Below are 234,121 nucleotides of genomic sequence, written 5' to 3' on the forward strand. Positions count from 1 at the left end.
CAACAGACTATAATGCATGTTATGATTCAGCTAACCATATAAGTGAAGCATTTCTTTACATAATACATCAAAAGAGGTTTATTGTTATATTTATTTAGGGCTCTACAAATGTGCATTTATTTTCCTGGAGTTAAACACATATACAGAAAACTAATCAAAGCAGTGAAATGTTTTATAGTTTCCTCTCTCAGAGACACAATTTAAAATTGATTCCATTAAAAGAATTTGTTTGCAGAACTGAAAGCTTTTAAAAACTGTAAAGGGCCCATTTTCCGAAAGCAGTTAATGCCATTTGTGCCTTTTCGCACTCTTAGACCCAAAGTACCAGGGCTATATCTGTCCGAGACATTGAGGGGCCACCAATGTTATGTGCTATAGCCTCACACAAAGATTTTTTTCATTTATTTATAAATCACATTATTTTAAACCAATCATATTTGAAATGTATGGTTTATACATGGTTTATTTCATTGACATAATTTATACATTATATGATCTCTACATGTATCATTATGTATAATGTATGTGGAAGTCACCACATAAGGTTGAGCAAAAAATGCAGGACAATTGTAGGGGACAAAACTATAGAAAAAATGCTAAGTTGTATTGAAAATAAAATCTCAATTTAAGAATGTTTTTTTTCTTTCTTCTATACGATCCAGTAAAATTGGCAGGTTTTTTCCCTTTTCAGGGGGAGGACTGGTTACTTAAAAGGAAAGTGGAGCAGCATGTTTCTTTTGTCAGTGATAGTTGTGGAAGTCTAGTTATGCACGCTTGTTCCCATCAATCATGCAGGACCACCTCAGAGGACTGAAGTCGTTCTGTTTGGTGGGTGTCACATGCAAGCCGAGCATTTTGTTGTGGCCATTTAATGTCCCGCAGTGCATGTTAGTCAAAATAGATATTGTTCCTGTAATTTTTATAGGTAGCACCAACATGTGACTTTGCACACCTTTGAAAAAAAGAAAAGAGAGCGAAATAAAGAAGTGTGCTAAATTGTATTATAAATGTGCACTTGAAATACACTTGCAGATAATTTAATACAAATTAAATAAATGCCAACTAAAATGTACTTGCATGAGATTACCCTTTTATAACTGTTTATTTATTTAATTTATTTATTTAACAATGTCAAGTAAAATTTGATTTAGTAAAACTTTTTAACTAAGTTTTAGTTAAACGATCATTTAAAATAATTGTTTTAAAGCTACACTGTGTGATATTTTCCCTCATCTAGCGGTGTAAAGGTATATGACCATCCAGTGAATAATAGTTTCTGTTCCTCTCAATTCTGATTTTGTTTTAACTCCTACGGTGGCTGATTTAGTCCAAGATTAACATGGCAATCCCCCCTTCACATTCGACACGGTTCCATCGAGTGTTAAAACGCAAAAGGAAGCTTGAATTTATGGGTATGTCCCTCTTTGGCTAATGTACTTTCAAGATGGAGGAGCAACATGGCGACCAGCATTCGAACCTCTCAACCGTTTCAATGGCATATTATAAACTTACAAGAATACTTTATTACTTGAAAGAAGTAAATATACATTAATGAGCACATATATATTTTTTTTAAAACTAAGTGTTTTTAGCTAAGAATAAACTAAAAAAGTTACACAGTGTAGCTTTAAAGAATTAAACAAACTAACTACTGTTATGTGTAAAGTGATTGATTAAAACTGTAGTGCAATATTTGATATTCAAAGTTAATGTTCCTTAAATGTACTAAATTATTTAACAAATGTGTAATTAAAAATTTATTAAAAATCACAACATAAGCTACCAGGTTCAATAAAATTGCATTAAAGTATGCTTTGGTTTACCATCAATGCTTGTCAAATTTGGAAGTGCACTTTATTCATATTTCAAATACAATAACAGTAATGATAAAATTACATACATTAAGTCCTACTTAAGTAGGTAAAAATCCACTCTTAAATTCAACTAATTGCATGTAATATATATTTAATCTATAATACATTGTATTTATTTGTAACTAACATGCAATAAAGTGTCTGAAAACACACAGAAAGTATATACTTTTAAAGTATGTTATTTCTATAATAAGTACTCTTTTTAAAAGTACTTCACAAGGGAAACTAGAAAGAAAGAAAATTTCTTTTCAGCAAGTTTAATTAGTTGTAAAAGTAGTCAGCCTTTCTTGTTTTCTATAAGCACTGCCTGGTTGATGCTGATGTCGAAAATCTCCAATAATACTAAAAAGAAGACCTGAGGAGAAAGGAGATACATAAAGAATGAATGGCATGTCCTGAGAGAGCCTCAAACACTCTGTGCCCTGTACTCATAAAAAGCCCTGCACTATTTGCATGATTATAATGGATGGTGAACCCTATGTTACAGTGGATTGAATTACACTTAACGTGTGTGGGTGGGCATGTGTGTGTGTGCTTTGAGATTCTGACAGGCTACTTCAGGGTCCTCTTTCACCCAGTTTCATGTGGGAATAGTTTTGTGAGTGCCCCAGTATTCCTCTAGTAAACTTGGGCCCCCTGCCATCACATGGATCCTGTTTTGAGAAACATCCATCAGTTGCAGTTATGCACAAAGCCCCGCCCATCTCTCAGTTGTTCAGGCTGCCCTATTTCTTTCATTGGAGGAATTATGTTGATCTCCTCCCACCCACTGGCTCTGATTGGACGGGGCGGAGACTTGAAAGTTCCAAGTGCCAACATCCCACCTCCTGTTCCACACAATAACACTGCTTATGTTTTGCAAGAATTTTACATTGGCATTGCTTGAATGTCTTTTGTCTGCCTTCCCCTCTGAAGCCTCTCAGATGAAGGAGAAAAGAGAAGAGGTGAACAGGCTACACTTCAGCATGGAGAAGACGCAATGGCTCACATGTGATGTTTAAGGTAAGGTAGCCCTAAAATACAGATTTAATTCTGTCTCAATATATAAATGAAGAACTCAGAGTAGTACAATCAGAGTTCGGACAAAAGTATCTTTCATTAAACTCTATTAGTATATTGCAAAAAAAAGTTTTAGTGTAATTTGGGTGTGTCATTTTGTTCATTTTGCACAAACAAATTCTCAGGAAGTACACTTTTTTGGGTGTCTCAAATGAGATTTTCCTCTGATGTAATGTAGTGATTGTTTCGCTTAAACAATAGAGAGACGTCCTGGATAGTTTAGTTTATGTGACATGAGGTTTCAGATGGTGACTTTAAAATAGTTATTTTTTGTTACTTTTTTTTACATTTTCTCTGAGTGCACTGAGTTCTGAATGTTTCACATGTGTTTGATTATACAGAGAGTCTGAATTGACTTTGCTGCACATGTCTTCTCATGTAACTGGTGTGCGTGCACATATTGCTGTTGGCAGAGAGCCAAGATTATCAACATGGTCCAAATACTATGGATATGGAAAAAATCCCACAAATGAAGAGATGGAACAACACTAAGGATGGATGGATAGACAGACAATATACAGAACATATTGTTATTGGCTATTATATGTTCATTTTTAATGTTATCGTTCCGATAAAAAAGTCTGGCAGATATATTAAAGCGGATAAATAATGGGTTTCTTTCTTCAGCTGAGACACTTATGATGCTCGTTGTTCACCACGGTGGTTTTGAAACGCTTGAAATAAGATTAGAATCACTTCAAAAAAGGAAAATACAGTTAAGTGCAATATATACAGCGCAAGTCTGTCATATAGGCTCCATAAAAATATAATGAGAACATTATAATTGTGCTTGGGACACGGCTTTTGTAATCAGACTCTCAAAAATTATTTATCGACCAAGATATCAGTTATCGACTTTCAAATATAAAAAATTGATCAGCCAAAATGTTCATATCGGTAAATCTTGAGATAGATAGATAGATAGATAGATAGATAGATAGATAGATAGATAGATAGATAGATAGATAGATAGATAGATAGATAGATAGATAGATAGATAGATAGATAGATAGATAGATAGATAGATAGATAGATAGATAGATAGATAGATAGATAGATAGATAGATAGATAGATAGATAGATAGATAGATAGATAGATAGATAGATAGATAGATTCCTCACAGTAGTCCTTCTGAAAACTCAATAGAAGAGACGCTTCACCACACCCTCTCTCCATAAAGTGAAAGGGTGATGGGGTCAGAGAGTAGGAGAACCAATCTTTGGCTTCAGTCATCCAGCCAACTCCAAACAGAGGAGGAAGAATGAGGATCTGAGCCAAGGAAACCACACGGCTTACAGGGCCAAACAGGAAGAGTGAAACGTCTGTCTATTGTGTGTGTTATAAACGTGAGTGAGTGAGAAAGTGTGCAGAACCAGCAGTCTGTTTTATGTATAGGTGAATCAGGCTCACTTGAGTTGTCAAATGTGCATGTCAAAACACAGCTAGCCTAACATATGCTATACAGAGAAAAAACAGAGAACAGAGAACTGTCACCTGAAGCCTTTTAGTGAGAAAAGATATGAAGAAAAAAACTCACTTAGAAAAGCAGTCATTTATAATTTATAATTTTCCCTGTATATGACCGAAAAGGAAATTCAAAGTAAAAACTTCAAGTCGTAGCCGACTATTTTGAAACTCTCTGCAGGATAAAATGTTTGTTCCTCTCAAGTTTCCAGTTTGGTCTTTTTTTCCATCCTCCAAGCCTGACCTAAAACCTGAATTTGTCCATTTCTTTCAGAGGACACAGTGTTTCAGATTTTGTTCTTACAGCGGTAGCAGTTTTTAGTTTGTCATGAGTTTCAATCCAATTTGTGGTTTAAGAAAGAATGCCGTGGAGAGAAATGCATTTAATGAGAGGAGGGATTTTTTTTCCCTGAGTGCTGCAAAAAGGAAAGTGAACAATAATCATTACTGTGAAATGGAGTGCCGTTCTCAGTGAACACAGACTTTATTCTGAAAGTGACCAAAGAAATCCCAAATCTATAACAGTGGCTGATTTAAGATTTTGCATGAAAGTTGTCTGTATGCTAGAAACAACTAACAGCACTCATAATGATTTAGTGTTTATATTACAGCTTTTTATAATAGTGGTGCAAATACATTTTCAGCCTAAGGCCAGAAATATACACTAAACAAGTACTAAAATGGGTGTTAACATGAAATACAGTGTCTTTACAATGGATTTGTCACTTTAAGCTAAAGTTATAAACATGTCAACAGTTTAACTTTCTTTAACTAAAGTAGGAATTTTCAAACTGCAGCTCCGCCTAAACGTTGACCTGAAAGAGAAAATGTATGTAGAAGAACGGTTTAAAGTAGTTACTGTACGTAACTACACTGTAAAAAAAAAAAAAAAATGTTGTTTTTTGTTGGTTTAACTTAAAAAAGTAAGTAACCTGGTTGCCTTAAAATTGTGAGTTTATTGAAATTGAAAATTTGAGTTGATACAATGAAGGAAATTTGTTTAATAAATAGAAACTCAAAATATTATTGTATCTGAACCACATAAAAAATTTGATAAATCAATAAATATTTGGCATGTTTCACTGCATCATCAGAAATAAAATGCACACAATTACCCAATATTCCTACAAAATCTTTTAATCATATTTTAATAAAGGTTGTCGAATCTCAAAAAAAAAAATCATTGTATTAACTCAAAATATTAATTTCAATGAACTCAAAATTTTAAGGCAACCAGGTAACTTTTTTCTAAATAATTTTTTACAGTGTACTAGTTAACAATTTGTTATCGTTTTGAAGATTTCATCTGTGCCTGGCACATATAGTACAGGTGATGCTGGGGTCATGACAGTGTAGCACTGTAAAAATGATATGAATAATGAGATATGACAACATATGTTTTTACATTACTTTAAGTCATCAAAATAAGCAACTTTTTTAAAGTTATATAAGATTCAACTCATTATTTTAAGTCTGTTTAATGTCATTTAAGTTGCAATGACTTAAACATCCAAGTTGATTGTACTTGAAAATTTAAGGTAGCAACTTTTGTTACAGTGTATGTGCGTCTTTAAGTAAATGTATTTGTTTATGTCCAAAATGTGTGTTCAGTCTTGCTCATGGAGGGCTACTGTCCTGCAGAGTTTAGTTCAAATAAACCTCCCTATAAGTTTCTAGTCATCCCGAAGACCTTGATTTACTGGTTCAGGTGCGTTTAATTAGGGCTAAAGCTAAATGCCCTCCAGGAGCAGGATTGAACACCCCTGGCTTACTGGCTATTTATGGATTTTCAGGATACAGGAAACATTTGTCAGGAAACTTTCTATGAGTGTGTTTCAGGCAAGAATCCTGCAGCCATGTTATCCTGTCAGCAGAAGACAGTATCAGCAATGCATATTTTGTCTGTCAGGACCCATACCTTGCTTGTTATATCAGTTCTTTTAGATCAGTCTGCCTTAGCAGGTACTGAGGTATCTCATAACCAAAAAAATCAGCCCCTATTTCTGTGCTGTCTGGCAGATCTCAGTTGATAGAGTAGAAAGTTGGGACAGACAGGTACGAAGGAAGGATGGCTGCAATTTTAGATAAGATGTATTTCTTCAACTAGTGTGAGCTATGCCAAGGAGTGCATCTGTGGTTGTGTGTGTGTGAGCCAGTGGAAGTGTTTGGTCTCAGCTGTTTGTGTGTTTACTGCATAGCTCACATTGTTTGGGCTGTGGCTGCTTCTGTGGTGCCTTGAAAGTGCTGCGTGGTCAAAGAGAGACAGGGAGAAATAGATGAGAAGACAGACAGAAAAGAAAGAGTCTGGCTCTTTCAATCTGCTGAATACTAATCCATAACTTACTCTCATCTCAACTTGTGTTCCCAACATTTAGTAGTGCTTGATTCTGTTTGATTTAACACATTAGAGTAACAAAATGTATCTTTGCCCTCAGGTGCTAAGAGACACAAACCAAAAGCCACATGAAGCTGAAAACAGACTTATGCTAAGAACAATGGATTCCCCAAAAGGTATGACTCATCCAGTTTTTGTTTACCTGGAACACATTGTGCAACATTTCCAATTATCTGAATATATTTGGACCAATTTGCATACTATGCATCACTTCTACAACACACTTTTGCAAAACTCAAATATTTGAGGTAATCAGTTACAAAACTCTACCCTTTGAGTGTCATGGCAAGTTCTTAAAACTTAAAACAATGAAAGAATTCAGATGACTTAAAATGTGTCAGTTTGGAGACTCAAAAGAAAGAAAGAACTAAAAAAAAATAACGTTCTAAATACCCATAATTCAATACAAGTTGATTTGATGGAACTAAGTTTGTTAGGGTTTACAGTGTGTGTTTGTCTTTTAGTGAATGGCATCTCTCCAAAAGAGAATGGAAGCCAAAAAAGACCACCCTCCTATTCTGTAGAGACACCCTATGGATTCCATCTGGACCTGGACTTCCTTAAGTATGTGGATGACATTGAGAAAGGCAACACCATTAGGAGAGTGCCAATGCAGCGAAGGCAAAGAGGTCGAAATAATGGTGTCCTGTCCCGCAACTTAAGCCTTCCGGGTTATGGGTGCAGAGCTACAGAGTGGAGCTCCATCAGTACTTTATGGCCCAAAACCAAACTAGGAGACTCTCAACAACATTTTGAGTTCCGATCTAGTGACAGTGTGTCAGCTGGCTATGCCAGGAGGAGAGAACCCATCTACAAGTCCTTCACATCTGCAGAGATGTATGCTAATATTCAGGCTTTTGATGAGCAGCCTTTAGGACATTACGTCAGACCAAATCTCTTAAGAGCCTCCAGTTTACCCTTGACTGTTTTACTGCGAAAGCATTCTGAGTCAACCGATGATCCAACCAGTCCCAGTAGCCCCAAGGAATATCTAATGCAGGAAAATGGTTCCTCTGAAGATGTATTCCATGCATCCGACAGCAGGATAGGTAGGACAAATGTGACCCTACAGCGGCTCACTGCAGCACTTGAACGAGTTGGGGAATTGGAAGAGGAAATCAGAGTCATTCCTGAGCTTAAGGCTCAGATATGTATTTTGCAGGAGGAGCAAGAGAGGCTTTTACTCCAGTTGCATTCCCAAAACAAAACCACTGGGCCACTGAATGTTCCTACTGCTTCTCTACACATAAATAACTGGGACAGTCCCTCATCTGATGACTGGATGAATCGAGAATATGACCGGCTTGAGGAAAATGTCAAGGCTTCATCTGAACAAGTTGACAAAGCTGCAATGCCTTCAACTAGAATTCTTCCAGAGACAGAAAGACGTAAGACAGTCTCACGAGAAAAAGATCTGTTAGATAATGGAGACAAAACCAAGTCTCTTACTGAAACTCTCCAGAGGAAAGTTGTTTTGTTGGAACAGAAACTTCATGAACTGGAGGTAGAGCTGGATAAGACAAGAACTCTGCTGAAGCAGCAAGTACAAGAGAGTCATCTCAAGGAAGAGAAGATCAGGCAGTTGACTTTACAGCCTGTAATGGGGCACACAATGGCCAGGGGGATTTCATCTGAGAGCTCCTTAGTAAGTACACAAAATCTTGAACCGGTGGAAGAACTGCAGGAACCAATAATAAGTGAGCAAGAGATGGCAACAGAGGAAAGAATTGCCCCTCAAATTGTGGATCAACCTCCAGTATCACATGCAGACATGGAGCACCATGTGAAAAGATTGCAAGAGCTCCTTCAAGAGCAGTGGGAATGCCTTAGCAAAGGCGACGCATCAGGACAAATGACTTATGATCACTTGCCTCCAAGGGTCTGCACCATTCAGGAGCAGTTAGGAACTTTAGTCACCCTTCTAACCCTCTATGTGTTTCCTGCTGGTGATTTTTCTCAACCAGGTATGACTCTACATTCAGTAAATGCTAAAATGTTGATTCAAGCTAAAATGTTGCTAAAATTTCAAGCTAAAATGTTGATTTGTTGAGGGTACACTCTAAGAACAAAAGGTTCTATATAGAACCTTAAAAGCTCTATGTATTTGAAGCCCCTAAAAGGTTCTATATAGAACCCTATTTAAGTGACAAAAGGTTTTTTTCTTGTCATTATAGAACCCTTTTAGCATAAAAGGATCTTTAGAGTTGAGTAAAGAACCCTATGGTTCTATATAGAACCCCAATGAACCTAAGTGTACTCAACTCCAAAGAATCTTTTATGCTAGGTTCTATATAAGGACAAGAAAGACCTCTTTTGGCACTTAAAAAGGGTTCTATAACCTTTTAGGTGTTCCAAATAGCGCCGATAAAATCTTTTAAAGTTCTATATAGAAGAAAAGGTTCTATCGGCGCTACATATTTTGAAAAAAAATGTAGAGTAGCTTATCTCAAAAGTATACTGTCCTAGAGATATGCTGCTCTACATTTTTTTCTGACAGTATATGATGATGAAACATATTCTTCTTAATCTAAGACATGTATAATATTTTTTGTCTTTTGTGGCCTTTCTGTGGATTTCAAGACTATAAAATAAAGGATATTCTTCCTGTAGAGGAAGAAAAACCCAAGACAGAATATTTGAAGAAAGCCAGCACAAGAGACAGGTAACTACATATCCCCACAATGTGCACTTTTTACAGACAGATTCACTAAAACAGTAACTGCAGAATAATAATGCTCGTCTTTGACCTTCCATTTTCTGAAGTGGGAGTGTGGAGACAGAGGGAGTAAGAAATGCCATCAAACTACAAGTGCATACAGAAGTGGATGCTGACCACAAAAAGAATACCACAAAGGTAGAAGGCAAGCTATGGACCACACAGACAATGGACTCCAGTGTAGAGACAGGTCAAAGTAAAAATGCAGAATTCAATCAAAACATAGATGCCATAGATGTAGAGACAACAAAAGAAGATGATCTGCACAAACTAATGAGTCAGGGAAGAGCTCTAGAGGATCAGATAGAGAAAGAGAGGAAGGATCGCTATTGTTTGAGAGTGGACTCGGATCAGAAATCCTTGGCAAGCAGGTGAGCTTAACGGAAATCATCTTTAGAAGTTACAGCAATATCTTTAAATAGCTTTCTTATTAATTATAAATGCAACTTGTTTTGTTTTCTAGGGATGCTGTTAATAAAGATTTCATAGAGGCATGTTCTTTCCTTAAAGACCATATGGATAAAGTGTCAGAACCTGATGATGAAACGGTAATATTCAAACTAGTTCATATCTAATATTCCAAACTTGCAAATAATTACTTATTTTAGGCTGTGGTGTTGTATTACTTGAAGCTAGTAACTGAAAGGGTCCCCTGCAGGAATTGAGATATGAACCATCACCACTGGGTGTTTTCAGATCTGTAGATTGTTTGCTTTTATCCAAAACAGGGATTCTAATTGTAACAATGAAGCAATTTCTTCTTGGTTCTCTTCTCTTTCACAAGGCGATATTTCTAAACTGACCAAAATTAGTTAATACAATTCTTGTGTGAGTAACCCTCTCATTAGTCTGAGTGTACCTGTTTATGTTTCTGTGAATCCACTCTTAATCCATCAGGATGGAGAGACAACAGCTTTTTTGTCATGTGGCACTGTTCCATGGAGCAGTTTAAGGCCATCTCTTGAGACTTTTGCTAAACACTTTGTCAACATTGTTATTTTTATACATTTTGGACAGTTTTAAAATACTCTAATGCTCAAAAGTTCACATATACCCCTTGCAGAATCTGCAAAATTTTAATATTTTAACAAAATAAGAGGGATCATACAAAATGCATGTTATTTTTTATTTAGTACTGTCCTGAATAAGATAAGTTACATAAAAGATGTTTACATATAGTCCACAAGAGATATAAAAATAGCTGAATTTATTAAAATTACCCCTTTCATAAATGTACATGCCATACTGTAATTACCTGGACGATCAACGACTGTTTTTTTGTTTAGTGATGGCTTTTTTGTTGTTGTCCTGAGCAGTTAAACTGCCCAAATGCAAAACGATGTCCAAATATTTCTTTAAGTATAATTTTTTTTCAGTTACTACTACCCTTCGTAAACAACATAAGTCCCCCCTCTCCACCCTCAATGCATCGTGTTTCCTTGTGGAGCATCAGTGAATGTTTGAACCTTTTTTAATAGTCGTGTTTGAATCCCTCAGTTGTGAAAGATGGATCTCAAAATCATACAGTTACTGCTGGAAAGGGTTCAAATATGTAAAATTTGAAATGCTGGAAAACTGAAGATTTTGCAGGACCTGAAAGATTTTCTGAAGAACATTGGGAAGTTTAACTGTTCAGGACAAACAAGGGACTCAAGAACAACCATCACAAAACAAAAAAAAAACATCTGTGGATCATCCAGGTAACAACACGCTGTAATAAACACATGTACAGAATTAAAATCAAGGGTGTATGCACACTTTTGAAAGGGGTATTTTTTATAAAGTCATCAATTTTTTTTTGTCTTGTGGACCATATGTAAACAAGCCAAGAAATCTAGAAGCTGGCGAACGGCGGTCTTTCGAATCAGCTTTGGCTGTGACTCTGTAAGACTTGGAGTTAAGCTTTTCTTAAGAAAAGAACAAAGAACGGTACTGAAGTCATTCTTAAGAAGGGAAGATGTGTTCAGAGTTTTGCCGACCGGATATGGCGAAAGTTTTATCTCAACTACACACAGAAAAAAAGGGTTTCAAAATTATACCTTTAGTTGTACAACATCTTGTCGCTGGGGCAGTATCTTTAAAAGGACAACTTTGTACCATTTTTACCACAAAAAGGTTCATTGTAGTATCTTAAGGTACGCATTTGTACTCAAAGGTAGTATATGCACCTTTTAGGAGTAAAAAAGGTACAAAGATGTCCTTTTAAGGATACTGCCCCAGCGAAAAGCTGTCTCCGCTTCACGTTGATGTGGTTGGTTGTAGCGATATCCAATTGCGTGTCAAGGGAATTTGAAAGACAACTGTTTATCCCGCACTTCAGATTGAGCCCTGTCAATGCTAAGTTCCCAGACCAAACATCTTGATTTGAGTCTGGCTTGTCAGGCTATATGCAAACATTTTTTATGTAAAATATCTTATTCAGGACAGTACTAAATAAAAAACAACAACATCCCTCTTATTTTGTTGAAGGGATACTTCACCGCTTTTTCATATTAAACTATGTTATTCCCTTAACTAAAACGAGTTGATACATGCCTCTCTCGTGCACGCACTTAATCGCTCAGACGCATGGTGGCAATCTGATAGCATTTAGCTTAGCCCACTAAGGCCCCGATCACACGTGAAGCGCACTGCACTGCTTTTTTTGGTTGCCGTTTTTCTCATTCAAAAAAGAGCAGTGCGCTGCGTTTTTAAAAATGTTTCTAGGCAACCCCCGAATCAGCTGTCCCGTCAGTCTAATCAAGGTAACGGTCAACACAACAGAAGGCCCACCTCTCCATTCATTCGATTGGACAACTCTTGCTCCAAAAACGCGTTCTATGTGATCAGGCCCTAAGCCCAGTTCATTCACTATGGTACCAAACAGAGATCAAGTTAGAAGTGACCAAACACCTCCACGTTTCAAATACAGTTACACCAACAGTTGAACGATCAAGTGTGGTGACATAAAATAAAACGTTGCCCTTTTCTAAGCGGATTAAAAAGGAGAACTATAATGAATGGCGGAATAGCACTTCTGAGAGTACTTCGACTCGGCGCAGTAAAAAGTCCAGGCTGAAAAATCCTCCCTCACTTCTCGAGATGTGAGGGAGGTATGTATCAGCTCGTTTTAGTTAAGGGAATAACATAGTTTAATATGAAAAGGCGATGAAGTATCCCTTTAAAATAATTAACATTTAGCAGATACTGCAAGATGTACCGTAAGTAAACTTTGCGCACTACTGTATATTAATCCGCTCTGTCAATCCCCTGTCCCAAATGCACACTTCATATGTACTTTTGGTCTTGTGGACTTACAATGGCTGCTGCGTGCACATGTCTGTTAAGTCCATGAGACTGTAGGGTGTACCATTTTTCATTTTAGGTTTCAGAAGGGTGGTTAGCGGTCAATATGTGCCCTCAATGTGCACATTGTTAAAATGGCGTCACATCATGACAGTGCGGACTTGTGGGAAGACTGCAAATGTTTAGGGTGACATTTGGCACAGGACCTTAATCTAAGGTACCTCCAGTGGGACTGTTTTTGTAAGAAGTGTACTTTTAGTCACATAGCATAAAAGTGTCTGCTAAATAAATATTTACTTTCTTTTCTAACATTGATACGTTTTTCAATCCTCACAGTACCATAAGGTTGAAAAGGATTCTGTTGTTTTGTTATTTCTGCATCTCTTTTTTGAGTGGTAACTACAGTACTGGTCTTCTTCTTTGCTGATTTGCAGAGCCAGGCTCTCACTGTTGTGTTCCAGCAATGGTTTCACGTCTCTGCTGAAGAGGGGGCATGTGCCGACATTGTTGCTTTGTATCTCAGCGAGGTTAACTCACAAGCACCTACAGTCCTTCAGTTCTTGGTCAACATGGTGGATGATAATGGGAACACCGCCCTGCATTATAGCGTGTCTCATTGTAACTTCAGCATCGTTAAGCTCCTTTTAGACACAGGTCAGTGATAATATGTTCACTGTTTTTTTGTCTCCTTAACTGCTTGGAAATAAATGTTTTAAAACATGTCTTGTATACTTAAAGGGTTACTTCAGCGATTAGCATATGGCTTTGTATCAGTAGAAACCCTGAAGTATAATCAAATGATTGTGCTTTCCCCCCTTATATCCCCCTGAGACAAGAGATTTATGCATTTTATTTCTGGAAAAATTCCTCCTATGATGCAAATTGACGATATTTGCATCATAGGAGGAATGTTTGGAATAAGGCTAAAGACTACAGCCAGCAGAGGGAGCCATTTCCGCATGTTTTGAACTCGCGCACGGGGGATGGGTTACACTCATGGGTTACACTCAGCTCGGAGAGCTCAGCAGGCAGCTGCAGGCACTCATTTAAACGGAGCTATGGTGAGCAATGTAACTGTTTTAACTTCTCAAATTAATTTCTATGAAAGTTAAGCTTGCAAAGGCATGAACTGAAAAGCGCCAGACTGAACTCGCGTTGTGAATGTATGCCGCGAGTGTAGTCGCGATTACCTCAGCTGTCATCACGAGCTAATTTCTCTCACTCCTGCAGTTAGTGCTCAGTGCTGTGATACTCGCGCAGTGACTCACTCATTATATTTAACAGACACGTTCAGTTTTTAATTGTAGTGTCTTCAACTCAGTCACAGTAATCCAGTAACCTAGGTGGCTTTGGGAATGGCCTCACAGGGCAGCGAAGCATTCTGTGAATTGTAGTCTTTCATCCCCATGAGACAAAAATACATTTTCTGTCTTTTCTCAGTCTAGAAAGCACTAAATTCAAAAATAATTTCACATTTCTACTACATTGATGACCCAGTTTAAATACAGATTCATCTTCCCAGCGCTGAAGTACCCCTTTAAGTTGGAAGAGCCACATTTAATTTTTCACAGTGATTACAATCTACAACTATTTCAAAAGTAGTTTGCCTACCTAGAAATCATTTTATTCCTTATAAATCAGTACTGACAAGTATCAATTTGGGGTAGGAGTCCTGAAACCTAGAAAAGAGTTAGCATTTTTTGAACTTCTGGAACTATCGTCGTGAAGTCAATGGATTTTTTGAAACAAAAGTGGTTAACACAAGCTCAAAATATTTTATGACATAAAATACATCAGTAATACCCCAAACTGAATTTGTTTTACTTTCACGCCTCTTGAAAAAGGTGGTTAGTTGCTTACAAGCAGATATGAGACGATAGATGTTTTCACACTCAGAAATGTTCATGCTCCCTAATTTAATCTTTCCAACTTGTAGATTTGAAATAAAAATGATATTGCCGAACACTTGATGGTGACATTGAATTTGTGTGACCATGGTGTAAGCTAGTTTGTTCATAGCCTAACTTCAGATTTTCACTTCTGGCGATTATATTAAGGCTTCGAAATTCATAAAAGTTAAATTAATTTGTGAATATTATCTAGATGAACAAAAAGTGTAAAAATCAAAAAGCTTTTGTGGGTCATAGAGCCAACTGAAAAATCCTATTGGCATTTTGAGTGAACTGGAGTGATGCTAACTCTGGGTTAACGTTGACCATGGATATGCATACATAGATGCCTCATTAACAGATGTCTCTATGGGCTGCTACATGTAAACTGGTCAAAGCCAGTCTGTGAACATTCGAGAGCAAGTTGACAGAGCACCTGAAACAGTAGACAGATGCATGCATCTATACCTGCAAGACTTAAAGGGCACGTATTAAGCAAAATTCACTTTTACGGTGTTTGAACATAAATGTGTGTTGGCAGTGTGTGTACACAACCACGGTAAAAACGGTAAAAATCCACCCACTTCTTTTTAACTCCACATAAATCATAAGCAGTGTCTTAGTACAAGCTGTTTGCAGATTCCTGGTAATGTGACATCACATTTTACAAGCCCTGCCAATGATTGTTTTCTAATTTGGCAGTGTAATTTGACACTGCCAAATTAGCACAGACCCCACCCTCAGAGAGCTGTACACAGTCCCCCATCTTTATCTCCTCGCCAGAGCATTTAACAATAGCATTAAAGTAAGAAATGTGTTCTTAATAAAGCTACTAAAGTTCATTCAGTCAAGAGCAGTGAGTGATTTTCTGTTTATCTTTTGTTGTTTGATTCATATCAATAGCAGTAAGCATAATATACTGTATTGCTTTCCCTTTTGTAACGTTACACAGATCTAATATACACAAATGATTTACAGTACGTACTTGCTGGATAAGTGCACAGATATAACCAACTGTTTTCATGTGAACTTTGTGTTTAATCACAATAACACATAAATGAGAACTATCTAGTTTAATAGCCTACTCACGGACGTGCTGACATCCAGCTCTCTGTGCGCATGCGTCGGGGGTGTGCGCTCAAGTTGAGAGTGATAAGGCTTTAAAAAGCATGCAGATGATATTTAATGATAATAAAGAACTGCAATGTCACATGAGCATGTTTGTGATAGAGATGATCATCAAAGCCCAACAGATGTATTATGTTTCAGTTTTCGTTGACGAGCTGTGAAGACTCCACCCTCTGGAGCCGGGAGAAGCAACTCATTTGCATTTAAAGGAAAAACACAGTTCAGCTAATTTTTCTCAAACCCCAAAATTGGCCTTTTCAAAATGGTATATTAAATGATCTGTCAGGATTTGTTATCTGAAACTTCACAGACACACTCTGCGGACACCTGAGACTTATATTACATCTTGTAAAAAGGGGCATAATAGGTGCACTTTAATTTTGTCAACACAAAATTGCCAAAGTAAAAACCTTAAAATGTACCATCGTAAAAATCTGATCTGCTGGCGATTTGATTTCGCCCTGCTACTCAGTCTGGAAACCCATACATTCATTTCTACTGCTTCTGGATCGTTATGGACAATGGATTATTTGTGTCTGCTATTTCTTTGTGTGCTTTTTCATATAGCATGATGAGCTTAGCAACATGCTAACGTCAAAATCTTAATAAACCATTTGTCTGTTGTGTCTCTTTTGTGCTTCTTGTAAGGAGAGTTATATTTTTAGTGTGGTGCTCGTTGCTGCTTATAGAGTGTTCCAAATGTGTTGCTTGTGGACTTCCATTTAATTTTGGATGCTGCCTTAGAAGGTGGTAGAGAGGAAGGCAGCTCTCTAGCACTTAAAGCAGAGCTACTCTGTCCATACTATACAACTTTCTTTGAGCTCTGAGGTTAACCTGTTTCAAGCTTTTTTTTTAAATTTAAGCATCCATTATTTTTTAGTAATGCAAATTGAAAAAGAGTTTGATTTAAACTTTACAGTACAAAAAATGTTTTACAAAAATAATAACAATCTAAATAAACACTTCCTATGCTTGCTTAACTTAGGTGTATGTGAAGTGAACCTGAGAAACAAGTCCGGCTACACTGCTATCATGCTGGCCTCCTTGACAGCTGTTGAATCACCAGGGGACATGAAAGTGGTCCAGCAGCTGATGGAGCTTGGTGACGTCAACGCCTGTGTTGGACAGGTGATGGGTGTTACCAGCCAGGTGGCACAGTGTGCACTTCATATCAAATGAATAGTGTGAAATGGACTGCCTGTGTTGCACAAGATTTAGCATTTTTTGTAATGTTTCAGAAGATGAATGTGTTTGCATCTGTCTTTAGGTTGGACAAACAGCCCTCCACTTGGCAGTAAGACATGGACGTGTCCCGATGGTGCGTCTCCTGCTAGAACAGGGAGCGGATCCTAATGCCCAGGATCACGCAGGAACCACTCCACTGATCAGCGCCTGTGATCGGGGACATGTCAACATTGTGCGAATTTTGTTGGAGGAAGTAAACTGCAATGTCAATTTAAAAGACAAGGTAATTCATCTTGCTAACAGAAACCTAAAAACACCTTACTGGACATTCACCAAACAGTTGTCCCATGGCTTAAAAGCTTAAAATCTACAGCTCCAGTAACACACGTTTGTACAGAAGAGGAGAGGGGTTTGAAAGCAGAAATGTGCAGCCTCACATGACAAGTTAATAAAATTACGATTTGACAAGTCTTGAGGAGGAATTATTAATTCATAGGCACAATATATTTTTCTTCCACGTCATATGCAAGCCTGCAAAGAAATGCTTGTATTATTGTTATAATAATTCTTCTGTATAATCAACACGCAACCCAAATGTATAAAGATTTGAATAGTTTTATACAATAGTTTAAATTATGGTTAGAAAGAGTTTTTCTCTTCTGAATGGTATTTATTAAATACAGGTGATATTCCTTTTTTTAATGTCAGGCTTTATATAATATCCTATTTACACATACATTAGATCTTTCTGTTGTCAAATTACTTTTGATGTTATTTTAGAATACAAATTTTAATGTTTTAATGTACATTTTTAAAACAGTAACTGCACATAAATGCCTATATTTATTTTAGCTTATTTTAAGGGTAAGTTCACCCAAAAATAAAAATTCTGTCATTAATTAGTTACCCTAATATCGTGCGACACCTGTAAGACCTCCGTTCATCTTCGGAACACAAATTAAGATATTTTTGTTGAACTCCAATGGCTCAGATGAATCTTCATTCACACCGCTGTCATAAGACATATAAATGGCACTAAAGACATCTGAGTTCTGAATCAATATGCTGATTCATAACTGTTCAAATCTTTGTTTTGATTTGCGCAAAAACTATTCTCTGCCTGTCTGAGCCATTGGATTTCAACAAAAATATCTTCATTTGTGTTCCGAAGATGAACAGAGGTCTTACGGGTGTCGAACGAATTATTAATTATTGACAGAATTTTCATTTTTGGGTGAACTAACCCTTTAAAAAGTAGTATATGCACTGAAACAAAAATAAAAGCTGCACATTGTTGCTTTTAAACATTAACTTCCCATGTAAGAACATTGCACACACGATTAAGAGACGAGTCAATATGATTTGATCTGTGTCTCTAAATTCCATAAAAATGTTGTCTTTGTCTTTAATATTTTTTGGGGGGAACAATGAAACTTTGTGGGAGGAAGACAACATCTCTTTAGAGTATGTTCAGTGTGGGTTGATGGAGCGGTTTCTGCTAGGCATCTGACCTGTAACAAGGTGCCACCTAGTGGACACAATCCTGTCTGAACTCTGGCCATGTTTTCAGACCTCGAATAATGTAAAGAAAACAAGTTTATATTCATTTTCATACAACACAATGCTAATGTTTTAAGAAATCAGAGCTCAAAAATCAGTTTGGTGGAATAACCCTGATTTCTAATCACATCTTTTATGTGTCTTGGCATGCTCCCTATCAGTTGGTCACTGTCGGATGACTTTATGCCACTCCTAGTGAAAGAAATGAAGCAGCTTGGTTTTATTTAATGGCTGGTGACCCTCTTGCTTACATTCCAGAGGTTTTCAGCAGGGTTAAGGCCTGGAGATGTTATGATAGGGTCTTGATCTGGCGGTTCTCAGTCCACACCTTGATTGCCCTGGCTGTTTGGATTGGAGCATTGTCCTGCAGGAAAAAACAATCCTTTGAGTTGGGGAACATTGTCACAGCAAAAGGAGGCATTTTTTCTTCCCGGATAACCTTTTGCGTGGCTTGAATTGTGCATCCTTTCGCAAAGACGCATCTACCCAATTGTAGCCTTACTGGAGAACCACCAGATCACCACCGATCCTCCACCACATTACACAGTGTGTGCGAGAGACTGTGGCTTGTAGGCCTCTCCAGGTCTCAGTCTAACCATTAGAGGTCCAGGTGTTGGCTGACTGATCGGACTCGTCAGAGAAGATCAGAATCAGGCAGATCTGACTCAAGTCACGTATAAGGTTATCCTGGAAGAAACATGCTTCCTTCAGCTCTGACAATTGTTGTGTTTATGACCGATGAAGTGTACAAGGAGGCTCTGGGTGCACGTTTGCAATGAGGATTTATTAAACTTGTTTCACGTCCATGACATGAGTGTTAACTCTCTGGCAGCAAACACACAACTACTCTCTGTGGCTAATACTTTACATAAACTGCACTGGCAAGTGCTATAACCAATAAGAATACAGCATGCGTTGCTGCTGACATGTGATTGGTTTGTGACAAACATAAGAATACTACATCCCCCTTCTTTTGAAATAAACAATGTAAATACAAAATAATGTGTATTACATTAGTGCAAGAAGAATTCTGTAACCAAAAGTCACATGCACACTGGAACAGCAATAGATTATGAGACTAAAAAAAAAAACATACTGCCTGTATTCACATATCAATAGATTGTCACATCTGCATAACATATAAACTGCATTGAACATTGTGTGAACACATTTTTCTTTTATCTTTTGAAAGGGCAGCGATCCGCCTACACCCTTGTACAATTACAGATCCAGAATTACTCTGGGCTTTATCTGGCGGCCGGATCTGGTTCTGTAAGCGGTGGATTTGGGCAACTCATCAGTATGGGCAGGTGTGTGTACAATGTCATTTTGTGGCTCACTGTGGATTGGTGTTGTGCATAGCTCAGCACCATCGTCAGAGTTGCTGCTTCCAGGATCTTTTGTGTCCAAAAGGTGACGTCTGTTTCGTCGATATTCCTGTCCAGCAGTAGTACGCACATGATATGATCTTTCAGTGTTGGCCGCTCTGACGATGACAGCTGGCTTCCAGTATCCTTTCTCTTGTACTCTAACTGCTTGCCCTTCCTTGAGCTGAGATAAGGGTTTAGCCGATCTGTCATAGTAGCTTTTTTGATTTTGTTGCTTATGCAACCTTTTTGCTCTGACATCCTTCCAGCTAACGACTTTTGGCAAGAGCTGATGATTGGTATTCGGTAAGGTTGACCGCAGGCGGCGACTCATTAACAGCTGAGCCGGAGACTTGAAACCATCAACAGGGCTGTTGCGATACTCCAGGAGACTGATGTGCGGATCTCTTTTGTCAGCTTTGGCCTTTTCCAGCATCATCTTAGCAGTATGCACAGATTTCTCTGCCAACCCATTACTTTGCGGGTGGTATGGACTTGTGGTGGTATGTGTAAATTCCCATGTTCTGGCGAATGTCTCAAACTCACCCGAACTGTACTGGGGGCCGTTGTCTGAAATGACATCCTCCGGGATGCCATGTCGTGCAAAAGCATCTTTTAGTTTGTTTATCACAGCAGATGAGGTTGTGCTGCTGAGCTTGTCTAACTCAAAATATCTGCTGTAATAGTCAACTGTCACAAGATAGTCCTCATTGTTCCAAGTGAACAGATCGGTAGCCACTACTTGCCATGGCCTGTCTGGGACTTTGTGACTGATCATTGGTTCTTTGGTGTTAGACGGGCGAAATGTAAGGCAGATTGAGCATTTGCTGACAATGTTCTCAATTTCTTTCCCCATCCCAGGCCAGAACATGATATCACGGGCTCTCTGCTTGCTCTTTTCGATGCCTAGGTGACTGGCATGTATACGTGACAGCATGTCTGGGCGAAGACTTGTGGGAATGACAATCTTTTCACCTTTGAATATTATTCCATGCAAGTACGAAAGCTCATCGCGGTGGTTCCAGAATTCTGACACACTCATGGGACATTTTCTTTTCTCTTCTGGCCAACCACTTTGAATAACTCGTTTCAGTATCTGGAACTGAGGGTCCTTTACGGTTTGATCTCTGATGTCCTTCATCTTTGAATCACTGACAGGAAGATTGCTGTACACTGTATGTACTTGAATGTCCATGCCTTCACTGAGGCTCGTATCCTGGTCTGATAGTGACTTTCTGGACAACGTGTCTGCGACAGGGATGTCCTTGCCTGGTCGATGTACAATGGTGAAGTTATACTTCTGGAGCTGGAGGATCATCCTCTGAAGCCTTGGGGGAACTGATGCCAGGGGTTTCCGCATGATTGATTCAAGGGGCTTGTGGTCACTCTCAACGATGACTTGGCGACCATAGATGTATTGATGGAAACGTTTACAGCCAAACAGAATGGCGAAGAGTTCTTTCTCAATTTGGGCGTAATTGATTTCACTTTCAGAGAGGGACTTTGACGCATATGCGATGGGTTTTCCATCCTGAAGTAATACTGCCCCAAGCCCGTACTTGGAGGCATCAACTTGCAACCTGGGCTCTTTAAGAGGATCGAAATAGGCTAAGACTGGGCCTGGTTCGCATGTGATTAGCTCTTTTATCTTCTTGAAGGCCTTGTCCTGCTGGACGTCCCAGAAGAACTCACTTGACTCCTTCAGGAGCTGTCTAAGTGGCGCGTTGACATCAGAGAGGCCAGGTGCAAATTTGGAGAGATAATTAATCATACCTAGCACGGTTTCAAGTTCTCCTTTGTCTTTAGGTGGCTCCATGTCTCTCACTGCAGCAACTTTGGCGGGGTCAGGCTTTACTCCCTCAGCAGTGAGAAGGTGTCCAAAATAGCTCACCTCTGTAGAGCAGATAATGCTCTTCTCTGGATTGAGCTTGACTCCTCTCTCCCTAGAACGCAGCAGCATAGCGCGGAGGTGTTTATCATGCTCGGCTTTGGTCTTTCCATAAATGAGAATGTCGTCGACTATGGCCATGACTCCATCTAAGCCTTCATACGTTTCGTCAATTTTCCGCTGGAACTCATCTTGGGCCGAAATCAGTCCGAAGGGTAAGCGTCGGAAACGGTAGCGTCCAAAGACTGTGTTGAAGGTGGTCAATCTCGATGATTCCTCAGTGAGCTTAATAGCCCAATAGCCTGATCGGGCATCTAGAACACTGAAATATCGGGCACCAGCTAGCTTGGACGTTATATCTTCAAGAACTGGCAGGGGGTAATGTGGTCGCTTGATGGCCTTGTTAAGGTCCCTTGGGTCCAGACATACCCTTAGCTGACCGGTGCGCGGTTTTTCGGCCACGACCATGGAATTAACCCATTCGGTTGGCTCTGTGACTTTAATGATGACACCCTGCCTTTCCATGCTCTCAAGCTCTTCTTTAAGGCGATTACGTAATGCGAGAGGAATGCGTCTGGGTGGATGGACTACTGGGGTTGCGTGCGGGTCTAAGTGTATGGTACACTCACCAGGAAACAGTCCGATCCCCTTGAAAATGTCTGCAAACTCCTCCAAAACTGGCACTTCCGTCTGTCTCTCTGTAACTGATAGTACGAGCTTTATGAGGCCAAAATCTATGCATCCTTTTAGACCTATGACAGGGGGCGCCATTGTGTCGACTACATAAAATGTCAGCACCATCTCAATGTCTCTGTGCTTGCACTTCAGGTCGCATTTCCCTTTCACCACCAGACGTTCACAACCGTAGCCAAACAGGGGACGAGATGTTGGCTGCAGAGCATACGGAGTGTTCAATTTGGTGTACACGTACAGAGGAATGACGTTGGCTGAGGATCCAGTGTCCAATTTAAACTTGATTTCATTCTCGTGATTTGGACCTATTTTAATGTTCACATAGACTTGTTCTGTGTCTGAACTCTGTTTGCCCTGTGTCAGCGAGTCAATAAACAGCTCATCACACTCCTCAACCTGGTCTGTACTTTCATTGATTATTGCATGGACAGCTTTCTCACAGCTGGAGCGACAGACTTTGGCAAAATGGTTTAATTTACCACATATTTTACACACTTTTCCTTTTGCAGGACAGTGAGATCGATTGGCGTGAGGTTTGTTTCCACAATAGCCGCATCCTTTGGTGTGCACTGGGGTAGAATTTCTAGTTTGCCGGTTTTCACTCTTTGTGTATTTAGCATTACGTTGTTTTGGAACCGCGCCCTGTGATGTGTGGCGGGTGATTGCGTGCACTGCATGTTCACGTGAAGTACTCATGCTGCTTGAAATGGTTTTTAACTGTGCTTGTGCCAACTCATGAGATCTAGCGACATCTATCGCTTTTTCGAGCGTTAGCTCAGAGCCCACATTCAAAAGTTTTTCTCTCACTTTCGGCGAATGTATCCCGAACACAATGCGATCGCGGATCATCTCGTCACTGTTTGCATAATTACAGTCCTTGACAAGTAGACGAAGCTCTGTCACAAATTGCTCAAAGGGCTCACGGTCTCCCTGGACTTTTTCATGGAATTTGTAACGTGCAAATATAACGTTCGATTTGGGCTCAACATACGCCGTGAATCGGTCGTAATATGACTTTAGGATCTTTGCTTCGTCAGCAGACAGCGACCATGTATTAAAAATGTCACGGCCCTTTTCTCCGACCCATAGTAGAAGATAGCTACATTTCTCATCCTCACCCTTTTTCTTCAGGGGTCCGCTGAACATCAGCTCTGCGTGCTGTTGAAACTTGCGCCATGCTTCAGGCAGATTCGTTGCTTCCCAGTTCATCGTGGGCATAGGAACTCCAGCGGTCTCCATCCTTGCATATAATCCGTTCACTCTGACACCATGTTGTGTTTATGACCGATGAAGTGTACAAGGAGGCTCTGGGTGCACGTTTGCAATGAGGATTTATTAAACTTGTTTCACGTCCATGACATGAGTGTTAACTCTCTGGCAGCAAACACACAACTACTCTCTGTGGCTAATACTTTACATAAACTGCACTGGCAAGTGCTATAACCAATAAGAATACAGCATGCGTTGCTGCTGACATGTGATTGGTTTGTGACAAACATAAGAATACTACAACAATGTTACCCAATGTTGGATTGTTTTTTCCCCGCAGGATACCGCTCCAATCCACACAGCCAGGCCAATCAAGGTGTGGATAGAGGATTGACAGCTTAGGAATAAGGCAATGGTCCAATAACTTTCTGTGTAGATAAGTCGAAATGATCCCACACAGAGTGTCTTTATTGCCTCTGTGTGAGTCAATGAGAAAGATAAAGAAAATGAGAGAATGTAAATACATGTAAGAAAAAGATTAAAGTCTGTCAAGTCTACTCCACCACAGCTGAGAACTAATAAACCCACTAAAACACAGAGAAGGTAAAAAGAAAGAAGGAAAAAAAAAATTAAAGGATTTTTCAGAATTTCTGCTCACAAGTTTTGTTATTTAAAGGAACTGTATGTAAGAAATGTATTTCAACTAATCATAAAATGACCCTGATATGTCATTAAGAAATTATGTTCATTTCAAATACTTATATCACAGACAACAGTAGTCCGGCCAGTATATTGCCATTTAAAAGTTGTTGTTGCGCCCCTCATCTGATGTTGATGTTGACATGTTGTGTTTTGGCCTGAAGCTCCACCCTCCACCTATCTACCAATCACGAAGTCAGTATTGTTTCGGCATCCAGGTTGCCAGATCTGCTCTAGTTACCACAGCTGCAGCTACAAACGTTCCTGCTGGATCCTGCAGCCGATCTGGCAACCTCGAGTCAGGGTGGAGGGGGAGAGGGGATACACCGCTCTACAGTCATTTGAAAGTGATTGCAGTACCAGTTTTGGCCACAATCTTACATACACTTCCTTTAATATTATTCTCTAACACACGCATTGCATGCACACATACACACACACGCTCACAGTCTGGTTCACTGTCTGTGTGGGGACTCTCCAAATGTGTAATGGTTTTTATACTATACAAACTGTATGTATATGATCTCCCCTTGTACAAAACACATCACGATAAAACTTTCTGCATTTTACTTTTTTTTTTTTTTAAATGTATAAACTTCCCCACGGTGATACGAATCTCCATGAGTCAGTGCGCATTCAGGTTGAAATCCCCACAGGAATAGAAACACACACACACACACGCACACACACACACACGCACACGCGCACGCACGCACACGCACACACACACACACACACAAAGGGGGAGAAACTGATTTGAGCCACATTTTACACTGATGGGAATGTAGCCTTTGACTAGTCTAGTAGTATACTATGATAAAGACTAAAGACAGACGATATCCACATATTTCAATCTGAGTATCTCATGCATTGTTGCCAATCATATTCATACATCTGTGTTTTGTCTCTAGGGTGGTCGCAGTGCGTTATCTCTGGCAACGCAAGCCTCTCATACAGAGATAGCAGACCTTCTGAAAGCCCGCACAGAAACCAAGAGCTCAGACAAATGCAAGGTGTCTTAGAATGGAGTGTGGATAGATATCACAGTCAATTAAACATTCATGTATAGTTAGTCACTGCTAAAAAGACCAGCAATAAAATGTCAATATTATAATTTATAATATTAGCAGTAGTTTTATAATCTAATGCAGTCAATGTAAATATAACTGCCTCAAAACTGATAATAAAATGTAAAGACATTTATCCTATGAAGAGAAAAAAAATGGTTTGTAACCAACCCAGTTTCATTTTTAGTCATTTTATGTCAATGAAATAAACTATTCTCTAAACTAGTCCAATTCCTTTGGGTGGTTGACTGTGTATCTTAAGATGAATATAATCTACATATCCTTGAATGCAATCCTTCTGGCATCTTTGAGTGACATGATTTGCTTATTTAGAAGATGCAGTGCGGTAAAATATCTAAATATACATAATGCCACTGTGGAAAAGGGAAGCATAGTGGGCAAATGCTGTTATTATAAAGTGTTATACAACACAGCAGACTTGTATTTTGAGCTACAGTAATGTATTAAAAAGCTAAAACTTTTCACTGAAGCAACATAATTCCTTAGGCAGTCCAACCAGACAGTGTCCTAGAATGGAAGCACCATATGTCTTGTTTGAGAAAAAACATCTTAAATTAGGAATAAGGCATAGGAATGAAGGATTGTATAATGTTGCAGACGTTTTTTACTCAATGTATGCAACAATGCGCTTTGACGTTTGTATTGCATAATAGTTTATCTGGTAGACAGTGTTGCCCTTAATGCGTAGCGCCAGTTACGGGTCCTGTGAGAGCAGCTAAAATGGTGTGTTTTTATCTCATAGTCGGGTTTAGAGTAGACACTATGTTTTTTCCAAACTTGTCAACCTTTTAGGGCCTCTTAGGATGCATTTACATTTTCCTCCCATGTGGCACAGCTCTATGGAGGAATTTGGGTAGCAATATTTAATTTGAAATACAAAATGCAAAATGACAATGCAATGTGTAAAATGACAGTGCATTTCTGTATTTAAATTTACATTTTACATTCCAAATGTGCAACATTTGAGGCAAAATGCTCATTTAAATTCAATAATATGAGCTAATTCCTACACTCTTTTCATTTTTAATACCACATTGAACTTTGCTACATTCATTGCAGGACATTTAATTGTGTTTTAACTAAAATAAATTTATAAATTTATAAAAGTAAAATATTTAGTAACACTTTAGTATAGGGAACACATATTCACTATTAACTACGACTTTTGCCTCAATACACTCCTAATTTACTGCTTATTAATAGTTAGTAAGATAGTTATTGCAGCATTTAACTTTAGGTATTGGGTAGGATTAAGGGATGAAGTATAAAGTTAATGCAGAATAAGGCATTAATATGTGCTTTATAAGTTCTAATAAACCAATATCCTAGAAATATGTGTGCTAATAAGAAACTAGTTAATAACAACCTTAAAATAAAGTGTTACCAAATATTTAAATGATAATTTTGATAAAATGTTTGCTGGAACATGTTAAACATATAATCATGTATGTAATATATTTTCAGTTTGCAATTTATACAACATTAAATTGTATGTTAAAACTAGCGTAGAAAATAGCATTTTGCCAAGCGGACAGATCGTATATATTTCCCAGTCAATCCAAGTTGTACGCAATTGAAAAAGTGAGGTGGCAAATGACGTCAACTCAGGTGGGACACCAAATGTGATCAAGTGACTCAATGGACAACGAAGGCTAAACCCAATGTTTTGCTGACCTTTAAATATAGTGCAGAAAGCCTACTTTGTGTTGTTTAACCAAGAGTATAGCAAAGCCACTTGAAAGCAAGCCTGCAACCAAATGCTGCTAACACTTAGGTACATGGGGTAGACAAGAGGCCATTAGTTTAATGGGTGTCAAAAGAGAAGAGGCTTCACTATGCTAAATAAACCACTTTTGTGGGAAAACAGCCTATTTAATGAACCTACAGGCCACCGTCTAATCTTAAATATTTCTGCTCTTAAACATTTGTTTTGGATTGATTTACACCTAATTAATACTGTTTATAAGAAAAGTAACTGACAATTATGGAACAAGTATTCAGATTATGGAGCAGGTATTATTCAGATTACAGAACAGGTAGTATTCAGATTACAGAACAGGTATTATTCAGATTACAGAACAAGTATAATTCATAATTACAGAACAGGTAACAAGTATCTTTCAAATTACGAAGCAGGTATTATTCAGATTAAGGAACAGGTATTATTCAGATTACAGAACAGGTATTATTCAGATTAGAGCAGGCATTATTCAGATTACAGAACAGGTATAATTCAGATTACGGAGCTACGGAGGAGGTATTATTCAGATTACGGAGCAGGTATTATTCAGATTACAGAACAGGTATTATTCAGATTAGAGCAGGCATTATTCAGATTACGGAACAGGTATTATTCAGATTATGGAGCAGGTATTATTCAGATTATGGAGCAGGTATTATACAGATTATGGATCAGGTATTATTCACATTATGGAGCAGGTATTATTCAGATTACGGAGCAGGTATTATACAGTTTACGGAGCAGGTATTATTCAGATTATGGAGCAGGTATTATTCAGATTATGGAACAGGTATTATTAAGATTATGGAACAGGTATTATTAGAATTACGGAACAGGTATTATTAAGATTACTAAACAGGTATTATTCAGATTACAGAACAGGTATTATTCAGATTACGGAGCAGGTATTATTCAGATTACAGAACTGATATTATTCAGATTACGGAGCAGGTATTATTCAGATTACAGAACAGGTATTATTCAGATTACGGAGCAGGTATTATACAGATTACAGAGCAGGTATTATACAGATTACAGAACAGGTATTATTCAGATTACGGAACAGGTATTATTCAGATTACAGAACAGGTATTATTAGAATTACGGAACAGGTATTATTAAGATTACTAAACAGGTATTATTCAGATTACAGAACAGGTATTATTCAGATTACGGAGCAGGTATTATTCAGATTACAGAACAGGTATTATTCAGATTACAGAACTGATATTATTCAGATTATGGAGCAGGTATTATTCAGATTACAGAACAGGTATTATTCAGATTACGGAACAGATATTATTCAGATTACGGAGCAGGTATTATACAGATTACAGAACAGGTATTATTCAGATTACGGAACAGGTATTATTCAGATTACAGAACTGATATTATTCAGATTACGGAACAGATATTATTCAGATTACGGAGCAGGTATTATACAGATTACAGAATTGATATTATTCAGATTACGGAGCAGGTATTATACAGATTACAGAACAGGTATTATTCAGATTACGGAGCAGGTATTATTCAGATTACAGAACAGGTATTATTCAGATTACGGAGCAGGTATTATACAGATTACGGAGCAGGTATTATACAGATTACAGAACAGGTATTATTCAGATTACGGAGCAAGTATTATACAGATTACGGAGCAGGTATTATACAGATTACAGAACAGGTATAATTCAGATTAAGAAGCAGGTATAATTCAGATTACGGAGCTACGGAACAGGTATTATTCAGATTACAGAACAAGTATTATTCAGATTACATTAATATCACTGTCTCACTGCATTAATACTGACTACAAACCTGGTAAAAATGACTGGTGGGCAACGGAGGAGAGCCTTGTTTTGCCCTCCAGGTGGGCGTTCCTATAAGCCTGTGATAACCATAGACCACAAAAAAATAATAACTATAGAAAACCCCCCAGAAAACTATAATTTGACTGTCACACAACTCGAAGCTCAGACTGGCCACCTGAGCACTAAACCAGGTGACATTTAAACGTGCAGTATGCAACTTTTGGCCACTAGGGGTCACTCATTCAAAATAATAACAACAGACGTACTTTGATGACGTCGGGAAAGTGCGTAGGCTCATGGGAGTTGTTGTCATTATTGCCACTGTCAACCAGCGAATCTGGCATCTCCAGCAGAAAACATGTTCACTGACAAGGTAATTGTTATATTACATCTCTATTATTGTTAAGTTTAGTTACGGCTTTTCACTTTATATAATGTCAATCTAATGAAATAGCAGCGAGCTACCGTTACTTAACAAACTTATCAGTAACGTTAGCTAATGTGTGAGACAGAATGTTGTGCGGGCGGTCGCTATGTCAACATACCTATAAGTTGGTAGGCTATGTTGACATATTAACCGTGCTTCATAATTTGAGTTACTCAAATTATAGATATGTTGACATGGCATCCGCGATTGTCGAACATTCTGTATATCAACTGTTCAATAAGGAAATAAATTTCAATTTAGTTTATCATTACCAACATAAAACATAGTAAATCAGAGAACCAGGACCAGCAATACGTTGTTCATTGGAACACGCGCTGTGTCGCTCCCCACGTTCATCAATCATTCTAATAAACATTTATTTTGGAACTCAGAGATATATGAATAAGTAGATCATTATTAAATCGATATTATATGTAGCTAGTATTAACATATGATAAAAGTGACGGTCACCTTATATTAATTGACCAAGATAGTGGCATATTACCTTATGAAGCTAACGTTACTTTCTCCAGCTACATATAAAACCAATAATAGCTAGTCCATCTGCGTTTTACACATGACATCATCGTGTCACCAAATATACGGATAGAAATATACTTTTGAATCAGTTTTAAAAAGTCTGTTTCAGTCTCCAAAAACACAGAATCCGCCTGTTTGAAAAGCCGATGCAATACAAAATGTATACGTATTCAGCTAAACGCGTCTCAATGTGGTCAAGATCGCTATGCAATATGCAAACATACAGCATGTTATGATTATATGATTATTATGTTAGCTGAATGGTTACTTAAATTACCTGTTTATTAAAACGAAAGCGAGATCAGCATATCTCTCTGCAGTCCGAGCTTGTCACGAAGATTTCGCCATCTTTCAAAGGCTTAAGGTTTACACGTCTCTTGCTTCTTCTACTGTCCCAAAATCTTCTCGGGTCATTTTTTTTCACCCGTACGTTTGCGCTTTGAGCTGGCAAACGTACAGGCAAAGAGTAGTCACGATCCATTATCATACAGACTTTTTTATACGGGTGTTCCCCTTATACTGTCAGTGTTCCTCTTTGAGTTTGGCGGTTCCGCAGGAAGCAAGACGCAAACGTGGATATGACGTGAAAGACGGGCGACATAACGGAAATAAAGACACGGTCCGTGTCTTCGAATTAAAATATTAATTTCTCTGGATTTAGAAGTTAATTGGAACTGTCGGGATAATGTAAACACACAACTTTAAAAAATATATAACATAGATATAGTGATCTTTTCTATTTTTAATGCTGAAACATTACATATTGTGCCTTTAAGCTCAAATAAACTTTGAACAGTTACCTGGAGCAACATGCATGATGGTGCCACCTTGAACTGCTTAAAAAATCTGAAAGGACTTTTATTATGCTTCTTATACCTTTGCGGTGTTGCATCATGGGGGTGGGAGATACCAAGTATGATGGGAAAGGGGTGGACAATGTTGTTTATGAAGTTTATTACTCTTGACTTGCTACAATTGTTGCTAAAATTAAGTTAAGGTCATATAGTGCTATGAATATTTATATATTGAAGGAAAGTGTATAAATGGATTTAGTTTTAAATACTTTTATTTACTTTCCATGTTAAAGGTCTCTTGAGAAATGGTTGTACCCAGGTGTATAAATGCTCACACAATGCAGTTAGTCTATAACTAGTGGGCAGTGAGTGCAGTAGCTGCAGAGGAGTACTCTGATTGAAGTATGTTTATACCCGATTCAAAGTTATTGGTTTTGTGTTTTTTGTTTTATATTGTAATTTTTTTTTTTTTTTAAACTTTCATATTTTTGCATCTGTGAGTACCCTGCACCTTTCTTGCCTGGGAATAATTAAATACAACAGAAAAACTGGCATTTAACCTCCTCCAGTCATTGTTTGAAGAACGCTAGAGAGTTTTCCCTAATTAAATTGTGACACGGTCACTTTTAAAAGAAGCAACATAGTATTATTTTGCAGAAATGTCACCACAGGCTAATTTTTCCAACAAGCTTGAGTTGGTTTTAAAGGGCTTCCACCTGAATGGCCTCAACAATGGGCCACATTTGAAGGTAAGTTCACCACTGAGACGGTATGGGCTCGAATGTTAATTACTGACCAGAATATGTGATCTGCATTAAAAAACTGTTGAGTATAGCTATATATCATTTTTCACCATGAAAAGTAAAAAAATTAAATGACACTCCAAATGGCAGCAAATTTTTTAATTCATTTTGTAACAATCTATAGAGAGACATATAAAGAGAAACATTTGAAATACAATGAGAACATTATGCCACAATAAAGTTTATGCAGTGAGAGATCAGACAGAATCAGTGTTTGTAGAAATCACGAAAAAAGGCACCAAATTAAAGAAAGAAAAAAAGTTTTGTGTTTGCAAAATATAGTGCAATAACAATGTGGTTTAATACAACTACTTAAAATGTTCAGCATTAAAGAACATTAAAAAGATGTAAAAATAAAGACTGAAATCAATTCAAAAAAGTAAAAAATACCAACAGCAAACAACACAGAAACACTTTGGCAGAATATATTATTTTACCATCAGAAAACAATGATCATATATTCCAAATAAATTAGTTCATAGGCAATACTGTCATCTAAAATCTTATATACATTTTTACAAAGGTGTATCAAAAGTATTTGTATGAAAACATTATTTACACGTCCAATTCCATAATCACATTACACACAGATTTAACCTCCATACCACAAAAACATGCACTCTGAATGCACATAATATCCACACACACACACACACACACACGCACGCGCACACACACAGGATATTTAATGCTCCTCTCTTATGAGGGAGTCTTTATTTTAAATCCTAGAGCGATGCTCTTTAATATTAATGAGGTAACATCTGAATGCAGAATCTGTGAATGAACAGCTGGTCTTCCTTCACACCCTAATGAGAGAAAAAAATCTGTCCTTTTGTCTGACAATTTATTCAAAGTATACAACACTCAATACACTCTCATAATACAAAGTGTATGTGGGGGATGGGGGAGGAGCCTCAGTGAGTGAACAAACAAACCTGTCAAGAACATGGCCAGGTCATATTTCACCACAAAATCAAAAGAAAGAAATAATACAATTTGATTTTAAAGGTGCACTGTGTAAATTTTAGCGGCAACTGGGGGTGAGGTTGCTAATTACAACCGTGCACTGCTCACCCTTTCCTTTCGAAGAACATAGAAGCTACGGTGGCCGACACAGGACAGAAACTGTCTGAGAAATTGTCTGAGACAGAAGAGACTAGCTAGTGCTCTGTAGAGAACATACTATTGTAGAAACATGGCGGCTCAAAACCTCATTCTAAGGCGATAAAACATAACAGTTCATTATATAAGTCTTATATAAGTCTATATATAAGTCTTTATACATCAATGAAAACAGTTATGTATATTATATTGCATTTCTGTCAATATATTCTCAAACACTGCACCTTAAAATAAAGAAAAAGATTTGTTGCATTGACAATTCAACATATTTGCCCCTAGTAGTGCTCATTTTCATGACAATCTTCTTATTACAAAGAATGTAAATTGTACTCATTCAAATGTAAGTGTAATTTGTACATTTATACATATTTTTTATTAAAGAAATTAAGATTAAGATATAACATTTCTGTCAAATAAATGTTCTTTTGAACTTTTGTTTCATCAAAGAATCCTTAAAAAACATTTATCACATTTTCCCACACAAAATATTAAGCAGCACCGTTTTTTTTTTTTTTTTACATTGATAATAACATAAATGTTACTTAAGCATCAAATTATCATATTAGTATGATTTCTGAAGAATCATTGTGACACAGAAGACTTGGAGTAATGATGCTGAAAATTCAGCTTTGCCATCATAGGAATATATTCAAATAGAAAGCGCTTAAGTTAAATGATAATATTTCAGTTTTACTGCACGTTAATATGGCAAGATTCAGGAGAGCAATCTTTTCAAAATCTTTATATATATTTAAAAAAAATGCAAATTATCTTTCTTTTCATTTTAGGGTGAAATGTGACTTTGGCATGTTTGGTGACCTTGGACAACAATACTAGTACACAATCTGATTCATTCAAGCTACCATTTCAACATTTATTGACAATGTAGCCCTCTAAGAAATCACTCTTTCCAAAGACACTCTTTATACATCACATCCTGGCTCAACCTACGATACATAATGTCACGGCAAGACAAGCAAAATGCTTTTTTATGTTTTCAACATTTTTCTCAACAGTTGTTGCAGTGTACAAATGATTTCCTATGCCAGTTATCCTTGATAAACTGAAATCCGATCCCTCTCTATACCATCTCCCTGAGACAAAACTAAGCATTCGCACAGCACATGATAGAAGAATGCAGAGGTACTCCTGTGTCAAAAACAACCGCACAAATAAATGTCCAGCATTTGGAAAGTATGGCCTTTCAGAGCATCTTTAAAGGTCAATACGTCTATATGAGCACTAAAACTGCTGAGCAGGCTGTCTGCACATATGCCAGTCTCAGACACTTTCCCCCAATGTTAACGTGATTCTAATACGTTTAGACGTTAACATAGTGCTTATGTAACCTTTAGCTCAGCGCCTGTAGCTATGCTAGACCCTCAGGGCGACTATCAGCTTATGTTCTCTCCCCGTTTCTCCACTCAGGAAATGAAGAACAACAACATGAAAGTGAATGTAAGTGGGCGGCACGGCAAAGCTGTTCAGCATGCAACAACCCCAATAACAGAAATAGACGTGTGAAACGGTGACATTTCAGAAATAACCGTTGGTGTACGTGTAGCAGAACAGTTCTGTGTGAACCACACTAGACCTCGCTGCTAACGCACTCGCGCTGACCCTCGTAACACCTAATCCGACTCTGTGTGATTACAATAAGGCTAGCTCCACTAACCAGCGTACTCTGCCAATTTCAGTGCCTTGCCAAGTTGTAGCTGCGGTGCGGTGGAGCCCCACAGGGACGCGTTCGCCGCCTCACCAGACACTCATCTAATTGCAAGGACAATGGCTTTTCAATTGCATGCGAGTGATGAATAAAGAATGTCTCGGAATGAAAGAACGAAGCAAACACACCAAGAAAAAAAAAGAATAATATGGCTGAAACTGACAAAACTATCAAGTGTGTGACTATTTTATATTGATATCTTTGTTTACAGCTCTTTTTAATAGTGCTTAGGTTCTAATTTGACAATCTAAAATGTATTTCGTCAAAGGGAATAAGGAATATGTTATTCTAAATTAGCGCCAGGTTTTTCGATTATTCCCGTTCACGCAGTGTGTAATAGAGTTTGTGAATGTAAAAGGTCTGCAAAGTTTTAAAGGTCGGAGTGCAAGACAAATAAAGTTATTGTCTCGTAAAAGAAAGAATTGATTCTGAAATCTGAACTGTCAAAAATTCCAATTAGAGGTCTGTGTTGGATCAGTTTTTTTGTGGCGCGGACGGGAGTAGCCTACATTTCCAAATCAAAGACGGCAGTGGTCAGTAACTCTGGTGTACTTTGGACAGGAGCCGGCGGTCTGCTCCCAGCATCCTTTGACAACAGCGTTAACATTGAGCTCATCCCTGTTGTATTGTTGTGTCTATAATGAGGTCTCTGGTCAATGAAACAATTATACTGTATAATATGCGATACTGGTAGGCTAAATGGTTTTCGAAATGTAGCTCATTTTTAAACGTGTCTATAATTAGAAGTCATGACACCAAGCAGTTTGACACTAAATTGCTTGTTTGCCATTAAAGGTCTATATCTGGAAATGTTACTTTTGTAAGCACATCTAATTTTTTGTTGAGCCTATTAAAAAGTACTTAATAATTTAATAGATTTAATTTATTAGATTTTGCCCCGCACTTGACGTGGAAGAAAAACAATTGTTTTATATGAAATAAATTGTGCGCATTATTTACTAATTTGTTCCCTCAATTTATAAACCGTGCGCACGATTTAGCTAACTATTTTTTCCTGAATGTCACATGCAGGGCTCCGTAAAATGTGATAAATGGATTCATTAATTCTAATTAATTGGTTAATTAATTAACATGCCTGATGACTAAATCAAACAAAGCAATGCTAGTAATAAGGATATGTTTCTCTCTCTACAGCTTTAGATAAAGGACTAGTTCCAATATTTCAATAGTAAATTTAATGCAAGTTACTGTGCTAGAGTACTCTATTATTATAACATAAATAATACATAATGCAGGTTTGAAAAAGCTTGGCCTGGTGGTTCAATAAAATGACAATAAAATGGACCAGATGAATATGGATCTGACATGATAAACCTTTCCTTTAGTAGTCATCCAGTGTTTGCACTCCAGTGTGCTGCAGCTCACTTTAAACCTGGCCATGTTAAGAATGATTCAGCGTAATAAAATGCTATTTCTGCATAGCTTGGCAGCCACATGTGAGTCCTGCTCCCTGCAGTCACAGTATATCTAAAGTCGCCTCCTTTTCACTTAGTACTAGAGATGGTGGGTTGCTCTGTATACCAGTGTGTGGAAGGGTCCGGTAAACCTGTCCCCAGAGGCAGAGCGATGAATGGCGGGCATGTCCCCGTGCCGACTGGAGTCATGCCGACCACGGGCCCGGGGTAAGGGTGGTGATGGCCAGCGAGCCCGTCAGTCCGACCAATATGAATCTCGTCCTCTTCTGTCTCTCCTGTGGTTTTGCGGTAGACTGGGTTGTCGAAGTTCATGCTTTTGGTGCTGTTCCTCCTCCAGTTGCGGTAAACGAGATAAACGCCGGTACACAGCATCCCGAAGACCACTGTGGCAACAATAGGAACTGCATGTGTTTGACATACAGCATGAGGGGACATGTTAACACACGGCTAACTGGCGGTGGAATGACTGACAAGACAGCCAGAGACAAACAAGAACAGACAGACAGACAGACAGACAGACAGACAGACAGACAGACAGACAGACAGACAGATAGATAGATAGATAGATAGATAGATAGATAGATAGATAGATAGATAGATAGATAGATAGATAGATAGATAGATAGATAGATAGATAGATAGACAGACAGACAGACAGACAGACAGATAGATAGATAGATAGATAGATAGATAGATAGATAGATAGATAGATAGATAGATAGATAGATAGATAGATAGAGATATGGGGTGTAGAATTAAAGGAATAGTTCACACAAAAATAACAATCTGTCATTTATTCAATTTAGCATAATGTTCATGCTGCTCTGTTCATCACACTAAACTACTTTATAGTATAGTGAATGATTCAGAAGGATCACTTTTATGGTGCTTTTTGTCATTTTTAAGACAGATATTTTTGTCATTTTTTTAAAGACTGAATACTTTATGTGTGGAAAAGAGCAGCATCAACATTCTACCAAACATCTGATTTCGTGTTCCACAGTCAGTCAGTCATAATGGTTTCACGCAACAAGGTGGTGAGAAAATGATGACAGAATTGTTATTCATGGTTGAACGTTTCCTTTACTTTTTCTCAAGTAAAACTAATGATAGCAAAAGAGAATGTGAATAGCAGAAGAAAAACTAAAACAGAAAGAGCGCTGATAAGGAATGAGGAATAGGCAAAAACTCATTTCATGTTCACCAGAGAAACAAATTGAGAAAATGTCTTATATGGCTCTCAGAAACCTAACCTAATATTAATCAAATAAATCATAACAGCTGCTCTCTCTGCAATGCAGCACACTTGATGTTAGTCGGATTTGTCATAATATTACCACGGGAATTTCTGTCTTGGCTCACAAAGACAATAAAGTAGAATAAATATAAATTCATGCAGACACCCACAAACCACATCTCCATACAGCTGAGTCTGCTGCCCTGGGCTCTCTCACCTTGCAGTTAGACCAGCGGTGAGCAACACTGGTGTCAAAATGTGCTCAAAATAGCACAGAGCAGGACCCTAGTAGCCCCTGGGAGCCAGAGAGGTTGAAGATGTACATACCTATGGGAATTACGACACCAAGCACTGCCACTGTCAGATTACGGCCAAGGAGAAACAATTCATTGCCAGCTAGAAGAAAATGAAAGAGAGTGCATGACTTACACTTTTGTCACATTCGTTTAACCTATTTATTTAAACAAGCCGATGTAGCTGATTGACTCGTTCGCTAAGTCCGCCCCAAAACAGAGTGACCAATGACCACCTCTGACTAACTTTCAGGTTTTTTTAGCATGTACAAAAAGTTTGGAGGGTAAAGTCACAGTGTGTACTTCAATGTAAAAAAGAAAAATATATGTGTTACCGTAAAAGGTGTATCAGTGGTGAATTTTAGAATTTTAATATACTTATTTTCTGGATGCATATAGGCCATTTGGAGGCATACTTCCAAAATTTAAAAACAATATCCTGAGGTTGAATGCAGAATGCATATGCTGTTTTGAAGAATAATATTGCAGCAGTAACCAAATCACGTTGAGGGCATTTTATCACTGTGCAAGCTGTCAGCTGATTTGCATTTTTTGCAATGAAAGCATTTCACACCAACCCCCAACTTCCACGTAATGAGCATATTTTAACAGATATCAATAACTGAAACAGTCTTTAAAGAAACACTCCACTGTTTTTAGAAATAGGACTTATTCAACTTCCTACATTTAGATATATGTGAGCAAATGCATTTTTTTCTCAGTGCATGCATTGTTTTAGTTTGGCAGGGTCGCTGCTGGCTTAGCTTAACATAATGAATGGAATCCTATGTTGCCAACTAGCATGTCCCGAGTAAAAATTATAACAATCCCCCCACCTTATTACTTCTTGTGGCCTGCGTATTCACAATGTGTTGCATTATATCTCTGCGCCCAAGTAGCAGTGCTTCGACTGTGCTTCTCCATAATATAGTCTCATGTCAATATCTGCCTAGGAAATCGCCAAGTCTTAAGGAAAGTGTATGTAAGATTGTGGCCAAAACTGGTACTGCAATCACTTTAAAATGACTGTAGAGCAGTGTATCCCACTCCCACCTGACTCGAGGTTGCCAGATCGGCTACAGGATCCAGCAGGAACGTTTGTAGCTGCAGCTGTGGTAACTAGAGCAGATCTGGCAACCCAGATGCCGAAACACTACTGACTTTGTGATTGGTCGATAGGTGGAGGGTGGAGCTTCAGGCCAAAAGACAACATGTCAACATCAACATCAGATGAGGGCTTTTAATTGACAATATCCTGGCCAGACTACTGTTGTCAGTGATATAAGTATTTGAAATGAACAGGATTTCTTAATGTCTAGTAACATATCAAGGCCATTTTATGATTATTGAAATACATTTCTTACATACAGTTCCTTTAATCTGCATCGCTATTTGTGATCATTGTGAATACGCAGACCACAATAAGTAATTAGGTGTTTAAAAAAAAAAAAAATTAACACTTTTACTCTGGACCATAGACTGTAAAAAAAATATAACCGTAGTGTCTGTGACGTCACTCATAGGATTCTGATAAGCCGTTCTGAAGCTTAAAGTAGGGTCGAGCTGGGCGTTGCCATCTTGCGAGCGAGTCATCACGTGTCACTCCCGGATAGCAGAAAATGGGCAAAAGGCTGTGGGCGGAGGCTTAGGTGACGCAATGACTATTCACCTGTGACTCAGAGTAACCATGCCTTTAATTATGCAGAACTTTAAGGCCTTATATAACGTAAACGAATGAGTTATAAAAAAATTCCCCCCCCCTCAGAGTTGTCATAAAGGTCAAAATTAGCCGTATAGACCAAAACCACAATTTGTACCAGGCTGTTAACATGTTTTTTCTGTTGTAAAGTTGGGGATTTTACATTGGGGCTCAATGAGATTCTGCTCCCTTCTGGAGCCTGTCCCTAGTGGCCAGTTGAGGAATTGCAGTTTACATTACTTCCGTATTGGCTTCAAAAGAGATCGTGGGAGGTTGCCGCTTGCTCGGGACATTCTAGCTGGCAGCATAAGATTCCATTCATTATGCTAAGCTAGCGGCGATAGGGTGGCCATACGTCCGGATTTTGTCCGGACAGTCCGGATTTTAAGCCCCCTGTCCAGCATCCGGCACAGCCTCAAGCCAGACACTCATTTGTGTCGCGCTTAATCGGCCTAAAAAAAAAAACCTGCTCTATAATCTTTATGGGGACGCAGCAGCTAGCGTCTAATGCTGAAAGATCTCTAGTCAAACAAATTATTGGCTGAAAGTGGTGTCAAATAAATATCTGATATATCATTGGTTAAAAATGTAAACAAGCAACGTGCTGGCTATGTCATATCATAAAGTTACATGCAGAAACGTCAGACCTCATTTAATCCGGAATGGACAAAAGAGCACAAATTTATATCAAAAAGCACACAGTGTTGCTGTGAAGTAGACATTAGTAGTCAAGAGAAAGCCACCACTGACATAGGCTACCAACACGGTAAAACATAAAAGTAACCGACGAGCCGCAGGTACGTCTTCCCTCTCTCTGGTCAATGTAACAAAGTTCGTAGAATAAGGAGGAAGTAGACAGGCTCAGCGTGACTGGGACTCGTGTTTATTCAGAACTGTAGTTGCACAAACAAAACAAGGTTGCGCTCACAGTGCACTCAACAACTAAGTTCAATATAACTTTTTCACAGCAATCTTTCTCCATCTCTCCGTTTTCGTAAAAAAAACAAAAAACAAAAAAAAAAAAGTTTTCGCGCAGACCTCGCTAAACCACGCCCCCTCCGCCACAGTCATGTTTCACTGCACTGACTGCAGAGCGTTGTAAATTCATGCAGTCAAGCATCACCAGTCATATTGTATAACAGAAATACTAAATAAACAAATAATGAAAGCGAAAAATAAATAAATACGCCTTTCAGTTTTTAACAAAGAGCATGCCTGACTAGCTGCAGAAGGTGTAATTCTTTGTTAAAGGGATAGTTTGCCAAAAAATGAAAAATCTATCATCATTTCATCATTATCATCTTCAAGTTTTTCCAAACCTGTATGAGTTTCTTTCTTCTGCTGAACACAAAAGAAGATATTTTTAAAGAATGTTTGTAACCAAGCTGACAGAGTACCCATTGACAACCATAGTATTCTTTCCCTACTATGGTAGTCAATGGTTGCTCTATCTGCTTGCTGAAATGTGTATTTTTTTTTCTTTTTCGCATCCATTATTTGTTTATTTATGTATTTATGTTATTTCCAGAAGTCTAGAAATATTAGGTGTATGTTTTCAGGCACTGTGCACTTTGCAAAATTCATCTCACTGGTCAGTTTTTGAAACAGACATGTCTTGAATAAATAAAATAATAAATTTCCTCTTACACATAGGTCTACACCAAGGTATCATAGATCAAATTGTGGCAATTAATAGAGTAGGCTATTTCAGAATCACTGTATCATGACACCATCAATATGATGGACAAAACTGTATTGTAGTTACGAGCAGCCTAGCCTACACCATGTCCTATGCAATTATTCTTGCCTTACAAAAAGGCAGCAAAGTCTCCTCCTTTTTGGTGTTATGGAAATGGCCAAACTGAAACAATGCATGCACTATTTTTAAAAACGGTGGAGTGTTCCTTTAAACTCGTCAGGCCTACCAGCAGTAACTAGGATGGCTTAGCGAAGGCTCAATTGACCAAGGTTTCTCCTGTGCACGAAATCACACAGACACACACTTACAGTGATGCGACAGGTTGCTCAGGTCTCCTGGTGTGGTGATGAATGCCTGTGTAGGCCTGTGCTCTGCTGTAGTATTAGAGGAGATGGCTGGTTCCTCTGGGCTGGAAGTGAGGAGTGATGAGATAGTGGTTTCAGCCACACTATCTGACTGAGAAGTCACTGCTGCAGGGGACTCCGGTGCCCAGCCAGCCCCTGTCTCCAGGGTGTTGTTAATGGGGATAGTAGATGTTACCGTAGTGTCGTTTTGGACTGGGGGGGTACAATGACAGGTAAAAAGTTATTCATAGGTAAATAAAAATAAGTTGTCAAGTTAATAAAGCAAACAAAGGGGAGCTAGTTTCCATGATATATATCAATATATATAGCAGATATATAGCAAAAGATATATAGCAACATAAAATTTGTATTTAATATAATTATTCTGTATTGTATATACAACTGTTAATCTCAGATGATTAAATTGTAATTTTTTAAGTAATTTCATCCATATCATATTTGGTTACACTTTATTTTAGGGTGTCTTTGTTACACTGTAATTATACATCTTTATTTAATTATACATATATCTTAATAATTTGTTTTAGTACAGTGATAATATAAATCTGATTCATTTTTGAAATAATGTAACTATGGCATTGCTGAAGATCTTATATGCTTAATATTTTGTTTTTTAAAATACAAACAGGTTTTTATACATGACAAAATAAAGATGCCTTTACATTTGCCATTAAATCTTTTCAAAATCCTAGTCCTAACAAAATGACAAGTTTCCAAAGAGAAGGGATTTGAAATCAGGAGCATCACTCTTTTTACTGGGGCACGACTGATATTACTAATAAATCTTTGCCTGGTGATGGAGATTAATGTACACCAACACATGAGTAATTTTCCTTGATAATATTTCAGCAATCACGGTGTGAGCGTTTTATTTTATTATGAAAAAATGCTAAGAAAACAAAAAGATTAAAAAAACACTTTGACTACAACATAATTAGTTATTAATATTTATAAAATATAATTTCTTTGTATGCCAGCCTGGCCAAAAATTATGTCCACACAATTTGGCATGTGTCATTGTTTTATAATAAATAAAAAAATTAACTCTACGCCCAAATATGTTTACAAAATCTTTAATACATTTTAATAACATTTGAATAAAGGGTGATACTGTAATTTTTTCTTAGTCCAGACAGCACTTTTCGCCACTAATGTATATTCAGATATATAACCATAACAGTAAGAGTATCAAGATATGGGACACCTTTTTGATTGAAAGCTTGTGCCCCAGTACAGATGAAAGGCTTGTGATCAAATCACAGCTCATCAGAAGATATTTGATCTTTAATGTGAGACATTCTGCAATAACATTCTGTTGTTTGATTAGGACAAAACTCATGAAGAACTAAAACTAAAACTCATGGAAAGTGATCGTGTCCCACCTGGCCAGGACACAGTGTAAGGCACGATGTCATATGTCATGAGCTCACCGGGTACGCATTGGCGTGTGTCAGGGCTGAGCTCCTCGCCGTCAGGGCAAGCGCAGGTGTATTTGGGTGAGTGTTCGCTGATCTGAGGAGCTCTCAGACAAAGGAAGTCACAGCCTCCGTTAGTCACGCCGCCCAGGTTACAGCTGTCAGGAGCTGCGCACACACACACACGCACACACACACAATGATTAATCATCCATCAGAGGAAATGCCACAACCATCATTCTCTGAGCCACATAGGTCAAACACACTTCATTACTTCTGTGGAGACTTAAAATGTGATTCATTCTTAACGGTAAACTGTTGATTCTTATTGCTTTTGGTTTTCAGATTCTTAAGTAAAAATGACTGATTAAAACAGAACTGGCAGGCGTGATGGATTACAAAAGGGAAAACTGATTGTGGCTGGATTTCATAAGGTTGATGAAAAACTTCATTTGTACACCATTAGTAAAAATGACAAAAAGGATGACAAATTAATAAATATAGCTGAGCTGAAGTCTACACACCACCAGGTTGGCTCAGCTCGTGGAAAACCACAATATCATGAGGGTCATTGAGGTGCTCGGCAAGGCTGGTCACATCCTGCCCAGTGAGTCTGTTAGCGCTGTAAACGGCCTCCTTCTCACGGTCCGTCCAGTACACCCGATCCTGAGACACAAGAGTCAACACAAGATTTTTATATGTCCTCATGAAAAGAAAGGAAAATTGCTAGCTAGTTGATAGAGGGTTTTGGCAGTTCTAAGAGGTTGATTTCCTGGTCTCCTGAATGATTTCTATGGTGTTGCTAAGGTGTTCTCTGTGATTTTGATTGCAAGGTTGTTGTGAGTGGTTGCTAGGGCAGATCATTGTAAGTTTCTAGCTAGAATGGTCTTGGAAGATTTAGAGTGTTGCTAGGGTGTTCGGTGTGGCTGCTATGGAGTCTTGGTGGTTTCTATGGTGTTGCTAAGGTGTTCTGGGTGGTTTTAGGGCATTGCTAGGTGGTTGCTAGGGTGTTGTGGGTGGTTGCTAGAGCAAAGCAGTGCTTGTTGATTGCTGGAATGTTATTGGAGAGGTTAGAGAGGGTTGGAGGGGTTTTTTCATCAGTTTGCACTGGCTGCCAATAGCCGCTCACATCAAATTCAAGGCAATGGTGCACGCCTACAAAGCAGCCACCGGCTCTGCACCCTTATACCTAAACTTGCTTGCTCAGACTTACACACCCTCCTGAAGCTTACATTCTGCAAGTGAATGATGCCTTGCGGTTCCATCCCAAAGAGACATGAAATCACTCTCACGGACCTTTATCCTGGACCATTCCCACCTGGTGGAACGGCCTGTCAATCTTATTTCGAGCAGCTGAGTCTGTAGCCATTTTCAAAAAACATCTTAAGATGCATCTTTTCTAGCATCACCTGACCTATATAAAACCAATAAGACTAGCACTTAAATATCCAAATCAGTTTTCAGTTTTTTATTTTTTTTATTTATAAAAAATAAAAATAAAAGTGTATGTGTACTGCACTCGATTAACTGAGACTTGTTACAGCACTTGTCTTGATTAGTTGCGTCTATTGTTCTCCTCATTTGTACGTTGCTTTAGGTAAAAGCGTCTGCTAAATGATAAAATGTAAATGTAAATGTAGAGTGTTGCTCGGGTGTTCTGTGTGGTTGCTATTGAGTCATTAGGTGGTTTTTATGGTGTTGCTTAGGTGTTCTGATTGGTTCTAGGGCATTGCTAGTTAGAAGCTGGGGTGTTGTTGGTGGTTGCTCGAGCAGAGCATTGTTGGTTGGTTGGTAGACTGTTCTTGGAGTGTTTAGAATGTTGCTAGGGTGTTCTATGTGGTTGCTATGCAGTCTTGAGCCCCTTTCACACTGCACGTCGGACCCGCAATATTCCCGGAACATTGCCGGGTCACCTTCTAAGTGAAAGCAACCACGTCCCGGAATTGATTACGGTAAGATTGACCTAGTAACATTGCGGGATTCGACCCGGGATGAGCGCTGTGTGAACAAAAGTCAAAACTAATGCCGCAACGTGTACGTAGTTATCGTGCGACTCCTAGAGCTTGTTTTTTCAATAATACAACCCTGCAGTGCCAGAAGAGCTAGTCGGTTTTAAACGCAGAGAGTCTTCGTATACAAAATCCGGGTTGTGTGTGAAAGCGCACATTTTACCGTATTTTGCTGGCAGTGAGAATGGACCAAATCTAGCAGCCCAAAAAATGCCTGGACCAAAAAATGCCGGGTCGCATTTTCCGTGTATTTGCCGGAATCGCAGTGTGAAAGGGGCTTTGGTGGTTTCCATGGTGTTGCTAAGGTGTTCTGGGTGGTTTTAGGACATTGCTAGGTGGTTGCTAGAGTAGAACAGTGCTGGTTGGTTGCAATAATATAATTGGAGTGTTTAGAGTGTTGCTAGGGCACTCTGTATGGTTGCTATGGAGTCTTAGGTGGTTTCTATGGTGTTGCTAAATGGTTCTGTGTGTTTATAGGGCATTACAATGTGGTTGCTAGGGTGTTGTGGTTGATAGCTACAACAGAGCATAGCTAGTTGTTTGCTAGAATGTTATTGGAGGTTTTAGAGTGTTGCTAGGGTGTTCTGTGTGATTTCTATGGAGTCTTGGGTGGTATATATGATGTTGCTAGTGTATTCTGGGTGGTTTTAGGGCATTGCAATGTGGTTGCTAGGGTGTTGTGTTTGGTGGCTAGAACAGAGCCTCGCTAATTGTTTGCTAGAATGTTATTGGAGGGTTTACAGTGTTGCTAGGGTGTTATGTGTGGAGTCTTAGGTGGTTTTTATTTTGTTGTTTAGGTGTTCTGGGTGGTTTTAGGGCATTGCAATGTGGTTGCGGTTGGTTGCTAGAGCAGAGCATTGCTAGTTGCTTTCACAGACAGATATTGAAGTTTGCTTGAAACAATAAAAATCAATTAAAAAAAGGGCAGCCTGGGTAAAATAAATAACTACCTAGTGTCTAGTCTCTCAAGCAATAAGACTGCCAAGAAAAAGTTCCACATAAAAATAAATAAAAAAAATCACATTCTTTTGTTTGAAAGCTGTTACCAGGGTGAAATCCACAGCAGGATTCTCTGTCCAAACGACAGCTGCCATAACAAGACCACTAATTCTGCGGTTGATGTGTAGGTGTATAAGATAACAGCCCTTCAGCATTCAGTCCGCCTCTGCTGTGAGATGAAGTCAATCTTAGATTAGTGTGCTCACAACTACTTGAGCTGTGCTTGTGTGAAAATACTATAATCTTCTTTCTCCCTCTCATATCCCCACCCAAAACTCATCCTTATGTTACCATAGAGACCACTGAATTAAGGAGCAAAACAATAAAGGGAATTGTCTTGCATAAAAATACAACACATCATTGAAAAAGGATGTCAGACATGAATAATTCTGAGCATGATCCAGTTTTACATTTAAAGTGGCTTGATGACACAGCTTCAATCAATTTTCACAGCATTCCACAGGCCATAATAGCCACTCACCTATACACATGCCACTTCTATCAATGTTTTAAAGATAGATGATATATCGCCGCCAGGACAATTCATTCATTTTAAATAAAGAACTACTTTTATTCAGCAAGGATGCATTAAATATAAAAAAGTGACAGATTTATATTTCAAATAAATGTTGTAGGTATAAAATCCATGCATCATGGTGTCCACAAAAATATTTAGAAGCTCAACTGTATTTAACATTGATAATAATAATTAATGTTTCTTGAGCAGCAAAACAGCACATTATTTATGAAGATTTATGCATTATTCAGAGCCTCGAAGATGAAGCTATAATACAGTTTGTCTTACTCTTTAATTGTATATAATCGAATGTATTTAAGATTAAATTAAGTTGTATTTAATAATTCTATTACATCATTTTATATTTGGACTAATTAATGCAATATGTTCAATATATCAATATATGCAATATATCTTCAATGTAATTAGTCATGTTAGGATGAAATGCAACTTCTTAACATGATTATAAAGTCATACAGAGCTAGTTATTTTTGCGTACGTGTGGTTAGAGCTGTTCCTATATTATTTTTTTGCTTTAGAAAGAAAATTATTACGAATCTCTGGTAATTTGTTATTAGAGGCACATTTCACCACTGGAAAGATGAATGTGTATTTAAATGGGGTAATTTATGTTGTAGAAATGTGAAATTATTTTAGAAATTGGTGCCTTCTAGACTGAGAAAAGCCAGAAAATGTATTTTTGGCTCAGATGGATGAAAGACAACAACTCCCAGAATGCACTTACTTCGCTGCCCTACGAGGCCACTCCCAAGCCACGCCTAACGCCGGCTTCACACTGCACGCGCAAGCAGGGCGTAGGCAGCGCCGAAGCAGCGCGTATGTAAAGCAGTAGCAGCGCGCGCACTTTTTGCTTTCACACAGGCAGCGTTTGTCGCGCGCAGTTGTCACGCGCAGTTGTGTACAGAGTAGGCTACTCTATAATGGATAAGTTTGCATTTCTCTTTAATGTATTTGAAATGGAAATAAAGCAAAGATTCAGATTTATCATGAAGCATTTATCATTATTTTTAAAAAATCGTTTCACTTGTTTCTGATGTTTTTTTTATTTCGTTTAGTGCGAGTTTTTGATAGAAGAAAGGCCATCGCACTATATGTCCATGAAAAGCACACTGCTAAAAAGAGAAACTTCAGGAAATCGTCTTGAAATATTGGATAGGCATCAAATTTACATGCATTACCCATCATAAACCTCTTAAAGATAATTCATAAATGACTGTAATAACTAAGAGGAAACTTCTTAATGATTTATCAAATAATTAATAACTAAATGAGCAAATTATCTAACAACGTTTTTAAAAAAATGACAAAATAACACACATCATAGTCTATCTACATGTCTATACTGTTTGTGTGCTATATTAATGTGTGTATATTCTATTTACCTATCCATATTTAGTTGTTCGTTCGTGAGTCAACGAAAGACTGTCAAAAACACTTAAAAATGACGTACCATCAGCACCAAGAGCCGCTCACGCGCACCAACTTCCTCCCATGCTTTTTCCTTCACTTGCAAGTCTTTATAAAGCAAACTGTGTGGATCACAGAGAACTGTGTGCTTCTAAACCTCCACGATGAGAGTGTCATCCATTGCTGTCTTTCCAGGACAGGTGCACTCTGAAGAACACTGCCTGTGACACCACTTGCTTTTTGTTTATCGTTTCTGTTATGCCAGCATATAGTTATAATATATACATAATTTAATTCATATTTAATTTAAGCTAAACTGGCATACATTATTTAAAATTAGTTTTGTAGTTCAGGCAAAAACTTATGGCAGTGACTTCGTTTTTTGTGTAGAACTTTTTTTTCTTCCACAGCGCCGGATGTCATGGTGACTGAGAAACACACGGAACACTTCACTAAATTATTTCATGGTTAAATGTGTTATTTTTCATGTTAACCAGGTTAATGATCAGAACAATGTACTGTGGCTTTAATTCATCGTGAGCAGCGCGTCAAAAATAGACCTGGCGCCGAAACGATCGCGGCACTGCCGCTTCTGCTCTGCTCCTGCTACGCGCCGCTGCGCTGCCTCTGCTGCCGGTGTGAATGCACTCATTGATTAACATGGGCGCCGAAAAAAATACGCGCTGCTTACGCCCTGCTTACGCGTACAGTGTGAAGCCGGCGTAACAGTTACAGAGGGCAGTATCGGCAGAAATGATATTTATTCACGACCGCACAGTGCACACACATTTACAGCCGTACAGTCATTCATTCACGACCGCACAGTGCACACACATTTACAGCCGTACAGTCATTCATTCACGACCGCACAGTGCACACACATTTACAGCCGTACAGTCATTCATTCACTACCGCACAGTGCACACACATTTACAGCCGTACAGTCATTCATTCACTACCGCACAGTGCACACACATTTATAGCCGTACAGTCATTCATTCACGGCCGCACAGTGCACACACATTTATAGCCGTACAGTCATTCATTCACGGCCGCACAGTGCACACACATTTACAGCCGTACAGTCATTCATTCACGACCGCACAGTGCACACACATTTACAGCCGTACAGTCATTCATTCACTACCGCACAGTGCACACACATTTATAGCCGTACAGTCATTCATTCACGGCCGCACAGTGCACACATAATTACAGCCGTACAGCAAGGTTATTATAGTTTTGGTTTTTGAAATTAGTTTTTATTTTATTATCGTTTTCAATTTTGCTACAAATTTCAGTTTAGTTTTAGTTAGTTTTACAAATGGTTTTGCTAGTTTTAGTTTAGTTTTTATTTTGCAAATACATTTTTATTTAGTTTTTATTTATTTAGTTTCAGTTTTAGTTTTAGTAATTATAGTTTAGCACAGTGGTTCCCAACCACATTCCTGGAGCCCCCCTAACACCACACATTTTGCATATCTCCTTTGACTGACACACCCATTTCAGGTCTTTGAGTCACTACTAATGAGCTGATGACCTGAATCAGGTGTGTTTGATTGAGGAGACATGCAAAATGTGTAGTGTTAAGCCGGGTGCACACTGTGCGATTTTGGCAACGATTTGGCCGTCTGAGACAAATTTAGGAAATCCTAAAAGATTCCTCAGATCCTATGCTAAAATCTGACGTCTTTGGTCGTTAGTTTGACATGTTCACCGGCCGCCGATTAATGAGCTCTGCGATCAAATTTTACCTCAGACGAAATTCTGGCAGTGTCAGAAGATTTGGCACAGAAGCAGTGTGACTTCTCCTACGACAACAGTCAAATATCTCGGTTTTTCAAGACAAACTATGACCAAAACCAGAGCTAGAAATGTATTTGTAGCCAGCATTTCAGTCCCGCGTGTAATGCAGCTCACCGTCACCGAACGCGTCATTCATTGATGATATAAAACTCCGGGTGAGATTTCTTGCGCGTCCGTTTTTAGCGCGCCTAAACTATCATGCAGTCTGACATTAATGACAACTGAGATCTTACAGTGTGACACGGGGATCATGTTCGTACAGTCTGACAAGGGACATTCGCAAAGGAATTTGAAAAATCGCACAGTGTGCAGGACCCATTAGGGGGGCTTCAGGAATGTGGTTGGGAACCACTGGTTTAGCAGAGTTACCATAATGAAGTGTAGAGACCAAATCAAGGTTTTTAATTTTAGCAAAGTTTAATGTTTGCACAGATTAGAGTTTAATCTTACTTCCTTAAGTGAAATAACTTGATAAACAAGCATTATTGTTTAAACCCAGGAAGGTCTTACAAAACATGCATAAAGTTGGGTCTTCACCTTTGAGCAAAAAAGCTTGAGTCAAACTATGACCTATACAAACAACGATCTGGAGATTAAAATGAAATAAATTATATTTTGATATTAAAAAAATTATATTTGATATCTTTGACATAGGCTAATACTCAGAGGATCTATCTTAAAGAGCAAAATAAATGCAACATAAATATAAAAGTAAAAATTATAAATTCCAGACAAACTCATTCATAACAAAGATGAAATATTGTTAAACAATTAAAACTTATTTAAATTTCTTCAGAAGTACAATGTAGGCTAGCAGTGTAAAACCACAGCTAAAGTCATCTGAATACAGCCAACACACACTGTTGTGCTGTGTGTGTGTGTGTGTGTGTGTGTGTGTGTGTGTGTGTGTGTGTGTGTGTGTGTGTGTGTGTGTTGTGCTATAATTGTAAAGGGGACCAATGTCCTCATTTATCTAGTAAAATATTATGATAACTTTATTATTATTTATAAGCCTTTTTAACTAGTGAGGACCAGTCAAATGTCCTCACTAGTTAAAAAGGCTTATAAATCGGCCAAAAAACAACAACATGTTTTTATTTAAATCTATTGTTTTGCACGTTCTTGGGATGGGTAGGTTTAGGGATAGGGATTGGGTTAGGGGATATAAAATATCATTAACCTGATATAAAATCAATGGAAGTCCATGCAATGTCCTCACTTATACAGTACTTACAGTACTTATATACTTACAGTCATTCATTCACTACCGCACAGTGCACACACATTTATAGCCGTACAGTCATTCATTCACTACCGCACAGTGCACACACATTTATAGCCGTACAGTCATTCATTAACGACCGCACAGTGCACACACATTTACAGCCGTACAGTCATTCATTCACTACCGCACAGTGCACACACATTTACAGCCGTACAGTCATTCAGTCACGACCGCACAGTGCACACACATTTACAGCCGTACAGTCATTCATTCACGGCCGCACAGTGCACACACATTTACAGCCGTACAGTCATTCATTCACTACCGCACAGTGCACACACATTTATAGCCGTACAGTCATTCATTCACTACCGCACAGTGCACACACATTTATAGCCGTACAGTCATTCATTCACTACCGCACAGTGCACACACATTTATAGCCGTACAGTCATTCATTCACTACCGCACAGTGCACACACATTTACAGCCGTACAGTCATTCATTCACTACCGCACAGTGCACACACATTTATAGCCGTACAGTCATTCATTCACGACCGCACAGTGCACACACATTTATAGCCGTACAGTCATTCATTCACTACCGCACAGTGCACACACATTTATAGCCGTACAGTCATTCATTAACGACCGCACAGTGCACACACATTTACAGCCGTACAGTCATTCATTCACGACCGCAGTGCACACACATTTACAGCCGTACAGTCATTCATTCACTACCGCACAGTGCACACACATTTAAAGCTGTACAGTCATTCATTCACGACCGCACAGTGCACACACATTTACAGCCGTACAGTCATTCAGTCACGACCGCACAGTGCACACACATTTACAGCCGTACAGTCATTCATTCACGGCCGCACAGTGCACACACATTTACAGCCGTACAGTCATTCATTCACTACCGCACAGTGCACACACATTTATAGCCGTACAGTCATTCATTCACTACCGCACAGTGCACACACATTTATAGCCGTACAGTCATTCATTCACTACCGCACAGTGCACACACATTTACAGCCGTACAGTCATTCATTCACTACCGCACAGTGCACACACATTTATAGCCGTACAGTCATTCATTCACGACCGCACAGTGCACACACATTTACAGCCGTACAGTCATTCATTCACTACCGCACAGTGCACACACATTTACAGCCGTACATTCATTCATTCACGGCCGCACAGTGCACACACATTTACAGCCGTACAGTCATTCAGTCACGACCGCACAGTGCACACACATTTACAGCCGTACAGTCATTCATTCACGGCCGCACAGGGCACACACATTTACAGCCGTACAGTCATTCAGTCACGACCGCACAGTGCACACACATTTATAGCCGTACAGTCATTCAGTCACGACCGCACAGTGCACACACATGAGTTATCCTGCTGGAAGTTGCCATCAGAAGATGGAAACACTGTGGTCATAAAGAGATAGAGGGGGTCAGCAACAATACTCCAGTAGGCTGTGGAGTTTAAATGATGCTCAACTGATACTAAGAGGCCCAAAGTGTGCCAAGAAAATATCCCACACACCATTAAACTACTACTAGCAGCTTGATCCGTTGATACAAGGCAGGATGGATCCATGCTTACATGTTGTTTGCATCAAATTCTGAATCTACAATCTCAATGACACTAGCCTAGAAATCTAGACGCACCCTAATGGCAGCAAATCTAATCTGCCCGCGAGTGTCGTCTAGCAACTCTCAATACCCTTCTGAGCTGTAAACGCCAAACTCTGGTCAGGCCAATCACATCGTGTATAGAGTCGGTGGACGGTGCTTAACATAATGACGGTCGAGTTGCGCTTGCGTGCTTCTAGTAAACACAGAAGCTGGCGAATGGTGGTCTTTTGAATCAGCTTTGACTGCGACTCTGGAAGACTTGGAGTTAAGCTTTTCCCTGAGAAAAGAACAAAGAACGGCACTGAAGTCATTCTTAAGAAGGGAAGATGTGTTTGAGTTTTGCCAACTGGATACGGCGAAAGTTTAATCTGTCAGTTAGCTCTGCTTCACCTTCGTTGCTCTGGTTGGTTGTAGCGCTATCCAATTGCGTGCACGCCGTGCAGAGGGAGTTTGAAAGACAACCGTTTATCCCGCCCTTCAGATTGAGCTCTGTCAATGGTGAGTTTCCAGACCAAACATCTTGATGTGGGTCTGGCTTGTCAGGCTACAATGACACAGCAGAACTCAGCAACTCTGAAATCAGACCAAGCAACTTTTTTCCAATCTTCTATCGTCCAATTTTGTTGAGACTGAGAATTAGTCTGGTAATTCTCCTCTGACCTCTGGCATCAAAAAGCCATTTTCATTCAGAGAACTGCCGCTCACTGGATATTTTCTCTATTTATGACCATTTTCTGTAAGAATGTTGCACATGAAAATCCCAGTAGATCAGCAGTTCCTGAAATACTCAGACAAACCCATCTGGCATCAACAACCATGCCACATTCAAAGTCACTTAAATCCTCTTTCTTCTCCATTCTGATGCTCAGTTTGAACTTTAGCAAATCGTCTTGACCTGAGTTGCTGCCATGTGACTGGCTGATTAGATATTTGCTTTAACAAGTAGATGTACCTTATAAAGTAGACAGTGTATACTAAAATATAATACAGTTGTTTTAAATTCTAGTAATATTACACAATATTAGTGTTTTACTGTATTTTGATCAAATAAATTCAGCCATGGTAAGCATAAGAGACTTCGTTAACACTTTAGATTAGGGTCCAATTCTCAATATGAACTAGTTGCTTATTAGCATGAATATTACTAGTATATTAGCTGTTTATTAATACTTAAAAAGCACATGTTCTGTTATTCTGCACGACCATATTCTACATCCCTTTATCCTACCCAATACCTAAAATGAACAACTACCATACTAACTATTAATAAGCAGCAATTAGGAGTTTATTGAGGCAAAAGTCATAGTTAATAGTTAGTTAATAGAGACTTCTTTCAAAAACATAAAAGTCTTACAGACCCAAAACTTTTGAATGGTAATGTAATCAGCAACCAGTATCGTATACAACATATTCTTTTATCATTTTTTTTCCATTAAGCTGCATTATATAGATATCAGCAGGTTATTCACACTCCTAATATCTGTATCACCACTGGCCATTAGGGGGAAAAAAATATTCTAGTTTTTGTTTTGGTTAAGAAATATGCTTGTTTTTGTGGGCCACAAATCTCTTAAAAATGTGATCTGGCCTTGATTCACTTTATTTAAAACTGTATTCTGAAGAAAAAAAATAGATCCAGTAGAAGAGTTGAACAGCAGTCCAGGAGCTTTGAAAATGCTGCCATATAAATAAATACATCTAGAAAGTAGAAGATAAGAAAGTATTGTGTATAATGTACGATACTGTAAGATACTGACCACACACACACACACACGTCTGGTTCACTATCTTTGTGGGGACTCTACATAGACTAAATAATTTTTATACCCTACAAACCGTATTTTCTATCCCCCTACACTGCCCCTGCCCCTAAACCTACCCATCACAGGAAACATTCTGCATTTTTACTTTCTCAAAAAAACTCATCCTGTATGATTTATAAGCCTTTTGAAAAGTAGGGACCGCTGGCAGGTTCCCACACTGTAGGTAATCTCAGGTTTTACTATCCTTATGGGGACATTTGGTTCCCACAATGTAATATAAACAAGGACACACACACACACGCGCACACACACACTTACATTTGCTCCAGCCGTCCCTGCCTGTTTAAGTGATTATGACACAGCAGTGCGGGTGGAGTTATTGTTAAAGTGCTGAGCAGCCTTGGGCAGCTGCTAAGTTCACAGTAATGGACTGATAAATAAACACAGCAGTCTAGCTGGTGTTAATCACAGCCATGTAAACACACACATACAGTTTATGCGGAAATAAAATAAACAGAGACACACAGGTATTTAGGAGACTCACTCACCTCGAACACAGCAAGGGCATAAGGGTGGCCGAGCCTCTCACTGGAGAACAGGATAACTCTGCGATGGGCCCCATTTAAATCCACACTGGAGATAATGTGTAGTTTTGAGTCCACCCAGTACAAGCGTTTCCCAACCACATCTGCATTCAGAGACACAATTGTCAAAGAGCATGGACACTGAAGATCACCCTTACTGATCCATAAGAGTGTATACAGCTCAAATGGTTTAGACACAAGCCCATCTCAATAATGTCCACATTCATTTTCCAATAGAGCACAAATAAACAGAAGGAAGTGACCATAATACATACCGAGTGTGATTCCATTGGGCCACTCAATGTCCTCAGACACCAACACCTGCCGATCTACACCGTTCATGCCAGCCTTCTCAATCTTGGCCCTGATGCCCCAGTCAGACCAATACATGAACCTATGAAAACAGAAAAATAAACTTTTTCACCAAGAAAAAAACAAGCTACTGAGTTTGAACCCTAATACATCCAAAAGGGCTTGATAACAGTTAAAATGATTTAAGTTGCATATTGACAGTGGTTAAAAATGCATATGATTTTCAAAAATACAAACGCAATTCATAATACTTTCTTGAATGCACATCTTCTATAATTTCTGAGTAAAAGTTGATTTTTATATTTTTGGGGAGGGTTGAAAATTTCAGGGTACAGTCTTGATGTCAAAATGAATAGAAAAGCATCATTCAAATATAGGATTGGGATTTGGGAAATTTGTAGACCAAGTCAACACCTCAAACTTGTTGTTGTGCACCTCAAACCATTCCTGAATCATAAAACAAGAAATGCATAAAATATTGCAAGTGGTATACAATCCTGGTGCTCTTTGGGTAGGCACAATCCAACTGACTAAAGGTATCAAGCCACGGCACTTGGTTTTATGAAAAAATATAAAAAGGCTTTTTATACATACTATAATACTTTTCATAAAGCCAAGTACATTGGCTTGATACCTTTAGCCATTCCTGAACCATTTTTGCTTTGCGGCAGGGCGCATTATCCTGCTGAAAGAGGCCACAGCCACCAGAGAATAGCATTTCCATGAAATGGTGTACATGGTCTGCTACAGTGCTTAGGTAGGTGCTACATGTCAAAGTATCATCCACTTGGCAAGACCCAAGGTTTCCCAGCAGAACATTGCCCAAAGCATCACAGTGCCTCTGCCCGCTTGCCTTCTTCCCATAGTCCATCCTGGTGCCATGTGTTCCCCAGGTAACAAACAAACATACTTAGCCATCCAAGGGATGTAAAAGAAAACGTGATTCATCAGACCAGGCCACCTTCCTCCATTGCTCTATGGTCCAGTTCTAATGCTCACTGGCCCACTGTTGGTGCTGTCGGTGATGGACAGGGGTGAAGCCCCATTCTCAACAAACTGCGTATTCTGTGCTGTACATTCTGACACCTTTCTATCAGAACCAGCATTAACTATTTGAGCAATTTGAGTTAAAGTAGCTCGATTGTTTGATTGGACCACACGGGCCAGCCTTCCCACCCCACGTGCATCAATGAGCCTTGGCCAACCACGACCCTGTTGCGGTTCATCACTGTTCCTTCCTTGGACTGCTTTTGATTGATACTGACTGATCAGGAACACCCCACAAGAGCTGCAGTTTTGGAGATGCTCTGACCTAGTCGTCTAGCCATCACAAATTTTATTTCAGCTATATTTAATACTTTTATTTAACAATAAAACAATGTCATGTAGTGTGAAACCCCAAAAACAATGACATTTATAAATTATTAATTTAATATTTTTGCTAAATATACAGTATATCGTTTTGGAAGCTAATTATTAAGATGTGTAGACTCACGGTGTAAGGACTATGTCATTATTACTTTTCACTATACAGTTACACATCACATCTTTAGAGTCATTACATTTAAACTTTTCTTGAAAATAATATAAACCTTTTTTTTTCAAAACCAAATGAAACCAACATGAAAACAAAGAGCACATTTATAACTTGGCACATTTATTTTAAACTGGATGTTTAGAGTCATCAGAGGTGACTGTTATCGCAGGAGTCATATAATGGTACTTGCACTTTTACAAGTTGATTATACAGCAATGTGTGTTGGTAGTGACTGTACACAACCATCCTATAATAATAAAAATCCATCAAGTGTTTTTTTTTTTTAAATCTCCTTATATGTTTTCACCTGTCTGAAATCAAGCCGTTCGATGTGTGACGTCACACGATCGGACACCCCTCCCACGACTGTTGATTAACAGCAGCGTGTCAGCTCAGACCCGCCCAAACTCAAGCTGTTGTTCGCCATTGTGGAAACGTTGGAGGGAGCAGAATGGCGTCTAAGCAATTGTGGTGGTCTGTTCTTGGGTCTAATAATGAACACGGCAGTCATTTTGATGTTGATATACCCGATATAGCGAATTGATACAGTTGAACTTGCAGAGATGTGTCCTGAGAGACTCGCGTTGTCAAACTTTCTCCTGTTGTCTAAGCAACGCTTCACACTCAAAGCCCCCACAGAACAGAGGAGCGGAGTGAGCAAAGCTCATTAGCATAAAAGGCACATGCACAGAAACGGCTTGCTGAAAACAGAGCTGTTTTTCACCAGGTTAAATGAGTGATTTCTTAGAATACTAAATAGAATTTTTAATTAAAGTAAATTACAAAGTTTTAATTTAGACCCGAAATAATCATATTAACAAAAATGGCATTATATGACCCCTATAAATCACTTATTTAAATGAGTGTTGCTCATTTGCTCATCAGTAGTCTGTGTATTTATAGCCCTTAAGCTTCTCTTATTTCAGTAACCTTTACAGGCAGTCTGGCTCTTTGTGGTTTCATCATGTGGTGTGGCAGTGTTGAGATGAGATCTGACGGATATCTGCTCACCCTCTCTCTGGATCCACAGAGATGGCCCGTGGTTCGCTCAGATCGGTGTTGATCAGCACGCGTCTCCTGCTGCCGTCCGCTGAAGCCACAGAGATGGTTCTGTCGCCCGAGTCGGTCCAGTAGAGGTTGTGCTGAACCCAGTCCAATGCCAGACCCTCAGGGGAATGCAGATCTGAGTCGATCAGAGTAACATGTCGAGTCGGGTCGCTTGCCTCGTGGATATAAGCACTGCAGAGACGTGTAGACAATTAGAGGTTCTGCTACTAGACACTGGGTCGACTGCTCAAATCACATGACTTCAGTTGTGACTGTTTAATATATCATGACAGAATGAGGAAAAATCCTCTGTCCACAAACATCTATTGTAATTGATTTAGTAAAACATGTAACAGCCAAATATAATAAGAAATATGCAGAAATTAAATGTTTGTATTCATATACAAGTTAGAATTCTTGAGAACCGCCCTGAAAGTGACACACTCTTAAACACACTCTTAAAAATAGGTTAAAAAAAAGTTTATTAGTTAGCATATATGGTTCCATGAAGAACCTTTATCATCTGTAAAACCTTTCCAATACACAAAAGGTTTGTTTTAGTGGAAAAATGTCAGTGGCATTTGGCATTGGAAAATCTTATAGAGCCCTTATTTTTAATACTGTTTGTATCGAACAAAAGCAGACAATAGCTATAAGCGAATGTAACATTGCTTTTTTGCAAGGTCAGTGACTGTACATGGATTTTTACGCACATTTCGAAAATTGTATTTAACATTGTGGTTTTCAGTCCAATCCAGCATTTATTGCAATATTCTAAAATTCACAAATACCACCATTCAAAAGTTTGAGGTCGGTAAGATTTTTGAAAATCATGTTTTTCCCAAAAACTGACAAAAACTACAAGCAAATCTAATATTATTGTTGTTTGTTTCAACTATTAATGAACGGATAGTCAACTTCATGTTTTATTTACATTTTATACAGCCACACACTTTTTGTAACTGAATATTTTGGGAGTTGAAAATGTGTTGATATCAAAATAAAGAGAAAAGCTTCATTAGAGAGAATGTTTGATGTTTACAGATCCCCCAGCAGATTTTTTACAGGTTCGGAACAACCTGAGGGTAAATGATGAGAGCATTTTTATTTTTGAGTGAATTATCCCTTTAAGTAGTTTGACATAGTATTATTTCTTAGAAATATATAACAGTATCATAAAAATATCAAAGTCATGCATTCACCAAAATAGAAGACAAATCATAAAACAGGAAATTATGTCAAGATAAGTCTCTTAGAATGAGAAATCTCAAAATTCACATAAAAATATGTGGATGGAAAACTAGCAGATAATGTAGCATACTTCTGCTGGAAAAGTTTATTGTTTTAGGTTGCATACTGTTGCAAATACATGTACAAAAAATAGTACATACTGTAATGTGCAGTGTGCCGTAAACAGCAACAACCATCAATATAATCCTTTTATTTGCTTGTTGTTGAGAATCTCATTGCTCCTTTGTTAGCATTTATTAATCAAATAAGTTCTGATTTGAACAGTTTTAGCTAAAATCGCTTTCTAATACTCAAACTTTACTTGACAGATCACCTGATTTTCACACTATATGACGTGTTCAAAAGTGTCACAGGTGTCTCAATAAAGTAATGCCCCTGCAGGGCCCCAATTCACCCTCATAGCCTTCTATTATCAGCTTCTATATCATCCCAAACTAGTTCACGCTCACAGCGGAGCAGTTACGGCTAATGACTTTGCACTTTATCCTCAGTTATAAGTCCAAAAGAGACAGACGGCAGACAGATAGAGAGGTGCAGGGGCAGAACACTGCCATTTAATAAGAGACCATATAGTTTTGGGCAGCCGCAGGGGTGTCTATTATTAGGAAAGTGAATGTCCCGAATTAGCGAGATCACATGGAATGTGCAATCAGGAGAAAGGAGATGGACCGTAGTAAAATGAGTCAAGAGGTTCTTTACGAGTTTGAAATTAAGTTGTAACAGGGTCAGACCTTAAAATGGCAAGAGTTAAAAACCTATCCTATATTACATTTGACATGATGCCTACATAGGGCACTTTGAAGGGAGAACAAGCACGGCAACGGCAGTTATGTTGCAGACAATTCCAAACAGTGTTCTAAATAAAAACATTTCCCTCACCAAAACATTTTCAAAGGGTATAAATGACTTCACTCCCAAGATTCTTTGTGTTGCATCAGACCATCTCATTGGATTGATAAGATAAAATAAAAAATAATAAAAATGGCAATATTATATTACTAGTTAACTATTTAATACACTTTTTAGTCCATTTGTATTTTCTTGTTTTTATAAACAACATTATCATTGCTGTTGTGATTACACTGAAAACAGTGTATACTGTAATACAAGTTTTCCTGATAAAGAGTTTTAAAAGCACACACACTTTATCATAACATCATATACTATGGCAAATAAAAACAATATTATGTAATATGTCATTCTTATTTAAAAAAAATCTATTTAAACTTAATTCTGTTCTTTTGGACAAAAATGTATCATGGTTAATGGTTTTATTAATAATAAATGTTTCTTGAGCATCAAATCTTCATTTTAGAATGAGTTCATGTGATTATGTGACACTAAAGACTGCCGTAATGATGCTGAAAATTCAGATTTTAATCACAATCGCAGGAATAAATGTAATAATAGTAAATTCAAATAGACAGTTTTAATTATAATTATATTTCACAATAATCAAATAAATGCAGCCTTAGTGAGCATAAAAACTAATCTCAAACTTCTGAACATAGGTCCGCCTAATTAAATTGGTAAATATATGAGAAAATTTGTAGTAATTTGCGCGTAAAATTGACCATTACGAAAACTCTCCTCCGGATACACAAACACTTCGTATTCCACTGATTTGGTAGTTACACTTGTATATTAATAAATTCCAAACATTCGTAATAGGGTGTGCATGCACGCTCATTCATAATTTGCATAAAAAATACAACTTTGCAAATTACATGTCCAGAGATGCTGTGGAATCTTCTGGACTTCCTTCTGATTTGGTATGCTGCCTAAACGCTAAAGAGACCAACTGTATAGCCATATGTATAGCAATAGATATTCAACTATCGTGTAGCCACAGCTAAAAAATGTCTGGTGCTCTTCTGAAAATGGCCAGCTGGTGGCACTTAAAAGCTCAGCCTTTTTTTTAACCAAGCTACTTTGGTTGCCATTATACAAAACATCCATGGCAGTAAAGTATCTAATTTTAAAGAATATTACTGAATATAAAAAATGCAGTAACCAGCGCTATTAACTTATCCATTGTTGTTCAGTCATTGTACAATTAGGATGATTGGTCGGTGTAGTATTTGTCCCGCCCCTCCTCCATTTTGGTTGGACAGCTGGGTAAAAAGTGACCGTGACGAGCGCTGCCTATTACCCAAAGTTGAACAGTTAAAATAACCCCCCAGAAAAAATCAACTCCTGAAATATTATGATGGTACATAATGCATCAAAATGCAATGTCATCAGTTTGCCTAAATTAGAACACAGAGCTTTCATTTGTTTTATGCACCATTTACACGTGGTAGGGAGATGGTGTAAATTTCTTTCATACCAACTAACATTTTGAAACTAAGAACATTTTCGTGAATCCAAAAATGTACATCAGAATGCCTTTATGAACAATTTACACACTAATTCCTTCTGCTTAAGTTTCATGAATGAAGCCTATTGTGTGTATATACATACATATTCCCAGGGAACACGAGCTTCTGAATGAACACCCCCATAATATTTGTTTTTGTAATATGGCAGTTAAAATGTTTCTTAAGTGTTGTTTTTCTGCCTCTGTGCATCACATTTTAATGATTTCACTGGTGTGCTGCAGAGAGCAAGTGTGAGGGAGAGATATGTAAATAAATAGAGTCGTATCTCCTGAGTTTAATAATTAACATATCACAGGCTTTTGAAGCAGCAATTTACTGTTAAATGAAGCCTGGCTCTCATAATAATGGCCACGGCTCCCTTTTAAGTGCTCAGCTAAGCAGTTTCATATTTACAGCACAACTAAAAGGTCAATATGAGGTCACCTGTATATTTTATGTTGAAAACGATCACACCAGAACATGCGGTTGGCGGCGACGTCTATATCAATGGCCACTGCATTCTTCTGAGTAGGAACCACCTGCGTGTAGTCCCTTTTCACCAGGTCAATACGCCTGATCTCGTGCCTGTTCGTGAACATCAGGTAAGGGCTTTTTCCTAAAAAAAAGCACAAGGGCATATGATGACAGATAGTTAGCAAGTGACTCTGTCTTAAAACAGAGATTTATTCTTTAGAAAGTTACAAAGAAATATAAATATTTATTTAAAGAAATGTATTTATCTATTAATAAATAAATATTTATTTCAAATAAAATATAGTTTATTACAAAACATGTATATATATATATATATATATATATATATATATATATATATATATATATATATATATATATATACTATACTGCCAAAAGTTGAGACATCCGCCTTTACATGCACATGAACTTTAATGACATCCTATTCTTAATCCGTTTAATATGGAGTTGGCCAACCCTTTGCAGCTATAACTGCTTCAAATGTTCTAGAAAGGTTTTTCGCAAGGTTTAGGAGTGCGTTTATGGGAATTTGAGTGCATTTGTGAGGTCAGGCACTGATGTTGGACGAGAGGGCCTGGCTCACAGTCTTATCCCAAAGGTCTTCTATCGGGTTGAGGCCAGTCAAGTTCCTCCACACCAAACTCGCTCATCAATGTCTTTATGCGGCTTGCTTTTTGCACTTGTGCACAGTCATGTTGGAACAGGAAGGGGGCCATCCCCAAACTGTTTCTACAAAGTTAGGAGCATGAAAATATCCAAAATGTCTTGGTATGCTAACACATTAAGATTTCCTTTCACTGGAACTAAAGCCTAGTTCACACTGCCCGATTTCTGCCCCAATTTTGCCTCGCCGACAGGTTTCGACGACAACTGCACGAAATCATAGGCAAATAGGTGCTCGTGCACGCGAGTGACAATCACACATTGTGAATGATCAAAGATGCGATAAGAGAGAACGACAACGACGAGAAGACGATTCAAACTCCCGCTGTGTGAAATGTGTTCTGACTGAAAATTACATCGCCGATGACCAACAGCCAATGAGAGAGTGAGATACAGGGCTGCGGGAGGTCCAGGGAGGAGTTATAGAGCAGAATATCAGTATTTTAATAGATATATTTACAATTCTATCAAACAGAAACAAAGCCCAAACATTTGCACATCCAGCCGCAGCAGCAGCACATTACACAATGTAATCATAATTAATCATAATGTTATAATGTTATGCTTGATATAATTTAACCTGCATGCAACCTAGAATATTCCTGTATAACTATGTTAAATGAACACAATACTTTATGAGTAGCAGTCAGCCTAAGCAACTAATGATAACAAAAATGCAAAGTCATTTACAGAGAGAATGACATCTTTAACATTTATATATAGGCTGTTTCAACGGCAGCAATATAAACAAACGCTACTGCGCATGCACGCTTTTGTGGCCCAAAATTAACATTCGGTAGTCAATAACAACAGAAAGGCTGCGTTATCTTTCTTATGGGTTATCATCTTTAATTGTGCAACATCTGATCACAACCCGTAAATATCTTAAATTGTGTTCCGTAGATGAACGAAGGTCTTACAGGTTTGGAATGACATAAGGGTGAGTAATAACGACAGAAATAAACAATTTGTGTGAACTAAGCCTTTAAGGACCGTGTAATGCCGTTTTCTATAGAGTAGCCTATATAAACGCGTGCACGCTCGTCTTTCAATTATGCAACGGTCGGAATAACCGTTTCTTTGTTTTATAATATAAGATTAATGTTGTAAAACTTAAACTTGTACATAAAGTACCCTATTTGAGATGAATTGTATATGAATGCATCACAAAAATCCCGTGCTCTGCACTGCCATTAAAGGTGGGATAAGTGTTATTTCAAAACCGTTTTAGAAAAAGGACTCGGGCCGAGTGGAATAACAAACTTGCAGCCAATCAGCAGGTAAGGGGCGTGTCTATGGTGAGACGAGAGGCTCCGTGCACGTCATTATTAAAAACACACGAGTCACACAGGACGGACATTAGCCAAGAAAGAACTAATATATGCTGGCTTTTGCTTGAATATGCTCGTGTGTCATGTTCGATTGTTTGCGTTTCCACACCGTATGGAGCATCTAAATCCCCTCAGTGTTTCAAGGTTTCAAGCGTCAGCTCACAAAATGTGTCCGACAGCGACAGCTAAGATACTATACTCCTAATATACCGGTATGTTTGTTTCCAATTTACATATATATTACCCATCCGGTCATAATTGTAATATATGTCGTTAACTGGAGTATCAAGCTTGCATAGCCAACTAACTTTATCGAGTTGTTCATGAGAACTGTTTGTGTTTTGTGATCGCTATAACTCTAATCTTGTCATAATTGTAATATGTTCGTTAGCTGGACTGTCGGCTCGTGTTCTATCGAGTTGTTCATGAGAACGGTTTGTGTTTTTGTGATGGAAGGGATGACTTGATATGCAAATTCCTTGTTGTATAGCTTGCACACAACCCTGCTCTTGACAACGCTTCCATTCTTTCGTTTTTTAAAACAAAATTTCCCATCCACGGGGCCGAGCAAAGCGGTCTCATCAGCTTCTTCGTTCATGTTCACTCATGCCCTGCGTCTCAATCAGCTCCATAGTTCCCTAGTCAGGGCACTGATCAAGACATAAGTCAATGGGCTGACTCCCTGATCAGTCCCCTGACTACTGAACTAGAGCTGATTGAGACGCACCGAAGGTTTGTTGTTGTCTTGACTCCGGAGCGCTAGTTGGTGTTCCAGTATAATCGGTCCGTCGAAACTGATTCATTGAAAAACGTTCCGCGGTGCAAAAATAAATGCGGTTAAATTTTTAATTTTTTTGCGTAATTAATTAACGCGTTAAAGTCACGTAATTAATTAATCTTAATTAACGCGTTAAAGTCCCGACCCTATATATATATATATATATATATATATATATATATATATATATATATATATATATATATATATATGTATATATATATATGTATGTATATATATATGTATGTATATATATATGTATATATATATGTATGTATATATATATATATATATATATATATATATATATATATATATATATATATATATATATATATATATATATATATATATATATATATATATATATATATATATATATATATATGTGCTTTTTTACATTTCTTTGTATATTTCTTTATTTTAATTTTTGGCAGGCTTGGCATTCCTATTACACCCCTAGTTTTTATTTTTTTAATATATCTTACCCTCAGCTTTACAGGTCTTGCTTACAGGGTCCATCTCATAACCCGGATGACATTCACACTTGAAATCCCCTTTAAGGTTGATGCATATCTGACTGCAGGCATCAGGGTTCTCACACTCATCAATATCTGCGGAGTAAACAGACACACGGGACTGCAGACATGATAACTCACTCAAGACAGCAGGAGAATATCATGGCTACATTTTAGGGTACAGAGGAACAATAAGTCCGTTATGACACAGAATACTAAATAATAATTTTATACTTTATATACTTTATATTCATCAAGTCTCGCAGACACTGCAGTGACTAGTTTACTAGTGCAAGTAGTCCATTGTATCAGCTTTTTTTTTTTTTACTGTCAAAGTCATCTCATTACTGAGTCAGGCCTGACCTCCACATGTCCTCTTGTCCAGGAGCTTATAGCCAGCAGGACACTGGCACTCGTATCCAATGGGACGATCCATACAGATGTGTGAGCAGCCTCCATTGTTAAGCAAACATTCATTCAGACCTATGAAACAAAGAAAGGATGGTTTAAAAAATGTAGCACATTTTTTTTGAAATGATAAGGTAAAAAGATGTTTTGGACAACACAAATAAAAAGCAAAAACAGATTTCCCTCATTTAAAATAAAAATAATCTATTCCTTGTGAAAAAGTGTTCTTAATTGTACTGAATGTGTGATTACAGTGTACTTCAAAATTTGTACTTGCAGATAACACAACATTAATTAAATTAAATCATGTGGTGACTCATTTTGTGCACTTAAGTGTGTTAAGAACCATTCATGAGAAGTGCTCTTTTTAAGTACACTTAAGAAGCCTTTTATTTAATATATTGGTAAATTGCAAGCTATTTGAAAACAAATTTCACTCAGTTAAATGTTCATATATCATGCTACAACAACAACTTTTTGTAACAGGCATTACAAAAAGTTAGTAATGGATATGTAATAATATAATAAAAGGGTTAGGGTTAAATGCACAAAAAAAAAATTCATTTACTCCACTTGTTTAATACCGTTGGGGCTTCATTAGGCTATTGGAAAACCTGGCATGCTGGTTCTAGAAATTACCAGCTTCAGGCCTTATCTACATTCTCAAGGGTCCGTTTTAAAAACACACAAGTGTGAGTGACAGAGAGAGAGCACTGAGACGGTGTTAAAACTTTCAGGCACTGAACCATCTCATGACTCAGCCTGTGGAAGTTAGTGTTGCATTGTTTGCAGTTGAATCCCAGGAACATATTGTGTCTGAGAGCTTGAATGAACATATTGAGTACTCAGTGGACACAAATTTAATAAGGCAAAATGGAGACGGCTATGCAGGCCAGAAACTAGCAACAATGTACTTTCGTTTTCTTCTGCACGCTTTCGCAGGGTAGCATTTGTGGACCAGGTGTCTCTCTAGCTCTCTGCATTCATTAGTAGGTGCTGGCATCCTGACAATACACATGGAAGTGAACAATTTAGGGCAAGGCCGTGTCGCTCGGAGCCAGCCATATGCCAAATAAGCAACAGAGGCTTCTGGATTAAAGGGGAAGACACAGAGGGCATTAAGACAGAGTTATGAGCCTTTTCTTTGGAGACTGTGCTTATTTTGGCACGTGGGTGAATGTGGCATATATGGGAGGAAGATAAGGATGCAGGTTTGGTAATGAGACGCACACATACACAGAGGGCTCTAGAACAGCCACAGCAGGCCTTCATTCCTCTTTGATGCTAATGGATTCTCTGAAACTATGGGAAGCTTTTATTCTATTCATCAGAGGAAGATGGTGATCTGTTAGCTCTGCCCCAGATAGTGTTGGGATATATGAGAGCGAGAATGAATAAAAAAAATCCAGTTTTCTCGTTTTCTCTTCCCTCTTTGAACAGTTGTATAAATTACGATGCACTTTCAACAGTGCTCCAGCAGCATCCCGAGTAACCCATTTGAGTTTGGTCGTTCTAGGCATGTAGCTGTGAAGTTGCAAATAAACAGAATGATCCGTTTATTTTACCTCACTAAACTGAATGAATTTTTGACACATCATCCCAGTGATTAATATGATATACTTATGATAATTATGGACAATACAATAGATGTTAGCAAAAGACTGATGGTTAAGACAGAAGTTCAGTTAGAAAGAAAGTGGACTCCAAAAAGACATTGAACTCCAAAAATTTGAAATAAGGTATTTGTGGTTTTCATTCTATAGCCCGTTTTTCATTTCCACCAAAATTACCCAGAACAATTTGTCCCAGTCTGTCCCAGTTCAGTCTGGACTCGATCCATAAAGGAGTGATTATGGCCGAACAGAAACTGTTCAGACCAATGAAATCATCAGGGCGGGCTTTAGACGATGACGGACAGATGATAAACAGTAACATAATCATCCACGTCATCAAAGGGGCTTGGTTTAAATTTGTTTTAATTCTAAACTTGTTCGTATTTGCATTCACCTTCACTATTTCTCTCAGAAATTATATTGGTAAGTACTCTGTGTATCCGTAAATAGTTTTTTTTTTTTTTTTACAACACCGGCAAAAAAAAATTATTCCAGCGTGCATGCAGACAGGGTTGCCAAGTTTTTACAACAAACCCGCCAAAAAAATGGCATTTAGGGGGTAAAATGTGTGTTAATTTGGCAAGGCTGCCAGCTAAAATTCCTGGGTCTATACATCCCATACTTGAGGTCGCTTCAACCCGTGGACATGGAACATAACCCTCTGGAAAAACGCTGACTTGGCAACACAATTCAGTTCTGTTGACATTTGACAACTAACGTTATGCGTTGCTCCATTGTTCTGATTGGTTGTAGGTCTATCCAATTGAGGTCTTTCCTGGTTCGGTTGAAACGCCCCATAATTACAGCCCAATGGAGCAGTACATTCCACGAGCCCACTGAATTTAATCCTCCGCAAATAAACGTAATAAAGCCTGAACCTTGTCTTCGGGCCATCGGTCGTATTTTTAAAACTCCATTGTTGATTTGAATAGAAAACAACTGCACGCACCGCAGCAGACTTTTAGGTTTAAATATAATGCTGCATGAGCTCAACCAGTCAGCATGTTTACCACCCAAGTCCCACCCCCGAAAGTTCCTGAATTTTGAAAAAGTACTACCTCACAAACAGGGCCGTTTTTGAGGGGGGAAATCTTAATCCTTGAACTTTATTTAGACCCCGGTTCCAGCGGTCGAAACACATCAAGTACTGCCCCCAAAGTCCCTAGTTCCTCATGAGAGTTCCCTGGCCAATTAAAGGCAACTACAGCTTTCTTGTGTAACAAATCTTTACTTGGTAACACAAACTGATCAATAAACTATTATTTGCCATATACAGCAAGACTATCTAACAAATATGCTGTTAGTTCTCTGCATGCTGCCAAAACAGAACTGACCCATGAGGCATGGGCTCTTCAAAAGCCCTGAAGGTGTCCTGTGGTATCTGACACCAAGACGTTAGCAGCAGATCCCTTAAGTCCTGTAGTTTGCGAAGTAGAGCGGCCATGGATCGAACTTGTTGGTTCAGCACGTTCCACAGATGCTCAACTGAATTGAGATCTGCGGATATTTGAGGCCAGGACAACAACTTCAATTTCAATCGTGTTCCTCAAACCATTCCAGTGTGTTCAGTGTGTCAGGGTTCATTATCCTGCTTATAAGAGGTCTTCACCAGGGAACACCATTGTCGTGAAAGGGTTTACCTGGACTGCACATGAATGGCTAGAGCCAAGGATTCCCAGAAGAACATTACCCAGAGCATCACACTCCCTCCACGCACATCCTGGTGCCATCACTTCCCAAGGTAAATAGTGCACACGCACATCCACATGATGTAAATGAAAATGAGACTCATCAGACCAGGCAACCTTCTTCCCCTGCTCCAAAGTACAGTTCCAACTCTTCCTTAACCATTATAGGTGCTTTCGATAGTGGATAGGGGTCTTCATTGGCACTCTGCAACAGACCGTGATGCATTGTGTTGTAATATTTCTCCCATAAACATTATTCAAATTTTGTGTGATTTGGCAAAAGTAGACATTCTTTTGGCTCGGACCAGAATGGCTAGTCTTTGTTGACCTTGTGCATCGATGAGTCTTGGGTGCCAAACACCCTGACACTGGTTTGTGGTTTGTCCCTCCTTGGACCACTGTTAATAATTTCTCACCACTGCTGACCGGGAGCGACCCATAACCCTTGCCGTTTCAGATAAACTCTGACTCAGTCGCCTTGCCATAACAGTTTGACCCTTGTCAAAGTCATTCAGATCTTTATTCCTGCCCAATTCTCTTGCATCCAACATGTTAATTATGAGAACTGATAATTTACTTACCAGCTAATCTACCCAGATCTTGACATGTGACCTTGTTAGGAGATGATCAACAATATTTTCTTCACTGTGACTGGTTATTGTGTTTTGGCTCATCAGTGTATTTAGTTTGAAAGAACAATTCATATGTGAACTATGCTAACATTGTTTCTGAAGGTGCAGATTTTACACAAAGTGCAGTATGAACTGAAATATTTGTAATCAAATTCTTCCAAGAGCAAATAATCTGTACTTAACTATCAACATTCATTTTCCAGATCATTACTCTGTATGTCAGCAGACAAGTTTCTTACTGCACTCCTTCTTGGGTTCGTCCGACCGATCCTTGCAGTCCTTCACGTTGTCACACACCTTGCTGCCGTCAATGCATTCTCCATTCCTGCAGAGGAACTTCAGAGGTCCTTCACACTTTGTGGCTAAAGCGTGATGGGGGGGAAAAAAGATAGCAGCTCATTTGTTGTTGATTTCAATTTAGTTTTGTTTCCTCTCACATAAACATACTCAGAGGTGCACAGTGCACAGATTCCAACTGGCGCTTTAACAGACATGGATCATTTAGGAGAAGTCTCTACACGTCTTCCGAATAAAAGCCATTTTCAAAAGGACTGGCCAATTTATTTCCACACACGAAAGCTTATTACCGCTTAGACATAACCCTCTTTGAGTAGGACACGCTTCTGCTATGGGCAGACAGGTCTGCACTCATTAAACTTTGAAGGGTGTCGTATTAAAGGGCGGAACCAATTTGATCTCTGGGATACATTTCATCCTGCACAAAAGATCAGTGGAAAAGACACACACACACACACACCAAAACGTACCATTGACACAGCCAGCCTCATCACTTTTGTCGAGGCAGTCGTGTATTTTGTTGCACTGTTTGATGCCGTGGATGCAGGATCCGTCTCCGCACTGGAACTCATCAGGTCGGCATGTGAGTAGAGCTGCAGATGAGCCAAACACACCACAAACATCAGCCAAAGACTGGCACATAGACTCCAAAAAGACTTTCATGGGGTTTTATCTTTAGGGAACATGCTTTGGAGCTTCATAATTGGTAACTCCCTTATGTATACAAATGCAGTCCATGAGAGAAAGTATACACATTTTATATACATACACACACACATATATATATATATATATATATATATATATATATATATATATATATATATATATATATATATATATATATATATATATATATATATATATATATATATATATATATATATATATATATATAAAAATTTAATTATTATTATTTATTTTTTTGATCACTCAAAGTACATGCATGTCACTAACAATGTCACACTCTGTCACACTAAAACCACCGTTAAAGTCCCTGTGAACCAGAAGTTCCAACCGACTTCAGTGTTGTGACGTATTTCTAAGAGAAATGGAATATTTAATAGAGGGCAGGATTTTATTAAAAATTCTGGGACAGGAAAACAACTTATAAGTCATACTAAATTCTTTTTTATTATTTAATAAAGTTTTCTGTGATGGGTAGGCTTTAGGGTGTACCGTAATATATGGTATGTACAGTAATAAAATCATTCTTTCTATGAAAAGTCTCCATAAATCTTTGAAACCCAACATGTGTGTGTACATTTATATGAGGCCCAAACACACAGGCACAAGACCCCACAGAACATTTTCAATAGGCAGCAGCATTAAGCTAATACAGCCATAATGAGCCTTCAGTCATGTTTGCTGGAAGATTTGAGACAAATCCGACCTGAATTCAAAGTTTGCATTGGCTGTAAAGACACTTTAAAGGCACTTTCAATGTCCAAGAAAATCGTTAAAAACATAATTGTGATTATATACTAAAGTGCTCCTCTTTAGTGAGCGTTTCTGGAGAGCTGCCTTTGAATTACCGAGGTTTAATTATGCAAACACATCTGAGTACACAAACAGTATTGCCTATTATGAAGTTCAAAGTAAAACCCCCTGAAACTCTGCATAAAAACAAGGGATTAATGTGATTATAGAGCAGTCTGTGCTGGATGTAGCCTCCCTCTGTTTCAAGGGCTTTAAGATGCTCAAGGACACACGCCCAAGGGTTGCCTAGCAACCTCTTCTTGCCCGTTTTCCCTCCGGCCTGGGCAAAGTGACATCGTAATTGACCTGGATGTTACCTGACAGTGGGAATGAAGAAAGAGGAGGCGGTTTTAAGACTTATCCGGCCCACAGAAGTCAACCTCAGAGAACAAGAATGTTCTCCCATGACTACCGGGCTCTTGAGGTCGGTTTATACTCCTGGGATCTTGTTGTTTACCAAAGACGCACTTCTGCTATGTTAGATAACAAACACCTTGTGGAAGCTCCATTCTGTCAGAGGTGCCTAGGGAATGAGCATGACAGACAACGAAGATGTGACATTTGAATTTTCCCCGCTTTGAGGGAATTACTTTAAAATGATGTATATTAACAAATCTGATTTCTGATGCACATCAAAGTCATTGCTGGTATATATTAAATTAAATTTTAAACGAAACATCTTGTGCGATATCACTAGGGCTAGGCTGTAAGATGGCTTGCAGTGGTAGAAATGCATTCATTTAGAATTCTGATGTGTGGCCAGTTTTACATTTATCAGCTATTTTAAAATGGCTTCAGATATGTGACTTGTCCAACCAAGTTAATAATGTATCGCTTGTTTGTGCCTTGAATGTTAATGTGATGCAGCTGTTTCAGGGTCCCCTTTAGACACCTACATGTCAAATAACTCTCATTAAAGTATTAGTAGAGTATTAGTGGACTGTCTGCTTAATATCTGCTTATACTTTATTGTTATACATTCTACTGACTCTAAGTAACTTTGCAAGTGCATGTCAACTTATTCTACTAACCTTAACCTCTTATTCTACTAATCCTACCCCTATCCCTAAAGGATGATTTATACTTCTGCATCATAGCTACGGTGTACACTCAACGGAGAAGTACAAATTGATCTTAACAGTGAACTAATACTCTAATAATAGTTAGTTGACATGTAGGTCCAACTTTACTTAGACCTTGTTTAAAGGTCTACTCCAAACCTTGTGATTTTGTGTTAGAAATCAGGAATGGTGATTGTGCATTATTCGTCTTTAAACCAAACTTGGTTCTTCAGCAGACAAAGTTTAAATCCCATCTGGCTAACACGCTTCCCCTAATGTTTATGCGTTAGGTCAGTAGACAGTTTTTTGTGGCTGTTCACACTCATTCGACCACATGAGCATCTACAATACGAAAACAATCAGGCTTAATGTGTTTACACCCTTACTTGGCATCATCCACTTGTGAGTCGATCGACCAGAAGGCTTCATAATACGAGGTGTAAACAGGGCCTTTGAGTCAACAGAATGTCTCAAGAGGACCATCAAAATAAACTGCAAACAATATTCTTGGCAAAAAATAACTATTAAAGGGTGGTAATACACGATTTCCCTTTTCTAACTTTAGCTAGTGTGTAATGTTGCTGTTTGAGCATAAACAACATCTGCAAAGTTACAACGTTCAAAGTTTAAAGCAAATGGAGATATTTGCTTTTTTTTTTCAATCCATTTCTAAGGACTACAAATGGCCAGTAGGGACTACAGACATTCCTCCAGGGTTGCGGACATCACCAGCCCCAATATTTACATAAACCCCTTTTCCGAGAATATTAAATAAGAGGGACGAGGGCATTTTTTTATGCTGTGGAGAAAAGTTGTGGTAAAGTGTAGGCTGGAGTGTTGTCAGTCCCACTGCTGGCCATCTTGATGCCCTAAGCGTAATTACTTTATGATGCCCGCAGCGGTGAACAGGGGGGGTTTGGTAGAGAGAGAATTTTCTTGTGGTGCCCCCCTCAGCACTTGGTGCCCTACGCGCAGCGCGTGGTGGGAGCGGCGGCATTGAGTGTTGTTGCCGCAATGCAGAAGAAACGCTGTTATTTTCATCCAGATTGCAGGTCCACTTTGTTCAGACTTCCTAGGGACGGGGGAGTTAGGGATCAATGGTTAAAATTAGTTTTTAACGCGGTCCCTTATAATTATTACCCAAATCTCGCTCTCTTTGCTGCACATTTTACAGAGGAAACCTTCCACAATCTTCGAGTTCAATGCAGGATTCATAAAACGTCTTGTCCTGAAAGATGGAGCAGTTCCAACTTTAACAACGGGCCACAGCCTGTATGATTTATTTTTCGTCGATGTGTTTTCCTGTAATAGTTTGTATTGTTAATTGTACATTGTAGCAAGGAAGTAAACAAATGACAACGCTGTTTGGCTCTGCAAACCAGTTTGTTAAATGCTTATTCATACTTATGATATGTTAAGCGACAAACACCCAACGTTAAAAACTTTTTTTCAATCTCAACAGCGAACTTGGAATTAGTGTAAAACTGCTCAAATTACTCTCTAAAAAGTATTGAATTACTTATTATTTTCTAAATCCTATATCAACATCAAGTTAAGTGATTCAAGGATGGACATGAAATGGATATTTTAATTAATTCAAATACAAAATATAAAACTACATCAATTATTCGAATTAACTGACCAAAGCCTTACACGTGAGAAGGATAGATTAAAACATGCATTTTAAAGTTTTGATATTAATTCCACTATTGTTTAATTGTTCTACAGTCTATACACCATACTTAGGTTAATTACATGAAGTAACTGTAATTAAATTACACAAAAACTAAGAGTAATCCCTTACTTTACTTTTTCAAGGAAAAATTAATTAAATTACAGTAACTAATTACTTAGTACCTAGTTACACTCAACACTGTATGTATCTACATGCTTGTTTATCTACAGGCATGCTAAACATGGTTTTGTGTTTGATTTGGCTACTATAGTAAAGCCGATGTTTAGTGTTCTTTTTGGGTTAATAGTTCTTGCGACTAAAAATACAAAAGGTGCCATTCAGTCATGATCACTATAGATCTGCAGTCTTTACAGACTACCAGTGCACTAGGCGGTTAGTGAATCAGAACACACTGGGCCAGCTAACTAATCTGAGCTTATTGCGTATTTTTGAGGGACCGGCTTCATAGAACCCGGAAACAATCAGACCGTCTTTACAAGGAGGGACAGAGCAGTGTAAATGTATGGTTTTAATTTATGGTAAATGGAAACTCAAACATCCTTGCCTGATAAGTGAGAATCTTAGGTTTGTCAACTATCCCTTTATTTGAATTAAATAATTACATTTTTTTTACACAAACTGTGTAGTAGCATAGGCAGTAAATGTTACATGCCTCCACTGTAGCTTTAAGTCAAATCCTTTTCACGCTTTATGATGTGGCACAAATTTAAATGCTGTGTGGGTTGTGCTGGGTAGTTGCTACATCCAGGAGCATCACCCTTGAACAACCCCACTTAACCCCAGGATGTTGCAGGGGGCTTTCTGTGTATTAACTGAACTATAAGATCTTAAACATAATGTACTCTGCACGCATACAAAGACACTTGGCTAACATACTGCAAATGTGCATGAAAATGTGTGTGCTGCCATCACTGTCGAACTGGATTAAAGTGTGTCTAAACATCACATGCTTTGACTCACGTGGCAATAATGGCTTTGACAATTAGAATTGTCTTTGTGTGGGTGGAATTGTTAATAAATGGCAGGCAGACAGAAAAAACTGCAGTGAACTGTCGCTTTCCATCTTTGGCGAAACCATACAATATCTGAGAGAATTTAATTCCCATTGGAGCATGTGTGTGATGTGCCTTTCAGAAACAATGTTGGGGTCGTGTGCCCCTATCCTGCTGAGATTCCTCCATAAATGTGGTGGTGATGCTGAGCACTTTCATGCACAATGGGAGTGTTTGTTTCAAAAAGTACCATATGAATAAACCAAATTGCCTAGAGTAATCTGTCTGAACCAATCGATTTGCTGAAATGAATCCCAACTAAAACCCAAGCTGACATTAAAAAAAATGCATCGTAGCAATTGCATCACTCCTTGCACTGCACTGCATCACCCCTTTCTTGTACCTCGTCACACTATTCACCTAAACTACTGAAAAACAAAGTTAGTTTAGTTGCATCACCACTATTAGCTGGATAGCAAATATTCATCTTTAGCTCAATACATCTGAACAATGAATCCTTCTAGGCTGTTTAGCTTTAATAGTATAGCTTTAATAGTTTAATAGTCTCTACAATGAGAGTAAAACACTCGCATAAGCAAGTAAATGTTCACTCTGGGCGACTAAATAATATCTATCTAATAATAATAATCTAATAATAATATAATTTAGCCATTGGCTACTACAGTTTTAGATTTTACTCGCCAGTGTGTTAGAGGTTAAGAAAAAGTTTAGCATAGATATATTTTCACTCTCTGAACACTCAGTTTCTCAGCTCATCTGACGACGTACCATATATACTTTATGGAGGCGCACAACTCCATCACTTTGCTGAGCACGGTTCTCACAAACACACGAGAGAGAGAGGGCACGAGAGAAAGCGCGAGAGTCTTACATGTGCTACATGTTAACAATATATTTTTTTGTAATTTCCTGTCAAATACCAGAGTTCATTTAGAATTATTCAGTTTTTAAGAACAAGCAGAAGATCTGCCGTTTTTTCCAGTAGTGGGCGGACCTAATGAGCAAACAGCAATTTCATTGGCTGGCGCTCATCTTGTCCTGTGCCTGTTTTGGTTTTGAGACGTTCTGACGTCACATTGTAGGCCAAAATGCGGAAGTGAGTTAGCATTTTAGCACTTCCGGTTCCCTCGCTCAAAAGTCTATGGTTTTTTTTAATGGGTTTTTGCTAAATCGCCTGAAATAAGGTCTGTGGTTAAGAAAGCCTCTAAATATTTTCACGTTTTGATCTATGACATAAAACACACTAGTTCTAACCTGCTTGTGATTTTTTTAAACTTTATTGTGTCTTAAAAACGGCAGTTGCTAACAAGTTGCTAAAAGGGACTACATCCTTTGGCCGGGACTTTAGACGTCATCGTGACAAACAGGAAATCTCTCTAGCCCGCGTTTCATTCACTTTTGAATTCTGTAAGTAAATGTTTAATAAAAATACAAAACTAGCCTGCGTTTCAGCCTCACGTTCTTAGAAGTTTACCTTTCAGTTAATATACATAGTTATATATTTAGTCCTTTCAAATAGTGGTGTTTCCAAATATTGTTATACACAGAAATCTGTGATATTAAGGTAACCGATTACCAGTTCTTCATTTCTGTGGAGAGACTGTAGTGTTTTTTGTCCTGAGATGGAACCACAAGTCGTCGAATGAAAGCTGCACTGTTCTACATTTTCAGATTTATAGTGGTTCTCTCCTTGATATATGATCAATCGTCTAAGAAAAAGGACATACGATTGTCAATTGATACAGCTAGCTTACGTCGTGAGTGCTTCTGAGTTGGTAAAAGCACTTTTTTTCTGGCGAATTAGCAAATGGTATGCAAACATACAATCAAACATAATACAGTGAAAGATTCTTCAAAAGATTCTTTAAAGTCTATTTGGGGCACGATGATCAGGCATAATAGCCTAATCTTAATCACAAATACAATAATATTAAGCTTTATATAAAATAACTAAATAATAAATAAAACATTAACAAACGAGAAAACACATCTCAGAGAGGCACACATAAACCCAATTAGTTTCTAACATTTTTGGAAAAAACGAATGGGCAATATTTCTCATGAAAAAGTGGATAAGTGTTCATACACAGTGCAGATCATAATGAGTGAACGTGTTTTTTAAATAAAGTTTGAGGAAGCTTGATGATGACGTAGATCCGCGACTGTGTGCTGTAGTCCGTTTATAGCCTACCGTTAGCATTTTATATCTGACGGCTTTATTTAGGCTTCAAACGGTATACATGTTGGATTCACTTGTAAAGATTATCTTGATAGACAAAACGTGTAAGGGTCATAACTCTTTGTTGAACACAGATCTTATTTTTTGCGATTGTCCAAAAGTCTATGGGGAAAATGCATAGGCTTTTGATCGAGGGAACCCATGCGCCGCTAACTTCCGGGTTGGCCTACAAAGTGACGTCATGACATCGGCGCTCTATAGCTGTCAACGTGATTAATATTCATGAACCCAGCAGCTCATAAATCATTAGTGCTTTGTATATTGTTATAAGTAGACTTAGTATTATTATTATTATTATTATCTTATTATTATATTACTATTATCCTTTTTGTTTTTACAGAAACACAAAAAAATAAGCGCCACCACCAGTCCAAAGCTAAATGACAAATATGAATTCATACATGGTTACCAACAGTTTCTAATTACTAAAATGATATCATTACATAGTGCTTGATTATCATAATATCATAACACAGTCTAATGCTTGATTGACTGATGCTAAGAGTGTATGTTCAGATATTTAAAAATCTGTACCATTTTACAAAGATATTGCTCAATTAGCTGTGTGTGTGTGTGTGTGTAAGTATATATATATATATATATATATATATATATATATATATATATATATAAAATATAACAACATAATAAAGTAGATCAGTCTGGCAACTAAACTAAAAACATGTACTAGTCAATGGCAAGGTGTGCATAGAGCTTTTTTTTAGTTAAGTAATTTGTTGATAGTTTTCCATAGCTAGTCAAATTAAGCCACCATGTTGTACAGTGAGATCTAAAGATTTTCTACAGGAAGTAGAGATGGTGCACACTCACGGCAGTCCACCTCATCTGACTTGTCCTTGCAGTCAGGGTCCCTGTCGCACCTCCAGGTCAGTCTCACACACTCCCCACTGCCACAACGAAATTCTCCAGCACCGCATTGCAGTCTCCGGGTGGGAGGTGGAGCCGGCCGTCCAGACCCGCCCCCGCATCTTACCGCCCACTCATCAGAACCGTCCGAGCAGTCTGGGTCTCCGTCGCAGGTCCAAGGCTGCGGCACACACTCGGAGCTGTTGCAGCGAAACTCGTGCGGCCCACAGGTGGGCGGAGAGCACTTCTCCTCATCACTGCCGTCTCCACAGTCATCGTCACCATCACACACATAGACCGGTGCTAAACATTTACGGTTACGACACTGGAACTCCCCCGCTGAGCAGGACCTGGCGTCTGGGGACAAAAAAACACAGTCTTGATCAAGAATTAGAAAGGATGAAACCGTCTGGCTGACGTGTGGCCATCAACCACATGTCCTGCATAGTGATAGCTCATTTAAAGTGTGCAATTTTTTCTATTTTATTCAGATAAACTGCATGTTAGAGGAATATATATTTTATTTTGTGAATTGTTTAACTTCACTTACACTGTAAGATGCTATTATCATCCCACCCCACATTTTTGCTTCTAACAGGTTTAGAGATTTTCATGGGCAGACATTTATCCTGTGTCTGTGGAGTAGACAGATAGCAGCTGAAGTGAGAGGGGGCGGCAAAGTAAAGCACAGAAAGTTACCCGCTAGGAATGAGAGGGGCAAGAGAAACGGAGAGCGATCTAGTGAATATTGAGTACACGTCAGATATGTGAAGGGCACATCTCATATTTGCCAGGATCTGGCAATGTTCAAAGCAAATAGAGTCACAATTCATTTACAGATATATTTATTATAAAATGGAATCATATATTGTGCCTGTTCAATTTTAAAAGGGCCTATTCTGCTTTTTTTTACATTTTCAACTTTCATTAGTATGTGATGTTGCTGCTTGAGCATGAAAGTCTGGAAAGTTACAAGGCAAAAAAGTCACCCCAAAGGGAGTTATTCTCTATATCAGTAAGCACTGTTTCCATCCAGCGAACCTTCCTTTCCATCACAGCGGTGCGCTTTCATTCCTCCCAAACTTAACTCTAAGCCAAACTTAACATCCAAATTAGCCAAATAAGTGAGTTTAGTAAAATGCAGTCTACTGTTGCTAAACTGTGGGGCGTGCTTGATATTAACAGTGTTATTAAAATCGCATTAAGCCACGAAAGAGACTGTGGTGAGGTGGACGAACGAGAGACATAGAAGGAGCGAGCAAGTCTTCTCATGAGGGAGCTTGAAGGCATATAAGGACGAGCGCCACCAGTCAAGGACGAGAGAGGACCAGGCCTGGAATGGACTGGTAGAGCGCAGTTTCGGGAGTACCCCCCCGGCCTGCGAGGGGCGATGGGGGTATGTGGCAAGCAGCGAAGCAAGGGACCGTGAGAGCGGGCTGGCGGCGAGTGATAATGCGCATTAGGAGTGACAGAAGTATAAAAGGAGGAGCGAAGACAGTGGAAGACGAGAGAGGACCAGGCCTGGATTTATAGTGTGTTTTGTTTATGGTTTGTTGTGTGTGTGCGGGCAGTCGTCCGTGAGGGGCTACTCATGTTACTTTCGTTTTGTTTATTGTTTTGATTAAAAGTTGTTAAATGTTCACCGGTTCCCGCCTCCTTTCTTCCGATCTACATACTGCGTTACAGAGACACTGTACCCTACACTGTAAAAAAAATATATAGTTGTAACCTGGTTACCAACTCAAATTTTTCAGTGGAAATTGAAGAATTTGAGTTGATACAATGAAGGAAATTGGTTTAATAAATAGAAACTCAAAATATTACAGTATCTGAAACAAATAAAACATGTGATAAATCAAGAAAATAGCAAAATGTGTCATCTTTCACTGAGTCTTCACAAATAAAACACAATTACCCAATTTGCTTACAAAATATTTTAATAATATTTGAATAAAGGTTGTCGATAATAAATGTTAACATTAACGAAGACGGATAAACACTGAGGGAGAACTGAAGGCTAAATCCACAGAACAAATGAGAAGATGAATGAGGCACAGGCATATGACATAACTAATTATGACAAACTGGGGAAAACTAGCCCTGCTTCCCAACTCACATACTATCCATACTAAATAGTACTCGAAAATAGAATTAGTATGTCCTAAATCGCAGTATGTTGAAAAGAGTATTCCAAAGATGCCCGGATGGTTTACTATTTCTGGTCAGAATTTGCAGTGCGGATCGAGCACACTCTAACGGCTGATATTGCCCAAAACCCATTGCGAGTTGGAGGATTCGCTTAGAACTACAAACGCGGATAAAAAGCGTTAAACTACAAACATGACGGATATGCGAGTCCAACGATTAAGTAGAGAGGTTTAGATAAAGGGGTTTGAGTGACCAACTATCAGTATTTAACCTAAAACAAAGATATTTATTCAGTGTTGTCCACATTATATTTCACCTGCAGCAGCAATGTGAGCGTTTGTAATGAAACCATTAACTTTTAAATGCATTATTATATTTATACTGCAAACGTGAGGAGAGTCTGCATTAAAGACCCACAAATGGCAGATCAACGTGCTACTACATTTCTGTACTTTTTTTATTCACAAAAAGAGTACATACTTTTAAAAAAATGGTATAAGTAGGCAAATTAGGACGCAGCACAGGTCACAGGGACTGAACTAATAACACAATCAAAACAACAGACAGAGCATATATGTAACAGTAGCTCCCACTCCTGGTAGGTGTGTCCTCACCCCAAAAACAGTCCATCTGAGGGGGAGGGGTGGGCGGAAAAAAAAGCACAGTCCAAGGCAAAGAAAAACTGTCCATGGAGAAGTGGATGGTGGGAGGAGCCAGTAGCAGGACAAGACAGGTGTAACATCAACGACCAGCCAAGATAAGGCCCCAGGGCGAAGTTGGAGGCAGGAGGACCCATGGTGTTGACGACTGACGGGAATACTTGAGGCAAAAAAACAGTTTGGCCCATCTTTCTGTCATGTAATGACTTGCCTTCTGTAACTGTTTTGAGCACTTTAGTTACATTAATTAACCAATTATTCGTTTTTGCTAGGGTATCGATAATTGCAAAATTTCACTGACATTTAAAATTCCTCATATCATAAAGACTTTAAACATATCAGCCACCAATAATCAAGTTAAATAATTGTGATTTCAATATTAACCAGCATAATCATGCTTTGAAACTCGTGGTTAAAGGATGTGCCATATCCCAAACACTCTCGAGGTGGTTGACCAATCACAACACAGTGGTCCAAGCGACCAATCAGAGCACACTGTGCTCTTTGGAAGGAGGGGCTACATAGACAGGAACTAAACAGGGCTCTACTGACCAACTGGGAAAAGTGTGTAAATACATGATAACCTAGTAGACCTAAAGACAAAATCAAGACTTAGTAAAATGGCATAATATTGCATCTATAAATTGATATTTCACCTCAACAATGAAAGTTTTTCATCATTTACTCAATCTCATGTTAGTCCAAACCTTTTTCAAATTCATTGGGGTCAAAAACAACATTGCTTTCACTCGAACAACAACATTGTGTTACACAGAAAAATTCAAGTCATACAGGTTTGGACTTACATGAGGGTGAATAAATGACGACAGATGTTACATTTTGGGGTGAACTATCAATTTAAATCCTTATAGGGAGATTTAAGACAGACACACACAGAATTGAAATAGAGATCAGTAGAGATGGTTATTTAATAAAGGGGTCTTAAGAGATACACATAAAGAGAACGAAGGACCTGCAGATCAAAGGCAAGATTTTAATGGGATCTCTGAGAAACAGGTTTGATGGTACACATAAATGGAACACAAGAGGAGCATAATAGGGAGGGAGACACGAAATTAGGAAAGACAAGGAACAAGGTGAATGTGCTATTGAACAGTTGTGGGCATTTTCTTACTTAGTACTCACCAAAATAATTTTCCATTTTAACACATATCAGTTTGACTGACAGAATGTTTTATAATAGTTTGAGGTGTTAACTAAGCCAAGCATCACTACTATAGCTCATACACTGTAAAAAAAAATGTGTTGGTTTTTGTTGGTTTAACTTAAAAAAGTAAGTAACCTGGTTGCCTTAAAATTTTGAGTTTAGTGAAATTAAAAATTTGAGTTGATACAATGAAGGAAATTTGTTTAATAAATACAAAACTAAAAATATTATTGTATCTGAACCACATAACAAATGTGATAAATCATTTGGCATGTTTCACTGGGTCATCTGTAATAAAACACACACAATTACCCAATATGCTTACAAAATCTTTTAATAATATTTTAATAAAGGTTGTTGAATCTCAAAAAATGTTCATTGTGTTAACTCAATTTTAATTTTAATGAACTCAAAATGTTAAAGCAACCAGGTAACTTTTTTCTAAATATTTTTTTACAGTGTACTTATAGGTTTACAGATTTAAACGAACCCATATATTATTATTTTTCTAAGCAATACGATTAATAATTTCTCTATGCTCCAACTAGATGTATCCTATCTCCCAGTCCTTTATTTGACGTATGTACAAGAGACTTGTGACTCATATGAACAGCTCCAGTATAAAGGCCTCTGGCTTGAGATTAGCCTAGATTAAGTGCAGATGAATGTGTGGGAACAGGCAATTATCATCACTGTGCCAAAACTCCCTCCATTTAGATGATTCATTTATTCCAGCCAGGAAGCAAAATCCCTACAGCATTTCAACATATAGTACAACAAACAGTGATGTATACTCCTTGCGGTCTGACCCGGTTTCAGATCATTGCCTTATTTTCCTGGCCAGAACAGTCCAAATTTAACCTTTGCTTATTTCTAAACAGACTTCAATTTGCAGTCAACCCTTAAAGGAGACATCAGATGCCCCTTTTACAAGTAGTAAAATAAGGCTCCGATGTCCCCAGAGTGTGTAGTGAATTTTTTGTTCAGAATACCCACAGATCATTTTTATAGTGTGTTAAAATGTCACTTTTTGGGGGTGAGCAAAAACGTGGCATTTTCATGTGTGTCCCTTTAAATGCAAATGAGGTGCTTCTGGCAGAGGCCAGCAACAAAACAGAATCTAACACAATCTCGCGCTCTAAATATGTCAGAAACTGTTAGTACCAGAATATATGCTGCGTGGTGATATAACGTGTATAGTTTAGTTGAATTACAGTTATAACTCATCTTGCTTTTATCCATTATGATACAAGATAATTGTAGTGGATCCCTTCAGAATATCGACCAAAACTTTATAAATGAGTTTTATGAAGTTTATTGTACATCACACAAAAGAAGAAGCGTCAGTTTAACTCCAGAAAATCACAGAAAGAGCTGAATAAAACAGTACAAGATGCACAGGGTGTAAATTGGTAAACTTTAAATTCATAAAACAACAAATTAAAATAAAAGAACTCCAATAAATTGTAATAAAATGTGTGTTCTCCCTTTCATTACTGCCATGGCCAGTACCACTTCAGAGACTATGGATCACTATCACTAATAGTTGGTACTAATCCATTGAGTAATAACTTTTTATCGAATCCCTTGTTTCGTATTCTCCCTTTGTATTTAACCTCGTTCACAAAGAAGTCTGATGTAAGATGATTCGGGCAGACATAAACAAATATGTGGGGGCGCATTCCCTTAAAAAAATCCTCTGCGTCTTCAGCGGGTTGTGATGTTTGGAGTACATGAAGACTGTTATGTTCATTTTTACATCCAACAAAACTTGCTTATGAGGCTTTTTTTTTGGCTACTCGCTACAACTGCTGTCCCCTTTAACGTCAAAGTAAAACAACCTAAATCCACAAAATTCTGTTTCACATAGAAATACATTTCATAACATTTATAAAATGTTTTAAAAAAAAAGTAAAACAGGATTTTCAGTAAGAAGAAACATGCAGGCCAGGACTTAATTTCATTGAATACTGATTGGTTGATGTACACCAGAGGTTTTCAATCCTGGTCCTGGGGACCCAGTGTTCTGCAGTTTCCCCTTTAACACACCTGATTTAGCTCATCTGCTTATCAGATGTGAGCTGCATTCAACTGTATGTGGACTGTGAAGTGAAATTCACAGGGTAATCTTCTATCTTAAGTGAGATTCCAATCCGAAGGGAGCGAACATGTTCACTTCAAAGAGCCCTGCGAAAGGCATAGGGAATAAGGGAACATCGATACATCACTTCACAGAGAGTGGAGAGCGAAAATCACCTAACTGTCACTGTGCATCGTGTCACCATTCTGAACTTATGATAAAGCAGAGCCGTTTATAAACCTTCAAAATGTACTTTCATAATAAATGACAGTTAAAGTTCAGCTTCACATTTGTAATTTATTCCTGTGATCAAAGATGAATTTTGATCATCATTACTTCAGTCTTCAGTCCCATGACCCTTCAAAAATCATTCTAATATGCTGATTTGCTGCACAAGAAACATTTCTTGTTATTAAAGGGATACTTCACCGCTTTTTCATATTAAACTGTTATTCCCTAAACTAAAACGAGTTGATACATACCTCGCTCGTCTCAGTGTGCGCACTTAATCGCTCTGACGCACGGTGACGATCTGGTAGCATTTAGCTTAAGCCTAGTTCACACTGCCTGATTTTTGCCCCGATTTTGAGTCGCTGACAGGTTTTGTGAAATCGCCGACAAATGCCCGAGATCACAGGCAAATCGGTGCTCGTGCACGCGAGTGACAATCACGCAGTGTGAATAATCAAAGACGCGATCAGAGAGAATCGCAGACCAGTTGCCGACGCCGGTGAGATATTTGGCATGCTAAATATCTGGACCTGTCGGCGATTCAAACTCCTGCTGTGTGAAATGTGTTCTGACTGAAAATTACACCGACAACCAATGAGAGCGTGAGATACAGGGCAGCAGGAGGTTCAGGGAGGAGTTATAGAGCAGAATATCAGTATTTTAATAGATATATTTACAATTCTATCAAACAGAAACAAAGGACAAACATTTGCACGTCCAGCCACAGCAGCAGCACATTAGACAATTGTTTATTTACCTCAAACTGTCTTTGCAGAACACAATCCTGGCTACCTCTGCCTCCAACAATTTCTTCCGCCATAATCTTTTTTCTTTTTCTCCACAAATCAGCGCAAATACAATTTGAAGCAAACTTTGTGCAGTTTATCATTTTTAATAACAATTCCAAGTCTCACGCGAGAACTCTGACGCACGTGTGATCTCGCGTTGTTTACTTTTCACATCGCACGTGTGTTTGGGAAACGTAGTTTGCGCAACGGTGAGAAAAAGTTGCCGGCGATTCTTCCTCTTGTTCAGTCATGCAGTGTGAACTCCTCTGTCGTCAAACCATCATGCAGTGTGAACACAGCAGTGACTGAATGATACCCCAGATAGTCATGCAGTGTGAAAAGAGCAGTGACCCGACGAGTTTGAAAATTGTGCAGTCTGAACTAGGCTTTAGCCCACTAAGCCCAGTTCATCCACTATGGTACCAAACAGAGATCAAGTTAGAAGCGACCAAACACCTTCACGTTTTTCCTATTTAAATACAGTTACACGAATAGTTGAACAGTCAAGTATGATGACATTAAAAAAATGTGGCGCTTTTCTAAGCGGATTAAAAAGGAGAAATATAGCACTTCTGAGAGTACTTCGACTCGGCGCAGTAAAAAGTCCCGGCTGAAACATCCTCCCTCACATCTCTCCCTCCCCCCTATTGACAGAAATGAGAGAGGGAGGGGGAGATGTGAGGGAGGATTTTTCAGGCGTGACTTTTTACTGCGCCGAGTCGAGGTACTCTCAGAAGTGCTATTCCAACATACATTATAGTTCTCCTTTTTTAATCCGCTTAGAAAAAATAATTTTAATTATTATTTTAATGGGAAAATGTGGAGGTGTTTGGTCGCTTCTAAATTGATCTCTGTTTGATACCGTAGTGAATGAACTGAGCTTAGTGGGCTAAGCTGCTATCAGATCAACACCGCGCATCAGAGCAATTAAGTGCACGTACTGAGATGGGAGAGGTATGTATCAACTCATTTTAGTTAAGGGAATAACATGGTTTAATATGAAAAAGCGGTGAAGTATTCCTTTGACATCAATGTTGTTGAGAATATAAGACATTGATGGAAATCAAAAGATTCTTTGATCAATAGAAAGTTCAATAGAAAATAACTTATTTGAAAAATAAAACTTTTGCAAAATTTTTAGTTTTTATTTTTGATAAATTTAATGTATCCTTAACCTTAAACCAAATCTGACCCCCACAATAAAAATATTATACAAGTGTAAAATAATACCTGTAATATATTTAATTATTAAAGCTGCAGTCTGTAACTTTTTTTGGTTAAAAATCATCCAAAATACATTTTTGAGCAAGTACACAACAAACCAGTTATAATTTGAGTGGTACTGGTGGATTTCTGGGGGAAATTGAAGCATGCCTTTACGTCATTACATCACATCTGTATACATAAAGAAAGAGTCTGGCTAGTAGTAGTACGGAGCATACCGGTATTTTTCAGCGGATCATTTATAGCCTTTTCTCACAGCAACTGGAATAATTAAACTTATAATTTTGATGGGGACAAAATTAATTTTAAATCTACAGGGAACGCTAATAAACATTAAAGGTACACTAAGTAACTTTTTTTTTTTTTGCAGTAAAATATCCAAAAAACACTAGGCCAGTGTTATATATTGTGTTCAGTTGAGTTTTAACAATATCCAAAATATTTCAAAATATTTGTAAATTGTGAGAAGATTGCTATTTTAACCAAGGAGCAAGGACATCTGAGGGAGTCACCTGTCAATTGTATCTCTGTCTAATAGCTGTTACCCTCGGTTTCCAGTTTTATTTGGAAACTTGATGCTTGATGCTTTTCTCTCGCACAGAATAACGTCATAACATAATTTTAAACAAACTTAAATGTATCTAATATGATAAAGAGAGCAGCGTTACCTCATAGCTTCATGACCTGAAAAGCAGAAATGGCACCAGCGACTGTGTCTCGTCATAATAAAAGTCCCTTTGCTCGCGTGGCATGTTTGCGTAACAATCCCTTCAGCGGCCTTGCTCAGCTTCCACAACACTCTGTCCTGCTCTGCTATATACTACAGTAACGTTAATAACCCCATCCATGAACACGATTTTTGCCCGAGACCTAGCCCGATTCTTTTCCACCAGCTGTGAGGTGAAGACATGTCCCAAAATACTGAGCTCAATCTCATCAAACTACGCCTTTGTTTTGCCCTCTAGGGGATGGAAACATGACATAGTGCAGATTTAATTACACATAGTCACTCAATACTGATGCTGTTAACATTAATATTTTGAGAACAAAGTATAATAATAATAACAATAATTTGCACAATTTGATGTTATATGAGCGATCGCTAAATTGAATTTCCGTTGGTAGCATGATTTATTGTAATGTTTTGTTCCCAAAAGTGGCAGACATGTTACTTTCTTGTTCAGATGACATTTTCCGGTGAAAATTCTTATATAGTTTGTGCTCCATGTAGAATCTGTGATTCTAAAGTACAATAGCCACACTGGTGTGGTGACTGACAGCCACACATACACTCTCAGAAAAAACGGTACACTGCTGTCACTGGGGCGGTACCCTAAGGTATAAAAGGTACATCTTTGTACCTACTCACCCCTAAATGGTACATATTGGTACCTTAAAAGGCACATATCAGTACCTTAAAGGTACATATTAGTACTTTTTCAGTTTTGTAAACACCGCTCCAGTGACAGCAATGTACCTTTTTGTCTGACAGTATACTCCTCAAAACACCAAAATTCAAACCGTGGTGATGCACAACTCACGTACAGATGATAACGCCGCAAATAACTGCAATTGCAGGTTTCAAACAGAGATGACAATACAGAGGTAAAACTTATGGACAGCTGTTAGTCGGTTCTCATAACAACATACTGTGTTACAATGACATAAAAATGACTTTAACTGGAGTAATAAACATAATAAAATAAATGAAACACATTTTTAGGTTACCTAACAAAAAAATGACCTCAGTTCAGAACTCAACCAAATTATTACATTTTCTTTTGAACAACATGCACCAATGAATTGGACAATGTGACCAGGAATATGTACTAATAAAATGAATAGAGTCAGATTTTGTTTAGATGTTGTAAAATAATAGGTATTTAATGTGAAAAGGCAAGGGGAAATTATGAATATGGTGGGTTTCGTAACCTTGAGTAAATGATTGGTCTGTATTGATTTTTCTATAGCTTTGAGCTGGAGTCCAGTAAGCAGTGTCTCTAAGGAGACCCAGGAGTGGAGAATTTTGGAGCGAAGCCAGTTTGACCCAGTTCCCTGGAAACTACACTGCCGTGATGATGAGAGGTTCTGATTAGTAGAGGTGAAGCTGTGGGCCGTGTCCAGCCTGAGGGGAGAGAGGTATGGCGGACCAATCCACCAACATTAATCTCGAATACTGCCCACTGGAAGAACATAATTAACCACAGTGTTTTTGTGGGTTTCACCAGGAGATGGACAAATGTTTATGCTCTTGGGCACAAATGTACCCCAAAGTGGGACCAAACATGTTTCAGTCATTTCTAAGACACAAAATAAACAAAAACAAGACAGAACATTTTAAGAAGGCAGTTCAGATTATTGCCAGTGGAAAGATTAAATATACAGTATATACAAAATAATGCAACAGCAAAAAAAAAAAACAAGCTTTCATTTTCAGGTATATACTATCTTAGAACAAGCTCCAGCATGTCACATACTATATGCTGTCAATTGAGCTTGACTTGTATTTTATCCAGAATATTGTTTGGAATAGCATGCTAGCATACTGCTGTAATTATTATTATTGCTGCATACTATGTATACTGTGCGCAATGAAACCTTGCATTGAAAACTATAATAACAAAATGTGTCAACATTTACTAAATAAAATACTGTATCCCACAATGCATTGCACTTGATCTTCCATTTCCTGTGTAATGAATGAAACTAACCTGTTTTTTTTCTTTCTTGTTTCTTACTCATTCGATTTGACTAAATATAGATACATAAAAATATAGAACTTTTTATACTATATTGAATTTTTACTGGATGCCACTCACAGAATCAAACATGCATGTAAAAAAGTCTTGTGTCAGACGTAATAAGGTTATGTGATAATAATTAGGCATATTAGTGTTAGAAATGTTGCATGCTATTTATTTGTAATACACAACCATTCAAAAGATTGGGGTTGGTAATATTGTTTTTTTTTTTTTTTTTATAAATTAATATTTTAATTAATTGCAATTAATTAGTAATAAATAGTTTATAAATAATAATTAATAAAACTTGTATTCAGTAAATATGCTTTAAAGGTCCCGTTCTTCGCATGTTTTCGAAGCTTTGATTATGTTTACAGTGTGCAATATAACATGAGTTAATGTTTCGTGTCTAAAAAACAGTATTTTTCCACACAATTTACTTATCTGTACAGCGCTGTTTTCTCTGTCCTAAAAACGGCCTGATGATTTCCTTGTTCTATGAAGTCCCTCCTTCAGAAACACGTAACGAGTTCTGATTGGGCCAGCGCTTCCCGTGTTGTGATTGGACAGCAGCTTAGCGCACTTTACCAAGAAAGGTCCCGCCTCTTACCATAACGGTTGCACTGCGGTGAATGCGGGTGGAGGGTTAGTCAACAAACGGTTCTAGTGACGTCATTCCTGAAGGAAGTGCAGGGGTGTAGTCCAAACCGGCCGTTCGCTGTAGGCTTTTAAAGGGAACTTCTGTTAAATAAAATATCTCGTTTGGCATTGAACTATGAGCTTTATAATTTTACAGGTATTATTTATGCTCTAACAGCAACATTACACACTAACTAAAGTTTAAAAGATGGGATCGCGAAGAACAGGACCTTTAAATCATCATTTTATAATGATTTCTAAAGGATGTAACACCAAAGACAGGAGAAATTATGCTGAAAATTCAGTTTTGATATCACAGGAATAAAATGACATTATATATATTAAAATGAAATTCCACATTACGACACTTTTTATTGCATTTCTTTTTTTAATTTTTTATTATCAAATAAACGCAGCCTTAGTGAGCACAAAAGACAATGGTAAGCAGAATTTAGTGTATACTGCACAATATGCAGTGAGAATGATTATATTACTGTAAGATATCTTTTTGTGTTTTTAAACAGCTAATCGATCAGGTACAGAAGCTGAACTGTTATGTTTGTAAGCAAACGGTAATTAGTGTAACACATAGCCTGTCACTAGATTTGAAATGCTGAGAGGGTTGTTGCATGTGATTTTACATGATGAGCTATTTGAGCTTCTAGAGGGGCTGATAATCAAACCTGCTCAGGAGAATCATGCATAATTCAATACATGGAAGGCTCAATTAACCAAACGCCAAAAAGAGATTGACTTTAATAAGTTACCCACTGCTTGCTAACACTGGTGATTAAGACCGATCTGAGGAGAGTGCGAGCGTTGTACCAGCATAGTATGTTATTGATCAGTGACTAGCAAGGAGTGTATTTCTGTAAGTCTAATTTATGTACAGCGAGAGACATGATGGATACTGAATGATGACAAAAGAGTTATGGCCACAAATAAGTCAGAGAGTTCAGTTCAGTACAAAATCTTTATTCTTGTGTATATTGATAAACGGATATCTTGTTCAATCAATGGTAAGTATTCTATTCACAAAATATACCTCTTCCATTTTTGTCTGATTTGTTGATGTGTCTTTTGAATGTTATTTTGTTTTTGGATATGCAGTGTATTCTAACTTGTAATTTTGTTTTTAGATTTGCCATTGTGTTTGTAAACTGCTGTTTTGTTTTCAGAATTGTGATTTGTTTTGCACCTCTTACTATATTGCCAAACTTATTGGGACACCCCTCCAAATTATTGAATTCAGGTGTTCTAATCATTTCCATGGCCAAAGGTGTATAAAGTTAAGCACCTAGCGGTAAAAATCACAGAGTGGGTCAGAGCATGCTGATGCGCACAGTGCGCATAATACCGGTTTCACACTGCACGCGCAAGAAGAGCGTTGGCAAGGCAGGGGCAGTGCGTATGAAGAGCGGGAGCCGCGCGCTCCCGTTGTGCATTCACACTGGCAGCGTTCGTCTTGCGCAGATGAACCGCAGCTCGTGTATTGCAAATACAGAGGAATATTGTCCATTCTGTCACATTTTCCGGTGTTTTCCTCCGACACTGTCATTCTCGTGCTTTGATTTATGATGGGAAGCATATATGCTGCAAATGCGACCGTTTTCCCCTCTTTCCCAAAAAAACATGCATATAACATGCTGTATTATAGATAGTTTACATGATAAAAATAACCTTAAAGTTAAGACATGCCTCTGGGTTTAATCATTTAAACGGCCCGTTGAAGTTTAGTTGTGTGTTTTCATGCATTGAATTTTTGTTTTGTTTTTTCACAGCACGTCATGTTGTGATAATGAAACTCACGGAACACTTCACTTAATGATTTTATGGTGATTTATGTTAACCGGGTCAATTTTATCAAAAACTATGCACTGTGGCTTTAATTCAGCGTGAGCAGCGCGGCAAAAACACACTTGACGCCGAAACGATCGCGGCACTGCCGCTTCTGCGCCGCCGCGCCGCCTCTGCATGCGGTGTGAATGCTCTAATCTGTTAACATGGGCGCTGTAACGCGTGCAGTGACGTCACCAAGTTTCTGCAGAGTCAATAACTACAGACCTCCTTGTGAGGCCTTCAGTTTAGCTCAAGAACAGTGCATAGAGAGCTTCATGGGACGGGTTTCCATGGCTGAGCAGCTGCATCCCAATGCAAAGCGTCGGATGCCACTGGACTCTCTAAAATCACGCTTCTCTGTCTGACAATCCGATGGACGAGTCTGGGTTTGGCGGTTGCCAGGAGCACGGTACCTGCCTGACTGCATTGTGCCAGTTGTACAGTTTGGTGAATTGGGGATTGGTGTGAGGTTGTTTTTCAGGGTTTGAGCTTGGTTCCTTAGTTCCAATAAAAGGAATTCTTAATGTTTCAACATACCAAGACATTTTGGACAATTTCATGCTCCCAACTTTGTGGGAACAGTTTGGGGATGGCCCCTTCCTGTTCCATCATGACTGCGCATCAGTGTACAAAACAAGGTCCATAAAGACATGAATGAGTGAGCCCCGACCAAAGCCCAATCCATATTTTGTACTACATTTAAATCCATTTAATAGCGTTCCCCTCACAACCAGAAAAACAACAGGAAAAGAAATAATGCACTACAGAGAAATGTGCGTGTTCAATGAGCATTTTGTGGGAGTGCATTGAGACATCCTGTCTGAGCATCACTGCAGTAGATTCAAGTTATGAGGCCTTCAGCAGTAGATAATTAGAGGTGTATTACACTGCACAGACCTCACAAAGCAAGGCAGGAAATCAATTATCATCAGACCCAGGTGAAATATCATTTTAAGCCAAGGCTCGCGTTCTCCTGGCTCGATACTGTGACATTGGCACGGATGTACTGATCAGAAGTCTGAGCAGTGAGAGAATGCCTGGGCTCTTGGTTTATAGCTTGATGAAAATAGAATCATGATTACCTCTATAGAAGAAAAAAAAAAGGCTTAGAGCTGCCAAGACTTGAACCGTTGATGAGGATGGCTGAATAAAACACTGATTGATAAAAATGATCTGGAAAACATACAACCATACAAGCCCATCCATCAAAATGTCTTTATGGCTGCTTATAGAAGATGCATAATGATTAATTAGTCTTTGTGTTTCACCAAGTCTTTTAACACATATGAATTATCATCTCCCAACCCTCAGAGTGAAGAAATGGCTGGAGGCTGTTTCATTTGCTCTTAATAGGGCAATTAACATTCTGATTTATATCTTGTGACACTGCAAGAGTTTTATTGTTTCAGATGGACTGACGTGCAACAAAGGAGGAGCTAAAGCAGGTTAAGTGTCAATTTTCTATACTATTTAAACTGAATTTGAGGCACGTCTTGTGTTTAATTATAAAAACAAACCTTTCTTTAAATGGCCTTTCTGTAAAGGATTTTAAAAAGGGCCGTGTTGACACACTAATGCTTCCCCTGGTTGTGTCCACAGAGATGACCTGCAGGTTAATTACAATTAACAGGTGCAGCCCAGTAAATGGACCAGATCATAATCAGAAACGAGCCAGACAACAAATTATTCAAAACACAGACAGATATGAAATATTAAATTATGTAAACTAAAGATAACCCCAGAAAGTGCACCCTGGATGTTTAAATAATATAATATATTATAATGTACCTTAGTTAAATAAAGGCTGTGCTGTGAATCATAATTTAAATAACACAGCGACAGCGACACAATCGCATTTTAGACAAATTTCCGGCAATTTTTTCTATAATAATATAATATAATTATTAATTATACTGTATTAATAAAATTGTATTGTAACACTTTAAATTAAGGTTCCATTAGTTAATGCATTCATTATTAACATTGAGCAATACAGTTGTTATTCATCTAAGTTAACTGTACAGTGTTAGTTCAGCTCAGGTCAATTAAATTATATTTACAACTTTTGATTTTAACAATGTATTAATGAATGTTAAAAATGAATTAAGATAAAAAAAATGTTTTTCATAGTTCATGTTAACTAATGTAGTTAACTAATTTTAACAAATGGAACAAAACAAGTTCCATTTGTTTACAATTTTGTATAATAATATTGTAATTGTATTTATTCGTTGTACTAATTGTATTATTACTATTATTATTATTATTATTATTATTATTATTATTATTATTATAAGATATGGTTTAAAAAATGAGTAGCTCAAAATTGTAATTTTATCACCTCCAAGACTATCCTTTAACAGGCAGAATTGGAAAAAGAGAAAGAGAGAGTGGGAGAAGCCATTAATGAGAGACACAGTGGAGAAATGCTATTACGAAGAGCAAGGGGAAAGGAAGCTAGAGAAAGAGTCAATTTTCACAGCTTCCTAAAAGTAGGGCAGTGAGATTCACAGCGGGGTTTTGTGAAGACACCTGATTGGCTGAGGTAAAACAACCATGTTTAATAAGCAGAGCTCAAGCACCTCCCAACAGAAGTGTTGAAACATTCAATGAGCATGATGATGACACATGAACATGAGCCCTGCCACAAGCATCAGTACTCAACGGTCTAGACAATTTATCAAGAAAACCTTGGGCGAGGATGCCAAGGACATCTTTTTGCTGGCTGTGCTTCTCCTTCAGAATAATTACGTACCAAAGCCTATAGCATCCATTCTTAGTTTAAGATTAATATACAGTTTGTTTCTGGACACTTAAGCCACACTTAATAAATAACAATAATAAATGCATTAAAAAAATAAAACAGCATCTGCAAACAAATAATATTAAATCATTTCTTAGAACTAGCTTGACTTTTTAGAGTTGTTGCATTGAAGCCATTGCCTCCTAAAGTTCACACAGGTACAACACAAATTGCGAAATCCAACCAGTGCACTTATACATTGCAATATAATGCAATGACTTTCATACCTTTTAAGGGTCATTACAAGATAAACAGTCATCATTTGACATCTACTGACCAACAAAAAAGCTTGGGAAGCACGATTATGGCAAAATCATAATTGTTAGTACTTCCATTTATGGGTGGGTGATCTTAAAAAAAATCCATGATCTTTACGTTTTAAAAATCGTAGAGATCATGAGCTTTATGTATTATCAATATTTTGACACCGCACCAGACTTTTATTTTGAGAACGCCGGCTCTGAAAGCTGCTGTGCCTGAGCACACAGCGCTAATATTCTTTTCATTCGTTACTGTTGTTTAACAGTTTTGTCTAATAAGTTACTGGATAGAACTGTTAAAAAAAAAAAAGTAAACTGTATACAGAAGAGTGTCACAGCGTTTACTTTTTATATTAGAAACAGAAAGGCAAACACTATTCATACTTTCTCATTTACCGTCAGCATTCAGCAAATACTCATTTATATGATTTAAACAAATCTTTAACTATCTAATAAACATCTAATTTTACAAATCTTGCAGGCTTAGTCGAATCCAATATTCTGAAGAGCGCATTTTGATATTGTGTTAAAAATTTGCCTATTTAAATCAATATAATTTCTAATAAAACATTTGTTTTTGTGAAGCTACACATTCACTCAAGACATGAATCATTGGCTCTTTTAGCAGCTTGACAAGCAAATCTGTTATTCAAATGCTGAATAAATTATGCACAATGCGAGTTACACTACAGTACTAGAACGTTCTCATCCCATAATAATCACTAAAGCTGTTCACAGTTTCAAAAGACTGTTAGAGCTCTGCAGTTCAGAGAGAGTTCAAACACCATGAACTCTCAAACACTCCCCATACAATAAATTAAACTGTCCATACTGCAGAATGAACTCGTATTTACACTGACTGAACCTTGATTTATGAGAATGTTGGAGTTGTCACATAGCTTATTTGTGGTGTGTGTGTTCGTGTTCATTTAAGCCAGATGACTAATCATATGTTTATATTAATTTAATTAATTAAAAATATACTGCGGAGCAGTTTGCCGCCAAGTACTGAGTTTAGGTACATTTTTGTGATGCGTTCCAGTTCATGGAGATCGAGACGGCAGAAAGCGCATCCTGTTTGTTTTCTTTATTTTAAAAAGCACAATGTTTTGTTTTTATTGTGAGTTTACACATATAAAAGTAGTCTCTTCAGTTTCGAATGATGTATTATTCTTATTTGTGTGACCAAAAATGACACAGTATATTAAGTTGTTTCCGCTGTTAAAATGAAAAAATCCAAGTGATCGTGCCAGCACCTAATAGCGCACATTTATATCTAAGTTAGAGCGAGCGGCCAAGTAAAGTTGCTACTACTTACATGTTTCAAATGATAAGCCATATTTGAGATCAATGGATGACAAGCGAACATTTGGATTTCCTGCCCGACATACTATAATTACCACAAGGACTCGCGGTTAATGATTTGTCCCTCGCGGACTGCGTAACTTTGCCACTTCCTGTGGAGTGTTTTTTCTTCCTGTGACTAACCGACAAATACAATTTGCAAGGGCTACCAAGTAAAAAAAATAGGGAGCTATTTCTGCATGTTTTCAACCTGCGCATGGGGGATGGGAGATTACACCCACAGCTCAGCTCGCAGCTGCAGGAATTTATGTAAACGGAGCTATGTTGAGCAAAGTAAGTGTTTCAACTTGTCAAATTAAATCCTATGAAAGTTAAGCTTCCAAAGGCATGAACTGAAAACACATCAGACTGAACACACGCTGTGAATGTATGCCGTGAGCGCAGTCGCAATAACCTCAGCTCTCATCACAAGGGCTCATTCAGCTCATTCATGACAGTGAATGTAATCTGACTTCTGCTGCGTTCCTGCTGTGACACTCGTGCAGCGACTTACTCATTATATCAAACAGACAGGTTCAGTTTTTAATTATAGTGTCTGTTCTCTAACTGAACTGATTTTATGAAAATGAACACGGTGGGAAAGTGATCCAGTCAGTGATTCAGTAGCTGTGGCTTTGGGAGTGGCCTCGTAGGGCTGCGAAGCATTCTGGGAATTGTAGTCTTTCATCCCCATGAGACAAAAATACATTTTCTGTCTTTTCTCAGTCTAGAAGGCACCAAATTCAAAAATAATTTTTGACCCAGTTTAAATACAGATTCATCTTCCCAGCGCTGAAGGTCAACCTCTTCAAAAAACTTCTTTGTAATAGAATAATTACATAAGAGCAGACCTAAATTAATTGTTATAATTGACTCTCAATTGTAACGGTCTAGTACCAGTTGTCTAATCAACAAATAATTGTTAAGTACAAGAGAGTTTCAATAAGACAAAACATAGACTTAACAAGACAACAGAGTGTGCTCAGGAAATAAATCATTGACTAGGTCTCTCTCTCCTCTTTGAGCCTTTTAGAGCCACAACTAAAGCAGGTTCACAGCACTGGGGTGAAAGTCAGTTCAAAGCATCACCTCAGACTTGAACACAACTCCCTGCGGAGAATCAAACACACAGTCTGAGAGAAAGAGAGCAGACTCACCTGCTGCGCAGTCTGCCTCATCTTCGCCATTTTCGCAGTCTCTTTCCCCGTCACACCGCCAGGACAGCGACACGCACTTCCCTCCACAGTCAAACTTCTCTGGTGGACACGTCTGTTTGACTGCTGTGGAACAGAAGCAGATGTTTGAACAGGTAAACCTAAAACATGTGGCAAGTAAACCAACTGGCATTAAATCAGCACTCACTGTGTTCCCGGGATCTTTTCGGAATGTTTTTTTTTTAGCATGTTTTTGCTTTTAAGTCCGTTTATGCAGTTTTTACGGCTGTTGAAGCACGTCAGAATGAGGAAGTGTTGGTGGAGTACCAACTATTACTAAGTATTTAATGAGCTAGAGTTTTCAGTAGTGTCACCGAATGTACAGTATTGTTCAAAATAATAGCAGTACAATGTGACTAACCAGAATAATCAAGGTTTTTCGTATATTTTTTTATTGCTACGTGGCAAACAAGTTACCAGTAGGTTCAGTAGATTCTCAGAAAACAAATGAGACCCAGCATTCATGATATGCACGCTCTTAAGGCTGTGCAATTGGGCAATTAGTTGAATTAGTTGAAAGGGGTGTGTTCAAAAAAATAGCAGTGTGGCATTCAATCACTGAGGTCATCAATTTTGTGAAGAAACAGGTGTGAATCAGGTGGCCCCTATTTAAGGATGAAGCCAACACTTGTTGAACATGCATTTGAAAGCTGAGGAAAATGGGTCGTTCAAGACATTGTTCAGAAGAACAGCGTACTTTGATTAAAAAGTTGATTAGAGAGGGGAAAACCTATAAAGAGGTGCAAAAAATGATAGGCTGTTCAGCTAAAATGATCTCCAATACCTTAAAATGGAGAGCAAAACCAGAGAGACGTGGAAGAAAATGGAAGACAACCATCAAAATGGATAGAAGAATAACCAGAATGGCAAAGGCTCAGCCAATGATCACCTCCAGGATGATCAAAGACAGTCTGGAGTTACCTGTAAGTACTGTGACAGTTAGAAGACGTCTGTGTGAAGCTAATCTATTTTCAAGAATCCCCCGCAAAGTCCCTCTGTTAAAAAAAAGGCATGTGCAGAAGAGGTTACAATTTGCCAAAGAACACATCAACTGGCCTAAAGAGAAATGGAGGAACATTTTGTGGACTGATGAGAGTAAAATTGTTCTTTTTGGGTCCAAGGGCCACAGGCAGTTTGTGAGACGACCCCCAAACTCTGAATTCAAGCCACAGTACACAGTGAAGACAGTGAAGCATGGAGGTGCAAGCACCATGATATGGGCATGTTTCTCCTACTATGGTGTTGGGCCTATTTATCGCATACCAGGGATCATGGATCAGTTTGCATATGTTAAAATACTTGAAGAGGTCATATTGCCCTATGCTGAAGAGGACATGCCCTTGAAACGGTTGTTTCAACAAGACAATGACCCAAAACACACTAGTAAACGGGCAAAGTCTTGGTTCCAAACCAACAAAATTAATGTTATGGAGTGGCCAGCCCAATCTCCAGACCTTAATCCAATTGAGAACTTGTGGGGTCATATCAAAAATGCTGTTTCTGAAGCAAAAGCAAGAAATGTGAATGAATTGTGGAATGTTGTTAAAGAATCATGGAGTGGAATAACAGCTGAGAGGTGCCACAAGTTGGTTGACTCCATGCCACACAGATGTCAAGCAGTTTTAAAAAACTGTGGTCATACAACTAAATATTAGTTTAGTGATTCACAGGATTGCTAAATCCCAGAAAGAAAAAAAAATGTTTGTACAAAATAGTTTTGAGTTTGTACAGTCAAAGGTAGACACTGCTATTTTTTTGAACACACCCCTTTCAACTAATTGCCCAAAAACCTTGATTATTCTGGTTAGTCACATTGTACTGCTATTATTTTGAACAAGACTGTAGGGTTTCCATCCCCTAGCACTCAAGCATCATGCACATTATGGTTTTAATGTCATATTGTATCGTACAAGCAGCTTTATCACAGAGCACACAGGAGACTTGAGCTGTGTCCAAAATTGCATACTGTATAGTAAGTACTACATTTGGTTTAAAAATGTACTGCATTACCATTAAACAATTATGTTCTATATAGTGTGTAGTATGACTGGAATTCGCATGTGCTGTGTTTGCCATGTGGTCACTGTCACGTGACCAACACGAGCACCTGTACAGCGATTTATAAATTAACATGACAGAACATAGCAATCGATGACTTAAAGATAGTCAACTCCACATCAACTACATAAATTCATCAATTTACCATGCAGAAAAATCCTGTTGCATTCTACATGTTGTCACTTCTTGAGTCTCTCCATCTGTGTCCGACTCGACCGGTTCGAACATATAAGGCTGAACAATTTCTGACATTTTCAGTGTGTGAGATTGTCCTGTTTTGTTGTTGCCGGTATGCCGGAGCATTGGAAGCTCCGCCCTCTTCTTGAAATGGTGTCGGAAGCCCCAGCTCATTTGCATTTAAAGGGACACACACAAAAACGGCACATTTCTGCTCACCCCCAGAAAGTGGTAATTTTAACATGCTCAAAAAAAGATTTGTGAGTATTTTGAGCTGAAATGTCACATTTCACACTCTGGGGACTGAACTAAACTGAAATTAAAACTGAATGTGACGATAACATTACATAATTTAATTTAATAATTGATCTGATCATTAAAACAAAAAAATTCCACCTAAAAAAAAAAAAAAGGAAAAAAAAAAAGCTGCAAAACAGGATCTCTGTTCACCCCAAACAAAATATGGTCATAATTTACTCACCCTCATGTCATTCCAAACATGTATGACACAAAATAAAATATCAGGGTGAGTAAATAAAGACAGAATTATAATTTTTAGGTGAACTATCCATTTAAGTGAGAGTAAACGGGATCAGGCGGCAGATCAGAGAGCCTGTGGCCCTCGTTTTAGCAGATCTGTCCCCCTCTTTCCTTCACAGTCACGGTCAATCTGCTCCATTTGGCAGGCTGTCTGTTGATATTAGATTACAGTTTGAGAGGTATCAGAAATGGAGGCATAAATAAATCATCTCTGGCTGCAGAGACCTGGAGAGCCGCCACAGTCAATGAGTCTGCCGGGGCCATTCAGCTGCTCTTATATCAGAAAGAATTCAGAGGGGCCCAACAAGTTGTACCAATTAGCCTGGCCAAGGATATGTTGTATAAACTATATAGAAATGGCAGCGGTCAATTTTGAGTGAATTTATTATCCATCACTGGATCTGGTTCATCATTTAAATGAGTGATGCATATCAAACGAGGTGTGATTTCTCCATTACTGCAGCACTTGTCCAAACCTTCAGTATCATTCATCAAGCAAGATGGCAGTCATTTATCTTCCTGACTTTATTTAAATATGCTTTTTTGAATGCAAGCCAGCCTTGCTACTGAAATGTGTTAACCAACAGTGTCATTTCATCACACTTTATGACATCCAAAATGCTTTTTTCAGGATCTGCAATGCAGTAATGCTGTGTCTTAGTGTGCAGGAGGGTTTGAACTAAAACAATTGTAGTGCTTCATAGATTCATAAGCCACAACAAGAGGATATCAAAATTCTGAAAACATCAACAGGGCGCATTAAATCTGGAGCTTTGTTCCTTGCTGTCTACTACATAGGCAGCTGACAGCATCTATCTGAGATGCAACCTTATAAGTGACAGATTTGGAACGTTCTACACATCATCTGTTGCAACAAAACAGCACAAATCACGTGAAATACACAGGAGACTTGGTTCACAATATATTCTAACTGTCAAACGTTAGAATGTTGCTAAGCTAAAGGCACAGGAACAAACATAAAATATGCAGCACAGAGCACTCAAATATTTGGTAATGGTAATAATCAGATGGAAATAACAACTAATAATCAATATTTTTATGTACTGCTAGTATATTGTTAATTGTGCTGCTATTATAGTGCAGCTATTGTTAATTGAAACATGTAATAGAATTTTATTGTTTTGTTAAAGGAAGAGTATGTAAGATTGTGGCCAAAACTGGTAATGCAGGTGTATCCCCTCTCCCCCTCCCCCCTGACTCGAGGTTGCCAGATCGGCTGCAGGATCCAGCAGGAATGTTTGTAGCTGCAGCTGTGGTAACTAGAGCAGATCTGGCAACCCAGATGCCCAAACACTACTGACTTTGTGATTGGTCAACAGCTGGAGGGCGGAGCTTCAGGCCAAAACACAACATGTCAACAACATCAGATGAGGACTGCAACAACAACTTTTAAATGACAATATCCTGGCAGGACTACTGTTGTCAGTGATATAAGTATTTGAAATGAACATGATTTCTTAATGTCTAGTGACATATCAGGGCCATTTTATGATTAATTGAAATACATTTCTTACATACAGTGCCTTTAATCTCGTAACTAAAGTTGAAATAAAATAAAATATTAAAAATATATATATCATTATAAACAAAAAATTGAAATTATGTCTTCTGAGTTTAAGTGCTAAAAATGCTCAAACTAAAACCGAAATAAAAAGTAAAGACTTATTAAAACTAAATAGGAATTAACTATTTTATAATAATAAAATAAAACAACAAAATTACATAAAATTACTAAAACTACAATGAGACATAAAAATAAATACAAAAAGAAAACTCAGAAACTCAGTTTCAGTCAATCTCAGGTCAATCTTGAGTACCTATAGAGTAGTATTGCATCCTTCATATCTCCAAAAAGTCTTTAGTATTATTATATTTATAAAAGAAATATGGGCTGTACCGAGTCTTTCCGAAAAGTGTGGAGAAGAAAACACTACCCTAAATAAACCATGGCTATCAATCAGATTCAACTAATACAGATATGATCCAGAATCAGATCCGGAGGATTAAAAAAAAAAATTGAACAGGAGAAGCAACAACAGCAGGATGTCCATCTCTGTGGTATGTACTGTATATTGTACTGTATATATAAATTATTTAAACAGTCAATAAGTTGATAAATCACTACTTACTGCTTGCAGGAATATAGTTGTAATTGCCACTTTCTTCAGTTTAAGACGCTGAGCCAAGCTTGCTTGAAATGGGCCGAGCAAACGAACGATCTTGAATTAAATTGTTGCGGTATCCGATTATAATAAACATCAACCAAGACTGTTGACATTTTTTGTCTGTGGGAAGGGTATGAAAAGTCCTCACGTCCCCTGCACAGCCTGGAACATGACATGTGTCCATGATCTGCCTTTGCTATCCTCGCGTGACGCTTGTTTACCTGCAGTCCTGATGATTCGGCTTCGTCAGTTCTGCCTGACAATGAACATGTCCGGACAGATGCAAATATTGGGGGCGTACATATTAATGATCCCAGCAATTGCGTCACAGTTGCCGTTATGTTGAGAATCATTTATTTTTCCGTGGTGTTTTTCCATGCATAATATTTACATTAGAAGTAGGAGGCAATGATGTTTGAGACTCACAGTATGTGATGTCCATGTACTGAACTCTAATTATTTCACTTTGGCAAGGTTAATTCAATTTTTCATTCTAGGGCACCTTTAACTTTTAATTTGTATCAAACCCTGGTGCATTTGCATTCAATCATTTATACGTTCATTATTGTGATTTTTTTTATTTATTCAGAGCTATTATACGGAGCAGATAGAACGACTCTTTCTGCTGCTTGCGAATGAACTCCTTTGAGGAGAAATCTGTCTAGGAGCCATTCATTTGCCTTTTTGATTGCACTCCCTCTGCAAGATTACACTGCACACTCACTCTCACTCATATCATCACCACTGTCATCTCGCCACCATCCTCCCCTGTCCATACATCAGGGGGTAGGCTCTGCTCCTGCCTTCATCTTCAGGGAGGAAATCCAAGCATCCGCTACCCCCTGGATTCGGACTATTGACAAGGTCTACTCATTGTACACAAACTGTAAATAAATCTTATTCAAATGTTATTCTGGCCTCCTGAGTCTTTCGGGTAGAACTAATGACGTCATTGGTTAAAACTCATGTGCAGGTTACTTTATTTACTGAACAAGTTTGGACCCGAGTTCGAGTTGTTTTGACATTTACCCCTCGCCCCAATATTGCATTTTACTTTGAATTGCACAAAAGTGATAATGAACCGCATAAAGGTAAGTCATCACAAAAAAATATATAAATTTTACTTTGAACTGGATAAAAGCAGTCAAAAATTGGACAACATTTTTTTCCCTCCCTTGAGCTACAAGATATAGAACATCTTTTTGGATTCTTTAGTCTTGATAAAACTCTGTTTTAAAATTTCAATTGAGTTATTATTTTACATTAAATATATATTTACATTTTACAGAGAAATGTTGTAATTTTATCATATTTTATCATTTTGTTAAAAAACAATTGTGAGAAAATTAAGAAATTAGTGTTGTGTATCGTCTCGTGAGTTGAGTGAATTGTTACATCCCTAGCATTGAGTGCATCTTCTTGCGCTTGAATAGTTGAAAATCACAAACACGCACACAGGAATCGCTAGGTCTTCCGCCTTATCACATTTAATTTAGATTTTTAGGTGGAAAAAAAACTGTAAGCTTTGGCAAACTTCCACTATTGGATTTCTTGGATATGTGTGCTTCATGGTTGTTTCTTTCGAATGATCCAGACCGCCAGGTAATAAATAAGGAGCCAAGCCTGCGGGGCCCTACGCATTTGTGTGTTTTGTATGGTGGTTAACAACATTACCATTCACATTCATGTGGATTGCGCCAAAAAGATTATCTTGGGTTCAGTGCCAATTTTTCGTGTGAGCCATGCTGTTTCAGAGTAAACTGCCACTGTGAAAGCAATCTAAAAAGGTTTATGAAAAGGTGGTAAAAGGGAAGAGAAGGTGAATAAGTGAAAGAAAATGTGTGGAAGAAGTGACAACAAGGTCAGAGGAGCTTCCTTCAGTCCCATGTGACCTCACACTTGTGCTGTATGCAGTGAGGTGTGAGGTGAGAGAGTGCGGTGTGGGGAAAAGGTCGCGGTGGACTCAGAGGAGACATCTGGCTTTGCTGATGGCTATTTGATGAAGGGCTTCTTAACTCCACTCAACTCAAATCAGCCGATATTAGTCTCTAAACACATTTAACTGATCCCCACTTCATAGTCATTTCTGCTGTCAGGAGGGCTGCCATATGAAAATAGAGTACAGGAAAATCATGTGCCGGAACATTAATGCAGTCATATTTAACTTAAAGCTGCAGTACAGCATATCTGAGCCACAAGCGACACCAATGAGAATAGAACGATTTAATTTAGTTTGGGGGCTGAATATATGTGTAATGGAGAGACCCTAAAGTTGTCTTCAATCACTTTTTTTTACTGTGTTCTTACTATTCCTCTGCATTTTATAATAAATATGTGGCGTTTTATATTTCCTTGTTATAGAGCTCATTTTAGCAAATTTTTGGGAAATGTTGAAATGTGTTGGTTTTATCCGTTATTGTATTTATTAACTTGTTTTAACTTCTCATTGTGTATTCATTGATCATGCTGAAGCAATTTTTTTTTAAAGGTGCGCTCTACTTAGTAAGCTGGAAAAAGTGTATTCAAGACAGCCGTCACGAGAGTAAAGGGGATTGGTGGACGGATCATGTTTGTTTTTTTTGTGGGAATTTGAGCAAGGTTATTGTAGCACTGCTTGAGCCTCAATAGACGCAGAGGGGAGTTTGTACAGTTAGACTGTTTTTACTGATAACCTGTTTTATTTCTGCTCTTAACCTTAAACAGTATATCCTGTTTTTTTTCTGAACAAGAAACACACTCATAAAAGTAGATTGCATTATGGAAACTTGTTTCTGTCACAGAATAAAACAAATAAAAAGGCTTTTTTGTCTCACAATTGCAAACTGTAATTTACTTTTATCCTACAATTATGAATTTATAACTTGCAGTTGCATGTTCAAAAGTCAGAATTGTGAGATGTAAACTTTGTAATAATAAATGTTTCTTGAGCAGCAAATCATCATATGGTGCATTCAAGTCCTCCTGGGAATTTTGTATTTATGAGGTGAGAAGTCGTGTTTGTGAAATCATGTGCATTCAAGTCTCATTGGTCGGAGTAAGATGGCGGTGTACCTTCGTTTAATGAATTTCACGGAAATACAGCAAGGTTTGTTAACTCTGCTTATAGAAAATAAAGAGAAAAAAGAATTTGCATCAGTTAAGTTTTAATCTTTTACGTTTTTAATGAATCTATGGAGCCTCTGTAAACTCTATCGTTATATATTAGGCTAATTGTTATATTACAATGCTAGTTTTGTTGTAAATGACAAATCCTGAAATTGTCACTGCTAAATACCCGTTATATTGTACTATAGACATTGCATCCGTTAATTCCGCCATGTTTCTCACTGACACGCCCCCAGCTCAGGTCGGGGGTTAAAGAAAATCCCGAACTTTCCACTGTTATTTACGACTTCGTGGTGGCTGAAAATTCAGCTTTACATCACAGGAATAGATTACATTTTAAAATGTATTAAAGCCACAATAGATAAATAAAAATTCCGCTGCTAGAGGTCTCTTATTCAAAACAAAGGTATAGCTTGTTGATGCCTTGATTTCACCTGGAGCTTTTAATATGCCACAGACAATCACTTCTGCTTCTTCCAGTCATGTGGTCATATGAGGGGTAATATGTGGTCATAATGCGGCGCTGTTTTATCATATTCAATACATTGTTTGAGTGTGTTGAAAGTTATAATGTTACTCAATGCGTTCGCTAGGTCCACACTGCAGTAAGATAGATCGATATTCGGCATGGTAAAGCATGGTTCTCAAGAAAACGAGATTTAAACAATAAGACTAACTGGGTTGAGCTTTATAACAATGATTTGTTTTATGACAATAAATGTGTCCAAACATTTGCTCACCTGTCTTTAAAAAAAAAACATGTAATATATTAAAGCATCTTTGAAGTTACCATGGTTTCTACAAAATGAAACAAACCGTAAATCGAGGGTAACGTGAGTGTGATGTTTATTCCAGGGATATTTTAATCCAAAAATCGTACATTTTGTGCCTTTGACATAGAAAACAAGCATCATAAATTGTAATGTTTCACAATATTAGTGTTTTTACAGTCTTTTTTATTTTCAATCAAAGTGTGAAAAAATGTTACTGACCCAAAACTTTTGAATGGTAGTGTGTGTACAAAAAAAAAAATCTCTAACACAATAACATTTTATTTAATGAAACATTTACAGAACACTATAGCTTGACTATTGTTAGCTCCATTGTTAACTACATGTTGTTATTGAGGCACAAACTAGGTTATAGATGTGGGCCAAATTAAAGAGGCAGAAAGCAAAAAAAAAATTGAATTATTTAAGCACTGCTTTAGTTCAGCTAGCATTATAGTTCAATTCATAGACGGATCCGTGAACTAGTAATAATCCTTTGATTTTAACTGGGTAATGTTACAGCTGGACAGGCTTCGATATACTAAAAAAAAAAAAGATTTATGTACTAGTCCAGCAGTGATACTAAACATATTGGACAGCATATGGCAGTCAATTACATAAAGTGGGGCAGCAAAGCCCTGGTTGTGTCGTATTTTGACGTTAGAGATCACAAACATTCTCAGCTTTCAGCCACTAATGCTTTCCTTATGAATGCTTAGTCTTTCCTTTTAAAAGCCGTTAAACCGGCTTTTATAATTCCTGTGTTTCACTGCAATAGTAAAATGTTAAATGTGCTGAACATGGAAGCATCATTCATTTTTAAACAAGACATCCAGAATAGCATTCACTAATGTGAGACTGCAAGGTTACTCCAGCATGAAAACTGTGTGCGACAGACAGCAAAGGTGTGTGTGTGTGCGTGCGTGCGAATGTGCTCATGCTATCCTTTTTGTGTGTGTAAAGCTTGGCTTATAGCCATCATAATGGAAAGTGGGCAATCTGGGCATCAGCGATCCTACTTAGGAGGACAGGTTAGAAAAAAAAAATCGGAAATTAAAGGGGTGGTAAAACACATTCTTTCAAAGGCTTGATTGTGTTTGCGGGGGTGCACTGTAACATGTTCATGCTTAGTTTTTTTTTTTTTAAATCATTATTTTTCATAAATTTTACTTTTATTGTACACTGCTCCGTCTCTCCTTGTTAAATCTGTCTGATAGTTTCCTGGTTCCATGAAGCCGGTCCCTCAAAATACGCAATGGGCTCAGATTGTTAGCTGGCTCAACTTTGCAGATGTTGTTTATGCTCAAACCGCAACATTATACACTCGCTAAAGTTAGAAAAGTGAAATCGTGTTTTACCACCCCTTGAAGCAATGAACTTCATTTAGATAATAAGGAATTCATTACAAGATTCCAGCTATTAAAACATTAGGGCTGTCAATTTAACACTAATTTAGGGCGGAAAAAAATAACGTGATAAATGTATGTAATTAATGTAATGTCCCCTGGCCGTTTTGTAAATTTTATAATAAGATAACGTCTTGCCATCGGCACAATTCATACAAGTACAGAATCAGTGGAGACATTCACCCATTCTTGCTTTCAAAAATGTTATGTACACTACCGGTCAAAAGTTTGGAAAAATTACAAATGTATGTATGTATGCATGTATGTATGTATGTATGCATATACAGTATGCATTTATTTATTGTGCTCAACAAAGGTACATTTATTTGATCTAAATTATTAAAATGTAATTTATTTCTGTGATGCAAAGTTAAATTTTCAGCATCATTACTCAGTGTAACATGATCCTTCAGAAATCATATTAATTTGCTGCTCAGTTATGATCAATTATGCTTAATTGTTAATAATGTTACAATCTGTTTTTGCTATTTTACTATTTTTGTGGATTTTTAAGGATTCTTTGCTAAAAAGAAAGTTAAAAAGATTTAAAAAAATAAGAAGTTTTAATTTACTGTGGACAAACAGATTACAGCAAGCCTGGTTTGGACAAGGTGAAACTCTGAGGGTGTTGAACAGCTCTGGGCACAATCTCTGGGTTGCCATAATGCTTTTTTTGCCAAGCCCTGAATGCTGAAAAATAGTTTTTTTGAGGCAAAACACTAAACAAAGCCTTTGAGATATTGCTGGACAAAGTAAATGCTTCATTGTTTATGGCAGCTAGGCAATTCAAAGATGAATGGGGTTTTGTTATGCTACACAGGTTCAGTGCAGGTATTGTGCTTTTGGGGGAAATATTTCTAAAAGATCCAATTATTCCGTTGTTATGAGTGTTGTTGTAGGTCTTCTTTCTTTGCAAGAAATCTCTCAAGTCAAGAAGTTCCAGCTGTACATCTAACAATCCCTATCTATCTATCTATCTATCTATCTATCTATCTATCTATCTATCTATCTATCTATCTATCTATCTATCTATCTATCTATCTATCTATCTATCTATCTATCTATCTATCTATCTATCTGTCTATCTGTCTATCTGTCTGTCAATGCTCTAAATGACTATTTTAATTTGAAATTAGGAAGTAATTTTGAAAATGTTACTCAAACAGATACAATTACATTTATACATCATATACTTTTAAAAATAGCAATAGGTAGAAAATATTTAATGCAAAGTAAGTATTTAATTTTTTTTTTTTTTTTTTAAAAAGCCAACATTTATTCAGACTGGCATTTAACACACTGTAGCACTGTCGTTTTCAGATTTTTAGCCTTGCTTAGTGTATTTTTGTGTAATTTTTCCTTTGGTTATTGCTTAATGTATTTGATATATTTTGTAGGTGTTCTCCTGTTTTAAATGTAAAGCAGCTTGGTCCTCCTTTTGGTTGCTGGAAGGCGCTATACAAATAAAGATTGATTGATTGACTTTCATTTTATATTGAAAAAATGTCTTTAATATTTCACTAAATATTTTTCTCGTCATATATTAAAATCTACTTTTTGGTAAGAATATAAAAGTATATAAAAACAATCATTAAAAAGAAACCTGTATAAATAAAGTATCATAATGACAAATTGTTTATATGTTCCTCACTAGTTTAAGTTAAAACTAAAAGTAACAAATAAACATCCTACATAAGTCTAATGCAGAACAAATATTTATGCAAATGAACATACTAAGTTCCAAATCCCTAATAGCATTCCTAATAGTTTCTTATATCTTGCCTATATCAGCTAATGGTTTTTACACAGAGCATCGGCCTTACTTTGTGAATTCATTAAAAGAGCAGTTGTTGAAATGCGGCTTGAGTATTCACTCCATTTAAATGCATTAGAAGACTCTTTTGTTTGGCATTTCTGTTGAAGATGCTTCTTAAAGATTATGAAATCCTATTAGCATGCACACTCATGAAAAGAACAGTTGCCTAGACTGATGAAAGAAATAAACACAATAATGTGCTCATGTAATGACTTATTATTTAAATCCACATTACTGGCATGGTTGAACTAACATGGTTGTCTGATTCTGCTGACGTTAATGCAGACATGGAGCGGAAAGAGCAGAAATACCGCAGGGAGCTCTCATATTTGAGCTGCAGTCAATCTAAGATGACGTTTCTTGTTCCAGAGCTGTGCTCCTCACCTATAGATGTCGGTGTACTGTAGTCATGGAAACAGAGCCATGGTTTTATTGTGCAACTCACAAAAAACAAACACTGGCAACATCAAATCAGTGTAATCAGTGTCTATTTTTTCACTTGTCAAAACAGTGATAAGAGGCCTGTTGGACAGACTAAACATGTTATTTTTGATTTACTGAGTACCCATGTGCTCAGCTGAACACACTGAAACAACTGAAGCTGGAAAAAGTAATATGGCCAAAAGCATAATTCAAAGAATGACGTTCACTCACTGACACATTGAGTGATGTAATGCTTTTATAAAAAGGCACCAAAATAAAAAATTGTTGTAAATGTTTTGTTGTAAAATTGTTACAACATAACAATTTGTAACAAAAAATTGTATTGTTGTAAAAAATGATGTAAAAGAATTGTACATATTTTATTTTTTCATAACATTTCTTTGTGGTAAATTAATTGTTAAATTAAAAAAATTGTTCAATTAGATTTTGAGTCACAGATGTTCAGTGTAAAGACTGTAGTTTGTCTGCCTGGTTCATTAATCCATTAGACTGTTTACAGCTGCCAAACCATGCAAGAACTCGGTCGGCACATTAATATGGAATTCGGCTGATGTGTGGTCAAAGGTATGCATTTACAATGACAGTTTGAACTACATTACCAGCAACTTTTATTTATATCGTGCCTACACTGTGAATAAAGCTACACTGTGTGATATTTTCCCTCATCTAGCGGTGTAAAGGTATATGACCATCCAGTGAATATTAGTTTCAGTTTCTCTTAATTCTGATTTCGTTTTAACTTCTACGGTGGCTGATTTAGTCCAAGATTAACATGGCAATCCCCCTCTTCACATTCGACACGGTTCCATCGAGTGTTAAAACACGAAAGGCGAAGCTTGAATTTATGGGTATGTCCCTCTTTGGCTAATGTACTTTCAAGATGGAGGGGCAACATGGCTACCAGCATTCGAACCCCTCACCCGTATGCATTTTCAATGGCATATTATAAACTTACAAGAATACTTTATTACTTGAAATAAGTAAATATACATTAATGAGCACATTTTTGAAAGAACTAAGTGTTTTTAGCTAAGAATAAACTAAAAAAGTTACACAGTGTAGCTTTAAAGGAGCTTCTCAAAGCACTTCACAAAAATACTAAATATATAAACTATAGTACACTAGTGTATTAAAACAACACAAATTCAACATCACAATTGTCAATGACAATTGACAATGTCACCACAATTAACATTAAGTAACTTATTTTTTAAAAAATATTTAAGATTGTTTTAAAAGATGTTTAAAAGAGACTGGAATGTACACAACCTGGGATCAGCTAAAGAAAAAGCTGTCACCCATGGGACAAATCTGTGTTTGATGGAAAACCAACAGACCATGCTGAGAAGAGTGAAGTCTTCAGTTAGTAAAACAGGGTTTTAAAAGCAGAGATAAATACCAGTCTATGAAGAGCTTTGTATGTGAGCATATAGATGTTAAAATCAACTCAAAATAGGAGTAATATGATTTCTTGTATTGGTCGTAGATAAAATTCTAGCTGCAAAATGTTGAACATAAGTGTAGCTAGGGCTGGGCGATATGGCCCAAAAAAATTATCACGATATAATTTAGCATATCAGTCGATATCGATAAATATCACGATAAATGTAAAATCTTTATTTCTTTAAAGTTTAAAGGCATATTTTTGCTCATGAGTGAAATATGTAGAAAACAGACAGTTAGCTGTAGTTTTAAACTATCCTTTATTGTCAAAACATGACAAACACTTCCCAAACAAGTGAACAATTTATTTAAACTGAGGTAGATTTATTTATTAAAATCTTAACTGTGGTCAGCATTTTTTTACTCAACACTATATATCAATAATATATCATTATACAGGGCTTGACATTAAGCATGTTCATGTGCTTGTCCTTGGAACAAGTACATCGTTCAAGCTTGTCCAAGTAAAAAATTAGCTTGTCCGGAAAAGTGTGTTTGTGTGTGTGTGTGTGTGTGTGTGTGTGTGTGTGTGTGTGTGTGTGTGTGTGTGTGTGTGTGTGTGTTGTAAATATAATTTATTCTGAAGCAATATTCTCACCAGTGTTCAATCAGCTTTGACATATTTAAATCTGCATATTTGTGGTTTTTATTTTTAATGAATCATTTGAAATTTGTGATATTTTCACCTTTTATAAAGAGCATTTTCCCTTAATCTTATTAAATATAGGCTAAGCTTCATGTTTCATTTTATATTTGTAATTTTGATCAATACATTTAATTAAAATAAAACACTATAAGGGCTGTTACCAATCAAATTAAATAATTTACACTGAAAAATTACAACAGCATTAAATAATGTTTTGAGATTTGTAGTTTTGAATAGACAAATAAGACATGTTGGAAAGTATGTTTAAAGACCAAATTAAACCACCAGTAGGTGGCAGCAGGTGGCCGTCTTAATGAGCGAGTCATTGAGTCGTTCATTCAAACGATTCATTCAAACAATGAATCGTTCATTTACACACGTTGTTGTGAGACGCGTTGCGGTTCTGCTGTGAACGATTTTCGCAGCTGAAACAGAACAAATAATGCAATATTGAGCGTTTATATATTTAATTGTCTAAGTAAAACACTAAGAACGCAATCGGTCAAAAAAAAAGCGTTTTAAGAAACATTTTGAGGCCCCTTATCTTGCCTCACAGTGGATTGGTCCACCGTGCATCTCACCGACACACACACATACACAAACACACCTCACCGACAGTGGGCTGGTCGGGAGAGAAAAGTTCAGTATTTGTGGATCTCCAGTAAGGGCTGTCTAGTCTATTTTATTAATTTTAAACACCAGATGACATTATTTCTCTTTTGATACAGGCGATGCGGAGTCATTAATACATCACCAAAGACAAACAATTATGATAGCGATGTACAAGTCCGATGTTTTAGTGATTATAGTTTGGTAACGTTAGCCTGTTGTAAATAAGTCACCCACTACAGCTAACAAGGTAATAAGCCGGTGTGTGAATGTAGTTAATGTAGATTCACCGCTGTGTTGGGCTGCATGTTATATGGAAGGACTTTGAAGAAACAAGATAATTTAATAATTAAATTCTGTGTGGTGAACGTGAACCTATGATAAGCAGTCCACGCACGTCGCTCTGTTTTATGTCGGATGGGATCGCTAAAATATCTCCAAACCACTGAAGTTGAGCGAACTAACTTGTCAACGATATCTGTGTCCTCCGAGCTGGCCGTGAGCGCTGCAATTTCTTCATTATTGCTCATTTTTATCTCTCCACTTATCTCCAATCCTCCAAGCCTGTCAGCCACAGACTGTAAACATTACCGCGTGCAGCACCCAGACGCCCGGTCTGCAATACGCATGCGCAGCATTACGCATAGCGCGTAAGCATTATATCGAGAATTTATCGACCTGTTGTTATCGTTTTATCGAGGAAAATTATATCGTGATAATTATCGTTATCGTTTTATCGCCCAGCCCTAAGCTTACTGGTATTTAGAGTATGCTTAGAAACCCTTGGAAACTCTGTCATTGCCAACAAAGGGTATATAACAAAGTATTGAGATTAATTTTTGTTATTGACCAAATACTTCTTTTCACCATATTTTGCAAATAACATCTTTAAAAAAAAAATCATACAATGTGATTTTCTTGATTTTCTTCTCATTCTGTCTCTCATAGTTGAAGTGTACCTATGATGAAAATTATAGATCTCTCTCACCTTTTTAAGTGGGAGAACTTGCACAATTGGTTGCTGATGAAATACTTTTTTGCCCCACTGTACATGTAAAGAATTTAAGTCGGTCATGTAAAACAAGAGCTTATTGATGCAGTTCAGTCTGACTGCTATTTTATTTGATCCGTTACTCCTGAAAATTATTGTCCATCCATAATTTTATCTTAGAAATACATTTAGTAAGCAATGAGACAGCCTCACTTTGACAATGTCATCGGCATTAAAAGTGATGTTTTAATACCTAGAGTTTGTAAAAGATGTCCAAGCAGGAATAAATAAAGGCTAAAAAGTAAGGGTCCTAAAATTGAGCCCTGGGGGATGCCAGTAGATAATGGTCACATACCATGATTATAATGGCCTATGCTTCAGTATGCTTTTCAGACCAGTTGGATTCTTTATTACATATTTACATACTTAAAAGGAAGAATGAGCAAACATAACAAATGATGGAACAATCCGCAGGACATACACTAAAATCATTCTCTTTTCTCTGTCTTATCAGTTAATGCAATGGTGAAGTTTTGTGAGAATTTAACTGTGGACTCATTCATCTTTAATGGGAACTTCAGCATAAACAGCACATGCTGTAGATGTCTTTCATGTCTTCCCACTGAACATCATCCCTGAACACACATTTTCAGAACTGGTTGGGGATGGCGACTGAATCATTCATGAGAAAAGTGCACACGCGATGGCAGAAGGTGAAAATGTAATTAAATACTAGATGAGCTGCCCTGGTGAGCTAAGAAATAACTTCCACTGAAAAAAATAACACTCCTATAATTTGATCCACAGGCACAAAATACATTGAAAAGGAGGAATGCTGCTTCTAAAATCATGTTCTGATTTTCAGCCTTAAATACACAGCAAAGCCATGAGTACATAGAGTTGAAGTGAAACTATTCACAAGAACACTACAACATTTAATTTTCCCACATGAGGAAAGAACATTTACTGGATTAATCAGACCAAACATCAGACAAATGCAATCACGTTGCTGCACAACAAACACTCTGGGTGACCAATAAGTAACTGTGTTTAAACGGAGAGGCTATCTTAACTTCAGGTGCCGTTTATAGCAGTGTGTTTAAAATCAGAAGCCTAAAGGAAAGATATGGGTTCAATGCAAGTGCCAAGTTCTATCATTCCGATAACCAAAGAAGAAGAAAAAAGACTTGTCCCACATTTCACAGTAATGCATTATGGATGAGTCATAATGAATAAAGCATTCTGGAGGGTTAAACAACTGAAATGTGGAGCTTGTAATAATATTAAAGCATGTATATTAAATATTCTGTACAAAAAATATGTAACTAAAGCTGTTAAAAGTGTTCTATGTGATCCTTTTAATGCTGAAACTATTATTATGTGGATAAATTTACCCTGTTGACTTCCATTAGAGCAACTCTGTAAACACAGTGTGCTTGTTTTAAGACTGAGGGTTTAAAATTATTTTCTTTTGCAGAATATCACAGATGCTGATAGTACTTAACTTAAATTGAAGCAGTCATTTAAAGGAACACAACAAATTGTTGGGACTTAAGCTCGTATTCCCCAGAGTTAGATAAGTCCATACATTCCATTCTTGATAAGCAGCACAGTAAAGATTACATTTATATGAATGCATGAATGTATTAGTGAGAGTGTCACATCTGATCTTTAGCGTTTTTAGTTCTGCCCTCTGTGACCAAGTTTTCTCTGTTGATTAGTTTATTAGTGTCCACCTGTGTTCATTAGCTATCTTGTTTGTCTCTGTTCATTTAAGGACTTTGTTTTTACCCAGTCTGTCCTCGTAAATGTAAGCGTGAATGTTAGGTTGCTCTTCTCCTGAATCAAACTACTACGTCATCGTACTATGACGTAATACTTCTTGTCCACAACCAAACCGTTAAAGATAGAGTGGCATGTGAATTAATTCTACCCCGGCAGCATCTCTCTACTAATAGTGAAGCTGTGGGTTTTAGCTACTAAGGAATGCCAAGCTATTTTATTGATAATAAATTCTGCTCTACTTAAAGTTTATGTGCGAGTGTGACATGAGCGTGATGTGCGATATACTTTAGTATAGTAATATAGTTTAGAATGGCGATTAACTTGTGTGTATACAATAAGCTGTTTAATGTACCCACATTATTATAGCTATTTGTCATTTTAACTGTTTCAAACAGAGCATAATAGTGGACCTCAAAGACTTATCCTGTTGTGCCCTTTATTTCATGATCAGCGATTAGTAAAGCTTCTTCCGTCATGGAATAGCATTAAAGTCAACTAGCCTGTTCAACCCCTAGTTCAAGAACATTGCAATGTTAATGTATTTGGTCTTGGCAGACTAGATTTGCTATGCATAATGCTGCTTCAGAGCAAGTATAGATTTGCTATTGCAATTAGATACACAGACATGATGCAGTAAGCATGTAAGATCTACTGCGGCTGCTGCATGAATAGACATACATAAATCCCATAACAGATCTAAGGGGGTGGAGCTGGGGAGGTGGAGGGTTTCAGAGGAACTCTTATAGCGTTATGCAAGACTAGCTTACAGCAAACACTGAACAAGACTTTTTAAATAGTTGAACAAGCAATCTAATTGGCTGCAGAATCAGCAACGGCCAATCAGCTTGTACCATGCGTTAATGATGTGATTGCTTGCAGATTGCATGTAAAGGACCTATCAGCCTGCGCCCTCTACAGTTCCATTAATGAACTAGATACTATGAACTATATTTATTACAGCAGGACTACCCGAGGTACATAGCCGTTCATAGAGAATATTGTCTCAGACAAAAGGGGGCCTTGGAGTCCAAAAGATTAATAACCACTGCTTATCGCAAACAATTCAACCAAAAAAATGAAGCAAAACCAGTAAGAGTTTTATGATTTGATGTGACTTACTGCAGGTGGCATCAGCCTCATCTGATCCATCTGGACACTCGGGTTCTCCGTCACAACGCCAACGCCCAGGAACACACTGACCGTTCGCACAAGCAAACTCTGAGGGTGCGCACGTGTTCTTCACTGCACATGGGGAAAGAAAGAAAGAAAGAAAGAAAGAAAGAAAGAAAGAAAGAAAGAAAGAAAGAAAGAAAGAAAGAAAGAAAGAAAGAAAGAAAGAAAGAAAGAAAGAAAGAAAGAAAGAAAGAAAGAAAGAAAGAAAGAAAGAAAGAAAGAAAGAAAGAAAGAAAGAAAGAAAGAAAGAAAGAAAGAAAGAAAGAAAGAAAGTTAAACATTTCTACCGACTCTAAACAACAAACAAGAGTCTATTTCCACCTTATTTCACAAAATGGAAGTAAGCTATTTTTTGTGAATGTGCTTCATTCATTAGACGCTATAGGTAAATAACTAGAAGAAGAATAAAGTGCAGTAAATGGTAAAACTGTTTGCGCTACAAACCAGTGTGTTTATAATTACGGTAATAAACAGTATGGTAAGAAATACCAGTTCATCCAGCAGCATAAGCTGTTTTGTACTCATAAAGACAGGCACTCAAGGCTGCACCACTTAATTCAAAACTTCTGAAGAGACTCGATTGCTTTATATGATGAACAGATTTAATTTGGGCTTTTATTCGCATATAAACATTGATCAGCAAACATACTGAGCACTCAATTATGGGAAACGGAAGCTCAACCGTAAGCGATTGTGTCTCTTCAGAAGACTTGGATTAATTCATGCACTGCTCAGTTCATATGGATTTCCTTTACAATGTCTTTATGAGCATTTTGAACAGTCAGAATATTTGTGTGAATAGACTTTCAATGAAGGGACAGAATTCTCTTCATTTGTGTTTCGAATATGAATGAAAGTCTCATGGGTTTGGAAGGAGAGCAAGAAAACAATGACAATTTTTTTGGGGGGGGTGAACTATCCCTATAACTAAAATGTTGCTATACCTAATATTAATGCGAGAAAGCCTTGTGCTTACCAAATTTTTTATTTTTTAAATAGTCTGTTTCGCTGAAAGATTAAGTTGTGGTCTGAATGCGTGGCATTTTAGATATAAATGGAGGAAAACAATTAAAAGATATGTATAGAAAACAGATAATTTTTCATTTCATTGCTTTTGTAATGCTGCATTTACTGATCAGAGCAGATGGAGCTGTATGCAACAGAGCATGGACAACAGTCTGGAGCTGCAGATATTATATGCAGAGACACTGCTCTCCACCTGCCGAGTTACTTACAAACACTCACAGACCTTCAGTGGGCGGCAATCACAATACCCTAACACAACTCCACAAGACCTGTCGAAAAACCTGAAGAATCCACTGCGGCAATGCTGCATCATTTTCTTTCCCCACAGCTCTGTAAGGCCTCCTATTGTCCTTGGACTCTGGTAAAGGCAATGCGTGGTAACCAACCAACAGGGACGCGTCTAATCAAACGGAATGCACCCGCAGCCCTCCCAGAATCATCAAGCTGTGCATCTGACTCATCCGAGAGTGTGTTTCTAACAGGAACATTACATCAGCAGCTCTCTCTTGTCTTTTACAACAGTAAATAGGCGTTTATTGAGCGGATTGTAATCATGATAGACCCTTCGCTAAGCCTCACTTGCTGCTGTCCAGTCCTACTTTAGCAACTGTTGCCGTTTGCTCTTTGAATGCAAGTTTTCTCTTTTTGTTTGGACAGTTTAAAATGAAATTTTACAAAAAATATTGTCAGTCTGCAGTTTTTACCCATGTTACTTTGTAATTTAATATTTTTCATTAAAACATTTTTTTTTTTTTTTAAATCAGACAAATTTGCCACAAAAATAATTACTTCGGCTTAATTAAATTAGCACATTTTACTGAAAAGAATCGCAATGAAATCTCTATTGTAACGCTTGTCTGAGTCTGCATTGTAAACAAGGAAGGTAGAGTTTAGCAAAAGCTCAGTTAGGTCAGATGAATCAGTTTGCCCCCTTTATTTTTATGACTACAGGCACAGCTGTTAAATTAGGAATATTTAATATGATTAAAACATTTTGAACATTTTAAAGAAAATGTGAACCACCACAATGGTATACAATGCTGCTAACATCAACACTGAACTTAAATGACCTGAATAATGGTACTATTGCATAGCCTAGAAATTTAGACCCACCCTAGCGGCAGCAAATTTAATCTGCCCACAAGTGTCGTCTAGGAACTCTCAATACCCTTCTGAGCTGTATTCCTCTGAATCTGGATGGGCCAATCACATCGTGTATAGAGTCGGCGGGCGGGGCCATAATGACGACGGCCGAGTTGCGTTTGCGTGCTTCTAGTAAACACATAAACTGGCAAACGGCGGCGGAATTTCGAATCAGCTTTGACTGTGATTCTGGAAGACTTGGAGTTAAGCTTTTCTCTGAGAAAAGAACAAAGAAAAGGGATTCTTAAAAAGGGAAGATGTGTTCAGAGTTTAGCCGACCGGATACGGTGAATGATTAATCTATCAACAAGCTCTGTTTCACCTTCGTTGCTCTGGTTGGTGTAGCGCTATCCTATCGCGTGCAGAGGGAGTTTGAAAGACAACCGTTTATCCCGCCCCTCGGATTGAGCCCTATCAATGGTGAGTTTCCAGACCAAACATCTTGATGTGGGTCTGGCTTGTCAGGCTAACTATTGCATTCTGTAGAGCTGCTTTACAGCTGAATTAAATTACTTTTATAATTGATAAACTTTATAACTGCAACATTGATATTATTGAAATTAACTGAATCAACACTGAAGCAAAATGGGCTGATTGATGACAATATTTTCTTCTGTAGAGCTGCTTTACAACTGAAATTTAAGTTCATAATTAACACTGTTATTTTCCTTTTTATTGCTGTGAAGATGCTTTGAAACACTGTATTGAATAAAACGCTTAGTTCTGTCAAATCAATTATTGCATCTAAAATGAAAGTTTGTGTTTACATAAAATATGTCCGTGTACTGTGTATAATTACTATGTATATAAATACACGCACATGCATTTATATACTTAAGAAAAGAAGACAAACTTTTATTTTGGTTGATATTCATCGATTTGACAGCACTAAAATAAATGTGACTTGACTTGATTAGTATTGGATGGTCCCTGGATTGTAGTTGCTAAGGTGTTCTGCATGTTTTTGCACCCTTTTCCCTTGATATGGCTTGGATGTCTACTTCAATACCAGTTTATTTATTTATTTTTTTGTATCATCCACTAGGTGATAATCAAGCATGAAAAGTAAGCCAATGTTTTTGTGATTAACCTTGTAGTGTGTCAAAATGGCCTGATGTTGCCCAGAGGTTTTACTGTGTGAGAAGCAAAATAAGAAGATAAAATCAGCTGGGACAGGAGTAGGAAATTTGCAATATGCGTGTGTATTTTTTTAGCACTGCTGTAATCAGTTGTGAATATATGACATGAAATATACAGTATCTATCATGCTTGGACTATGGACTTAAAAAACTAATTTGAACAGCTGTTTGTGTGAGAATTATTTATGCCGGCATAAGTGACTCTTCAGCCTGAATGGACATTTGATATTTAATATTGATTTGTTTTTTAATAGTCTGTATTAAGTAGTGTTGACAGATGATCAATAAAGTGAAATAGATTGAACAGTGAAATGAATACTGTCAGAAAGGTTAAAGATCAAAAATAGAAATGTTCAGCCAAAAATGTGATTTTTGGAGTTAAACTGAAGCGAGATGCGAGAGAGAAACGGAATATGGAAAACCTAGAAAGATGATTATTATGTATTATTATTATGATTATTATACAATGATGATTATGCTTATTAATAATTATGTTAAAAAATGAAATACTGCCTATTTGCACATGCCTTCACACAGATAAAATTGTGATGCATTTCATTACAATTGGATGAAACTGTAATGGCTTGATGTTTCAAGGACAATGAGGACATCTGCATTGAAATTCAGTGATTCGCTACAAAGTTGTTTACTCACTAAATAACTGTTTTTACCAACTAGCGCCATCTGTTAGGCACTGCTGTTTGTTTTAATTATGACAGAATGGTACTTATTAGGGCTGGGCGATATGGCCAAAATTTCATATCCCGATATAGCTCATTTGATATCCCGATAACGATATACATAACGATATAGCAATTTTTCTGTTAATTCAGTTTATGAATAGTCTATACAAAATTGCAATGTGGAAATGCAGTTTGAAAAGATATACAAAACAAATAAAGGTAGTATGGACTACATTTTTATTTTATTTAGAACCTTTTTTTAAAGCAAGACTGTTGGTAAAGTTAACACCTGCCTAGGGATGTTAACCGATGACCGTTTGACCGATGGCTGACCGTATCAACGTTAACCAATCAAAGTTGTCGGTTAAAATAAATAAAAAAGTGATCTCTAAATTAGGCTATTATAGACAGTGGACTAAACGCTACTACAGTTGGCCGTCTCATTCCAAAATCTTTTTATGTGATTGAACATATCCCTCGCACTCAATTTTTCATAACTCGCCTGTTTGTACTTAATAAACCAATAAAAACATTTGAAGCGAGGTCACAGCGTTTGGGTTTGCGCGCTCACAAGGTTAGCAAAAAGTAAACACTTGAGGTTAGAGTCAGGGCAGACGACAGTATGAAGGGTGCATTTCGCTTAAGATGGGCTTACATTTGGAAATATATTACATCTTCATTTCAGTGGTAACATAAGGTGTTGATCGTCTTTCTATATTATTGTTAGCACTACCTCGAACTAAAGCGGCCTCTCTTCGGAGCTGTCATTTTCTTAAATGAGCCGCGGCGATGATTCAAATGAGCTTCTAACGCTGGACAAATGCCTTTATTTTCAACGCGATCACCTTGTACCCAAACCATTTCGAAACTAAGGAGCCATTTGTCCTCTGATTACAAACAAGCTCCTCTGCGGCGCGTTTGCGGGACTCGTGTTTCGCGCTGTGGCTGTGGGGGATTTAAAAAAAGTGACGTGAGTGGAAGGGAGGCGGCAGCGCGTGTGTGTGTGAGTGAGAGAGCGAGAGAGAGACAGAGGGAGCGCGGCTCGCGGCTGTTATTTCAAATAGCGCAGCATATTTTAAACTAATCGGTTAACCGGTTTCAACCGGCTAATGAGGCTCGGTGGTCGGTCAAGAAAATGTTTAGTTTTCGCCATCCCTACACCTGCCATTAAAATATTTCAATATATGGCTATATGGTGCCCGTTGCAGCGTCTGTGTCTGAAGATTGATTTGAGCGCTTATGCCACCACTCTGGCATAATTACTCTGAGAATTACCCTGGTCTGAACCGCGTCTACTACCGTCTTCCTCAACGTTTGTTTATGTATTGCAGCGTGCATGGGCATGCCGTGGCGTGAGGTGCATCTTGACGCAAAATTCTGCCATAAACGCCTTATCGTGGCGTAAGCGATAGAGCCTTATGTAAAACGATAGACATTTTCTATCGTCCAGACGATATATTTCGTCATATCGCCCAGCCTTAGTACTTATAAAGACAGAAAGAATGAGAAAAAACAGGGAAAGAGAGATGGAAAAAGACAGGAAATCTGTGAAATGTTAGGAGTAGTCAAGAAAGTCACTAAAACAATCCTAATGGCTGTTGCCGCAGTTCGCCTCAGCAATCCACCCAAAGACACTGTACACCATTGAAGCAATGGTGATAGAGCCTTGAGTGCTGAACCTTTTCTTCATAAATGCAATACAAATTTTGACTTAATCTTCGATGAAACACCAGAAATAAATATTTAATTAATAATGTCCGATTCTGTTTCAGTTGTTTTCAAGAGTTAACACTTACAACTGTATATATATATAAAAACATTTAATAAGCATATTTGGTTGTTCGAGGGTTCCGAGCTCGGAATATAGCCCAAACCCAGAGTTATGCCCTGTATATATTAATTTTAATCTGTCAATAGATTAAAATATTTAATCGTTAAAAAATAGTTAATTCGCGATTAATCACAACTTAATCGCACATTTTTATCAGTTGTAAATGTATCTTCAATTAAATTACGTTTATTATTAGTGAAATCATAATAATAATCAATAATATAGCATGAAGACAATACATGTATCAAAGTTTATAGATGTTTATCAAAGAACTTGTTCATGTCTCTTAAGCCTAAGCTTAAAATTTCAGAATAAGCAGTGATTTCTCTCATTTTAAGATGTATAAATAAAGGGAGTTTTTATACTGGCAGTCGTTTTAACCAATTGTAATGTATTTAGATCAAAAAAACGCATGTACTGTAAGTGGTGATGGTGTTAATGATTAACCTCAGACGTGAGCAAGAGCGAGCTTGCAGTGCATCATGCTCGGACTGCAGAGAATGTGCTCAGTGTAAAAACGCACTATTCTTTCGACATTGAGTCTAATAAAAGTTCAACAGAAAAGGTTTTGGTTTAGATTTAGTAATATTAATGTTAACCCTTTTCATTCACTATTAATGTTTGCTGCTGCATCCTTTACGTCTATGGCTGATCTCAATTTCTCCAACTACGGACTACACCATGGATCACACAGAAAATGCCAGTGCGTTAATTGCGCGTTGATAAATTTAGTGCCATTAAAATTAATTTGTGTTAACGCATTCATTTTGACAGCCCTAATATATATATATATATATATATATATATATATATATATATATATATATATATATATATATATATATATATATATATATATATATATATATATATATATATATATATATATACATATACATATACATACATACATATTATATATATATATATACATACACATACATACATACATACATACATATTTATATATATATATATATATATACAGTATGTATGTATGTATGTATATAATATATGTATGTGTATATATGTATGTATGTATGTATGTATGTATGTGTGTGTATATATATACCTCATTTCGAGCTTATTAGATAGACATAGATAGTTCATAGATTGAACATGCTCCTACCAAACTTTGTTAATAAATCATAATTTGTCACTTGAATTCTACAATCTCTTGAGATGCAGACATGTACGAGTCTGACAATAAGCTGAACATAGTTTAATTAGTGACCCTTATTTTACCATTTTAAAACATTTATTTGAATATGGCAACATTTGTATTTTAAAACTATTTGAATCTGGCAACATGATAACTCGTTCAATATTTCTATGAGTTTCTAAAAAAAAAAATGGGGGGAACTCTTAATGATAAGATAAAATGTTTGGTGAATATGGCCCCTGACCTTCTGTCTTCCTGTGTTTTGGACTCTGTTGTTATTTGTATTTGCCCTAGGGTTCTGATATTTTGCCTGTTATATGAATTACGATTGTGGATTACCCCCATCATGACAAATGTGTTACAAACATATCACACGCCAGCCTTGTTCAAATTAAATGGCATATACCCGAACAAAGGTTCATCGTGATTTGCATAAGATGTTTCAAAATGGTCCCATTTTGGTTGAGATGGCAGCTAATTATATAGGCACTAGATAGAAAGGCAGCTTGGTAGGTTTTGGTTCAGAGGAGAGATGTAGTAGCTGCACACCATAACCCAATACAAGATAGTTTGTATGTGCTACAGTCCTTTGAGTTTCACCTCCAGATAAGGAACAGAGTTCTGCTCGAGCGGCTCAATCTGTACGCTGTAATCATCCGAAGCCTGCCAAGCATCAATGCTTCTCCTTTCTGTCAGAATAGGGCAGACAAGCGTGCTTCTATCCATTTCTACATCTTGTTTGGTCCTGCATTCTTCCATCACTGTGTTCTAGTGTGATTTAAAAGTCAAACGCGATAAGCCAACATAGACACAAAAATATGCCTCTGTGACAAAAGATCTAACCTGTTTGAAACTTGAGTGGTTTCAAGTACAACATAAAGTCTGACCAATACCTAAACGAAACTGGATTGAGGCATGGGAATATAAATATTTTACTCCCACACAAAGTAAGGACATACAGGGGCAAACAAAGATGCACCCACAAAACACTATTTAATAGTTTTGTAAATAAATAGTTTATTTCTGAGTCTCCAATTCAAGCAAATGGAAGATTTCATTGGTAAATAGCACCCTTGAAATTAAATGGTGTGCATTTGGGAAATGAATTCACATTAGGCAGGATTTACAGCAGTGTGTCTGGGCATCAATGATGGGTGTGAAGAGCTTCTGCAGCTCAGAAATCCCTGCTCACACCTCTTATGATATTTAAATCCTTTTTTCATTAGAGCAGAAATCAAAAGGACCCTCTGAGAATCCAAGTGCATCAGACAGTTGATGCTCATTTTATGGCAAACCACAGATCCCAGTTCACACTAGAGCTTGTAATTGAGTAATCTGATGACATACAGTCTGGTAAGAAAGGAATATGTTTTGTATATCTAGCTAAACTACCGACAATTCTGATGATTAATTGAGTAATCCACATAGTACGATTTGGAAAGTAGTTACAATCTGACAACGGTTTCAATAAATAATCAAAGAATCTGTGACAAATGAATCTTCCAGGTATTTTGATCATTAATCGAGTACTTGTTTGTTGTACATCTTGATAATTGATTGATTTGTTGTGCATCCTTGTAATGGTGGATAAATGAGTAATCTGCATTATACAGATAAGAAAGGGATAATCTAACAACTGTTATTGATTAATTGAATGTATTACCTGTGGTAGTAACCTATGGTAATCCAGTAATTTCTGAACTTTTGATCATTAATCGAGTAACCTTTGTTGTGTATCTTGTTAATCGAGTAATCTGCCGATTATTTTAACAAGTGATTAAGTAATCTGCATTGAGCATTTTTCTAATTTAGTAAAAAACACAACCCTGCTCTTTTCATTTACATTTTTAAAATATTGGACATTATATGTGGTTCAGACAATATGTGCAAAGCAAGTACCTTACTGTAATAAAATGAAATATGACATAAAACATAACTTTTTTAATGATCAATTATAAAAGTATAAGTAAAAGGTATGAAAAGCTATATAATAAGAAATAAAGACAAGCAAACAATTCAGTCAAAGATTTAAAGTCAGCGCTAGTAGGCTACAATGGTAAAATTAAATAGCTTAAATATAAAAAGTTATGGAACTTCACATTGTCCTCAGCCAAAACAACCTGGGAACCTAGATTCATGAGACCAAATATGCCTGTTAAATGGACAGAAGACAAAGTATCTCTCATGTTTAACCTCTACAGAGACATAGCCATGGTTACGCTGTTCTAGTCGGCGATTCATGAGCATGAGCACTGAGTGCCCACTGATCGACTGGATCTCACAACTCCAAAAATCTCAGATCAAATTTTCAAATAGGCGCTATCTTCATAAATAAACCACAGATTTGAGCTTTAAACAACTACATTCTCACCTGAAAAATCCATAAAACTACATTTTGTGACAAAATAACAGTATTATTTTGTAAATAGGGTTGGTATCATTTTTTAAAATACTGGTGCCAAACCGTTACTTTTAAAACGGTACTGGTGCCTACATGGTGCCTGAACCGATACTTAATTTTTTAACATCTGGGGATTTGAACTGTACTTGGCTAAATGGAAACTTTGAATTGGAACAGTTCTTGGGCAGCGGCTGACGACTGATGAAGTCCACAACAACACAAGTACAGACACGAACACTGAGAAAAGGCTAGCGATCGCAATGGACAGGAACTCTACATGCAGGTCTCACATTACACATCCCTCAGAGTAGAAGAACGTGTGGGGACAAACAATAGTTCAATCTAAGTAATAACCGGTCTCTTTAGCCAATATTTGTCTTCAACGAGCTTTTCCCATATAACACAATTGTTAGCTTTCTACCATCATTAGCATGTTTTTTTTAAAAACAACAAAGTCAGTAGACAATCTACTGATTATTTTTGATGATTAATCAAGTAACAGTTATTTACGAGAGTATCATTAGTGTACTGCAGACTTAATAATTTTACTTTTTTTGTACCTATTCTTGATCAGTCTATGGATTGTCCCTTCACTGAGAATAATATAAATTGTAATACAATATATTTTTTTAATTCAACATGTTTAATTGAGTAATCAAGATTCTTAAATGAGAGTAAATGCTAAAAAAAAAAAAAAAAAGTGTTAATCTCAACTTTCTATCATACCTAACATATTTGTCATCAATTCAAACAAGGCATTTGCAGGAAAAAATTAGCATAAGATAACTGCAGTTAAAATGCAGTCATTTTTAAAAATGTATGAATGTCCATCAGGACAAGTAGGGAAAAAAGAAAAACAGTCATAAAGCTTCCTTTAATTGATCTGAGGCTACATTTAACGTCTCTACTATTCTCTCGCTCTCTTTCACTTCCTCTCCCTTTCATATAATACTAGGATTTCAACAGGACTCTAATCCAGAATTAGGGCTTAGGGACAAATTGAAATACCTGGAGCTTTGAATACCCGCTCCAGAGAACAGCCTGTCCCCAATCATGTTTATGTGTGTAATCCTCAAATAAATGTCTCTATCAAACAATTGGACATGCTTCACATACCAGAATATAAAACCATGACATGCCATCACATCTAATCCAGATTCCCTCTTATTTTTATCCTCGTATCAACAAAGGAAAATCAATATTTGGCAGAGCTGGAATTAAAAATGACAGTTCATTATCACAGATGCTGATACAACTTCAAAGTTGCTTACATTCTTGGTTTATTTTATTTTACTATTGAGTATTTGAGTTTAAAGCCACTAGTAAAACTGTTGGAGGGATATATAATCTATTATAGCACTATAAGGATTTGAAAATGTGTGTATTTTAATACTCTCTCAGTGGTAGTTTTCTGCTGCTGTCTAATGGTCTCTCAGGGGAGGGTACAATAAAACAGTTTTTACAGAGCTTCACATAGATGTCTACTGCCATCCAACCATTCTTTCTACTGATATTTAAAAATGTTATTTCTCAAATACTCTAATGTTTATTGACATTTAAAGAACTAGGGATTTGCAAAACTACCTATTCATAATCAACTAGTCAGTGGGTTCTCTAAATGGCTAGTGGAATAGTTGGTGTAAAGGAAGTCCGGTATAATTAGGTGGTATAATTATAATTTTTTGGGGTTTTGTGGACACTGCGCACAGTATTGCAGTAGTAGGTCGAAGGAAGTGCTATATCTGCACTGGCTCAGGTCCAACTTCATTACACTTCACTGAACAATCAATTTTCTGCCTCAGTATTACTGCACTTAAAACTTTATCTGCACAATGGCTACATGTAGTCATTAAATTGATTTATTACTGGCTTTAACCATATAGTGGCATCAGTGGAAAACAAAATAGCTATGAGAAGTAATCAAGTCAAATAGCAAAGCAAGTCACCAACTTATTTATGGTATAATTTTTTGTGAATGGTATCAATTTACATGCAGTACAAATTACATTTGTCTGTAAGTGCTGCAGAGGAGACATTGGCAGAAAATTATGAGATCACTGAACGATACCAACTCTAGAAAGTTTGGGAAGATTTCTGTAGATGTCAGACATCCAGGGAGTCAAAGACTAGTGGTCTCCAATGCAGTGCCCACGGGCACCTGGTGGCCGCATGGAGCGCGTGAGTCAACCAGAGCGCATTCTATAAATACACTCCATGTTAATCATCTCCTAACCATCTTCTTTTTCATAATACTTGCTTGACATACAAATTTCAGATAACATGAAAGATATTCAATAAATGTAATTATCATTTTTATCATGCTGCTGGTAGAGGTGTTAGTGAGTCCAGCAGGGGGCGCTCACCCTGTGGTCTGTGTGGGTCCTAACGTGTATAGTGATGGGGACACTGTACTGTCAAAGAGCACCGTCCTTCGGATGAGACGTTAAACCGAGGTCCTGACTTTCTATGGTCATTAAAAATCCCAGGATGTCCTTCGATAAAAGAGTAGGGGTGTAACCCTGGCATCCTGGCCAAATTTGTCCATTGGACTCTGTCCATTTTGGCCTCCTAATAATCCCTCATAGGGAGCATGGAGGAGATTCCAGGATACAGACAGTTACTATAGGAGAGCTGGTAGTCCTTCAGCAGGACCGGTAGTCCATCAGAACAGGATGAGTACTGCCAGAGCCCTACAAAATGACATCCAGCAGGCCACTGGTGTGAATGTTTCTGACCAAACAATCAGAAACAGACTTCATGAGGATGGCCTGAGGGTCCAACGTCCTCTAGTGGGCCCTGTGGTCACTACCCGGCACCGTGGAGCTTGATTGATTGCCATTTGTCATTGAACACCAGAATTGGCAGGTCTTCCACTGGTGCACTGTGCTTTTCACAAATGAGAGCAGGTTCACCCTGAATTAGAAGTAAATACTGAATTAGATCAATTCACCCTGAATTGGTCATGAATTAGAAGTCTAAAGCAAGAATTTTTAAACAGAAATACCGAAGGATTCTGATATAAGAGAAGAGGGGCTTGAGTTTGTTGCCCAGCACTATACGCAAGAGGTGTCGAAGCTTGCGATGCTCCTTTACATCATGTCAGAGGTTACTCTTTCACCTTAAGTCGCCAAAAGCTAGTTATTTAAGGGTGCGTTCACACTTGTCATGTTTGGTTCGATTAAAACGAACCCTGGTGTGGTTGCTCGGTTAGTGCGGTTCATTTGAACATATGTGAACGCTGCCATCCGAACCCTGGTGCGCACCAAACAAGTGGACCGAGACCGCTAAAAAGATCGGTCTCGGTCCGCTTCCAAACGAACTCTGGTGCGGTTCGATTGATATATGAACGCAACACGGACCAAAGACATGTAAACGGACCAAAAACCAGACGTAATGTCACAAGATGCCACGCATAATGCAGCTGATTTGACGATGCGGAAAGATCGGCGTATCCAAAATGAGTAACTTTAACGTTAGAGGGCAAACGTAGAGCAACGAGGAAGAGCCTCATCAATATTTGGTCTGACGAGCATGTTTCGAAAATGCTAGAAAAAAACACACAAAAGCATACCTGGCTCTTCTCATCAAAGTTCCTGTGTTGCCCATTATTAGCAGATACAGACGACAGAACGGCCGTCTCTTTTGCATAAGAGACGCCCGACTCATTTCTGCACAACGGAGGAAATCCTGCTGCTATTTTGAATGTTTTGAACATTTTATGAGCTCTTCATGAGTTCTCAGCGGGTAAAAATAATGCCATATGTGTTACACGCATAAAATGATCGCGTTTAATCCAGCACACAGCGTTGTTTTGAACATTTCATGAGCTCTTCATGAGTTCTCTGGTAAAAAATAATGCCATATGTGTTACACGCATAAAATGATCGCGTTTAATCCAGCACACACCGTTGTTTTGAATGTTGTGAACATTTCATGAGCTCTTCATGAGTTCTCTGGTAAAAAATAATGCCATAAAATGCCTGCGTGTGTAATCCGCACACAGCATTGTTTTTTCATGTTCGGTAAACGAGCTCCTACGTCATATAAGCCGACCAATCAGGTTGTGAGCGTCTCCCTGTGCCTTTGGTTCGGTAACTTTAGGTTCGCTGTTAAAAATGCCTGTGTGAACGCTAAGCGGACCAGGACTATTACGTTTGTTTTTGTTTTTTGGTCCGGACCAAACGAACCGAACTACAAGTGTGAACGCACCCTTAGTCTATAAAGTTTTAAATATGGATATTTTTCTTACAAAAATGCACCACTTCAGAAATGTGGTCAGAGCGCATTCTATAAATGTCATAATTTGTCCCACTCTACAAATCGATGCTCTAACTGCAAAAATGAAAGTTATAATTTTACATTTTAACACTGGTGATGATGACTTGGAACCCATCAGTCCAAAGTAGGCAGGGCCTTAAATAGCACTTTTGTGAAACTAACCATGCCAAATTTCTGATTGGTCCAATTTCAGATTGAGCCGTGGAGTGCAAGTTACTATGGCGATGAACACAGCTAAAAAAACGAGCCCCTTTCATGGTCCCTAAAACCCAGGGCAAACTAAACTGAAAAATAACTGGCGATCCATCTTAACCAGGTTCATGGTATAGGCCCCTGGTGTGCAACATAAAACAAAACAATGGCACTCACATAGTTTTAGATATATCTGTGCAAGTTGCTTTTCATTTAAAACAGCTCAAACATGCATTTTAGTCTGGGACTATCTTAAAGCTTGGAACATACGCTGCAAGAACAAAGAAATTTGTTGGTTTTCTCGAGGTGGCAAGAACAAAAACAAAGTTCGTTCTTGCCAGTACATTTATACTTCACGAGAAAAGCAGGTGTCGATCATCTGCGTTTCTCTGCATTAACCACGCCCACATTAAATGTCTGACCAATCACACAATAGTTCTCGGACACCCGCAAGAAAAAAAGTTCTGCTCAGGCGATGTGTCGAGAACAAGCTGCAAGCACTCCCAAACCAGGACTGGGAAAACAAAATGACGTCATTTTGTTCTCGCAGCCCTGGGAGCAAGAACTTTTTTCTCTGTTCTTGCAGAGTATGTTGCAGCCTTAAGCCTTGTGTGAACCTGAAAAAAATCAGGACTTAAATACAGAGATAAATGAGGAAACTCAATGATCAACAGGAGAACTAAATTAGACTAATAGGCAAACATATGGAAACTACAGTATGTAAGGATAGACATGGCAGAGAAACAGAAAAGGGCCAAAACAAAATACAAGGAACAATACATAATGCTGGCATTTAAAGGGGGGGTGAAATGCTGTTTCATGCATACTGAGCTTTTTACACCTTTAAAGACTTGGATTCCCATCCTAAACATAGACAAAGTTTCAAAAACTAATGTTGGACGTTTGATGGAGTATTTCTGTGTTAAAAATACTCCTTTTTTTCGAGTATGGGTCTACTTGACGTTAAATAGATCGGAAGGTCCTTGTATGGGCTGTACGGGCTCTTCTCCCAGTAGGGTGCGCGCGCGCGTAACTAGAGGGAGAGAGAGGAAATGCACGCCGTAAACAGTCTCTCAGGTGCAGATCCAGTCGTCCGTGAACACTTATGACGTGCCGCGCTCCACTTTATTCCTATGGGTGACGTCGAGCGACTTCAACGCTTCAGCACAGCATTCCGGGAAGGCAGCGCTGCATTTGAACCGATTTGAACGCAGAAATGACGGGAAGCTTCAAGGCATCGCTTCAGTCGCGTCGTAAAGTGGATTTCCACGGTCACTGCTGTCACAGGACTTCACCAAATCATACCAAAGAAGTGTGTTTTTGACAGAGCGGTCCCAGCGATAAAGGTTCGGTCCTGGTTTGGAAGCAGCCGGTTAGTAAATCAACTTCAAATGTCTCTGCTATTGGCTACCGTCGCATAAGTAAACATCAGTAAACGATACGATCGCGTGCTTCGTCATTCAAATGCGCTAACGGTTACTCCATTGTTGTTCTGTATAACACTAGTCTGACTCTGACGTGCAAAACTGTTTTGCTTGCTACCTCTAGGTCTAGTCACATACAATAGTCCATAATCCGAATCATGTCCTCATAAACTGTGCGTAAAGACACACAAAAGCCCCTAAATACAGTACATACCACAGAGACGGACATCCTGATGTTGCCGTTTCTCCTGTTCAATTTATTTCAGCCTCAGATTTGATTGTGGATCATTATCTGTATTAGCTGAGATAGCGATGGGTTTCTCCACGCTTGAGGACGTCACCGCTTTGTGCACATTCGTCATTCTTTAGCTCCGCCCACACGATATGCCTCCAGGTGCTCGGTTTTTTCCGGAAAGACTCGGTACAGCCCATATTTCTTTTATAAATATGATAAAACTAAAGACTTTTCGGAGATATGAAGGATGCAATACTACTCCATAGGTACTCAAGATTGACATGAGATTGACTGAAACTGAGTGTTCACCCCCCCTTTAAGGATGAAGCTGTCCATTTTCCTAGCCTGGACATCACTTTTGGACACTAAAATGTATATTCAAGTACACAACACTGAAGTGTCACTTCAGTTAGCACCTAAAATCAGTCTTAGACAATGCTAAAAGTTTAGCCTATTTATAAATAGTTCCAACTCTTAAGCAAGCTCTTTTTACTAAGAATTTTATCATCCATAAAATGATCGTTTTGTGTTTTTTAGATAATGCTCACTTCATAGGCTGGTTTGGTTGTTGGCTTATAACTCTTTAACAAAGCCTTTTTTTCAAATCCCTAAGGGAAAAATGAATGAGAAAAATACTTGAGAAGATCAACAGTGATATTTAAAAACCAATATAAGGCTTGCTAGAAATCATTCACAATATGTTCAATACTTAAATAATAAAAAGAGATTTCATGGAAATATGACATGAAACTAAAGAAACTAAAGAAGCCTGAAGCATACGGTATATAAACAGCAGTAGCTCTCTTCAGGTAGCTCTCACTCACACAAGGTTGGAGACCTCCAGCCTACAAGTTTTTGATCAAACATATGAGTGCTCATGCTAGTTTAACCTCGGAAAAAAAAAAGAGTCTGTGTGTGTGGATGTGTAGTAGACACATTTGACTAGCAAAGTGCACACAACTGTGTGGGCTGTTTCCTACAGAAATAATTTAAACAGCAGCGTGCAAACATCAAACAAGCCTTCAGCCACTCTTCAGAAAGCAGAGCACCTTCTTCACAATTGACAAAGATACCTCCCCATCCTTAATAGCAAATGTGTCTCTCAATCAGTGCTAGATTTGTTTCTAGACAGTGTAATAATTCAATGTTGACAAATTGGTGGTAATTGTTCATCTGTATGGGGTGTCAAAATTAATCGTTTCTTCGATGGATCGCGATGCAGACAAGGACGATTCAGTATATTCATTAATAGACTATAACCGGTGTACTGATTCTTTTCTGACGTGCGTATGTGCTTTGTGCGTAAGGCGAGACACGAGTCTGGAGCATTTTAATTACTCTCACTGAGTAACAGCACTGGTGAGATCATTCAGTTTCTTTAATTTTAATGAAGATGATTGTATGCTGAGCACCTATGACTTCACTTTCGGTTTAATTTGCGTGCTGCGGTAGCACGGTCATATCTGGCTATAACATAAATCAGCCAATAACACACTCATACGTGTATTTTTTTAGAATCGTTGGGAGGAGTAAAATTTGCATATGTGGTTTCAACAACCAGATGCATTTAGACTTTAATTTGGACTGTAAGGCAGCCCAGCCAGGCAACCTCTGAAAGTGGCTTTTAGTATTTACTTTCGTGTATTTATTTGAAATGCTCTTGTTGTCTTCTGTGCCCATACTTGAGTTATGTTTGATACATTAAGAAGCTTTTTTTCTTTGAGCAGGTAAAATTAAAGGTTCAGTTCATATAATTGACTGCTTGGATTTATTGACAAAACTGTATACATTGTATGCATCGTCAATGCATCGTGATATCGAATTGAACCGAGCCGATGGCATGATAATCGTAATTGAACCGAACCGTTAGACCAGTGAAGGTTCAGACCCTTAATCTGCATTCTTATTCTCTTTCTTTGTTTGCGATAAATGATGAAGAAAGGCATTTCTCCTGCCGCAGCTGCTCTGTTGAGTCGGAGTGTGACATCAGATGAAAACGCAGTTTTTAATGCCCTTTCGTCTTTGGGCAGGTTTCAGCCCAGTTTTCCTCAACAATGATTCATTTGGACTCCGTCTCCTCGGGGCAGAGCTCAGTGCAGCTTTGATCACCGAGCACAAGCCTCACAGGGGTCGGGTGGTGCTTGGCAGGGGGCACGCTGCCATCTGGTATTAGAGCTCAAACAGAGATGCACTAGAATGAAGCTTCAGCCGTCAGTACCGATGTTTGTTCAGCTCCTCAAGGATAGATTTCACCTACGTCTAGGGATTAAGGATAGTTTTCCAGGTGGAGGAGGGAGCTTCTCACCTCCAAGCCCTAGTTTCTTATAAGCCTCTACTTAATAGGGACTTGACACATGCCAAGATAGGTAAAGTCCATCAACCAACAGTCCTATAGCTCGGTCACATTAGGCAGATTTGTATGCTTTTTAATGTTGATGAATGCATTATTTTACATATGCATCTCCTTACATATTATATTGCTTGATTCTGCTTCTTCAGCTGTTTCGATCTGGGGATTCTGTACTTTTTCATAAGATGCTTAACAGCGCCCCCTACCGTATAACAGTGAAAACAAGCAACACCAGAAAATTCTTTCAATACCGGAAAAGGAAAAAAAATTTGAATTAACCTTGCCATACTGAAATAATACGAGTTCAGGACATGGACATCACATATTGTGAGTCTCAAAAACCATTGCATGAAAAATACCACGGAAAAATAGGCGAATCTAAACATAACAAATGTGACGCAATCGCTGGGATCATTAATATGTACGCCCCCAACATTTGCATATGCCAGAACATGTTCATTGTCAGGCAGAACTGGGCAGCCGAATCATTGGGAGTTCTGCAGATAAACAAGCGTCACGGAAGGATAGCGGAAATGGCAGATCATGGACACAAATGTCATGTTCCAGGCTGTGCAGGGGACGTGAGGACTTTTCATACCCTTGCCACAGATAAAAAATCTCAACAGGATATCGCAACAATTAAATTTAAAATCATTCGTTTGCTCGGCCCATTTTACCGCGGACAGTTTCTCACCTTTAAGTAAGACGTACAACATACGCGGGCATTATGCACTTTTCTTTTCTAGTGACGTAGAATCGCAACACAGTGGGATTCGAAATACAGACAACTCGTTAAGGCGGTTCAGGGTTGATCAAATCTTTTGGCACATCATAACTTTATTGTGCCCTTAGACTTTACAACTTTGCAGCCCGCTTACAGACAGCTATATTATACAATATATGAAATGGAATAATCAAAATAACACATTAGGTGCACTTTAAGAAAAAAGCAGCAGTAAAGAAGAAACCAGCAGTAAAGAAGAATTTTATTCTTACGAATCTTTTTTGTAAAACCGCCCCCTGCTTTTCTTCCACACCACAAAGATGGCTTAAATTGTAGATGAAACATCAATTCACAGCTTTAAAAAACCTTTGTGATCTGGGTAGACTAGCAGTACAATCATTACAAGTACACTTCAGAGTAAGATAACACCACTATTAGAATAAGCATGGCTGACTTGGCATCAGAGAATGATGGCAAAACCAAGAAGCTCTTTTTCACTTACATAATTAAGCCCGCAAGCAACAATGTGCCACAGTTGCAGACGTACTGTTCATTTAGCATTAATACTAAATGGGTCAGTAAGGATTAGTCCATTTATACGGCTATGTTTTGCTGAGTCAAAGTCAGATGTGCAAACCAATTTAGTTTTCCAGCTGGCCCTCATTAGCATATGTCCAATAAGTCAATATTGTGGAAACAAAGAGACAATAAGTAGTTGGATTGCTTTCTAGTGTGCTGTTGTGCCGCCCAAAAATCAAAGAATCACAATGAAGAAATGCTTTTCTAAATAGTCTGAAATCAGATCTGAATGTTACACTGTGTCTAAATCCGATGGGACACATACTTATGGGTTAAGAAGTAATTTATCTGTCCACACTAAAAGCAAAACTGTATTTGCTTCCAGCAATAAGAGGTGTGTATGTATTTAATTCATAGCCAGAAACCTGTTGCATCTCTTAAGTAATGTAATAGAAATAGCATTTTAGCAGAGTACTCTTATAGATTCCAGTTAAAGCTGCACTATGTAATTTATCCGTCCGTTAGAGGTCGCCTGTTCGCCTGTTGGTAGTTTGATTTTGACAAGTTTAAGTGCAGAATCTTGGGACATGTGGTCTTCACCTCATAGCCGGTGGAAAAGATTCGGGATAGGACTCATGTTCATGGATGCGATTATTCACATTACTGTAGTATGAAGCAGAGCAGCGTTGTGGGACCTGAGCAAGGCCGCTGGAGCGGCTGCAACACGGGACTTTTATTATGACGGGATGGGACGGGACACAATCGTGGGTGCTATTTCCGGTCATGAGTAGGAGGTAACGCAGCTCTGTTTATCATATTAGATTACAATTATAATTGTGTTCAACCCTTAAATGCATGACTGTTTCGCCAAACATTCTTACATATTCGGGTCGTTTGCAACCCGGATCTATATTTACCATGGACTATATTTACCATGGACCTGTCGCAATAATAAATAAAACTACTGATGTTAGAGTAACAGTTACAGAAGAATAAAATGAAACCTATTTCGTTACCTTTTGGAGCTTGGAAGGGTTCAGTTTGAGCTGATGTTTAATACCATCATCATCTGTCCTCATCAGAGCTCGTTTACCAGTATATTCAGCATCTGCCTCATATTCGGGATCTCACGCATATTCTCCAAAATCATTTTCAGCGTCTTCAAAATCAATATTTTGATCACTGACAGCTTCTTGACCACATCCATCATCAAGAGACAGTGACACTAATATTTGACTGTGTTTAGTACTTGCTCTCTGCAGTAAATCACTAAGCCATTTCAATTTTGCAGATTATAAGTATTATTGTTTCGTTTTCTGTCAGAGGTAACTGAGTGAAACGTCAATTCATCATTGCATACCAGACATTGCCACCTTTAATGGAATAAACAGGCATTCAATTATTTATTGTTTGATTGAGGAACACTAAGACGGTTGATGTCTAACTTTAAAAAAATGAATGAGGAGGAGGGTAGTGAATGACGTCTCGGGTCGGCATTTATGGGTTAAACAATTATAATTTCTCACAATTTACAAATAGTTGGAAACATTTGGGATATTGCAAGAACTAAACTGAACAAAATTTATAACACTGGCCTAGTGGTTTTTGGATATTTTGCTGCAAACATACTACATAGTGCACCTTTAAGCACAGTAGTTAACAAATACTGAGTGTATGACAGACTGAGCCAACAGTGTGCTCTGATAAAAGACTGAAGTGAGTCTTTAATGTCTGCTGTGTTGTGGAGAACAGTTCTGATTTTCATGATCTCAAAAGAGTTTAAAAAAAAAAGTTTGTCAGCATTGAGATATTACATTATCTCTAGTTCATTTCATAATGAAACAAAGGATTTCAAGAGGGGAAATCAATGTCAGAGGAAAATAAAGGATAATAATGATTTTGAGATATACTAACATTTTTGTAAGAAGTAACACAGATGGCGGTAAAAACGCAACCATTCTGAATTTCTACTGATCTGTGCATTATGAAGCTTAGTCTTATTGATTTTGAATACCCATTTTTGATAGCATAAGCTATTAATAACATGGATCAGAGAATAATCACTGCAAATTCTTTGCAATTACATGTGAGCAGCAAAACAGCACAAATGCTACAATCATAACCTGAGTTCAGAGGAACTCAAAACATTCCATCTCAAAGCAAATGCGTTCATAAAACCAAAAAAATATTTTCAACCCAGTATCAAAAGAAAGAAAGAAACAATATTTTGTTGAAAGAAAATTAAGCCTTATTTTTGCATTTTATTTTCATTGAATTTCCCAAATTCCCATTATTGTGATGCGAAAGTCTCATTACTTTAATGAGGAAAAAAGATACACATTTAGACATGTTAATATTACAGTAATACGGTAGACAAATTACTTCATAATAATAAGAATCATTATTGAGATTAATGAAAACAAAATGTCCGTTTGGAGAATTTGGGAATTTAAGTTGCTTAAATGTAAAGAAAGTGTAAAAAAAAAAAAACTAAATCTTAACGGTCCTTTAAAAAGGCTTCACTCTAACTTAATACTTGACTGTTTATTTTATATTTTAAGGGCACATTCAGCCTCAACAATATGATATGAACCTGACCCGTAGCATCAGTCATCAGACAACCAAAATGCATTTTTTTTTGCACCAATAACTATGTATGAGGTGACTTATAGAAAACATTTGCATTTAATAGCCACCTTTCTCAAGACTAAAGGAAAATGTAAACAGACGCCTACTGTCTGAAGGATTTTCTCCTACAGTATACACGGCATCACTTACATTCATGCATTTGGCAGACACTATAATCCAAAGAGACTTCGGAATCCAAAGGAATACAAGCAGTGGCGTGTGGTGGTTCCCTGTGTGTGTGTGTGTGTGTGTGTGTGTGTGTGTGTGTGTGTGTGTGTGTGTGTGTGTGTGTGTGTGTGTGTGGTGTGTCTTTTTTAAACTTATTTTTAGTTCAATGTAAATTCATGTTAATATAATCTCACGTAAACTCAGTTTACCATTTACTTCATCAGTTTATCAGCAAGCAGAAATTACTATATTTTTGTACACACTAACAGCCTCTTTATTATTAGGTTCTTGTTAATATAATATCACGTAAAATCAGTTTACCATTTACTTTATCAGTAAGCAGAAATGACTATATTTTTGTACACACTAACAGCCTCTTTATTATTAGGTACACCTTGCTAGTACCAGGTTAGACCCACTTTTTGCTTCATAACTGCCTTTATTCTTCGTGGCATAGATTCAACAAGATGCTGGAAGCATTCATTAGAGATATTGGTCATGATAGCTTCACAGATTTGTCGGCTGCACATCAATGATAAGAATCTCCCGTTCCTCCACATCCCAGAGCTGCTCTATTGGATTGAGATCTGGTGACTGTGGAGGCCATTTGAGTTTACTGAGCTCATGTTCAAGATGATTTGATCACATGGTGTGTTATCCTGCTGGAAGTCCTTCTGAAGATGGAAACACTGTGGTCATAAAGAGATGGACGTGGTCAGCAACAATACTCCAGTAGGCTGTGGCATTTATGATGCTCAACTGGTACTAAGAGGCCCAAAGTGTGCCAAGAAAATATCACACACACCAGTTTACCACCATCCTAAACCGTTGATACAAGGCAGGATGGATCCGCTTTCATGATGTTTACATCAGATTCTGACCCTTCCATCTCAATGACACAGCAGAAATCGAGACTCATCAGACCAGGCAACGTTTTTTAATCTTCAATTTTGGCAAGCCCGTGTGAACTGTAGCCTCAGCTTCCTGTTCTTATCTGACAGGAGTGACACCAGTTTGATGTGTTGTGCTTTCAAAGATGCTCTTCTGCATTATTTTAGTTATCGGCACAAACCAGTCTGGTCATTTAACAGTGTCAGAAGTTTTGGGGCACAATCTGGTGCCCCAAAGGGCTTCTCTTACAATGACCGTCAAACCAAAAACCAATAAAGGAGCGCTGAACATGACACAATTAGTGCATGAACAGCAACCACCTCTTGCTCCACAGACATCGTCTTCGTTTTTTTCTTTTTTTAAGATAAGCCATGATCAAAATTAATGCTAGCTCACAGTCATCAAATGTATCATGGAGTGATGATGTCCAGACTCCAGACAAGTCTTCTTGCGTGCATATGTTTTAACGTGTCTTGATTGCCATACAGTCTGACATTAATGACAACTGAGGTTCTACAGTGTGACATGGTAACCAATCTTCTTTGTACAGTCTGACAAGGAACATCTTTAAAGATTAAAAGTTAACAATTAACTATTATAAATCATACAGCAGATTCAGCAGATCGCCTTGACCATGGCTACATAAACTAATGTAGTGTTGTCAAAAATATATATTGTTCGATTCGATACATATCGATACTGAAATATCTGAAATGCTTTTTCTGCAGAATAGATGAACACAAACCCCCCTGATCTCACTCACTCCTTTCATTTGCTCTGGATGAATATTGAATACAGGGCTTGAATTTCAGGGCTTAAATTGCATATTGCACATAATTTTACTCATTCCCGCAGATGAAGTGTGCTCAGATAAAGCCACCTGTCACCACTAAATGATGTTTCTTAAAAAACTAAGTTCGGGAGAAGCACGTTCAAATGATCTACCTAATCATGATGTCATTCCAACCAGCTGTCAACAATCAGTAATCAACATGTCTACCAATCAGCTCAACTGGAGGATCACATAAATACCCAGTCAACTCACCAACATTTCTTGACAAAGTTTGCAGCATCCCTCCACCACCCCTTCTACCTCACACGCACCTGGTTAACTTTCCTAACCAGAAATACGGGGGGAGTACTCTGGGTTCGGGCCAAATACCGAGCTCGGAGCCCTCTCCTCGGACAGCACGCCAAATACGCATACCATTTATTCTATCTGAATTATTTGTAAGTGTAAACTCGTGAAATTGAGTTCGTTTTTACTGCTTATTTCGCTTAAACAGTCAAATACACACAAAATAATGCCAAAATATTGGTCTTGTGAGTATTCACGGAAAACACGTAAAGGTGTCATGAACTTTTCTATTCTTTTTTAATTATACTGTTGTCTGAGGTAAACTAATGACATTTTTTTGTGGTTTTTAAATTCAAATACATCATAACTAATAAGTAATAGGCTATTTTCTACACTGGTTTTGAGGCTCTCTCCTGAACGCTGGGTTTTGATGGGAGTGACGCACTGGAGACTTGAAAGTAAATGCCCTCGGTTAGGATTGGAGAAGATTTACATATTTAGTGAGCTTCAGCTCCCCTGTCATATCTATGCCCCTTGTCAGTTCACATGAGGGAGGGATTGTTTTGAAATGAAATGTATAATGTCTTCCCCACGTGAGCTGGAACTTCATTAAAAAATAAAGTTCAACCAAGGAAGCATATGCAGTGACTGTGTTCTTCCACAACCCGGAATAGCGCAATATCTAGCCATCTTCTTTGGCATGTTTATTGCTGCTGGCTAGCGTGATCCGAATAGCTCCATGAGTCAGTGGGCGGGGCTACTCAATTAGACCTGCTGTAGAGGCGTTTTTTTGCAACATGAGGTTTTTTTGCTATGAGATAATATTAAAAATATCTATGGTAGTTCTAGCCACAGTGGCTGGTGAGCAAAAAGATCAATGTCGTCAAAGCACTGTATATATATACACACATACATACATACTGATTATTTAACCCCTTAAGTGTCACTGGCCCACCGGTGGGCCCATTTGCCACAGCATGTTTAAAGCAATATATCCTATATTTGTCCTGATCTAATGTTGACAAACTATATATCATTCGAAAGCTTACGAACTCAAGATTCATCCTGTGCAAACTGATTTGAAATTGGACCTTGCGTTACCATGGAAACGGTGCTCTAAATTATTCTAGCGGGCTCCTCCCCAAGTGGCGTTGTCATGTTTCATATTTATTTAACATATTTATTTAATTTATAATAAAAACCTTTTCTAATCTTGACAAAACGCATATCGTCGGAAAGGTCTTAGTCTCACGGTTCTATATCTGAAAACTGTTTTGTGATATTTACACAAAAATATATACATTTGACAAAGGAAATTGCATTTAAAAAAATCAATGGAATTTCAATGACACCCGGTGGCTATTTGTGGTACAACGCCTAAACAAAATCTTATGGGAACTTCAATTTTTGTGATATCAACTTCAAATTTGGAACACAAATTCATTAGACATATGGCTTTGATTTGATAGTAATTTTAGAGTCCACATTATTTTGTAACATATATATTTTATATTAAATATTAAATATCTAGTACAGTATATTTGATTTACAGTACATTTAAACTTCCATAACTTTATTAAACTTAAATTTTTTGAAGTGATTTCACTTGAGCAATAATCTGCTGACTGTCTTCTTTAAAATGAGACCAAACTTATGTCTATATTCCAAAGCATTCTTGAATTGCAACCATTTAAGTTTGGATAGTGAATTTTCATGTATATTTTCAAAAAGGGGGGTGACACTTAAGGGGTTAAACATGTTTATACACTCTCAGAAAAATAGGTACAGTGCTGTCACTGGGGCAGTACCCTAAGGTACAAAAGTGAAAAGGTACATCTTTGTACCTTACTAACCTCAAATTGGTACCTTAAAAGGTACATATCAGTACTTCAAGAGTGTGTATTAGTACCTTAAAAGTACATTGTAGTGCCTTAAAGGTACATATTAGTGCCTTTTCGGTTTTTTACCTTAGGGTCCCGCCCCAGTGACAGAAATGTACCTTTTTTTCTGACAGTGTTTTGATTGCTATTTATCTGTTGTTTTTAATAGCCCCTTATTTTTGGCCCATTAGTCAATAACTCCTCTGTAAACACCATCATGTTCACAGGCACAAAGGTGTAGCTTTCATTTAACAGGGCTGAATGGAATGCTCTAAAAGCCAGCTCACTCACAGATCATCATTTCAAGATCATTTCCATTTATTTTGACGTGACCAAAACTGATGATATGTGAGTGGAGTGAGCTGTTGACTGCAATTATTCTGTCCATTTCAAATAGTCTGACCCAGATTTGTGGAATCTTTGTGAACATGACAGGCGAGCATTATCACAAGGGCAGGGTAATGAGCCAGATAAAGCATGATTGCCTGTTTTAAGGTGAACTTTGAACAATATCTCGCCGCTACCACACCAAGAAACTTCATCTAGTTGTGCCGCTTATTAAGTGTTACTTGAAGTATTTTACAGACTATTTGACTATAAAAATGCCAACACATGCATCTCTCTATTAACTTTTTTTTTTTCAAGAACATACAGTTATCGGAAGAAGGTGCCTACACTTACATTTTTGCAAAACTCCAAAGACGTACACACAACCACTGGAGTTTCCCGTTGAAATGAACAACTTTTATTTCTTTTCACAAAATTATGATTGCAGGGGTATATTATCAATGACTAAAGATATATTTCACAATACTATACGTTATGACCTCAAAACACTTTTACCATAGTAAACTAATACATTTTGACGTTTGCATCACATAACCAGCTCTATATGTACGTCTTTTCTAATGCCGCAAACTGCTCAGTATCTCACCTGGCATAGAATTGCACTTGTGATGCCGAGGTTAAAAAAAAACACGCTAAAATGTCATGGTTGCTTCAGCAAATGTGTTTTAATCTCCCATTTGCTTTTGTTAACACTAGCAGGTCTCTTTTGGGGTTTAGTGTAGGTGTTATTTTCAAACGTGATAGCGCATTAAACTTTCAGTGTTAGTCACAGAACATTTCATTCCTAAGCTGCCGTACATGCAAAAACAATTGCCAGATTCATTTTCATCTGTTTCGGATCAAACCGAGCAGGGTTTTAGCAGTACTCACTGGACATTTCATAAATGTGTCACGAAACATGCAAGAGGCAGCATAATATCATTGTGCAGAAATGTCGCCACAGGCACGTTTTTTCAATGAGCCTGGTTTGTATGCATTGGGTAAATTGGTATGAGCTGATTCCGTGCTATTTCTTGATGTCAACGTTAAGCTCTCCTGCTCAGCATCCGCTAATCTTCCTGCAGCATCACCCTGACTAATCACAGATAATGGGTGGATTTGAACCACTGAGTTCCTAATAGCCACATCGGGGTGCTGGCTCATGAACCCAGATGACACAGGAGGGGAAGACACCTCTCAGACTGATAATCTTCTGAAGGGATAAGGAGACTTGGTTAGATCAAAACACTAACCCCACAGAGGCCTAACACTCATGTCTCTCAAACTTGGGTAAAAGACATACCATGGATTATCCCTTCTCATTTAGAAGACAATACTTTGAAACTAAAGTTCACAATCCGTCTACTAAGACCATTTATGGACATTTAAAGGGATAGTTCACCCAAAAATCTCTCTTCTGCAAAACACAAAAGAAGATATTTTGAAGAATTTTAACCATTTTAGTATAGGGCCCTGATTTTAGTGACCATTGACATTGTATAAAACAAATTTCTTAAAATATCTTCTTTTGTATTCCATATAAGAAAGTCATACAATTTTGGAACAGCATGAAAATGAATAAACGCCCGAATTTTAATTTTGGGTGAAAGCGTAAAAACAAGTTTGCAAATGAAGGCATTGCCCTTAATGGAAAAATGTAAAATATTCTGTAATTAGGACTCAATGTTTTGCATTGTGATTATATTTTCATGACAATTTTAAACAATTTCTCTTCAAAATTTCATTACTGTATATTGAATCTAGCCTATTTTTACTGTACTGAGTCTCATTAAAGCAATTTAGCAAAAAGAATGAGATTTTGCATTACAGTAATGAATTTGAGGGTAAAAAGTTATTTGTCCAAAAAAATAATGCCACGGTGTTAAACATCTTAAGGGTCCTAATAGTGGACTTTTAAATAATGTGCAGCACGTTGTGCACAATAAACCAGGAACATGCATTAAGAAAATGTAAATTGTGATTTCATTAACTCAAAAGGGCAGCATGAGGGTGGAATTGGATATGTAAATTAAATGATATAACTGTTGAAAGTTTGAGAAACCTTGCAAGAAACATTCACTATAATTAAATGGCATCTTCAAGCAAAAAAACATTAAATGCTACAAAGTCTTAGCTGGTATATGCAAAGCTCTGAAGGCGAAAGGGTTGGTAATGGTCTGAAAATTTTGCTGAACGTCTCCTAAACTCTATAATAGGAATGCAGATTCCCATGAGCCTTTTATCATTATCAGGATCTTTGCTCTTCACAATCTTCTACAGAAATCCTCCAGAGACGCTTTCTTTTCAATAACATTCTCTTGCATAGAGTCTAGGTGTAAAGATCACTGTTCAGTATGGCAGCTTATTTCTCGGTATGCTCTGTTTTGAATTACTCCTGTTTTCTTATTCCCTTTCATTCTCTTCAAAACATAAAATCTTAAATCTTACTCTCTTCTGGTTTTGCTCTTTTATTCTGCTGGGTCCTACACAAGTGGTTTTACACCATGAGTGGGAGTCTGCACTCAAGCCAAATACAAAAGGTTTTTTTTTTTCTTTGGGAGATGGAGGGGAAAGCCTCTTGAGGTGCCCACAGATGGGGCCTACAGCTGTGTAGAGGCTGTGTGGGGTTGCGGTGCTATGGTGATAGTAAAAGGGCTGTATTTCACTATCACCTTCCATATGCTTTTTGTTACAGTGTATAATTCAACTTCTTTGTTTATCCTTCATGTGTACCTGTTTGAAACAGCCAATCAGTGTTGTTAAATATCACATTCAGAATGCTGTTTTTCTGATGCAGCATGAAACAGAAATATGAACAGTCACATTATGATTGCCTGCCTCTGAGACGAAACAACCTCCTCTGTTGTTATACAAAATCACCTCTCAAAATGGGCACAGTGTTATACATTTAAACACTTCGCTCTTGACAAAAAGAGAATGCTCATTTCCACACACGCAACACGTATGGTCTGAAACTGTATTGTTTTATGAATAATTCTGGCCGCCCCTCGGATATTAATTACTCTTTTAAAGGAGGAATTAAATAATAATAATAATAATAAATATATATATATATATATATATATATATATATATATATATATATATATATATATATATATATATATATATATATATCAGATCAACAGTATTGGCAGAGCTCAACTCTTTTTGTTTCTGTGCCCATTTTTAGTGGAACTATGTGAATTTAGGTGAATTTTCAAATTTAGATCAGGATAAAATGTCCATGTGTCCAGTTGTATCGGCAGTTGTATCCAAGCAAGTAGATTACTGCAGAAATTGCTACCGTACAGTGCAGACAAGTTCCTCCACACCAAACTCACATACATCTTTTGTGCACTGGTGCACATGTTGGAACAGGAAGGGCTCATCCCCAAACTGTTCCCACAAAGTTAGGAGCATGAAGTTGTCCAAAATGTATTCTATGCTGAAGCATTAAGAGTTCCTTTCACTGTAACTAAGGGTCCAAGCTCAACCAATGAAAAACAACCCCACACCATAATCCCCACCAAACATTACACTTGTTCTCCTGGCAACCCCCAACCCAGACTTGTCCAATGGATTTCCAGACAGAGAAGTGCGCTTCATCACTCCGGAGAACACATCTCCACTGCTCTAGAGTCCAGTAGCAGTGAGCTTTACACCACTGCATCTGACGCTTTGCATTGAACTTTGTGATGTAAGGCTTGGATGCAGCTGCTTGGCCATGGAAACCCATACCATGAAGCTCTCTACACACTGTTTGTGAGCTAATCTGAAGGCCACACAAAGTTTGTAGGTCTATAGTTATTGACTTCTGCATACTGTGCACCTCAGCATGCGCTGACTCCGCTCAGTGATTTTACATGGCCTAACAATTTGTGGTTGAGTTACTGTTTTTCCCAATTGCTTCCACTTTGTTATAATACCTTCAACAGTTGACTGTGGAATGTGCTCTTAGGTATCAGATTATTAATAATTTCATACTGCAGAAAGACAGTTCATCACTCAATAAGTCTGACAGATATGATTCATCTTCGGGACACATTATCAAATGGCTACATTTACCAAACCGCACTATGGAGGGGGCAAGTCACGAATCATTTCAATCAGGAACACATCACACGATTCTATGCATACGCGTGGCCTTGTCATGCATTAGAGGCGGATATATAGACAGAGTGCGGATGAATCTGTTGGATTTGACATGGGGGTTGGGATGGTGGTGTAGGGGGAGGATGAAAGGGAAACGGGGGGGATGGGACAGAGGCGCATCAGGGGAATCCGTTAGGGCGGAGGTCAGCTGTGTCTGTGCCAATAGTTGTTGAGACAAGGTGTGGAATAATAGATCAGGATCAAGAATCTATGTATCTAGTTGTAACAGTAGAAAATCAAGCAAGCTTATAAATGACCTTATTTTCATTCTGTTCTATAAAATAGATAATTGTAAATACATATTTTTATTTTTATCTACATAAATTAAACTGTTTGGTTGTACAAACAAAAAAATACCTTTTGATTTACCTAACATTGTGACACAGGTTAAAGGGCTAGTTCACCCAAAAACTGCCATAATTTACTCACCATCAAGTTGTTCCAAACCTGTATGAATTTCTTTCTTCTGCTGAACACAAAGGAAGATATTTGCAAGAATGTTTGTATATAAGCAGATTTTGGGCCCCATTGACTACCATAGTAGGGGGGGAAATGCTATGGTAGTCAATGGGGGCCAAGATCTTCTTGGACACATACATTCATCCAAATATCTTCCTTTGTGTTCAGCAGAAGAAAGAAATTCATACAGGTTTGGAACAACTTGAGGGAGAGTAAATGATGACAGAAATTTCATTTTTGAGTGAACTATCCCTTTAAAGAACAAAGTAGGGGTGTCTATGGTTAACCGATTAACCGCTAAAAATTGCGTAACCGAGTGAAACATTTTGCTCGGTTAAGTGCTTTGAATTTAGTTGTAATATATTTTTGCACCACTAGAGACTGCCAGAGCGCTCCCAGACATTTGTAATATCCACAAGAAGAAGTCATGACCAGCTTAGTTTCTAACATGAAGCGGGCAAAGAAAAGTACAGCGTGGGAGCACTTTAAAATTGAGAGTGATGGGGCAAAATGCAAGTATTGCAATGCAGTGTTTACCGCATTTTTCAGGCTATACGTCGCTCCGGAGTATAAATCGCATCAGTCAAAAAATGCGTCATAAAGAGGAAAATAACATAAGTCGCACTGGACTATAAGTCGCATTAGGGCAGAAGCAGAGCAGGAGCCGCGCACGCTGTGCATAACGGAGCAGAAGAAAGAAAGTTTGAAGTGAGAAACTTGGGAGGGACTAGAGAAAAGCAGAGGTTACTTTAACTGTAATGAAGAAAACAAAAAAAACTAATCAGGGACTGAAAGCAAGATGGCCAGAGCTGAAGGAACGAGTCCACAGATGCTTGAACTCTGCCAGGAGAGGCTCAGCCGCTCAAGTCAAACGCTGTGTGAATCATTCTCGGCTGCATATTTTACTACATGCCCTAATCATGCAGGCGCCCTCGCGGCCACTTGTATTGCTCATGAACTGGAGCGCATCTCATCCTAATTTAACGAAACTCAGCGTAGGCCTCACAGACATGAAATAGATCTAAAGAAAGCTTGAAATAGGCTACTCTCTGATTATGTAATCCGTGATGTGCATTTCTCTCTATAGGCACATTTACTACGGAGATGGCGGTCGTCAAATTAATAAACTAAAAATAATAACCCTGACGCACACTATGGTTAACCGAGTATTAACCGCTATGGGCCTCGGTTAACGATTAATGAAAAACTTGAAAACGTGCAGCCCTAGAACAAAGACAAGTGGAGGGGGGAAAAAACATGTCCTGTTATGACAGACAGGATCCCACATGGAAGTGTTGCATTGCTTGGATGCAATAACTTCAGACTGCATGACTGCCCTTTGTTGAGAGCAATTTGAAGGAGCAGTCAAAACAGTAAACTCAACGGGCGCATGATGCGGTGACACATAAATTGCTTAAGAAAACAAGCCAACACTCCTTTTGACCTGTTTTCAGAGCCTCTCGAAATAACCAGATGTGATGAGGCAATCGTGACATGACAAAAACCTTAAAAATAGACAAGAAAGTTACTGAATAGAACACATGCATTGAGTGTTCTTGTACTGCAATTAATCATCTAATGAAAGAATGACGCATGGAATTCCTTGCTGGATAAATACCAGTTTTTGTTAAATCAAATGCCATAAGTTTGAATCTTGAGTACTCTTCAGGTACTCTTTTAATTACTATCAAGCATAGCATCAGTTCTAGTTGGTCATGTTAGTCAAGCTCGCATTAGCTGACGTAAGCAACGCAATGCATTTTGGGACTTTAGGTCACGGAGGCCGCTGTCGGTACTGTGTTGTATAGGAAATTGACGCCTTTAGTTCTAAAAGTAGAACTAATTCAGCTAAAAACAGTTATAATGGTGAACGCGTGTTGTGTCATTAACTGTCATAATCGCACTCACGACCGGAGTGGAAACCTAATCGCAAATGGAGTGTGATTGTTTAGCTTTCCCTCCTGGAAACAGCACATTGGATCTCATTCATGGACTTTAGGACACAGACACTACATAGCGAATGTGTAGTAGTGAAGGTAGACGTAAAAACTTGTGTTAGATAGTTAAAAACACATTCTAATTGTGTACGCTTGCTGTGTTATGAACTGCTATTAGCCGCTCTCGTGAACTGCGTGGGGTTAAAAACCCTCAAATGACGTGCAATTTGTCAGTTTACCAGCTTGGAAACAACAGGTGAAGGTGAAAGTAAACTTCAATGAAAATAAACAGCTTATCCAAAATGTGTCTTTATAATTTGTGTTTATTTATTTATTATTCATAACCGATATATTACAGATTTATGATTTCTGAACCGCATATGCGTAACGTTACGCCATAAATAATGTAAACACATCTGGAAATTCTTCATTGCTTCTCTCAGTAGAAGGACTTGTACTTGCACCTTTTAAGTCCAGTAAAACTGTTAATACTGTAACTTAGGCTAAAGTTGCGTTCACAATTCGAATCATTTCAAAGCTGCATTACAGGCCATACTCTCATGTTATCCCTTATGATTAGGCTACGTTACGCTATGGAATTGCGATATGATATATGTTGATTAAACAAATGACCCACTGGCTGAGATCAAGCAATATTATTTTAAATATCAGATACAGACCTTTTCATTAGGCTATATTAAAAAAAACTGCGAAAGAGAAATCAATGTGTAGTCCTGTGTGTGGTGCGATAGACGGCCGTATGATTTCTGATTGTATGAAATGAGATGAATATGTGCAATGTCCTGGCATTACGACTGAGTGCTCATGTATGCAAGAGATTCAAATATTAGTACATTCATTCCAAGTGAGTGCAAGCAGTTCTTAAATAACGCGAATACAGTCGTTTTTTCTCTAGTGATTCGTATTTGTTATCATTGTACGCTCATGAGCGTGACCTAAAACATGGCGGCAACTGCCCAGAATGCAACGCGCAGTGACGTTGATTCCCAGACTCTATGGGATGTCTATTACAGCATACAAATATAAGCTCCTTCAGTACTATCATTAGCTGTCGTGTTTGAATGCCACTAAAAAAGCAGAGGACATAAGTTCAAACCTAATAGCCAATTACAACAGATTTCCATAAATAAGTTTACGCTATACGCCAGCACGTTAAGGTGTTGTTGTTCATTACCACGGCAACCAGTTGCATGTCAGGTTTGTCTGAAAGCATCTGAAGTATAAAAATTATCTGTAGACATGACGGGCGGCAGACTATCACAAGAAAAGCTTAACATTTACAACTGCATTATTTATCTGTATTTTCTTCATTAGGATGTTGAAAGCAAGTGATGAGAGTTTTATTCATAATGTTTCTACTTCATGTAACATGAGCACTCTGGACTGAAGCCGTTCTCATCATGTGATCAAGGGAAAACCTTTCTTAGGGCGTGGCGGGCTCATGCCAGGGGCGTGGATAGTGAGCCGTTGGAAGTACCATCCTACGTCACAAAGCACCACAACGTCCAATAGGAAAATTCGACTGCAGTAGCCACCGTTCAACCTTAAGAGGGCAGCAGTAAGACGTTTTTACACCATATATTATAGAATTAAAACACTTTATACCCAAATGTCAAAAGATTTACTCGAATCAATAAACAGCATTAATAAAGCCCCAGTCTTGCAGATCATTAACAAAAAAAAGTTGGTTTAGGATTTAGTTACCCTTTAATAAGATGAACGCCTCGTGGGTAGCAGGACTTTTATTATACCACAGTCGCCGGCGGCATTTCCACAAATCTATTCATCATATTAGATACATTAAAGTGTGTTTAAAATTATGTTATAACGTTACTCTGTGCGTTCGCTCGGGGGCTGCTATACGCTTGTTGCACACTGCAGTAAGAGTAAAGCGTTTCTGCCAAATAAAACCAGGAAACCGAGGGTAACGGAGATATGATGCAGTTGACAGGCAACACCTCACACGTCCCGGTTCATTGGTTAAAATAGCAATTTCCTCACGACTTGCAAATAGTTGGAAACATTTGGGATTCGTAAGTACTCGATTGAACAATATATATAACACTGCCAAATGGTTTTTGGACATTTTACTGAAAAAAATGTTACATACTGTACCTTTAAATATTGATAATGATATCTGCAATACATTATGTTGGTTCTGTTCAGTTTAACCTGAGGGAGGTTATTGCTGCTCTCCCTCGTCTTATCCATGCTGTGCTACATGGATGAGCAGAGAGTTCTTGCCAAGCACAGAACAACACTGCCAATCCGAGCTATATGCTAATTGACAATCATCTTTGATGGAACTGACAGAACTTCAGTTACAGTCACTCTGCATCAATGAAATACATATGAAATACAGTGACTGGTATTCAAACATGCAAAAGGCAATTTGTTATACACAGAATAATCCAAAATGAGCAGATTCTAACAAATTAGTTATTTTCAACAACAAAAAATATTTGTTTATATTGCAATCAGACAAAAAATGACAGTCAATTTTGAAAGAAAAATAAATAAAATCAAACTAAATCACCTAGTAACCACACCCTAATAGCATGAAACTTGCCACACACCAAATCAAAAGCAAATATCTTTTGATAAGCAAGTATCTGTAGGAAAAATATATATTCTTTTTTTTCATGATACCACAATTGTTTGATTACATTAATGAGACAAACAGCCTATAAAATAATACCTACTACACGGATCTAATATAATGTTACTCACATGTCCCCAACAGTTAACCAAACATACGCTTAAAGGGATTGTTCACCCAAAAATGAAAATCATCCCATAATTTATTCAATTATGAAGAAAGTGTAACTGCCGGAAGCTAGATATTTTACTTTATAACATCGTAAATATGGATATTTCTCTTACAAAAATGTATCTATTAGCTTCAAAAGGCCTTTATTCAGAAGCCCTTTTGGGGTATTTATTACCATTACAAAGCTTGGAAGAGCCAGAAAATTTTAATATTACTCCAATATTTTATATTGGTTCAGAGTCATGCCATGGAATGGATTATTAAAAAAAAAAGAAGAAATATTTAGGAAATAAATAAAGAGCATTGTAGTTGTTTATTGCAATTTGGGATTGCTGGATGAGGGCATAATCAACTTACTTTTTGTGAAAACCTCAAATTCAACCAAAATAATGTTTCACTTGTAGTTTTGACTGTAATTAGCCTGTGCGCATTCCGACTCATTTTTCCAGCAAGTAGTCACACACACTCCGTTCAAAAGTTTGTGGTCAGTTAAGATATTTTTTTAACACTTTTTTTCAGTAAGGAAGCGTTAAAGGGATATTTCACCCAAAAATGAAGATTTGTCATCATGCACTCACCCCCAAATTCTTCCAAACCATTTTTTTTTACGGTCTATGTTCCAAACCTGAACACAGAAGATATTTTGAATAATATGCCCGAGGTCCCAAAGACTACAATAGTATGAACAAAAAATACTATGGAAGTCATACGGTCAACTGTCTGGTTACCAACATTCTTTAAAATTTTGTCTTTTGTGTTCAACAGAAAAAAGAAATTCATACAGGTTGGAACAACTTGAGGGTGAGTAAAATGACGACAATTTTCATTTTTGGGTGAACTACCTGTTTAGATTATTCTAAAGTGACATTAAAAGACATGTTTATTTACAAAGATTTGTCAACCTTATTTATAAGGTTTTCTACTTCAAATAAATGCTGTTTAGAACTTTCTATTAATCAAAAACATCATTAAAATATTACAGTTTTCACAAAAATATTAAGCAGCACAACTGTTTCCAACATTGATAATAATAAGAAATGTTTCTTGTGACACTGAAGACAGCAGTAATGCTGAAAATTTCAGCCTTTCAATCACAGGCATACATTACATTTAAAAATATATTCAAACAGTAATTTTAAAGGGATAGTTCACCCAAAAATGGAAATTAGCCAATGATTTACTCACCCTCAAATAATCCTAGGTGCATATGACATTCTTCTTTCAGACGAATAAAACTGAAGTTATATTAAAAAGTTCCTGGCTCTTCCAAGCTTTATAATAGCAGTGACTTATTGGTTCATTTTTGAAATCCATAAAAGTGCTAAATCTATCCATCATATTACTGCTCCACACGGCTCTGGTGGGTTAATAAAGACCTTCTGAAGGGAAGTGGCACGTTTGTGTAAGAAAAATATCCATATTTAAAACTTTATAGACTAAAATAACTAGGTCAGCCATACACAAGTCGACTTACGGCGAAAGAGTAACCCTTGACACAATGTACAGAAGCATCATATTCGCCAGTTTTGAAACCTCTTGCGTATAGTGCTGGGCAACAAACTCAAGCCCCTCTTCTCTTATATCAGAATCATCCACAAATTCTCTTTAACAATTCTCGCTTTAGACTTCTAATTCATGACCGGTGTTTTGTTTTGCTCTATTCTCTGCGCTTCTGCGTTCGTCAATACGTCATGCATTAAGGGTTCAAGTGTCAAAGGTTACTCTTTCGCCATAAGTTGACTTGCGTACCACTGACTGCTGGAAGTTAATTATTTTAGTCTATAAAGTTTTAAATATGGATATTTTTCTTACAAACACGCCACTTCGCTTCAGAAGGCCTTTAACCCCCCAGAGTTGTGTGGAGCAGTTATATGATAGATGGATGCACTAAAGCTTGGTAGAGTCAGGACCTTTTTAATATAACAGATTTTATTTGTCTGAAAGAAGAATGTCACATAGACTTGTGAGTAAATCATGGACTAATTTTCTTCTTCTTTTTTTTGTGAACTATCCTTGTAAATTGTAATAATATTTCACAATATTATTGTTTTTACTGTTTTTTTATTTTATTAAAAGTACATCCTAAGTGAACATAAGAGACTTCTTTAATAAAAATTAAGAATCTTACTGACCCCACACATTTTCTGTGTATGTAATACATGTTTCTATACAAGAATCGATATTAGAGCTAGAGTGAAGAGTGTGACAACAACAGTTTCTTTTGAAACCTTTGATTATAGTTTTATAAATATTTGAAAAGGAAAGTCACTCAGACAAAGAATTAATGCTGGTGTGAGGGCTCATTTGTCTAGTCTGTTGACCTTTCGTTATGCACGGCTGCTGTTTTCACACACGTGTCAGTGTGAGAGTAAACGCTACTCACGGCAGTTCTCCTCATCGCTGTTGTCAGAGCAGTCATCATCATCATCGCATCTCCATATGGTGGGAATACATCTCTTATTGTTACACTGAAACTGTCCATCCTCGCACTCCGTCTCAGTGCCAGTTTCGGTACCTGAGAACGACAGTGAAGAGAATTACAGTCGTGCGTTTGCTCTTCCATTCAGTCCGAGATAACCTGCAACCATCACTTGAAAACAGCGCAATATATCTACTACTATACACAATAACACATGCCTGAACCTAGCAAATCCCAACACAATGTGCTTTGAACAACAATTGTATTACTACACGCGCACTTCAATGAAGCCATGACAAAGAATATGAAGAAAACACCCTAAATCTTTGTTTCAGTGCTATTTCAGACAACAACAAAAATGTTTCTGTTAGGATGCTGATGGGGATGGGACAATAAATCCATGCTACCACATCATTAACCTTTAATGTTTTACTCACGTTTGCAAACTAGCTTTGTAATTAAGTGTTATGTGTGGGTTTGCAGGCAGAAATGTGGAAACACAAGGCTAAAATGTGCCCGCGTAGAATCAAGTGTTTCGCGCATCCACGAAATAACCAACACAGCATCATTCACTCAGTCTGGCTTCTGATAATTCCATGTTCAAAAAAGAGAGAATGCAACGAACCTTTTGCTGAGTATAATTCCGAAAGTAAAAAATGAAACAATAATAATTTCCCAATTTCTGTCCACATTTCCGAAACGGGTTGGAGTGTTCATCCACAAACAAAAGCGTGTCCGGATGGCGTCGCTCCTTCACTAGATCTCCAATGGATTCACTGGCAATTTGAACCAATGACGACATCAAACGTAAGCGAGTATGAATTACTCCACTAAATAGCGTGCTATCATTTACTAGAGAATGAGTTGGAGTCAAAACAATACTATAATCATGGTATTGTCAATATTGTTGAGAATTTTTTTATCAGCATTTAAAACCCTTTTTAGTTCCGCAATTGTATTTACTGAGCCTGCCAGTATATATTTTATACACAAAATCGATATTTTCTTTTTATTTGAAATATTATTTATATTTACTTATTTATTTAATTGTGTATTCAAAATAAAAAATTGTGCTGTCAATCAATTAAAAAAACAATGAACTAATCAAAAGTTTTTGAAAAATTTTTATACAGTAATAATTTAACATAATCCCCAAATAAATGTAGAAACAACATAAAGACCGTATATTTTAATATTTAATATATTTAATCTAACATGTAGGAAATAAACAGAGATTGAATAAAGTTATGAAACACTTCACAGTCTTCACTGCATAAATTAGAAAATTAAATATAGATTAACCCTTAATTAAAGCAAAAGTTCAGTCAATAGCAGTGAGTGATTTTGTTACATTCAACAAAGGAAAACTAGTAAGAGGACTCAAGCGCAGAAAATGAAGAATAATTTATTAATAATTTATTAATTAACAAAACAAAACAGAAACAGACAACAAAACCCACGAGGGGGCAAAATACATAATCAAAAACAAAAACTCAAAACATACCAATTAGGAAAATAACGAGAAACCGGGAGACGTTGACAAGACAGAACAACGGGAGGGACAGACCAGGGCGGCACGGGAGGAGCAAACAAGGAAGGAACAGAGGAAACAAAAAGTTCATGAAGCCAGGGTGGCCCACAGACAGAGGTGGGTAGTAACGAATTACATTTACTTCGTTACATTTACTTGAGTACATTTTTTGGGTAACTTGTACTTTTAGAGTATATTTAAAAATGGGTACTTTTACTTTTACTCAAGTACATTTCTTGTGAAAAAACTGTACTTTTACTTCGTTACATTCGGTGGCGTTCCTCCGCTACTGTCAATGGTGATAGTTAATTATATATTTTAAAATAAGTTATGAATTGTTCGCAAGTCTCGCGAAACGTTGGAGAGGCTGCTTCGCGAGAGGTGGATACGCATCACCCGCATCAAATTAGCGCGCGTTTAGTCAGAAGATGATGGTCGAATCAGAGGGAGATGTGTGTGAGCTACGGCAGATCACCCGTACGTGGCCTCAAGTTCAGCCTGTTTTCAGTCAAAGATGTCAAAAAGAACAGTTTCATAATGTAATGCATGCTGTGTGCACCAATATGAACGGACATCTCAGCATACAATAATTCCAGCTCCAACCTGAGAAAACAGCGGTAAGTGTAACAATGATGCCTATATTTGAACACTATTAATGGTAAATTGGTAACTATGGGCACTTTTCCTTTATTGTAATACTATTTCACACACTGTCCGAGTGTTTTCCTCATATGCGCTCTTGTGCAAGCATTGACAAATCGTTTGAATCCTCCGAACACACGTCCACAAACAAACGTTCACATCTTTACATTTACATATCTTTTTTTTCTCATAAAACGAGAAACCTCATTGGCAAAATGTACCTGTGACAATGTTTTTGCAAACCACAAAATACGTACCAATACACTGGTGTTTCCAACAGAAATGAACTATAGGCAGAAAAACTGCATTTTTTAGTCTATGGTTTGTAAACTAAAACATTTTGAATTTTGCGTCACAGCTCCATGTTCTGCTTTTCTGATTCAAATCTGATACAGATTTGTATTTGCAATGCGAAAAGCTTGAGAGCGAACCCCGTGAAGAACGAGTCATGATAAAAGAGCTCAAAGACGAGTTCTAAACACAAGCTAAAAATACATGGACACAATTTTATTTTTGTCACATTTGCTTTTGTTAACACTTTCGGGTAGGTTTAGTGTGGGTGTACGTTAAAAACACACCGTAACAAAACATGTCAGATTCACGCAAATCTGTTCTGGAAAAAAATGAGCTTTTAGCGCCACCCAGTGGACATTTCACTTTGAAACTGTCGCAATATGTACGTATTGGTACATATTTTGTGGTTTGCAAAAACGTTGCCATAGGTACTGATGAGATAAGGCTAAAAACGAAACAAATTGAATAGCCTAATGTAACATCTTGCATTTATACACATATCCGGACAGACAACAGTCTGCAGTGTATGTATACATTTAAAAATGGGACTGTATTTTTAAGAATGCATATACTTATAAAAATATAAGAGCAAAGTATGTTTTAAAAAGAGCTGTGGTTAGCCCAGCACACCATTAATTTACACTGTTTAACCATTAAACACACACACACACACACACACACACACACACACACACACACACACACACACACATATATATATATATATATATATATATATATAGCTCTCTAAGTAGTCTGAAATTCAGGGTTTTTGGATCTTATCAATCAGATCGAAAGTAACTAGTAACTAAGTACTTGAGTAGTTTTTTCATCTAATACTTTTTTACTCTTACTCAAGTAACTATTACGATTGTTACTTTTACTTTTACTTGAGTAAATATTTCCGTAAGTACTTGTACTTTTACTTGAGTAAAGATTTTGGCTACTCTACCCACCTCTGCCCACAGAGTTCATGGGGCCAGGGTGGCCCGCAGAGTTCAGGAGGCCAGGATTGCCTGCCGAGTTCAGGAGGCCGGGGTTGTCCACAGAGTTCAGGAAACCAGGGTGGCCCGCAGACTTCAGGCAGCCAGGGTGGCGCGGGCAGAACAGGACGCCGGGTCAGCGCAGATAGAGCAGGGCGCCTAAACGGCGCGGGTCGAGCAAAACGCCTGAGCGTCGTGGTCAGAGCACGATGCCTGAACGGCGCGGGTAGAGCAGGACGCCTGAACGGCGCAGGTAGAGCAGGACGAGCGGCGCTGGTAGAGCAGGAAGCCTGAGCGGCGCTGGTAGAGCAGGACGCCTGAGCTGCGCTGGTAGAGCAGGACGCCTGAGCGGCGCTGGTAGAGCAGGACGCCTGAGCAGCGCTGGTAGAGCAGGACGTCTGAGCGGCGCTGGTAGAGCAGGACGCCTGAGCGGCGCTGGTAGAGCAGGACGCCTGAGCGGCGCTGGTAGAGCAGGACGCCTGAGCGGCGCTGGTAGAGCAGGACGCCTGAGCGGCGCTGGTAGAGCAGGACGCCTGAGCGGCGTGGGTAGAGCAGGACGCCTGAGCGGCGCTGGTAGAGCAGGACGCCTGAGCGGCGCTGGTAGAGCAGGACGCCTGAGCGGCGTGGGTAGAGCAGGACGCCTGAGCGGCACTAGTAGAGCAGGACACCTGGGCGGTGCGAGAACCCATGGGTGGCGCGGTCAGAGGAGGACGGCTGCGCGGTGCGGGTATGGGTGCCAGAGCGGCGCAATAAGTGACAGGAGCCTGGGTGGTACGTCCGGCAAAGCAGCGACCACCAGAACTGTACCCACCGAAATAGAGACTACAGGTACTGGATCTACCGGAACCGGGTCCACCGGAATAAGGATCCCTGGAACCGGGTCCACCGGAATAAGGATCCCCGAAACTAGGTCCAAAAGTACACAGTCCACTAGAACAGACATGACAGAAGTCTTTCTCCTCCTCCTCTGTTTCGGAACCACCGTACTCGGGACGGAAGGGAGCATAATCTCATTGAACCTCATGTTAAAATGCCCAACTTTACAGCAGAATAAAACATGTTTACAGCCTGGTACAAAGTGTGGTTTTTGGTCTATACGGCTAATTTTGCCCTTCATGACAACTATGAGGGGGGTGATTTTTTTATAACTCATTCGTCAACGGCCAGCTCGTCTCTACTTAACGCTTCAAAACTTCTCTTCAGAATCCTATGGGTGACGTCAAGGACACTACGTCCAATTTTTTTCAGTCTATGGCCTTTGCTGGTTGATCGAGTATGAGGTCTCTGAGGAACAAGAGTGGGCGTTTCTAAATGTATGGGTGTTTATAAATCACTAATTTTGATATTGGAATATGATCCCCTTTACCGGACCCCACCCCTAAACCCTACCCACTGTGATGTGGGCAAATCAGGTAACACAGTTACACATCCCTCTGTTTTCCCATTGAAGTGGTAATGCCTATTACAAACCTGCAGAGACATATACTTGTCTTGATCACACCTCTGTGGTCTGATTGGTTGAAAGACTTTCCAATTGCATACAGAGTCATTTGAATAATGCTAATTTATCACGCCTCTTGTGCAGTAGAAATACAGAGCAGACTCCCCAGACCAATGTTCAATTTTAAATTGAGCTTGGTCTGGTGATACTTAGCACCAGACCTCTTGAAACATAGCACCACCCATCCGGTATGTTCACGTGCATATCCTCAAAAACTAATCACCCTGAAGCAATCTACAGAAAGGAACCAAGGCAGAAAAAGTATGCAAGGATCAGTTTTTAAATTGCATTAATTATAACCCTTATTAGGATAATGGGGTTAGGTGACCTTGTAAAAGAGTTACAGTAATATAGACTGCATCTGTGGCACTGTGCCAACATGAACAATTCTGTCAGTCAAAACTAGGCCAGAGCGATCCTGACAGGATAATCAGTCATTTTAATAGCAGTAAGATGGGGCTGAACCCCCCTCCCCCGACTGCTAAGCTATGAATGTAGCCGTCCACAACATAATATTCAAAGGGAAAATGTACAGGGGCAAAGACCCTATTGTCATGAACTTGGCATGTACCCAGATGATGTAAACTGACAGCAGGTGGCTGCCAAATCCACTTTAGGGATAAACAAAAAATGCCACTGAAAAAAAAATGCTCTTCTTACTAAGTAACTTTGTCTTGTTTCTATAGTCTAAATATCTAATAGTAAATATCTTGATTTAAGATTTTTTAGATATTTGGATGGACACAGAAAAGAAAAAAAAAACTAAGTAGAAAAGTATTTTTTGCAGTGTTTCATCAGAATATGTTTTTTTTTTTTTCAGTATATTCAAATAAATAAATCATAAACTCTCAAGTGATATTTTGCTCAGTAATAAGGAACAATTTGATGCTGCATGTGTAAACTAAAGTAAAACAAAAAGACTGGATTCTGCTACTTTTTAAAAGCTCTGTGACGTAACAGAGTGAATAGATGAAGATGTCATGATTTGACTATTCAGGGTTGCCCCATTAAAATCTGTCTTTCAAACAAACAAACAAACAAATAAATAAATAAAATCTCTGTAAAATATGTGTTGTGAAAATTAGACATATAGGACCTAAGGACAGTTGTGGGTGGGTAAAAAAAATACTATGGGTCAGTGGGGACCATCAACTCTTTGGTTTCCGAAAATATCTTCTTTTGTGTTCAGCATGAGAGCGAAATTCAAACATGTTTGAAACAACTTGAGGGAGAGTAAATGATGAGAGAATTTTCATTTTGGGGTAAACTATCCCTTTAAGAACTAGTTTTTACCAACCTCAGGTAACCAAAGGGTAATCAGTCTTACTTTTCCAAGTCAAATTATACCGATCTACTTTTTAGGCGATTTACCTTTTAACTGACTATAAGCAGTTTCTGCAACCAGCCACATAACAAATTGTTTAAATAGGAACTAAATCATTTTTCTGATTGATGAATTCGAAAATATTGTTTACATGAACCCTATATCAAGTGATCAGCTGAGCGTGTTTTGTCACAGCTTCAAATTGTAAATTAAAAGTTGGGAAGAAAAATAGTTATAAAGTTAACTTTCAGATTTTAAATGATGTTTCAATAAAAACTAAGTTCGGGAGGAGCTCAAATGATCTATCCAATCATGATGTCATTCCAACCAGCTGTCAGCAATCAGTAATCAACATGTCTACCAATCAGCTCAAGTGTAGGATCCCTTAAATACACAGTCAACCCACCAATGTTTCTTGACAGGTTTTCAGTATCCCTCCACCACCCCGTCTTCCTCACACTCACCTGGTTACGTTCCTAAACCAGAGATATGGGGGGGGAGTACTCTGGGTTCGGGCCAAATACTGAGCTCGGAGCCCTCTCCTCGGACAGCAAGCCAAATACGCATACCATTTATTATATCTGATTTATTTGTAAGTGTGAACTTGTGACATTAGATTTATCCTACCAATGAATTTTTAAGATTACATTTTTTTTTTTTTTTTTTTGTGAAACAAATATTGACAATGTGTTCTTTTGTTGTGATATGCTGCAACCCTTTTGGAGATGAGCAGAACAGGTTGGTTGAACTCCTACCCATCACTGAGAAGTTTGTTTGGTATTTGTCTGGAAAACAAAAGTTTGATTTCTTTAAATAATTTAGTCTTTGGAAAGTTTTTCATTAGTGCATATGGTTTAAAGGAACTGTATGTAAGAAATGTATTTCAATTAATCATAAAATTGCCTTGATAGGTCAAGACATTAAGAAATTATGTTAATTTAAAATGCTTATGTCCTTGACAACAGTAGTCCGGCCAGGATATTGCCATTTAAAAGTTGTTGTTGCAGCCCTCAACTGATGTTGATGTTGACATGTTGTGTTTTGCCTGAAGCTCCACCCTCCACCTATTGACCAATCACGAAGTCAGTGTTTCAGCATCCAGGTTGCCAGATCTGCTCTAGTTACCACAGCTGCAGCTACAAACGTTCCTGCTGGATCCTGCAGCCGATCTGGCAACCTCGAGTCAAGGGGGGAGGGGGAGAGGGGATACACCGCTCTACAGTCATTTGAAAGTGATTGCAGTACCAGTTTTGGCCACAATCCCGCATACACTTCCTTTTAATCTAAACCCAATTTAAACCAGTGCATTAATTTGTGCAAATCTTAAAAATGTGCTAAAAAACAAAAAGGCCCTCAAGTTAATTTCTATTTTAAAACTTTTGCGGATAAGTTTTATTTTTATAACCTTTTTTTGTATTCAGTTTTGTTACTGGTTATGCTCAACCTAGACTGATCTTTAACTTAAGTGTTATTATATTCAGATATTTATAGTTTGTCTGTTTGTAAAGTGGAAGGATAGAAAACAAGAAGCTTCAAATTGTAAATTAATATTTTGACATGCACATTGAATATAGTTTCCCGCCACGCATATAACCTGCAAGACGACCAGCACATGGAGATTTGTCAAGCGGTGAAAACGCCTCCAATCCCGCGCCCAAAATACGGTATCGGTGGATAAGAGTCCGGGACAACATTCTTCACAGAGGATATGCTGAATGAGAACGATAGGACAGTCATTTATTACATTCAACAAAAACGACAACGACCATTCTGTGTGGTGCGGTCATTCCTCATCTTTTTGTGTTACTAGTCCGATTACAAACGGATTATAGGGTCCATTGAATGAATTGTACATCCATCCCTTGTTTAGGGCGGCTAAATTGTTTTCTTTCACACTCACAGATTAAAAATAGCATCTGCCTTGACTAGGGCCGGTAGCCTGACAAGCCAGACCCACATCAAGATGTTTGGTCTGGAAACTCACCACAGGGCTCAATCCGAGGGGCGGGATAAACGGTTGTCTTTCAAACTCCCTCTGCACGCGATAGGATAGCGCTACACCAACCAGAGCAATGAAGGTGAAGCAGAGCTTGTTGATAGATTAAACATTCACCATATTCGGTCGGCTAAACTCCGAACACATCTTCCCTTTTTAAGAATGACTTCAGTGCCGTTCTTTTCTCAGAGAAAAGCTTAACTCCAAGTCTTCCAGAGTCGCAGTCAAATCTGATTCGAAAGACCGCCGCCGTTTGCCAGTTTCTGTGTTTACTAGAAGCATGCAAATGCAACTCGGTGTCATTATGGCCCCGCCCACCGACTCTATACACGATGTGATTGGCCCGTCCAGATTGAGAGGAATACAGCTCAGAAGGGTATTGAGAGTTCTTAGACGACACTTGTGGGCAGATTAAATTTGCTGCCGCTAGGGTGCGTCTAGATTTCTAGGCTATAGGGCCGGGTCAACAGTTAGATAAACGCTAAAAATAAGGAAAGCAGTGTCTGATACATGCACTGATCTTTTCTTAGCGGTGCTGCATAATATAATTGCGCTGCTACACCCAAGCAGCAAAGTTCCCACTTTCCTGATTATTCCTGAGAGAGTTAATAGCCATATCAGAATAGAAAATCGCAACTTTTAATTTTCCATCGGTATAAGTACACGATGTAACTATACACATCACAACATATAAATAGGAAAATGTTGCCGTTATTTTGTCACTTACTGAACAGTAGTCTAGATGGAGCCCTTTACCTCCAGTCTTGGTGCTAAGCTAGGCTGGCAGTGGGTGCGACCAAGCCTGCAGTCTCCCTCTCATTTACTGAAGCTTTCGCGCCTCAATCGCCCCCCCCCCCCCCCCCCCCCCCGGTGACCGGTCCCAGTATAGCCGCCCCTCTGTGCTTTCTAATGGACGCGAGGCAAACTAAATAATAAAATTACACTTCAAATATTTTTCCCCCAAAGTTAGTTTATGTCATTGAAGGCAGTTATCATCATCGATGATTTCATTTCAAATGTTCGTTTTTAAAATAAGTTTAGTTTTAGTTAGTTATCTGACGCTTTAAAAACAGGGGTGTGACGTCATGATTGACAGCTGAGATTGACGGCTTCTCTGAGTGAAGTTGTCACTGAGGCACTAACAGACTTTTTTCTGAATTTTTGGGAGCAGATTGGTCCTTTAGCTTTAATTTCTACATTTCCATAACTGTTTATTTCACACCAACATAATTAATTGTTCTGCATCTGCGAGAGTGTGGGCGGGCTTTTGATTTCGCAGCTGTCCTTCCTGCTCTACTTCCTGCGCTCTACTGCGCAACTCAGGTCCCGAAATCGCTACTGCGCAGACTCGGTCCCAAGATGTCAGCGCCGTGCACCCCTGCCTGAAAGCTTCAAATATGGCAAGCGGAAACGGATGATGTCGAGTCGTCCATATTTTTTTACGGTCTATGGGTGCGACAGACAGAGTTATGCACGCACAGAGATGAAAATGGTATGTATGGATTTATCGAACTCCGGGGGATACGGTGAATGAGCTGAAGTCCCAAAAAGTTGGCATGTTCCTTTAAAGTGCATTTCTTTTGATATGATCTTTAAGAGTCATTTATAGGCTAGATCAGATATCAGAATTCTAATTTACAGAACATTGGAACAAAAGGATTGGCCTATTTTTATGTTAAAGCTTGTACTTTTTTTGTAAGTGTACTTTAAAACATTAAATTATTGTTTTATAATTTATGATAAAGTGGTTTTGCCTACCACTTAGGTCAGATATTTCTATATATGAGGTTATAACGTTACATGCCCAATTGTAATCCACATAAATCATATTTTAATTTATATTTTTTTATTTTTTGAATATAAAATTAAAATCTTTAATTTATCTAAGTGTGTCTTAAATGTGCTTCTTGTGGTATAAATTGCAAGGCAAAAGTTATTTATTTTAGTCACACCCAGATGTAGGGGAATTCCGCTGTGTCTAGACGACGAGCCTGAGAAAGTGCATTCTCTGATTCTCTCACGCCGACTGGCATCACGTGTTGTTTCAGCCAATTTCAAGAGTTTGGAGGACACACCCCTGCAAACGAAATTAGTTCAAATGTGACACATTAATTAGACATTTAAAACTATCCTTGATACAGTTATTCGTGTCTTTGGCGATGGCAAATATTACAGCAGCGGCACCGAATGATCGAATAACGGTAGAAAAGACCCCGCGCAGTCCGAAGTGCGCAAGATGTCGTAATCATGGCTTCGTGGTCCAGTTAAAAGGCCATTCGGGAAAATGTCAGTTCAGGCAGTGCTTGTGCTGGAAGTGTTCTCTCATCAACGAGCGGACCAAAATTCTGGCATCTCAACGACGCATCAAATCCGTTCAGGGACCGGCTACCGAGCAGACCGCTCGATCTGACAGAAAAACGGTCTCCGAGGGTAATAATACTTCAACTAATGGAGTGAACGGCGAAACCGTCGGCGCAAGAAAGGAGAATGCTATGAAAGCGCCCGTTAGTCGACACGGCACAGCCGATAAAACGTACATTGACCTCCGCTCGCCTGTAGGCACGTGCGGTTCCGTTAGCTCCGGCGCGGTTTATTGCGACCAGAGGACACCGGCGGGACCGAGCGGCGCTCTTAGAGGTTTGTGCTTTCTTGACAGTCAAAAGCGTCATTCCTAATTAGCAACGTTAAGTTGATCATTTTATTTAAGCTAATATACATCATAATACAGCGTGTTTATAAATATGTTCGTTTTAGCGTTATTTTACTATTGTTTGCACAGAACATTATATAATAAGTTACACCTAAATATTTAGGCCTATCAGTGTTAGTTTGCATTCAATTTACAATAAAAATCAACATTTCATGCAATAAAATCAAACGAATGTAAAGAATGACATTTTAGGCATTGTAAAGGCTTTAAAAAACAAAAACAAAAAAACAAACATAAATAGGATGGGAAGGAGAACACTTTTTGTAACCTAACATTACTCATAGTTCCCGCGAGTCCTTAAAATGTAGGCTGCGTGACTGTCTTAAATTAAGTTTGATCACATTCAGGGTCATAGAAGTCTTATGGCATAAGAAAAGTCTTTATTTCAAATGTTCTTAAATTTGTGCACGAAAATCGCGATAAGGCCTGGTTTGATTGTGTGCAGTAGGAAAGGCGGTTCATTAACATACACAAACTCAGCGCTGCTGTTGCGCGTTCACTACTCCACCTTCACCAGGCTCGCGCTCGCGGGTTTCAGACGGTGCAATTTATTGAATCCGATCTACTTTTGTCTATATTGTAATATGTTGTAGATGGATCATAGTATCATATTTCCTTCATCTTTGTAAATGAGAAACTTAGTAAAACATAAACATATCAAAATACGGTCTTTGACGGTTATGTATTTCGACCATTTTTATAATTAAAATGTAGATTTTTTTTCTGCATAGTATTGGTAAAAAAAAAAACACGTCTTGGGTATTTTAAACTTGCAGTTACCCTTTTTTGTTGTAGTGTTAAGTTCCTGTTAAATGTGTACCCGTTTAATTAAATACAATACTCTGAAAATTATTTTGATATTGTATGAGTTTGTTCTTCATGAACAGATTCATGTGATTCATTTGTATGTCATAAACAGTCTTACTTTTTATTTGATTTGAAAAACTCTGCTAAGGTTAAAAATTAGCATATGTGATAAAAGTTCATTTTCCGTAATGTAATGATAAAAAATAAACTTTCATATATTTTAGATTCATTGCAAACCAACTGAAATATTCCAGGTCTTTTATTGTTTTAATACCGATAATTTTGGCATACAGCTCATGAAAACCCACCCAAATTTTTTTTTTTTTTTTTAGCATATTACATCCGACCAATAAAAGAAAAGTGTTTTTAATACAAAAAAAGTCAACCTGCAAATAATTATGTTCAGTTATGCACTCAATACTTGGTCAGGAATCCTTTTGCAGAAATGACTGCTTCAATGCGGCGTGGCATGGAGGCGATCAGCCTGTGGCACTGCTGAGGTGTTATGGAGGCCCAGGATGCTTCCATAGCGGCCTTAAGCTCATCCAGAGTGTTGGGTCTTGCGTCTCTCAACTTTCTCTTCACAATATCCCACAGATTCTCTATGGGGTTCAGATCAGGAGAGTTGGCAGGCCAATTGAGCACAGTAATACCATGGTCAGTAAACCATTTACCAGTGGTTTTGGCACTGTGAGCAGGTGCCAGGTCGTGCTGAAAAACGAAATCTTCATCTCCATAAAGCTTTTCAGCAGATGGAAGCATGAAGTGCTCCATAATCTCCTGATAGCTAGCAGCATTGACCCTGCCCTTGATAAAACACAGTGGACCAACACCAGCAGCTGACATGGCACCCCAGACCATCACTGACTGTGGGTTTTCCTTTTCCATTTCCTTCTCCCCAGTCTTCCTCCAGACTCTGGCACCTTGATTTCCGAATGGCATGCAAAATTTGCTTTCATCCGAAAAAAGTACTTTGGACCACTGAGCAACAGTCCAGTGCTGCTTCTCTGTAGTCCCAAGTGGCTTGACCTGGGGAATGCGGCAACTGTAGCCCATTTCCTGCACACGGCTGTGCACGGTGGCTCTGGATGTTTCTACTCCAGACTCAGTCCACTGCTTCCGCAGGTCCCCCAAGGTCTGGAATCGGTCCTTCTCCACAATCTTCCTCTGGGTCCGGTCACCTCTTCTCGTTGTGCAGTGTTTTTTGCCCCACTTTTTCCTTCCCACAGACTTCCCACTGAGGTGCCTTGATACAGCACTCTGGGAACAGCCTATTCGTTCAGAAATGTCTTTCTGTGTCTTACCCTCTCGCTTGAGGGGTTCAATGATGGCCTACTGGACAGCAGTCAGGTCGGCAGTCTTACCCATGATTGCTTCTGGTCGTCCATCAAAAATGTGATTGGCTGTTTAGTCTCACCAATTTCACTTTTTATTTGCTTAAAAGCAGCTATTTTTTATGGGAAAAAAAATATTTTTACAGTGTAATGAAACATCTTTTAAGCATCGAATAATGTGTTCAAAAGTTATTTAAAAAGCGTAATCAAATATTGTATAATACTGCATATATCCGCAGATTCACCACATTTTCCTGGAGAGTACATAATTACAGAGGCGATCCCTGGGCAAATGTATCCAGCTGAGATGTTCACAATCCCTCTTCCCTTGCACCCGCATTACCCAGACAGATACATGTTCCCGGCCGTGCTGGTGAGCCTGAGACCGCCTGCACCCGGAGCCTTCAGGGAACATGTTGGATTTGTTCCCTTGCCACCTGGAGCGCTGTCTCATCCACTGGAGACTCGGCAAGTATGTACAAAAAGCATGAATGTTCTGCAGTGGCACTCATGAAAAAAATGCCTTCAAACTATCATGTTACAAGGGCAAAAGCAACATTGTACAACATTGTAATGTGAGAGTTAGCACAAAATTTGGTATTTTATTTCAGTCACTCCTGTTCAAAAGTTTTGGGACAAGAAATTAATACATTTATTTCGTAAGGACACATTAAATGGATCAGAAGTGACAGTAAAAACATCAATGATGTTTCAAAAGAATTCTATATCAAATCTATTCATCAATGAATCTTGGAAAAAAATTGATCATGGCAAAAATATTAAGCAGCCCGACTGTTTTCAACTGATGATAATAATAATGTTTCTTGAGCAGCAAATAATCATATTATAATGATTTCTGAATGAGCATGTTGTTTGCTGTGTGATGAGCTTGTTTCCGCCACAGAATAAAACATTTTAAATGATAATTGCAACCTTTTTATCTAACAATTGTGAGTTTACATCTTGCAATTGCGAGTTATAAAGTCAAAATTGTGAGATAAATATTCGCAATTACATTAAAAAAAAAAAAAAAAAGTATTTGGCGGAAACCAGGTTCAATACTGAAGAGTAATGATGGTGACAATTCAGCTTTATCATCAGGAATACCTTACAATTTAAAATAGATTATAATAGACATTTAGATTTTAATTACTGTTTTTACTGTATTTTTGATCAAATACACAGCTGTGGTGAGCATAAGATATTTCTTTCAACAGCATTATCAACCACAGACTTCTGAGTCATAGTGTAATTATTTATTTGCTCTTTTTTTATTGTTACACTTGACAAATAACTTCTTAATCTCTTCACACAAACTTTTGATCAAGGGGCTTCACACTGTCACTATACAACTTTGGGCTGCTCTCACAAGATAAAGGGAGAAATTGTTTTATTTATTATACCCTGTTATCTTCTGCAGTTGACTTACTGTATGAGAGGTTTATAAAAAAAAGCTTGAAAACCCAAAGCTAGTTTAACTTCTTTGATGTTCTTTTTCTATTCACTTTATTTTCCATAATCTGCAGATGGCAGTCCTGCACCATCCGAATAAACCGTTATATTTTTCAGTGGTTATGAAAACATTTGGGAAGAGTGTAAATCAAGAGGAAGATCATTTTTATGAGCATTCCATTGAAGTTTAGTTCGATTCCATTTTTTCTCACCAAAACAGTTGTATTTACGCTAAGTCTGTATGTTCTGTTCTTGTGTTTTCTGGAGAACCATGTTCCGCAGTATAGTCCGTACCTCCCATATCCAGGACTGAGAGATGAACGTTCCCAACATTCACAGTGTCACATGAACGGAGAGCAAGGAAGATCTGAGGTTCCTCCTCAAGCTGCAAGTGTCCCAGGTATTAAAGATGGGAACATATTAAATTGTTGATTATTCTAATAATACTAGTTGAAAGGGAAAAATACTCCCACTTAAAGGGGCCCATTTCCTTTTAGTGTGTAACGTTTGTGCAGGTATACGTTTTAAAAAGTTATAAAGCTCGTAGTCTCCCCCAGTGATTTATTCTACCTAATTCTGCTCCAGCCCTGCCTAAAACACCTCGATCAAAGTCAAGATATTACTTCCTCAGACATCTATTTTATTTACTTACTTTACTCAAATACAATGATAATGTTATCAGCTTAAAAGTGTACGGATAGATAAAGGAATGTTACACTACATATTATACAGATTCCAAATGGATGTTCTTATATATTCAGCAGGTGTCAGTTTTTATGACAAAAGAATTTCTTTTGGTGCCAGTGATGACAAAAAAATTCAACTTTCTTCTAGTTTTCCATATCGTTCATATTGTCCATTCTAATTGCTCGATATAGAAAGCCAAGCTGGCGGACACCAGGAAACAGATGTTGTACCTGTTGAAAGTCTTTCCTCAAGGAACACACCCTGAAAAGATGAGACCTCTTCTCTTCGACTGATGCCACATCATTTGTACAACACACAATTCAATACATCCTTATCAAAAATAGTTTTCCCATATTCCTTTCTAATTTCAATAGCAGTTACAGTGCAAGTTCATACCTGCGACTGTTGTATTCATGATTTTCAGAAGATCCAATTCCAATGCTGTCTTTGTTCCAGTAAAGGCAACCGTTTGACATTATTTTTTACACTACAATCGATTATGGTATCAGTCTTCATTTGCTGTTGCAGTTTTTAAATCTGAAAGCTCTAATTCCCACTAATTAAACTGGAAAGCTGAATGTTAAAAGCGGTTATATGCTTGATATTTTTATATATTTTGGCCTGTTATGTAGGCTTTTTGAGGTAGTAGTGATGTTCAGGATGTTTAATCCTAAATCTGGAAGAGTATTTAATCAATAAACAGTTCCATTCTGACAATATGTCTTTCTGATTTTGTAAAAAAACAACCAAAGCAGCTCTTTTTGCCCTGTGTAACTCTGGGAATCTGTACTGTGGAAGAGAGACATTAAGATTCCCAGGATGCACATCACACTTCATTTGCTTATCTGAACCCAGACGGCACAGGAATGACACAGTCAGAATACTACAACCAGGACCAGTGGGCAGATAAACTAATTACAATCTCATGAATATTGATGTGCTCCTCTGGCACAGAACATTGCTGGATGTGAAACTCCGATCTAGTGTGTGCCAAATTCAAATTTGTGTACACAATTTAAGCTGATAAAGCAGCATGTTTATTCCCATTGCAAATACAAACATCACTGCAAAAAGAGATTCAGTTTGCTGACTGATTTAGTACAGCACTGCATGCTTGCTGGATCCAGACATCTAGAGAAAACTAGTTTTATAGTCACTGTTTGTTTGTCTCTTTACATTAAAAAAAAACATTACCAGGCAAAATTGTACAAATCTATGGTATACTTTTCAGAATAATGTTATGGCAATCATAAAAGGTTTCCAAATGCAGTGGCACCTGAAGGGTTTTATCTGTGGTGTTACTAGTCTGCGAAATACAAACATTTAAAAAAAATCTTCGGAAACAATTCCTCTCAGCAAACATGGAGAAGTCTTGTGAAAAATACAATGGTGTTTGTCAGGGGGGAAAAGAACAGAGCCCTGACTTCACCCAAGTGATAAGAAAGAGGAGATAAAAAAGAAAAAGTCTTTTTAATGGCACAATCCATTTCAGTGAGAGCTACTGATGGAAAGATACAGCTCATTTGCGTGCCTTCATCTTTCTTCTTGTCTCCTTCCCCGGCCGTTTCTATATAACAAGAAAGAGATGAAAATGTGTCTTTAAAAAAAAAAATGTTACAACAAAACAATAGTAATAATGCTGTTTTTACACTAATCTGGATACATTTGAAAACACATCTTTTTCCTCTACGGTTTGGTCTTCCATCCACACCGGGATGTGTTTGTCCCGCGAAAAATGAACTTATTGTGGAAGCTCGTTTCAGTCACAGAATATAAAAAAAGAAAAGACATGTCTCAATTGCATGTGTTGCAAATTGCAATTTTTGACCTTTTTTTCCTGAATGATTTTTTCTGAAAATTGTGAATATATACCATTCAATTCTGACTATAACTCACAATTCTGACTTTCTATCATTTATATCAAGCAATTCTGACTTTATAACTTACAATTCCGACTTTGTAACTCGCAAAAAAAGAACAGTTATAATTATCTTTTAAATTGTTTTTTTGTGTGGCGGAAACAAGCTTCCAAAGCTTTTTGAAGACGCTCACCCAAGGGGATCCATTTTAAAATGCAGTTGTTTTTGCGCTGTAGTGTGGACTGAAAACGATGATCCATGTTTAGTCATGTTACTCATATTGTATCAATGGATATCCATGTTTATACCAATATGTGCCTATGCCATGCCCCATTTACTTGAATAGCGTTGCTATAAATAATTGTTAATTTGTACAATCTTCATATTACATTCCTACAGAGATGACTAACAAATTGACTTGCAACTGCAGTCCTGCAACAAAACATGAGGACAATTATGTTTTACACCATACATGGAATAGTCCTTGAGTGCAACCTGGACTCACCAGTAAATTGAGAGATGTTTTGTTAATAAAATGATGGCTCAAAACGTTTTAACTTGGTTACATAAAAAGGTAGGCCAGTTTAATTTGAATCAAAGAAAGACTGATTAGCTCTTGTTTAACTACTAGTTGGTCCGACTAGTTCTTAAAGCTACACTGCGTGATATTTTCCCCCATCTAGCGGTGTAAAGGTATATGACAATCCAGTGAATATTAGTTTCAGTTCCTCTCAATTCCGATTTCATTTTAACTCCTACGGTGGCCGATTTAGTCCAAGATAAACATGGCAATCCCCCTCTTCACATTCGACACGGTGCCATCGAGTGTTAAAAAGCGAAAGGCGAAGCTTGAATTTATGGGTATGTCCCTCTTTGGCTAATGCACTTTCAAGATGGAGGGGCAACATGGCGACCGGCATTCGAACCCCTCACCCGTATGTATTTTCAATGGCATATTATAAACTTACGAGAATACTTTATTACGTGAAAGAAGTCAACATACATTAATGAGCACATATATTTTTGAAAGAACTATGTGTTTTTAGCTAAGAATAAACTAAAAAAGTTACACAGTGTGGCTTTAAAGGTGCAGTGTGTAATATTTAGGACTATCTATTGACAGAAATGCAATATAATACACATAACTATGTTTTCAGTGGTGAATAAAGCATAACCTTTGAACCGTTATGTTTTTATTACTTTAGAATGAAGCATTTCCTTCTACATACACCATGTGTCCCCTTACAGTGAAGTCGTCATTTTGCGCTGCCATGTGTCTACAGTATCCCTAAACAAACTGCTCTACAGTGTGCTAGCTACACTCTTCTGTCTCAGACAAAGTCATCTTTGTACTGTGTCGGCAATATTACAGTTTCTCTTTGTGCTCCGAAAGTGAGGGGTGAGCAGTGGGCCATCACAATTCGCACCCTCACTGGTAGATGTCGCTAAAATTTACAGAGTGTATTTAGAAATTTACTAAATTTACCTTTAAGAGACAGTGACTATGTTAGTCTTCTCTGTATCATCTCAGTCAAATTTTTTATGTTTTAGGTAATTTAACATTTTCTAACATTTTAGTGTGGACAACAAACTTTTGGGAAATGCTTGAAAATGCTGATTTGGACAAAATGTAATTTTCAAAAGTGTCTGGGTTAACAGACTTATCATAAAAAACAAAAACACTTACATTCGTCTTGCCTCCTTTGCCACTTCTTTTCCCACCTTTCCCATGAGCCAGTTTGGCTTTGAATCCTGAAACATCATCATGGCTGTCTTTGGTGTTCCATTTGGTGCCCTTCTTCTTGCCCCCAAAGCCAAACCTCTGATCCTTGTATTTCTTCTTTGCATTAGGACTAAAGACAGCAGGACAAATATTCATTATCAAATAAATTTATATTTATTTATATATATATATATATATATATATATATATATATATATATATATATATATATACACACACATATATACATATACATACATATATATATATATATATATATATATATATATATATATATATACACACATACATATATATATATACACATACATACACACACACATATAAATATAAGGGCTGTCAATGGATTAAAATATTTTACAGTCATGATTAATTGCACAGCCATGAGTTAACTCGCGATTCATCACAATTTAATCACATTTTTATCAGTTCTAAATGTACCTTAAATGAATGTTTTTAAGTTTTAATACTCTAATCAACATGGGTATGGACAAATATGCATGCTTTATGCAAATGTACTTTTATTATTAGTGAAACCATACTCAATGCATGAAGGCTAGACATGTGTCAAAGGTCACAACTAGTTTATGTCTCTTAAGCCTAAGCTTAAAAATTCAGAATAAGCAGTGATTTCTCTCATTTTAAGAATATAAATAAAGGGAGTTTTTACACTGGCTGTTTAATTCAGAACAGGGCACAGTTCGTATGAAAAATTGGTAATATGAAAGCGGTCATGCAGACCTGGGAGTGCACCAGAACCACACCATACCTGGAGGAGGTCCATATTCCACCAGTAGGATGCGCGTTCCTGTCGGTATTTTGTGTGTGTGTGTGCCGAACTGTGCCACGATTTACGTGAACAGTGTGAAGAACACGGATTTGGGAGCGTTCAATAACACACATGTACTGTAGGCGGTGATTGTGTAAAGATTTACCTCGAATATGAGCGAGAGTGAGTTTCAGTGCATGGCGCTTGGACTGCAGAGAATGTGCTCAGTGAAAAAACGCACTTATCTTTCGACCTGGAGTCTAATATAAATGATGCAGAAAATATGGTAGCTTATGTAAGCTATAACTGCACTTGTTTTATTGTTAACCCTTTTCTTTCCCTATTAATGTTTGCTGCTGCATCCATTACGTCTATGGCTGATCTCAATTTCTCTAACTGCGGGCCATGGATCGAACAGAAAATGCACGTTGCATTAATAAAATTAGGAGCAGAAGGGCAGTTTTTTTAAGCATATTTCACAAGTTAAATATATTCTGAAGTACAGTATATACAACTTTAAGACAATTGAAAAATAACGCTGGTCAAAATTAGAGAACACTTTCAGATACCTTCAAGCTTTGAGTGTTAATCTGGCACTTGGTGCTAATTTCCATAATAATCTGGCAAACCCTATTTAACTTGAAGCAAACATTCCAATTTTCACTGACTTTGCAAGATGGAAAGCCACTCTAAGGTTACTGAAACCCTACGACCCTTTCAGCTATAGCAAAAGAAGTTGGTCATTCCAAATTTGTAGAATATTGAAGCTTTACAAAGACACTGACTCATTCAAGTACCCAAAAAGGTACGCAAGACCAAGGCACAAGAGGACAGGACAATGCGGAGACTTTCGATGTGGAATCGGTTCAACACTGCAGCTGGAATTACTCGCCAGTTCAGAGCTGAACACAGTAAGGATCTGTCTCGCCATACAGTGTCTTGTCATTTAAGCGAGTTCAGACTGAAAAGCTCTCTCTGCAGTGACCAAGCCTCTCATCAGCAGTAAGAATCAAAAGGCTAGACTAACCTTTGCTGAGGAGCATGTGTGAACAGAGGAGAACTGGTCCAAAGTTAATTTAAGTGATGAATGCAAGTTTATTTATTTGGCTCCGATGGGAAACATTATGTTCAGCATCAAACTGGGGGAAAATTGAACCCAAAGTGCCCAAAGATGGAGGAGGAAGAGGCATGGTTTTGGGGATGTTTCTGCAGCAGAGTTGGGCCTATTATACAGCTACATGACAGGACCTCAGAACCTGTTTATCAGAACCTTCTTCGGCAACATGTGGTTCTGCAAGCATCTCCCAATCAGCCTGCAATTTTTATGCAAGATAATGCCCCCTATCACACTGCAAAACGGGTAAAGCAGTTCCTTGAAAGTGAAAACACTGAAATAATGAAATGGCCAGCCCAGAGTCTGATCTAAACCCCATTTAAAATCTATGTAAAATCATTGGCGACAAAGTTATGACTAAGAAACCCATTACAGTTATCGAACTGAAGAGACTGAAAGAAGAGTGCCAAGTTCACACCGGAGCACTGTGAGTATATAGTGTGGCCATAGTCCTGTGGCCCCAGATGTGCTGAGCTCATTCAAAGCAAGGGCCTCTATAGCTCCTACTAATTTATGACTGCTGTAAGCATTACATTTTAGTTGTAATATTTTTTTTTTGTGCTGCAGTGGTTAATGTTCTCAAATTTTGATCAGTGTTTTCGACAAAATGAAATACCTTGGTATTTTGTAAAACATGCTAGCAGAACAATGGTATACCCACAGCTAACCGTTCAATTTTAAATTGTTCTCTAATTTTGATCTCCACTGTATATGCGTGTGTATATTATATATATATATTAGTGCTGCAACGATGCGTCGACGTAATCGATGACGTCGACTACGGAAATACGTCGACGTTCGTGAAATGCGTCGACGCGTCGTGTCAGACGTTCATCTCGCGTAATGTTGGCTTCTGCTCCTGGTTCTATCACAAAAACCTAGACCGCGAATATCAAAAGTATGGGAATACTTTAAACAGAGGCCAAACAGTGTTTCCCACACATAGACTAATTTGTGGCGGACTGCCACATAATCAATAACGGCCGCCACATTTGTCATTCATTCATTCAAGTTCTCTCTCCGCCCTTTTGCGCGTCTCTTACTCACTCACACACACACGCGTTGCATTCGACCGTAAAACAAGTTTTATTGCATTTTGGCGCATTTAGTATGACACAGCTTTTAAAACCAGAGCAGTTGAATAACAGAGTTGCGACACGCCTTCATCACGCGGCAGCGCGCGGTCACGGCGCTCATATAATTTTAAACAAACCAGCGCGGTGTCAATCAATACAGACCAGTGTTTCCCAACCGGGATCCCGAGCAAAAGTTGCGGGGACGCACTTACACTTCGGTTCATCTCGCATCTGATGACGCATCTTTAATATGGGTTGTAACTTGAAAATAATGCTGTAGCCTATGTATGTTTCTGTCGATGGATACACGTGCTGACTCCTCAGGTATACGCTACAACAACAGCGATAATAAAAGAAAAACGTGGGTAAAACGGTCTCTCTTTGTAAACTTTATAAAACGCATGCGAGTGCTGCTGTACGTCCGAATATGAGCAGTCATTTTCACCGTCATCACCCCCGTGTAGCCAGGAGACTCGAATGAGAAGATCTGTCTTTGTGCACTCGTCCCAAAGGGCGCAAATATTGAGTTATCTTTCAAATCCTGTGCTTAAACGGACAAACTCACAAAAAGTATGTCAAAATGTCATAACCTACTCTGTATATGCCTTAAGTGAACATTATACAGAAAATAGACGACTATCCGTGGGTCTTAAAGGGGCAGTAGCATTCACTGCTGTCTGTTAAATGTCAAACAAAAGATAAAGACATCACTCACTGCTCCTGACTGAATAGCTTTTGTAAGTTTAATAAGGATTATTTTTTTTAATTTTAAACAGTTAAATGTGTGGTTATTTTACTTTTGATTACTTCATTCCATTTCTCTACCTAAAAACTAATGTTAGACCTACCTGAAAAGCATTGTTTATTTTGTGCTCATCTTTGCTCAATAGTATTTATTTTGTGCTGCTGCTTCTATTTAAGTTATCTGCTCTTATTTTCTTTATTTTCATTTGACAGTAGTCCTTTTTCCCCTGAACATAGCAAACACAGAACTGTACTGAAACGTGAACCTAAAACCGTGATACAAAGTGAACTGTGAGCAGTCTGTACTGTTACACCTCTAGCGTAACTTATGCGAGGGGGTGCCACAGAATTTTGAAAAATTTCAAAGGGTAAAAAAATAAATCGTTAGATTAGTCGACTAATCGAAAAAATAATCGTTAGATTAGTCGACAGAAAAAATAATCGTTAGTTGCAGCTCTAATATATATATATATATGGCTCCAAACTTGACTACATTTTAAAAGTTCGCAATGATTGCCACCACATTTTGCCATTTCAAAAGCTGCCAATTCTGTTGCATATGAGAATCCAGGAGAAACATTATGCCATGAACGAACAAGTTATAGAAGGTTTTCCGGTCCACACATCTCCAATATTCACAATGGATTTAATGTAGAAATGCTAAATGTAACCATGGTTTTGTGGCAGAAATACGCACACATTTTTACATTATTCTTTGAGGGAAATTCAAACACTTTTCAAAGAATTTCAAGTGCTTCACATAACTTGAAATAAAAATAAATAAATAAATAAAAATAAATAAATAAATAATTAATTTGGAGCCTTTCAAGAACCTCAATATACAGTTTGAAGAGCTGAATTAGTCAAAATGGTGAAACACATCAAATATAGTCAATACTTACTTTTTTGTGTTTATTTGCTTTTTTGCTGAAGACCCTTTCGGTCTCTGATCTTGATCTCCTTCCAGAAAGTCCAGTTTATCTGTCATTCCTGTAAGACAAAAACGGAGGGAAAATTAGCTCCACGAGTATAGTGAATATAAAAATTTTGCTCTGATAACCTTGGTAACGATATGTGATAAAAGTGTAAACATTGCTCTGATGATGTGCCCATATGAAAATGTACCTTTCTGATATTTCTTCACAGCTGACAGCATTGCTTTCTTCTGTTTCTGCCTGTTTTGAATCACCTGTGTTTGAACCTGTAGAGCCAGAAATGTAAAACAAATGTCTGTCCAGTACCCAATAACAAACCCTAAAAACATAATTTGTAGAGAATCTCGGAGCTGTTTCAAAACTGACCTTTTTGCCATATTTCCTCTGTTCTCTGAGCTTCTTGGCTTTTTCTGACTTCTCCATCGCTGCTTGCTTAAGAAGCAGAGTTTTCCTAACCTGTTACAAACAAACAAAACAAGAATCTGGAAAATTTGGATTTTGAATTGACATTGGCAATGAATTTGAATTCTTCTGTCTAAAGATTTGCATCCCTTGTTGCCATTTTTATCTACCCATGTTTTCTTGTACACTCCAAGTAAAATGTTGAGGGCCGGTAAGATAAAAAAAAATAAAAAACATCTCTGATGCTTGTGAAATATTACTACCATTTAAAATAACAGTTTGTAATACTATTGTAATACATTTTAAAATGTAATTTATTGCTGTGACGCTAAGTAGATTTTTCAGCACCAGTACCCCAGTCTTCAGTGTCACATGATCCTTCAGAAATCATTCTGATATGATGATTTGATGCTCACATCGTATATATGTTGCAAACAGCTTCTCTACTTAATATTTGTGTGGAAACAATAGCCGTTTTCCATCCAAAGTTGTCAATTTAACTTGGAATATTAGAATGGGAATAGCTAGGGACTACACATGACCCATTCTGTTTATAACGCTATATAGGCTGACACCAGCATGATTTTCAACATGAAGGCAACAGAGCAATAACTACATAGAAAAACGTAATACTTTGCGCCACTTTGTGCATCTGTTCCATCCGTCCGTGTTGTGCATGTCAAATCAAATCAGTCATAATAAAATAAGTTATGCGCATCTTGGTGTTTCCATCCAGCATTTAAGCAACATTCCAAAGTGAGGCGGATGAAAACATGGCTACTGACACATTTTTATCCAGGATTCTTGGATAAATAAAAAGTTCAGAAGCATTGATTTGAAATAGACCCCTAAATAGAAGAATATGTTTGTGTATCATTTGTTTTTTAAAGCTTGCCTCTGGGATGGAGACTATTGGCTATCCTACTCCCATTGAGCACTGGACCAAGACTTTTCTATAAAGCAGAGTCGCCATGTCAAGTCAACAGTCGTGCTCATGTTCTTACCTTCTGCATGTGCTGATCGGTCTTGGCCATCTCTGCAAAGTAATCCTCAGGTCGCTTGGTAGGAATCTTAAACTTGTGCAGCTTTGGCAGCGCCAATAAAACAGTTGCTTGGGCCTGTCGGTAGCTGTAACACAACAGTTCACATAGTTAAAGGGGTTAGTTCACCCAAAAATTAATACTTTTTGTGTGCAAAAACAAACAAAAACAACGACTTTATTTAACAATTTTGTTCTAGCCTGTGCCAGTGTCCGATGTAAATAGTGCTGCGCTTTGGAGTTTTACGGCAGTGATGACGACGACACACGAGTTGCACTGTTTTTACATTACTATATTATTATTATTTTTTGCGCACTACAAGTAATTCTCGTCACTTCTTAAAATTAAGGTTGAACCACTGGAGTCACATGGACTATTTTAACAATTACTATTTCACCTTTCTGGGCCTTGAAAGTGCTAATTAAATGACAGTCTGACAGCTCTCGGATTTCATCAAAAATATCTTCATTTGTGTTCAGAAGATGAACGAAGGTCTTCAGTGAACGACACGAGGGTGAGGAATTAATGACAATGTTCATTTTTGAGTGAACCATCCCTTTAAAGGTTCATCCAAAAGTTACCTTTAAAGGGGTAGTTTCACTTTTTAACTTTAGTTAGTGTGTAATGTTGCTGCTTGAGCATAAACAGTATCTGCAAAGTTACAGCACTGAAAGTTAAATGCAAACGGAGATATTGTCTTTTAAAGTTATGGCAGTTTATTGCCTACGAAAACGGGCGGTTTGGACTACAACAAGCTTCTTCCCGGGTTGGTGACATCATAAACCCTCGCTAATCACTGCAGATGTGACTTCTGCCCGTAATGGTAAGGCGCGTGGCGTTTTCAGACAGCCTGTGCTTGGCACTTCAGCCAATAAAAATACATTAAACTACATTTGAACATCTAACCAATCTAAGACCATTGCGTTTCTCGGAGGAATGGGCTTCATAGAAGCAGGAAGCAAAAGAGCCTTTCAAAGGACGGTAGAGACAGCGGTGTGGAATAAAGTTAAAATATAAGAAAAATACGACGTTAAAAAAAAAAGTATTAAGACATGTTATACTGCGGCCCATAAACACAATCAGGCCTAGAAAAAAAAAAAAACACACGCAACCACCCCTTTACCTCTGTTCATCATCTAAAGCGACCGTGTCCCTTGAGAAAATTTTGACTAAGCCACTTATTTAATGTAGATAAGTTAAGACAAATTTAAATGTTCCAGCGTAATTGTCACAAGTTTAATAGACACAGGAAAATCATTACCAATTTAGGAATGAAATCGTGATGGTGGGTATTTAAATCAAGATCGCAATCTTTTAACAATCAATCATGTAGCTCTATTTCCAATTATAAAGGGTGTAAAATCAGTGGTAATTCACGAATTGAGTACATGCTGGTTGCCATCATTATCATGACATGAATGTAGAATTATTTCAGCTTTCTAGATATCAGCATAGATACCTGATAGTTTACTCACCCCCACATCATCCAAAATGTTCATGTCTTTCTTTCTTTAGTCAAAAAAAGAAAATGAGGAAAACATTCCAGGAGTTCTCCATATAGTGGACTTTGAGTAGTTGTAGTAACAAGTTGAAGGTCCAAATTGCAGTTTCAATACAGCTTCAAAAGGCTCTACATGAGCCCAGCCGGTGAAAATGGGTCTTATCTTGCAGTTGGTCATTTTCAAAAAATGAACATGTAGGCTAGTACACTTTTTAACCACAAATGCTCGTCTTGCACTAGCTCAGCGATGCGCATCCACTACATTACATCATCATGTTGGAAAGGTCAAGAGTGACATAGGGCGAAAAACTCCATCTCATTTTCTCCTCCACATCATTGTTTTACCTTTTAGTAAAGGCCATTTGACAGTCTTTGCACGTTCACTTTGTAAACACTGGATCGGTACTTCCATCTACATCATGCGTGACCTTCCCCATGTGAGCATTTGCGTTTAAAAAGTATACACTTTTATTTTTAGAAAATGATCAATCATTTGGTAGAGCCCTTTGAAGCTGCATTGAAAATACAATTTGTACCTTCAAACCGTTGTTTCTTGTTGAAGACTGGAGAAAAATCCTGGAACATTTTCCTCTAAAACCTTCATTTCTTACCAACTGAAGAATGAAAGACAAACATCTTGAATGACAGAGGTGAGTAAATTATTAAGAAATTTTAACTGTGGTACTCTCATAAAGGCATGCAAGTTCCAAAACACTGATAAATTAGATATACCATCATACACAAAGTAAAGCTGTATCCTTGTTCTACATGAGCAAGTTACACTTACAAATACATCTCCCTCTGAAAGTCATCCTCTGCATTGATTTCTTCACGGCCTTCTGGATGTTGTGGTTTGCCCTCTGCTTTTGCCATGACGTCAACAGCTGGCTGGTTGGTGAGGTCAAGTCTTTCAGCCCATGGCAGAGTCTTTTTAAACTCAGCAAGGCATTTCTTCAAACCCTCCTGAATAAAAAACATATCTGTATGATACTGTATCATATTTGATAGATGAACTTCTAAAACGTTTAAATCATCAAGAAAGGTGATCAAAACTTTGCTTTACATGCCTTCTGTCGGGTGATTGACAGTTAATACTTTTTATAGCAAGGAAAGGGCCTTTTAGTATAATTTGACATATGACATAATTTATAATAATTATATTATTTTACTAAATAATATAATTTAGTAACATTTGACATATAATTCTATATGAATATATAACACCATAAAAGCCTGATGTATCAAATATTATACCAAACGTAAAACCTATGCAAGCTTTTCTTATTTATATTCTGTCTACAAATTCTATATACTTAAATTGAAAAAAATAAAAAAGTTAGTGACTAATTTAATGTCAGAATTTACAAGGTTAAATATCATAAAAAAAATTATGTTAAAAACACTGTGTTAAAGTGTAAAAGCTGCTCTGGTCAACTCACCACATTGTTGATGGTTTTCTTTGGCTTATCCAGAGGAATATTCATTCCAGGTTTAAGCAAACCCTTGGCGAAAGCTTCTTGCAGCTGAATAAAGAAATGAGATGACACAGATGTGTATTAAATTACGCAAACGTATTCTGCCTTTTTTATTAATCACTGGTTGTGTTGTTGTTTTGTAGAATGAACTTGTGTTCTAATGTAAAACAGCTCTGGCTAAACACAACACGTGAAATGCACTATATTCTCACCCCTCCGTCTGATAATTCCTCATCGTCTTCGTCAGATTCGAACCCCAACTGGGGATCCTCATCTATTTCTACCATAATTAAATATTATAGAACGGAAATTAGACAAATAAATACAGCAACAGAAGACTTTACAGCATCCCAAAGCTTCACATGTGGACAGCACTGCTTCTCTCGATGTGTGCGGAATATTAAAATCCTAACGGAAACAAAGAACGACAAAGATTGGTTCCGCTGCTGAGGGAATTGCCTTTTTCGGGTTTATGTTGACGGCATTAGGTATATCCTATTAAAATATTTCAACAAATAATAACCGTTTAATTCCAATTGTTATTCAGTGTTCAGGCAAAATAACACTTTGAACAGCTACAGCAAAACCAGCATCATGAATAGCAAAATGTTCCTTTTACTTTAATATAATGTTTACAATTTAAAGCATTGCATTATAATAAATAAAATGAAATAAAGCCATCTTGACAGTTCCTTATCTGCGTTGCTCGATTCTTTTAATGTGAATTGAAGTAGTGTTGTCCACTTGTTAAACATGCAATTTTGCAAGTAACTTTTGGTTTAATTCAGTTCATTCATATAATGCGTTATTTGCAATAATGGTATGCACTCCAGAAAATGTAATATAGCCTATATATGTGTGTGTGTGTGTGTGTGTGTGTGTGTGTGTGTGTGTGTGTGTGTGTGTGTGTGTGTGTGTGTGTGTGTGTGTGTGTGTGTGTGTGTGTGTGTGTGTGTGTGTGTGTGTGTGTGTGTGTGTGTGTGTGTGTTTTCAGATGTGGTGGTCCTAGACTAATAGAAAGTTCAAAAGAGCAGCATTTATTTATTTTTTAAATCTAAAAAATTAATTTCTTCTAAATTTCTCAATTAGAAATTATAAAAACACATCAACAACATATTTTGCAAATGATTTCACTTAATTATTGTGTAAAATTCAAAACAACTGTTGTTTTTTTCTTCTGTTTTCTCTAAGTGAGCTGTAATTGTGTAAGTATTTTAAAGCTCTGATGATGTCAATGTCTGGCCATTTAATTGGCTTAATGCTCTAATAAACTAAAATTATTTTGATAACATTTTGTTTGGGTGATCGTGTCCTGCAGCCTGCTGCTTTACTGCCCTGCTTCGTATGGGCGCCATTACGTGGTCTTAATGGAGAATTGCAGCTGCGTTTTGATCATCTTAAAACATTGCAAGCTCATTCCTTCTGCAGATTGGTTAATATATATATATATATATATATATATATATATATATATATATATATATATATATATATATATACTTACTTTTAAGACTAGGGGTGCTTCTCAATCGGCTCCCTAGTTCAGTAATAATAATAATAATACATTTTATTTGTAAAGCCCTTTTCATAGTTAAAAACAACCCCAAAGTGCTATTGTGACTACTGAACCAGGGAGGTGATTGGAACACCCTAGTGGTTTTTTTGCAACCGGCCCCAGTTTGTGAACTTGATGTTACCATAGTAACGTAACTAACCAACACTGCAGCGTCAAACTAATGCACAGAAAACAAACTAGACAACGCGCTTTAATCTTTCTTTTATTACAAACGGTTAGCTAATAATTTTGTCAAATGGCTACAGTAGTGGCACAGTCTCATTATATTTTCGGATTGCGGACAGGAGTGAGGAATAATTTGTTGTATTTTGATGAGCAAACCATCATATTTCCGTGCGGAAACAACTGTGTGCGCTATAACATTAATCAGAAATGCCAGAAGTTTATTCCAGGTAATTAAAGTTGACTTAACGTTACTCCAAAAGTTTATTATACACATCTTGTAAACACAAATAACGTTATGTTCTTGATGGGGTTGAGACACCTATTGGTTGTTCATCAAGATATTATTAAATATTATATTATTTTAAAATGAAGATGTATTTGAGAAACAGGGTTATTGGCATTAACGTTAACTATAAATAATAAAACCCTCTTTTTAAGCTGAAAAAATAGATATTGTAAATCATATAAATATTAGATGACAAAATTAAACTAAATTAAAATTAGAAATGCTAGGTTGCACTAAAATGATTAACTTTAAATAAATAAAACTACAATAAAAAACATCAACATAAAGAAATAAGATCTATTTTACTATAATGTTAAACAATTAAATGAAATATGTTAAATGTGTTAAATATCATTGTTTATTGTTAAATATTAATATTAATGTATACATTATGGTCTGTTTTAATTTAAAATGATTATAATACAAGATATATTAAATTGTGTTATAGCATACAGTGTTTTTTCTCTGTTCAACTGTCATGAAAATAATGATTGTAACATTTTTATTTTAGTATTACATTTTACCTGGACATGTTTTGTGTGAATGAACCATCAGACCCCTGTCTTTAACTCTATGTCTATGTCGGCACAGGTACAGAGAGAAGTCAGGGCATGAAGGCTTTGGCCATCAGCACAAACAGGCGTTATCTGGCTGTGTCGGAATGTGGAGAGAAAGCCACCATCACTGTGTTTGATCTACAGCACGAGCAGAACAGGAAGAGGAAGGTGTTGACTGGAGGAGAGATCACAGTGCATGAGTTTGTCTGCGTGGCCTTTTCTCCCGACTCAAAGTATCTGATCGGTCAGGCAGGAGGGCCAAACTGGACACTCTTCCTCTGGATGTGGGAAAAGAATAAGCTGATGGCCACTGTAAAGACGAGCAACGTTGGCCCCATAAACCAGGTAAACACAACTGACAGACAGGTGACTTCAATTGATCATATTTCACCTCAGAATCAAATGAGAAGCATTCTTTATCCATTAAGAAGATGAAGATAATTTTTAGGACTGTTAAGATTTTTTGAGTCTGATTTAAGAATTTAACCCTCATTCCAAGTACCAAACAACTAAAATTCTCATTACCGTACCGTAATGCTTGGCATTCTACTTTAAAGAGCATTTGTTTGTGTAATTCATAATTTTTTCATTTGTAATAATATACTGTAATGTAAACATATAATTTGAATATAATATAATTAATATATAATTGTATTAATACTATAACTACTATAGTATACTATAGAATAGTTATCGGCATTACATAAAAAAATTAAAACCTTTTTTTTTTCAAAACTCAAATAATATAGCCTACATATTATAAATCATATAAGTATTGGATATAATATTATACATATTATATATTATTATTACACGGCTCTGTGAAATATTTAATTCTGATTGGTCAATCGCGCATTCAAGCGGTATGTTATTTCCAGATAACAACCGCTCATACGGGTAATACGAGTTATCTTGACCGGTACTACTTCTATGCTTAACGCTGGCGCCATCTTGTGGCTGTTAAATACTTAAACAGTCATGGCTACAATGGAAGACTTCAAGGCGGGGTTCCTTTATAAAGTTTTAAATATAGATATTTTTCTTACACAAAGACATCGATTCGAATCAGAAGGCCCTATTAACCCATCGGAGCTGTGTGGAGCACGTTATTTGGCGAACAGCTGCATTTTTTATGGACTTCAAAAACAGCTTGGATTAACGTTAGCCTGGACTTTTAAAATATAACTCCGATTGTATTTGTCTGAAAGAAGAATATCATATACGTTACACCTATAATGACTTGAGGGTGAGTAAATCATAGGCTTGGTTTCATTTTTGGGTGAACTAACCCTTTCAGCATTCATTTTCAACATTCAGCAGCAATAGATTAAGGCTTAAAGCAGGTTGGAACTGTTTTTCTTCGCGGAAGCTTTGCGTAAGAGCTAATAAAATATTTAATCTCAAGACAATATTTTGTGTCTAATTTATTTGAGACTAGTAGCCGTGTGATAAGCGGGATAATGTACACCCAGCCGGTTGTTATCGCAGAATAAACCCCTTCAGAGTGTCGGGGTTTATTCTGAGATAACAACCGGCTGGGTGTACATTATCCCTTACTAAATATATAATATAATACTATAAATATTAGATTATTTATAGTTGTGAAATGCTAAGTTGAAGCAATAAAATTACTAACTGGAAATAAATAAATAAACTAAAACTGAAATTAAAAATAAATAGTATTTTTTTAAGCCCATAACAAAATTACTTAAACATAGACTAAACTGAAAATAAAAAATGGAAAAAAACAGCGCATTTAACATATTAATAAAAGCTATAGTAGTGTTTAAAAAAGTATGAAAATAACATTGATATTAAATCAAAATTTTGATGTAATGAATGCATATTGCTGTACTGTGTGTATACTGGATTGTACATCGAAATATAACAAATTGTAATGTTTAAGCACACCACCCTTTTCTAGTATATGCAGAAAATAGATACTATTCTTCATATTCTCATTACCGTAATGCAGAATTATTCAACTGTAATTTGATCATTAAAAGTCATTTTGATGGCAGGTCAGAATTACTGCAATGATCAAGCTGTCCTAACACAATCTATCCATTCCCATTCACAGGTCAGCTTCAACCCTCAGGACAACACACAGATCTGTGTGTGTGGCAACAGGGTGTTCAAGATCTTCCGCTATGCTGGAGAAACCCTGAAACAGTCCAGCACATTTAAAGCAGATGTCCAGAACTTCCTATGCCACACCTGGATATCCACGGAGAAGGTGATTGCCGGAACAGAGACAGGTCAGCTGATGATGTTTGAATCAAGTCGCCTACGCTGGGAGATGAATGTGGCGTCTGTGCAGAAGCTTAATAGGTGAGTGGAATGAACTTCCGATTACATCAGCAGTGTCATAAAGGGAGACGTACTAGGGCACTTCTGTTCTTTTACACCCTTGATCGTTTATCTAATTTGTATGCTAACAATTACCAGCAACAATTACAGGAAAAATCTATCATTTAGTTCATGTTTTCTTAAACCTGATAACACATTCAGGGTGATTTTTAACCCAAAATATTACACTAAAATAAATATAAAAATACAAAAAAAACACCTATTTTTTCCAGATATTTTAAAAGTATTTTAACTATTTAAAAATTGTCCACTTTTCACTATACTGTCATTTACAACTGCAGCATGAAAAATAAATACATTTTAATCAAAAAAAGTAAACGTGTATGCAAATAAAATGTGCATCTTCCATAGTGCATTTGGAAAGTATCCAAAGCACTTCATTTTTTCCACATTCTCATGTTACAGCCTTATTCCAAAATGCATCAAATGTATTATTATAAATAAAAAAAATCACATGTACATAAGTATTCAAAGCCTTTGCACAGTACTTTGTTGAACTACCTTTGGCACCAATTACAGCCTCAAGTCTTTTCGAGTATGATACTACAAACTTGGGAAACCTATTTTTGGGCAGTTTCTTGCATTCTTCTTTCCAGGTCCTCTCAAGCTCCATCAGGTTGGATAGGGAGCGTTGGTGCACAGTCAACTTCAGATCTCCTCAGAGATGTTCAATCGGGTTCAAGTCTGGGCTCTAGCTAGGCCACTTAAGGACATTCACAAAATTGTCCTTTAGCCACTCCTTTGTTATCTTAACTGTGTACTGAGGGTCGTTGTCCTGTTGGGAAGATGAACCTTCACCCCAGTCTGAGGTCTAGAGTGCTCTGGAGGAGGTTTTCATCAGGGATGTCTCTCTACATTGCTGCATTCATCTTTCGGTAAATCCTGATTAGTCTTCCAGTTCCTGGCGCTGAAAAACATCCCCACAGCATGATGCTGCCACCACCGTGGTTCAATTTAGAGATGGTGTTAGCCAGGTGATGAGTGGTGCCTGGTTTCCTTCAGATATGATGTTTACCATTCAAACCAAAGATTCTTGTGGCCTGGGAGTCTTTCAGGTGCCTTTTGGCAAACACTAGGCAACTGTGATGTTGTGATACCTTTTACTGAGGAGTGTCTTCCGTCTGGCCACACTACCACACAGACCTGGCCAGGATTGGTGCAGTGCTTCAGAGATGTTTGTTCTTCTGGAAGGTTTTCCTCTCTTCACAGAGAAAAGCTGGAGCTTTGTGAGAGTGACCATCAGGTTCTTGGGCAGCTCCCTGACCAAGGCCCTTCTCCCCCAGTCACTCAGTTCTAGGAAGAGTCCTGGTGGTTTCAAACTTCTTCCATTAACGAATGATGCAGGCCACTGAGCTTACTGGGACCTTCAATGCTGCAGAAATGTTTCTTTTCCCAGATCTGTGCCTCGATACAATCCAGTCTCAGAGGTCTACAGTCAATTCCTTGGACTCCATAGCTTGGTTTGTGCTCTGACATCCATTGTTAACTGTGTAACCTTATATAGACAGGTGTGTGCCTTTCCAAACCACGCCCAACCAACTGAATGTCCCACAGGTGGACTCCAATCAAGTTGTAGAAAGATCAGTAGAAAGATTAGTGAAAACAGGATTGAATCTGAGCTCCATTTTGAGTGTCATGGCAATGGCTGTGAATACTTGTGTACATGTGATTTTTATTTTATTTTTAATACATTTGCAAAGACTTCAAACAAACTTCTTTTACGTTGTCATTATGGGTTATTGTTTGTGGAGTTTTTAGAAAAATTATCAACTTAATCAATTTTAGAATAAGGCTGTAACATAAATAATAATACCAATAACTGTAACAATAAATGTGGATTACTTTTTGTATGTTGTCTATTCTTGACTTCATCTTGCAGTCAGTCAGAAAAGCAGGACTCAAATGAGCAGGACTCAAATGAGCCGTCCTCCGCCCTGCCGCGGGTGACGGCTATTGTAGGTTATTCTAGTGGATTTGTTTGCTCCGCTGGTCCTGGAACTGTGTGTTTGTTTGAGAAAATAGAGGAGGAGGACCAGTACAAGAAGATCAAAGACATAAAGGTGCCTTGATATTTTCTCATCCAAATGTCCATGATAGTGTGTCGGTTTTAGCATCAGAAAGTATGGTTGACCCGTGTTGTCGTCTCAGATTCCTCCAGAGGCGTTCAGTAATTATGACAGTTCTGCAGAGCAGCAGGAAATCAGCACTCTGTGCATCAGTCCATCAGAAGAGACCCTGGCCGCCTGTACAGACCACGGGCAGATCTACAGCATCCATCTCTCCATAGTTGAGTTAGAAAAGGTGACGTTTGTCTCACTGTTATTTTAATATTATTTATATACTATCAATACTGTTTTATCAGCGTGGGATTGCAAGTATTGCGCATCATTTATAGCCTGGGAAAACCCAGACAACTTCCAGCAAATTTAGATTTGCTCTGCAAGTAGTCCGGCAAAGAGCCCATTCAAACCCATTTCTAATCCGCGAAATTGCGGCACCAATCAGAAGCGTTGGGGCGGGCTTTACACATACGTCATCGTCCGTTGGGGCGCCCCTTTGGAAATTATTTGTCTATGAAGCTTTGCCAGACCATAACTCAGTTACTACCGAGAATGGTTTTAACCAGGCTACATCATTTACTCATTCCTGCTGGTTTCATGCTTATAATGTAGAAATGTATGCACTATTACATGTAGGTTGAATACACACTGATTACTGAATCAAATTAGTAATTTGAAAACTTTCTGTGAGACATAACTTCACACAGAGAGTGAGTGATTCAGCAGGAAAGTCGCCACAAAAGTTTATCATTTGCACATCATTCTTGCGAGTCTTTCTGATGTAAATGTTCAAGTAATTTTAAACCATTCAGTACTCTTTACACTTTCTTAAAGGGATTTAATTTTTTCTTAAAAATTAAAATTACTTTACTCACCCTCAAGTCTTCCAAATTCAGCTTATGGAGAAAGTGTAACACCTCTCGCAGTTCCAAATGCTTCTGCTATGTCCTAGTCATATTTACATGTTATTTTATTTTTTGTGTGATTTTATCTTTTTTTTTTTAAAAATATTACTTAAGTTTAATTAATTTTATTCCAGTTTTAGGTCGGGTTTTAGTGCTTTAAATTAAATTAATTTAGTTTTGAAAAGTAAATATCTGTTTTGCATCTAATATTTATATTTTATTTCATATTTTAATATATTTTAATTAACAAACATGTTTTAAATAGTTTTAGTTCACAATAATACCCTGGTCTGCCTTACCCATCGTTACTGTAATTTTGTGTTTAACAAAACATCACTACTAAAATGAGCAAACAATCAGTTTCTGCACTTCTTATAACTGTGAGAGCTATTGAGAGAAGCTAAACCAAAATCTCACATTATTCCATAATAGCAGCAGATCTAAGTGTATTAAAAGAGATGAGTAACACTTTATTTTTCACAGTGTCCTTATTACATATGTTAAATGTACTTACCATAGCAATTATGCCTGATTACATGCAACCCTCAACCAAACCCAAATCCTACCCTAACCCGTAATTACATGCAGTTAATTAATATTACTCAGTACTTAAAATATAATTACAGTGTAACAATGACACCTTAAAATAAAGTGTAACAGAGGGATGTTTTACAGTTCTGTATTTATTCATTATACTAGTCATGACTAATTCAGCTCTTTTTCCCATTGTTTCATCAGGGTGATCATGCTCATTTTGAGTACCTGTCTCAATCGTTCCATTCCAGCATCATCACCGGTTTGTCCACCTGCATCCGTAAACCGCTTATTGCCACCTGTTCCCTGGACCGTTCAGTGCGCATCTGGAACTTTGAGACCAAGTATGTTTGCTTTGTTAAAGAGACAAGGTGTTGTGTCCTTTTGCTTTATTAGCTCTCTCAGTGAACTTTAAAAGCATTATGTCTCATAGTTTTGTTTAAAGAGACAGAGTTTTCATTTTGGCTCTTTATACACTTGTAAGTCTTTAAAAGCAATTTAACATAGTTTTATCATATTTATCATATTAAAATATGATTATTGATAATGATCACTTTGTGAAAATAACCACATCTATAAATGTATTATAACATTTCCATAAACTTTGCGGACTAAATCTTTTAATCATGCAATTAAGTAAGATGCACCCTTGTGGGGACCCCCTTACTAAAATATAAAATCAGCTGTACATTTCTTTAAATTCTATAAGATATATATTTTTTGAAAATATATAATAAAGATATTGTATTAAAAGACAACATTATTTATAAATAAATGAATTATTATATAAGATATTGTCTCTAACAAATCATTAAAATATTAGATTTCTAATAACAGATCAGTTTTTATGTACTAGTTTTTACTTATATTATAAAACATACAGTTATATAGATATATAAAATATAGTAAAACATATTTATAGTAAAAAATATAATAGAGTTATATAGGAAAAAATATTTATAAATATTTATATTGATAAAATTAAAAGCTATGAATAAAATAAATACACACTACAATGTTTTGTGTACATTTTCTTTCTTTTAAAAATAAATAAATTCTTCATTCAGTAAGGATTCATCTAATTGATCAAAACACTAAAGATTTTTACATTGTTGCATATATATATATATATATATATATATATATATATATATATATATATATATATATATATATATATATATATATATATAGGTTTTCAGATGTGGTGGTCCTAGACTAATAGAAAGTTCAATAGAGCAGCATTTATTTATTTTTTAAATCTAAAAAATATCATTATTACTTAATATATTTAATTAATATTTTAAGTTGACTTTGACAGCCTCAAAAAGATACTGTTGGATATATCCAATAGACTGAGTGTGTGTTGTTCAGTGAATTAGAGATTTATAAGGAGTTCCAGGAGGAAGCCTACAGCATAGCTCTCCACCCCACTGGACTGTACATCCTGGTGGGATTCTCAGACAAACTTCGTTTCATGACTCTGCTCATCGATGACATCAGGACTTTGAAGGAGTTCACTGTGCGCAGTTGCCGGGAGGTTCGTCTCTGCAAATCCATTTAAATTTGCTATTATTTATCCATTCATGTATACACTGTAAAAATAATAAATAAATAAAAAACGGTAATTTTCTGGCAGCAGGGGCGCCAGAAAAAGTCTAGTAAAAAAAACAGAAAAATACTGTCAGGAAAAAAACATAGCTAAACTATAAAAAAAAAGTAATTTCTTATCCTATAATTACAGTTTATTACTGTTATTCTACACACAAATCTCCTTATAATACAATGAAATCTTTTACTTTTAACATACTTTAATTGTTAAAATACAGTCATACACCTCTAAAACACAGACAAATTATCTAATTATCTTTAAAGAATGATAAAAAAAGTTTAAGTACAGATAATTACATGTATGTGTGTGTATTGGTATATATATATATATATATATATATATATATATATATATATATATATATATATATATATATGTGTGTGTGTGTGTATATACCGGTATATGTACACATACAACAGTACTTAAACTTTTTATACTGTTAAACTGCAAAAATGACTATGATTTTTTTTAATAAAACAAACAAAACCAGTAATCCTTTTTGTTTTGTTTTATTTGTTATCTGCAAATACTGTACATCCTGTGTTCAACTTTTAACACTTAAAGCACTTAGCATCGTTTTCTCCATTGTTTAATTTGGTTAAAACTAACCAATTTTTCCATAAGCAGTCTTTACAGTGAGAATGGACCCCAGTTGATGGACCCCATTGACTTCGGTAGTATGGAGAAAAAATAAATATTATAAAAAATAAAAAATAAAAAAGTCATTGGGATCCATCAGTTGTTTGGTTACAAACATTCTTCAAAAGATCTTCTTTTGTGTTCAACAGAAGAAATTCATACATGTTTGGAACAACATGAGTGCGAGTAAACAATAATATTATTTTGGGGAACTCTCACTTTAAAGTCTGCACATAACAGATGTCAAGTTACTTCAGTTATAGGAAATACAAGCTTAGTATATCATTTAAAATATGCAAAAATTTCTACATTAAAAGACAATTATCTTTATATTTTTATACTGTAACATTGTAGTTATTATTTTATAACTACATACACGATGTGATTGGTCCGGCAAGAGTTAGGGGAATACAGCTCAGAAGGGTATTGAGAGTTCCTAGACGACACTTGCAGGCAGATTAAATTTGCTGCCGCTAGGGTGCGTCTAGATTTCTAGGCTAACAGATACTCGCTTTAACAAGCACATTATCTTCTTAAACATTACAAACATTATAAACATTAAAAATGTTGAATGACTGCTGATTTCTACATTAATTTCCCTTTTCCTATTTTTACAGAAAAAAATCTGTAAAAATACAAAATTACATAATCAAACTTATGTAAAAATACAGAAATTTCCTCTTAAAAAACCCCGGAAATTTCATGTAATACCAAAATACAAGCAATTCCTGTAAATGTAATAGTAAAAAATTAAATTACAGCAAATATCTGTAAAACAACAGGTATTTCACTGTATAATGAAAAAACAGGAAAATCCTGTAAAAAAAATACAGACCATTACCTGTAAAATTACTCTCTTTTTTTTTACAGTGTAGAAAGTAAGTTTGCTCTTAGAAAGTCTCATTCTTCACATACACCTTGTTTATTGACTGTGGTGGCTAATTTCCCATACATTGGTTCCCAGTGTGTGTTCAGCCATGGGGGCCACTTGTTTGCTGCTGTCAATGGAAATGTGATTAACATCTACTCCACTACCACATTTGAGGAGGTTCTGAATCTGAAGGGACACAATGAAAAAGTATGTTTTCTGAAATTTAAAAGTAATAGTTCATCTAAAACTGAAAATTCTGTCATCAGTTACTAACCCTCATATTTTCTAAAAAAATATGTGTATTTCTTCCTTTTATGGAATAGGATATTTTGAAGGAGGAAATCCACAGCTCACTAAAACTTTGCTCTTTAAACAGTGTTACAGTCTATATTTTTGTGCCTTAGGTGCGAGCCGTGGCGTTCAGTGCAGATGACAGTTGTCTCGTGTCATGTGGAATGGACGGGGCCGTGTATGAATGGAATACTCTCAGCGGTACCCGAGAGTCCGACAGTGTGCTCAAGACCTGCAGCTACACAGGGGTCACCCTCTCCCCTGACGCAAAGACATTCTTTGCTGTCGGGACAGACTGCACTCTGAAGGAAATACAAGACTGTCAGGTGGGTACATGAATGCAGTCTCAAAAAAACCCTTTTATTTACTGTTTTACAGACGTTGATTCAGATGTAGATTTACCATAATGCAGTTATTTAAATCCAAACTATAACAGCAAGAGGAGGTGGCAGTCTTTGAACAACACAGCTTTGGCTTCTGCGTGATGAAACTGGAAAGTGTACTATAAAAAAAGTCACATATACTGGTCCATGCCAATTTGGGTCACCAATGCATCCAAATGCATTCCTGGCAAACAACCCTGTATATATTTTTATTTTGTTTAACTAATAACTTCCCTAACTGCCTGATTCTCTAAAATCGGGGTACCCTTATCTGAGATGGAAGAGATGGAGCAGGTTTGCAGTACTTATTGGACTTTCTATCCAGGGACGTACTCCTGTAGGGGTGGTGCTACACCAATGCCCATCGGGGCTCCTGCTTGAGCACACTTCGATTGCACTATCTGCTACCGTTAACCGTAATGACGCTATCAGCGACTTCTTATACTATTAAAATTTAATCCTCATCATTATCATATGAGTGAAGCTCACCCGCTCTCTTTTTCCAATCTCTTTCATTCAGACAGCCCTAACCAATTTAATAAAATCTTCCTACCTTGTTTGCTGATTTGCCAGTCACCTAAGAATTATTGCCCACGCGTTCTCCACCAAAAAATGAACCTGAGAGAGGTGATCACTCTTGTTTCTTCAACTCTGCCCACCTCATCTCATAGACTCCATATCCTAAACACTCCTAAATAAGAGAGAAAAGGTACTTCCAGGTTGTCTGTCTGGTGCTGACGACAGAAGGTACTGACACTAATCATGTCTAAGCTACTGCCTTCAGTTCAGCGCAATCAGCAGCTGCCTCATATGTATGTTCATGCACAACAGGGTAAGTAAAATGAGAAAATAATCGAATAATTATAAATCAAACAACTTATCAATAAATCTTGTGGAATAAACACAAGACATTAGCCTGAAAACTTTGCAATGATTCTCCGGCTTAACATTATATTTAGCGCGCCGGGCTACTGCTCACATGTCGTGTGTCTATACTCCTTGGACCTGGCACTAGCCTGAGATTCTGACCTGAGCCATTCATCAAAAACCACACATTTACTGAAACCTTATAACAGAAAGCCACTCTCTCAAACATGATGGGTTTTATTAATATTATAAACACAGCCACTGCAACAATCCTTATGATGAAGGTCTTAATTTGCACACATTTTGTCTAAACAAAACTACAATACAAAACTAATAAATAAAGCTAAGACAGTTCTTTTCATAGTCTATATACTGCATCATATGTAATAACTTGCATCAGTCAAAAACCTCATGTATTTTCAGTTTGTTGAAGCAAACGTAGGTGTTTTTGTTAATCCTGACGACATTTAACGTTGTGAATGGGGTCTCACACACACTGCTTGATTCAAGGCTGGTATTTCTTACCTTAAAAAATACACCATCTGTCCAAACTTTTAGGATAGGCATCAGATTTGCACAATCCATACGCACAGATTTGCATCGGCATGTTTCCCTCGCTCGAAAGCTTGAAACAAACATATATTTGGAGTATAGTATCTTACCTGTCGCTGTCGGACACATTTTGTGAGCTGACGCTTGAAACCTTGAAGCACTGAGGGGATTTAGATGCTCCATACGGTGTGGAAATGAACGGGTCTTTATCATCGTTGAAGTGAGCGACAATACGATCGCAAATGGCCAAACAATCAAACATGACACACGAGCATATTCAAGCAAAAGCCAGCATATATTAGTTCTTTCTTGGCTAATGTCCGTCCTGTGTGACTCGTGTGTTTTTAATAATGACGTGCACTGAGCCTCTCGTCTCACCATAGATACGCCCCTTACCTGCTGATTGGCTAGTTTGTTTTTCCACTCTGCCCCGAGTCCTTTTTATAAAACGGTTTTGAAATAACACTTACCCCACCTTTAATAAATATAGCACCTCACAGCGTTTTGCACCAGGTTTGACATCAGTGGAATAAAATGATTGTCGCATTTCTTTGGAACAATTGTTGTGCAGCATTTTTTGGATAAAACGAAAACCATCAATGATCCCTCAATAAAATACTGTGTGTTTATATTTTTGCTGCAGATCGTTAGGGAAGTGGCTTCAGGTGATGTGGTTTACACCACTGTTGCTATGTCTCGTTCAGGACGAGGGCTCTTCATTGGAACCTCTACAGGGGCTGTGAGGGCCATTAAATATCCTCTACCCATTCAGAATGCCTGGCTAGAGTACCAGGCCCATGCTGGCCCTGTCACTAAGGTTTGCACTGCTAAAATTGAAATTAAGTTTCCTTTGAATTCTTAGTCAGAAGTCAAGCATGTTTTTCATTAATGATTTTGATTTCTGCCTTTAGATGGTTATCACTTTTGATGACCAGTTCCTCCTAACAGTCTCAGAAGACGGTTGTCTTTTTATATGGAAAATCATTGACAAAGAAGGACAAGGGTTGAAAAGAGAGAAAGAATTAACATATGCTGAAGAGATCCTCGTCACCAAATCAGACCTTGAAGAAAAGGTTATCTGAGGAAATATTTTCCCTTGTGTTGGTCTTCAAATCAGTAATTGTGTTCTTGAACCATCTCAATGTTTTATAAAAAGGGCATTTAAGAGAAATGTTAGGAAATGTCATTTATATGATGAAACTAAATAGCAAAATGACCAATAAACTGTCCTGCTTTAAACCTCTTCTTATCTGAACAATCTTGCAGAATAAAATGATTTTGGATCTGAACAGAACAGTGGATGAGCTCCAGGAGGATATCAAACATCAGCTCAGCCTCAAGGACATGACCTACAAGGAAAAGATCAATGAACTCATTGAAAAATGCCACCAACAGATCAGTTCACTAAATGCTGAGAAAAAGGTGAATGTCAGGAGACACAATATTCTATTTTTACTTCATAACACAAATGGCATATTAAAGGGACCCCAAATGTGAAATTCTGTCATTACTTACTCGCCCTCAAGTCGTTCCAAACTCTCACAGGTTTGGAACAACACAAGGGTGAGTAAATGACGACAAGGGTGAACTATCCCTTTAAACTTATGAAGTTAATTTTCCATTACAGGTCCTGCAAACAGAAAAAGAGAAACAGCAAGCAGCCCATGTTAAAGCTCTGTCAGAAATCTTAGAAAAACATGATAAAGAGCTGCAGGACATAGGTAAATAAAACATATTTCATTCATCTTTACAATCTTGATGATAAGTTACAGCAGAGGATATCAACATTGTCCGAGGCAATATTCGAAGGCCCCCCATATAGGTTAAGATATTTATGCTGTAATTTCTTGTTTTCAAACTTTTTTATTTACAGAAACTACTGTAGTAATTTATTGAAATAAAAGAATTATAAACAGTGCCTAAAAGTAACACTCGACCATGTTGCAGCATCAACAAAGTTTTAAATATTTTAAATATTCAAGCTCAAGAAGATGTGAAAGAGAAATCAATAAACTCTATTCTTTTCTGTGGCAAACATCTGAAGCGCAACATATTCAAACATAATTATGTAAAAAGGCCTGTCTTGGCAAATATAGTTGTAAACAGTCAGTTATTTCTTAAATGAATGTAAACAGTAGAGAAATAAAATGCATGCGTAAGAGTATATCGAATCGGTGCATTAGCTCTTAAAGCGACAGCAGCCTAATATTCCTGCTGCTGTGTTTTTAATGTTAATCAAACAACAAAAGACAAAGAACAATCAGTCATTGCTCTTTATTGAATAACTTTTATAACTTTAAAACAGCACTTGGCAACTTTTGCTCTCGGGGTCCCCCTACAGTTGGGAAAAAATAATGTCCTCAACTACTGTCGTAAGCTCTGTCATCCTACAACAGGGGATGCCATCACGCGTGCATTTGTTGACATGACAACCCTGATAACCCTGAACTAGTGATGCGCGGGTCGTCTCATAATGTCACGGACCCCCTATGTCTATTTAATGGTCGGGGGTGCGGGGCGGGTTGTAAAAATATATACAGTGGTGCGGGGCGGGCCAAATAACTTCATAAAAGCGGCCCCGCGGGTTGGTGCAGCACTAACAGTTCCCCTGAACACTGCAGGAGGAGTTCACATGCGGGTGTTCTTCTGGCGTCGCGTGTGAAATGTCTTCATTCCAGGTACAGTCAGTGGCATGTTTCAGCATGTCATATGAATATAATTTCATGGGTTTTATTTTTTTCAAACGCCAAATAATCACGATGCTCACGTTTACAAGCCAGCGTCATTATAGTAGTCTATTGGTTACAGTTTTACAGAATCTATATGATACTTCAGTTCAATTTTTGAGTGGTAGGTAATCACCGTAACAAGCATGACAGCATCGATCGGGCACGCCTCCTTCAGCTCACGCCGACGAGAAAACGCTGGTCACATTTTGATCCTCGTCCTGCCTTTAATCCCATCACTTTTTCGTTTCCTCTTATTGCTTTCCTCCAACAAAACCTTTTCTTTCTTATTTGTCTGTGCTGCTTCGGACATGACTATATTATCCGACGAACAAAGTTGGGCTCGCACGTCCGAATGTAAGGAAGTGTGGGTGTTGGTGGAAGTGACGTATATACCGTAAAGCAGTCAAATTTTGTAGTTCTTTTTGTTCTCGGGTTACTTACTACCCGAAACCCCAAGTTTAAAAGTACGATTAAAAACGATACAGACCCCATCAAGCTATGGCAGACGTGTCATTCAACCTATTGTAAGTCGATGTATCATCACAAGAGTCTTGAAAATATATTATGAAGGTTGAAAAGTTACCTAGTGCTGATTTAATGAAGGTGAATATATATCATGGCTTGTAAAAAAAAATATGTATAGCTGATACATTTTCTTAAGTCATCATTCATCGGCAGTTGTAGCAAAACGTTTTAGGCCCTGATTATAAATAATTCATCCACATCATCCAAGTGGATGCTGCACACTGGTGGTGGTTGAGGAGAGACCCCTGACATGAGTGTGAAGCGCTTTGGGTGTACAGTAATACATATGAAAGCGCTATATAAATGCCTCATTCATTCATTCATTCATTCATTCATTCATTCATTCATTTATTCAATTCAATTCAAAATTCCAGGAATTTCAAGAACTGAATGCATTTCTGGCTTTACACTTTTTATGACCAATGAATTTGCATGACATTTCTATTTCCTGATGAATGGATACATTTTTTTTCTTTTTATGTACAAATAGCAACGTTCTGCTGGACCTAACTTATATACAGTCAATAGGTTTCCCAAAACCATGGCAATTTTTTTTAAATAAGAAGTATTTTAAGCAATAAGAAGCAAGAATAAACCTGGTGTCTTCCATGATTCCTGTTCTTTCCAGCTACAAAGCACTTGAATGCGAGAGATGGTAATCATGACTTCAGAAGTGGGAAGTAGGAAATGTTGAATAGCATGTGAGGGCAGCATTATTTTAAAATGGGGTTTGTCTTATTTTAAATCATTTAAAACCATTTTGAGGCTGATATAAGACACTTTTCTTTTGTTGAACATTTTTAACCCCATTTGTGTTATTTCATAATTTGAATGACTTCCCGGTTATTCTAATATGTGAAATAGTAATAATAAAATGTCCTTGAAGGGTCCAAACTGAAAGTGAATGAATAATCAAAGCATATTCTTTGTTCTTCCTTACAGAACATGTTTTCTTAAGAGTATTCATTTTCTGACTATGAATTAGGCTTCTACTCTTCTATTAATTGTTTGGTGTATTAATTTCTAGGCTTTGTAAAGACGTTTTTTTGTAGTATTTCTGTTTGTATATACGGAGCCCTGCACATTGTGCACGCAATTTTCTAATTCATTCCCTCGATTTATAAATCATGCGCACAATTTCCTATTTCGTTCCCTCAATTTGCTAAATCGTGTGGATGATTTACTGCATCATTCCCTTGACTTGCTAAACTGTCCACACGATTTACTAATTTGTTCCCTTGATTTATAAATCATGCGCACGATTTAGCCTACTATTTTTTTTTCCTTCTTGTCATGTGTGGAGCTCAGTAGGTCTAAAACTTTTTGCAAGATTCATATGTGTAATGTTTTATCAACAAGCTCATGACAGCTTAAATCAAGCCTGAATTAAAATAATGATGATTTTTTTTTTCTTGTACTGTAAACCAGTTTACTATCTTCAGAACCAGCCTGTTCCCCTTTCAAAGTAATCCAGGCTAACTGAAGCTGCTCTTCACAGAGTCGAACAATAACCAGAAGCTCATGCTGGAATATGAGAAATACCATGAGCTACAACTGAAGCTTCATAGCATTCAGAAGGAATGTGAACAGCAGCTGCACAGCATGGAGGAGAGCAAGACCCGAGCCCTGGAGGAGATGATGCAGTCTTATGAGGCCAAGCTGAAGGACAAGACAAAGCAGTTGAATCAGGTAAAGTGTGAAAATAAACAGGTAAAGACAACTTTCTCTGCTGAAAAATCCAGCATGAATTCCATGTTGGTCCAGGATGGTTTATGCTGGTTAGAGATATTATAGTGCTGTCATGCTGGTGGATCAGCATACTCATTCTGTTCTCAAGCAAAAGTGATCTGGTGTAGCACTAGTACTGGGTTATTGTTCATGTTTTTAGGTTTGCCATGTTCTCAGTTTATTATTCACAGTCCTGTTTCTTAGCAACAGAAAAATATACCGGGAAAACGTGACTTCTCTTAAAACTCCCCTGCTTCAGAGTGGTTATAATAAATTATATGCTAACGCTCGCCCTCACGTTGACGTGATTGGTTGGTAGTTTGTGACAACAGTGACACCAGTGATTTCAAACCATGTTCTTTGGTTCACTGCAGTTTTTGCAGTTTTAAGGAGAAAATACATCAGCAATGGTGTTGACTTATGAATTTGCTCATGGTTTGTCTTAAAGAATATGAAAAACACCACATACACACAAAAACAACTTTAAAATATTTAAATATATAAAATATTTTGATGGTTTATGGATCTCCCCTCCAGACATCACTTTTGACCACTACTGTATGTTTAATAATTTACTGGTCATTCTTTTTTTATATAAAAATGTTCGGGGCCTTTGACTGTCAACCTCCAAAACAAAACAAAAAAATGCCATATGAACCACATGTGTGATTGTTGTTATATGAGTCTTGTGAAGTCCTATGATTACGTTGTGTGAGGAAAATTGCAAACAAAATAATATATTTTCTTTTCTGCCTTGCAGTTTCAGGTTGAATCCCAGCAGCAGGTTCGGGAATTTGAGGAATACATAAAGCAAGAGGAGGTGGACGCAGATATCGAAATCCATGAAATCCGCATGAAATACGAGCAAAATCTCAGGGAAGAAAAAAAGGCCAGTGCTATGCTCAAAGTGGAATTAGATACTACAACAAAGTCGGTGAGTGACTATAATTCTTTGAGTTTTGAGTTCATCAATGCAACTGTACACTGTATAAAAGACGACATACTGTATGCAGTGAGCTGAATTTTATGTAGGTTGGGTTGTGTTGTATAGTTTCATGGCCTGCAGAAGGAAATTGATAACAGGAACTTGGAGATCGAGAAGCTGAAGCAAGAACTGCAGAAGCTGCAGTCGGTGATCAAATCACTAGAGAACGACATCACTGGGCTAAAGGAGACCATTCAGAAAAAAGATGGAAATATACAGGATAAGGTGAGCACATGATGTTCATAATGACATGGAAAAAGCAAGTCAAATCAGTTTTATTCACAGGATATAGCTCTTTTCATTACATAATGTAAAAAGCAACTTCTCTGTCTATGCTGAAGTTGATCCTCCTGAATGACAAGATAATCACAAATCATATGTCTACAATCAGTCTCTTCCATCCATATTTGATGATTAAAGGAACTGTATGTAAGAAATGTATTTCAATTAATCAAAAAATGGCCCTGATATGTCACTAGATATTAAGAAATCATGTTAATTTCAAATACTTTCAAATCACTGACAACAATAGTCCGGCAAGGATATTGTCATTTAAAAGTTGTTATTGCAGTCCTCATCTGATGTTGTTGTTGACATGTTGTGTTTTGGCCTGAAGCTCCACCCTCCACCTATCGACCAATCACAAAGTCAGTAGTGTTTGCTGCATCCGGGTTGCCAACGGCATCCGGGTTGCCAGATCTGCTCTAACTGCAGCTACAAACATTCCTGGATCCTGCAACCTATCTGGCAACCTTGTGTCAGGGGGGAGGGGGAGAGGGGATACACTGCTCTACAGTCATTTGAAAGTGATTGCAGTACCCGTTTTGCAGTATCAGATTGCAGCCACAATCTTACATACACTTCCTTTAATATTCAAGAGGAGCAGCCCTTTGTTCCAGTGAGATTTCAGTGTTGGTTGAGCTTTCAGACGCAATCATGTAGTTATCAAGTGACTCACAGTTGTCTGGTTAGGAATAACAAATTATTCCTGTTCCTTTAACAACATTTGGCTTTATAAGCAGTTAAAGACGAATTACAAAGTGGGAATTTTGCACCCTCCAAAGTCATAGTCCAAACCACTCCAAGTTGTATGTCTATCATTCTCGTTCAGGTTTAACAAGAAGTGTGCTGAAGGAATGATGTAATTGTGTAAAGTTATCATCACCCTAGATTCCTCAAAAAAAGCCAATAGGAAGTTCTCATTGGCATTTGAATTATTGCAGAAAATCAGTTCTGTGATCAACAAAAGTTTGATTCTTTGATTAGTTTATCAAGATAATCTTCAAAAATGAACTCTGCTTTTGTTAATTGAAATATGATGCCTGTAAATATAATCAGCATATGTAAAAAGCTTAAGTTAGGCTATAAATGAACTATATCGTGGTCTTAAAGTAAACATGTTTGATGAATGAATGTATTATGTTTTATGAAAATCAATCAAAGAGCTTCAAGTAGTTTAATATTGTTTGCATGCCATCTGACAGAGTCTAGTTACCTCACAGTCAATATATTTAAAGGGGGGGTGAACACTCAGTTTCAGTCAATCTCATGTCAATCTTGAGTACCTATAGAGTAGTATTGCATCATTCATATCTCCAAAAAGTCTTTAGTTTTATTTTATTTATAAAAGAAATATGGGCTGTACCGAGTCTTTCCGGAAAAAAACGAGCGCCTGGAGTTGTATCGTGTGGGCGGAGCTAAAGAATGACAAGCGTGCAAAGCGGTGACGTCCTCAAGCGTGGAGAAACCCATGGCTATCGATCAGATTCAGCTAATACAGATATGATCCAGAATCAGATCCGGAGGCTGAAATAAATTGAACAGGAGAAACAGCAGTACATCTGTCTCTGTGGTATGTACTGTATTTAGTGGCCTGTCAACATTTGTGTGTGTTTACGCGCAGTTTATGAGGACATGATTCAGTTTATGGACTATTGTATGCGACTAAACCTTAGCAGTAGCAAGCAAAACAGTTTTGCACGTCCGACTAGTGTAACGTTATACATAGAACAACAATGGAGTAACGTTAGCGCATTTGAATGACGAAGCACACGATCGTGTCGTTGACTGATGTTTACTCACACGACGATAGCCAACAGCATAGACATTTGAAGCAGTTTTACTCACCGGCTGCTTCCAAAGCAGGACCGAACCTTTATCGCTGGGACCGCTCCGTCAAAAACACACTTCTTTGGTATGAATTGGTGAAGTCCTGTGACAGCGATGACCGTGGAGATCCACTTTGCGACGCGGCTGAAGCGATGTTGTGAAGCTTCCCGTCATTTCTGCATTCAAATCGGTTAAAATGCAGCGCTGCCTTCCCGGAATACTGTGCTGAAGCGTTGAAGTCGCTTGATGTCATCCATAGGAATAAAGTGGAGCGCGGCGCGAGTATAACGACATAAGTGTTTAAGGACGAGTGGATCTGCAGCTGAGCGAGTGTTTATGGGCGTGTATTTCCTCTCTCGCTCTAGTCACCCGCGCACCCTACCGGGAGAAGAGCCCGTACGGCCCATACAAGGACCTTCCGCTCTAGTAACGTCAAGCCGACCCATACTCGAAAAAAACTCTCAGAAACTTGTGAGAAACCGGAAGGAGTATTTTTGACACAGAAATACTCCATCAAACATCCAACATTAGTTTTTGAAACTTTGTCTATGTTTAGGATGGGAATCCAAGTCTTTAACAGTGTAAAAAGCTCAGTATGCATGAAACAGCATTTCACCCCCCCTTTAAGTTTCAGCTACTAAGGAACTGTATGTGAGAGGAAAATCTGCTTTGTCTCAACAGGAAAATAGCATCTATGACCTGAAAAAGAAGAATAGCACACTTAACAAAGCAATCGATGTGATGAACCACACGGCTGAATTAATGGAGGAGGAGATTGCACCCAAAGATGATCTAATTAAAGAGCTGAAGGAGCAGATGCAGGAGGTGTTTTACTGCCTCATCCCTTCAACCTGTCATGTTTTATTCAGTGTTTTTTTGCCTGAGCCATATCATTTTCTGCACTATTGCTGCATTGTCAATCCTGAAGATTAACATTTATTTATATTGAAAACATATTGTATACTACATTTATATATTTATAACTATACATTCATAATCAATGGCTGTCACAGAATATAGTTACACTTTATTTCAGTTGGCCACTTCTGGACATTCTACTAACTATAAGTAACTGTGCAACTACATGTCAATTAACTCTCATTAATTTTAACTAAGTCAACTAAGGATCACTATTAGTAGATGGTTAGGGTTAGTAGAAAAAGTTGACGTTTACTTGCAAAGTTACTTATAGTTAGTAGAATGTCCAAAGTGGATTAATAAAATGGTACCCAGATTACATCATTTTACAAAAAACAGGTAAGCGTTATAAACACAGTATGATCAAATATGTGTGTTTCAGATGGAGGTAGAGTTAAAGGACTTCCATAAGATGAACACACAACTGGAACTGAAAATTGATGAACTGAACTTAAAATTGAAAACCAAAGACAAAGAAATACACAAAGAATTGAAAAAGGTTAGTACTGTGTGTTTGTACTGTGAACTATCATACTGTGTAATAGGGCTGGGCGATATGGCCAAAATTTCATATCCCGATATAGCTCATTTGATATCCCGATAACGATATACATAACGATATAGCAACCTTTCTATTAATTCAGTTTATGAATAGTCTATACAAAATTGCAATGTGGAAATGCAGTTTGAAATGATATACAAAACAAATAAAGGTAGTATGGACTACATTTTTATTTTATTTAGAACCTTTTTTTAAAGCAAGACTGATAGTAAAGTTAACACCTGCCTAGGGATGTTTACCGCTGAACGTTTGACCGATGGCTGACCGTATCAACGTTAACCGATCAAAGTTGTCGGTTAAAATAAATAAAAAAGTGATCTCTAAATTAGGCTATTATAGACAGTGGACTAAATGCTACTACAGTAAGTTGGCCGTCTCATTCCAAAATCTTTTTGTGTGAAGTGAACATATCCCTCGCACTCAATTTTTCATAACTCGCCTGTTTGTACTTAATAAACCAATAAAAACATTTGGCGCGAGGTCACAGCGTTTGGGTTTGCGTGCTCACAAGGTTTGCAAAAAGTAAACACACGAGGAGCCAGAGCAGACGACAGTATTAAGCGTGAATTCGCTTGAGATGGGCTTACATTTGGAAATATATTACATCTTCATTTCAGTGGTAACACATAAGGTGTTGATCGTCTTTCTTTATTATTGTTAGCACTACCTCAAACTAAAGCGGCGTCTCTTCGGAGCTGTCATTTTCTTAAATGAGCCGCGGCAATGATTCAAATGAGCTTCTAAGGCTTGACAAACGCCTTTATTTTCAACGCGATCACCTTGTACCCAAACCATTTCGAAACTAAGGAGCCATTTGTCCTCTGATTACAAACAAGCTCCTCTGCGGCGCGTTTGCGGGACTCGTGTTTCGCGCTGTGGGGGATTTTAAAAAAGTGACGTGAGTGGAAGGGAGGCTACAGCGCGTGTGTGTGTGTGAGTGAGAGAGCGAGAGAGAGACAGAGGGAGCGCGTTTATGTATTGCATGGGCATGCCGTGGCGTGAGGTGCATCTTGACGTAAAATTCTGCCATAAACGCCTTATCGTGGCTTAAGCGATAGACAGGGTTGCCAACTTTTAAGTTCAGGTTGGAGTGAGATTTTTGGGGGGCCGGGGGGGGGGGGGGGGGGGGGTAATGCTTTTGATCTTGATTCAGTATCAGTTTATATCTAGTATATATACTGTACATAATAATATGTTTGTTTTGGCACTAGTTTAAAGATTTCTTGGGTCAAATTATATGTGCCATTCCTTAATATTCACTTGTGACTGCTTATATAAGTATCATTATTCATTAAAAAGATTAGGATGCAAGTTATTTAAGTTTTGAAATTTCACATTTAAAGAAATCTAGTGTTTGATCATCATATCTAAATATTTATTAGAATGCAAAGACTGCAATATATTTTTGAGCAACTAGATTAGATACATGTTTATTTATTAAAGAGCCATAAGGCACCTAATGGCATTACAAATAAACATTAATATTTTTTAGCCACAAAATGACTCTAATTTGCCTCTTTGAATTGGAATTCTCTATTTTAATATTAATTACTACACTAATTGTTATATAAATTTTAGAAGAAATACAAATATTAGAAGAAAAATATTTTAAGTGGTCATTTATTGACAATAATTGTTGCACAAATAGTATTTAGTACCAAAAGATCTCCTCAAAATATTCAATAAATATCATTTAATGAGTATGAGTGTGACCTATTAGTGTATTTTTTTACAGTCTATGCCTATTAGTAAGGAATACCTGAGGGCTAAATACAAGAATAACATTAATGTTATTCACTCTCCATAAAAAAACTATCCTGTAAATATGGCTGACTTAATAATCAATAAACACTAACACTATGCTGTACTGTTTACCAAAACTTGCAGCAAACATCTATATGGTGAAACTGTTGTGTATCCGCTTGAGCCATTTAAATTCATTGGCACAGCTAGAAGTATTGAGCGCTCATGGGCCACGTGACCAGCGCGCACCGCAGGGAGACGAGAGCATGCAACTCCGCTTTTCAACGCCTCTGGCTTTAACATTATGCCACATTAGCGCCAAAACGCTATTTATTGTTTGAATTTCATTCAAACACATTTAAAAAAATTAAAGCTTATAGCTTTGTTTAATATCAAAAGCAGGTTTGGCAATTTGGCGTGAGATTGAGTTGGGCGGGGTGAGAGCGTGAGACAGAGCCTGCAAGCGTGAGAATCACGCCAGATGCGTGAGAGTTGGCAACCCTGGATAGAGCCTTATATAAAACGATAGACATTTTCTATCGTCCAGGCGATATATTTCGTCATATCGCCCAGCCCTACTGTGTAACCTCATTTAATTCATAAATTACAAAATAATTATAAAGTAAGTTGATCTTTGAATTTTAAGTAAGTATGCAATAATATATAAAGAACATAATTAAGGATTATCAATAATTTAAAATACTTCGTTTTAATTTTACTTGATTACTTAAAGGGTTAGTTCACCCAAAAAATTGACGTCATTAATGACTCACCCTAAACAAAATATTTGCTTATTCACTTCGCTTTTTCGTTACACGTTGTAACTGTCTACCTTGAAACATTAAACTATTAGTATTTAAATGTTCTGACGTCCCTAAGAGAGAGTAGATCTTTTTATTATTATTTTTTGCTATAGTTTACACATACATGTACACATACACAGTGAGGAAAATAAGTATTTGAACACCCTGCTATTTTGCAAGTTATCCCACTTGGAAGTCATGGAGGGGTCTGAAATTGTCATCGTAGGTACATGTCCACTGTCCACTGTGAGAGACATAAACTAAAAAAAAATCCAGAAATCACAATATAGGATTTTTTAACTATTTATTTGTATGATGCAGCTGCAAATAAGTATTTGAACACCTGTCTGCTAGACAGATTTCTGCTAACATCTGTCAGCTAGAATTCTGACCCTCAAATACCTGTTAGTCTGCCTTTAAAATGTCCACCTCCACTCCATTATCCTTAATTAGATGTAGCTGTTTGAGGTTGTTAGCAGCATAAAGACACCTGTCCACCCTATACAATCAGTAAGAATCCAACTACTAACATGGTCAAGAGCAAAGAGCTGTCCAAAGACACTAGAGGCAAAATTGTACACCTTCACAAGGCTGGAAAGGGCTAAGGGGAAATTTGCCAAGCAGCTTGGTGAAAAAAGGTCCACTGTTGGAGCAATCATTAGAAAATAAGCATGACTGTCAATCTTCCTCGGACTAGAGCTCCATGCAAGAACTCACCTTGTGGGGTCTGATGATCCTAAGAAAGGTGAGAAATCAGCCCATAACTACACGAGAGGAGCTGGTCAATGACCTGAAAAGAGCTGGGACCACTGTTTCAAAGGTTACTGTTGGTACAATACACTTCAATACACTAAGACGTCATGGTTTGAAATCATGCATGGTACGGAAGGTTCCTCTGCTTAACCCTCGTGCACTGTTCGATTTCTGTGTACACCCTTTATGGAGCAGGTCAAATTGACCCTAATTGACCCTAAGTTCTCAATTCACACTGAAAAACAACAAAGATTTAGATACAATCTGTAAACTTTTAATATCATATTTGTCAAATATTTCAAAAAGTATATGTCTGAAGATATGATTTAATGAAAATGTTTTTTAAAAACTAAAAGAATTGAAAATAAATAGTATGCTGACATACACATTTTTTTACTTTTTTTTTTTTTTTTTTTTTACATCATAACTGAAATAATGAAAATAATCACTTCTCCTAAGTTGGCTGTTTTGTAAACTCATTTCATAAAGTCAAGAATTTACTTCTGACATGATGAGCACACAGCAAGAGTGTACTTTCTGCATATTAATTTCTTGCACTTCACACACGGTTCTGGTTTTGCTGTCATGCTAAGATGGGCACACCTCACATCTCTTCCGTTTTTTCCTAAAATCTGTGTTCACTTCTTCATTTTCTGTGGGTCCAACTCCAGATCCACCTGCTTGCACTGACTCAACCAAAGCTGCAGTGTGGGAAAGCTCATTATTCACTCACAGGGGAGTGGGAAACAAAACATAACAAAAACATACATCAAATAAATGTTTTTTATTTATTTTTTGGTTCTGTGAAGCTGCCTTTGAAAATCCTACATAAAAGGTTTAGTTAAAGGAGCACTTTGTAGTATTTTTGCAGTAAATATCCAAAAACCACTAGGCCAGTGTTATATATTTTGTTCAGTTGAGTACTTACAATATCCCAAATGTTTTCAACTATTTGTAAATTGTGAGAAAATGGCTATTTTAACCAAGGACCTGGACGTTTCGGCATTTGAGCGAGTCGCCTGTCAATCGCGTCATATCTGCATTACCCTCAGTTTTATTCTGCAGAAGCGCTTTTCTCTTAGCAGTGTGAACATGTCACAGCAGCGCTGAGCGAACACACAGAGTAACGTCATAACATCATTTTAAACACACTTAAATGGATCTAATATGATAAACAGAGCTGCTTTACCTTATAATCATGACCGGAAAAAGCGGAAGTGCGGTCACCCGGCGACTGTGTCCCGTCCCGTCATAATAAAAGTCCCGGTACTTGCGAGCCGTGTATAACAATCGCTCCAGCGGCCATGCTCAGTCCCACAACACTCGGTCCTGCTCTGCTTTACAAATACATTGATTTTCTCAGGTGTTCAAATACTTATTTGCATCTGTCATACAAATAAATAGTTAAAAAATCATACATTGTGATTTCTGGATTTTTTTTATTTCGTTTTTTTTTTATTTAGATATTTTTACATATTTTTATTTCGATTGTTTCTCACAGTGGACATGCACCTACGGTGACAATTTCAGACTCCTCCATGATTTCTAAGTGGGAGAACTTGCAAAATAACAGGTTGTTCAAATACTTATTTTCCTCACTATATAATTATATATATATAGCGCACTAGTATATATATATATATATAAAATATTAATTAGAGGTGGGTATATATATATTGATTTTTTTAAATCTAGATAAAAATTGCTCATCTGAATTCTGACGAAGGCTTTCAGAATGGGTGTGCTACCCTCTCAAATACGTTACGCTAGGGGTGTAACGGTACAGATTGCTCACGGTTTCGGTATGGTTCTGTATGTTCGGGGAATAAAGGACTACTGTCAAATAAAAATAAAGAAAATAAGAACAAATAACTTAAAGCTGCTGTCCGTAACTTTTTTTGTGATTAAGATTTACAAAAATTATATAATTAGAATGTGTACAACATGAATCCATTTTCCAAACCGTGTTTTTGTCTTACCCTGAATCATTATGGTACACTTATACTTATTTATATTGGGACTATATAAGGCCAGATTGGTAGGTACCGCTGCGGAGGAACACAGTCCCTGCGTGATCCGCCATAGACATAAACAGAGAAGTAGCTCCGGCTGCAATGTTCTTCAGCAAGATGCATGCAGTTCTGTTTATTAACCACTAGAGCGCAAAAAGTTACGGACTGCAGCTTTAAATACAAGCAGCAGCACAAATAAATACTATTGAGCAAAGATACTAATAAAATAAACAATGTTTTTCAGGTAGGTCTAACATTAGTTTTTAGGTAGAGAAATTGAATAAAGTAATCAAATGTAAAATAATTGCATATTTCACCGTTTAAATTAAAGATTAATCCTTAAACTTTAAACTTACTCAAGCTATTCAATCAAGAGCAGTGAGTGATGTCCTTATCTTTTGTTTGACATTAAACCGAGTAAAGGTCGCTGCCTCTTTAAAGCAGCACTAGGTAACTTTTCAACCTTCATAATATATTTTTTAAGACTCTTGTGATGATAAATCGACTTACAATAGGTTGAATGACACGTCTGCCATAGCCTGATGGGGTCTGTATCGTTTTTAATCGTACTTTTAAACTTCGGGTTTCGGGTAGTAACCCGAGAACAAAAAGAACTACAAAATTCGACTGCTTTACGGCATATACGTCACTTCCACCAACACACACACTTCCTTACATTCAGACGTGCGAGCACAACTTTGTTCGTCGGATAATATAGTCATGTCCGAAGCAGCACAGACACATAAGAAAGAAAATGTTTTGTTGGAGGAAAGCAATAAGAGGAAACGAAAAAGTGATGGGATTAAAGGCAGGACTAGGATCAAAATGTGACCAGGGTTTGCTCGTCGGCGTGAGCTGGAGGAGGCGTGCCCGACCGATGCTGTCCTGCTTGTTACGGTGAGCTACCACTCAAACATTGAACTGAAGTATCATATAGATTCTGTAAAACGGTAACCAATAGACTACTATAATGACGCTGGCTTGTAAACGTGAGCATCGTGATTATTTGGCGTTTGAAAAAAATAAAAGCCATGAAATTATATTCATATGACATGCTGAAGCATATGCCACTGACTGTAACGTTACCTGGGATGAAGACATTTCACACGCGCCGCCAGAAGAACTCGAAATCCTCTTGCAGTGTTCAGGGGAACTGTTAGTGCTGCACCATGTGCTGCACCGATCCGCAGCGCCACTTTTATGAAGTTATTTGGCCGGCACCGCACCACTGTATATATTTTTACAACCCGCCGCGCACCCGCGACCATTAAATAGACATACGGGGTCCGCGGGTTATGAGACGAGCCACGCATCACTAGTTCAGGGCTATCAGGGTTGTCATGTCAACAAATGCACGCGCGATGGCATCCCCTGTTGTAGGATTACAGCGCTTACGACAGTAGTTGAGGACATTATTTTTTCCAAACTGTAGGGGGACCCCGAGAGCAAAAGTAGCCAAGTGGGGCTTTAAGACCTAATGCAGGGATATGTGTCTTCTTTCTAGACTGTATAAAGTTCACTTAAAGGGGGGGTGAAACACTCAGTTTCAGTCAATCTCATGTCAATCTTGAGTACCTATAGAGTAGTATTGCATCCTTCATATCTCCGAAAAGTCTTTAGTTTTATCATATTTATAAAAGAAATATGGGCTGTACCGAGTCTTTCCGGAAAAAAACGAGCGCCTGGAGGCGTATCGTGTGGGCGGAGCTAAAGAATCACAAGCGCGCAAAGCGGTGACGTCCTCAAGCGTGGAGAAACCGGAGAAACCCATCTATCTCAGCTAATACAGATAATGATCCACAATCAAATCTGAGGCTGAAATAAACTGAACAGGAGAAACGGCAACATCAGGACGTCCGTCTCTGTGGTATGTAAGTTACTGTATTTAATGGCCTCTCCACATTTCTGTGTCTTTACTCGCAGTGTATGAGGACATGATTCGGTTTATGGACTATTGTATGCGACTAGACCTTAGAAGTAGCAAGCAAAACGGTTTTGCACGTCAGACTAGTGTAACGTTATACATAGAACAACAATGGAGTAACCGTTAGCGCATTTGAATGACGAAGCACGCGATCGTATCGTTTACTGATGTTTACTCATGCGACGGTAGCCAATAGCAGAGACATTTGAAGTTGATTTACTCACCGGCATCTTCCAAAGCAGGACCGCTCTGTCAAAAACACACTTCTTTGGTATGATTTGGTGAAGTCCTGTGACAGCAGTGACCGTGGAAATCCACTTTGCGACGCGACTGAAGCGATGCCTTGAAGCTTCCCGTCATTTCTGCGTTCAAATCGGTTCAAATGCAGCGCTGCCTTCCCGGGGCGCGACATAAGTGTTCACGGAGGACTGGATCTGCACCTGAGAGACTGTTTACAGCGTGCATTTCCTCTCTCTCCCTCTAGTTACGCGCGCGCGCACCCTTCCGGGAGAAGAGCCCGTACAGCCCATACAAGGACCTTCCGCTCTATTTAACGTCAATTAGACCCATACTCGAAAAAAACTCGCCGAAACTTGTGAGAAACCGGAAGGAGTATTTTTAACACAGAAATACTCCATCAAACGTCCAACATTAGTTTTTGAAACTTTGTCTATGTTTAGGATGGGAATCCAAGTCTTTAACAGTGTAAAAAGCTCAGTATGCATGAAACACCATTTCACCCCCCCTTTAAGGCATATTCAGACTATATCTGCTTGGATACTCATCAAGATGGACATGTTGAAATACTTTTTGTGTGAGTTTGTCTGTTCTATATATATATATATATATAAATACCGCACCTTTAAACACGTGGAGTAATCAGAGAGAACAGAAACCGAACAAATTAACAACCTAGGAGACTAACTAGGGTACTAAGGAAAATGGGAACTCAAACTCCCTAGTCAGGCCACTGATCAGGGAGTCAATCACAGAATATTTCCAGGCCACTGAAACGTTCGCTCCTTAAAAAGTCACACAATGCACCACAAATCTCAGGTGCATCAATGCTCACTATCTTCGCTTAAAGGAAGTTCTGAAGCGTGAAACTGAAATCATGTGAGCCAACTCACTACACATAAAGACAGATAACAACATGCAATATATGTTTTGAAAAATAGAAACCATTATTTTGTTATTTCAGCATAAACCTACAATGTTAGACGTTAGGGTAATAAAATCATTTAACAGAAGTATTTCTTAATTTTTGAAAATGACCTTCATGGATGCATTAGTTGACAATTAAATATCTAAATATGCCAATGTCCTAGTTTCACTATAAATTGTAAATGAGTAACTGTCCTGCTGTCTTCTCCAGGTGAAGGACTTTGGGGTTCTGGTACAGAGATTTAAAGCTGACCTTCACATGTGTGTGGAATGCATTCAGGACCCCCAAAAATTGAAGGAAAACATTCGAGAGCTCTATAAATGTTATGTTCAGCCATCAGATGTGGTAAGATCAAGACGATTATTCATGGTTATTATTCATATTCAGACTGTTTTGACTGCCGGTGAAGCGAGTGGGTGTGGCGTTTGACTGTAGGTCGAGAAAGTAGCGGTGCACACAGATATCCAGAGGGAAAACAGCAAACAGAGGGAGCACTATGAGAAGATTATCACTACTCTGAAGAACCAGCTTAGCAGAGATGCAAATGTCTTCCAGGCCAACAATACGAAGCTCATGAAGGTGAGAGGAACAAAAACGACAGTGTGCAATTAATGTGGAAATGATTATTTTCAATTTAAATCAGTAAAACAGACTTGACAAAACGGACACATGCAAGTACAAAATCAAGCGTAGCGTATTTCTGGCAGGTCACGTCAGTCATGCTCGCATCTTCTGACTCTTCACGTCTACCTTTAGGAATACGATGCCTATCACCCCTATATACAAGTTCCATTCAGTATTATCAGCAGCTTCATCACATTACTCAGGAGCTCCATCCCCAGCTCCTCCTCTCGTCCGGTCATGACCTTCAGATATTCCTCTTCAAATCAGACAAATTTATTTTGATTTATGTTGTCACATTAAATTATTGTCATTAAGATACATTTATACATTATGTTGGTTCTGTTCTGTTTACCCTAGGGTTATCGCAGCGCTCCCTGCTCTTATCCATGCTAGGCTGCATGGATGGGCAGGGAGTTCTGGCCCCGAACAGAACCATACCAGCTATCCGAACTGTATGCTTATTATCAATAATCTTTAATGATAGTAGTCCTAACAGAAGTATGGTACTCATACTGTAGTGCAGTGGTTCTCAACTCTGGCCCTCAAGGTCCATTTTCTTGCAGAGTTTTGCTTCAAACCTAATCAAACACACCTGAACAAGCCAATCAAGCAACCTGTCCTCCAAAAAAAGTATGACTCTGTAGGTCGTTTTTCAAGCACCTTATTACGACCTATATTTACGTTTTAAAGTCATGTGCCCTCTAGCTGGCGTAAAAATAATGACAATGTCGTATTACGTCTGACTTCATGAACTGACGTACGACTGCCGTTACCAACCAAAATGCATGTTCATTTTAATGCAATGTCTGGACTTTTTATCACCATTTGTCATATTTCCATTTAGTTATTAATTCAGCTTTGCCATCACATAAATTAATAGAACCTTGAAATATATTTTTTTTAAAGAAAGTAATTTTCTATCATAATAAATTTCACAATATTAATATATGTTTGATCAAATACATACAGCCTTTCTTTTTTCCTTCAGTCACTGTTTCTGTTTGTGTGAAAGTTCTCACAATTTCCATCTGTGTCCAGGACAACGTATTTCTCATGAAAGAGATCAATGATCTGCGCCAGGAGCTGCGCACAGTCCGAATGCAGCTGCACAACTACGAGAGTCAGAGCAACTTCAACAAGAACATCAAGGGCTCTGCTAAAACAAGAGGTGACTCATGTGGATTTTAAATGAATGTTTTTTTTGTTCCATTTATACCACACTTACCTTTACAAATATTAACTTTTCAGGACTGAAAAATAATGCCGGTGTTTCCCATAGGTTGAGAATTTACTTGTGGTGGGCAGGGAGGAGTGGCTCAGCGTGGTGCTTGATGAGCGGTTCAGAATAAACTAGTCAAACAATTAAGGTTTATGGATTGATATGCAGATTCAATTTACTTTTAGTACCAACGTAATGTGAAAAAAAAAACAATTTTTTATAGGGAAAATGTAAATATTCTGCTCTTAGTAAATGCATTACTCTTCTATAGTATCACACTAAACTACCCGACAGCTTCGGAACGCTCTTTACTTGTTTTCTGGGTAATTTAATCACAATTTAAAGAAAAGTTATTGTTTTTCATGAAACTTTGAGACTTTCTACTATTCCCATTTATGAAATGTGCACTATGTAGGATTTTTTCAGTAAAATATCCAAAAACCACTAGGCTAGTTGTAAATTGTGATAAAATTGCTATTTTAACTAAGGAGCCTGTGAGTTGCACCATATATGCGTTACCCTCAGTTTTATTTGGCAGAAAGATTTACTCTTAGCAGTGTGAACTGTGAACAAGTGTCACAGCAGCCGCCGAGCGAACGCACAGCTTAACGTCATAACATAATTTTAAGCACACTTAAATTAATCTGATATGATTAAACAGAGCTGCGTTACCTCCTACACATGATTGGAAAATAAATAATGTCCCTTCATAATAAAAGTCCCGTTGTTCGCAAGGCGTGTGTTGCATAAAAATCTCTCCAGCAGCCTTGCTCAGCTCCCACAACACTAGCCCCTGCTCTGCTTTACTACAGTAAAGATAATCGTTGATAATCGCATCTATTAACATGATTTCTGCCTGACTCCTATCCCGATTCTTTTCCACCAAAGTCAATAATTGCTCCTCTGCCACCATCTACTGGTAGTAGTAATTTCATGTCTTTTTAAAATAAAAGTAGCCTAGAAATCTAGACGCACCCTAGCGGCAGCAAATCTAATTTGCCGCGAGTATCGTCTAGCAACTCTCAATACACTTCTGAGCTGTAAACGGCAAACTTTGGTCGGCCCAATCACATTGTTTATAGAGTCGGGGGACGGGGCTTAACATAATGACGGCCGAGTTGCGCTTGTGTGCTTCTAGTTAACACAGAAACTGGCGAACGGCGGTCTTTTGAATCAGATTTGACCGCGACTCTGGAAGACTTGGAGTTAAGCTTTTCTCTGAGAAAAGAACAAAGAACGGCACTGAAGTCATTCTTAAGAAGGGAAGATGTGTTTGAGTTTTGCCTGACCGGATACGGTGAAAGTTTAATATGTCAGCAAGCTCTACTTCACCTTTGTTGCTCTGGTTGGTTGTAGCGCTATCTAATTGCGTGCACGCCGTGCAGAGGGAGTTTGAAAGACAACCGTTTATCCGCCCCCTCGGATTGAGCCCTGTCAATGGGGAGTTTCCAGACCAAACATCTTGATGTGGGTCTGGCTTGTCAGGCTAAAATAAAAGTGCTTGTTTTCCACAAATTGGCCTCACCTTTAATCTTTTAGTTTTACAAAGCTTTATCAAGCTTTTGAATTTAGTTTGTTTGTCAGCAATTGCACAAAACACACCATTAAATACCTTTTATATTATTATGAGAAGTTAAATATATTTTCAAACCACTACAGTCGCCAAATCTTTCTGTTGCGGTCAATGTTGATATTGCGGTGGGCCGCCACAAATCAATGTTTGGGAAACACTGATAATGCCTCTGGATAATCATTGATCGTTATAACATTTCCATCTCAGATATTCAGCTGTCTTTTTTCTGTCATGCTTCAGGTGCAGCTTCAGCAGGGAGGACTGTCTTGATGACGCAGGAGAATTCTGAAGAAGCAGAGAAGATCATCCAGTTACAGCGACTGGAGATCCACAGACTCAAGCAGGAGATTTTCAGCCAGATACCCTCATCCAGAACAAAACTACCACCACTTACCAACTGAATATTGCTTGTTCTTCATGCCTGAATAAAGTATCAAATGTCATATTGGGTGTTACTTTATGAAACGATAGAGAATATGACAAAATTATGACCAGATTGAAATAAATGTTCCAGATATTTTACAATTTAGGGTTTGTTAATTTTATTCCATGGTGTACCAACCTGTATGAATGACGTTTATAAAGAATAATTTGATAAAATACACAGAACGCAGAGCAATTTCTCAATGATCAGCCAACAATAGAAAAGGTTTTTGTAATTTAAAATTCATGTAAATTCATATAGTAATAATTAAAATGGTAATGGAGAATTTCCACAGGATTTTTTAACGATTCAAAAAGATTTTTCGATTCTGTTTTACCTGGTAAAATGGGGGGGAAAAAATAGATTTTATGGTTTTTCTCTGTGAGCAACACGCCTGATTGAGAAATGTTTGTAAGCTATTTAAATTGGTTATTATGTATTAGAGAAGTATATTAAACATTTATATTGGGCTATAAAGTCTTCATATGTCTACGTTTTGACTGTTTACTTTTTGTGCTATTTCCGTCCTAAAAACTGAATGCATAATTAGGTATTTTGCTTTGAGACCCTTGCTTGCTTAGCCTTACAGTGTAACATTCTAAGGACATCATGATCCGAGTCTATGGTGGAGCTGCAGATTTTAAGAAGGAATTCCATGTCTCTAGCTAGTCAATTAGGTAACATATTAGAATAATGGTCCGTTATTAATAGATAACTATGCAGGAAGTAATGCAGGGCTAATAAGTAGCACTACATTAACACTTCAGCTACTACTATTAACTAATATAGAAACCAGTTGAACTAATCAGTAAGTAATATTGAATTCAGGACTAAGATAGTTCCTTATTATGGAATTAATAGAATGAGTCTGGCGTCACTAATAGGTAAAAATGAAAAATTATAATTACTAATTAATTACTAATCACAACATTAACAAGTCTGGGACGTGATAAATTTTCTTTTTTTACTCTCAATGGGGTCATAAAATATGTGTTACATAGTCATTATGCAGGGAGTTCTAGTGATCTGGACCATTATGTTAAAGTGGAACATTGTTAGATCACTAGTTCTTAAAAATTGTCCTTTGTTACTCTGAATAAAGTAATAAAATGCATCACTAATTACTCAAGTACCCAATCACGCTTCAAGGACTACTGGTGATCTGGACCATTATTTTAAAGTGAAAAAACATATTTCCCACTTTAAAATAATGGTCCAGATCACTAGCTCCTGCATAAGTAATTAGTGATGCATTTTATGACTTTATTCAGAGTAAAAAATATGATTAATTACATCTCAGACACACAATAATGTTGTAATAATTGGTCAGTTAAGTAAAAGTTATTAATGAGGCTAATCTCAGTTAATATTATTGAACTATCTCCTAAATTCGATGTTAGGTTAGGTAATAGTAGTAGCTGCTATAGATAGTAGCCTAGTAGCTGCTACTGCTATTAGTCGTGTAGTACTTCCTGCATATTTAATGACCATTATTCTAAAGTGTGACCGTCAATTCTGTGTTATGTAACTGTTACACTGAAAATACAGTGCACGCAGAAACATCCTAACAGTTTCACTCGTATTTTACCCTCATGCCATCCGAGATGTATATGCGACTTTATTTCTTAATATGAACACAGAAAAATAAATAATAAATAAAGTGTTTCTAAGAAAAATAACAATATTTTAAACTATCACTTCCGGCCGGCAGACAGTTATTTTAGATTTAGTCCGAGGCCTTTCTAGCCTAGAAATCTAGACTCACCCTAGCGGCAGCAAATTTAATTTGCCCGCAAGTGTGGTCTAGCTGCTAGCAACTCTCAATTCCTATCTGAGCTGTATTCCTCAGAATCTGGACGGCCCAATCACATCGTGTATAGAGTCGACGGAGGAGGGGGGGGGGGGGGCATAATGACGACGGCCGATTTGCGTTTGCGTGCTTCTAGTAACAAAGAAACTGGCGAACTGCGGTGGTCTTTCGAATCAGCTGTGCCCGCGCCTCCGGAAGACTTGGAGTTAAGCTTTCCTCTGAGAAAAGAACAAAGAGCGGCACTGAAGTCATTCTTAAAAAGGGAAGATGTGTTCGGAGTTTAGCCGACCGGATATGGTGAATGTTTAATCAGTCAGCGAGCTCCCCTTCACCGTCGTTGCTCCGGTTGGTTGTAGCCAAGCCTGCAGTCTCCCTCTCATTTACTGAAGCTTTCGCGCCTCGATCGCCCCCCGGTGACCGGTCCCAGTATAGCCGCCCCTCTGTGTTTTCTAATGGACGCGAGGCAAACTAAATAATAAAATTACACTTCAAAAATGTTTCCCCAAAGTTAGTTTATGTCACTGAAGGCAGTTATCATCACGATGATTTCATTTCAGGTGTTCGTTTTAAAAATAAGTTTACTTTGAGTTAGTTATTTGATGCTATAAAAACGGGGGGTGTGACGTCATGATTGACAGCTGAGACTGACGGCTTCTCTGAGTGAAGTTGTCACTGAGGCACTAACGGACTTTTTTCGAAATTTTTGGGAGCAGATTAGAGCTTTAGCTTTAATTTCTACATTTCCATAACTGTTTATTTCACACCAACATTATTTATTGTCCTGCATCTGCGAGAGTGTGGGCGGGCTTTTGAAATCGCGACTGTCCTTCCTGCGCTCTACTGCGCAACTCCGGTCCCGAAATCGCTACTGCGCAGACTCGGTCCCAAGATGTCCGCGCCGTGCAAGGGCGCCTGAAAGCTTCAAATCTGCCAAGCGGAAACGGATGATGTCGAGTCGTCCATATTTTTTTACGGTCTATGGTTTTAGCGCTATCCTATCGCGTGCAGAGGGAGTTTGAAAGACAACCGTTTATCCCGCCCCTCGGATTGAGCCCTGTCTATGGTGAGTTTCCAGACCAAACATCTTGATGTGGGTCTGGCTTGTCAGGCTAAGGCCTTTCTGTCCTTTGAATGTAACTGTTAAGTATGCCGACTTGCTGTCCACGTTCAGAAGGTAATGAAACATCATTAAAGTAGTTCATATGTGACATCAGTTGTTTAGACTCTTTTAAAGCGTCGACAATACATTTTGGTCCGAAAATAACGACTAATGACTTTATTCAGCATTGTTTTCTCTTCCACGTTTGTTTTCAAACCTCAAATAAAGAATCAAACTGTCGTGAATCAGCAGATTGATTCGTGATTCATATCGCCAATGTCACGTGATTTCAGCAGTTAGCCAGTGTGACACGCGCTCCGAATCTTGAATCATGACCGTTTGATTCTTTATTTGAGGAACACGAATTCTCTCTCTCTCTCTCTCTCTCTCTCTCTCTCTCTCTCTCTCTCTCTCTCTCTCTCTCTCTCTCTCTCTCTCTCTCTCTCTCTCTCTCTCTCTCTCTCTCTCTCTCTCTCTCTCTCTCTCTCTCTCTCTCTCTGTTATATGGTTGTTACATTTTATTATCTAATACATAATAATAAGTGGGGCAGCCCTCCCTAGTTCTACTCAGTATGAATTTCCTATATGATCCTGTTTGAATGAGGTTTATGAAGAATAACATGCCACACATGCTATTCGACATCAGCACATAAAAACACTGAGAAGAGTGGCGCTATTGTTGCTGAGGCGAAGTAAACTTATGTCATGTGAATGACACCATCCTTACAGTCACAAAACGTCCATTATTCTGCATGCGTGACATCAGAGATTCACTTTGTGGGATGTCCCTCCAGTTGGTCTATTGTCTTTCCCACAATGCCTTGAAAGACATCTTTGCTTACCCGTGCACACATGTGTGAGTGTGAGCGTTTGTGTGTGTTCTCATTTGCGAACATGCTGTTTAGTGTGTCACAAAGAAGACAATGAGAAACCTCTTATTGTCCTGGTGGAATGTGGCTGAAGACAACGGGGGAAGCATGTCATCGCCCCCAAGTGCTTGGCACCAATGTCCAGTCAGCTTACACCGTGACACACCACAGAATGAGAGAGACAGGTAAACAAAAAGTCAGAGAAAGAGAGATGTGACAGTGAACAGTCCTGCACCACAGCCAAAGCAAAATCAAGCTTACTAAAAATTCACTTTCTAAAGCAGGACCATGGATGAAAGTCTGCTGTTCAGGATACATGATGATCAGGTTTGTGGAAATTTCAGAATGTTGATTCAAAAGTTTGGGAATTGGAAGCATGCACTGATGAAAGGTGAGGAAAATCTCCTTTGGTTACAATTATCTGTGTGGTTTATATAATGATGGCTTGCTGCATGGCTTTGATTGGATTTCATCATTTCTGCCATTCTGTCGAAAAACTTAATTTAAGTAATAGAGGCATAGGTGAAGTTGTATTTAAAATTTCTGAAGCATTCATTTTGCATTTAACTAAAAATTTAACATAACTTTTTACTTAAGATACTTAAGAACTTTTGCTTATAGATACATTGTGAAGTGTGACATTTGAGTGCTTTTTGAGGTTGTGTATAAATAGCACCATTATAATTTCAGATTGCAAATGTTTCCTATAATTAATCATATATAACCACAAACTCATGAGTTTTGAAAGAATTAACTGAATCAGAGGGATTACTCTATTACTGTACTGTACTTTTAGATTACTCTAACCGCAAGTTATGATTGCTTTCAATATCTGTCTTAAAAAGTTTTGTGTTCTTTAGGTAAAACCTTGTATTGCTGACTGGTTGTTGATAATGTATTGTAAAATATAAACATCTATTTAGAGTTTTTGTGTTTGAATTTTTTTTAAATATATATATATATATATATATATATATATATATATATATATATATATATATATATATATATATATATATATATATATATGTATATACATTTCTTTGTGACTATTTGTTTCTTCAAATATTTTTGTGACTATTTGTTTCTTCAAATATATATATTTTTGTGTGTGTGCGTGTGCGTGTGCGTGTGTGGTTCTTGTAAAACGTATTGAAACGTATCTTTATTTTGAACTAATAAACACTGGCCGGCTGAAAAAAAGTCACTGTTTTGATTTAAATAGGCAAATGCTTAAAGGTATACATAACACAACGTCTCATGTTCATCTTGAGTACTATAGAGTAGGATTGCATCCTTCATATCTCCGAAGAGGCTCTAGTTTTATCATATTTATAAAGATACGCTGTACAGATTCTTTATGAAAACAGCTGAGTTCATGCAGGCCTGCACTGGGCGGAGCTAAAGAGTCACACACACACACAAACACACACAAACACAACATCATGGCATAATCCTGGGATAATTTTCGATTCACTTTATGTTTGTGTTGTTTACATTACATGCACTATATGTGCAGATTGCCAACAAAACACAGACATTTGATTCAGTTTCACTCAAAAATCAAACACACTTGCTCTGTTGCTGATCCGGATGAACAAACTTCAGTGTTCCACTGTTTCCTTAACGCTGGGTTATTTTTGAAGCTGAACAAAGTTATCTTTCTTTCACAACCAAAAAAACACTTCTTTAGCAATATTTGATTTTGAGTTGATTTTTGGTGATCTAAAAACAACATGCGCTCATCCAGGAGAAGTCCCCATACAAGCAATTCTGTCCTTTGTGAAGTCATACAGGGCCATATGAAGAGTGTATTTGGCACAGAATTTGAATCATACGTCCGAATCAATCGTTTTTTTTCTCTTTTTTTATTTATTTTTTATTTTTTATTTTTTTTGGCCATGTTTAGCATGAGAATCCAACTTTTTAACAATGTAAATATGTGAGAATGCATGTAATAGCATCAGATCCCCCTTTTAAGAGTGTATGACTGAATCATTGCTGCAGTGATTATTATGTTTCTAGCATGTTATGTTTGGCAACAGTTCTTCTAAACCTGATTGATGGAGTGTGTAGTTTTTCATTTCTTAAACAATTTTTGCACCTCTTGATGGAAATAACATCACAACATTCAATGAATTTAAGGTCTGGACTCATGCTCTATTTCTTTCACAATTCGAGCAAAATTTCACAATTTTACATGCTAGAGACATAATCACTGCAGTAATGATCCAATCATACACTCTTAAGCATTTGCCTATTTAAATCCAAACAGCGACCATTTGTTTGGCTGGGCAGTGTATAAATATGATCTTTCAAATATTTATATTCTTTTGTAATCGACACGTCATCAATAAACCCTTCTCTTGCGTGATACCAAGACATTTTGAATATCCGATCTAATGTGATTTCTGGCCTGTAAGGTTGCCAGAATAATAATCATACACTGTTTGATAACAGGCCAGAGGAGAACTGGCACCCCGACTGAGTCTGGTTTCTCCCAAGGTTGATTTTTCTCCATCATGCCCTGATGGAGTTTTTGGTTCCTTGCCACTGTCGCCTTTGCTTGGCTGGCTCAGTTGAGGACACAAAAACTATAACACTAAAATTATGATCTAAGTTGTTCAACTAAATATACAAATAAAATTAATGAATTAGATCTTATTAATTCTATAAACTATAATACTGATCTGCCAACATTGTCGCTATATGATAAATTAAAATAGGCTGATAACATCACTGTTTTCTCCAGAACGACTGTACAGCCAAATCAAATTTTGTTGTAATATTGTTCTGTTTAACACTGTGAAGCTGCTTTGAAACAATCGTCATTGTAAAAGCGCTATATAAATAAAGTTGATTTATTGATAATGAACTTGACTTATATATATATATTTAAAAAAACACAAATGCTGTAAACTTAACTCACGTTAATGCACTGAACCTTATTGTAAAGGGTTAATAACTGTAAATATTATGTTTGACCATACAGTGTGGAGACAGCATTCCGCCAGGTGACCCTTTGAGATGGAGCTTCTCCCTCTGAGTGTGATGAGTCCTGGAGCTCACTTTCATCTGCCAGCGGACCCTTTGTGGCTCCAGCGCCAAGCCGTGGAGGAGCAGGTGAGCTGTGGTGGTTCAACAAGCCACACGTCTCTCTTTGTGCTACTGCTTTTCAGTGGCCATGGTTCTGAGCCTGGCTCGGCTGGTGTGGGGCTTCTCTCGACGGCCTCTTCCGCCGTGGGGCCCTCGTACTGTGGCGCTTGGGTGTCGGATCTACTCTCTGTCTCCTGGCACTGGTGGTCCTCATGAAGCAGCTACTCAGCTCTGCCGTGCAAGACATGGGCTGCATACACAGCCGCAGGCGCATCGAGCAGCTGCGGAGTGGAGGGACGGCAGATCCCGTACTGTTGCTGTTCACTGGCCTGGCGCTGGTGGTCTGTGGGACTACACTTCTCAGTCTCACTGAGTCAGACATGCTGCTTTCTGGTGTGATCCTCCTGGCCAGTGGGGGCGCTGTGGTGCTGGGTGTGATGGTATATGGAGTCATGGTTTATGCGCAGGGGAGGAGGACCACGAGAAGGCGAAGACGACGAAGGGTGAGAGTTTACACAGTGGCGGGACAAAGGAACAGTCCATGGAGGGATTCAACATCTAGTCATTCTAATTTGTTATGAGACGAATGGAGTTCCATCTGCTCCTGGTTTCATGATAATAAAACTTATTTGCACATACTGGTGTGTAAAAGTGGCTTGTTTTAAGTTAAGTTTACACCTGCAAAACAAATGGCATCATGTTTTCCCTGCAGTTTGACTAGAAGACATCTTTGACAATCAAACACCTCCAACACAAACGATAGCATTGCCATTTCTTGTTTTACTTTTTATCTTCTGAGCACCAGGCAATGGAAAGCCATTGTAGTTGAAAGTCAAAGGTATCAAGGAATATCCCATATCCCTATGGAAATTTTGAATGGAAAGCAGTATGTACAGTAGAATATAATAAAGTACACTACTTTATATTATATCCCAGAATATTATATCCCAGAATGCAATGCATTCCACATCGCAGTCCATCTGATGAATTCTGGCATAGGCTTATTTCTTGCACTATTTCTGTGGCAAAAAAAGTAAGTGCACTATGCTGTTGTTGACATAAAGTGTGTCGTTCCACAAAGCTGTCTTCATACGGCAAGCTATTTCTATACATGTTCCAGAGTAAATCAACCAGCTCATTTTTATTGAATACTTACAATAATAAGTATGCACACTTTGTGTATACAGCTGTATAAAATATGTGGTAGCCTATAGTATACATGTAATGTAGTTCAGCTATAAAGTAAAATGTTATGTGCTCTTCATAATTATGTTAATCACACAGGGAGACCGGAGAGTGTTCAGCTGTAACACTTATCGGTTTGACAAGTAAGAAAAGAGCTGTGATGATTTCATCCATATCATGCGCTTGCATCACATTTTTTGAGCTCACAAACTGTACTTTTTTTGTTGTTGATTTAACTCAAAAAAGTAAGTAACCTGGTTGCCTTAAAATGTTGAGTTCATTGAATTTAAAAATGTTTAGTTTATACAATGAAGAAAATTGGTTTTCTAATAAAAACTCAAAATATTATTGTATCTGAACCACATAAATAAAAGAAATGTTGTGATAAATCATGAAAATTTGGCATGTTTAACTGCAATTGCTTTTGTGAAGCACATTACAATGTTTTTTGTTATTTTAAATTTTTCAATTTATTTATAACAATTTATTCTTTGTTTTTCAATATCATTCTTGCATAAATTGGATCTTATTTAAGCAAATTAGCTCTCACTGTTACTTCTATCCCCACCCAACCAACTCACACGTGCAGTTGTAACAAAAGAACTCTTTGTGTTTGACATTAACTCACATAATCCGGGATTGTTGTACATGTCCATGTGAGTTATATTTGTAGCAGACAAATGTGGCTACCACATATTAGATTTTGAGAGATATAGCAGCACAAACAACCAGTTACCGATGCTCAAACAAAAGGTGTTACATTCATTACCAGTCTCCCCTAAACTCAATGCACTATACATTTATTGTGAAATATGGTTAACAGTTATTATGGATCAATTACATACATTTGAAGTGTTGTGCTGTTGTGTGAACTGTGATCAAAGTGAAACAAATCTAAATGCGGCAACAAAACATACACAAAAAGGGGGGAAAAGACTCTGGGACTCTCCGACTGAATGGAAGGCAGGAATGGAGTAACTGGATAATATTTGACAAAATGTGCCGAACACACTCTTTTGGAATACTACATCCCAGAATACAGTGACTTCCATTTCCAGTCTGATGAGTGAGTGGACCAGAACTGCTAGCATACTACTCAAACTCTTTCTGTGGCAAAATGGCCATGCTTTCTGAATTCAGCCTCTGTCTTGACTTGAAGTAATGCTGTTACTGTCTACTGTGCATCTGCGCCTGTCATTTCACACAGATGCCGCTAAAAGTCAAAACTTATTTCTATATTTCTATTTCTGTTCCAGAATGACGATTCATTGACTGAACTCACATTTGTTGAATGACCAATGTTTTAAATATGCACACTGTTATGGGCTCTTCATGGCTGTTTTAATTCACCTAAACTAAATCAATTTTACACATGTTATGCTAAGCAGTTATAGTAATTTAGAAATGCCTTTCTTGTGAAATCTAATGTACATAAGCATCTTGGTTCATTGGAAATGACAGTCTTTTTTTCATTTGCTGAACTAAATGCACAGTTTCCCCCTAGTCTTTTACTTAATCTTTTACAAGACTAATAGGCAAATATTAAAAGAAAAGGCCACATTTGAAAATAAAACAGTGAAGAATGACCTAAATCATTTTGAATTTGTATGGTAAACAGTTATTATGGATGGATTAATTACATACATTTAAAGTGTTAAGCTGTTGTGTGATCATAAAACAAATCTTTGGATGTGCTGCAAAAATGCATTCGCAAACTTCTTCTGAATATGAAAATTTAGAATTGAATACAAGTTAAGATTATTCAACAGCATTTATGGCATAACTTTATGTTAATTACCACTAAATATTTATTTTTTAAATGAGGCACTTCCAGATTGGAATTGGGTGTAGCCATATCCTTTTATAAAAGTAATATAGTATGAATATAGAAGTATTAATTCTTGGTTTAAATCCTGTGTATTGTTTGAACTGTAAAGCTGTTTAAACCATCATGTTTACAGTCATTTTTGATGATTCACGGGGCAACCTTTCTAAGCAATGTTGCTTGAAAACTTTCCCATTGAGAAAGAATGTGTAACACATTTCAATCTGGATACTTTGGATTGGGTCTCACCTGGTTCCCCGGGGATGATTGCAGCATTGCTCAAAAAGTTGCCTGTCTATCATCACCTTTAGGTTTTCAGGCATTATGTTTTGTGATGCTGACAACCGATCTCGTGGCTTAACCCTCTTTGAGACTAATAAGAAATCACAGTTAGAACAAATAAATGACTTTATATGTAACATATATTTAAAGATAAAATAATATTTTGTCATCAATTTAATGCATTCTTGGTTTAAACAAAGCATAAAAAATGTCATAGTAACTCCAAACTTTATAGGCTATGGGAAAAGTACACGGACAAAACCAGGTTATATATTTTCTGGAATGACCAGTTCATCATCACTGTCTTCAGCATCTTCCTGCTGGTTCTGCTCTTCCTCTTCTTCCTCTCTCACACTTGCCTGGATGTAGTTGTCTTCGATGAAGCCATCATCATCATCTGAACTTTCTCCACTATGTATCATTCTACCCCTCATGCCACGCACTGGGATTTCTCCCTCCAGCGCTCTGGCTTGGCTGAACTGGCTGGCTGTTTCTCCATCCAGTAATAAAGCATGACTGTTTCTGACCAGGCACCATCGGAAGAAACGGTATCTCACGATCAGTGCTATGAGGAGTCCGATGGAGAAAACGGCTGTCAAGGCCCCGAGCACAGCAGGCCAGAAGGAGTGACCTTCAGCGGTTGCTGTCGATTCTGTGGCTGACACATTTTGTGTCTCTATGAATTTACAAAAAACAGAGAAATAAACATATTGGAATAAAGAAACTGGCCATTTATTTTTTCAGAGCTTGGTTCGGGTCAAGTTTCAGTATATTTAAATGAATGTTCTAGATTCAACAAAACTCAGAGCTCATATCAAAAAACAAACTCTATGGACAGAATCCTTACAAAACACCACATTTCCACACTGTAAAAAAATATTTAGAAAAAAAGTTACCTGGTTGCCTTAAAATTAAAATTTTGAATTTATACAATGATAATTTTTTGAGATTCTACAACCTTTATTAAAAGATTATTAAAAGATTTTGTAAGCATACTGGCTAATTGTGTGTGTTTTATTTCTGATGACGCAGTGAAACATGCCAAATAGTGCTATTTTCATGATTTATCAAAAAAAATTGTGTGGTTCAGATACAATAATATTTTGAGTTTCTATTTATTAAACAAATTTCCTTCATTGTATCAACTCAAATTTTTTATTTTAATAAACTCACAATTTTAAGGCAACCAGGTTACTTATTTTTTTTAAGTTAAAACAACAAAGAAAAAAAACATTTTTTTTTACAGTGCATGTTTTATGAGGACTTTCTATTGACATAATGATTTATAGACTGCACAAACTGTATATTCATTTACATTTAATGGAAGTTTAAGGTCCAATGCATTGCATGAGGTTAAACAATAATATAGCCACAAACCCTAATGTGATACTTTCGCTGACTTTTCAGTTCATCAAATCCTGTCATCAAAGACATCTACACTGGTAATGTGTAATCAAAGAATTAAGCTGCAGTATATGGAGCAAATAATATAATATAATATAATATAATATAATATAATATAATATAATATAATATAATATAATATAATATAATATAATATAATATAATATAATATAATATAATTAATATAATATAATATAATATAATATAATATAATATAATATAATATAATATAATATAATAAATGTATTGTCTGTGTAAAGCAAAAAAATACCACTGGTATCCACATGGTAATGCGTATCAATAGTATGCGTACAATCTAGTGGAATGTATACGGCAAAATAAGTTTTGCCGTGCATGTGCTACGCAGTTTTTCGCGTGCATATGATACGCACTTTATGGCTTGTATATGACACGCTCTTGAGTAGGTCAGGGGTGGTGGGGTGGGTGGTTTGTGCGTATAATACGCCATAAAGTGCGTATCATATGCACACGGAAAACCGCGTACCTAGAAATCTAGACACACCCTAGCGGCAGCAAATCTAATCTGCGGCGAGTGTCATCTAGTTACTCTCAATACACGTCTGAGCTGTAAAAAACAAACTCTGGTCAGGCCAATCACATCGTGTATAGAGTCGGTGGGCGGGGCTTAACATAATGACGGCCGAGTTGCACGTGCGCGTGCTACTAGTAAACCGAAACTGTGTTCGGAGTTTTGCGACCGGATACGGCGAAAGTTTAATCTGTCAACTAGCTCTGCTTCATCTTCGTTGCTCTGGTTGGTTGTAGCACAATCCAATTGTGAGCAGCAACATAATGTTGCCATCAATTATCATCCAATTATCCAATTTCCAGACCAAACATCTTGGCTCCCGCGTACCATATGCACACCAAAACTCATTTTGGCATATACATTCCACAAGATTGCACACTCGTACTATTTATACGTATTTTTGTTAGATCAGGCTGCATATAGAGCTATAGATGTTTTTTCTTTGTACCCAGATCATTATTGTTTAACCCATATAAGCTATTCTGCCTCTTTTTGACCCCAAATGGTGTTGGCTGAGCCTGTAATAAAAAATAACAAAATCACTTTGTCTAAATGGCATTATACTTAATGTGGTGGTTGACACTTGCTAGTTCTAAAAACATAGCCTGTGTCTCAATCAGCATCCTAGTTCAGTAGTCAGGGCAGTGATCAGGACATAAGTCAATGGGCTGACTCCCTGATCAGAGGTCCAATGCATATCCAGATATCATTCCAATCATAAATTGGAATGATATCTGGTTCTGGTAAGTTAGCATAAAAAAGGTCACATTCAGCATGTTCGAACCCCACGGACAAAAAAATAATAATAATTGTAATGTCAATCCCTTTAATAATATTTTGACTATATATATATATATATATATATATATATATATATATATATATATATATATATATATATATATATATATATATATATATATATATATATATATATGTTGTATGTTTAAATGGGCTAAACAGAGATTAAGGCTTTAATTAGATACTGTTTGTTACAGTTTTTGCTTCACTATTGAAACATTTTATTCTAATGAACACATTGAGGTAATTAAATGATGGTGATTGCACTAACCATTTGGACCAAGTGTGTCCTGGGCATCTGAAGAACTTTCCAAGGGTTGAAGTTCTGATGAAAAAGCTTGTTTTTCATGAGAAGTCAGGCATTCAGGTACAGACATTGCCAAAACCAAATATGCTATCAGAACCACATTAACTCTGTGGTGCATGATATTCCCCATGATGCCCTATCTAGAAGAAGAAGATTTTTTTATATATCATATATATCATAATCATTTTTGTTGTTTCCATTAATCACCCTTAGTCTGCCATATCAAAGTTGTGTGATAGTGATCTCACATAATGAAACAGTACATTTTGTTTAATAAGTCAGTTTGGTAGAAGTACAATAACAACTCATTTTCTTGTCCTGTTACTGTGGCATTAATGCTTAAATACAAGTATGTGTAAGTCAAGTACAATATAATGCAATTGTCATATGACCGTCATGTGATCAATTGAAAAGAGAAATACATTACAGTCAAAACCCATTGAAATAACAGTAAAATGAATCATAATGTTTTTATACATACCTGATACTTGGTAAAATCCAATAATTCAGTGTTATTGATTATTTTTGTGTCATGTTGGAAAAGTGTGGAGCGCGCATCACAACGGAAGCATCTTGAGCAAAGGTTGAAAGAGGTGTAGTCTAATCGTTGAGCTAGGTTAATGGGTAATTTTTATTGTCTGTTAACTCATATTTAGTTAGGCTACTTGTGTATTTACAGCTGTCCTCTGGTCTACCCTTGACATTTAAAGATTTTATAGTAGAAAAGCAGTTATACTTCTGATCAAACGAGACACTGACATTGTTTTTCATGTTTAATACGGAAAATCTGCTTAATTTAAAGCAATATATTGTATAAAGTGCTATATATGGTAAGTAAAAGTGGCATGACTTAAGAGTGCCGGACTGCAGAGCTTGTGCAAACTAACATACACGTTGCTTTGATCAGATGCTTTTCTTAAGCTTTATTAAAATGCTTGCCATTTTCTCATTTTTGTTGTGTTTATTTTGTTATTGAGAGAAAGCGCAGTACATACTTATCCATCTAAACAGTATGTCGCTGCTCAAGTATTTATATTCCCCCCTAAACGAAGAACATTGCCGTGAGTGTATCAGGGCCTTCACTCCTGATTTCTCTCAACCTGGTGACAGGAGAGCTTTGAAATAGTAACTCAGATATATTGATGTAAATTTACAACCCCAAATCAGAAAAAGTTGGGACAGTATGGAATGTGCAAATAAAATAAAAAAGAAGTGATTTCTAAAATTTGACTTGTATTTCATTGCAGACAATATGAACACAAAATATTTCATGTTTTGTCTGGTCAACTTCATGTCATTTGTAAATATGCATCCTTTCCTGTCATTCAGACCTGCAACACATTTCAAAAAAAGTTGGGACAGTAAAGCATTTACCACTTTGTAATGTTGCCATTCCTTTTCACAACACTTAAAAGACGTTTAGGGACTGAAGACACCAAGTGATGAAGTGTTTCAGGTGTAATTTTGTCCCATTCTTCCTGCAAACAAGTCTTAAGGTGGGCAACAGAACGGGGTCTTCTTTGTCGCATTTTGTGCTTCAAAATGCGCCACACATTCTCTATTGGAGACAGGTCGGGACTGCAGGCAGGCCAGTCAAGTACCCGTACCCTCTTCCTCCAAAGCCAGGACTTTGTAATGTGTGCAGAATGTGGTTTTGCATTGTCTTGTTGAAATATGCATGGACGTCCCTGGAAAAGATATCTTCTTGAAGGCAGCATATTATGCTCCAAAATCTCTATGTACTTTTCAGCATTAATGGTGCCTTCACAGAAGTGCAAGTTACCTTTGCCAAGGGCACTGACACAACCCCATATCATTCTTAGAAGAAAAGGTTCCATATAGAACCATAAAAGGTTTTATCGGCGCTACGTAGTTGGAACCCCTAAAAGGTTCACTGCAAAAAATGCGTTTCTTACTTAGTATTTTTGTTTTGTTTCTAGTCCAAACATCTATACATTCTTAAAACAAGAAGTATTTAATAGACAAGCAAAAGTAATTCTACCAGAAAGACTCGGGAGATAGAATGATGAAGGAAGCATACATTTATTGACAGCCCAGCAAGCATAATAAAGTTTTGGCATAGGCCCCGTCCATAGTTTATAATCCTAGGGTAGCGGATCAGCATATTCCTGCCTGAAGATGAAGGCAGGGGGCAGCCGACCCCCCTTTTGGAGGTATGGACGGAACCATCCTGGTGGTGGTGGGGAGGATGGAGGTTATTGTCGCATCGGCATCTGCGAACTCAAACATGTGTAAGTACAACCTTTATACAGAAAATATGAAGACGTGATTGGCCAGAGATTAGGTTAATAAGTGACGAAGTGATTAAGTCTTCCTGGCAGAACTTAAGCTGAAGCTTCCATCTATCTTATTTTGGGAAAAAATAACTCAATATTAAGAGAGTTTTTGCTAAGATGAGAAATGCATTTTTTTTCTTTGAAAAGAAATGCATTTTTTTTGCAGTGTTCTATATAGAACCCTTTTTAAGTGCCAAAAGTGTTCTCTCTTGTCATTATAGAACCCTTTTAGCATAAAAGGGTCTTTGGAGTATACTCAACTATACTTCTATATATAACCTTTTAAGGGTTCCAAATATGTAGCACCGATAGAACCTTTTCTTCTAAGAGTGTACCATGACAGACCCTGGCTTTTGGACTTGTTGCTGGTAACAGTCTGGATGATCCTTTTCTTCTTTGGTCCAGAGCACACGGCGTCCATTCCTCCCAAAAAATACCTGAAATACTGATTCATCTGACCACAGTACACATTTCCACTGTGTGATGTTCCATCCCAGATGCCTCCGAGCCCAGAGAAGTCGACGGCGCTTCTGGACACTGTTAACATAAGGCTTCCTTTTGGCACAGTACAGTTTTAACTGGCATTTGTGGATGTTACTACATATTGTGGTACTTGACAAAGGTTTGCCAAAGTAGTCCTGAGCCCATGTGGTGATATCGCTTATAGATGAATGACGATTCTTGATGCAGTGCCGCCTGAGGGATCGGAGATCATGGTTGTTCAGCTTAGGCTTGCTTGAAATACAAGTCAAAGTAAATTTAGAAATCACTACTTTCTTTTTTTATTTGCGCTTTCCAAACTGTCCCAACTTTTTCTGATTTGGGGTTGTAAAAGTAATGCAACCTAATTTTATGGAACTTGTGTTACTTATAATGCGTTACTGGGTATTTCACATCCAGCTGCACTGCAAGTGGTAGCTACAGCATACAAGACACTCTTGGTATTTTTAATGAATGAAACTTTCTGGTCCACATGGTTTCTTTAATCCCAGTTAAGCTCCGAGTCAAATCCTGATATGAAGGGAGACAGACTTCTGACCCAAGATCATTTTTTTTTATTAACGTTCATGGTCTGTGTTTCCAACCCTCCTTAAGTCAGCCATAATTGTCCCAATTGCCCCAAAAATAGCAATGAACTGTCTGAATGACTATCGTCCAGTAACCCCCATCATTATGAAATGTTTTG

The 234,121-nt window shown here is 37.6% G+C and overlaps 6 protein-coding genes across 13 annotated transcripts; 4 read left to right on the plus strand and 2 right to left on the minus strand.

Annotated features, from left to right (window-relative positions):
• Positions 1-2,733: 2,733 nt before the first annotated feature.
• On the plus strand, positions 2,734-25,644 carry LOC137090292 (KN motif and ankyrin repeat domain-containing protein 4-like). Of its 3 annotated transcripts, none has more exons than XM_067454207.1 (10): positions 2,734-2,876; positions 6,834-6,909; positions 7,258-8,757; positions 9,374-9,455; positions 9,557-9,880; positions 9,973-10,057; positions 13,229-13,448; positions 16,797-16,939; positions 17,079-17,279; positions 25,324-25,644. In XM_067454207.1, exons 1-10 carry the CDS (start codon positions 2,868-2,870, stop codon positions 25,432-25,434), a joined length of 2,751 nt encoding a protein of 916 aa, XP_067310308.1. In that variant the 5' UTR covers positions 2,734-2,867; the 3' UTR covers positions 25,435-25,644. The 3 variants fall into 3 exon arrangements, with proteins under 3 accessions (XP_067310308.1, XP_067310309.1, XP_067310310.1); XM_067454208.1 differs by having other exon boundaries at positions 9,404-9,455; XM_067454209.1 differs by lacking the exon at positions 2,734-2,876 and adding an exon at positions 6,232-6,360.
• A 9,125-nt stretch (positions 25,645-34,769) lies between these two features.
• LOC137090293 (low-density lipoprotein receptor-related protein 8-like) lies at positions 34,770-154,806 on the minus strand. Of its 2 annotated transcripts, none has more exons than XM_067454211.1 (18): positions 154,652-154,806; positions 153,991-154,122; positions 116,133-116,255; positions 96,981-97,103; positions 77,864-78,256; positions 70,015-70,137; positions 69,487-69,609; positions 65,270-65,389; positions 64,877-65,002; positions 61,566-61,737; positions 57,475-57,702; positions 54,890-55,008; positions 54,579-54,718; positions 43,136-43,277; positions 42,627-42,779; positions 41,140-41,388; positions 37,468-37,536; positions 34,770-36,286 (listed from the first exon to the last, which is right to left on the minus strand). In XM_067454211.1, the coding sequence occupies exons 1-18, from the start codon at positions 154,716-154,718 to the stop codon at positions 35,973-35,975; spliced, it is 2,916 nt and encodes a 971-aa protein (XP_067310312.1). In that variant the 5' UTR covers positions 154,719-154,806; the 3' UTR covers positions 34,770-35,972. The 2 variants fall into 2 exon arrangements, with proteins under 2 accessions (XP_067310312.1, XP_067310311.1); XM_067454210.1 differs by having other exon boundaries at positions 34,770-36,304; positions 154,652-154,805.
• A 9,505-nt stretch (positions 154,807-164,311) lies between these two features.
• LOC137090296 (doublesex- and mab-3-related transcription factor B1-like) lies at positions 164,312-170,022 on the plus strand. 4 transcript variants are annotated; one of them, XM_067454216.1, is made up of 4 exons: positions 164,312-164,727; positions 167,388-167,620; positions 168,865-169,000; positions 169,479-170,022. In XM_067454216.1, the coding sequence occupies exons 1-4, from the start codon at positions 164,457-164,459 to the stop codon at positions 169,550-169,552; spliced, it is 714 nt and encodes a 237-aa protein (XP_067310317.1). In that variant the 5' UTR covers positions 164,312-164,456; the 3' UTR covers positions 169,553-170,022. The 4 variants fall into 4 exon arrangements, with proteins under 4 accessions (XP_067310317.1, XP_067310316.1, XP_067310314.1 ...); XM_067454215.1 differs by having other exon boundaries at positions 164,313-164,934; positions 167,496-167,620; XM_067454213.1 differs by having other exon boundaries at positions 164,322-164,934; positions 169,479-170,020.
• A 279-nt stretch (positions 170,023-170,301) lies between these two features.
• Positions 170,302-182,355, minus strand: ebna1bp2 (EBNA1 binding protein 2). The gene is made up of 9 exons (XM_067454212.1): positions 182,159-182,355; positions 181,911-181,994; positions 181,259-181,434; positions 178,935-179,058; positions 177,895-177,984; positions 177,719-177,794; positions 177,496-177,583; positions 172,834-172,999; positions 170,302-170,854 (listed from the first exon to the last, which is right to left on the minus strand). Exons 1-9 carry the CDS (start codon positions 182,231-182,233, stop codon positions 170,807-170,809), a joined length of 927 nt encoding a protein of 308 aa, XP_067310313.1. The 5' UTR covers positions 182,234-182,355; the 3' UTR covers positions 170,302-170,806.
• A 1,312-nt stretch (positions 182,356-183,667) lies between these two features.
• On the plus strand, positions 183,668-217,796 carry cfap57 (cilia and flagella associated protein 57). Of its 2 annotated transcripts, XM_067454219.1 has the most exons (22): positions 183,668-183,914; positions 184,565-184,875; positions 186,611-186,861; positions 188,780-188,960; positions 189,049-189,201; positions 190,604-190,743; positions 191,774-191,939; positions 193,615-193,728; positions 193,926-194,138; positions 196,258-196,431; positions 196,526-196,687; positions 196,881-197,036; positions 197,242-197,335; positions 200,367-200,557; positions 201,357-201,530; positions 201,648-201,806; positions 204,372-204,515; positions 204,991-205,107; positions 213,781-213,915; positions 214,006-214,149; positions 215,233-215,362; positions 217,227-217,796. In XM_067454219.1, the coding sequence occupies exons 1-22, from the start codon at positions 183,758-183,760 to the stop codon at positions 217,385-217,387; spliced, it is 3,627 nt and encodes a 1,208-aa protein (XP_067310320.1). In that variant the 5' UTR covers positions 183,668-183,757; the 3' UTR covers positions 217,388-217,796. The 2 variants fall into 2 exon arrangements, with proteins under 2 accessions (XP_067310320.1, XP_067310321.1); XM_067454220.1 differs by lacking the exons at positions 183,668-183,914; positions 184,565-184,875 and adding an exon at positions 185,534-185,776.
• Positions 217,797-221,137: 3,341 nt separating this feature from the next.
• Positions 221,138-226,402, plus strand: tmem125b (transmembrane protein 125b). Its single transcript, XM_067453152.1, is given in 7 exon segments — positions 221,138-221,373; positions 221,470-221,515; positions 224,181-224,309; positions 224,312-224,344; positions 224,347-224,382; positions 224,385-224,435; positions 224,438-226,402. Coding segments are annotated over 5 exon segments (642 nt in total). The 5' UTR covers positions 221,138-221,373; positions 221,470-221,515; positions 224,181-224,215; the 3' UTR covers positions 224,866-226,402.
• Positions 226,403-234,121: the final 7,719 nt, after the last annotated feature.

This window comes from Pseudorasbora parva, chromosome 9 (genome assembly GCF_024679245.1).
Source record: "Pseudorasbora parva isolate DD20220531a chromosome 9, ASM2467924v1, whole genome shotgun sequence".
NCBI lineage: Eukaryota > Metazoa > Chordata > Actinopteri > Cypriniformes > Gobionidae > Pseudorasbora > Pseudorasbora parva.

Excerpts from the sequence above, each read along its gene's own strand:
- LOC137090292 (XM_067454207.1), top strand. Across the intron at positions 6,910-7,257 it reads AACAATGGATTCCCCAAAAG|TGAATGGCATCTCTCCAAAA; the intron begins GTATGACTCATC and ends TTTGTCTTTTAG. Across the intron at positions 16,940-17,078 it reads TCAACGCCTGTGTTGGACAG|GTTGGACAAACAGCCCTCCA; the intron begins GTGATGGGTGTT and ends ATCTGTCTTTAG.
- LOC137090293 (XM_067454210.1), bottom strand. The coding sequence starts at position 154,718 with ATGTGGACAGAAATTGGGAAATTATTATTGTTTCATTTTTTACTTTCG. Across the intron at positions 97,104-116,132 it reads TGAGGCTGATGCCACCTGCA|CAGTCAAACAGACGTGTCCA; the intron begins GTAAGTCACATC and ends TCTGTTCCACAG. Across the intron at positions 65,390-69,486 it reads CGAACCCAAGAAGGAGTGCA|GTCTGAATGAATGTTTGCTT; the intron begins GTAAGAAACTTG and ends TTTGTTTCATAG.
- LOC137090296 (XM_067454213.1), top strand. The coding sequence starts at position 164,457 with ATGGCAAATATTACAGCAGCGGCACCGAATGATCGAATAACGGTAGAA. Across the intron at positions 164,935-167,387 it reads ACCGAGCGGCGCTCTTAGAG|ATTCACCACATTTTCCTGGA; the intron begins GTTTGTGCTTTC and ends ATATATCCGCAG. Across the intron at positions 169,001-169,478 it reads TCAAGCTGCAAGTGTCCCAG|AAAGCCAAGCTGGCGGACAC; the intron begins GTATTAAAGATG and ends TGCTCGATATAG.
- ebna1bp2 (XM_067454212.1), bottom strand. The coding sequence starts at position 182,233 with ATGGTAGAAATAGATGAGGATCCCCAGTTGGGGTTCGAATCTGACGAA. Across the intron at positions 181,995-182,158 it reads AGGAATTATCAGACGGAGGG|CTGCAAGAAGCTTTCGCCAA; the intron begins GTGAGAATATAG and ends TTCTTTATTCAG. Across the intron at positions 179,059-181,258 it reads TTTCAGAGGGAGATGTATTT|CTACCGACAGGCCCAAGCAA; the intron begins GTAAGTGTAACT and ends GTTGTGTTACAG.
- cfap57 (XM_067454219.1), top strand. The coding sequence starts at position 183,758 with ATGGCTACAGTAGTGGCACAGTCTCATTATATTTTCGGATTGCGGACA. Across the intron at positions 184,876-186,610 it reads ACGTTGGCCCCATAAACCAG|GTCAGCTTCAACCCTCAGGA; the intron begins GTAAACACAACT and ends TCCCATTCACAG. Across the intron at positions 186,862-188,779 it reads TCTGTGCAGAAGCTTAATAG|TCAGTCAGAAAAGCAGGACT; the intron begins GTGAGTGGAATG and ends TTCATCTTGCAG.